The sequence below is a fragment of the Amyelois transitella genome, chromosome 3, assembly GCF_032362555.1.
Source record: "Amyelois transitella isolate CPQ chromosome 3, ilAmyTran1.1, whole genome shotgun sequence".
Taxonomy (NCBI): domain Eukaryota; kingdom Metazoa; phylum Arthropoda; class Insecta; order Lepidoptera; family Pyralidae; genus Amyelois; species Amyelois transitella.
The window spans coordinates 9689769-9976758 of NC_083506.1; the positions used below are offsets into that span (position 1 = coordinate 9689769).

A 286990-nucleotide genomic window follows, 5' to 3' on the forward strand; every position below is an offset into this window, starting at 1 on the left:
GAAATTCGTTAGATTTATTTTTCGTAAACATTCATATCACGCCTTTTTTCCGGAGGGGTAGGCAGAGACTACATCTTCCCACTTGCCACGATCTCTGCATACTTCCTTGACTAAGCAGATATAGAACAAGGAGAGTGTGGAGGGAAAAATCAGAGCGAGAAGGCCTAGACGAACGTATCTTGATCAAATAAAGAACGTCCTGGCAAAGGGTCAGGTCAAGAGTACCCGAAACCGCCGAGCTTGCATGAAGATAGTCTTTACGTATTTAAGTCAGTATTACAAAAAAAAAAAACGATCTGAACTCTATGACAAATATTGGCGGCCTTTTTCAAAGTCCGATATTCTGTCCATTATGTCGGACTCTGTGATTGTCCCTTTGTTGCGGCGAGGTAATGATGACGTCTCAAACCAAGCGAAAAGTAAAGACGGAGCGCCTCCAATTTCTGCTGGTCATTGAAGAGTTTTAATGCAGGTGGTCGATCGATGCTGTAGTGTAGTTTGTACAGCCGCTTCTTCTCACTTTCGACATTGGAAGCGGTAGTAGATTTAATTATAAGTTGTGTTGAAGTCAATTATTGATCCAAATTTTAAAAATTTATTTCTATTACGGAGATGGTATTTACTTAATTTTGTAAACTGTAATGCGCAAGTTTTAAATTTTAAACCTAACGCGGAAATTATCAATCGTTGCGAACTTGATGTATTTATAAATTTTATTGCAAACTTACGGTAAGGGAAAATACATCGTGAGGAAATCTGCACTGCACATTAGTTATTTATGAGAAGATTATTCTTTTAACCACAATAATTGTGTGGTCCCATCTGATAAGAAGTCGCGTTCGGTCTTAATTTTTTTATTTAGTCTGAACTAGGTATAAGGTGTTGTGGTTCACAGGTGCCGCGTGCCCGGGACAATAACTAGATGTTTACCTGAATTCATTGTTCCCATTCACCAATACTCCATCCCTTTGTGCGACATTGTTTTGCTGAAGAGCCATAGTGGCCACACGCAAATGGTCCGTGGATTCTCTAATATCGTATCGTAAAAACGGCAGCTCCCAGTATTTTATTACCTTAAAAAACAAGTGTACTCATCGACTTAACTACTTATAATATATTTTATTTGAGGTAAGTACTTATTCTGTAAAGTGGATGTGAAATAGTAAAGCTCTTTAAGACTGAGAACACAAAGATGTGTGATAAACCGAATTCTAAAAATGTATTTTATCGTATAGTAATTTTATGGCAATAGTGAGCCGAAAACAATGTAAGTACTACTAGGTACATATATGGTAATAAAAATGTGGATCTCTGTAAATGATTACACAGAAAACAAACAAAAACAAAACGTTCCCCTACAATCGCCGGGGCCAGATGCATGAAACGGGAAATAATATTTATTCTACTTGATGTATGTGCCGGCCGGACCTTCGCCGTTTTATGAAGGCACATCTGCCACATTTCACGCTTTTAAAGATTTCCATCGGCATTGCTATAAAAGTTTAAGTTTTCAAAAAGATCAGCATTTACTGGCCAATGCCGATATTGGTCATGCTGTCTGCGCGCATTGACAAAAGTATTTTCATAGATTTTGAGGAATAAAAGTTCGTAGGTCTGTAATTATTGGGATTTTATTTGAGTAGCGGTGTGGGACATGTATTCATGCAGGTGGCATAAGGCCGTGTGCCGTACATACGTAACTAACCGACGAACAATACTTGAGAGGTGCTTATTAAAATATTTGTTGTTCTGTCGTTATTTATTTGTATTCGTGGAAGTCTTTGTCGACGCCGACGGCTCTGATGTAGGTGCAGCCGGCTTTGAGGACGACTGTGACCAATCCTTGTGTGAGAGATAATAACATGGCGAAATTTCATCTCGCTCGAGATAATGAAATACTTCTCACGTTGTCTCCTTGCCATATTTAAATATTAATTAATTTATACGCGCAGGACACGTTCTGCTAGTTTGTGAATTACAATGAGGTGGATAATTGTTGATCTTTAATCTTCAATTTTTGTTTATAGCTTATAAATTACTCATTGAAAGTCAATTGACTTATCTGATAAAAAATGCTCTTTGCTTGGCTTAACATCGTAAATACTGCATAAATTGTATGAAGTGTGTAATAAAAGACATTGAAATTGTGGCTACCAGCATACTTACCATCAAGTACCAACATACTTACCAACAAGATTACCTTACCCATTACCGAGCACAACCATTACCTTCATAATATTTACCATTAAATTACAATACCTTACCAGGATATAATAGATATAATACATATATATATAAGAGATGAATAAAACAAATCAAGCACTTTAATATCATGCCGACTTCGTTGCCCAGAAACCAGAAGAAGCTAGTTCTGAAAAGAACTGTTTGTGAGCGCGTGCACATGGACATGCCACACATCGTGCATCAGCAGTTCTTCCAGGCAGCATCAGCATCTTCACACGCCAATTGTTCACACTGCATTATTGTCCATCGGATCTCCGTCCGAAACATCACAAGTCAAGAGTTCGACGCGCACACTGCACTTCGCGAGAGCATCACGAGCGCGACCTCACGCCGCAAGTTCAAATTCACACTGAGGCGGGGAGCAAGCAGCAAGACGGTTTTATACGCAAGCAAGTTTCACCCAACAAACATCGCGTGCACACCGCACGTGGCGCCCTCGGCGCGCCTGCGGCCGCACCGGGCGTCACAGAAACTCAAGCTCGACACGTGTAGCGGAAACGAGACGGAGCTATCCAGACTCAGGAGACAGCAATACAAAATTCTAAGAAATCTATGCAAATCCATTTTATTATCAACAAAAACTTTTAGATAGATTTCCTATTGTAAATACGCTCACACTATTGGCTATAATTCGATATTTCTGATTTGTTAAAAATAATCTCTCTTCTTCATTGGTAATAATTCCGTATTTATGATTCGTCCTTGCATTTTCCTCTGTAAATAGTTTTATATAAATATGTCTCAATTTTGTAAATAAACCATTCCATTCTCACCTTCTGAAACGGAGTATTACTTCACTACCTACAAACCCTGGAGAATCTCTCTCTCTCCAAATTGGTGACCTCCGACTGAACAACATCAAGAAGAAGAATCCCTGCTCGTCGGCTCAGCGGAAAAATTTCTGAAGAAAAGAAAAATTTCAACGCGGAATCTCTGCCCGACTGCAACAAAAGAAGGAATCATCATGGACGCCGAAAAATCTGCCGCAAATGCCGCCGCCGCCGCCGCATCGCAGTCCACACAGTCCGATCCAGCCCACGTCCACAACCAGCCCGAAATCGCCAACATATCCCTCGCTCTGCGGATACCACCATTCTGGCGCGACCGACCACGACTATGGTTCTACAGTTTCGAGGCTGCCACCCACGACCAAAGGAAGGGTGAACAGAAGATGGCGCAGATGGTCATCGCTCGTCTAGAAAAACAAGACATAGAGCAAATCAGCGACCTCCTCTACAATCCGCCAGAGACGAACCCATACCAGGCGATTAAGGAGCGTCTCATCACCGCCTACGAAGAATCGGACAGCCGGCAATTCCAAAAGCTTCTGTCCGAAATGGAACTAGGCGACCAGAAGCCGACCCACCTGCTACGACGGATGCGCGATCTCGCTCGAGACAGAATTCCCGACTCCACGCTACGACTCATGTGGACCAACCATCTACCGGCACATATTCGCTCTGTCCTCGCCGTAAGCGAATCATTCAGTACAACAACCGCACTGGAAGAGCTTGCCCTACTTGCCGACAAAATGATGGAACAACATCGGGAAATTTCCGCCATCAACATAACCACGTCGTCACAATCATCATCACAAACCCAGTCATCACCGCAACCGTCAGATACGCAATTCCTCATCAACGAGTTAAGAAAACTTTCCGTCGAAATCGCCGAACTGAAATCAAGACCGCCATACAACAACAACAATTATCGAAGAAATCGATCCCAGTCCCGGAACAGCAACTATTCTCGTCCAAACTCACGAGATAATTCGCCATCGCCACATTGTTTTTACCACCGACGCTTTGGAGCACAAGCGAGAAAATGCACATCGCCCTGTTCCTACATGACGAAAAACGAGAAGCCGGAAAACTAGACCGAACGTTGGCCGAGGCGGAACCCGGCGTTCTCCCATGCACATACCGCCTATTCGTCACAGATAAAAAAACCGGATTATCTTTCCTGGTGGACACCGGTGCGAACATTTCGGCTATACCTAGGCTAAAAACCAGCCTAACTAAGCCGCTACCCTACAAGCTGTATGCCGCCAACAACACCGTCATATCAACATACGGCGAAAAAACACTCGAACTTGATCTCAACCTACGTCGTCCATACAAGTGGAAATTCATCGTCGCAGACGTATCGAAGCCGATCCTGGGAGCCGATTTTCTCAAACATCATCAACTCATCGTCGATCTCAAAAACAAAAGACTAATCGACAACGTTACGAGTTTAAAGGTCAACGCCCCTGTTCGAGCAACATCTGTACCTACAATACGCAGTATAGACTCGAATAATTCGTATCACGCGATACTCGCCGATTATCCCGGAATAACTCGTCTCACCGCCATGAATATCAACAATAGCAAGATCAACGTTCAACATTACATCGAAACCGAAGGTCAACCTGTGCACTGCCGAGCTCGTCCCATACCACCTCATCGCTACGAGAAAGTCAAGCAAGAGTTCCAAAACATGATCGAACAAGGACTTTGTCGACCCAGCAAGAGCCCATGGTCATCACCACTTCACGTCGTACCAAAGAAGAACGGAGACATCAGAGTCTGTGGTGATTATCGCCGTCTCAACGCGATCACCAAACCCGACCGCTATCCAGTACCAAGGGTTAAAGACTTCACCTACCAGCTTGCCGGGAAGACCATATTCTCAGTTTTGGACTTAAATCGAGCTTATCAACAACTGATGGTTCGTGAGGAAGACATCGAGAAGACAGCCATCATCACACCGATGGGACTATTCGAATTCCCACGAATGTGTCCAGGTCTCAAGAACGCAGGTCAAACCTTCCAACGTTTCATCCACCAAGTACTCAGAGGACAACCTTTCGTCTTTCCATTCATCGACGACGTACTCATAGCATCAGAAAACGAAACCCAGCACCGTGAACACATACGGCAAGTACTCGAACGACTTGAAGAACATGGCATTACCATCAACCCAGCAAAATGTCACTTTGGCCAACCCGAAGTAAAGTTCTTGGGCTACATCGTATCCAAAGATGGTATCAAACCACCAGCTGAAAAGGTAGACATCATCTCCAAATACCCCAAGCCCAACACTATCGAAGAGCTACGTCGTTTTCTCGGTATGTTGAATTTCTACCGCGATCACATACCTAACGCCGCATCTATCCAAGCACCACTCAATGCACATCTCCACAACGTCAAGAAACGTGACAAAACCGTCATACAATGGACACAAGAGTCATCGGACGCATTCGAAGCATGTAAAAACAGCATATGCAACGCTGCTTTACTCGCCCACCCGTCCCACGATGCTACTTACGCCCTATTTTGCGACGCTTCGGATAAATCAGCTGGCGCCGTGCTACAACAATACATCGACGAAAAATGGCAACCACTTGGCTATTTTTCTAAGAAGTTTTCCAGCGCACAAACAAAATATTCAACATATGACAGAGAACTACAAGCAATCTACATGGCCGTCAAACACTTCCGAAAAATGTTCGAGGGACGTCCACTGATAATTTTCACCGATCACAAACCTCTTACGTTCGCTATGCACAAAATAACGTCGACTACAGAAACGCCACGCCGTACCCGACAACTCCTATTCATCAGCGAGTTCACAACCGACATACGCCATGTGAGCGGAAAAAACAACATCGTAGCCGATGCCCTAAGTCGAATAGAAGCAGTGTCATTCCCGTTTACAATCAATTACGAAGAAATTGCAAAAGCCCAACACGAAGACACATCTGTACCCGACTTACAAAAACAAGACAACATCTGTCTCAAGAAAATCATCATTCCCAACACCGACGTCGAACTCTACTGCGAAACATCAACATCGAACATACGACCATACATCCCCGAAAAATATCGCGAAGAAGTATTCAAGAGTGTACACAACATCAACCACCCCGGTACACGCACAACACGGAAGATGGCATCTCTGAAATATTTTTGGCCGTCAATGAATAGCGACATCTCAAGATGGACGAAAAGCTGCATCGATTGTCAAAAAAACAAAATTCAACGCCATACCTACAGCGAAGTTTCGAAATTCCCGCCAACTGAACGTTTTCGACACGTACACGTGGACATCGTCGGACCGCTACCTACGACTCCTCAAGGTTATCGCTATCTAGTAACCATGATTGACCGCGAAACGAAATGGCCCGAAGCAATACCTACCGAAGAAATAACAGCTGACAAAGTTACCGAAGTAATTTACAACCACTGGATTACGAGATTCGGATGCCCTACAACACTCACCAGCGACCAAGGACGTCAGTTCGAAAGTCAACTTTTCAACAACCTTATGAAGCTTATGGGAATCACGAAAAATCGCACTACGGCATACCATCCGCAATCAAACGGTATCGTCGAACGCTGGCACAGAACACTGAAGACCGCACTACGCACCCGGCTATCAAGTTCAAGGTCATGGATCGACGAGTTACCTACAGTCCTATTCGGATTACGCGCCACCCTACGCACAGACGCTGAAGTTAGCCCAGCCGAACTCACATATGGCTATAACTTACGTCTACCGGGTGAATTTTTCACTACGTCATCAATACCTACATCAATGGACTACAACTTCGTCGAAAAACTACGATCAACCATCAAAGAACATAGCCCGCAACAGTCAACAATACATCACAACAGCAATCCACGCATCTTCATTCATAAAGACTTACAAAATTGCACACACGTATTTGTTCGTGTCGACGCCGTTAAGAAGTCACTTCAATCACCATACGAAGGCCCTTATCGTGTTATCAAGAGACTAACGGACAAGTACTACACAATTCAACTACCGGATCGCGAGTCAAACATTTCAATAGACCGACTCAAGCCTGCCTACCTATTGCAAGACGACGACATCGCAAATTCAACAACAATGTCAACACAAGTTCAAGCTCAAGCTACACTAGGTCAAGGTCAAGCTATCACTAAGGCACAGGCGCAAGAAAGTACCTCACCACAGAAAATTCCCGCTCCGGTTAATACGAGCAACATGACGCCACAACAAACGGATAAGAAAACTCGTGTCGGCCGTGCCGTCAGGTTGCCGGTACGTTTCACTTGAGGGGGAGTACTGTGGCTACCAGCATACTTACCATCAAGTACCAACATACTTACCAACAAGATTACCTTACCCATTACCGAGCACAACCATTACCTTCATAATATTTACCATTAAATTACAATACCTTACCAGGATATAATAGATATAATACATATATATATAAGAGATGAATAAAACAAATCAAGCACTTTAATATCATGCCGACTTCGTTGCCCAGAAACCAGAAGAAGCTAGTTCTGAAAAGAACTGTTTGTGAGCGCGTGCACATGGACATGCCACACATCGTGCATCAGCAGTTCTTCCAGGCAGCATCAGCATCTTCACACGCCAATTGTTCACACTGCATTATTGTCCATCGGATCTCCGTCCGAAACATCACAAGTCAAGAGTTCGACGCGCACACTGCACTTCGCGAGAGCATCACGAGCGCGACCTCACGCCGCAAGTTCAAATTCACACTGAGGCGGGGAGCAAGCAGCAAGACGGTTTTATACGCAAGCAAGTTTCACCCAACAAACATCGCGTGCACACCGCACGTGGCGCCCTCGGCGCGCCTGCGGCCGCACCGGGCGTCACAGAAACTCAAGCTCGACACGTGTAGCGGAAACGAGACGGAGCTATCCAGACTCAGGAGACAGCAATACAAAATTCTAAGAAATCTATGCAAATCCATTTTATTATCAACAAAAACTTTTAGATAGATTTCCTATTGTAAATACGCTCACACTATTGGCTATAATTCGATATTTCTGATTTGTTAAAAATAATCTCTCTTCTTCATTGGTAATAATTCCGTATTTATGATTCGTCCTTGCATTTTCCTCTGTAAATAGTTTTATATAAATATGTCTCAATTTTGTAAATAAACCATTCCATTCTCACCTTCTGAAACGGAGTATTACTTCACTACCTACAAACCCTGGAGAATCTCTCTCTCTCCAAAAAATAAAATAGTATTTACTTAGGTCAAAGTGAGTGTATTCTATGAAGTAACCGTTATTTTAGTTACGAGTTACCAAGTGATTTACCATATTCTTAGCATAAATACCAAGCAAAAGAATCAATTAAACAGAATCGATTACGTGGCCAGAAACAGCGGCGCGGCTTCTGCGCCCCTCTCGACCATAGAACGAATCGACTCAATTATAACTGACCTGAGCAGGGAAATTAAATTGGGCTGCGGCATCATGCGCTCAAACGACCACACTGTTAAAACATTATGAGCCATACAATTTTTATCTCACTCTCGAATCTTTAAACAGAAGAGATGAGCGACTCCAGCAGACGCTCCGGCGCAGTGAGACAGAGACTGCGAACGCGGTGAAGAAAAGGACAGCGCACTCGACCGGCCGTCAGAGGTCGAATATAAATGTGGAATGTTTATGGTTCTACCGTTTTATTTTATTCTTGTGCCGGCAAAGTATTAAATATTGTTTCAATTGAAAGCGGCGGATCAGATGGTGATGTCTAATGAAGAGTGGATTAATAAATGGCCGACAGTCAATCGGGTTGATTTGCAACTCGCGGCGATGCGTCGTCTAGATATGGCACTACTTGTGTTACGATAGCCGATATAGATCTATTCGCTCTATCTTAAGTGCTGCAGAGTGCACGTTGACTCACAGCTATTACTGATATCTCGGATGAAAGATGAGATTGTAAATGTACCGCGCCAACAAGTTAGGAACTTGTAATTCATGCCGGTTTTGCATGAAATTTAACCGTTTGAGTAAGTAACGAGTGAAGATTTGAAATATGCTCAAAGGTGTAGTTAATTTTGATTAGGCGATTATCTAACTTTCGTAAATAGAATATAGGGAAAACTTTAAGCATTTAAGTATTTTGACAGATATTATAAAAGTAGGAAATGCGTTTTCATACATACATACATATAATCACGTCTAGGTATATTCTTTGCGGGATAGGCAGAGCCAACAGTCTCGAAAAGACTGAATGGCCACGTTCAGCTGTAGGGCTACACGATGAAATTGAAATGAATTGCATATGATCCTGGAATGGTCAAATCAGATTTTTACACAAAGCGATTTCCGTCTGACCCCCGTAACCTTTGCCGGGGAGCAACCATATTGGATTATTATAAAGACTGCACTAGTTGGACATGTCAATTCTCTTAGTCGCTCTTTACGACATCCACCACGGGAAAGAGATGGAGCATTCCTATCTAAGTGCATTCGGAACGGCAATTGATTAAAATATTTGTTGTACCTTTTATAATCAATTACAAGAGTTTTTGCTTAGGTACGATATTGTTTTTTATATTTGTGCTACTTTTATACAAGCTCTTTAGGTATTGTTTCATTCGAGGTGCTATAATCTTACAACTTGGAAATTACATAATGAAACAATATGGAAGGGCTTTAGTTGAGAGAAAAGTCTAAGCGAATCTTAGTTGATTTTCGAGAATTAGCATACCTACAAAAATTAAATAGTGAATATGCACATTGTTAGTTGCCTAAGAAAATAGCTGACATTGTTGCATGTGAAAATATAAATTGTATTCAAATGTATAAATTATGCTAATTTGTTTTTTGTCTGAATACGGATGCAATATGTAGAAAAGAGGTTAAACATGAACCTCAACAAACTGTTAATTGAAAATTTGATGAAAGCAAGCTGTTGCGTCGGTTCTTTCAAAGTTGAGAAGAAGAAATACATATCGGCGTGCGACCGCGTGTACAAAGGTTTTGTGGGCAGGCTTTCATCCTGCGCTTTGGTATAGCGGGCCAGAGTTGCATTGAGTGCGATTCGTCGCGGCGCTGCGCCAGCGCTGGTCGCCATTTGTGTGGTGTTTTGACACCAGCACAGCATCAGTCGCGCCGACACAGACGCCGACTGTTTGCATTGTGCTACGTGCCGTGACATATCTTTTGTCGCCTAGCCGCCGAACAAAGTTTTATGGACTCTCTCTTTGTACCCGTTCAATGAGCTACATGTAAAGGAGGGTGCGTTAATAATTACGCCGAGACCTAGCTTTACGTGGAGCTAATAGCTGCAACCTTTGTTCGCGAATCGTGTATGCTCAAAAGATACTGAAAGGACGTGAGGTCGCAAACAAGCATATATTTGTTGAAAACTTGAAGCTAAAGCTTTTGCAATTCTCGCATTTTGATTTAACTTCGGATGAGTTCATCGAATGTACTTATGCGATGAGGATTCAGTCATTTGACGAAATTAATTCAAGCATTATCAAGTCGAGTTTCTGTCAAAACTTTGCTGTTGAATTCGTAATATTATCTGTTTCGCGATTACGCGTAAAGTACACCTGCTGTCTGTCAATCGGGAATACACTATACTACCTACCTACTGAGCGAGATATAATTTGATTTAGCTTTCAAACCAAACTAAATGGACGGAACTCACCGAATTCACAATGAAAAGAAATAAGTGTAAAGAAGAAAAAGAACATAAACTAATTTTATCTTTTAAAAAGCTTAATGTAACTGCTGAATGAACTGAATGTAACTCCTATTTATAAATCCTTATAAAGTAGGTATGTAAATAGATGCAGACTTGACAATCTCGTGTATTTAATTCAGAATGGTTCATTGCGCTCATATTTACGCAGCTACCATATAGTAATAACCCAGGAATAAGCCAGCCGAGCCAGTTTTCTTAAACAGTAGTCGCGCCTTGAGACCGAATTTTACGAGCCTATGCCTGAATAGGTGTTTGCGATATAAGTCTAACATACATTGAGCGTTCAAATAAACCATTAATTGTACGCATTCAATAACGTTAATAAAATTTATTCACTTTTATAGTCGATATTTCCGATTTAATAGAGATTGCATTAGTTAGTGGATTAGAAAAATTAAAATAGGTAGGTATTAGCATCAAATTACGGCGTATGGTGTCTTAAATAATCTTCTGATATTTAATCAAATAGTTAAGTACCTAATTCTCAGATTTAGCCGGGAACATGATATGACTTAAAGGAAATTGGCCATAAAAAGTAAGTTCGTCTATCAAATTGTACTCAACATCGAATGATATCATAGAAATAACAAATACATCCAAAATCAAAACCATCTCTAAAAATACATTTCAAGATAGTACTAGCATCAACAATTGAATCTTACATTTTATTTTTCAAATAAGAAAAAAGTTAGAAGACTAGATGTAAACCGGAACTTCACACAAATCTAAATCTGATGACTCTGGTATTGTGCGGTGTTGGTCTAGATGAGAAAAAGGGTAAAAAATTCTCAATTTAATACAGATTCAATGTAATAAAACCGGAATAAAAGCTGTGGGGGTCCGGGTGTGACCGATTTGCTAATGTCCGTACTCTCATAGTTCACATAATCGCGGTTGCAATTAAAATCTCATTTTATGCCCCTTTTTTTACTTTTGTCAAATATAATGGAGAAGATATTTAAGAATAATGTGCAAATTTTCTGTCGTTTTGTGAATTTGCCACATGGTTTCATTTCGAGGAGGAAATAGCAAACATATCCCATAATTTTTTCTTAAGTACTAAATCATCAAATATTCACAGTGATGGGCAGGCTATAAAAATATACAGTTACATACATGCATATAATCACATTATCTTTATCCCTTGCGGGGTAGGCAAAGCCAAAAGCAATGAAAAAGATTGTAAAGCCACATTCAGGTGTATAGCATAATGATGGAATTGAGATACAAATAGTGAAAGGTTGCTAGCACACCACGTAAAAGAGTAATCTTAAGGTTTTTAATCTTTCCCTTAATTGACTTTTATAAAAAAAACTTAAAACAGGAAAATATATGTATATGGCACTAAGTATCGTCTGTTTTACGGAATTTGTTTTTGTGGTATAAAATAATTCTTAAATTTGTGTTTTGTTCTGTATTAATATTAATAAGTATATATTCGGTAGGTAGTATGTATTCTTGGACTAGGCGATATAAATATGCTAGATACTTAAGACTTGTGAGTTTTGTCACTAGACGCCTAAAAGATCAGTATTATATAACTTAGCCTTTCATACACAATTTAGGCCTTTCTTATTGTAGACTGTAGCGTAAGTATAGTATTTTTTTATCATACCTTGCTCATACACCATCCTCACCAGAATAAAAATCCTAAAGGTATTTTGGTAAAAGCTCGTCGCGTTGTTTGCTGACATTCTGGAAAAAAGTTGGCACATGCTTATGACCAAAGCCGAAGAGATGCACAACGAGTACCAACAAGATACGAGTATGTCAAGACAATCAAACACACTGTGTAGCTTTTGCCCCCAGCTCCGCCTGCTTTAAACTAAGATACATTCTTGTATTTGTCGTTGTTATTTAATATACCTTAGGAATTTCCAGAAAAAAGTAGCCTAGGTCTTACCTCTAATTAACTGAGTATTTATTTTTATTTTTTCATAAACCATGAGCAGGATTATTAAAAAAAAAAATTGTTACTAGTATTAACATTACTTGCTTTCAGAGAGGAAGATGGCTAGTAATCTATCATAGATTTTTTCATAATCATAATCATTTATTTCTTGAATATGGTTACAATAGTTCTAAAGTATAAGGTTGCTGTTAACACATATTCTACCTTCCTAGAACATACACCAGTATCTCACAGATAATTTTTTGTTCGCTACGTATTGATATCTGTTCTTATTTCTTGCCCTTTTTTTGATTTTTAAGACGACGTTTTAGAACAGAATGATGTAAGTAATTTTGAACTCCCAAGTGGTGAGGATACGACGTAGAGGAATGTCACGAAGAAAATAAAAGTCACAAAAACAGTTAACGCATATTTTCTATACTTTAATTTCACTAATGACTATAATAAATTATGATACATGCAATTATCCTAATATAACCTGTACATATTTACAAAATATTAGTTGATTATATTTATAGATATCACAGTTTCAACATAGTATCTGGTTCTACAAAACTCATATTATTCGTCATATACAGTCATAAAGGAAATGAGATGAGATTCTTCAAGGTCCATTTCAGTCTCGCAATGATTTCGGGTTTAATCCTGAAAAATAAAAACAATATTTAAATTTTCAAACCATTAACCTCATTAAACTAAGATCCTGATTAATTTTTATTTACTTAAATAACATTACACGATTATTTTCATTTAGTGACAGGGTCCTAGCCTATCGCCTACAAGAAGATTACAAAGTTTTAGCCTTTCCCTTGGTCGTCGATTACGACATATTTTGTATTCATAGAATAGCTATGCTTTGTTAAATCAACTAGTAGGTATGTTTTACAATATAAATAGTCAGGTTTCATTGCAACTTACCTAATTGTTAAATTCAGACATTTTCGAACATTATGGTCCTTTCCTATTCATCCGTATATTTATGGTCTTGAGTACATATTGGGTTTGTGTTTTTACAAATCTTTCCAGTATTTTGGAAGTGCAAATAGTCGAGGGTATCTGAAGAATTCCTTCCAATTATATTTAACTTTATTGTTAAAGTTATTTGATGGCTTTTTTTCTTTTATCTTCCTGGGACATATCCTTCGCTTAAATCAATTTCACAATATATTGATGAATAATAATCGCGAGTAAATATCTGTAGTTGTAATCGCCATCTATCACCATTCACTAGATGAATATGCGCCTCCATTCAATCCATGATTCAAGATATAATGGATTCATCTCACGTAACTATTTAGCTGGATTTCAAGCTATAAGTTAGCCATAATTAGCACAAACTTGTATTATTCGGAGGGGCAGTGTTTAGGCAAATCAATCGTATTAGTAAGATTTAGTTTAAAAGTCACTCGTGAGTCACTTTGCCTTTGAACAAAAGCATATTACATAAAAGCATATATAGCAATGACTCAATCTTGTCTTATCATTTCAGGTCAAATGTCCATCAAGGATTACCAGCATATAACTCGACTTTACGATCTTCTGGAATTAGAAATCATGAATTGTTTTCCGCTATCAACACAGCAGAAGAATTATTGCATTTAAGACTTAGTTCACCAGCATTCCACGTCCTCAAAGGTTGGTTGGTCCATAAATTGTTCAAAATTTGGTAAATCACTTCATTTTCTTTCGAAATTTCACCATGTATTCCTATATATCTAATTACCCATATATTGCGCTTATTCCATGATATCAAATTCATCGTTATTATTTAATTTGTGTTAAAAACTAACAGGTATCTTCTTTCATACATTTTCACATACGTCTGTTGTAACATTTATCCCCAATTATTTTCACTTCAACTTTCTTGCAAACCTTGAAAAATCGCACTAATTCGCGTCAGACCCTCTGGACCATCCTAATTCTCTAATGTTTATTTTAGCCTAGAAGTAACACAAATTGTCTCTAGGAATCCTATATTAGAGTTATTTGAGATCAATTTAACATCGATGTTTACCTGTGAACAAGGAAAATGAGTATTACAATATGTTGATTACTTTAATACTAAGTAACAGGTAAGGGAGGTCGGTGGTTCAATCGGTAAGGTTAGGGGTTCAAATCCCAGTTCGGCTATTACCAATGACTATTTTCAAAGTAATGTAAGTAATTAGTTTGAATACAAACAGATGCTTTTACCTGCACATTCAGGCAACTAGATGTGTAACCATGTGTCCAATATGGGTAAGGTTTCCCTGCAAAGGTTGCGGAGTTCAGATAGGAGTAGTTTCGTGTAAAAACCTGACTCACCTTATCCAGAATCCATGGTCAAATGCATATTCCGGGCTCCTCTCCAGAGTGGTGAGGATGCAACCGGGACTAAAGCCAGGAGGAAGAAGAATAGGTAAGGGATTTTAGTTATTTGGTTGTCTCAATGAAAGCCTCACTAAAATCTTTGGTTCTCAGTTGAACTTTGTCATTAAAAAAGAAAACAGTTCTTTTATTATTGTAACTAACTGTGCCACTTATAAACTTAATGTCATGATAAACATATCGTTTTGATTTTTTTGATTTTATTAATAAAATTTTTCCGCAATGAAAAGCCTTAGTAGGCATGTCTCTGATACATTAATTTAAACCAGGTGTCTTTTACGCGGTTTGTGGCTTGTGGTATAAAGCAAAGAAGTCCCAAATAAAGATTTTTATTTAGATTTAGGAATAAAGTTGACAAAGTTTTACGCGTGCCATGCAGCCCTTCCCTAAAATACAAACTGCAATGGAAGACAAGCAGCTAAAATACGCTATGATTTTAAATGAGAAAGTATGTTTTAGGTACTATATAATTTTTTTGACAACATCATAAAATACAATTATATTATATACTGATGGCCCGCCACAGTTTCGCCAGTGACAAATAGTTTATAAAACACCTACAGATACTTAAGTATTGTAGGTATCTTTTTAACTGTAAAATAATATTTATGATCGCTTGCTTCTTAGTCGCTTTTAATCTATGAGAAAGAAATGGGTTGGGTCTAATCTGTCAGAAACTACTTACCTAACAAGGCATGTCACGCGGCTATCAATTATATCCTTACTAGATTTTACCCGCAGCTTTGCCCGAACGAATTTAGCGCCACTTACACGCGCGAATTTAACGCCACCTATAAAATAATACAGGTTTTTTGCCTTAATCCTACGGGATCATAATTTATGCACGCAAAATTTCTAGAAGAATGATTCAGTAGAATACGCGTGAAGAGACAACAAACAAAAAATAAACTTACTTTGGCATTCAAATTATTAGTTTGAATGATAACCGAAGTTTCTCATTCATGAATTTTAGTATGATAATGTAATTTTCATGGTGTGGTTTCAAAGACGTGTCAGATTATTTCGTAGAGTACTTACATATATAAAGATTTCTCTTACTTTTTTCTTAAATTCAGACTCTTGATTAAGAGGATATAACAATGACCTTACGCATATGCCATTTTTAGTTAAATAGAAAATCGTTGCATTGTTTTCAAACAACATATCTATAACAACTTACAAAGACAATTACGTTACGCGAAACATAATAATTTTATGTATGGTAATGTAAAATTTGAAATCGGATATATTTATGTTAAATTTCATTATTAACTGAAAAAATCTATCTACGTGATAATTTTTAAAATAATTTCACTCTAACAGAAATTTTTTACAAAAAGAAACTCCTAATAAGCTCATCCATTCTTTTTTTAAAGTGAGCTCGTAATCTGCTGCAGACTATCTTGTGTAATCTTTGTTTCATCGTAACTCTAAAATTTAATTGAAACCTACCGACATTTTAAAAAATATTGTGCTAGGAGAAAAAAAATATACTTTTGCACATTTTACTTTGAATGCCTAATCGGTACCCATTGAGAATAAAATTTGAGTTGAAATCTAAACTAGAAATCGAAGGACGATATTTTGTTTATTCGTATAAGATGATCACGATTAAAAATATTTATTTTTACTATCACTACCTATTTCTCTATTCTATTTAGCTAAACATGGACTTTGGGAGCCTTGTAGGCTCTGTCTACCTCGTAACGGTTAAATACTCGTACCTGATTATCTTTTCTATAGTTTGATAGCTATGGGTTTGAGGGTGGTGGTTTGATCAATAATCAGCTGCTCTGGTTCAGAAAAATCATCAGGTCAAGAAAAAAAGGAGCATAGTAACCAAAATATGTGTCAAATTCTCTGCATCAGTGACATATATATCATGCACTGTTATTTTAAACTTACCTAATATAACATCGATACCCGAACCCATCAAATAAAAGGCAATTTTGTTACCAACAGCCAATTGTCTTACCCATTAAAAATTAGTTTCAACTTACCATTCATGAATTAAGCGTATAATGTGAAAATTGACTGGTGTCTCGCCACGTCCATAACGGAGGTAAACAAGATTGCTGCAGGCCCGCTAACAGCTCCGCGTGGTATCTCTGTGCTGCCAGTAGGTAGGGGGCGGGCGGCAGCGGCAGAGGACAGTGCGGCTGCACTGGAGGCGGGGGTTGCGGCGACGGAGACAGTCTCCGAGGCTCAGGCTCCAACAAAGCATCTATCGTGAACGCCCGTCGGGGTCGTGGCCCAGCAGGCAACAATGCTGCCGTGTCAGGAGGGTCTATCGGCTCCGGACTAGGCCTCGAGCACAGATTTGCCGCTGGTGAGTACAAACCCCCGTTTGGTATCGCAGGTGGTGCAGGAGCTCCAGCTTGTCTCGCCAAGAATGCTCTGTTGAAACTAGCCAGAGCTGCCAATTCTGCGTTCAAGCTCTCTTTTTCTCCTTGATGCAGCTTGAACCTTTTTCGTCTTCGCAGTAGCGAGCCGTTCTCGAACATGTCGAAGGCTTGCGGGTGCAGAGTCCAGTACGCTCCCTTCCCGGGTCTGTCTGGTCTTCGCGGGACCTTCACGAAGCAGTCGTTGAAGGAGAGGTTGTGCCGGAGCGAGTTTTGCCAGCGCTGCGTGTTCCTCCGGTAATACGGGAACCGGTCCGTGATGAAACGGTAGATCTCCGACAGCGGCAGCATGCGTTCCGGCGAACTCCATATCGCCATGGCGGTCAGGGCGATGTATGAGAATGGTGGTTTTTGATCGCCGTAGGACTCACGTGTGGGTCGAGGCATTGTTTTACACAAAACTGTATTGCAAAGTTATTTTTCACCTCGTTTGCGATTTTTTTAGTATACACGTCTCTCACAGCGAAGTGGAAAATAAGGACTGGTTGAGTGAGCGAGACTACAGCTGTGCCGGGTGTGGCCCCGCGAGCGCCGCCCCTCTCCCGCCGCACCAATGGCGCGCCTTTCTGTTTGTTTGTTGTTTTTGTCGGCTCCGGGCCCGTTACACAGGAATTTAAATTGTTATCACGTTTACATTATACAAAATTTATTCGACACCGACAACACTTGAGCTTGTTTCGAAATTGCAATGATTATAGTAGATACTTGCAGATGCTGCGTGCGAGAGAGAAGGAAAGTGGGCCGAAGTGATTGAAGATGATCTTTATTAATGTGTAGGTGGTTAGCAGAGTGGTGTACTGAAGTCATGATGGCTGGGTTTATCAAGTTTGGACATGACTGATTAAAGTTATAATTAATAAACCAAGTAGAAAGCGGTCTTCAAAATGCTATTTTATTAAAGGCATCAATACTTATGTTTTGAATGTATATTAGTAATGATTTTAAGCATAATTAAGTAACTAACTACCTACCTACCCACTTCTCTTATTTGAGATTGTTTTATTGATATGGGATTAGTATTGCGTGTAATTTTAAACTGAGTAGATTAATGCCTTTTTTTCTGTGAAGTCGTGGAAGACTTTTGAAATACAGTTCAATAACTTCAACGAAATTTCCAAAAGTTAATCATTAAAGAAGGAAGAAAAAGAAAGAAAATAGTTTATTACTTACGACAATCACTACTTTTGTACTCGTAACAGCGACTAATTAAACATGAACGACATAACATGTCCTTGCTCAGTGATACGCTGAACACGTAAGTACTTACAGCGCTGGTTTTCACCCAGGACCTACTGTGGACATTACAACGCATCAGAGGCATTTCGTTATAAAGATAACGAATATAATATAGTAGTAGCATTTTTTTTGATAATATAATGAATCAAAATGCTACTTGACGCGTTCTCCTACTCGTTGTCATAAATAAGTAGATGTTAAATGTCTGTTTGTAGGTACTACTGTCAGTTAATTAGATATGGCAATTAAATATTAGTTAAAGAGTTAAGTACCTATACATACTTACTTGGAGATGTCAGCGGTAATTACATATTTTACCTAATTTGTTAATATTATAAAATTATAATTTTTATGTTTTATGTAGGTAAGTATTGTTCTTATTCCCATTACAGACTTGTACACCCATTTATTTCAAATTTATTAATTTTAATGGAATGGAATGAAACAACGTTAAGCCAACAGATAATGATCCTGCGTTCATTTAAAAACTCACTTTTGAATCATGATCATGACAATAGGACGCTTAGGGCATACAAAACGGATCATTCCCTACTCGCGACGTTACCTTAATACCCCAAAATTACATAGTGTGGCGTAAGTGACGCTTCTGTCATGTAGTGAGCATCGATTGAATTTAATGGGCCTATTTGCGCTGACGCCGATACTAAGACATAAAATAAAAAGTGCGCAGAGTTTTTGATGACATTCAACGAGTAAGGGTTAAAGTATTTGTATGACCTCTCTGGTATGCTTTAGTGGTAAACTGTCGACACCTGGTCCTGTTAAATACGATCTGAAGTCGTCACACTAAGTAAAACAAAGAGAAGACCGTAAACAGTTAAATAAGCACCAATTTTAAGTGCCTAGGTAATCATTTACAAATGAAGACTCTATAAATATATACTAAAAGCTAAATACTAATAACTTTGAAATTGTTTTATGTTTTTAATTTTATTTAGGTTTAATAAATATATTAGGGGTAAAGGGGTTTTTTATTATTAAACTAATTTACTTATTCATTATTGATACAAGATTTAAAGACGTTTAATGCATAAAAACGCCCTTACTTCACAAAATCGTAAACTAGAATCTGCCCAATAATGTCCAGTACTTACCCTGCCCCACCTTTACTTTTTTTACTTGGTAAGCCACATGTGTAATGTCTTTAGTTTGTATCCAGGACGTGTCCTGGGTGCTGAAGAGGGTAACATCTAGCGGCGGCACGATTAAAGGCTGTCGCGGTGGGAACACCTTTGGGAGGAACCAATTTCAGTATCAAATAACTTCGAGATGGTATCAAAATTGTTGCAACATGTTGTAATATTCGTAATGATATCACTCTATTCTATGACCGTCACTAGCAGACCTCGGATTCTTCATGGAAGTGGGACTTAACTACAGGTAAACGAGTTTTCTGCCTATTATTTTGTTAGAAAGAGGCTTACATTTTGTATGAAAGGGATGCATAAGTCTTTTTTGTGTCTGAATTGAAATAGTGTCGGTGGTCGAGTGTTCAAATAGTAAATACTTATTTTTCGAAAAATTTTAAGTTCCATTAACGTAAGATTTAATAAGGAGGTTTTATAAATAAGCTTTTCAAATTCCGTGAAACCAAAAAAAGAACTATCATACAAAAATTTTATGGACTAGACAAAGAATTCTTTAAAAAACTTTGCGTGATATTGTTAATCTTTTAACATTAAACCAAACGATTCTATTTAAGTCTTTGTTTCGCGAAACATTAGAAAGGTAACTTGTGTGGCGATAAATAAGTTGGAGTAAGCTTTGCAAATACGATTGTTCCCGTGTTGGGCCATTAGCCACGACAGCGCTACAATAGTTAGCACCCCGCACATTAGGAACGCCCGATTTGCGACGGGAGTGCTGCGGCCAAACATTAGGAAATAAAAAAGAAAATTATTTGTGTTCTTTTGAATTGTTGCTCTAAATTATTTTTTTTTTATTGTGAACAGATGTTAGAGTTAAAACACATATCAATTTTTTTTAATATCTCTGTATACCCCAGAGCCAATAGCCATAAGACCCGAAGGCCCCGTATAAGCTAGCTAGGCTAAGCGTAATTGAATTCATGTTCTCTCTTTACTAGCCATCACTCCATGTTAAATTCCAGGAATATAAAAAATAAAAATGCATTTACTTTTACTTTTAAATATTTAAATAGGACATCAAGTGTTGCGTTAGCTAATTTAACACAATTTTAATTTAAAATTTTAAAATTGTGTTAAATTTTAATAATTTAAAATATTAATAATATTATAATGCGCAATTCACTGTAAAAATAAAATAAATTACATTTCCGTTACGCCGACCGCGTTAAATATTCGAAAATGAATATCATGCGGTTGTATTAAGTAACAGTTTTGTGTAAATGCGGCCAGTTAAAAAGTTAAAAGTTTTCTGATACAATTATAAGTGCTTTGTGTTCATTTGGTCACAGTTCATGCGTATTACATAATTGACACGCGCATAAAACGTTTGTATATTCGCGTTTCATATGAATCTTCTTTAAATTTTTGGCCAAATAACGGCTAAGCGGCAGGTGCAAGGGGCGATAGAAACAAACAAAAAACGAAACAATTGAGAAATCCAAGAAACATTTATGTATTTGAATTTTATCGAATTATAATACTTATATCCGCTACATTAGACCTACCATGTTATTTTATAAAAGCAACAGAGACAAAAAAAAACATAGAATTGAGAACAATCTCCTTTTCAGAAAGCCGTTAATAGATATTCCTTATATTTTAAGTCCGTATGAGGCGTATTGTAAGCTGAAATTGTAAGAAATAAACATTATGATCGAGTGTCGTAGTTCTTAGAGCTACGACTACGGGCTACGAGTCTACGAGCTTTGCTACGAACTAGTCCATCGTAGAGCTAACTTCTGCGTAACTGTTACATAATAGCAAAATGAAAATAAATCATAAAGTTTTTTAATGGAATATAAGTTTGCTATTTTTAACAAGTACCTATAAGATACAATATTCATAATTTCTTCTTATGTGGTTAAAGAGTCTTACAAAACTAAAATATTTTCAAAACTATGAGCATCATGGGGCATTATTAAAATTATTTGGTTTGATATTTTTTATGCCTTTTGTGTGTATAAGCTTTTTAAACAAGATCGGCTGTTTTCCTAATGGGGCAGACAGAGTTAATTCACAAGTGAGATTAGAGAGATTAAGAGAAAAAAAGTTTGCTGTACCCCCATTGCTTAAAAATATAACTTAATTTATAAGCCTTTGATTGACTTTCACATGGAATCAATTATGCAAATAAGCATATTATACGTCAATACATCCCTCATCACAGGTACAAAACATTTAAATATTAGCAAATACAGATAAAAACTAGATATTCCCAGAGCGGCTGTCACCTGTTGCGATACCCCATAGACGCAATCATAGCACCTCAATCTATGATCCTAATGATCGCCTTTGAAGCTGCCGCGGCGGCTCGGACGCACAAACACGCGGACACCGCACCTCGTTATTAAGTGTGAATTCTACAAATTGTTCACAAATATTTGCGTCTACCTGTGCCTTTTTTACCAACATTCGTTAATGCCGTGACTGAATGGACGACCCGGTAAACGCTGTTTCAGATTAAGCACGGCGAATTAAGGGAATTGGTGCTAGGAGGAATGTCTGGGAGGTATTTATTTTTTATGATTAAATATTTAATTTAATTATGTTTTTTTTGCTTTGTATATAGACTAATGGTTGAACAAGCTTTTGACCATAGTTTTGCTTGCAAATTTTGTATTAAAAATTTCATGAGAGCAGTGGGTACTCGTATAATGCCTGTCTTTCTATATTAGATGCCTTGGTCGCAAAAGTCGCTGGGTCTAAGTATTTGAAATTTAGCATATTGTTGTCAAGAGGTGCGTTAAGAGAGTATTTTGGAAACAACGGTCTGTGCCTCATTAAGTAAGCGGAGCTTCGGGCATACTTTTGTTTATAATAGGGATATATCTTTCAACATCCTGTATCGGAATGAATGATATGAACATGAACCTGTAGGACAAACCATTTTACTATTTTGTGCTTGTGAAAATGTATGTTTCGCTAAGTAGACAAATGTAATAAGGCAGGCAAGAAAAAGTTCTAATTATCAAATACGAGTATCTTCGTTAGTTATAGTAGTAGCAGACGTTGTGTGTTGACCACTCGTAAAACGTGCTGTCAGACAGGCCGACAGTTTGGCTGAGGATTCTCTAATACTCATATAACGTCCTTTTTATTGAGTGTAAATAATTGACTTGGAATCAACACCGCCGCCATCTGCTAGCCTGCGTTTTAACACTCCTTTTCGGATTTCTCACTTAACTTTAATGTTCTCATAAAATTTTACGTTTTATATAACTCCAATGAAAACTCACTCTTATCCCTGGTCATGTCTAAAGTCAAAATCGTGCATTTGTCTGTATTTGTATATTACTCTGCTGAGATTAAAGAATCTCTATCTCGGTTAACCCTTTTGATAAAGCGACATGCGTGGTCACATTTGATGTAATTTACATCGGCAAAACCGATGCTTAATTATAATATTGTATATGTATTTTGTTATTTAAAGAATCCGGCAAGTAAGTTGGCTTCAGATTTGTGGTAAGGTGTCGCGTATGACCGACCACTATGGCACAGTGTAAACCACTTAAATGTTGGTTAACAATGAGTTGATTATTTCAGATTTTGTATACTTGAAGTATACAAAATCTGATAACACATACTAAAAATGTTAAACACATTGTCCACAACTTTCTGAGATTAGCGCTTGTATATAAGCGCTTATCTACGCGATAGAGAAAATAGGGAGGGGTACTTAATAATAATGTAGTGTTCATATCTTAATTTATCGCAGTATCCCGTGGATATCATAAGTAGATTTGAAAACTGAAGCATTACGATAGACATGTTCTCATTGCAAAATTTAATTACAAATAAGGAGTATTTCATTATCGTCTTTTGTTTCATTGAAAAACATGCGGGCAAACAAAATCATATTGCTCAAAGTTTAATATCTTGAAAGTAAACCTATAGTTGATTAAAATCGTCAATTAATGTCGTGCTATTGAGATAAACAATAAAATTACACGGGTTCGGTATCCCATTGTCCAGTGTGCTAGCGACCTTCGGTGGACGGTCAATATTTGTCAGTCATGGACACTGTCAGATTGTATACAATAAAGCTTAATAACCTGAGGCGATAGTGTACAATGAGGCTTGATAATCAACAATATCCTAAAGCGGTTATATAAAGTGGCGGCTCGTTGCATTTGTCTCAGATAAGTTAATTATTCTAGACTTTAATTACATTTCAATTTTCAAATTTATATTTGTTCGAAAGGGTAGTTCAATCAAAGTACAATGTAAACTTACTTAATTCAATTACAATCAGTAGAGGAACTAAATTTTATTTGGGGCCCAGGTACTTATTTGATTTCCGTCTATTATTATATGGAATTTTACCTTCAAACATATGATTTTTTGAAGTACCTAGTATGCCTATTCAATTACCTAATTCTAATAAATGAGGAAAATTTATTTTTATTTCTTTATGTTGAGTATTATTCTTTACCACACTGATAGTTTCAATACTTATGACAGATATAGCATAAGCGTTAACCGTTGAATTATAATGGTCCTACTTCGTTAGTGAGACAATAATTCTGTGGTCCTACTGCAACTTGTCGGACATTTGGTAGTATAGTGGGGCACTCACGCCAAATGGCGTTGTCGCCTAAGGCACGCGATACGCACCGCAATATTCAATTTATTAACTTCTTATAAGTTTGTAAGGTCCGAACAAATTTAGTCTTTTTAAGTATCTACATATCTCTAAGACAAAAATATGTTTCTGTTTTTATAATCTCTAAACAAGATTACAGAAACGACAAGAATTGCTGGACAATGATTACCAAAAGATAAACTTAAACATTGTTATGAGACACTTTTCTTTGAAAAGCGTTAGTTTTATAAATACATATACAAGCAAGACTTCCCTCTTAATTAGCATTAAGAGAAGAGCTGCAGTGCTTCTTTACTTTATTACTATGGCTAACATAATTACTTCTTGCCATTGCCAAGCGATTTTTTCACTTTTCTGAACCATAAAACATTTGCACTTTATTTGTGCGAGCCTTACATCAAGTGCTGCATTATTAACTATCATTCAAACGTTACCGCTGAATGGGCGGCTTTTGATAAGTGTCCGTGAGTTCGACCTGTTTACGGCAAACGAAATTGAAATGATCAATCATGGAATGACAAGCAGCTCTTACAAAACCTGCTGTTTAAATCAATTCACATTGTGTTTAATGTCCAAAAAACTCGTGTTTTCCTTCGAGCTCTTTAAAAGTGAGTGCGTTCTGACATAAAATTCGTTTCTGTCTTAAAGATTACTTGCAATTCTCATTACTCTCAGATAATGCGTTTTAAATAAGTAATATAACGTTTATTTAAGTATTTGAGTATAAATAAAAAAAAGAAAGATAGAATATAATATAACGAGTAATTTAAAAATCCATAAAAACAAGTACGATTGTTAAAACGCGAAGTTTTAATCGAATGTCAGTTTTCGCCGTGCCATACGTTCTGGAGGGTTATCTACATCCAGATTGTTACAATAAAGTGCGATAATCTCCTAAAAGGTGTTCTTGTGTTGTAGATAATTAATATTTAGGCTGAGCGCGCTGTGGCGGCGGCGCCCCGCGGCGCGCGCGCACCGCCCGCTTTGAGCCGCGCCGACTACAACCGCATTTGTCATGTTAACGCGGCAAAGGTGTGAATGACTTTTTTCTAACTATTATTAATGACAATGATAGAAAATATTGTTTTTTGTTGCAACAGTGTTGATTGTTGTCAATTAGTTTTTTTGTTGCATCATAGAGTTTTGATTATGTGCGTGTCTGATCGATTTGTTGGATTTGAATTGAATGTTTGGATTAAAATATGGCCAGCTCCATTAGGCCTTTGGCGATATTGAATGCGGTGTTCTGTATAGCAATTTAAACAAAGAGAATAACGACTAGCCCATGTATTTAATTTAATCAAACGACATTCAATGGCTTTCTAAATGAAGTCAATACTAAATTGTTTCGTTATGAAAAACTATAATTTGAGTATCTATTTTAAAAATCAGGGTTACATTATTGATTGCGCTGCCACTCTGCAGAATGTACAATATCAATCCTAGTGATAACAGTCATGTTAGTCATGTGCCGTGTGGTTCCCGGCACCAATACAAAAAAGAATAGGACCACTCCATCTCTTTCCCATGGATGTCGTAAAAGGCGACTAAGGGATAGGCTTACAAACTTGAGATTCTTTTTTTAGGCGATAGGCTAGCAACTTGTCACTATTCGAATCTCAATTCTATCTTAAAGCCAAATAGCTGAACGTGGCCTATCAGTCCGCTCAGGACTGTTGGCTCTGTCTACCCCGCAAGGGATATAGACGTGATTATATGTATGTATGTATGATAACAGTCATCGTACATTTAAAACTAGTGGATAGAGGAAGCTCTTGGGAATGATAGGGAAGTACTTAGGAGGGATTTTCAGAAACTTTGGCGGAAATAACAAATAAACGTGGATTTACATATTACACGGGGTTAACGAGTATTTATATAAAACAATTATATTTTAATCGCCAGTAATATTCCAATAACTACGATTGTCGCTTTATAAATTTAATAAAATTTGCATCCACATAAGAAATATGATTCGCAAAAAAAATTGCTAAGACTACGGCTAGAATAATACAATGTCACTCTTTACAACTTTATTTTCCGAGCGTAATAATTCTCGAGAGCTACTTGTTTTCTTACTTAAAAAATGAGCCAAATCACTGTGTTCGGGTGGGCAGCCCTCCGCCGGGCCCTCCCTGAACAATGAATAATAAGCACCAACATCATCTATCCATTTTCTTTCTCAACCCCAACAATAACAGGGACGCCAGATGAATGGAAACAATTGAAATTTAAATATTTCAAGAAAAATACGAAATGGGGAGAGAAAATATTGGCCGAGAGAGCTTTCTTTTTGAGTGGATGTGCCATTATGTGGACGGGTATTGAAAATTCCTATGTTATATTATTTTGAAACATTTTCAGGTAATATTTGCAATCCGGATAATATATACATACTAGTTTATTGCTTAAAAAGAAAACCAAATTGGATAAGTTTATACCTAAAATTAATCACTTCATTTTTTATCACATACTCAATAAAAACTGACTGAACTGTAAGTAAGTACCTACTAACCCTAATAAGTAAATCTACTGGATACTTTCTGAAACTTAGAACACTTGTCTGTGGAACGTGTCTGTTGTAAAGTGTACGACAAAGCGAGGTTTTATTGCTTTTATCGTACACTTTTTATTATATGATATTATACTATATTTACAAGTCATCGTCAAGAGCTGAATATACTTTGCGACGAATTTTAATTTATTTTTACGGACTATGTTAACGTAATATTTCGAAAATCAAGAAAGTGTTCGAGTAATTAAGCAAGCCATAGCTTTGATACTATGTTATTAAATAAACGATAGTATGTGCCAACACCAGTGTGATAAATCAATGTAACTTCCCGCGATTATATTTCGGGCTAACAACAATAGCTATTATATTCAAAGCAAATGGACTCCTTTGTGCCATAACAGTAAAGTATTGCTTCCGGCTAATCTAGCCGATTTGATGCTATCCGACACGATAACCCATTTTTTTTAATATAGTAAATATTACTTAGGCCTATGGACGAAAATGGAAAAACTGAGGACGCCAAAGACCAGAAAATGTGGATAGAGAAATGTCGGAAGGGGAACCAGAGAGGAAAGAGGCGTGATGTTGTATATGTAGACGTGTAAACGTGACTATTTGACTACCTTGTCGACTTTGTCTACCCCGCAAGTGATAAAGAAGTCATATATGTGTGTGAACACCACTCGGATATATTTTAGTGGTACTTTATTCTACTCTTCCATTAACCACATAGCTCGTTGGTCTTTATAGTATGTTAAACATAAACTAATCGAATACAGGACATCTTCCCTTTGAAGTCAGTAAATGCGACAGTTTTTCCAATGAATTAAACATGTTATTGTTTCCGTGGCGGGTGGAGGGAGCGGGGAGTGCGCGGGCGTCGGTATTAACGTGTGTTTCAGAGATAACATCGGCCGACAAACTCGATTAGCGGCTCGAGTGGCTCTCTTTGCGTGTGGTGCAAGTTATAAGAGCGAAAATACATATTTATTTATAGAGTGAACCTAAATAAAATTTATGATATTCTTCATACTAATATTTTGAGTGAAAGAGGAACATACTATGTATGTGTTCGTGAAAATCTACAGAACGGATTTGGATGTAACTTTGCTGGAATGTAGCTTGTTTATCGACTGTCAACTCAAATAAACATCATAGTAACACACATGCTTCAATTTATATGCGAACAAAGTCAGGGGCAAAAGAATTTCTACTTACTAGCTTTTCAGTTTTATTTATTATAAATCTCAAGATAATAAGTCTTTTCCTAGATTGACTCTTACAATATGCGCGGGAAGAGCACATTCTCTCGGTCTCTTGCTAATTTAATTACGTTATTCAAGTTAGGTCTTTTGAAATTCGTCATTTTTACGAGCAGTGCAGTGCACTAATAAAGCATTTTTACTTATTCGAATTTAAAAATAAAACCATTATTGCCCGCATATTGGCATGCATACTTCGTAGTGCAATAGACATACATTAACATTTTTCTTAAAAAAAAAATCAACATGAAATTTACAAATTGGAAAATATTTTTTTTTGTCATCCATACCACACACCAAAGTATTACTGACGAGTAAGTACATTATCAACACAATTTATATGAGTGAAAGCATCAAAACAAGACGCGTTATATGCATGTTCATAGGTATTAATCTCATGTAGTGCTCATACCATATTAGTACGTAAATGTGTCCTAGAGAACGATTTTAAAAAGTAGATTTTTGTTTGGAGCAAGAGGTCTGCTTTTAAAAATTTGTGTATACCTACAGCTAACATCGGATTAATTCTGTTCAGTTCAGCTCTAGTGACAGACAATAACGCTGAGTATTCTATAGTAATATGTATTACAATTTACTTTGACTTACAAACGTTATCCTTAAAAGATTTTGATAGTACGAAAATAGAATTTATAAAATTTTATTTTGTTTATTTATGGCTTCTACGAAATCGTAGCATCGTCGTAGCCAGTGCTACGAAGAGCGATCATGTTGTTTATCAGAACTAAAAGTTAATTTCGGAGTCATAATCTCACTAAGTCGAAGTTAATTACTTTTGGCTCTCACAAACGAGGCTTTGGCGGTAAGTTAGCCGGCTCCATAACTCATCCCAACGCGCATCCTCCTCTTAATATGGTGTGCGTACGCAGACGCATCGGCGCAGCAAGAGAGAGACGCAACCATGCGAATGAAAGGGACAGTATCATCGGACATAATACGGAATGTTTATAGCTTGAGAACTTCCTTTTAATTTTTTTGGAAGCACTATTTCAAATATTGTTTTAATTGATTGCCCGCAGACCTTTTGGCGGCGGAGAACTCCTAATTATAGGTTCCTATTATTTCTGAGTTTACGGCGCTGCACTGTGACTCTGACAGCGGCGATTGAACGTATCATGTTTATTTTGTTCATGTTTAATTTACGTAAGCCTTCCACTGTAATTTACTAAATTACGGAGGAGATCGAGCGGTTATAAACCTCTTCTAAGACAGAAAGGTCTCTGGTTTGGAAATAAGTGATTCAGTTAATCTTTGCGTTAATCTGTACGCCTAAAAATAAAATCCTTTAAGCTTATTCAAATAAAGTACCTACTTGAAGACTTCCAACAAATTTACTAATATATACTACTTACTATATAATAGGATTTTCAATGAATAATGATTGTCGCCTTCACGCATAACAATAATTTTTACCTGCACATTAAGTTTAGTTATTTTTATTTAGCTAATTTTTTTACCAACGTCAATAGGAAATCCACATTCATAGTTACATAAAGAACAAATTATCTCTTTTTTATTTATAGAACTCATAATTATCTTTGACGATACTAAGCATTATACTACATTCAACAGAGAAGAGTAAGAGGCTTAACAATGTTAAGCCTTGGTCAAGACTACCCTAAAACTATAGGGTTGCATAAAAAATTGTTAAATCATGTATGAAATAAAAAAAGATGCAGGGGCCATGCTAAGTAAAAATATAGTGTCTCTTTCTACTTCAAGCGTTTTAATGTACAAAAGTTAAATACCAAAGTACTTATTAACTTTTGCGTGTAGCATCATGCCCGTAGGATTATAAAAAAAAATTGCCTTTGTTACTTCTCAAAATTTTGTTTGTTTCTGTGTCAGATATAGTTTAAATGGTTATAAGAAAAAAATATTTATTCTAGCAACTATTTTTGTTGCTGTTTTCTTTTTGATGCATAATAAGAAAAAAGGAAAAAAGGGTAGTCATGTAATTTTGAATCTAAAAATAATCATTATAATACGGTGTTGTTCTGGCAACTACTTTTGAATTTTATCGTTATACAAAAAATATTAACGAAACTTTTCTCTTAAATATAGGTATTAGTAAGCAGACGTGTAGATAAAGGTATGCGACAAGGTATTATCTTTCCTGATCTAAAGCGCCATATGTTATGCAAAGAGTTGGTAACGACTGAATATCAAAATTCACACGCACAGAGCCCACATAAATCATCCAGTTACAATTTCAACGTCTAAAGAGTAATTAAAAACACATCACGTGTTTAACAAACCCTTTATTGCTCAATCATGAGTACTTACAATTTGTAATGTAGGTAAGAATGGTACAAGATTTCTTAAATAAGCAGAGTCGTAAAAGTAATACCATACGGTAAAGTACATTCTCTCAAAATATTTGCACCCTTAGTGTTTAGCTAAGTTCGCGATACGTAAATAGCAGGTTTAATCTGTTTAGTTAATAGCTCTAAATATGATGACTTTTAATATCGACCGCCGATAAATTGCCTGCAATTATATAATCTAGACCCATACAAATACTCTACGAGTTCACACCAAAGTATGTTCAAGAATATTGTTTTACCTTTGTTTTATTTAATAATTCCACACAATCTTAAGATTTAGAGAGGTTATACTTAATGCTAATGTATTCTTACTTTATCTTTGGTATATTTTCTTCCTCTGATTTCATTTAAATATAAGTATAAACGGAAACACAATAAAACGACCAATATCATTACTGGTGCAATTTAACAATAAAACAATTAATTACAATAAAACAGTTACAGTTACCAATAAAGATATCGGTAACGATAACTGTTGTATTGTATCACTGTACATAAATAGAAACTGTATTATCTATATCACAGATATCAGAGTAAGACCTGTAATATTCCGATTTTTGTGATCTATAAGTATTTACTCACCTCACTTGTTTATCCGTTATGATTTCTTGTAAAATTTTAAAGTTCTGACTTTGTGAACAATTACATTATCGTTACTAAAAACTCTTACTTACTATCTTACCTGTGTACGTTTATGTATGTTTGCATTTGAAGGTACTTTATTGGTATCAAGCCCAGGTGCCAGATTATCTTCTAACTGGCTACCTTTTCTTAACTATCACTTACTATTTATTTTCTTAAAGAAAAAGCTCATGTTGAAATAAATGGTCTCTCATTTTTTCCGTGATTTAAAAAGTTAGCTGGACTTTAGTGTTCGCATCCACAGTCTTGAACCTGATCTTATTCTGAGGCTTTTTTGGCGAATGGACTTTAATTGGAGACTGTAAAAAAGAGGAATGCGCCCGCATGACCGCAGCCAGGGTATGCCCATTGTCTTTTACGCACCTCTATAAATTTAACCCTTACTTCGGCATATCACCAGCGTGTTTATCTGTTCGCGGTTAGACTCTGCCTTTTTATTAACCGTTATTATTGGCTAAACGTGACATCCTTCAAACATGAATGTCTATGATCAACAACGAACTGAAGGACATCTAAATTGATAACAACACTACCAAGATCTGAAGTGTTCGGCAAAGAATTATGAGGATGAGCCGGCCTCAGATGAGGCGAAGAAAAAGTTATTGACTTAACGTGGCCTTTGGATCTTGTGATTATTGGCTCTGACTACAGCGGAAGGAATATATAACTGATGCGTATACATTATGTGTGTTCATGTAGGCATTATTGATTAGCACTTTTTTGTTGTATTTAAGTAGGTATATACTCTTGGTAATCTATCCATACTACTAAGTAATATTATAAAAAGAAAAGATTTTGATGATATTTATAAGAAGACAACTAAACAGATACAGAAAATAAAACGGAAAGGCTGTGATTAAGTTAATTTTTGATAACGCTTTTCTCATAGAAGATTATATTTTTTACTTATAAAAAAGTTGTGATTCAAGAAGGGGTTACTTTTTTATTCTTCCCATATTTTGTGAAACATAATGTGAAGGTTTATAATAAAATCAACTTGATGCGCAGGCGGTGGTCGATCGTTAACCAACATCTTATTTCTCATATAAGTCGTCATTAACGACTAATTGTAGATGGAAATTAATCTTTTATTGCTAATATGGAAAATTTATGGCTTTAGTGCAAAATGAATACTTGGGTGGTGAGTAGTTATGATAGTAGAGTGGCAGAGGATACAATTGATTTGACGTTCTTTAAAAACCTAAGTACTTCCTAGATTTACGTTACAGTTTCATTCCTCCCTCATAGAGTAATTATTTAATATCACTTAAAATGCCTTATTTTTAAGAACTACGAAAGCTATAAATAGAGTTGCATCTATGCTATAGACTTTGTAAACTTTGAAATTGTCAAAACAAAACAGCATTAATAATATTAACTTGGATAATAAACCTCAACCAGCTTGTATTGTGAAACTTATTCTGTTAAGAGAACAGAGACCATCTCGGTAACGAGTATGATGATATTATTTCAATAAGCTTAAATTTTGTCTGAATAATTAAGAAAAGTAAGCAAAATGTAAGTGTTCGTCTTTTAATACTTAAATTATAACAGATGGTGTATCTGATTCAAAAAAAAATAAAATGTAGTATGTTTAATTAGGTGCCTACGATAGCACACTATTAAGAATTGAAAGGGTTGACCCCTGCCGCGCCGCGCCGGCCTTCCAATGCCTCTACCTGACTCGAGCACTATTTGCTTACCACGATTCATTCCATTAAACCACTGAATAAACTCATTATTGCTGAATGCAACTCCCGCTGAAAGGCACCTTTCAAATTATATTAAATCCTATTATCCGCATTTATTCCCAAGTTTGATTAGTACCGTATCATTTAGTCCTGTGTTGTAATTACGCGTTGTCATATGAAAATGATACCTCGTACTCAGTTTTTTAAGTTGAAATTCATGTGAGTTATTTTTGTGGCGGTGCCTTTGTGCGCGTGAGATGAAAGCCCCGCGTGATCATTTATCATTGACAAATACAATACTATTGGGACAGGGATCAAGAAATCGATGGACAAACAAACTGGAAATAGGTTTTTGATGGCGGAATAATATGATGTCTACCTGTATCGAAAATTATTGAATGTTGTTAAAGACAAATTTAGCCAGGGAAGCGCAGAACAAACACTTTGGTGCAAATTGTCTTCGTCGTGCAAATAAACTATATTTACCTACTTATATTCATTTTGTTGTGGTACTAATGTTTTTCACTTTACAGTTATCAATTAATTACCTAATGAAATCTTCTTTATTGAGTACACATTATCTTGTGCTGTGGTTTCAGGCACCAACAGAAAATAATGGGACCACTACATCTCTTTCCCATGGATGAAAAAGCGGCAAAGAAATTAAGAATATACTTATAAACTTGGGATTCTTCTTTTAGATAATGGGTTAGCAACCTGTCACTATATGAATCTCAATTCTATCAATAAGTATAGACAGTGGGAAATCAGATCATCAGACCAAAGACCAAAGAAAAATTTAATATATAAATCTCGTCACTATGCTGGCATGTCGTTAGAGCCCTTTAAGTTCTTAAGTAAGCCGGAGTCACTTAGATATTATATTTTTTTATTTAAAACTTTAAAATGTAAACGACTTTTTTAACATCTTTAAAGTAGCCTTTTGCAGCTGTCATACAAAGCTTGTCGGATAATCATTACTGCATAAACACAATACGCAGCAACATACATACATACATATAATCACGTCTATATCCTTTGCGAGGTAGACAGAACCAAAAGCTTGAAAAGACTGGAAGGCCACGTTCAGCGGTATGGCAATTGAGATTCAAATAGTGGCAGGTTGCTTGCCCATCGCTTACAAGAAGAATGCAAGTTAATTCGCCATTCCCTTAGTCGCCTTTTACGACTTCACGGTTAAGAGATAAAGTGCCGGGAACCTCACGGCAACAGGGTGAAAATAAAAATGCACACTTTTTTCCACACATCTCTCTCTACAAAGTACAACTGTTAAGTCTCTGTAATTAATTGTTTATTGAAACGCATAAAACGGAATGGTTTTACATATCAATTGCGCCCTCTGACGACGGCGGCAAAGACAAACGCGGCATCGCTAGGGCTCCGCGGGCCGCCATTGGCTGCCCCCTCGAGGGCGGGGCGCTCCCGCCTTCGCACGCTAGATGGAATATTGAAATATTGTCTATGGTCGGATTCTGTTCACTCAAGTGGTAAACAATACGAGGGTTGCTTGAGAATATATAGATAATATAATGGTGCTATTATGAAAAGTTTTGTCACTTTGATATTGCTTGTTTATAACGTAGAACTCAATCTTTTGAAGATTGTTCGCTGTCTACCCTGTAAGAGATAAAAACGTGATTTTTGTATGTAAATAAGTATGTTTATAATTCTAGTAAATTTTATGAAAATTCCTACGAAAGCAAACAAAAAAATTTTAGGTGCCCTTCATGGAAATCAGTATAAAAGCATCGTTAATAAAGTATTTTTAAAGACGTAGAATTTCGTACTTACCTATGTGGAGACTAGAATAGAAGTACCAACAACTAAATAAGTAAGAACTTAAGTAAATAATCCAATATGTCTCCTAGGTACTTAGATAATGTTCATCCTACTTAGATCATCAATTAAGTACTTAGAATGGATAGGTTTTATTGCGTAAGGAAATTTTTACAGTATGTTTGTACGATAAAACTGAGAAAGAAGGTTTCCATAAAAACCATAAGCAGAAAAGAGTTTTATTTACTTTTGATCAGATGACTGGTCTTAGGAAAACTAAAAATTTATTCGTTTTGTTTCTCTAGAATTTTCTAAAACGAATTTTGTAAAAAACTCCTTAAGGAAGAAAATACCTATGCTGTATTGAAAAGTATCCGATCATCAATTTCTACAAATTAAGGCTACTAATATTCAAGAGATCAAGATACGAAACCTCAATAAACGCTTCTTGCTCACGATCTCATTAGGGAGTCAAACTTTAACTAGTTTCGATCAATTATAACAGCTATAATAAATATAACGACCGATTATAACTCGTGGAAAACCTTACATCAAACCACGTTACAATGTTAACAATAAATATTTATACAGGTAGCAGCTGCTCTAAAATCTTCGCTCCGATACCCAAATAATAATTAGCCTGCCCTTAGCACCTCAGTCGGCGGAGGAAAAAAGAGCTAGCCGGGGCTCGCTCGCGAACCAACGCAACCTGTAATTTGGAAATTATTATCTAACACATTGTGCCTTTCTGGTTATCCCGCCGGTCAATTTGCCGTTTTTATGGCTCCCACAGAGCCGCGGCCTCTAATTATCTCGCCACGATCTCAGCCCGAGGCGGATACTCATACACACATATACAATGCCTGTTAACAATCTTATGTCCTTAGAATACAGCCTAAATTTAAACAAAACAAACACACGCCGATTTAGTTAGAAACATGAGAAAATATGTTTGTGAGGGTAACACGTCTGCGCGAATTCTATTTGTTTTACCGTGTATTCTTTAACAGTTTTTAATCACGATTAAAGTTTTTGTGCATATTCTAACTTCTATAAATATAATAATAATTGTAAATTTAATGACTGGTTATAAAATAGGAATGTTTGTAGTCAACATCAAGGCCGGGCTCGGATTTGGCAAGTGAAGAAACTAGAAAGTATGAATAAAGCGAAGTGGACATTAAAATTATTAGCCATAAGTTTATCGCCGTCACAATGCCCTTTTATACGTTATTATCTATGCATAAACGTCGTAAATTCAAATTATAATCGGTGAGTTTTAACGCCCAATTTAAAATTAGAGAAACTTAACGAACCGAAGGAACATCCCGACGTCGTTTAGAAGCAACGAGGTCTCTCGACGGGTTGTATTCTATTAGAAAGGACTACTAATAAAATTAATTTATTTCTCGATTACAACAGTAACGCGAGTTCAAAACGAGCCGCTGCTTCGCGTCATTAATCATATTAATTAAGAGGCATTAAGAGCTTTTGTTCATCGTGCTTTCGATAAACGAGCATCTACTTTGTGCTCTAACAAATTAAAGAAGACTTTGTTTGGAAAATACTTAGTTACTTACTAATCTTAGCAAACTTGTTAGAGCGACGGTGTCTGAGTGAACTCGTAAGCCTATCTGTCCCAAAGCAGGGTCATTTAAGCTAGGAACAACTTTTCGGTGATAAAAAGAAATTGGGTTGATATTAGACAGGCGGAACTAATACTCCGCGGGACATCAGCGCGGTGCCATTTCCTTTGCTTAAAATAATGGATACACGTGGATAAACCCTGATTTTGAACTTTATTTGATTTAAATTTGTCATATTTCTTTTGCTCGCTTCATTCTTTCTTACTTTGATGATTTTACAAAACTGTTCTACTACATTAAGCTTATTTTTGCATGTCGTTACGAAAGTTCACGATCCTTCAATCGCTGATTTATTTAGTGCAATCCATTCATTCTAACAGAATAAGAAAATGTATAAACGTACTTACAACTAAATTAATTATAGCATTAATTTTGCAAGAAATAATTACCACGAAGAAGCTATTGTTAATCATAGTTGTGAATAACAGCACTTTCCATTCATCAATCTAGTCAAAACAATGGCTGGGATTAACACGAGCGTGGCTAAACGTGACCACGAGCCACCATCGGCGCGGACGCAGCCCAAAGTAATAATGTAGGTAACAGATTTTTTATACAATCTTTTGTTTAGTAAGTAGGTATGTAAGTATTTACATACAGACAAATCCAACAGTACCAAGAAAACTCAGGTCATTGATGGAATTGAGATTCACAAAAATACTTGTACAATTTCCGGAGATAAATAGGAAGGTAAATATATAACAAACAGTGATTCAAAAGCGATATATGGTTTTATATATTTTTAATTCTTAGCAAATTCGACAATCCATCAAATTTAATATTAATATACCTAATTACATATTGAAGACTTCGAACAAATACTTAAAAATGCATTTTTAAATTAAAGCTTTGCAACAAAAATTGTAGCTAGATATATAACCGTAAAGTTCTTTCTAAATATCGATGATATAAATATATAAAAATTAAGTTTGACCCCACTTAAAGTCTCTGTCAAACCCAATGGTTCACTGTGGTCAATTTTGTGTTACAATGGTTTCTACCATCCGCCTCTTTTGCTATACATTTGTAATTTGTACAAAAAAGTTTTAATACATAAAAAAATAGTATGATTTTACTAGTCGAAACAAGTAGGTATTATCCTATGCATTCACACGATATACACCTCTGTAGGTACTTTAGTTTTTGCTAAAGCCCGCATGGCTATAATTTTACTGTTCGATTATTTACACAATTATACATATAACTGCAATAGCTAGATAAACAAGGTTATTCGTATCGATACATTCTGAATGAATTATTTTTTAATGAGTTTCAAAAAGAAAAACTTTATTATATCTCTGTGTAAGACTTGGATGATATAGTTATGCATACAATGCACAAGTATCCATAAATTGGACCGCCATTAAACATACTTAATAGAATTCTTTGTTTAAGGTACCTACATATAAATAGGCAACGCCCACCTATCATTACTCAAAATGTAGGGAAGAAACTTTAAATAACCTATCCTTGTATAAACCAACGATAAACTATGTAATTAAATAATTCACTAGACTGTCACGTAAGTATTACACACGTTCCAAGGAGTCTGCGTGGCGACTGATGGATCGGTGTGAACGGTCGCTTATTTCGCCAACTAATTAAAATCCCGACGTCGGCAAAGCGGCAATTACTGGGCAAGATTGCGCCGTACACGGCAAAAAATATAAAATAACTTGTACTTTGTCCAGCGACGTGGCAAAGTTTCCACATTTACTCGCAATTTGGTACATAATTGAATGACAGTAAGTGGTTACAGCAATCTTACGCGAAATGTCTTTGTATGGTCAATTATTAAAGGTTAGTTATTTGATTGAAATTTATTGCTGATCATAATCTCTGCATTGGATGTGTTGAAGTAGGTATCTAGATAAGAATTAACTACATAATTGTTATTTAATTTTAATAGATTGTTTAAAAGATAATTACTAAGAAAATAAAAGTTTTATCAACTCTTTTACTTAGTAATTGCACATGTAACTTGACAAACTGCAAATGTGAGCTTTACAAAATGTTTATGAGAAATCGCGGCACATTATCGCTCACACGTTTAATATGGAAATAGTTGAAGCAACTTAAACAATACAGAAATAGTTGAAGCAACTATTTCTGTATTGTCTAACAAATTCAATCTATAAAGGAATCATGCCTTTTGATTGGCCAAGTCACATTGCATGTTACAATTTCTAAAAGTAGCTCGTAATAGTAGTGAATGACAGCCGAGCGCCGCCGCGCCGTCTAAAGGCAACAGTCCAATGTTACCTGAACTATAAATTATAAATGTACGAAGTACAAGAAATCAAAAGTAAAGGGACAAATCACAGAAAAATTTCCCTAAATAATATAATAATTTGTGTTATGGGATACAATTTATAGTGAAACATCAAGACCCATAGACCATAAAATGTGCGTTTTTCATCATGGCCTGACCCGGATTCGATCTCGGGTCTTGTGGTTCAGAAGCAAGAATACTCTCCTATAAACGTTTATTTCTTCTAGAATCCAACTAACTACAATATTTTGCATTGTTTGAGGCGATCAGCCAGTGTTTTAAAGCTGTCAGTTACTTCAAAAAACTACTACAAATGCAATTTTTAAACAACATAGCACAGCACTTATTCACTCTAGCCTATTCTCAATTATATTCTCAGCTGCTCAACTTCTGAAGAGAGCAGATGTTAGAATATTTAGTTAAATTTTTACGGCTAGTCGATTGCCTTTGATTTTTTCTTCAATATTATTATCATAAGTGCCCTTGTTTGTTTCCAAGATGGAGACTTATTCCATTCTAAACGACAAATCATCAGCTTCCTGACTGGTCGTTCGTTGGTGGTTCCCGGTTGAGTCGTCACCTCTCTAGAGAGGAGTACAAGATGCGCCGGTGACCGCACGTTCCTTGATTAGGTAGGTCAGAATTCTACACGAAGCGACACTCGTCTGGCGCCGCAACCTTTACAGAGGTAAATAACATATTGGTTCATGACCAAAATATTCTATAGCACAACAATATCAGCTTACATTTTAATGTTACTACAGCCTAACAACTGACGACAAACTCATGCATCACGCACGATACTATCATTAATTAAATGTGGAATTACTTATAACTTCATTGGCTACTGTGAGCGAACAATTTCCTCCTCAATAATTACAGTATATTAGGGCCTATTATCGCGTATGACGTGCTATTAGTTTAATACGTCGCCATTTCAATAATCGCTCAGACAATGGTCCCTGGATTGCGCATTATTGAGGAATTTTACAAATATTGCATGCGCTGTATTATGCACCACGTCAATTGAATTCAAATGAACCTTAGTGATTGTAGAAATCATAATTATGGGATTAATAATATAACATGTTATTTATTTGTGACAGGTTATATTTGTACGTTAGTTTGTAATGCAGCATATAGCGCAGTGTATAAATCGATAATAAAAGAGTTCAAATATGGACATACATATAACTCCTGGCTTTTCTCGTTCCTGTGATGGTGGGTATTATTATGTGAAACATAATTTACATCGTAATTAGTTTTGCGTAACAGACTCTTTCGATTTTGCTCGAAAGTTTGGACATGCAACTTACCGGTAAAATATTATATAAGTAAGTATTTTGTTTATTCAAATATAATCTATTTGCATAAATATCGTAAAAGAGCGACTGAGGTAAAAGATAATAAACTTGGGATTATACATGTAGGCCATTGTAGGCGATGTGCTAACAACTTGTCATTAATTCTTAAGCTATAATTGTGGGTACCTAAGTACTTATTTGAAATCTTTACGAATAGGAAATAGAAAAAAATGTAGGGTCAGTTAGCAAATATCTGATGAAATATCGCATGCATGAAACGGTAGTAATGAACAATGTTAAATTTATAAGCAGTGATTCAAAGTCCTTTCAATACAGGTAGGTTCCGACCGCCCTGCAGGCATTCATAAGCTATTTGCGATTATTTCCCAATTTTATTATTCTGTTATCATTTTGTTAATAGCATTTCGATTAGTGCGAAATATCAACTTTATGGTTTAACTATAAAGTGGATATTCGAGTGTGAGTCAAATGAAAAGTAAGGAGATGAAAGATGCCGCCACCATTTGTCACTACTTTCGGAACGAGGTGCCGGAGTAAAGTACCGACCCGCCCTGTTTACACCTCGGGCCTGCTTCAACGAGTTTTCTTTTTTTTAACGACAAATAATAACTGTATAGATGTGTAACTTAACATGTATACGTCTTTTGTGGATCGAGAGCAACGGTAAAGTCAGCGGACTTGAATGAAAGAAAGAGTGAGTCGAGTGTAAGTTTTATAATGAGTTTTTTTATATTTTTTTTAACAATATCTATGTTTTTGTACCAGACGAATTAAAATACTCCTGAACTTTAAGCAACTTATGTAAGGACTCTTGTCGCGGGTTTAAATTCATCTTTTTATCTAATTATTGATAAATTTATGATTTTATGTAAATAATTTGATATCGGTTGGTCGACTTGAACATTGATAATCCTATTGTAGGTTAATACTAGGTAGGTACTTTATACCAGTTTCAAGTGATTTATTTGTGGTTTCTTTAATTTGACGGGGCGACCGGCACAAGAATGCAAAGTTAATGGTTTTGGTTTTGAGACCATAACCAATCACTCCGTCATCAAAATTAAGAGGACATTATGCGTGGCGTATTTTTATGAAAACCGCGCGGTAGGCAACTCGGAAAAAGTGGATTAATTTATGTAGTATGCACGAGGGGACATTGCGAAAATCGGTACTATGTAATTTAATGTCGATGTCACTACACAAAAAGAAACTTTATAAAAACTTAACATTTAAAATGCATTTGTAAAATTTAAAAAAAAAAAACACTTTTTTATGGTACCAACTTACATGTGGCCTTTTAAGTTTACTCTGTAAGGGATAAAGATGTCATTTAATATGCACCTAAACTTATACATTTTCAAGTTCTCATTTAAATTTATGGTTTTTGACCAAAAGAGAAATCATGCACACACACAGGTCTAAGCTGCGAACAATTAAAATATTTGTGATATTAATTATATTAATTACCATAATGGTAGTGCGTGGATCAAATTGCCCATTAGAAGCAAAACGCCAAATCATTTTACAAGAAAGCGAGAACCCACCTCACATCATTTACATAATTTATTCATTTGCCAGCACAAGTGTTGTAACTTGGATGTTCCTATTGTACTTTATTTTAGGTGCAATAAAATTTAAATAATTAAATAAATGTTCTTCTAAAAATAATTTATTCCGAATTAAATCTTAGCATTTGTTCATTAAGCAGCATTTTTTTAATAAGTCGGGTAACAGTTAAGATTATAAAATTCAATCAATTAATAGGTTCATGATGGATGGGCTATCAACCTGTCAGTATCCGAGTCTTATTTTCATCATTAAATCAGGGTAAAAGTTCTTGCGAGATTTAAAGAGTTCGGTCCATGAAAATTTGCTGCTGATGGTGCCGCTGTGCATATAAAGACAATAAATAAATTTTCCATTGTTCCTTGATATTTTTGTTAGAAAGTGATTCTTCAAAATATATTTTTTTAATTCGAAAGCGTTTGTTAATTTGTGATCACGCGACCTGAGCCCCAGGCGGTGTAATAGCAGCTGTAATTGAACTACATGCAAGTTCAAAACAGGTTGTATCAACACGCGAGTTACAAAGCTACTCGTCTAAGCCGGTGATACGATCTCTCAAATATTAAACTAATATTTAGGCAACGCTTTGCTTGGAGCCGCCTCATTTACATAAGGTACGCTTTCATGCCGACGACGCGACGCAAGTTTGATTTGGCCTTCTAAATAATCTCTATGTTTAATGTCATAAACATTACAAAAACTTAATATTTCTATTACCTAGTTACCATTCAAATTTTCGAAATTTCTCGGTCGATCCCCCATCCCATAACCCACATGTGAATAAGAAATTTACAGTCAGATAATAATGAAAAATAGTGAAAGCTATTTTATTTTACTATACTATAATACTATTAATTGTTTCTGATCACGGTATTGAGTTTCAGAATTCTGTATTTTAAATTTCAGAATTTTAGAAGAAGCAACGCAGTTTAGACTCACTCACATGATGAATCGCAGCAGCCGAACAGTAGTTTAAGGCCGTCGCATGTAGCAGTAAATATCATAATCATAACCCATTAGCCTGCTAATGTTATGTCCCTGCCGGCAGCCTTTGACTTGTTTTATTACGTTGCTATTAATTGTTGTGAACGATTCAACGATCCTAAGAGTTTTCTAATACTTTTCATAGAAATGGATATTAGGTATGAGGGATTTGAATGCTTTATTTAGAATGATGTGATTGTTTTTACTGTAGAAATATTAATGACAAAACAAAATATCAAGTTACTAGTTCCAAGAATTTTTATAATTGAAACACATAAGTAGGTTAAGGTAGTTTTGGTACCTACTTTTCACATTGATCGTTTTTCAAAAAAAGGCAATATCTTTTCAAAACTAATGCCAATTTGATATTTTGAGATCGATTTCAATTCAATGTTATCAAGGTATAGTGGCGGCCCTATAAAGAAGTTGATTGATTTTTGTTACATTTAAGTAGGTAGGTACCTACTGTATCTGTATAAGAGGTTCAGATTTTATTATCTTTTCATGATGATTTCCGTATTATATTTATTCACAGGCAATATAAATATTATTGTACCTAATCAATTTTTAATAGTCAAATTGCCACGTTAATACCTTTAGAATTTATTCGTTGACTCATATCATACCAAGGTTACACCAATGTTAGAAGTTCAATAATGCAATAAAGTCAATACAGTGGCTTTGAAGAGTCGAAGTAAATACAATATTTGTGACAAAACCTGGAGGGGTTACTACCTACATATCTTGTGATCTATCTAATTAATTAGATAGGTATTCTTATAATATAAATAAAGATTTATACACATATAATCATCAATCATTATTTCCAGAGCTGGAGAGAAGATGGATATAAAATATCGGCTGCGCTCCAGAAATACGGACTCGGTCAATGTTGTGAGGGTAGTTGCCGTGTTGACAATATGGCAGTAGAAGCACATTCTGCCGTACAGATGGAGCAGTAGCCCGCTGGTTTTCAGTTCGAAATAAAATAAAGAGTACGTAACGTGCGCGTTTTAATAAGTACCTTTATAAAGTATTTATAAAAATTAAGAAGTAAGAGACTTCCATGTTGTTCAGGTAGAAAAGAAAAACGTGTGATCGTAGAGCTTACTATCGCTCAAATTAAACAAGACAATAAGGCTAATAAACTTGATATGCTTTTTCGAAGCGATGAGTCAGCAACTTGTCACCATCTCATTCTGAACCTCCAAATACCCCAAATCATCCAGATTTTAATCTTGTAACTATTGACTCTATAGACAGAGGCATATGTATACCAATGTAATATGAACAAGAAGTAGGCCATTCATTATTATTTTCTGTGGTGACAACGAAGCTTTTGAAGAATCGGAGTACTAGATGAGGGCTGGGCAGTGCCGCCCCTTTCTTCGCAACCAATCGCGCGACAGTGCGGTGTCTCCGCGAGATCTCCAGAGATGCGCTATGGAGTGTGGTGCAAATGATAAGATTATCTGTAGGTGACGAATACTGATTGACTAACTGACTTATCAAGGCGCAGCCCATGCTGCTGGGTGTAGATTTAGATATTTGAAAAGTTGCTTAGTAAGGGACATCGATTTTTAAATCAGGACCTTCTCATCCTAAGAATGCATTGTATATGTATAAACGTTTTAAAGGCGCTAGCACACACTAAGTCAGTATGTTTTTTCTTCACTACTCACACTTCACTCTGTATCACTCATCTCAGCGTATTCCCGGTTGCACCCTCCGTTGCTATGCTTCTCTGAAGTCCTCTTTCAGACATTCTCTCTTCACTTAGTCCAACCTGCAGCATCTTCAGTTTTAAGACAATCGACGCACTTGACAGAGGAATCATTTAGAAACTGTGTTTAGAAACAATTCACATCTTCCGTTGCCCGTGATAATCTTACTACTTGGACCTCATTTCTCCGACGACAACATGCACCGCTTTCATAATCCAATTAAGAATAATTGTCGATAAACTGACAGGCGAGATGGCGATTTATGTGGTGATATTTCAGTATGGTTAATAAATTTATGCTTGTTCTTGCCGTTTGATTGCACGCCGTGTTTCCATTAAGTTTATTCGATTCGCACTCGAAATGACTCTCAGTATTGACAGCTTGTAATCTGATAATGATTTATAAACATGCAGTCAAAATATTTTACGCATCCTTTGAAAGTGGTGTGAATTTTTTAAATTATTTCGGTGGAAACAATGTTACTTATTTTTTTGTTCTGGGAGCTATTCGTATTCGAAACAATTTAACTATGGCGAACTAATTTACCTTTTTTGGATATACCGGGCACCTAATAATCAATCATTTTTGGTCAATAATCGTATGTTCAAGCAGCGCTAATATGAATGAGTAGAGGAGCAATTCAAATGGGATATTTCTTGGCTATAAGTGCTCATAAGGTAGTAATTGGGTTGATTATGACAAGAAGTACCTATCTTTTATTAGTATTCAGAACGTTTGCCTCTCAGTAGAATTAGGTATTGAGGAACTAATCACATCTCCTGTTGCCCGTAATAATCCCGTCCTTTTCGCCTCATGCATGGAGTTATCCTAACTAACATAAACTAATTAAATATTTCAAGTGACCATGCATGCACTGACACAAGAGTTTCACCCGACATGCTATTTCGTCCGGCAGACCCAATAAAAGAGAGTTTTATTATTCCTATGCAATGTTTCAGTGACAATAATGATTTATGTGGTGCGTCCAGCGCCAGCATTTCTTTGGGAGCAGCCACAGCGTCCCGGCTCAAATTGTCAGCTCTATTGATTTCGCGGCACATTGCTCTCGTGAGTTACGACCTCTGCGGTGAACCCTGACTTACGGCCGCATCCTCTCGATTTATTAGATCGTTACACCGCATCGGGGCAAAATAAATTCAATTCCATTCTTACCCCGTATTGCACACCGTGACAAATTCCGATCGCGCAATGCGGGCTCCTAACGTCTCTCTCGTGGTTTTGTTATGTTTAGTTTACGAATAGCCCTCGGTTTACGTTTGCCGGACAATACTGCACTAAACAATAACCGACATTTATTTATGGAGTTATTTTATAGCAATGCAAAAGACAAAATCTATACCCACTGGCTGGTAAAGAAAAACAACAACTTTTTATCGTTCTAAACATTTCAATTTCTCTAAGCAATACTTACCTACCTACTTATACAACCCGTGTGACAGTTGATACACGGTATGTATGCCATATTTGCTGAATTATTTAAATAATAATAGTATACAATTTTGTTTGGAAATTGATAGAATACTATTTATTTATTTGATATTGACAAATCATTGACTGTGCCATACATACTGAACATTTAAGTTATACTTTCTTAGACTTCACTTGAATTTGAAACAAACCTAAAGTTTCATTTTATTTGTAAGACGGGTGTAGCTTGTTAAATTGGCTAAGTCTTAAATATGATTAGATCAGTAACAACAGAGGTAATTAAATAGCCATAAATAATCACCAGTAATGCAGTTCGAAACAAAAATGGACCAAGATATATTACCAAAGGGTAATTTTGCCCGTGTGACACGGTTGTTAAATGTTAGTTACTGCATTGTGATCTGAAATAAATGGACGTATTTTGTGATGCGAAACCAATACGTCACAACAAACATTATTTCATTTCACTTTATGATGCAGTAATTTGGCGTGAAGCGAATGTCGCGTTTTGGAAGGCATTTGTTTGACACAATGAATCAATGTACCGCGGTAGTGTAAGGGTAAACGGTAATGTCTCGTTATTAATGACTTACGTTTCGTTGCACGCCTTTCATGTCAGTGAAAATATTGTGAAATGCACATTAGAAAAATTGTTTTTTGTTATGTAGTGCCGCAACAACGATTTGCTGCCATAGTAAGAATATTTTCTTTGTATTTATTTGCTAAGGTTGTAGTGTACATTATACATGACGAGACTGTCATAAAGGTAATAAAGGCGTAATTGAAAATAAAAGAGAGAACACTTTATAGCCATGCATTGTTAATGTTCACTTAGTAGGTACTCGGCAAGAAAAAGAACAAAAGCTATTCTAGGAATTTCAATTAAATTATAAATATTCAGTGTGAAATTGATCTCAGGCATTGGGGATACCGAGCGTGAATCAATAAAGATTCCGCACTCCCGTTGCATGACAGAGACCAATAAACACCGTCAATAACACGAAACGAAAGAACAGTATTCAAATTTACCATTCGTCCCGGATTTAAACAAAAACGTTCTATTTAATAGTAGAATGGTCATAGCACGGGCATGCCTACGTAATTGTAAGTACTCATCGGTGTGTGCCGCTCGAATTGATTTAGTTGTACCTAATCGAGACGCGTGCTTCATCGATTCCGGTGTCGAGTGTATCTAGTGTTGTTCCGCTTGGTTTGAAGATACTAAATTAGATTGCTTGGTAATTTCCATTTGAAATTCGATCGATTGCACTCGCGTGCCGATGGTCAACGCGTCTCGAATCCCAATAATCAGCGATTCGACAAACGCCATGCATCGCTACAAATGTTTATCGAAATGACACGGTCGTTCAACATCATTTTTTAAATTGCGTTTTGTTTAATAAGTATAAAATTGGCATAAATAAGTATTGCTGCTATCACGATTTTAAATCGCATTTTCTCTACAATTGCATGAAATAACACAATTGTAAAATTATCTAAAATTGGCGAATTAGAAATTTATAGGTGCATGTGTCAGTTCACGCAATGCAAAAACTAAATGCCGCTTCATATGCGAGCATAACCGCGTAGGCTTTACTTATAAATAAAATAAGTTCAATATCGCATTGTCATTGTATCTTGATTTTTATGAGACTTCTTATTCTTATTTAGGTATTCTTATACAATCTCTTATTAATACGGCTCCTGCGCAACCTTGTAAACTTGCCTCTTACCTCATATTTTCTCATTAGATCAGTTTCCTATGGTGAACATTTTTTATTTATCTACTTCCCCAACCCCTTAGTTAGTTTTTTCAAAATTCTTGTCCAACAATAACACTTATCGTAGTTATTTACAATAATAACATATTTGCCAGAATTTCCTGTGTTCCCCTATCGCTGAACCTGTATTACAAATCGCTAAGCCGAGGGGAATAAAACGTATGGGCGGGTGTCCCAAACAAGTTACCATGATGATATAATTACTAATGAATATTTAAGTAAGGATATAGGTATATTTAATATACAATAACATTTAGGTCAGTTATTCTTGTGAAAACTTAACCATGCTTGAATGAAAACATTTTTAAAGTGGATGATTGTGGGGTTATATGTGTTGGGTAAACAAACATCGATAGGTAAGTAGGTGCTAAAATCAACTTTTCACTGAAAAAAGTGTAATTTTTTCTGCGAGAAAAATGTCACACATAACTAAAATACCTTAATATAAACTACCAAGCATCGTTGTTTTACATATTGTCATACTTAATTTTGTATCCGCCTATACTTTATATTGATAAATTTAATATTCTTAATATTAAATAGCAAGGCATAAAGGCCTTGCTTTAATTAGTTAATTAAAGCAAGGCCTTTATGCCTTGCTATTTAATTGAACCTAGTTAAGTTTCACTAAAATCAGCGCATCAAATCTTTATTAGTTATTTTTAGATCACTGAGCCATAGTTTCCAAATTACCATCATCTTTTGTTTTATTGACGATAAAGTTTTCGAATTAGGTACAGCCGCCTATCGGTTAAACGCTAAATATTTAAAGAGGTTGGCAGGTGCTATACACATCAAATTGATGTTCAAATAACAGTGTACGCCGCGCTCAAATAATAACAAAAAATGAAAGAAAAAATGTCGGCTTTGCGGCAAACCATCAATTTAGAATTAATTCTATCACGTTTACCCGCATCTCGTCTGTTAGGTATCCCTGACACTGCAACATTAAATTAATTTAATTTTACGAGTACTAACATTCCTTTTCTTTTGTCTTCAATGATTCCATGTCAGTTTTAAGGGTTTTATGTTAACCTGTAGTGTATAGATTAATTAAAAAGTAGCTCAAGTTTTTATATAGGTATATAAAAGGTTTAATTTTAACAAAAAGGGAAAACGACTATTTTATTTTGAAATTTATATTATGTTCAAAAACCGGCGGATGTTTTTAGATACTTAAAGATTATTTACAAAGTCATATAAGTATATCAGATCGTCTCGCCTCCTCATCGGCATACTTACAGATAGATTCGGTCAGAAATAGAGCCTCTCATTACTAAATGAATAAAAACATTTCACCACCGCCTCGAAGATTTTCAACAAATGCATTCTTATAGTTACTTATAGACCATAGTAGTCAACGCTAAACCGATGGAATTAATTATTCGTAACCAAACAGCTCTGGCAGGCCAGGTGTAGCCGTCCCAACTAAAATATTCATAGTAACAGCCTCGATACCTACTAGCCTATACTCGCATTCGATTCGACGTGCTTTTCATTAGGTACCCAATCAGTACACACCATGCCTAACCCGTGATTCGTCACGAAGGATTAATATAAACGGCCTCTAGTATAAAACAATTTGACTATAGATGGATAGGCCTCGGTCGAAGACTACATCCTCATCCATCATCAATGTCTGGTTGAAGTATGAGCTAGGAATAATGCTTACTTAATATGAAGATAGTCTCAAGACAGATAGTTTAGTAATTTAGTAAAACATCAGCTCAAAGCGCTTTTAAAGGTAACAAGTATTAAATTATGAGTGTTAAGTTTTGTAAACAGTCTCCAAGTACTTAATAAATGTAAGTTGAAAAAAGTACATTGTTCTAGCCTTAACAAATATTTGGTATCTACTTAAAATTGCCTAAGTATAGCCTTAAAAATCTGTATAGTTCCAATTACACCTAAAGTTACTTCCATCACATTAAATTTGATTCTGGTATTTCGTTATTGTATTTCTCTAGTCAGCATCTCGCAGAAGGTCAAGGTCACTCTGAACAGGACGGGCACCACAAACGATGGCTATAAATTACATCATTTGATTGGTTCCAATCAACCATCGGCTCGATTAAACGCATCAATTCGGAGCCAAATTAAAATTAATTTCGGATCTTCGAGAGAATTTTCCTTTTTAAATTCAATGGGTACATATTTGTATTCGGACTACGTCATCTTTAATGTTATATTTATTTTTATTATCATCTTTTCGATGAATTTACTTTATAAGCGATCTGAGGAAGGCCGCTTCCAAAATTAAACCTTCAAAGACTAATTGATCGAGATTGTAACAACAGCTTACCCAATTGAATTTAATTTGGTCAATTTATGTCACATTCTGAAGAAGCATTGTCATTGCAATATTTATATCCCTCTATATACTTACTAAATCTAATTTTGTTGCAGGGTAATCGATCACAATTATCCCACTTGTTCAATCCAAAGTATAGTTCTCATTCTAAACTAGCCCTAAGAGTGTGCTTCTTCCTCATCTTGCTTCACCAAATATTCCTCATCTCTGGCACAATTGGAAAGCATACCTCTAGGGCTTATTGCAGGAACATTCATATTTCAATAATTTACAACTTGGAAGACGGTTGCTGCACTTTCTGCGTTTGCAATTGTTAACCGATTCTACACTGTTGCAACGTGTGAGTGGCTAGCGCCCTACAGCTAGTTTAACGCATGTTGCTTGCCCACAGACAACGAAGCGAAACAGGGAACACTAACAATTGGCATATGGAAGTGATAATTCGAAAAATATAAACCGCAGGGTAATGAATGGCGAGACGTTCCTTGTAGCTCGATGAAATGACTACTAAGGGACCTGTAATTAGCGGACGAAGCAAAATGGCTGCCCACTTCCCCACCACATTTGAACCGCCTCGAACTATCCATTACTTAAGCTCTAAGGGGCAGTGTTCTGATACGCGGGGATCACTGTTGGCTGGTTGGTCTCCCCTGGGTTACACGATATGCATGTGTGTTAATTTAATTTTCTACTTGCAATAATTGCAGTAAAGCCCCGGGACATGCAGGCGATGGTTTACACGACATTTAACGAGTTATTTGTGTACGTGTATTATGAATGAGAATGTGTGCGTAAGAAACGAGTTCAGTCGATTGAAATGTTTTTGCCACTTAATGGCTACGGATTAAGTAGCATGATCATGCCTTAATTGCCCAGTTATTAAGACAGATTATTTATATAGCAGAAAATACTTGCATTTCTGTTTACAAGAACTGTATTCAGAACTGTTGGAAGGACTGTAATTAAGTTAGATACTTAGAAAAATTGCAATAGCAGTGTAAATTAGTTCACAATATAAATAAATAATAACGTTTTGCTTTTAAAACCGGAATGTTATGTTAAGTCATTATTTTTTCAGGAATCACATGACACTTTTAGATTTTTCTTGTGAAGTTAAAGCACAAAACTCCTTCAGTAAAAATGTTTACGCAATACAAACAAAAAAGCAAAGATCAGAACAGACATCGACTTTATTGTAAGTTAATGAGAAATAGGACCGAAAATGGTAGACGTGCCATCAAAAATCAAAAGGGATCATATTAAAATTTATAACATCTGTTGTCAAAGCATACAGGTAACAGCTAAGTCATAGCTTAGCTTCAATGGTATACAACATGAATAAGTGAAAACATTGGAAGTGACGGACGCCCCGCGGCGGCCACCCGCCCGATAACATTTGTCATGTTACCGCCAAATGTGTGAAGAGCCTTATTTAGGGATGATTTTCATTGATCTGTTTGGTTTTCATTGACAGTAAGTTTTAAAGTAAACTTAACGTTTTATGGCGAATATATATAATTGCCATATGAGGAAACATACTATAGTTAATATAAATATGTGATTACACCCATAAAATCACGCGTCGTTACATAGGGCAAAAACAATACATATATATATATATATATAACACATTCATATATTCACATACATTTATGGGGCAGGAAGAGCCGATAGTCTCAAATAACTAAAACGCCACGTTGGCCACCTGAGTTTTTACACGAACATTTAAAAGCCATAATCTCGAGTAATGAAATTGCAGTAATTCGGTGAACAAAGCAAAGACTTTCAGCTTGCATTCTCAGCCAGTTTCGACTGTGCTGCTTCCCAACTTTGGAAATATTATGAGCTTACCTAATATTATTAAAAGACATATCTAATTATATGCGGATAGCTTTTTTTGGCTTATAAAACGTTTTACAAGGCGTTCATGAAGCAATTACCAGCGTGGTATCTCCTAAACCGAAAGGTGTAATGCTGTAAAGTAATAAACATCCACTCAGGTGTGCAGTGAGCTGATCCATTTTATGGTACCATATCAGCTGAATGAACACGTTAAATTACTATCCATTGCTCTTCAGTCAAACATCACTGATCCATATAACCGGTGAAAAGAAGCGATGAACTACAAATAGGCAAAATGATCGAAATTAGTATAGTTTATTAGCTTTTTTCTCGTTTTCTCGCACAGAAGTTTTGTGGTATCGTTTACAAATTTATGGCACTAAATTCTGGGAACATTATGCTGTGTCTGCTCATTGATGTTCTATTAAACAATAAAAACCTTTTGAGAAAAAAAATGTGAATGAGAGCTCCTTGTGATCGGGTATTTGGCTTATTTGGTTTTTTTGTTTAGTTGAGGTATACAACATTAAATACCAAAATACAGTTATTTCTTTTATTGAGTAAATAAATTTAACTATATTTGACTGAAAAAATACAATTACGATATTTTTACATATTCTTATAGATATTGAAAGCGACTATTGTAAAGACAAATAAATAGCATGCATACTATAACTAGGTACCTTATTCCCAAATGCCCTTTAATAAGTATTAAGCATAAAATAATAAAAAAAATGGTTTAAATTAAAGCTGATAAAAATAATTTCAAAATAATAAAAGTTTAACTTCTGCCATCAATCACTGTAATCAGAACAGTTTTTTCTTTAAATATTAAAAGGCATATTTCAGCAAAAATTTACACTTCAACAGATAAACACGTGAACCTGCTAGATAATTACTGACGTGTTACCAAAAAAAAAACACCAAAGAAGCTCTACATTATTCCCTCAATTTATCCTCGGATATGGTAAACAAAATATTACGAAGTGTCTCATCATTACTTTTATTAACTTTCAAACATTATCAGATCAAAATTGCGGCTCGGTTGAAAATTACAGCGACACTATATTATTTACGTAATTTAGGTGGAGTGCACTGACGTTAATGCAACTATGCTGGACCAAATCTAAATACCTACCTACATAAAAGAGGACGGTGGCTGATTGATTGATTGAAGGATTTCCCGAATTTCCATTGGAAACAGTCTCTAATAACTCGAGTAAACTAAATATGAAATTTTGTATGTCTTATGAAAATCAAAATGTTATTTTCTTAAATTTGCAACAAAGAGTAAATGGAACTTTTTACAATTAAGTAGGTATTAATGGATGCTCACATTGCTCACGTTACTAATCGCAACCACTAAAATTGCGGAAATCAATTACCAATACGAAGTCTAGAGTACATTATAGAGATCAGTGATGGGGTGGGACAGATTTTAAGGCTCCGCGCAATTTCTCCGATATCCGTAACTTACACGCTCAATTTGCGATTCGAGGCCAGAGCAAATAATTGACGACAATCATTGACGACTGCAACTTTCAATGAACCTACAGTGCGTATTGTTATTGTATATTCCTGTACTAAATTTGTAAAAAAATTAGTTTTATTTCTTTTATTCTGTAATTTAAATAGGAGTTGGTTGCATGAGTAAATTATGTTGATAGTTTTTTTTTTAAACTTTGTAGATAGACCATCTATGTAATTTTATTTAACACGGATAACCATTATCCCAACACCTTTTTTTAATTGAATATTAATAAAAAAATAGGTATTTAGATATACAAGTGTGTTTAATAATAAATTATTATAGAAGATTAGTACAAAATGTTAAGTGTTTTATCATAAAATGAGAGTACAAATCAGAGAAGAAATACTTGAGTGTAATCTTCAAACGCTTCAGAATCAATTTTAATTTCGGGTCATCCCGTTCCAGAAAAGGGTGTAAATGATGATAGTGTGATCTCCGCATTATACCGTGAAAATAAAGAGTTTACATCGACACAAATACGTATCATAATCACAACACAAGCGGATCTAGTATTTCGTGAGCCGGGGCGTGGTCCGTGCGTATTAATGTGGCTGGATCTAGAGCGGGGAAAGATAGACTTTTAGACTTTGAATAGTTTTCTAGTCTTCAATTTATTATTAGGAAAATTTTATGAAGAGGACTTTATAAAAAATAATAGTTTACAAGTCAAGAGCTTGTCCCGCGCTCCTCCCAAAGATAGTGAGGATGCGATTGGGACTAAAGCCAGGAGGTAGAAGAATAGTTTATTAGTCAATATTGTAAATAAGTCTCAGTTTTATGTTTCTTTTGTAAAATATTTCCATAAATATCAAAACTTGAATATGACACATGAATATTTAAGTATGTACTTTCATTTATTGTTACATTTATAAATACAGAAATTATTAGTATAATTTATAGCAATTCAATCATCAAAGCAATACCTAAATATGACAAATTTATTTGCTAAATTATAAAGAACCCTATAATCTTATTAACATAAAAACTTGCCTGACGTGTAAAAATCGAACTGGTCTCAATAATTTCCCAACACTAGCAGGAACGATAACCATCTCTTTATCTCTTTGAGTCCGCCGACCATTGTGAGCGGCCGCGAGAAAAGTAATTCTTAATAGACAATAAGCCGAGTGTTTAACGCTTTTATTTATGTAACACAATGCGGTTCGCGAGATATATGGATCGGAGCTAAATCATGCGCAATGAACGCCGACCACTTAATGTCAAAATAATGACGTTACAGAATTAGTATTGGTGGAGAGAAAACATTGTTTGTTTACTAGGTTAGGTTATTAAGGTGTACAGTTTCCAAGATGAATAGGATTTAGACTCTTACAGTAACTTGACTAGTGATCACTTCTGATTGTAGATGGATAGACCCCTCATTAGGTTATACTTACATACGTTTGAAGCACTAGTTTTTAAAGGGCTTGTTCTTTAGTTGCCTTTTACGTTAACCGCAGCTGTAACCATATAAAGTGGTTATATTCTTAACCAAACGGATATTTTGCCCTCTCTACTTGATCATAATATAAAATACTTCCTAATAAATTACACGGAAATAGTACTTTATAAAAGGTACTCTATGACCTTAGTCGTACTATGTACATATGTGCCAAATTGAATGAAGATTGGTCAAATAGATGGGAGTGAATAAAGACACTCACGTTTAGATATAAGTGGTCAACAGTCCTACTGAGTAATGTGAAAAATTAAAGTTCTCAAAACTTGGACTTCGGTTTGCAGTAAAAAGGGTGATTTTTGTTAAGTACGCATTAAAATATGCATCTTTATGCATGTAAGTCAGTGTTTATTATAAATATCTATAGTAAAAGAAAAAAAAATTTTGTTTATCTACACAACATTGACTATAAGATGTTTATAAACATTGTTAAACTTTGTCTATCATAGGTGAGATCGCTGAGAATCCGAACTAACATTATAAAAGTAAGTTCGTTTTGTTACATCTACAGCGTTGTTTACTGAACTAATCTTCTTGAAATTTTGCATAGAGATGGGTACTTTTCATCTCGGTAAAAACTGTAGGTGACGCTAAATACGCGCGTTTAGATGTATAATCGCGCGGGCGAAGCTATGGGTTAAAGCTAGTTAATCATAATATCGCATAGTCCTTATAATAACCAAAGATTTTAATCTAACCATAATATATAAGTACTTAATTACATACGGAATATCGTATTAATTCTGTAAGCAAAAGGATTATTTTTACAACATGTAAGTTCTTACTTATTCACATTGATCTTTCATCATTAAACCATACAACAACAACAATAGCTGAACGTGGCCTTTTAGTCTTTTCAAGACGGCTCTGTCTACCCAACGAGGGATATAGCTATTATTTAATAGTTCCCGTACCTGAAAGTTGTTTGGAGCGTAATCTTACCCGTCAGTTAGCAATCTCGCTATTTAAATTATAGACCATGGTTGTTTACAATTTCGCTGTATAATAAGATGAAATAGATCTCCCTAGTCCTATTTGTTCGTAGTTAGCGTATAAATTAACCGTCGTGCTGCCGCTCGCTAATCGCACCACAACACAAATATTTAATAACAATCCGAGATCCTCTCAGGTGACCACTTATCTGCACAAGAAATCTATAGAGTCGATCAATATTCTAAAAGAGAAATGACATGATGAAGTGAAGAATTTTTTTTCATTTATGATATAATTTACTTTTATTAACTTATATTAGAAATTGTTTGTGCGAACCAATTAACACACAAATTAAAAATTAAAAAAATCAGTTTTGGTATAAAAAGCGAAAATATTCAATCGATTAGAATTGATTTTTATTGCAAAAATAAAATTAAAAAATAAATTTATTGCGATACATATCTAATAAGTATGCAATCAATCTACAACAACGTGTTGTAGTTGTAGTTTGTCTGAAATATAACATTGAACGATTTTTTCCATAATTGATAACTATAACTACTTACTTATCGTTAGAAATACTTTTATCAATTTAAATAACATAGGTACCATATAATTTATATTTAACGCTATGTTACTGAAACATCACACTTTTAATTATTTTGCTAATGCTAAGATGTGAATAAGCAACATTTAATCAGACTATACTTATAGTAAAACTAATATTTTATTGTTTATAAATTTAAACTAAAAATATAAATTTAACTGTCTATATCTTTCCCTGTCCGAATTATCGCTGCACGATTGTTAAACATTATTACGTCGGGTGTTGTTTAATAGAAACAAAAATATCTGGCGGCGCGCCTCGTGTTTGATCTCGAGGTGTTCGGCCGTCGAGCGCGATTAGCCCTCTCACAACCTATAATCAAATGTGCCTCGGGCCACGTGCACCACGAAATCTACTCCGACAACTTCTCACACACCTATTCCATTGCCACTCTACATCAGATAAAATCTTAAAACTCACCAACGAAATGATCATTGTACAACGTGCTTCCATAAATTTTTGAGAATGTGTTTTTAAAAAGCGGCCAGTTGAATGGAGCAGCGGCCGGAATCGGCGGGCGAAGCCTCTCATTTGGCCGCCATTTGTCGGCCATTTCGGTGCACCGATCATAAATGGAGCTCCGGGTCACGTTAGCATCTCAGGAGAAAATGTGAAAAATCACACTTCGACGCATGAATTATCCACATTACCACCATACTTTATCAAATTGGAATGTAAGTCTAGAGGTTGAACGAGCCGTGGTCGGTATTGTAATGATTTTTGCGTCTGATTTTTATTGAGAAAATAATTTCGTCAAGCTGTCATAAATTATGGGGCATTTTTAATTGATACAATAGTAACTACTCAATTCAATAATAATTGGTTTTATTTTTGAATTAATAAAATAAATAACGCTTAAGTATAAACTAATTTCATGTACCAATCGGGTGTTTAGTACCTAAGGCTTATTTCCTTCAATAAATCAATCTGTCCTAAAAGTTATCTAAAAAGTAGTTATTTATAGAAAAGCTATCTTTTCCGTCGACGAGGCGTCATGATCATGCAACCCTACTTAAATTGCGCTCACGGGCTGCTGTATATCAGCCTCTTTGGAGGGATACCTTTAAAAATTACACAGTTCTGTGTCCGGCGAGCCGCTAGTGGTTCGTGATTTATTTATTTCACTTAAACGCCTGGTGTGCCGGCGTCGTAAACAATGTACGAGTGAGCCCTGCGAGTGCGTTACGAGGGTCGCTGTATTTATGATAGCTGCTGTCCGCGGCTTTACCCGCAAGGGTTGCATATAGGCAGCATAGGTCTAAATATAAAGTACTTGCGTATCTATGTTTTAATTTGAAATCTGTACTTGTTAAAGTTATTATGCTTAAGTATTTTGTTAAAAGCAAAACACGTTATAAAGGTAAGCACTTACGTTACATGAAAAATCACGGTCGGACTCAGGCAGACGATGTGGCGCAACCAGAACGAGACAAGAACATCAGAGCGAGAAAGAACGTATGAAAAGCCACAATTTACAGACTTTTTTATTTATTTTCACGATTGAATATATTGTTTTAATAACTGGCCAAAGAAGCGTTATGATGAAAAATGGAACGTTGCTTTTGATTGCCGTCTTACCTATATAGTTTATTGCCGTTAGCTCTGTTTTATAGATCCTTTATTAACTTTTTGTAAAGAAATGCACAAGTTATCGGTGAAAATAGTTTAAGTACACTTCAGTTTCCAGAAATCAATGAAATGAAAAAAGTGGATGTTATGTTATAAATATATAATGTAATAACACAAAATATGTTATAAATTAGGTCACATACAAAACATTTGTATGTGACCAAATTTAAAAAAGCATTCCTTTTTTTCTTAATTCAAGCTCGACGAAGTATTACCAGACCTTCATAACATATTAGTGAGTATAACAAAATTAATTAATTATTCCTCATCTGAATACTTAATACCTATATATTAAGTAGGTATTCAGGTGAGGTATAGCAGTCCTTTGTGTGGTGTTGGATTGCACCCAAAAAAGTTCAATTGGGAACATACCCCCTAACTGCTAATCCTCACATCAAGCATCTAACCAACTCTAATGAGCTTCTTCAGATTAACGCGTACTTTGACATGATGGATGAGTTATGAAAATTTGTTTGATTAGTTGCGGCCAACCATTCTCATTTAGCTCTCGACAGTAATAGCCTTTTTAGATACTTTTTTGCCCTATTATTTGTTATTAACATATTTTGTTGTAAATCAACCTATTATGATTTCATTGTGGCCATCTAATTCCAGAATGTTAAATTATCTTAAATATAATCACTATAATCATTAATTATTAATACGTCAAACAGCTGAACGTGGCCAATTTCTCGAGATTGTGGGCTCTGTCCACCCCGCAAAGGATATAGACGTGATAATAGGTATGTATGTATGTATTGATACGTAGTAAATACTTGAGAAAACGTCTCTGCTTGCCTGGTAGAGTAGGATACATACCAAGTGTGTGCCAGTTTTTTCAATTTTCATATAAGTCTATATGGAAAGTGAAGGTAAAAATCAATTGAAGGAAGAGCTAATAAATTTAGAATCCATATTAAAGGTCTCAGTTCTATCAGTAAGCCTTTCAAAGACTGCTGCCTCGATCAAACATGTAAGTGGTATAAAGGTACCTAATAATAATATACTTATATAATAGTAGATAAACTTATAATGTTACTATAAATTCGATTATCTTACCGCCATCTGTCGACGAGTAGATAAAACTTTGAAACAAATGAAAATGCGAATCGAGCCCAATATATGGAAACAACGTTGTTTATAGTTGATCGAAGGAAACAACACTCAACTGGAAACATGCACAGATTATAGAGAAATGAAAATAAATTTACTTTCCAGTAATAAATAAGTAGTTTTAACTATTTACGATTTCAGCTCATAATCATTTTTATGTCCAATAACAATAGAAACGTTAATTTTACACTATAATCATTTAAATATTATGCTACATTTTTTTTTAAACACGATCACAAAATAGGCACAAAAATCATTTTAAAAGGCTTCCCTTCCCAAAAGTTAGCATTGACAATAACACCCAAATTAAATTAATTCCGTTTAAAATGTTGTACGACACCAAATCACAATCAATTAGCCACGTTCCTTCATTGTTGAACCCCTTCGCCTTTGTTGGGGTCCCCCGAAGCCAAACGACAATATGCTTACTCAACAGCGACGCAACTCGCCGACATTATCTTTATAACATAAATGAAAGACGTAACAGATGTGACGCGGTAAAAAGTTAAAAAAATATAGGTCCGTTTTTCTCTATGACATGCTGGGTATCGAAAAACAATTTACTATACAAAGATATCGCCGACTCTTGTCCTGTAATATATTTAACTAACCTACTTATAGTGACGATGTTTTACTTTTACAACCAAGTTTATTCCTAGATTTTGATATTAACATACATACATACATACATACAATCACGCCTCTTTCCCGGAGGGGTAGGCAGAGACTACCTCTTTCCACTTGCCACGATCTCTGCATACTTCTTTCGCTTCGTCCACATTCATAACTCTCTTCATACAAGCTCGGCGGTTTCGGGTACTTTTGACCTGACCCTTTACCAGGACGTCCTTAATTTGATCAAGATACGTTCGTCTAGGTCTTCCCACTCCGACCTTTCCCTCCACACTCTCCTTGTATATCTGCTTAGTCAACCTGCTTTCATTCATCCTCTCCACATGACCGAACCATCTTAACATACCCTTTTCTATTCCTGTAACTACATCTTCTTTCACATCACAACATTCCCTTATCACGCTGTTCCTTATCCTGTCACTCAATTTCACACCCATCATACTCCTTAACGCTCTCATTTCCACTGCATTTATTCTGCTTTCATGCTTCTTTTGCCATACCCAACTTTCACTCCCATACATTAATGTCGGGACCAACACGCCCCTGTGCACAGCCAGTCGAGCCTTTTTGGATAGTTTCTGACTGCTCATAAAGGCATGCAAAGCTCCATTCACCATGTTCCCCGCGTTCACTCTCCTTTCAATATCACTATCATACTTGCCATCTGATGTAAACTTTGATCCTAGATATACAAACTCTTTCACTTGCTCCACTTTTTCTCCTCCAATCAAAATATTACATGCTGTCATTTCTTTCTCCATTTCAAAAACCAGTGTTTTAGTTTTACTTACGTTCACTTTCATTCCTTTCTCTTTTAAAGCTTCATGCATACAGTTTACTATCTCCTGTAACTCCTCCGCTGATGACGCCAGTATAACCTGATCGTCGGCATAGAGCAGACATTTGACGAGTAACTCATTCATCCTTAATCCACTTTTAGACTCTTTCAAATCTGTCAAACAGCTATCCATAAATAGGTTGAACAGCCACGGTGACGCAACACATCCTTGCCTAACGCCTTTCTCAATCTTAAACCACTCAGTGTGCGCTCCGTTTATCCTGACACAAGCACTCGAATCCTCATATAAGGATTTCAGTGCTCGTATTAAGAGACTGCTCACCCCATGCATAGAAAGTGCTGACCACAATTCATTCCTCTCAACTCTGTCATAGGCCTTTTCCAGATCTACGAATGTGCAATAGACTTTTTGACTCTTGGCCAAAAACTTTTCGGCTATGCACCGCAAGGAAAAGACCTGATCAGTACATCCCATTCCCTTTCGAAATCCCGCTTGAGCATCCCATATTTTGTCATCAGTTTCATTCCTGACTCTATTAATCAATACCTTAGCATACAATTTGCCGACGACGCTAAGCAGGCTTATACCACGATAATTTTTGCAGTCCAGCTGTGACCCTTTTCCTTTGTAAAGTGGCACGATAACAGCCTTACACCAATCTTTTGGTACTCGGCCGCTTCTCCAACACAAATTGAAAAGGCAGTACAACTGACTAGCTACTACGCCTTTTCCTGCTTTAAGCATCTCGACCGACACTCTATCACACCCAGCAGCCTTTCCCGCTTTCATACTCTTAAGTGCTTCCACAATTTCGAACATTTCAATTTCGCCTTCCATCTCATTCTCTTTTTCTTCGCTATAGCAGAAATCTTTCTTATTTCCTTCCTTTTTTTCAAATAAACTTTCAAAATAGTCCTTCCATATCTTTAGTACACATTCTTCTCCTTTCACAACGCTACCATCCTGGCATCTGATCCTAGTCAGCTCTCTGGTTATAGTATTTCCTCGGGCTGACCTTACGGATTTCCAGAATATTTTCAGATTTGACTGAAAGTCTTCTGATAGCCTTTTATCAAAATCCTCTTTATACTCTTCTTTCTTTCTAATCACAGCTTTCTTAACCAAATCTTTCATTTTCTTATATTCCTTACGTGCTTCATTCACATCTTCATCTATAACCTCTTGCATTCTTAAGTTAGCTTTTGCTGCTAACAAATCCAGCCATGCTTTCTTCTTTAATCGCACAAGTTCTTGCACATCTTTACTCATCCACGCATTTTTGTGATTTTTTCCTTTCCTTCTTCTACTTACACCACACACTTCAACAGCTACTTTCACAATTCTTTCTTTAAATTCCTTCCATCCATCTTCAATATCGCTAATTTCCTCTAAATCTTCAAATTCATCCTTCAGTCTATTAATATACTTCTTACCTACATCCATATCTTGCAAATTTTCTACTTTTACTCTTTCCAAAGCGCTGGTTTGCTCCCTTACCCTGTGCCGCCAGCGATTGAAGATACCCCTTATCCGGGATATCACCAGTAAATGGTCCGAGTCAATGCCAGCACCGCGATATGCACGGGTATCCAGCACTTTGTTCTTCAATCTTTCATCTACAATCACAAAGTCTATCATACTTTTTAAAATACCTTCCACTCTTGTGTAGGTGTGGATCTCTTTATGTTGAAACATTGAGTTCGACACAAAAAGATCCCACTCTAGACAAATTTCTAATACACTTCTTCCATTATCATTCACCTTTTCGTCACCAAACGCACCAAGCACCTTTTCATATCCATCACGCTTTACACCCACCCATCCATTAAAATCACCTAACATAATAATCTTCTCATTTGGCTTGGTAACTTTCAATACTTCTCTTACACTATTCCAGAACTCCTCGTTTTCGCTTTTTGCTGATGTTGTACCCCTCGAACCCACATCCCAAGGTGCATAAACACCTAGAACGAAGATCCGAGTGATTCCAACTTTCAGCCTAATCCATAGAAGACGAGGGCTGACACACTCATACTCATTCACGCACTCAGCCATTCGTGCAGAAAGAATTAGACCGACCCCTTGACAGCCTCGGCTGGTACTGGAAATTCCAGACCAATACGCCGTGTAAGGGCCGTGCTGCGTCGCGTCGCATCCTTTCCGCTTCGTTTCATTCACGCACAACACATCCAAACGTCTTTCATCCATCATCTGGCATACTTCCTCAATCTTATCCTTCATTCCTCCTCTTACATTCATCGTCGCAAAGCGGCTTTCAGCAGACCGCATACCGCTCCCGCCGGGAACGAGACGTGATGGGGTGCGGACACCATCGCCGCCATCTAGGTGCTCTTTCAAAAAATTTGCATCCATGCGATTCCCACGAGACGCTAGGGAAAAATTTTGTCCGCCCCAGCAGAGCCCCGCATGCCAGGGTAAGGCTAGCCATTACCTGGGGGTCGCCCAACCCCATGGCGGAAGTGGCACGCTCGAGACTAGGCTCGCCCCTAGCCATGCATCCATCGGCGCGGCAGACCTTAGATTGGCAGGGATTTACATTAAAGAGGAATCCCAAGTCTATCCCTTAGTCGGCTCTTACGACATCCGTGGGAAAGAGATGGAGTGGTCCTATTCTTTTGTAATGGTGCCGGGAACCACACTTGATATTAAATTTGTTCTTATTTAATATTAAATATAAACATGCACTCGTGAATTATTGCGTCGTAATACAATTTTGAATTATTTTCATTAAGTTCCATTATGAATCATAACATATTCAATTTCTCTATCTGGCCAGTGACATGTAAGGAGGTTTTGTATTAAATTTTACAAAAATTCTGAACAGTTATTGAGTCACCTTCATTTTCACCATAGTATAATACTAGCGACCCGCCCCGGCTTCGCACGGGTGCAAAATTTGGAAAAAATTATACATAAAAACCTTCCTCTAGAATCACTCTACCTGTTACAAAAAACCGCATCAAAATCCGTTGCGTAATTTTAAAGATTTAAGCATACAGACAAACAGACTAAAATAGCGACTTTGTTTTATACTATGTAGTGAATAGTCAACTTAATGTCTATGCCTTATTAAATTAGAATAAAATGTATGTATGTATGTATGGATATTCATCTGCATTCTGCTTATTTTGTTGTAACTCCATAATGATAGGGGACGTCCCCATTCCAAATTTGTCATCCAGCCCCGAATTCTTACGCATACTTTAATGTCAACCTTATCCCCATCACACATACTACCATATAGCTTGACAAAAAATCTGCAAGCGTCATAAATTTTATATCATTTTAATACAGCCGTAACAACATGACAATAATAGGGTAAATGTTTTGGTAAACCATAAATAAATGATATTGCTTCCCGCTGAGGGAAGACAAATTTTGTGATACATACTTGTATACATTTGTAATGTGAGCCTTCCTTCAATATAAGGATAAGATTGATGAATTTAAAATCGAGTATTGTAGCTTTCTTTTTCATTTTGCTTTTGATTATTATTGGACGTGTGAAAAATGTTGCGTTTAATAATAAAAGTTGTTTATGCATTTTGACGACTAATTGCCTTAATAAATTTTCCGAGACAAGTATTTATTTGAAAAGTTTTAAAAGTAAGTATACATCTCAGCCCGAATTTGTAAGAGTTAACTTTTTTTTACACTTGGTAATTCAAATTCTATGGCACATTTTGAAAACTTTTTAAAGATCGTGTTAAAAATCTTTTGTTCTTTTAGGCTTCTATATATAAGATATGAGAAGTGGCTCTAAGTGGTTTTTAGCTTAGAAAACTTAATTTAACAACTCAGATGTATAAAATCGTGCAGTCCGAATTATAAATAATTCTTATTTTATACTCATCAGACTACAAATTATATTCTTCTTTACAGAATGCCTAAACGGACTTTACATAATCGTCGTAATTTTTAGTCAGTTTCGCTGTAAGTCAGTCACTAGTCACGACAGAAAACAATCTGTCTGTTTGTTTGAGTCGACTAATGGGCCATTACTGGCTCTGCTATCCCAACATGTTATCGGACACGCGAGAACTTTACTTTACATGTAAAGATTAAAAAGTAAAGGATCTATTTATTATCATTCTGATTTTCTTGACTAGCACGGATTAAAGTTATTGATGCTCACAGAAATCAGAACAGATTTTTTTGATTAAGCTGATATAAGTAAGTAGATAATTATTCAAGTAAACTAACGTTTAGTATAAAAGAAATAAAATAAGCAAATATTATAAACAAATGGTAACTACAATTAACAATGTTATTCGTTTTCAGTGGAGTAGAAAAGTATTGGACACTCCAACTCATCTCGTGAATGCAGTAGGAGACGAGCAAAATAGCTGCGATAAATGTTTTAATTAAATAACATCTAGTTTTGACAAAACCTAATGCGGATAAACTATTATCAAAATATGTGGCCAGAAGTCATTTGCAAAGATTAGATACTTCTTTTCACTTGCCACGTTCACTGCATACTTTTTGCTTCATCAATCTTTTCAAGCAAACTCCTTGATTCGTGTGTATGTATGTTGAACTTATATTACTCCTTTGTGAAGTGAGAAGTTATACATTCTCAGAACTTGGTGCAAAATAACGGCACATCAAATACGCGAGCGGATCGAGTGCTACGTAAATTGAACAGATTTATAGCACCAATAAATTCCCTACAGCGGCAAAGTAAAGTGTGGAGTGTTGTTAGCGGTTATATTGCTCAAACGTGCGATATTTATTTAAGAGGCACTAAGTGGGTCTGCCGGCGGACAGGCAAACTGAGCACTTCGCAGGGAAATGGCCCAAGACTAATGTGTGCGTAGTAGACGCGCCCTCGTTTGCCGCCCGCCCGGCGCGCGGCGGTACTGCATTGCCGTCACTCCCAAACATAGAACTTGGGAAAAAGTGGTCTTCTTATAAATGAACTTACTTCTAGTGCCCACACCGATGTATGGGTAAATAATAGATACAGTTTATTAATAATACAGATACGGTTAATTATATTGTTTCGAAACGTCCGCGATATAAGTACACATATTAAATGTGCTACTTTATGTGCGCGTTTAATACCTCTTTTATATGCCATAAAACTTACATGCTATTATTAAAAATAAACAAGTTTTTACTTTTGAATTTAAAGTCTATAATTTTGAATTATTACTAGCTAAAACATCCTGAAACCCGTTCGTGGGTTAGGTTAGGAATAAGAAAAAAAAGTATTTTTTGTCCTAACCGAACCTGACCCGACGTAGGTATCGCTCGGCCTTTCTTGCTATCATAACCCGAATGCGAAATAGGTTTTTACTGTGTGAATCACAATGGCGAGTGTACTTATTAAGATAAAATACTTATACGAAAAGAGCATGCCTACCAGTACGATACGTGCGAGTTTAATCTGTATTATTTATACTTAAATAGTAATCATGTCTTCATACAAATTAAGTCATTGCAGTATCATTATTAATAACACAACTGCTACAAATAAGTTAAAAAGTTCTAATAGTTTCCTTGTGTAAGTATATAGGATAGGTATTATTGAACCAATATTTGCGGGTAGCCGGGAGTGCTCCAGTCGGGTAAATGGCTCCAACCCTTGGGTAATAAAGTGAACCAACTTTTCATTTCACTCTTAGCTTGACCACTACATTTGAAATATTTGACATTCGTGATTGCACTGTAGATTCGGTACAAATTTTATAATTAGTAATGGGTCATGCTAATATTACAAATCTTTAAAGAAATAGATACCTATTACACTAATATATACCTATAAATTTCAAAGTGTAACTCGACGTGACTATATGTAGGTATGTTCATTATACCCTTTATTCAAATCTTCAAAATTAAAAGCAAGTAAGTACTTTTATTTTCGTAACGCATTACTATGTAGAAATTAAGACGGATATACCTAAGTACGACAAAGATACCCAAGAAGGCACTAAGTAATTAGTGAAGCTAGTACCTACTTAACTAGAAGTTGCAACTTGCATCACCTTGATTTGTAATGAATCAGGCAATTAAAGATGCACAATGCACAGATTATGAATGAACGGACGGAAGTACTAATCCAAGTTTTGAGTAAGTAGTCATGCATCAATCGTAAAGTTACGCAAATTAAGTACATTATGGTATATGAGTTCCCAGCAGTTTCATAGTGTGCATTGCATTGGGCTTGATAACTGAAAACAAATACAAATGAAACATACTACATACTTACACATAATCACGTCTATATCCCTTGCGGGGTAAAATATGCACAGCCAACAGTCTTGAATAGACTGACTGCAACGTTCACGTACTTTTATGAAATCGGGGACGTTCATATGAAAAGTCAGTTTAAAAGTACGTTAAATTTATACTCAAATTATTGATAAGAGTTGCCGAACCCTGTCTACATCGTGGCAATGCAGAATGCATTGAGCGTCGATGGTCACATCGGTAAGGTAAGATAGGCAGAAAAGAAACAGGTTCGAATCCCGCTTCAGCCGTGTACCAATGAGTAATTCCGAGAATTATGTACTGTAGGTACCTACATTGGTTGGAATGTTAACCGATGCTTTTGCGGTGAGGGAAAACATCGTGAGGTAACCTGCACATTCAGGAAGCTGGATCTGTACTGTACAATCATGATCCAATATGGATTTGGTCTACCTGCAAAGGTTTCGGAAGTCAGATAGGAGTCGCTTTATGTAAAAACCTGACTCACCCAATCCAGGATCTATGGTTAAATGCATGACCCGGGCTGCTCTCTAGGGTGGTGAGGATGCAACCGGGACTAAAAGCCAGGAGGAAGAGGTAGAGGAAATGCAGAATTTACTAAAAAAAACTAAAACCCAGTAAATTCTGGTTGAACCCTGATTAATTTATAATTAAGTAAAGATGCTACGGTATCTACTCAATGAACATAAAAGGTTGAAACGCTCTATAACAACTGAACTCTATGACTGTTACTTTATGGTCACATTGTTTTAATTACAGACGACATGGCCGGTCGTCGATAGCCCACACCTTACCAACATTTAATTGAGAATGACTCGGTTCGCGTGTTCGTTTATTCATTAGTGTAATGAATGAGTTGACGCCATGAAGCGTAGAATCTGTAGTAGCCTGTCATTGTATTGCATTGTATTAGAACATAAAATAATGAAGATATAAAATTGGGATTTTAAACTTATCTCATAATTTCTTATTTAATGAAAATCAGATAATAACAAGACATTATTATTTCAACATCTGCAGTTTGTAATTTGTATTTAGTTCACTTTACAGTTATAAATACTTATACATTGAAATAACATAAATGTTAAAATTTATAGAGATAAAGACGGTCACGAGTAACAGCTAGTACGAAGTACCTAATGTTGAAGGTTCTGTAGCTAGATATCCTTGGTGTAGTCCAAATTTAATATTTTAGGTGATCAAACTCTTAAGCCACACTTATTTAAAATATTTAATTTTTATGTTAATGCCGAAAAATTAAAATTGTAGAGTTAACTTTGTACCTACCTGTTCAAAATAATTGATGCACTTACACATATAAGTACCTACTTAGGTATATTTTAACTGCTACCTATTTTAATTCAATGTTGATAGCTAATAGCATGAAAGACTGGACATTGTACTTAGTACTTAATAATTAAAATAATATATAAAGAGGTCGCTGATTGACTAAAATATCAACTCGCAACCCAAGCCGCGATTTAAAATTTGGCATGTAGGTTCCATAATATAGTCTAGGGGCGTGCTAAGGGAGGAATATTTCTTGGAATTTCTGCGGGAACAATAATTAATGCCGTGTGGTTCCCATCACCAATAAAAAAGAGTGGAGTGCCATCTCGTTCCCATTGATGTCGTAAAAGGCCACTATGGGATAGACTTATAAACTTGGGATTCTTCTTTTACGGGCTAGCAACTTGTCAATATCTGTATCTCAATTCTATAATTAGGCCAAACAGGTGAACGTGGCCTATCGGTTTTTTCATGACTATTGGCCCTGTCTACCCCGCAAGGGATATAGACGTGACCATATGTATGTATGTATGTAATATATAATAATACACCACAGTGTACACTGCATGCGCAGTGCAATTACAGTTTATAATGACACTCACTCGTAAAAGAGGACCAACTTTGTTTAAAAAGAATTACTTCATTTATTATGTTTCATGTTTTTCGCAAGGTGCATTAGACCGTAAAACTCTGACATAATATTTTCAAGTTCATGGCTAATTAATGGCAAAATAGGACAATAGGGTTGCGGTCAATGGAAGAAATGCGTCAAAACTTGTGTTTTGGATTCTCGTGGCCTAAGTGACAGAAATGGGCGACAAATCGTTTTGACAGCTTTTCTGTTGTATTTGTTTATTTTCTTGGCGGCAAACAAGCGGCAAAAAACTGTGATATACTTTTTGTAATTTTTTTATAAGTCTGTAGGTATACCTAATCTAATAAAAACTACCTACAGTTATTTTGAATAGGTATCTATTTATAATAGAAGTTTCAAACTCAAAATCATATAGGTATGTACCTACTGAATTATAAGTTAATTTGATGACCAGTCTATGACTGTGACATGTGGATCTCAGCTCCCGTAGCATGGCAAGCGCGACGCCATTTTTATGGCGCGAAAACTATAGCTGTCCCGTTTCTCATCATAACAAAAAGCGAAATATCAAGAGTGCTCCCATTAGTGCAAAGATCTTGATCGCTCCTTGCCTTTCTTTGCGGCACTCGTCTAACTTCAAAATGGCAAAGGAAACGCTGTGGTCTAGTGGCAGGCGGCACGCGGCGACACAATAGGCTGTCCGTCTGTCCGTCCATTCGTCCGTCATTAGCACTAATAACTCCATACTCTAGAATGTGGCATAAAAGTGACGTCCTTGCGGTCTCGAGAGGAAACGCTCAAAGGTACCTACCCTAATAATTCTATCAATAGGCCCACAGTTGTGGTCAATGTGGTAATCGCGCTTCTAAAGAAAATGTTTGGAATGCCGTTTCGCTAACTGCAACAATTGGCACGGAAGGGGATTCAATTTAGACGCACAGTTGTTGCGGTTGAGCTAATGTGATGCCTAGATTTTCAAAGGGTCCGGTTTCAACTTTACATATTTTAAAATAAATTCTTTTTAACGTACTTATGTATCTACCTAGGAACGTACTTACCATAAACAGTTTTAGGTACTTACGTATATTTAACCAAGTAGTTTCTTCTCGTTTATTCAGCCAACAGCTAGAATTTAATGAATATTGCTTAGGTAGTTTGAAAATCTAGGGATAAAGTTAAAACGACATAATTATCTAACGTAGGTATGTACTACTTATATAGCTGTTTATTATGTATGCCATGAAATAAATCCAAAGTAAAGGCCCGCCTAGGTATCTCTAACCCATACATAAGTACATACATACATATAATCACGTCAATATCTCTTGCGAGGTAGACAGACCCGACAGTCTAGAAAATACTGATAGTCACTGTGTGCCTTGATGATGAAATTGAGATATAAATTTATTTTAAGTATATTTTTTAACACTATATTCCAATACATCCATCCATTCCATAACCCAAAGAATTTTTAATTAATTTAACAGTAACAGAAAAACACGAATATTATGATTAGGACACGTGGCGCCATCTATTGTCGAATAGCTTAAACTTGTATTATGTTTTATAAGTAATGTATTTAATAATATTCAAAAGTATTCTATTTAAGAACTATTCTAAGGATGTATCTTTGTTATGTATCCTTACATATCTTTGATAACCTTTATTCTGAGAATCTATGTTCCTGTAACTATTGCCTTGAAAATAAAAATAAAATACTTTACTCAAATGTCAGTGTCAGTAGTATGCTGTCTTACGACTGACATGAATGTAAACATAACCCTAGTTTTATTTTGATCTTGAGTTTTGTTTCAATTCATAAAAATATTATTTAACTGTGGCTATTGATTGTTGATCACAGAGTACATTGTATCGAAAATGTCATTTCTCAGACCATTTTATACCATCAACAATATTCGGAATATTCCATCAATAATTCGAAGATGTTATTCTCAAAATACTATTAATTTATCAGATCCAGCTGTCCAGAGCTACCTTAAACATCTGATGCTGCAGCATGAAGACCTTCACACAAAGTCCCGACGGACGCCAGAAGAATCTAAACGTTTATTCGATATCAAACCCATAGTTAATGTTCTGGAGCAAAGAATCGCATTATATGACAGTATAGAGTCACTGAAAGAACTCAACAAACGCGAAAGCGAAGATAGTGAAATGAAGAAAATGATAAAAGAAGAAGCTCAAATTTATTTGAGTCGTATCAACGAAATTGATGGAGAATTGCAACAGATATTATTAGAGCCAGTTCTTAGTGAAGGAGGTGTATTATTGGAGGTGACAGCAGGTGCGGGCGGTCAGGAAGCAATGTTATTTGCAAGAGAACTATTCGAACTTTATGAGGCATATGCAGGATATAAAGGTTGGGAGGTCAACATAGCTTCCATTGAGAAATCTGATCTTGGCGGTGTTAGGAAAGCATCCATGCTGATAGAAGGTTATGGTGTGCCACAATTGATGAGAATAGAGGCTGGAGTTCACCGTGTGCAAAGAATACCAGCTACAGAAAAAGGAGGTAGAATCCACACAAGTACAGTCTCAGTAGCTGTACTTCCTCAGCCTACAGATATAGAACTAAGTATTCCTGAAAAGGATATAACCATAGAAACTAAAAGAGCAAGTGGTGCCGGTGGGCAGCACGTCAACACTACAGATAGTGCCGTGCGGATTGTTCATGTTCCAACTAGTACCATTGTTGAATGTCAAGAGGGCAGGTCACAAATTAAAAACAGAGAAATTGCTATGCAGAAGTTGAGAACAATATTGCTGCAGAAACAGATAGAAGAGCAATCTTCAAAAATAAATAGTGAGAGAAAAGCCCAGGTAATTTACTATGCTGAAATTTTTTTTTAATATATTTAATACAGTTCCTAGTTTTTAGTAACTACAAGCTAGTGTTGTTCACTTGTACTTACTGAAAAACAACAAAAACAGTCTTAAAAAGACTGAAAGTCCATGTACAGCTAAATAGCTTTATTAAAAAATTGAGATACAAATAGTGACAGGTTGCTAGCCCATCGCTTACAAGAGAAATCCCAAGTTTATTGGCCTATCCCTTAATCGCCTTTAAGGACATCCATGGAAAATATATGAAGTGGTTCTATTCTAAGTGCCAGAAACAACACGGCACAACAATAGTCTGGAATATTTGAACAAGCAAGAGAATCTGAAAACTGCAGTTTAATGTTAAATGCAACTGCAAGTAATACAGTCTGCGTATAAATACATGAAACTACATTGCTATTAACACATTCCCAAATTTCAGGTTGGCTCTGGAAACCGTAACGAGAAAATTAGGACTTACAACTATCCTCAAGACCGAATAACAGAACACAGAGAGGGTGGAGGTACCCTACATAGTCTCAAATCCTTCATGGAGGGGGGAGAGCAGCTGGAACAACTCCAAGAGAACCTTCTCAGACAACAGCACTATCAGTTGGTGGTTGATGAGATCAACGAATTCATCAAGAAATACCAGAAAGATGCAGGAAATAATTAAGAAATAAGGGTAAATTAGGTAACAAGATAGCTATGCTTTATATTTAGAGCTATGTAATTCAAAGGCTCTGTAATCCTCTATTAGTACAACCACTTGATATCAGCAAATATATTATCTGTTTATCTGTTTTTTAATGACGGGTCATTTATTTTAAATCATATGAATGTTTCATTCAATAAGCCTTGAATTGTAATGTGTCAACTAAATTCTACTACCGTTTGTGTGTTTAATAAATAATTAATCAGAATACTTCATCCTCATAATTCATTCATTCACTAGGTATAAATTCTTTTTGTATTATGTTTTAAGAATTTATTTAATATGCTCTGCATCAGCGTCAATCTTCTTTTCAGTTTCCTACCCCCCAAAGGTTGATTCTGGATTAGATTGTATCAGTGTCAAAACCGCCTTTGTACCATCTCTATCTGTTTTGTATGTTTTACTCCTATGTTGAGTTAAAGAGTTTATCTATCTATCAACATATTGAGTCAGTTACAGAATTAATATTTTCTATATTTTACAGGTCTGGAGTCCTGATGATTGTACCAAGTACACATGATGTTACTTCCCGTCTACTTGCAATCCTCGACTCAAAGTTTGTGAGTGTTAATTTAGTTAGTGTTAGATTGTACAGCTTGTAATCCTAGAGTCATACCATTGTGCTTTGTTTCTTACTGTTTGTATATATTTATTTTTTCCGTAATGTAAGAAAACATTCAACAACTCTCTTGTTAGACAAAACAAATCCTACTACTATTATAAAGGCGAAAGTTTGTATGGATGTATGGATGTTTGTTACTCTTTCACGCAAAAACTACTGAACCGTAACCGTAAATGGTAATCCATGAAATTTGGTATGTAGGTAGCTGAAGACCCAGAATAACACATAGGCTACTTTTTATCCCAGAGTTCCCGCGGGATTGATAGGGTTTCCATGCGGACGAAGTCGCGGGCGGCCTCTAGTATTTAAATAATTTTAAGTACACGCCATTATAAATATCCGAAAGCATTTTATTTAATTAAAAACAATTTCAAATATACAATTAGTATTTATTTGTACCAAATAAGTAAATAATCACATTTCAATCAAGAATAAACAGATCACATCTACTTACATAAACGATAATTTTGAAACACTAAATTCTGAAACATTTAATAATCTCACATAATTTCAATATTTATATAACATAATCTTTCTTTATTATAACTTGTATAAATTAATGTCTCGCCACAGGGCTTTGGTATAAAGTGTCCATCCCAGTGAAACCACTTTAAAAAATACTAGGACGGAGTAAATTTAACAATAGTTAATTAATTTATGAACAGACATAAACAAATAAAGGTAACTTTGTAGAATTTTATTTTAATCTCCACTTAATCCAAAAGCAGATATGTTTACAAAAGCTATACCTAACTAACCTATATCAATATGAGGTCAGTACAAATTAAGTACAAATTTTAAAATGGGCACTTATAAATAAAATTTGCTTTACAATCACTTTTCTTTGAATGTATTCCCAGGTTGCATTCTTAAGGGTCATACTTCAAACAATTTCCATGCACACTTTGTATTTCACAAAACAGTTTTATATGTAAAAGTGATTTGTTTTTATTAAATGTCTATCAGTACCCGTGACTAAATCTACTTTTTTATATTTATACGCAATTTGTACGTACCTTACAATATATTTTTTAAATATAATTATAACATTTTATAGACGACTATTTATTTAAAATATTAAATTATAATTTCTCTATGAGGAAAAAAATATTTTTATTAAATTAATCCATTGCCTGATATGAACATATGCCTCTACTTGTGGCAACTTGGAGCGAAAAGACTTACTAACTATTCTCACAAACTATCTACGCCGAACAAAAAAATCATCGGTGATATGTGGATATGACATGTATGCTGTTCTAGTTGTTCTATAGGTAAATAAAAAAATAAAACTATAATTATTTTATGAATACAATGCAGACAAAATCTATCTATCTATCATGAATAGACAAGACAATGAGACCTTTGACCATAGCATTTTGTCCATACAATGCAACTTTCAACGTCTTTTATTACGTCCTATTTTATAAGCTATTATTTAAGAGCTCAATAATCTCACATTGTATCAAAAACGCTAAACCTGACTTTTTAATTATATGTTCTCTTTACACCTTTAGAATTGAGACTTGATAAGATGTTTATTTGTAATTTTAAGTAAGCACTTTTCTTTCAAACCATGCTAAGTTTTATTATAACTCTAGTTTTAATACGTTGGATTTTAATAATTTCCAAAGAACGTCATCAATCTTGTTTTTGTCTCACTCGAATTGAAATGTGAATCAATTGCACACATTATCCTATCAGCAAAAAAAATTAAAAACCAACATTTATAATCTTAGGACTTGATAAATTTTAATGAGTCTGTGAAAAGCAACAAACAAAATGATCAGTAATAAACGCTATTCCAAATTAATATTACAAAATTTCCTTAAGATCATTTGTATGATGCTTTACTTAAATTTCAGACTGTAATTTTCATGTTTTGATTTGTATATTGAAAGCGAAAAGAGATAAGTTTAAATTAATATAAAATTACTGTTTACGCCGCCAATGTATAAATCCAAACGTAAACAATAACATCGAATACTGCATGCAATTGTTTCTTAAACGTTTGCCTCGGCTCAAAAACACCGCAGCACACTCAGTATGCTCAAAGGGATCCAAAACAGGGTTGTGGGCAAGCTGGCTCGTCCGCACATGTCGATGTTGCTCTCCTGTAAATAAAAAAAATATATTAAAGAAAGAATTTCAACACAGGCCACATAATTTTTCAAGGGCGTAAAATACTGTTGTAAAGTACAAAGTTTTATCTTTTTTTTATCTTTATTTCATAGAAATAACATGGGCTTCTAATCCAATTCCAAATCAACTTAAACTGAACCAATTGGAATGATCAGTTCAACAAAAAGAAATTGTGACTGTAGCCAATAAAAACCCTTATTTAATATTTATGTTTTAGAACTGTTGTTCTATGCATTGTGTGGTTCTGGCAAAATACAATGTGACCAACCCACAAAAAAGATAATTTTTAGCTGTTAATTTTTCAAACATTATCAGTGTAGGTAAGACAGGCAATGTTGGGATTATAAAAATTTGAATAATCATTTCACAGTAAAGTATTAATTCACCTCAGTATGGTTTCTGATACAAGACATTGGCTGTTTCCTGTACAACGGATGCATATGTTTCAAACACGGCAGTGACTCATTGTAGTTGACTTCCGTGGCGTCCACAGAAAGGATCGGCACCTCTTCTTTGGGACACAACGCGTCGACCAATATCATCAGCATATTCGTGTAATTTACCAACTGCACGTAAAAAGGCCTGTTGCAATCTGCTACTGGTTTATTCAATTTCTCGTCCAAATTGCTGTACTCGAGCTGGTAGAGGAAGACTTCTCTGTCACAGGGAGTTGGTCGCGTCCTGTTGATCAGGACTAATTTCTCGAAGTCCCGCTCTGTGGCCCGGGATGGAGGCTTTGACATGTAGTTATCATCGTTTTCTTCGTCATTCTCGTAGCTCTGATAAGCTGTTAGGAGGAAATACAAATACTTATTAGAGGCTGTGTAATTAAATCTAATATTCCATGCAAATATTATACTAATATATTCGTACTATATGCAGTTAAAATTTAAAAATTACATGCTATGAAGAATGCTCAATGCAAATAACTGTTAAATCTTAATCTACTACTGGATAATTTACACAGCGAAAAATAATCAGTAATTATTCGCAGAACGAAAAGTTTAGGGCATTTCTATAAATCCAACTAAGTCCAAAGGATTAATTAATCGCTTCCATTACCGCTTCATGCAATAATTCAAAGGTTTGCTATACATATGTTATAAAAAAAAAACTAACTTAAAAATTTTAAAATACAAAACATCCCTAACCTCTACAACTATCTAATCGTATATAAATTAAATTACAGGGAATTTTTAACTTCGATAATAAATCCATATTACGTATGCAACATATTCCATGATAAAAATAATTTGTTTCATTTTACCGCTTTCATTTCATTTACACAACTATTTGCTGATAATAACAGAAGGATATTTTTCAACAGCAAACGAAAGTATATTTAATTTTTTTGGGAAACAAATTAATTAATACCATAAATGCTTTATCCTCAAGGCGTAGCGAGTCTTAAATGATAGAAACATCAACGAAATATTCCTACAAACATGGACTGATATAAGCCATTTATGCTATGTAAACACCACTAACATGCAAATAAATACGGATTTTTTTAATAAGTGTATAAGAAATATAAACATATCAAAATCGGAAGTGTCACAGACACTACTGTGCTGAATCTAAAACTCACCAGTGGGTGTAACATACTCTGAAAACAAGATGGAGTCATTACTAGAGAACAATTAACTACATCCAATTGTTGACTCCATACGGAATTTAGGTTCAACTAGAAGTGATAAATCTAAGTTCTGTTGTGTTAAGTTTGCTTTGTGTAGGGTTGTCGCATGCACCCATTTTGAAGTGCAATGTTCTTAATATTATGTAGACCAATCCTCTACAATAGACTGATATTTTCAATCGCTTGTTTGAGCTAAGATCTGTTAATTTCAAGTTGTAGTAATGTGTAATAGGTATGTTTTTGATATTAAGCCTTTTATAATTCTTCGGCTTCATGCATAAAATAGGCAGGCTCTTTGGCTCAGATGATCGCATACAATAAGATAGTACACAGATTCATATCCACCTAAGTGCTCGTTGTCATGCCACAGATCATGCCGACAACGCGCCAAAACCGCAACATCAATACTGTTGTTTATTGCATTACAACATGAACTGAACATATATATATATGTAACTACAAATATATACTTAGATTATTAGATTAAGAAACACGAACTCGACAACTATTGATCGCGGATTTAAATCATTTCCATCTTTTTCTTTTCATTTTTTATCTAATTTACTTTAATTATTTACAGAAATCTAGACAATTTCATGAATGTTTTTAATAATGATAAAAAGGTACCATACCGCGATAGCATTTAGGATAAAAACACAAAATGTTCATGTTCCGAAACTTTATCCTAATAAAAGTTTATAATATTGGCAATACTTTGTTTTGCTATATATTATCCAACAATAAAATCAACATCCATCTTTATAATTTTCATACCGTCATATAGAAAATTAACACAGAACTGATTTGAAATTACTAACCGTCGTCCATAGTGTAACTTGAAGCTTGTGCCAGCCCTGAAGTTATGGAGTTAAAGAGCCAAACCGAAGTAGTCAGGACCCAAGCAACCACAAGACGGAAGTTTTCCAGTGGCTATAAAAAATAAATAATTATTTGATACATAATTACTTGCCACCATCCATAATCCGACATCCATATGAAGAGATGGTGTCCTAATTCTATTTGTTTGCACCAAAAATTACTTAGGTAAGCCTTTTGTGGGCCGTGGCTCCAAAAAATCCTAAAACAGAATCTTAAAAATTATATGAATCAATAATATTAATAAATCAAGGTAAAGTTACCGTCAATAACGAGCTAGCGGGATTGGCGATTTTCTTTTCTCTAAAGCACACAGCTTGGTAGTCTACTAGGTGCACCGCCTTGAAGACGTCTTCTTCTATCAGCCTCCCCATAACATCTGGTCGTATCTGTATAAGGAATATATAAACGTTAAAACCACCTAGTTTTTAAGTTTTAGTTAAAGTTTATTTAAATTTTAATCGCTTTATTGTCAACGGTGAGACGATGAGGGAGACTATAACGTGATTCTGATTCTTCAGTTTTCATATTTGTAGTATTACTACAGAGTTGTTTTATTAAGACAACGTTAATGGGGTATTTATAACGTGTCACTTTTTATTTAACCTAATAATTCATAGAATATTATTTTTAGAATTTTAAACTTAACAAAAAAGTAAACACTTACTTTGCCGAAGAACTGCCCTGTCTGATTGGCGTCCTCGCTGACCACCACCCAGCCATTGTTATCCACCAAGTAACAATCCCAGTTTTCGGATAGGCAAGTCACGCATTCTTTGTTGTGTTCGCACTGAAATTTTTTCAAAAAGATATACTTGAGAATGTTATGTAATAGTCATTTTCCAAAGTGAAAATTATCTTTTGCCTAGATGATTTTCGTAAATTTATAATTAAGTATATTTATACATAGATTTTTCCAAGAGTACATATTTTGTATGTTCAAAATATAAGTAAACTCTGAGAAATAACTCTCTCTCTAACTCTAACTGATAAATCAATTACCTCCTACTAATTACTGGTCCAAATGTTTAAATTCTTACTCAAATACTTACTAAAGACGTACTCGCTCTGCTAAAAACTTAGGTCAGAGCGACCTTCTCTAAAAGTCTAATGCTTGGCACGCAAATACTTACAGATGACGTAATGTTCTCGAACCACTCGCTAAGCCGCTCGTGCTTGAACTGAAACCCTACGACTGCGGCGGGGGCCTTCCTGTGCCCGTCGCTATGGAACACGGCGTGGGCCCCGGTCACCATGGCCGCGCTCACATTGAGCGGGAACTTGGCGGTGTTGAGATCAACACTATACACGTAGCTCAGGGGGTCGATGTAGTGCTGCTCGACGGCGCGACGGTACCATACTTCGTCGATGGCACGTGGCCATTGCTTGCCGAATTCTTGTCTGGATTTGAAAAGTTTCAGTTACGGAACAAGAAATGCATTAATAATATATTAGTAGAAATGTTTTGAAACACACATTTGATAAAGTTTAGCAGGGGAGTAAATTGAGATAAATCCTATTTTATTACCAACTTGAGGTAAAAAAATTAAAAGATATTGATGCCATATATGTACATTACATTGAACGAGTTAGGTTCCCCTGCAAAGGTTGCGGAGGTCAGATGTGACTCACCCAATCCAGGGTCAAGGGCATACTTCAGGCTCCTCTCCATAGTGGTGAGGATGCAGCCGGTAATAAAGTCGGGCGGGGAAGATGACATGATATTGATCAAGCTAAACTTATATTGATTTGGATCCTTTTGATATGTTTATTATATAAATTTATGACTGAGACTATTTTTTAGCCTGATTAAATAGAAATACGTAATTTATACTTTTAATGATCCTCATTATTTACCTGTCGTTATCGGCATGTTCTTTTGGCGGGTGCGTCTGCCAGCGAGTGAGACCGCTGTGAGTCGCGAGGAACGCTACGATGTAACCGAATCGCTGGATGAACTCCACCCTGCGACAATAATATTTGTTACTTATGTTGCCTATTCTGGTTCGTGTAGTTTTTTTAGCGGTTAATGTTTTTGGAAACCATTCTATAGTTTCAGAGTTCATTCATGTATGCCGTGTTCCTATTTGTAACTAAAATGACTTAGTATGAATTTTTGGAGTTAATCATCAAAATTCATAGTTTTTACAAGACTTATAGCTATAGTGAAAATAGTAGGTACTGAAGCTGATAAGTTATATATGTAGATGAATAGATAATAAGCCAGGACCTACTAAGACATTCAAATATCATTAAGTAGGTAGTTAGGTACTTGTTTATATTTGTATGAATTCTGTGATGTTTTAATAAATAATACTTTTTTCTTTCTTGAACATAGGGGTCTTTATATTACTTAGATACTTACGCCATCTCCTGAACGCTATAATGGAGTGTTATTCAACCTACCCTCCTAAATCATTTGGGTCGAACTTTGTTTATTATACATACCTGACTCCTTGTTTGCATTCATATTAACTTAGGTACTAACCAAACTAACTAAACTTTAAAATCATTAGGTAACTGTACGTTTTTACAATAATTTATTTTTTGTTCAATAACAATGAATACGCGCTAACCTTAGAATATACGATACAATACAATAACTCTTTATTGCACCACAATAAATTACAGCAAATTCATAATCATGTATAATTTTTAGTCAATCGAATGTGAATCAAAGAATGGTTTGATCTAAAAATTAAGAGACAGACATACTCGTACGGAAGGTACCTCCTTGCCTTTTCTGTATTTCACATATTGATACAATAATCATTAATATTTTTAAATATTTGAATATCATTTTCAGAGATCCATGACTTTTAAATACTTACTTACCATCATACAAAAAACGTACCATTGTTTATGACGTAAAATCATGCAAATTAGAAATTTATCCATTGATGTACTTAGTACTTTACCTCGGCAGTAATCCAATCACTTTTGTCAATGGGCTATCCAGGCCAAAATTGAGATAAAACGAATGTGCAATATAAGTAAAGTGCTCAATTCAGTATTCTAATGAACTTTTATAAATAAAATATAACAAAAACTTAATAGAATTAGTTTATCTCTTTCAAATATTTAAAGATGTTTGGTCGAAAATAGAACTCTAGAACCTACCTATGATTAGCATCAGTAAATACACTCAAAAATCTTGAAGTATCATCAGCAACGCAGGTATTTGGTCTATCTTAATTCTAATCTGTCTAATTCCTTTAACATTTGCCGCTAAAATTTCACTGTCTTAATGTTTCTGTTCTGTTTCAAAATAGTGAGATGTCTTTACCAATATTTAAAAAAAAAAATCAAAATCCTCCTTAAAATATATTAGTAATATTAAATTTACTTACGCCTTTTCATCCGAAGCCGACTCTGATATGCTCTTGTTAAACCACGCTGTGTTTCGAGCGTCATACACCAAGGCCTGCATCAGTCCATGGTCGCCTGAAATTTTGCAAATTCCAACAACTTTAAAATAATAAACCTAATCCATACTTCGCTGTTTTTTTGAATAAAGAAATAGATTGAGCAGGGCTCAGATTTAAAAGTTACTACAAATTGGATTTATTGACCAATAAGGCTACATAAATATTTGTAAGAGAAATAAACAATATTGTATTTTAAAAAGAAAAAAATTGATGAAATAAAAAATGGGATGTATATGTGGACCGACTTTAGGTATTCCATCCATTTTTATGTTCATATTTGTGAACTTATGTATGTTGTGTAAACTGCTGGCAAGTATTTTATTCACTTACAATAATATTCATTCCTGGGCGTGTTGTTTGAAACCTTATTCCGTTCCTTTGTTTCTGGGGTTCCTGTAAATATAATAAGGTTTAGGTTGCCAATTCGGCTTCAACAATATCCACATGTACTTTTAAATAGGTTTTTATAAATCTGACCGTTTCAAACCAACTTTTTACTAAAGTTTGAGTTCCAATTACTAATTTCACTGAATTTTTATATCATTTTATCACATACAAGACTTACCATTGTTATGTCTTTCATGACCCTTATTCTTGTGATGTTCTGGCGGTTTGGGTTTGGCCGGCCACCGCCAGCCAGGCTTGGCCACTCGCTCCAGGAAGTAAAGCAGCTCTTCCTCGGGAGATGAGAATGTGTGCTCGTAATGACGGCAGTATAACCTGAAATTTCAATAAGGTACCCTTAGTTTTCTTAAGAAATTTAATTTGCATAAATATGCAACATCAAGACGTTAATGGTAATATACCGTACACCTTCTATTCTTTAAGGTGTGATTCTATCAGATTATTCTTGGGGAGAATTTCCTTATTAATTTGCGTTTATCATCTGAACACCCACTCACATAAGGATTTATGACTTACCAATCAGGGTGGACGCTCCACTTGTCGGACAAGTATTGGCGTGCGGATATGTTCTTAGATGTTAAGGAGAGCCTATGTATGTCGTCTGTGGGTGGCGGTGTTATTCTGTGTCTCCCATAATTCTCTGGTATGGCCACCACAAGAGTGAAAGGAGAGTCGCTGATCCCCGTCCAGTAGTAATGCTTTTTGGCCCGGGATACTCGTTTCTGATGGAGGAAAAGGAGTTATAAAAGACCTATGCAAAAGGATAATTCTATAAAGAAAATATACTGAAACGGTTCACACTTACAAAATCATCCATGTGATATTTAATATTCATCATTTTGTTTCCAGTTTTTTGATCGATTATTTCCTTTCGAAGCTAAAACAGAAAAATATATGTTCATATTTATTTTCTTTGAAGGAAACATGTATGTAATGAATGTTTAAGTAGCTACGACTTAAATTATTACCGCAGTCAACTCCTTGCTGAAGTTTCTGGGAGATCTATCATCATCAAACAACTCCACTTCAACCATGTCCACGCTATTGTAACTTGGTTTAAGAATTTGTTGGAACTGAAAAAGACGCCACGTTAATACTTAACATTTGAACGACCTATATATGTTTAGACTAATTCATTCTAATATTAATGTGTTTTTTTCGTGTACAAAAGAAAAGAACAAATTATTATAACAAATAACAATTCAAAATTTATAACTTACCACAGGTCTAAGATCTGGATGAATTAAGATGTATCCATTATTTGTGACGATGAAGGCATATCCGTTGACTCCAATCTAATAAACATAAACATGTCTTTAACATAATCGATCATCTGCAAAATGTTCCATTAATGTAAAATATTAAAAATAACTTTACCTTGTACGGAGTCATAAGAGCCTGGATTTCTGACAGCGGTACATCAGTTCCCGCAACGCCTAGTAATCGAGCTATACGCATCTGTAATTTATACTCAAATTTATTATCCAAAAATAACTATTTACATAAAAATTGTTATTCAATACAAAATTTTCATAAATTATATAGCTGCATGTATTGTTTTAAAATATATGAATCTAAAAAATGTTCTATAACTACAAAGTTATTAGTAATGCTAAACTAAAAATATGTATATCAAAAATCATCATGACAGAAAAACATGGCTTATGTTATTATTCAACAATTAATCTAACTACTCGTTCATGGCTGCTGTAACGGCCATCATTATAAACTACTATTTTTTATGTAAAGTCTTGCTTAGTTCTAGCAAAGTTTACTTCTCTTTTAGCATCTACGCCCCGTTAGGCGAAATTCTATATGTCATATAGAACTTTAAAATTATAAGGATTCTAGTTTATGATATCCATTATTACAGGTTCTAGCAAAACTACTCAAATATTACACAATTTAATGATATTAAATTATAATACTACTCTTTATTCTAGAAACCCACTACCGGTTCTCTGTAGATAGGCCTCAATAACCATTGCAAGGGATCCTTCATATAATCTGTTGACATTGAGTTAAAGTATTACAATAATGAAAGATGTTCACAACGTTATTTTAAATATCAAAATTTTGAAGAATGCTAATAATTTTGAGAAAAAAAAAAACAATTTTCTCATCAAGCCGATTATGTTTTTATTTGTGCTTACTTATAGTTACAGCCAAATTAGTAGAAACATGTTGACATCTGATAATAAAGGACTCAATCTTTCATCCGTCGCCAGCCGTTCGTCATCACGGTTGTAATTCTATAAGATCTTTGGCCTACCTCCTTCTGGCCGTTCTCCTCTACGGACTGCGATTGGTTGTGGACGTACGAATGCAATAAAACGTAATAATATAGATAAATGCATTGTAATAAATTCCGCTAGAAATCAAAATGTCTCTCTCAAGGAGAACCTTCTGTACACTAAAATATTTAGTATATCAAAAGTTTATTCATTCTTAAAGATATTAACTTTAATCGATAGATGATGCTCAAGTAACAAAAGCCCCATACGTGTCAAAATGCGGGCTGAACGATCAAAATATTTACATTTACTCTTCGTAACATGTCAATCTTTAAAAATGTCTCTACGAAGACATCGCTAAATTCAGGCAAAATACTTTAACTTCATTAGAAAGTGTGTGTAGTGGAATAACTCTTGCATAGAAAAATTAACTTGATAATTGATAGAAAAGTTGATCATAACACCCTAATGGTCTACGCCTACAATCTAGTAGAAAACTACTATCTACTGTAAGCCATAAGGGTTGAACAACACATTGATCAATCGGCAGAGTGAGGACCGCGCCGCCGCGGGCGCAGCCGACATCTATCGCGGACAGATGCATCGCTAACGGGGCCAAATAACACTTTACCGTTACTGAAATCCAAAAACTAAATCATAAAACTCTTTCGTATCTTGCAAAAACTTTACATTAAATCATCAAAACTTTCTAAGTGTAGTACCTCTTTTGTAACCGATACCCAGTAAGCTTCATTTATCAGTACATTCTCTGTGATGTTCTGAGGGGAAACCATCAAACAAAACTGAGTATTATTAAAGGTATTCATCAAGTAAGAAGCAAGAGATAATAGAAAAGGCTCAAAAATAATAAAAGAATATAAGGAGATAGAACGGGCTCACGTCCAATTAGAAGATAATGGAACCAATCTGTAACATAATCTCGACATAGACAACAATAGTTTTTTTGATCATGCACGGTTAATAATTTTGAATTTTGGAAATAACCCCATTTAGAGTATTTTTAATATAGTCAAGCATTTTGAGAAGGCATAATGTAATTTTCGGTTTAAGAGAGAAAAATTAAAAACTTTCCAAAACGCTTGATCTAACATGGGGAAACCTATCAAAAAATAACTATAAAATTACTATAATAAACAATTTTCTTACCTCGTTATGACGAAGATCGTATACAGGCATTGAAACAGAGGTCATTAATTGATATTGCGAATTTCCCAATTCGCTATATTGACCTTGTTTCATCTAAATATCAAATGTAAAAATGTTAATAAAAATACAGCATATGTGAAAAAAACCTAAGTTTAAAATTATTAACATTCGACATTACCTGGGTAATTCTCCATCGTCTTTCTTGTTCCTTTTCAGAATTAAAAAGTGCTTTGTCTCTCCGCTGACTCATAAATCTCTCCTTCTGCTCTGCTCTTTCTCGTTGTTCCCATAAGTAGTCCGCCACTTTTGGATCCTGTTGATTCAAATAATTTTTATAATACTCATCCATTTCTTTGTTTCCATATATCCATTAATTTTATTAGGATTAATTTCGTACCGTGATATTAGCATAAACGGGTGTCCAAACAACAGGGTGTTTTTCTCTCTGCAGCACAAGAGGTCGAGCTAACACGTTGACGTGCTCCAGGACCCGCTCCCGGACCTCAGCTAGAGTACTCAGATGAACGTAGAACCCTCGGTTTGCACACGCCATCCACTTCACTTCTCTTACATCAGCCACCTACAGCCATCTCAAAAATATTATAATAAATGCATTACAAGTTCTTGAAGGAGATGGTGCCGGTGTAAGTCTTAATCTAAGTGACAAATGTCGAAGGCAGCTTTGTGTTTAAAAAAAAAAATTAACTATGGGGATAACTGTTGCATTAATTACTCTTAAATTACTCATTCGCTTACTTTCTTAAAAAATCATAAGTGACAAAAGCGTTTGCACCATACACACTAAAAACACTACTGGTTTGAAACGTTTTAATAATCTAAGAATAACAACTTATCAAGACAAGCGGAAGCGTTATGAAAATGGAAGTAATAGATACATATGAACATTCACATAAGACAAACATGCTTTAAAGTTATAGACATACAATAAATAGAATAAAGAAGAGTACCACGTTCGAGGTGTACTGGTAGGTAAGGAAAGGCATTATGCAGGTCGCACAATGACTACAACACACAGTAATACCTGGAGTGGTTACTACCTTTACCTCTCGCCCTATCAGGTACGTAAACACCCTCACCGGGGTGTCGTACTTCCAGTTGAACTTCTCAAATATTTCCTTGTAATTATAAGGGACGCCATCTGTGACCAACATTATAGCCTAAAATGCAACAAGTTGGTATAGTTGTAATATTATGAATATTAGATAAAATTATAATTAAGTAACTTAATCGATGATAATGAATGCCTGTACCTGATTGCAATTAGCACCTCCACTATTATTTCTGTATATTTCAAGAAGTTCAAAAGCTCTTGTTAACGCTGCTGAAAAGTTAGCTATCTCCATGGTTTCAAAATTATCTAATGCTAGTTTTAATTCTCGTAGATTGCCTAAAGTCGCCTAAAAAATTAAAATATTATTAAACGTTATAAGCTTTATTTCATCTAAGAATTCCATATATAAAAAAATATTTCTTAAAATGAAATCATCATGAAATCACTAACACATTAATGTAACCGTTTAAATCTGTTAGAAAATATATGTATAAAGTATACCTGCACGAGTGAATCTTCAAAACAGGGTACAATTTCTTCAACAGTGTCTGCGAACGTCATTACATTAACGAAGTCATTATTTCCAAGGGTGTCCAATATATTTGTAACTACATGCTTAGCTATATCTCTTCTTTGGCCCGTCATCGACCCACTGCGGTCTACTAGAATCACCACGTCTTTGGGACTTGCAGCGGCTTCCATGTACCAAGCTCTCGTTCGGCAGTCATAAATATCTACAGGATCAGCTTTCCATTTCATTGCTACAATAAGAATTAAAAATGTATCTTCATTTTCATGTACGTATAGCTTTCTGTAATGGTATTTCTTACGTGCTTTGCGTGTTGACTATATCGGTAACACTATGTAATGTAAATTTTATCAGTATCAAATAAGGTAGTGCATTCACACGAAATTAAATGAATATACTTAGGTACTAAGAAAAGGTAAAAAATGAATACCTGGATAATGCCTCATGAATCCAGTGGAACTGCCAAAATATTGCCATGAAAGGGTCGGATCACTTTGGTAGTTGTTGATGAAATGCGTGTCTAAGCCTTCCGACCAATGTATTCCTTTAATAACTTCTGGTGCTGCAATTTTTATAATGTTTATTATATTTCTTCATTTTACGAGATTGAAATTGATCAATATTGCTCTATTTTAAGTAACGTGCATTAAATTGTTGTTTTACTATTTCTATACAAGTAATAGAAAAAGGCGCATACGATTTTCAAGAAAACTTTATCTTACCCCAAGCATAAACGTTGGTAGGAACATGAACACTGCTAAAATTAGTGTTAACAGGAATATTTGAGAAATGAGGATTTTGTTGCATATGTGCATTTTTTGTAGGCGGTCGCGATATCCAATTCTCCATACTAAACTCTGTTTCAGGCGTTGTACTTATAGATATCTCGTCAATGGGTTCCTCCATTTCTTTACTATTATAAAATTGAAAGTCTTCAGGTACCGGCTCGTTTTGTTTGTCAAAAGCCATATTTTCAGCTGCTTCCACTATTCTCTTAACAGCACTAATTTTGAGCTCCATCATGGCGCGAATATCATCTGACATACTCTGAACTAACTTTTCACCATCTCTTGATTCTATCTGAGCTGATTTGAAACTCTAAAATAGACGTGGAGTTTAAGAATTCTATAAAATTAATTTAACTTTTAAATTAGTTATTTTTTAAGTTAACTTACGTCCTGTACTTCTTTCTTCCTGGTGATAAATTCGCCAAAGTGATACAACTCTGTGCCGAGTTTGACCGCCCATGCCTGCACGCTAGTAAATAAAACACACATTGCAAAACAAAGTAAGCAAAGTAAATTATATGTAACATACCTATATCGATTCTTTTGGATCCAGTAAGTCTTATAAACTTGGGATTCTATCTATATCTTAATTTCATTATTATACCATCTAGTGGACTTGGAATCTTTAAGACACAATTAATTCTATTTTCCCCATATAGGATAAGACATGATACATGGCTATTTGTATCTGGCAAGAAAGGCCATGTAGGTAATTCTAATAACACCACCTATTTTTGGAAAATTGTCACAATCACTGAGGGTAAATTCATGATATGGAAATTGTTTTTACATGCTTCCCGCAAGGGATATAGACGTGATTATAAGTATGTACATTATTATTATGTATGTAATATAATCACGTCTATATCTCTTGCGGGATAGACAAAGGTAAGGTCTTGAAAAGACTGATAGGCCACGTTCAGCTGTTTGGCTTAATGATAGAATTGAGATGCAAATAGTTACAAATTGCTAGCCCATCGCCTAAAAGAGGAATACCAAGTTTATAAGCCTACTCCTTAGTCGCCTTTTACTACATCCATGGGAACGACATGGAGTGGTCCTATTAATTTTTTTATTGGTGCCGGAAATCACGCGACCCCTAACTTTTTTGATAAATGGTTTAGGCAAAGAAAGACTGTTCGTCTCACTTGGCAACCTAAAGGTGGAACCAGAACCATGCCAAAAATTTATTTGTTTTTCAATTGGCTTTATTTAGTTTAAACTTTTTATCAAAGTCGCCTCTTAAGACTTTCACAGCTTACATCTTTTAAACTTTTATAACCAAAATGTAAATGCTTATTTGATATCAATGACTTCAAGTGTCCATACGGTAGTCATCCAATCAGAACTCATATATTATCAACCAATCAATTTCTATCTGTCATGGAGAGAAATTGTAAGTGCATATTACAACTTCGTATTTATTGATTCCACAGGTAAAATTGATTTACATAAATACTTACGAATTGAGAAGGATTTTTCCATCATAATGAGGACTGGCTATGCAATCCCTCGAGTCTAACGAGAGGAGAAGCAGCAATAATATGGAGTTTCCGACAAGCTTGCACATCAGAATCACTTAATTCAATTTGGCCCCTAACGTCGATTTACTAATTTTGATACTTGTTCACTAACATGACGAGATTTAAGTTAAATTATGTATTATATTTGATTTTGGAATTTCCATTCGGTGGCCACTGATAAAATTCGTAGGATAACTGGCAGGCGCAAGCGTGAGGTGGTCGGGGCATGCGCGCTGCTCCCCTTGCGCGGCAAAACTGCCGGCTGACCTAATATTGTTTGTATGGGCACATCGCAGATATAACTTGTGGCTCATTCACTCACTTACCTGCAACGCATCGATTTGTCTACGATATGAGTAGGTCAGGGTGTCATTATTATACCGGTCACGTTTTTGTATGACATGCATCTTTTCATAGAATTAAAGTTTTTAAAGCTGTATGTTTAGATAAATATTTGTGGTGGTTGAGTTCTGTTTGTTATACTTACCATAATAAACTCTTAACTCAATTTGACATTTATAACAGCAAATACTCTTTAAGTTATTTTTTAAATATTTCTAATAAAAATATGAAAATAATGTATGTAGATAATGCTTAGAAGATGATAATTTTTTAAAACACTTTTCAAACATGTATGTCTTTTATTGCCCCATATAACGCATATAAAAAATTATTTTTATAAGTCAGAAAACAAATATTTTTTACAGGTTTTAAAATGAGAAACAGTATAGGGTGCAACAATTTTTACTGAGAAAGTAACAAAGGTACAAATGTGTTGGACGTGTGCGACTGGTCATCATGAGATGAGCCAGGCTGCTGCAGCCGTGATGAGTGAGGTTGTGATGAACAGGGTAATATCTGCGTGCGCGAGGCTGCCCTTACCACACGCGGTTATGTTTCTTTCCTGCGAAATAAGATATAACATTTTAGATTTATTATATTTTTTAGTATAAGAATTATGACACAACTTTCTTATTGGCATAACATGTTTATATAGTTAGAATAAACACACTAATAAGTACTACATTATAAGGAATTGCAAAAGCCATTTGTAACCCAACTCCTACTGCAGTGAAAACTTTCAATTAATACCCCAACTCTTTTATTCCGTAGCAAACTATTGTTAATATAGTTACAAAGGTTACATTTTTATTCCCTTTTGAAAGGCAAAGAAACTGACATCTCAATGCAGAAAAATCGCTGAATTTTAGTACCGGAATTAATTTAAGCATATTTAGAGAAATACGCACCCCTTCATGATAAGTGAAGCATCCTTCAAGACGTCGCCGTTTCAACTGCCCAAGTTCCAGCTTATGGCACGGCTCGCGACTGGTCGTGGAGTCTTCAGTGGCCATGGGCTTCGTCTCCGGCGGCATACTGCAGTTGTATCCATAATCCGTATCTTTACTATCAACCACCACCAAAAGCAGATTCGTTTTGGACACAATCGACGCCCAATACCTCGGATGACATTCCCCAGGCTTATCTTCCTTCACTACAGGTGATGCACCCATCGCTTCCAAGAAGAAAGGTTGGTTCAGAATGTACAACGTGATCTGATGGTCGCACGAAAAAGGTTTCTCCTTTTCATCCTCCTTGGCGTGGATGCTCTCGTTTTTGATTGGTTCCGGTGTAGTGGCTGCTGGCTCCTCTGTGGACCCGATTATGAGTTCATCGTAGTCTGTGTGGAAAGAAGCATGCGGTTATGTTAAGCGGAAATATTAGACCGACTAAAAGATGTGCGAGCTGCGACTAGTCATGCGCCTAGCAAGTTAATAACTACGTTTCAATTGAGTTATATAAGTTTTAGTCAATTAAACTGAGCCTTAATCGTGAGAATTAAAATTTACAACATTTATGTAGCAGTACATCTAAAGCAACGTAAAGTGCCAAATTACTTGATGAATATACATTAGATTTACACATCAATTCAGATCTATTCTTCTTTAGCCATTTTGGACACTGTGGCTTGTATTCTACTATAAAGAATATTTGAAATTCGATTTCTTTTTTTCTGTATTATGGGCTGAAAATCTTTTTTGTAGAGCTCAAGAAGTCTGATCATTACTAAAATTAAATATAATCATGTTCGCAGCGCCTACCCAGTATATCCGGCTCATTCAATAGATTATAGACTTATGAATAAATAAATAATCAATAATTGATCATTTCAATTTATTTTTATTCTATATTTCGAGCGTCGTCGGTGGTAGAGTGAATAAGTGACCGATTAAAAAAGCGTGCCCGTTCCAAGGTACACAGTTTAAAGTCCGATTAACAGTAAATGTTATAATACTACTAAGTTGGATATAAATTAATATTCGTCCATTATTCAAATGAAAGCGCTCGTCTTTAACAGTTTCCTCATTAAAATGCTATCTCAAATTCAGGAAAATGTTTAAGCGGCTTCGTAATTATAATGTTCCCTTTGATATGTAACACGGAAAGTAATTTTCAAGAGAATATAATCGTCTAGTATTGTGTTACACAATTGTAAATTACGACTTCTGGCACAAATTATAGAAAGCTATACGGACAGAAAAATTCTGAAATCTTATTGTTCTTTTTTTCATTTTCGAATTATTAGAGTCACTTCTTAAACTTTTTGAATCAGACTAAAGCGAAGACTTCATAACAATTTGACAGGCAAATGAAGATTATAATTTAATACTTTGTAACACATTCATTTAAGTAATTTTTTTCGTTCTTGCGCATTCAATATTGATAATGATAGTTAATTATTGCTATTATATATTGATTTGCTATTTAGGCTATTTTGTTTTTAATTGTTTGCACTTACCATCAGCAACTACGATGGTGGCTGCCAAGGACTGCCAGCTGAATTGTGATAAATTTGACAGGAGTAATACAGCCTCCAAGACCAGCCAGCGAAGGAAGTTCGAAAATAAACTGAAAGGCTGTAATTAAAACAAAACTAACATAGGTAAAGTAGGATAGTAAGAAATATTACTGTAAAAATGTAATATTATCATGAATTAACATTAAACTTGCACAACACGAAGAGAATAACTACAGATGAAGAAATAATCTTCTCTCTGTTGGCGATAATTAATTTAACTAAGGTTGTTTGGATGACTGTTTTATAAATATAAGTTTTCTCATGTCAGTGACGTCATGTCTTTTTGAGAAATAAAGTTCTTTAAACCGAATTAACAGAAATACGAGTAGGTACATTCAAAACTCCCAAGTCATGTTCAGACAATATGAAAGCTTTTTACTCGTACATTTTTTGTATCAAACTTTTTGGTTACTAAGGGTAACAAGACGATCGTTAATCTTCGTTACGCCTAAAAAGTTGAGATAAGTTCTAGTCTGACTTGAACGAAATCAGCCACTCGTGCTTAAATATACTTTTTTTATCCGACGGTGACAGAAGGGGGATATTCATGAAGCTACGAACTTTGCTACGGATATGCTACGAGTTTTGTCTACAAAGATGCTACAAGTGTTGTCTACGTTAATGCTACGAGGTCATTCTACTAGATGAGACTACGAGAAAATATTTTTTTATGTACTACATAGTAATAGTACCTACACACAACTCTGGGCCACCCGCTATATACCAATCAAGGCGAGATGACACAGCTTTGACTTTGATGAGTATGTACTGTAGCCGGTTCTATAATTGTTAATTTAAAGCTCCTGTGTTCGGTTTAATGGTAGAACAAATTCGATTTTTATATACAAAAGGTAAAATATGAAATAACTTCAAATTCAACCTTACATTTTTTTATAAGTTTAACACAGTGATCATAATATTAAGATTTTTCCGCCTTTATCCCTAACATACTTTTAGACTATAAAGTAGAACAGAAACTTTGATTCTTACAATAAAAGTAGCCTAAAACTTACCGTAACCAAACTCCACGCATCACCCGTGGTTTTCTTCAACGAACTATGAGGACACAGCGCTTGGTAATTGTACACATCAACGTGTTCGAACACTTGTTTCTCCAGGAAGGACTGCATCACCAACTTGGTGTTCATGTCCAGGGCCCCGAAGAACTGACCCACTTCTTCTATCTCTTTAGACATCACGATGTACCCAGAGCTGTCTATGACGTAGCAATGGTAGCGCTTACCTTCGCACGTGAACTCCTGTTTTGGAAATGGGATAAATTAGTTTTAATAGTAGCTCGGTAGCACTGAGGTTAAAGGACTTTAGTTTTGATCTGATTTGATTAATAAGGCACACACAGATATTTCTATGTAAGACTCAATCTTAGAAATAAGTATTGTTAATCATATCATCCAATGCAAACATTTTTCAAAGTGTAGGTATTTCTTATCGCCAATACAAGTATGCGACTACATTATTTTTACAACTGTTAGTTTTTACTGCGCAACAAAATTCAACTTAAAATTTATAAAACATAGTAATAAAAACACTTCCTTCCTCTAGAACTTTCATAAATTCAAAGCGGTCGCTTACTCAAACAGTCGGTACGTAAAAAAAGAGCTATGTTCGATTTTTCCGCGCTCTCCCGCGATCCGGAATTCCTTTCATCTAGCGTGGAATGACTGCCATGGAATCTCGTAAAATAAAGGCTGCTCTAGGAATTCAGGTCGCTATAGTTGGGACTATACATTATCTTTTTTCAGAGTTCTTCAGTTATTTTTAATTAATTAATTGCGATTATTAAGAATAACAAAACGCTTAAAATATAGTCGAATACTTGTTAACGAAAGATTAGATTACGCATGTATGAGTTAACACAAGTCCTTACATTTGCGTATATTAGCTTTATAACACATTAATATTAGAAAATCTATTACGAATAGGAGTAGGTAATTATCAACTCAAAGATATAAACAAAACTCAAACTAGTCTACACGCATTCGAATTATTCTCTATCTAGTATCTAAAAAATAGTCTAGTATTAGATAAGATATATTTGCAAAATCAGTAGGAATACTCACAGGTTCCGTAGTCATGTTGGTGATTTCAGCGAACCGTTTCTGAAAACTCAAATACGAGTACTGAAATCCGACGACCGACGCCGGCGTCTCTATTTCACCGTCTCTATAGAATATCGCGTAGCTGGCCGTCATAGTGATGTCTCCATCTTCGTCCTGCACTGGAGGACGTTCCTTTATGATTTCGTCTAAGATCGGCAGCCGAGTGGCGACTACAAGGGAATCCTTGTTGATCATATGTTGCAGCACCGCCGCCTTGTACCATGTTTCTTCAATAGCCAGGATGTACTTGTCGCCGAATACTCTGCATCATAAAATATTTGTCAAACGGTTAACTTAATTGAGGAAGTATTTCTATCCTGTATTTCTCATAATTATTAGTATTTTTTTTATTTAAGTGCGATAATAGATGTTGAAGTATACTATGATGGTAGGATAATGTAAAGCTCCTTTCTTTTTTTGTTTTTGTATTTTATGAACACTGAAGGTATTCACAATGTCGAAAGTAGCTTACAAAGCTCATAATATTGTTTACGTTATTTTATTAGTCTTTTCAATACTATTGACTATCTACGTCGGTAAGACGTATGTAATTACATTTTATGTTTTATGTTTTATCACTTATGAGGTGAAAATAAAATCAAATGCTTACTATTATTAAAAGAACTGAACTAATTAAGTACTCACTTATCTGTATAATTTTTATGCCTATTCCCAAAGTCATCTACCACTTCGTTCTTATCCTCTTCAAAGATGTAGTGCCACCTGGTCATGCCACTAGAAGTTGCTATAAATCTTACGCTCACGTTGTACTTCTCAGCCAGATTCCATTCGACCTTCGAAGCCTCCCAAGTTTTGAAGTAAGGCGTTGTTAATTTGGCATCGAAAACTAATTGCTTCACTAAATCTTCGTTGCAATAGTAATCATCCTTTTCTAGAGGTGTAGCTTTTTCACAATGTTCTGTTTCGAAATAAAACAAATCATACATATAATATACCCTTACAGTGAAGACTGCAGGGGTAGACAGAACCAACAGTCTCGGAGAGACTGAAAGGCCACGTTCAGCTATATGCCTAAGTGGTGAAATTTAATTTCATATAGTATCAGTTAATTAGCATAAGTTGCTAGCATATTATTAGCCTTAAAGAAGAACCCCAAGAATACTTGAAAAAGGATCACAACAAATGATTTCACTTACTTTTTACGTCAAAGTCGTTGCTCTCAATATCTTCAGAGTACTGTTTTTTCGTGATATCAGTTTTGTTCATGGACAAATTGACGAGGAATTTCCAGATTTCTTCTTCGGCGTTATCCGACTCGTGACCTTCCAAATAGTGGTATTTACAGTATACCCTGCAGGAAACGCTCGTTTAAAATGTTGTGCATTAGGCTATTTAAGCATTTGTTTGAATATTAATTGAAGCAAGAGCTTAGTTTTTTTGTTAAAGGAAATGTATCGTACATCAATCAAATCAAAATCAAATCAAAAATATTTTTATTTTCTCTCAAATATCAAGTAGTAAATGCAAATAGGTAAGAATATGAATATGAGAGACTGGTGTCTGAACTAGGCAGATGCCTGTATCTCAGAAATCCAGCCTCCCCCCACTTGTGGTTAACATAAGTCATGATATCTCATGCACAATCTCATATGAAAACAAAAAGTATTTATTTACATACATACATACATATGGTCACGTCTTTATCCTTTGCGGGGTAGACAGAGCCAACAGTCTTGAAAGGACTGAATGGCTACGTTCAGCTATTTGGCTTAATGATAGAATTGAGATTCAAATAGTGACAGGTTGCTAGCCCATCGCCTAAAAAAGAATCCCAAGTTTGTAAGCCTATCCCTTAGTCGTCTTTTACAACATCCATGGGAAAGAGATAGAGTGGCCCTATTCTTTTTAGTATTGTTGCCGGGAACCACACGGCACCAATACAAAATGTATAGTATAAAATATAATACATTGTTATCTTTGGGAATTCCCAGTTATAACCTGTTGCTACGTTTGGAACTTCGAAAACGAGGTCTGTTTTCCAACACATTTTAAACTTTGTATGGTCTTCGACATTCCTAATATTGGTATTATTATCTCATCTAGATCTGGTAAGAAAACGCATTTTTTTTGGTACATTTTTGCTTCTTACGACATCAATGGGAAAGAGAGCGTTCTTACTACTTAGTATTAATAAATAAAACATGTTAAAATTGACATAAGATGTCTTTGAATATGTTATTTACGTGGTGGTTATATTAAGTACGTCTCTTACCAATCTGGATGTACTCTATAGCTGAATCGGAAGTAATCCGTAACGTTGATTCCAGTCAGCTCTTTGCCTTGCTTGGCCTCCAGAGGGTTATCCTTGAGCAGCAGTTCCGTGTCTCCATAAGCCTTGGGCAGGGATATGCCCATGGAGAATGGAGTCCCTTCCAATTTGTTGAAGAAATATTCGTGGCTCACTCGAGAGATCCGCCTGGGAAACAAATCGTAATGGTGAGTCGAACGTTATTTTTTCAACTGTATATAATTTGGATAATGGGAATAGCCTTTACTTAATACCTATAGTTTACTATGTTTTCTGGAAATCCGCCTAAATTTTCATACTACCCTTGCGGGGTAGACAGAGCCAAGAGTCTTGAAAAGACTGAATGGCAACGTTCAGCTATTTGACTTAATGATAGAATTGAGACTCAAATAGTGACAGGTTGCTAGCCCGTCGCCTAAAAAAGAATCCCAAGTTTTTAAGCCTATCCCTTAATCGCATTTTACGACATCCATGGGAAAGAGTATTATAATAGTTTTTGTATTGGTGCCGAGAACCACACGGCAAATCATACAAATAAAAGACAATTTTGTGTTACAAATGACGATATTTTTCGACAATTCATGAATATTGCAATTTGTTAAATCCATAACTTCGCGCGAGTTCACTCAGCCAATTCGCAGAAAAGTTCTCGTTCGTTACGGCGGTCATCCGCTAACTAAAAGCTTCACTGAAAGCTCGTCACGGGACATCCTAGCTGCATAATTAAGTTTATGAACACTTTTCCAATAAACTTTCAGGCCGAGCGCTGAGTACAAAACACTTTTGCGATCGTTTCTGTCAGTTATTGAAGCAATAATATGACATACTTTGTTTGTGATTATTTTAGAACGGTATAAAATAGAATTAACTTATGAAGTTATCCTTGATTTTTTTGAGGATCTTTCTGTGGGTTTTACTAGGTTATACGAAACCGTAGGAAATAGGTAAACTGCATATTGAATGTGTGTTATAATGCATTTGGTATTGATTTTATTAAGCAGACAAAATCTGTAATCTCTTCAAATTTACAACTACTAAATCTTTACCTCTTACGGGGTAGACAAAGTCAATAGTCACAATATTCCTAATCAATGTAAGTAAATTGTTTTTTTTTTCATATCATCCTCAATCTAAGGAAAGCCTTTTGTTAGGGTAAGTATACATCTTTTGATAGCTGAAATGCCCTTGAAACGATAAGTTCCCTACCTCATATCATCGTAATGGAACAGCACCCTGATGTCCCTCATGTCGCCATGGTCTCCGTCCACCAAGCTCACTCTTAGCTGCTTGATCTCCGGACCCAACTCCCTGGGGCCTTTCCCGTCGTCCACTTGTTCTACCTCCACGAAGTCTACACTGTTGTAGTTAGCTTGAAGTTCATCGTTAATCTGTTGATAAATGTGTTTGTTGTTTAATATGTATTGTATACGTATTAAGATGACACTGCTCTTCTAAGTGTATTTAGGAATGCAATATTTAATGGGCCATAATATTCATTTTATGAATAGTATATAGTCCGCTACCCTCCGTTGGGCGGGTAGCGGCAAGCCAACCCTCACCTTTAAAGTCAAGAAGCTCCCGGTTAGGAATATGTTATGAATTAAAAACCTACATAAAATTTACCTATAAAAACTAAATAAGAAAATCGAAATATTTTCATCAAAGTCAAAAAAGTATCAAACACTCCAAGCGAAGCGAGGCGTCAAGAAATACCTCATTTTCTCCATTCGATATCCCAAGCCTTTCTATTGATTCCCCGAGCTAACCGAAATAAATCCAACGTCCAAATTGAATCTAGCCACTCTTTCCTTATACCAATACTTCGATCTTCAACCCGCTACAAGATGTGAGTAGACATTTTACAAAATAACTTTTCAAATTAGAGTCTTGCTTGTAGCTTTAATTAATCTAGTTGTAGTTCTTGGAGTGTAACTTCAAGGTCGAATAATTAGTTCGTAATTTGCGTAGTAACTATAGAGAGTGTGTACTTATATAATAATGTTGTATTAATTAGATTAAATACTAACCGTAGTACGTAATAGTGGATGCAACAACAAGTAACCATTGTTGCTGACGATGAAGGAATAGCCATTGACACCTAGCTGCAAATATACAAATCATTATTTATAATATTCGGAAGCATGAGCGGAAACCATAATTTACGGGTAAGGTTTTTTCTGCAGTGGATGCAGATACCTCCATATGACCGACTCAACTTTTGCCTAATAAAGGCTTCAAAAATCTAAGGTGAAACCAAACTCCTCTTCAGTCAGGTATATGTATAGCCGGGACTTTACCGCAAGAGGAAGTTTGAATACCAATCTTACATTCAAACTAAAGTTGTTTAGTCTGTAGACCGACTTTTACTTCGAGTTTCATTAAATAATTAATTCATCAATACAAAAACAACTTACAAGTACTACCTAAATAACTACTACTTAACTGCTACATATAAAAATACCTAAGCAGATAATACACAGGTCTGTTAGGCAAATAGACATTCGCCTACATCCCAATTAATTCTAATTGATCCATCCCTTGAGCTCCATTATGCCGATATTGACTTAAAGCATCATTCCACCGATGTGTTAAATGTGCACGTTAACTATCATAAGACAAACTTTGAGATTCATAAGGTCTGCCTATTACATATGTCGAAAACAAAATTTGTGATAAAATAACCGATGTTTTATCAAGACTGCTTATCATTACTTTTACCCAACAAAAACACAGATAATTTAGTCACTTCCCTTTGGGCTATAGCACCATTTATAATTTAGGATAAATATTTATAAAACAAACACTGGAAAATGAGAAACGTTGTTACCCAACTGCAGTCACCTATAATTCTGTTCAAAGCCACAAAGTAAAGTTTATTTATATAACTATCGACCCACCCCGGCTTCGCGCGGGTGCAATGCTGATTTTAGGTAAATAACTATTTAAAACATTCCTCTTGAATAATTCTTTCTACTGAAGGAACTCGTAACCGTGATTTTAAAGATTAAAGCATTTTTCCTTCTTAAGAACGGACAGCTTGAAGCAGCTTTGTTTTATACAACATCTACCTAAAGAGCCTGAAAGCGCTTTTCACTAGCTTTGAGCCTTATTCTCAGAATCGTAGAGAACCTTCATTATACTGTGAGGTCGTGAAGGCTCGATGCCGTCGACTAATTGCCGAATTCCGATATCCAGAAGTCCAATGAATATTAAATCTGCTGGAAAACAATGGTTCAGTGGATTCATTGATGCCCAATTGCGCATTCCGCGTATGAAATATTGACAAACGATTTCCTCTTTTATATTGTTACAGAGTAAGTAGCTGGCAATGTTATGAAATATGTTTATTTACTTACTAACATTATAAGAAAAACAAAGTTATTTTTTTTTATTTGTACCAATTAAACTTAAAAGATTACATGGGATACAAACCTAGCGATTCTGTACATACATACAATCACGTCTAATAGGCCAAGTTCACCCATATTGACAGTTTGCTAGTGCATCTCCTAATAGAACAATTCTGTAATTTATAAAAAAAAAAAACACAAAAATAAATAAAGGTAAAACATCCAAGACCCAAGATATATCAGTATTGAGTAAATAATATGGCTGATTACACAAATGAGGGGTGAGTTATCGGCACTTCCATTACGCTAACGTTATTATCTACATTGCGCAGGTTTCCTCGGCATTCTACGTATAATAAATGGTAAGGTAAAGCCATCCACTTCCTTTATACGATCATTTAGAGTTGCACTTAAAGTTAAGTTAATAAAATTAATGTTCCTACCTAAAATTAAAAGCAGTCTTGAAATTCTGCTTATTTGGTTACTAGAATAAATGAAATATAAGTTTTTAACATAATACTTTTCATTTTAGATATTTTTTTTAATGAGTTCTTCCTAATATGTTCGCCTTGATTGGACAAATTCGCATGATTCAGCAGATCTGTGTGTAAATAAAAATATTTTAATTAAGCTGATGTGGAGAGAAACAATGACGAGAAATCTCTAAAATTTCTCTCCGACTATCTTGCCGCGGTCACCCTCTCTTCCTGCAGCAGTATGTGGTATACGAGTATATTCAAAGATGGAAAATTCTATATATAACCAGCCGTCCCGGCAAAGGTTGTTTTGCGATATAAATAATTATTAAGTATTTTCTACTTTAAAAAAAATTAAGGGTGGAAAACCCTTAATACTAAGGGTTATGGAAAATAGATGTTAGCCGATTCTCAGACGACTCAATATGCTCAAAAAATTTCATGAGAATCGGTCAAGCCGTTTAGGAAGAGTACGGGAACGAACATTGTGACACTAGAATTTTATATATACGAGTAAGATTAAATAAATATATGCAAGTTCACCTGATGCGGCTGTGCGAGCTTGGCGATGCTGTCTATAGGGACGTCGGTCCCGGCCACCCCCAGCAGCATGGCGTCGTTGTGCTTCGCGTTGTACTTCAGGTCGAACGCGGGGATGGCCACCGAAGTCACCAGCTTGTCTTCATCCGGCTTTAGAAATAAATTTATTACAAGCTTTTATTTTCAAAATAAAATAAAAGATATCACGTGACACGTACGTGTGAAGGACATTCCCTCAATGCTAAAGCAAGCTTTATTTTGATTTCTTAAAAAACGTGCACCAAAATACTCCCCAATAATATTTAGTAGGTAGGTAAATCGTTTTGAGAATAAATTATAATGGATTGAAATGCTCTAGAAGACAAAAAAATGCGAACAAATAAAGCTTCAACTACATCTATAGACGCGAATGTAGTTTTGATTAGAGCCTTATTTGTTTTCGAGAGGCTTCTGGGAAATCAACATACATATATCCTGTGTCTAACGTCAAAGAAAATAAGTGAAGGTAATTGAAAAACAAGGGACCGTTTGGGAGTACTATTATATTAAAGAATAGAAATATTAACGTAAGAGGAATATATGAAGTGAAAGAAGATGTAATGGCCAGAATTGAAAAGGGTACGCTGAAATGGTTTTGACATGACGAAATAATGGATAAGGGCAGATTAACAAAAGGTATTTTAAGGCAGATCTAACTGAAAAAGTAGGACAGCCTCTTCTAACTTCTTGGGACCAAATTTCTAATGTTTTTAAAAAGAGAGATGTTAGGAGTTCCGTGATTGTCGAGAATGTATGAAAATAGTAAAGAGTGTGAAGAACGGCAAAGAAATCTGTAAGAATCATAGCAATTAATATGTGTGTATTAAAGCATACGTACCTTATCCACATCGCTGCTTACATCCCATTTAGCCGTCCTCTGAAAACATAATGAATTTTACTGGAAAATCTACTTAAACCTCGCTCAGAACAAAAGGAATACCAGTCATTATTATCAGTCAGCCATTATTATTTCTTTGTTCATTTTTATCAGCCTATTTTGTAAACTCATTATATACTCTAAACCAATTAGATACTTTGCTTGAATTAGCTTGAAAATACTTTGCTATAAAGTTGACCGTGAAGACCTGAATTAAAAAAGGAACATTTGTATGTCATAGAATCGACTAAGAAACAAAATAAAATTTTAGTATCCCATAAACAAATGAATAATGTATATCAATATCTTGCCTAATTGCCTTCATATACTCGTAAATCGTATCAGACATACTTAATTACTTTTCTATCGCGAATAACGCGAATTGTTAGTTTACAGTTAATTGGTTAAAACCTTTTTCTTACCTATCATTTTTAATATATGAAAACATGAATGAAGAATATATGAAGACATGTTTAAATAAAATTTTGGCCATAATATTGCGTTAAATTTTACCTTTTATCCTTATCCTTAAGATTAGTGCAATTTCAAACTAAACTTAAAAAAAAATGTACCGTTTGATCAATATTAGCGTGAGTCCACGTGGGTGGAGGGTCTTCTCCCTCCAAGATCATGGGGCGAGCTATCACGTTGATGTACTTCAAGACCTGCTGCTGCACCTCCTCCACCGAGTGGATGTGTACGAAGTAACCTGGGGATCAGCATTCAATGTCTCTTCATGAAGATCCTGAGTTACTAGCTCGTAATTTTTATGGCATTTTTTTTTTCGCTATCGGAAAAATTATATGCCATACGTTTGATAGTTCTATACCCATCAAACGTCAAGGAAGTTTTCAATCAAGTAGGTACGTGAATACGATTAATTTCCAGCTCAGACAAATATTCGGAAATCGTTTTTCACTTAAAGGTGCTCACTTGTGTTTGATTGTGTTTATGAGTAAGTTTATTGAATACGCAGATAAAGCCGCAGGCAAAAACGTAGTATCTTAATAAAAATATTAAACATACGATGAATAATCCAATATTCATCTCTCGTGATGGGTCTACTGAAAGAAATTTCTATTGAAATAAGTAGCACCTTTGAACTAAAATTACTATTATTTAATTAGTATTAAATGCTCCTACGAGTATATATAATTTAGTGTACATACCTAAATAAATAAATAAAATGAATAATTTGAGACAGCGACTATTTTCGTCTTTTTGGGAATATTATTTAATATAATATTAAGACGAGTAGATCCCCGTGTAATTGGGTTACAAATCCCTGAGCAGCCTCTGCGCTCATTTTGAATGTAATTTCCTAACACCTCTTATGTCCGCAATATCAAATTACTCTTAAAATAATTATATGTTTATTCAATTCGTATTAATAACGGTCGTCTATTTTGAAATTTTTACCTATAACTACTTTCAATCAAGCATAAAACCTAACCTACGCATATTTACGCAGTTATATAAAGATAAATAAGATAAATTATAATTTTACATTTGATTAGGTACAGAGTGTGTCCCGATCATAGAATTCAATATATAAATATAAAAATGAATAAAATTTAATTCCTATTTCTATTCTCCCTCTGTGTAAAAATATGGGTACAAGATGACTTTAGGAACTTTACCTCTATTCTGACACGCCATCCACTGAATCTCCCGCACATTAGTTACCTCCTTCCCTATGAGGTAAGTAAACACCCTCACAGGAATATACGTCTTCCCGTCCACAACCTCCCTATTATATTCCTCAAAAACTTCCGTCAAATTCCCAGGAACATAGTCCGTGATGACCATGACCAGTTGGTTGCAGCCTTGGGTGCTGCTCACGTCGCAATCACCACTTCTCGAATCTCTTTTCTGTAGAAATTGTTTGTTATTATTTTTCTACTCAGTACATTTCATAATAAACATTAAGGTCTTAACGGACTTTTCCCGAAATGACTTTAATCATCCTCCTGGCGTCGAACCCGGTTGCGTCCTCCCTGGAGAGGAGCCCGGGGTGTACCTGTGACGATAAGCTAAAAAGTTTGGATCTCTGTAAAGGACTTCGTCATATCGCGACATACATATGTTCAGACCTTTAATAATGTGGTGGTATGGTAAGATTTGTTAATCAGCCCAATTTATACTGTAATTTTAGATATATTTTTACCTGGTATTGTTAAATTAAAAATATTCATGTAAATGTCAATAAAAATTACTTTGACTGAATTTTTATCTTATAGAAAAATGTCTGAATAAGAAATGATAATGGGCGAAATTTTTCATTGCATTCATAAAAAGGTTCCTGGAAATTTTACCTTACTTATTTACATAAGCCGGCCGGCGTTAAAATTTCCTCGAAAATATTATTGTTACGAGAACAGGCAAAATAAATTACAATAAATTAAACTGAAGTCAACAATCTTACCGCTTTCAGTTGTTGGAACGCTCTAGTATAAGCTTCTGTTAAGTTAGCATTTCCTTCCAAAGGAACTTTATGAGTTTTTCCATTATCCGTGGGCTCCAGAGTATTCTTTATCGTATTCAGATTTTCCGGAGTCGCTTGTACGAGATCTCCGAAGCATCCAATTACTTCTTGCGTTACATTTTTAAATGTATACACATTTACGTAGTCATTGTTGGATAGGGTATCTAGAAGAGATTCTAACGTTCTTCTTGCTACGTAATTTTTGAAGCCGGTCATTGACCCTGATACGTCAAAAAGGATAATGACGTCTTTGGAGCACGTTGCAGCTTCGATGTACCACGATTTGACTCTGCAGTCGTATGTGTCTGTCTCTTTCCTGTTCCAGGGCATACCAGGGTAGAAGCGGAGTATACCATGAGAACTCCCAAAATACTGCCATGATAAAGATGGATCAGACTGATAATTTTTAGTAAACATCTCATTCAGGTCTTTTGACCACAATATTGCTTTTAGAGCATCAGTTTCTGTAATGAAAAATAAGAATTAAATATAGCCAGAATAAAACATAGGTTTTTTCAAAAGCCATTATTAAGTAGGTACAAGATATCTGTTAACGAAATTCGTCTGAACATTCATTTATCACTTGACAATAGACACAAAATACAATATAGATAAAACAATTGCGTTGGTTACATACCTTTGTAATAAATATTAGTAGGCACATGTACGCAACTAATGTTCGTATTGACGCTGATGTCGTAAAAATGTGAATCCTTCTCCAAAGAAATGTTCAAATAGTTAGGATTGTCGACAGCGAACCGCGGTATTGTGATCTCGTACTTGTTCGCAGCTTCAGCCGCCTTCTCGTCCTCGTATTCGAACGTGGAGTACTTGGCTGAACAGTATTGGAAGTCGTCAGAATTCGTGAAATTAAACTCCTGCGCCAGGCGCTGCGCTGTCGCGTGTATGCACTGTTGGATGAAAACAATATCTAAGAGTGTTCCCGATTGGCCTATGGGATAAGAAGCCATGCAGCTCATGTACGTTGTTTTTTTTTCAGAAGCCTGGGTTTAGATAACACAGACGATGACATAAAGTAACAGGTTTTTACACAAAATGACGTCCGCAACTCAAAGACTAGCCCAAAATTAGTATATATTATACCTAATTTGAGCTAAACGCAAAAATAGATAAATCCAACTGGCCGTTCCATAGAAAAGGGAAACATACTCGTAAGTAAACAATCGATAAAATCCTTGATAGTAAGAGAGCGACTAGAAAAACAAAGAAAATTTGAAAATGTTAGATTTATTCCCACGCAAATCGTTCAAGTCGTTAAGTAGGCTTTACAAACAACCAGTCATAATATAATTTATATATCTTTTATTTTAACCACCGTAAAACAATACTGACATCAGGAAATTGAAAATCAGAAAAGTTTACATACCTTGACAGCCTTGATTTTCCTCTGCAACATGGTGCTGACGGAGCGCAATGACGACTCCAATATTTGTTTTCCATCTTTTTTCTTTACGCTAGCGTTCATTTGTTTGTATTTCTGAAAAGAATTTTCTAAGGTAATACGCAATTTTCTATGCAAAATTAATTATTTTTATTTTATGGACTTAACTTTTGCGAAAAAATAAAATAAGCAAACATCTGAAGATATTAGTCAAACTGTGCAAAAGTTCATTAAAATGAATAAAAGTGTCTAATAGTTTTTGAGTTTATTTGTTATAAATATAAAACAATCCGTTTCTCTTTATCATATTATTATTAGATAACTGAAAAATATGATGAAACGGTAGGTACGTGAAAGGAGTTCCACTAAACATTTGAATACGTCTTCATTGCATAAAAAAGTAAAGTGATACGATTAAAATTTCATAAATAATAACAGTCACGCGCGACCTCAATGTATAAAAATTAAATAATACATAACAAAAATGTAATAAATATGTAACATAAATGTAATAAAGTCGTATAAAAATATCGCCCTTCGTTATTATATTTACAAACAACTTATTATGCGAAAATTGTGTGTACCTACATACGCGCAATGTCGAGTTTGTTTTTGTTGTATTGCCAGATGTGAATATAAATGGGATTTACTCTTGAATATCCTCTGTTTACGTTTCCCTGGTTGAAGATACTTAAAGTGTAAACTTAGTGAACCCTCTTGACGAGTTCTGAATATTTTATTCGTACCTAACTGATGCTAACCGATTCGTCCGCATGGCTAGATACGATTTTCGTTAAGGTGTCAATTCTACATTTATTATAGTGCAGCTACGAGTAGACAATTTTGGATCTCCATCAAGTGTTCCAGTTTTAAAAAATAATACAAGTTTCATTAGAAATCGTCAACTAGCTGCCGAAATTTGAGTATACTTACAAACAAAAAGACAGAATTCTTTTTCTACTACTGCTTTTTATCGCCTTATTTTGTGTTTATGTAAAAATATTTAAAGTCGAGTCATGTTTGGTAGTTTTATCTTTATACTATTCGTATGGACGTATGTTTAAAAGAAAATATGTAGGCCACACAACCAAAAACAGCATGACCTTATCGAAATGATTTGGCGTAAATTTTCTCTTAAATCACCCTGTCTCCATATGAGTACGTAATCTTCGTTAAACTGGCTGCCAACCCCAATAATAAAGCTTCCGACACGGGTCTTAATTAACTTTTGCTAGAACAATATCAAAACAGACCCGTACGAGACTGAATTATAAATACTGCCTTTCTAACATCATGTGTTCATCTGATATCAAACCTATATTGGGCTCTGTTTTGTTTTACTTTCAGTTCTTATTTGATTGTATTACCCGTTGTAGGTATTATTATTGTTGATCTGCTCTGTCTACCCCGTAAAGGAAAAAGACTTGATTTTATGTATTTATATAAAGAACAAATACGAAATACAATACCATCAGGTGAGGCGATCAATTAATCTAAGTAATAAAACACTGTGCCATAGTTTTGTTTAGAAACCACTCAATACTTACCATTCTTATCTGATCGGACTTGGTCAAGGCTTCGCTGAGCTTCCATAGTTCGTCGCCCAACGTCCTTGCCCATGCTTTTACTCTGCAACAAAAAACAAGGCGTTTCAATAAGACCAGCCATAACAAAACACAGGACGAAAGCACCTACGTTATTTTCTTTATTAGCATTCCATGTACTCCCCAAGAACAAAACACGCATAGATAAGAAAGTAAAACAATCTTAAAAGGACCGTTGGCAATTTTCTTAACAGAAATGCTGCCCGTCTTAAGGCACGCTTAAGTTGTTATAATTTTACTATTTCAGCAACTTTACGCAGTTTTCATAAGAAGAAACTTTTCGATCAATCAAGAAATAGTCTTTTTTGATACAGCCACACCAAAAACAACTTCTATATAAAAAAAATTTGGTCTATTGAGACCAAATATTTTCAACATCAAATACAAAAATAACCGGAGCAAACAAGTTAATTATTCAGTTGCATGAGCTTGTAGCGTGTCTGTTGGCATAAAGTTCGTAGACACGGCGCCAACCCTTGGGATATCAAATGCTCGTCGTAGCACGTCTACGAAGCTACGATGCTACGCCGCTTACATTTACAAGTCATATTTTGCAGATCATTATGTAGCACGAAGCGACTCACGTCTGACCTGTATAACCTGTGCAGGGAAACCTAACCCATAATGGATCATGCCATGATCCATTATTGTTAAGAAACCTGCAAATTCCAGGTGCAGGTTTTCTCACGATGTTTACCCCCTCCGTCAGATAAACGGTAGGCAATCAAACTAACGTACGTAACACAAAAAAGAGTCATTTGTCAAAAACTTCGGTATTTTTGGTATGGATCTGTGTATCACCGACAAGAGATAATACGTAAGAGTAAAAAATTATATGATTTGTAAAAGTCTTGAAAATGTTTAATGATGAGAACGGATTATACCTTAAAAGGATGATTACGAATTTAATTTTATCCTCCGTATAAATTCTAAGGCTTATAAAGCTATTCAGTTTAAACGTTTTCTTTAATGTAGGTAAAGTTAAATCCGCAATTTGCCTTCGGCTTCGCGTGTAAAATTTAAAGAAAAACTTAAATTTATGTTTTTTATCATTCAAATTCAAAAATATTTTCGCGTATTAGTATATTTTATTTGTTACACTAAAAACGTGTATGTATCTTTTCTGTTTTTCAGAAAAACACTGACTTTATTTACTATATTTATAAATGACTAGAGGCCGCCCGCGACTTCGTCCGCATGGAAACCCTATCAATACCGCGGGAACTCCGGAATAAAAAGTAGCCTATATGTTATTCTGGGTACCTACATACCAAATTTCATCGTAATTGGTTTATTAGTTTTTGCGTGAAAGAGTAACAAACATCCATACTGACATACAAACTTTTCGCATTTATAATATTTGTAGAATAAGTTAGATGTGATTTCGCGGAAACCTGTATGAACATTAAATGAACATTATGAACAAAAAATATTATAAAAAGTTGACTATTAATAATAAATGCTTTTTGCATTAATTACCAAATATGCTTGAAATAAATTGAGAAATCGTAAAATAACCAACTTATGTAGATTTACAATAATGATTCTACAGAACAAATAAATTAGTGTATCGAAACCAAAATAACTGATTACTGTTATTATTCAGAGTTCTATGCTTCATACACAAGCGATTAAACAACTAGACTTTTATAGCTTTTACAATGGCAGCTCATACATTTCGCATAGCGCGTTTGTTTTAATTTTAGTTTTGGTGCAAACTTTTACATAACATCATTATTCTGTATATATACTTACATATCACCTTTCCACGCGGGAACTGGTTCAGGAACCACCAAAAGTACCACAACAATGGTCCACCGCAAACACCGCATGATGGGATCGCCGAATCACGCGCAATCAACAACAATATTACACGATAAGGCACATCGTTTCTCTATTTGTTTCTCAAAAAGGCTAAACTATGCATTGTCAAACAAAACCGTAAGCTACCGGTGCAATACAAGGCCACTTCCGAAGCGACGGCACAACATTTAGTCACTTTTAACGAGGTTATAAATAGTTTACGTGAACTTCTGTAACTAGTTTTTGGTGCTAGCGGTTACACTACGAAACACGTTGAGTCACAACACTAGTTATTGTGGGTTTGGTGGATAAGTTTTTATTGTTTTTTTTATTATTATAATAGCGTGCGTGTGTTTGGCCGCGCCGTGCGTGGGGCGGCGGCGTGTGGCGCGGCGGACGCGCGTGCTGCGTCTATTCTGGGCGGCGGACGGAGGCGCTCGGGCGGCACACGAAGCGCTTCGGCAGCATCGAACGGGACCGAACTAGGTCGGGCGGCAGACACACCGGGAGCTTTTGAAAGTCTGATGCTCAATGTTCCAGTGTATGACTAATAGGATACATAAAAACTTTTTGTGACGTACACACATAAATATGATCACTTATTATCCCTTTCAGAAAAGGCAGAGCCAACAGACATGCAAATGCCATACTTGTTAAAATGTAAATAATAAGGAATGAATAATCAGTATTGCGAATGAAGTTCTATAAATAAGTGAAGCTTAATGTGTTCTCAACTCAAACAATATTATAAGCTTAATTGAACATCCCTTACTTTACTATTAAAATAATTAATTTTTCACAAAAATGTGTTATATTAAAATAATACAAACTGTTGTTTAAATAAAATTGTATTTTTCAATAACCCAAACAATATATTATGATACCAATGATACCAACCGGTAGTCTCAAGATAAATGATAAAAGCTCTAATTTACCAAAGTTTAAGTAAATGGACCGGAACAAAAGTTTTCCAGACCGGAAAGTTTTCCACCAATTTAATGCTTCAAAAATAACTGATATATAATTTCAATGTAATTTAATTAAGAAAATCATATGCTTAGAAGAGCTTCACTCTCCGCATCTATATTTCTTACATCTGTGAACGCTATTTGGAGAATAGTCATAAATCTTGTTATTTTCCAAAGATATCTCTTTTTCAAATTGATTTCTGGTAAAAAAAAACATTCGTTCTCAGGTAATTTGATTAGCATAGCTGCTAGAATTCCAACCCAATCCCATCCCCATCCTTTATATGTGAAAGTTTGTTTGTTACCTCTTCACAGTTAAAAACCACTTAATCAATTTTGATTAAATTTGGCACACATCAAGTTTTCACCTTGGATAAGAATATAGGCTAAATTTTTTATAACATATATATATCAGTATAACGAAAGCGGAATTGCGAAAGCTAATAAATGGCATTATAAATGTTTCCTTACGCATAATTAATATGAAAAATAATATGCTATTGGCGATTAGTTTTTTTAATTTCATCAGCCTTGAGAGATCATAAAATCCTTAGAAATCGACAGGAAGAGGTGAATTTATAATCTCTCCGTCTTCATAAATCAACAAATAACAGAGACGATTACAATAAATCGTTATCCTGCAAACTTAATTCTCAAACAAATTTATCCCGACCTTAATCAGATATGTATTTAGCTATTGGCTCAGAAACTCTGAATATCTGAAGGTTTCAATTTATAAATTTCACGTTGTAGACAAATTGGAAGACCCTCTTTGATCCAGGAATATCCATTTCAAGAGAATAGTCACAGATCCTGATACAAATAGTACCAAGAATTGTCGCAAATGAGACGCCTCCATATTTTTGGAACTTTTTGATATTTCATGATTAATATAACATAAAACAAACGAGCGTGACATATAACCTTTTTTTTAAACCGATTCTATTTGGAAAACGAAGTCAAGCTCTCGTTTTTTACCAGAGGTGCGTAAGAAGGACGCCCGTATTACTAGTACATCTCACATTACAGACGCAGGTGAAAAATCGCCCTGCTGTCCTGGGTTTGTCCTCAGAATGTTTGTTTTGGCAAAGTTTGCACGATATGATTATGTTTTTATAGCCGCGAAGGGTTGGGCAATAAAACCCATCTGGGTGGAGCCGCTCCCTTATCGTTAGGAAAATTACATAACAAATAAATTACTCCACATGTGGAGATGAGTTGGAGCATATTCAATGTGGGTAATCATCTCGAGACCTGTTCCAAACAAAAATTGAATAAGGTATGATCTTCGGCATACTTTATTTAAGACTCGGATACGAGTATCTACGCAGGATTTGATAGCAATACTTAAGTGTGCGATTGGTAAATTAAAAGATTATTTTTTCAAAGTGCGTGCACTAAGTAGTAAGTACTTTTTGAGACTTTTTGTTCTGTCTACCCCATAAGAGATAAAGGACTTGATGTATGTATTAATGTGATTATGAAAAAACATTCCGGATAAAATATCAGGTATGTTTTTTGTATAAAAATGCCGAAGCTTAGAATCATTTACTTCTTGGAATGAAAGCAGTTCATGCCGTCATCTTTTGCCTACTTTCCATCCATTATCGAGACATTGAATAGAAATGATATCCCATAAACAAGGGTTGTCGAAAGGCAAGAAAAAATTAAAATTACTTAAATAATTAACTATTCCGTTTTTTATCATTATTGAATTACTTATATCCAATCCAAGTGCTGTATCAAATTTATCTTTCATCATCATCATTAGCGCAATTTTATATCCTAAAGACACTCTCAATATACAGAATTTGCTTTACTCTGGAACAAAGGATCCTTCTATTTAGAAAAGATTTTTCTTATGACTTTATTATAAGATGTACAATTGTACAAAGCGGCTTTGATGGAATAAACTTTTTTCGTTCGAGATATAATATTATTTTAAAAAGTTACTTTTCTTGCTAGTTTGTGTATTGGTTTTATTATATAAGTAACTCAAAAACTGGATTCTGTATAAACTGCTTCTCTATCACTAGCCTAAAAAATGGAAGGCGTCCAGCGTAGCAGTTCTAAATATTGAAAAAATAGGTACATGAGATAAGGTATAAAATTATGTGAAGTAACTAAAAGCTTGGTATTAAAATTTTGGTTGATAAATAGGTATAAAAAATAAAGTAACTTAGCAAGAAAATTTTAAGATAATTAAAAAGGCTCAGCACAAAACTACCCAAATGTCCAAAGCAGATCTCAAAGGACTTATCAAAAGCCTGATAAAATGGCGGGATTAAACAAAGGCAGCCCTGGCAAGGACACGCGCTTGCGACCGGGAGGCGGGGGGACGGCGCCTTCTTGACGAGACATTCTACTTTATCACAGAACCTAATGGAAAATATGTAAGGCGTCGAACGTGACAGTTCGAAATATTGGCAACAAATTGGTACATGATGTAAGATGATAACAAGTCATGTAAAGAAAAATTAAGACATCTATTTAAATTCTGATTGATTAATAAATATTATAATAACACAACTCATACATACATATACTCACGTCTAAATCCCTTGCTGGGTAGACATAGCCAACAGTCTTGAAAAGGCAACGTTCAGCTGTATGGCTTTATGATTGAATTGAGATTATAACTGGTTACTAGCCCATCGCCTACAACACAACGTTTAACACAAATCGACTGAAACAATTGGCAAGATAAATCTAGGTTTTTTATTGAGTGGTAGATTTGTATTTTTATAAAGTAATAAAGTGTCTGACGTACTGGAGGTTAATTCCTACCTTGATTCTATTACATTAATTAACCCCATAAAAAGGGGTGTTCACATTGGTAAATATGTTTTTTATTTCCTAGTGCATCAACCTTAGTCCAAACTGGTTTTGATTCCTGTTGACAAGAGGGACAGATGGGTATCGGCTCTCTAGATCAAGTTTCAGAAGTAAATCAGGTGACACCTAATGGGAGACACAAACTAATGCTTGCCTTGATTTAGAAAAAAATCAACGAAAACCCCATCATCATCGCTCCATTTATTTTAAACTTAATTAAGCCTGAAAGCTACAACAGATGAACTTTTTGAACAGGGAACAGGTGAGGTTTTTAGCAAAACCTTTAGATTGATATAGTTTGACTACTAATATGCGAGAATGCTTCGCAGACTCTTTACAAAAAGCCAAGCTTTGACTTCAAAGTGCTGATATCAGTACTTGGAAAGAATCTCTAGTGTAATCACAGATCAAAGCTACACGTTGCAATTCATCTCAATGGGTCTCGGGTAACGGTATCACTATAATGCTGACAGTATAGATAATCTGGTACAGAACACCACTACAAATTGCGCCTCGTTTTGTACCTACCGTCTTCTTTTTTAGAAGTCTTCAATTTATTTTAATGAATTTCCGTATAATACTTTAACAATTTTTTTAAGAGATGTAAGTTCACAAAATTTTGTTCTCTTTTTAAAAATATATTTTAAGTTCTTCCTGATTTATTATTTTTTTGTAGAATTTTATAACGCGAGTGTGAATGCTACATGCCATGATCCCGACAAACTTTTTTCGCTATATAGACATTCAACACGCTATATTTATGAGCAAAATATATATTTCCTGTTTATAACCGAAGTGTCTCGTCTGTACATTTCTTCTTTGGAGCTTGTCAGGTAGAGCACGTGGCACCGCGCCCGGGGTGGAGGGGTGAATCGGTAACAGCTGGCTTAACAGGGGACCGTACTTACCTTAGTCTATACTTACTCCGCGGTTTACTTGCATTTGAATATTTGTGAAATATTTGTGTTTTAGGTTATTTTACTACTCAGTGAGTTTTGTCAATCGTACTAAGTACCTGCTTACATTGAATTTTTAAGCTTGTTTTAACTTGATGTTGTTTGAACTGTTCCGTGCCTTTGACGGCCCGTATAAGTTATTTTATTCTGGTGTTGTATTGTGATATTTGAGTTAGTAAATAATAGCAACCAAAGGACGTTTACCCTTTCCGAAGACAGATTTCCATGGGTGAGTTCTATTAAATATACATACATACATATAGTCACGTCTATGTCCCTTGCGGGGTAGACATTGAGTTCTATTATATTTGTTTGAAATGTATTTTTTTACTTAGATAATTGTTTTTATTATATTGTATTCTATCGGACCTATTTCTCACAAATTTTTAAGTAAAATTCTAAAATGTCTTTATAAATCAAACAAATTTTCCGTGTGGTTCCCGGTACTTTAGAAAAGGACTATTCCATATCTTTCCCATGGATGTCGTTAAAAGCTACTAAGGGAAAGACTTACTTGAGATTCTTCTTCTTCCAACATTTAGCCATACAGCTGCACATGGCCTTTCAGTCACAATTATTAAGTGATGTTGAAATGTATTAATAAATAAAAATTTGGTGGTCACCATGGATGTTGTCAAAGGCCACTTACAAAATAGGTGCACATTCATCTTAATTTCAGTTTTTTCGAAACTGTTAGCTTTGTTTACTTTTTTGATTGTTTTTGATGTGATTTTATTAATGTATGTACAAAGTTAAACCAAATTACAGAAACATGTAAAAATAATTAAATCTATGTTTGTTTGTAGGTAATATCTTTATTGCATAGAAATTCACACAGTGACAATAATGTTTTGGCGTTAATCAATGACATGTCATGAGATTTCTAACTTACTATCCCAGTCCGATTTTCATGACTACATACATATATCCCTTGCAGGGTAGACAGAGCCAACAGCCTTGAAAAGACTGTTAGGCCACGTTCAGCTGCTTGGCTTAATGATAGAATTGGAATTCAAATAGTGACAGGTTGCTAGCCCATCGCCTAAAAGAGGAATCCCAAGTTTTTAAGCCAATCCCTTTGTCGCCTTTTACGACATCCACGGGAATGAGACGGAGAGATTCATGACTATTTATTTTATTTATTTATTTATATTTATCTATATTAGTCGTTTGTCCCTGAAAATGTTAATCGTACGTGAATCATATGGCTTTTCAATGTTATCGTTCATATCGTCGTAGTAACCAGCCATCGATCGTTATGTTGGCACACGCAGCCTCGGACTGTGGTAAAAATCGATACTTAATCGTTCAAGTCGCAACATAGATAGACAGATAAAACACTTTATTTCACACTTTATTTTAAAGAGACAGAAATGGTAAAAACTTATTGCTAATGCAATCACTTCCAGTCAATCTTTGGGTGAAAGGAAACCAGAGAACAGATTAGCTTTATTTATTTATTTAAACTTTATTGCACAAAAAACAAAAAATGTACAAAAGGCGGACTTAATGCCGTTTGGCATTCTCTACCAGTCAACCAGCTGACCAAACAGAAAAAACTTTAAGTTGGTGGTGCGATAAAGTGCACATGCATACTGACAAAATACATACATTACAAAAAAAATGCGTAAATACATACAAGATATACATACATAATATACACTATAAATACATATACATACATAAAATATATAATTAGGATATATAATTAGGATGACCCATCATTAATCTGCCGAAGAAAGAACCCCTTCACAGCATGTTTGAACGCAGAGCGACTAGGAGCTCTCCTAATGATTTCAGGAAGAGCATTCCAGAGCCTTACAGCCTGAACCTGGAAAGATTTCTCCAAAAAAGTTGACTTGAAAGTAGCTTTGGCGCAGGTCAAAATATATAAATTTTTATCTTAAACAATAAAACAGAATTTATACCTACAAATAATACATACCTATAATATATACTATACTTAGTTACAGTGAAAGAGAGAATTTTTTTGGCAAATGTAATTATAATGTTGAAAAAATACATATTTTAACAATGTATGTGACATAAGAGTGCAAGTCGCCATAAAGTCAATAGACACAGATGCACAGATAATAATAATTGGGCAAATTACACAGACTGGGGTTAATTCGCCCTAAAAAAAGTTTAAATCTTCTTAAGGGACACTAACTCAACGTGGGATGAAGTCTGCCCGCACTTGAAGTCTTTCACGGAAGAACGTAACCCGATGCGATGAAACTTAACTTCTTTTAAGTTCGATGAGATCCAACAAGAAAAAACAATGCAGCAGAAACCTTTTGGAATCCCAACCTCTTCGGTTTGCAAGTATTAGGTTTTATAAGGTTTCCAGAATTATCAACGGACAGGCGGTTTTATGACTTGCCGACATTAAATCCTCCTTAAGCACCTCCTAGAGAATTGACTACTTTTATTTAACAATTTATTTATTTATGCTGATGTTTATTTTTTTGTAAACTAATGCGTGATAAACCTGGCCCCTTCAGTGAGACTAAACGGTACGCTGCATCAGTTCTATTGGCACGATGACATGTAGGGTCACCAAAACACTTATATATAAATACAGTCCTTGGAAAACTGTTTCGAAATTATTACACACAAAGAAATAAGATATGTTATGTTTTATTTTTATAAATTGAAATGTTACATAATATGACGTTATCATAAATTCAGATTTAAAAAAAATGGCCGCACTGGTTTTGATAAGTTTTAGCATAAACATAAAAGGTAATTACTTTGCAGACTGATGTGAACTTCTTTATGGCTTTAAAAATTTAATTGGCTATTCCACGCAAAGAAAATTAATACCATATTATATACCATACCTATACGAAACCAAATCAAACCTGTCAGGTTATTATAATAAGTATTCACTACGTACATGATAATCGAACTTGTTCGACTAAAACACGTAACAATTGTAACACTGGTCCGATCTGATATGACTGGGCAGGCGAGTTTACAAAGCAATCAATGTTTATATCGATTGTTCTCGCTATCTTACTGCCCTACAAGTCCACAAAGCGAATAAAAATGATCTTGGATTAAAAAATGTATCAATTAATTTAAGAATTTGGTTACCCTAGTGATGGTGTCCGCAATGGCGACCATGACGCAGCACGGCACATGTAGTGCGGCCGGCATGCGCTGCGCTCGTCGGTATATACATTAAATGATAAGCTATAATAATCCACCATCCCTAACCTTCCCACGAAACTTTTTTTGTCTTTGCAATAACATGTGCAAGTATGTGCCTTTCTCTATAACTATGGGGGACACAGGTATGTTCATTTCATAAAACATTGTTGAACGCACCGAATGTTTAAACACAGTTCAACGTTAGCCGCAATTAAATTCTGTTTTAACTGAGTATTAATTGATAAACACAGCCATTCATGTAATAAAACATGCACCTACGCCTACAATACCTAGCCCATAGTTCAGTCGGCCGAGTTTCTCGTCACTATACTACCGTGCAAGTGCATACAAGGAGAAATGGAAATTATTCCAAGGTTTTTGATATCAGCTCTGATCTTCACCGTGTATAAAGTAAGATGTAAGTGACATAACCGTTACGTTATTTATCAACAACGTTCATGACATTAAATATCGGTGGTGGCAGTTGTTTCATTTTTATGAGCGTACATTTCACGGTGTTCAATTGTCTTAAATTAGGAACCCATTTGTTCACATTAAGTGTCATATGTATTGGTAATTGTCACTTCGATATTTAAAATGCGAGGTTGCGGGAACCGGCGTGATTGTGGCTGTGGAGTGGCCGGGAAGCGGGACCGCGGCCGACTCCGAGTCAATTGGCAGGGTCGCATCGACGGCTCCCATCAGTGGCCCGGCACGCTGCGCACATGCGCACGTATCAAATGCATTCATTCCCTTTTAAAAACATCGCGAAATACGAAACATACGCATCCATTTCCTTTCGAAAACATCGCAGTGAAATACGAGGTGCTGTAGCCGGCTCACTCTAGTGGAATTTTTGATACGACGCCACAATTCGGAAGATAGTGCTTACTCGAAAATATTTGCACGGGAGGATGAAACTGCCGCGGCTGGATCTATGTGAGTAATGTTTATACAAAAAACTAAAGATAGGTAATGGTAATCAAAACAAATCCCATGCGTCTTGGTCATTGGCGTAAAGGGAAGGTGACTTACCAGCATCTTCATTTAAATTTCATTGACCAAATTTATATGCACCTACCTACAGGTAAGCAGATGGATGATGGTATGTCTGTTGCTGTCAATCCAAGCTCTGAAGCGCTAAATAACACGTTCCTACTCTGATATCGATAAAATTTGGTCGAAATATACATCCTTAATAGATATGTTTAGTAAAATGGTATGTTAATATATGTAAAGAGAATATGAACAAAACGTATTACTTGAGCCAATTGTTAAATTTTTGCTACATCTTTTCACCACATGCGATGAAATTGACGTTATAAACACATGCTGCTTTATCGGATCACTGAAGCCAATGCAATACAAGTTTTATTACATTCAGGAATAAAAAAAGGCAAACGAAAACTACTTAACTTCATATAAGCCTGGGGAAAATTCTTTTGTTATGTCTTGTGTGTGTGTGGAAGGTGTGTGAAGTAGTTCTTCGTTGTCGCCTTTTTCCGACACAAAGCATTCCTTACCTACCTTGCAGCGCCATACATGCTCGTAAGTACATACCATACATATCACTGAAATGAACCTTCCTTCCTGGAGTTTTTTCAAATTAATAAGCTAAAATGTCTCACTTGTCTACTAAAAGTTCCTAAATTCTTTAAAAAAACCGTTTAAATACTTAAACCAAGAAAATTGAACTCATTTCTTTCAACTTGATTAAAACTAGCAATTCTTCGTTTGGACGAAACTACGGTCTGAGTTTCATCCTAGTTACAATTTATGTTGTCTTTAATTAAAATTGAAATGACTGAAAAAAAATTAGGTACACTATAAAAATTGCTTTTTTGTTACGTTTTTTATTTCCATTGGTTGGGTATATAGAATTTGGAATAATATTGAAACTCGTGTCAATACAATCAAATTTTTTAAGATAAAAGAACCCGCACTTTCACGTATTGAGTAATAAATTGTCATTGAATACTAAACCGCATAGCTTTGCCGCGATATTGTGTTACATATATCTTACATAGATATTGCATTAGCTTTCCCTGGTCAGTATATCTCAATTATTATTTGTTAACTTTTCAAGGGTTTTTGATAAAATGTCTGTAAACTTGTTAAAATAAATGGAGTTTAAGAAAATTTAAAAAAGGTGTTTTGTCGTAATAAGAATACAAGTTTAAACTTAAATGTGATAACCATCAATATGTTGGAATGGCATAATTTTTTTTTTACTTGTATTATTTATATGGAAATCAGAGGCATAGAATATTATTCCTATTAGAATAGTCTTTAGATATTCATAAACTGAACTAGTTCAGAAAATTTGGTGCTGAAAAATCCATTCACTCTATGGAGTTAAATAAGGAATTGACTTGCCTCGAATTTGGAGTGATTTACTTATCCTCTGTTAATCTAATTTTAAAATTATTAAGCATAAATACATAATATATTTTTTTCATGTATTTCTTAAGTATAATGTATTTGTAAAACTTCGAAAAAAATGTCTTTAAATCTAAACTTCTTTAAAGTCCGTGGTGTGGTTTAATTAAGCTTAGTAAGATAGAGACAAAAATAATATTGACAAGATTAACGATATCTTTACTCCGATAAAACACAATACTACTTAAACGTAAAAAAAATATTTTGTAACGAAACTGCAATAAAAATTACTACCGTATTTTTTTATTTGTTACTTATTAGCAAAGAAGGAAGTGCATTTCAATAAATGCATATTTGTATAAAATTATAAAGGATTAAATAATCCCAATCAAATTGTAGGTAAAATGTATTGTAAACACCTGTTTACCTACGCTATATTGTAACATTATTATTAATTATATTACATGTCTATCTTTTATAAAATATCGTATTTTATTGAGTTAGTATTACATACCCAAAAAAATCTAATCTAAACTTATCTGTAAATATTTATAATTTCATATATTATTTTAAATATAATATAGTAAATATATATAAACCGGGGATTTATTGATTTGAGTTCTGATTTTTCTGATTATAAGTATTATTAACTTTATGTAAGGATCGTGGCAAGTAGAACGATGGTATCTGCCTACCCCTTGGGAAAAGAGGCATTATTTTACGTTTGTATCATTACCAATGCAATATTTATGATATTATTTCGATTTTCATGATTATATTGTTAACTACCGTGGTGGAAATGGTATTCAAATAAATAATTATGAATACAAAACAAATACGGTAACCTTGTAGATTGTATCAGCTGACTTCCCTCGCTTTATACTGTGTGCTCGTATGATTCGTATGACAACAGTAGCGTAATGGCAGTAGATCTGATGTCAATGAATGTAATCAATGAAAATATTTATGACTGTGTAAAGGTCGTCGCTCACTTACACGATACATTGTAATGAAAATAAATTTAGAAGTTCACCACCAATTTCAAACTGTAATAATCGTAGCTAAAGAGCTAATTGGTAGAACAGTCGCACAGACAAGAGTTTTGGAGTTGGGAATAAAAATAATATTTTATATTTATTATGTAGGGCCGCGGGCAAATGCTAATCGTAGTGATTTCTAAATAAAGGCGAGAGTGTCCGCTCTGCAGGTACTATACTATGCTTAGTATCTGTGCCTATTCCCTCAAATTTACGATATCCATGGGAAACAGATTCTTAAGTGCCGAGAACCATACGACACTCTAATCATAACAAGGTGTACTACCTTATTTTATGTACCTATAACTATATCGTTAGTATCTGAAGGGCATTTAATCTCCAACTCGGTGCAGGTGGCTCACGAGCCTGTCGTGCAAAGTGTCCCGGCGTCAATTAAACGCTGAAGAGACACTGACCCCCACTTGAACAGTCAATAGACATTAACCCAAGACGCATAGGTTTTGTAGACCTAGATTTTTATTTAGTGAAGGTTTAAGGAGATGTTAATTGATAGTTGTTGCCCGCGACTTCGTCTACTTTTAATCTTTACAAATTTTCTATTTTAATGTCTTAGCTTACTGCAGTTTCACAATAAATTCGTTCAGTGGCTTTTTGCTTAAAAGAGTATCAAACATTTGCACATCTACACAACCTTACAAATGTTCGCATTAAAATATATGTAGGATTCAACTGAAAATATCGTATTAGCAAAAAAAAAAATTTATTACATTTGTTGCAATCAGGAAGTTAATAACAATATTAATGAAAAAAATTTATCACAGCTAATTTGGTAAACCTATATGTCTGATATTATAATTTAAGTATTTCTTAAGAAAAGATTCCAAAATCCCAGAAAGGAACATTTGTCCTGCTTCAGGTTTCTTTTGTACCTACATTTTATAATACAGATCTTCACCGTTTCAAACCCATTGCTTGTTGTCTGGTCGCCATTGCAGAAAGATAGAATGATTCAACAAGACGAGGCATTTATTGTCAGACCGCAGAGTTCGGGACGTCGCAATAGTCGCGACCACGTGGTGTCTGCCTTGTGTCTATGATTATTTTCCCTCCGGGAAAAAGCATGTTTTGCGTGTTTGTAGCTAGGGTATGTGAGTATGTTTGATAATTTCAAAACGTGTTATAGAAACATAGGTATAATTTTCTCTCGATTTGCTCAATGATCCCACTAAAAGACAAAAAGAAACGTAAAAGTTTATATATAATATATATGGTGTCTATAAAAAAAATTGGTAGAGTTTTTATAAAAACTCGAATGTGACGTGACATTGACACGAAATTGTCAATAAAACGCGCGCATAAACGTGAAGGCAAAATTCTTAATCATTTGCATTAAATAAAAAGTAAAAGATACGTACTAATCATTCCCCAAGCATTATTTAATATTGGAGTCTTAAACATTATATATCATACCACGTAAAATCTTAGGTACTTACAAAAATCGTTATTATTATATATGTATAAGTAAGTACATTGCATAAATTGCCCGCCGACGACGTCTGCTAAGCTTATGTTTTATATATCTACTATCACGTAGCAACAAACCACGTTTTGAGAAGTAAAGAGCTAATAGCCAATATCCTTTGAAGGCTGGACACAATGCAGAAGGCAGCCCAGACTCCGTGTCAGATCAAGCAATTTTCGTCATTGACCGCTGTTTCCCTTCCTTTGTGATTCGATTACGATATATGTTCCATCGTATTAAACACATTGAAGCCCGCTGGGTTAATATCTCCCGTGATAAGAGGTCAACGAAATGACAGACAAATTTTATGAGCAAAAATTCAACAACTTTTGCAATGAAACCACAACGATGGGATATTGACCTTTCAATGTGAAAATTTAAAATATTCAGATTTAAGTGATAACTAAGATCTAAATGGTTTTAAATTTGAAGCATACTATTCTAATGCTTAAAGGTAACTCTTCTTTAAAAATAGTCAAAGATATTTTATAGACAAAGACAGACATTTTGAGCAGAATAGGCGCTACTTCAATAGGGATATCTCTAAATGTGCAATTCTATCACTACCTTTCCTTAAAACTTGCATTCAAGCGCTTGGATGTTTGTAGGTCCAGTGTTTTTATTAATAAACAGCATGGAAAGATCTCGTAGTCAAAAGTCTCTTCGTAATTTCCGATTAATGGTGATACCTTACAGCATATAGGAATTTGGTTCTTATGCGTAAATTATAATTACTTTGTTCCATATAAGACGCTTTACACAAATCCGTAAAACTCCAGTCGTTTAGACATAAGTATGCAAAAAGTCTTATCTTCCAGCATGGATACAATTTTATCATCTCTGAAAGTCGATCTCATTGAATCAAAATCTTTGTTTCATCAAAAGCAATTGCAATCAATCAGGACATTGAATGTTGACATTGACTCGTACTTTTATCGCTTATCAAGTAATGATTAAGCCATGTGGATGTAATGTATGTGAGCGTCGCTGCGGCCGACTGAATAAGGTTTTTTCCCGAATACCCTTTCCAAGTTCGGCAGGTTCCACTCCTACTGCGGTCAAGTTTTTGAGACCGCAGTAAGAGTTGATTTTGATTAATAAGTTTTGAATGTCAACTGATGCTCAAATGGTAAGGCAAAATATTGTGAGGAACCGTGGATTCAGGCAACTAGATCTGTAACCATTATCCAAACTGGGTAAGGTTCCACTTAAAGAGCGAAAGTCAGACAGGGTTAACTACTTGACGGACATACTACATGAGGCGGACTCCGGGCCCAGAAAGACTTCTGTGGAGGGTGCTACCGTGAACACGCAGAGATGAGAGAGGCCTCGGACTCCGTACGCAGCCGACTTATGCCGTGTTGAAATCTGAGTATTCCTATATTATTAAAAAAAATTGAGTACTTTATGAAACATAAACATATTTGACTAAAATTTTTTGTCGTCAAATTGATTTATTATTTAGGCGATGAAATAGCAACCTGTCACTGTTAGAGTCTAAATTCTATCATTAAGCCAAATAGCCGAACGTGGCCTATCAGTCTTTTCAAGACGATTGGCTCTGTCTACACCGCAAGGGATATGGACGTGATTATACGTACATATGTATGCAGCCAGGAATATCTGTCTATCTAGTTTGAGTTATCACATCTAGTCGTATTGCGACGTATGCTGTAATTGTCTAAATGCGTCTATTGATCGCGTGCATCGCAACGCCAGACTGTCTCGTGACGGTTTTGCCTTTTTGCGTTCCTGTCTTAATCACTATTTATAACTAGCTGTTGCGCAGACCTTCGCTTCCGTGGGAATTTTAGGTTTAAAAAGTATAGTAAGGTAGGAATTGCAATTAAAATATTTGCTACTCGTTCTTGCGCGGATTTCGCTCTCGTGAGAATTTCCAATAAAAGTCTTACGTTACTTTTTTAAGATTTATTCTTTCTAACAAAAAGACAAATATTAATAGTAGGTTTGAATGAAACTCAGTTAAAATTTGGTCCGCAGAGATTAGACTATATAGACTTTCAGGAGTAACAAATACCTACCGAACACTAACCACTCATGTGTATTTCCGGGAATTTTCAAGGAGCGAAGCCTCTAGCTACTCATATTAGCCGACTAAATGCAATAGCTATCTACTTTGACTCTTGTCGCCGATTCAGGGCATTGTGTAATTAGAATTATAACGATTTACAGTAAGGCACCGCATTGCGGTTTATTTTCGTATGATAGGTATGTGTCATATTGAACATTTTATCTAGGAATTAAAAACTATTTCATCATTAAGCCATGCAGCAAGCATGGCTTTTCAGATTTTTCGAGATCTATGGCTCTTCCTACCCCGCAAGGGTGTATGAAGTGATTAAAAAAATACATACAATTAGAAAATGCACAATTCACATAACGAAATTGACGATTACGAGCGAAGATTTACGTATGAATTACAAAGAGTGTAATAACAAGTACGCTTACATTTAAATAAGGAACAATTCCGTATTTCCAAAGCAAATAACCGAAAGTATCTTCGACAATTTCTAAAAATAATTCAAAATATGAGCTACAAAACTAAATATTAAGTATATAGGTTATTTTAAAATAATAAATAATCTTGAGAATCCCGGTGATGGCAGTGCGCTAGTATAAAATATTCACAAGCACGTCACGACCTGTGTGAAGATACTGTAAAGCTTTTAAATCGATTACACTCGATTATTCATAAGTTTCAAAGCTTTTAACAACTCGTATATAGTTTAGGCGTAAATTTAAAAGAAAGAGTAAATGCTTAAATTTATTTATATATCAGAGTGTACAAATCATCAGTTGAAATCAGCACCAAGAGATGTAATCAAACTAATCACCTACAGTCATTATGCAAAGTATTCCATATTCCAATTTATATTTTTGTGAGATGATGATATTTTTTTAATGTTTATTCAGTTATTATATATTTTTAGTGTAGACAAGCTTCAACAAAATTGTTACACTTAGAGGAATACCTCATTTGTCTATAAAACACGCCTTTCATTCACTTCACAAAAAAGCAGTACATTTGCAAATATAAACCAATTTTAACGTCTTTGATTAATGAGAACGTAACGTTTCTTATCGTTAAGAGACTTATAGTTTAGGCATAGACTTAATTGACGAGAGTTGTTAGGTATTTGTAGGAATTTTTGCAAGTTCACAAAAATACGCATACCTATTTCTATTTTTGTGAACTGACAGTACAAAATAACAATATTGTATACGGAAGGTCTTTATAAGTGTTTATGTATGCGAGAAGTTAGAAGATCATCAACTTAAGGAATGATATGGACAATTAACAATTCCAGCGATGCAGAAGAAGACGTGCCGCCCAGCCATGCTGGGTCGCATTTGGCTGGCCACGCGGAGGCACCTGACTCTGGAACACTCGCCCTCGCACCAGTTCGCCTGCTGCCAGTGGCAGGCTGGCCAGAGACCTTCCACCGCATACCTCGTATATAGGTAACTATTATCTTAAGGAATGGTGTATTGTCCAGTCATGCTGGGTCGCATGTAGCTGGACACGCAGAGACATCGGACTCTGGAACACTCATTAAAACTCAATTTGTTTAGTAAAAGTGGTCAATTGGTGAGTATATTTTAGGTTCCAAAATTAGGTTTCATCTCATTCTATGTCAAGGTTATTTTATTTAATTCATCGAGCTAATGAATGTTACATTTACGAATGCATGTGTACAATTTCTGAGTCGTTATTACTTTTTCAAATATATTTATTTATCTATCTTTATCGATCAAGTCCTATTCATCCTATTCCAATTGCTGGATTTTCTTGATAACAAGAAAATCCATAAGCATATATAACAATAACACAAAAAAACAAAAATGAATCCCAAAAATAGAACAAAATAATGAATCCCAAGAGAAATGTTTTTTACTAAAGCCGAAAAAATACACGTCTATTTATTCTATTGTCTACTTATGGTGTGATAAAAATATTCACGCCTATGAAATGCAAATGTTCAGACGTTTTATAAAAATTTTACCTTAGAAAAGTGGGACTTTACCAATGACATTTGCATGCCATGACAATGGCTTATTGTCAATCAATCGGTCTAGAAACTCTTGCTTTACTGAGTGACTGACTGACGACATACATCCGAAACTACTTTGCGTAGGAAGCTGTATTTGGCATGTGTTAAGGGAGAATAAGAGAATTTCCAGAATTCCAACGGAACGGTAAAAACAAAAGAATTATAAATAATGTTATTATCTGTATCTATCGCGATTAACACAGCCCAAATCCTTATTACTTAAGTCTCCATTCACAGAAAGCCGAGATGTACATTTTCTAACATTTGCGTTCGTATTAAATACTACACCACCAACCATACGATAGCTTTTACCACTTTACAATATACTAGTCCCGGTTGCATTCTCACCACCAGACCACAGGTCCATAACGCTGGAGAAAGTCGCTCACTTTGTAGTATACAAACTTATTTTAACACCTCTGCAATTCAACAGATGGATACTCTTCATCGCGATCCTCTCAGTCGGTGTTGCGAGTTTCGCATGCCAGCGACTGCCCCCGCGGTACGAGGGCCCGCCAGTAAAGCTCAACTATTTCAAATGGTTCATTTACTTCACCAATTGGGGCTTCATGATGATCGCGCTTCAAGCCGGCCTGGCGCTGGCCGTCGTGGTGCGATACAGGAATAAGAAAAACTGCAACTTCAGTGAGTAAAGCTAAAGGATTGTAATAATGTTTGTTATTCATTACTTTTTGATCTCACTCCCAATCTGCAGATCTATGTGTACTTACCTAATGGTCACATTATCTTTGATTTTTTTTAAGAACAACCTCTACTCGATTTAAAGTAGCATTGTTTTCTGGTCAGTAGTTTGGTTGTTCAATTAGAAAAATATTTAATTTAATCATTCCAGGACTTTGCAGAACAAAAAGTTAAATAGAACACAATGCTTATTCTGCTTATTAGTTCTTTAGTACCTAATTATACGTCATAACTAGATAGAACAGTTATGCATGCTAGTGGCATTCGTAAAACGTGTATCCTGTGTCCAATTAAAAACGTCTGTATAGTTCTAACTAAGATAAATTAATTATTTTTATAAAATTACTGTCCAGCTCATACATCATAAAAGTGGTATTAGATACGATCGCAACGATCTTTTGCAAAACTTCGGTATAGAAAAAGAAATGTGAACTGGTGCTCATTTAGGGCGTGCCAAATTGTAAGGTCGATGAGGTCGGAGCAATTTCTACAATGTCAAGAACTTCGCGTGGGTGCGTCCATTTGTTCTAACCATTTCCTTGAACGACGCCTCACGCGAATCAATTAATCTCATGCGGTCCTATGACATAGTATAATGTTTACTGCACGCTGAATGAACTCTGAACAAGCAACGATTTTGGCAACAGTAATAGAAGACATGCGCAGAACTATTCACAAAATGTTTTGGTCTTTAAGTTATTTGAAAACTTAATACCTATAAAATATACCTAGATATTATCAATGATGGTCAATAATACGCCTTAATAAAATAAAGAGCATAAAAAAACCATTTCGTACATTTGCTTTTTGTCTACTTAATTTGAGAGGCTTTCTTCAGAAGCATTTTCTTGCATTAAACTCATAGCTATCAGAGCTACCCCAATTTGTGTGGCTTAGCAAATTAGCAATTAGCATAGCAAATATTTATAAGGTCAATGTCTACTTTTTAAAGTGAAGATATTAAGTGAGTCCTCTTAATAACGTCATTGAACTACAAATAAAATAAGTACTCATGTACCGTTCAAAAGAGCAATTCTCTCAAAATTTGATCAAATGTAGACCATTCCAGACCTCAAAATTACAGTCGTTTGTCAGCATTATATTAATTTCTTGCTTGTTGGGTTGTAGACCAAAATTAATTTTGTCCTTGCATCAATGGATTTCGTACTTTGTCCCTCCATCAAATCCATTCACAAAATGAACCATAATAATTTCGCATGACGCAAATGTAACATATCATCGTATAGATTAGTTGGGACATATTCGGCACCCAATTCAAGTCATCGACAGGGGTCGCGCAGATCAAGAACAGTCGATTGATACAATTTCGCGTCAATTAGACCACGGCGCGGCTGTTGCGGGCCCTATTTGTTATCCTTATTGGCTCCCCACTTCTTCTTCCAGTCGTCAACTACCCAATATTGTACCCTTAAAAACAAATCGATTAATCTTTATTAGACAGTATAAGAAATAGTTTTTTTTTGTTAGATTATGGCAGTTGGCAAAAATAACGCACGTGTATCCATACATCCCACGATGAAATGCGCAATCTGAGACATATCTCACAAGTTCACAACTATATTTGGAGTTATATTTTTTGAATACCTATCGGTGCTACTTTCCACGTTCAAGGATTCTAATGATTTATTTTCCTTCTGAGAATTTCAACCTTGTCAGTAGAGAATTGAAGAGTGGTGCTATTAGGGTACTAACTGTTGGCTATTTTGCTTCATCTACAGAAACCACATAGAAACCGTAATACTAGATTTATAAGTGTGGATCCTCTAATATATTTGTTCTTCTATCTATCTTTATTTCTAGTATGTGAAGACGAGGATGCGCTAACGCCCCGCCGCCCGCGCACGCCCCTTCTATGCCGTGCGTACTGGCTGGCGCAGAACATAGCCACCGACCTGGCGTTTGTCATCACTCTCATCTACTGGGCACTGGTCTATGATCCCAGTAAGTATTGATATAATGATTGAAACCATTTTCAAAGTATTTCCATATTCCAAAAAAACATCAAGCCGTGAACATACTAGGTCAACGAATGAGGTTTTCTAGTCTTCATTAGTCCTGTTTGAACAGTTTCGCGAATCGCTTAGTCATCATCTAAAATTTGTGAGTTAATATGTGTCTAATTTTATTTTAAAATTTTGTCTATTGTTAATTGATTCTACGGTAAATTTTTGAATTCCAGAGCTCCACGACATCGACGCTGTCAATCTTCTCGTCCATGGCGGAAACTCGCTGCTCATGATCTTCGAAATGGCCATCACGGCGCATCCTATACGTTTGGCGCATGCGCTGTACGGCGCCGGCGCAGGCCTCGCGTACGGCGTGTTCAGCGCTATCTATTGGGCGCTTGGTGGCACCGACCGGCTGGACATGCCTACCATCTACCCTTCACTAGACTGGAATCAACCGGGTTAGTAATTTTTGCTTAAAAAAATTCGTAAAATGGCAAGAATACATGCACATCTTTATCCTTTACGGTGTAAACAGAGCCAACAGACTTCAAAAGACTATAAAACCACTTTCAGCCGTAGGGCTCAATGATAAACTTGAAATACGAGTAGATAAGCAAGACCGCTGCGTGATGGCTGTACTTTACTGAAATTTTCATAACGATTGACTATTATTGCATCAAATATTTTTATTCCTATAGTATTTTTTTTTATATTTCAGGCAAAGCGTTCGGGTTTGTTGCATTGTGCGCGGTCGTGATGGTAGTCGCACATGCATTTGCGACTTGTCTTGTCGCACTGCGACTGCGACTAGCCGCACGACTGCGCCCTACACGATGTACCGGGGAACGCCTCACCCTACCCACTCACTGAGGGCACAGGAAACAAGTCTGAAAGAGGAATGTTACGGGACTACGTTACCGTAACTGAAACTTTCGGATATATGAAATAAATAAATAATCCGAAGTAAAAATACATACATATGTATGCGAAGTAATACGACCAGGGACGAACCTTGAAACTCCGCAATAGGACATCGGATAATCAGAAAAATATATTTGAATAATAATTTTTAATTAATACTGTTATTCCAATATTTGTTTATAATTCTTGTAACATCCTTGGTCTGAAGACATACACGCTCAACATTATTAACTATATTCAAATTAATGCATATATGAGTGGCTGTAATAATAGCATAATATGGTCATAGCATGTAGCGTGCCAATTTTTATATTTAATGCTACGCTAAGAAAAGAACAATCAAATGCCTAGACATCCAAAGAAATGATATCTACCCTTAGCAATATGCAATAGCTTTTATATTAACTTCTAAAATTAGATAGTTAAAATGAATTGAATGAACTGTGTCGAAAACATTCCCGTATAATATTTTAAAAATGGTCAAAGATGGGTCGAATCCGTATAAATATGTATAATTATGTAATATCAATGTATTTTAAATACCAGATTTGTATTTATTCGTGTTACCAGTTGTATAGTAGCATAGGATAGGTTCATGACTCCAACGTCGTAGGATCATGAATACCTTGTCGTATTTGTGCGAACACACAGTTTGGATGAGTATTGTTTTTACATTGTGATTTTGTGTTGGTGATAGGTACAAGGTATACTAGAAGATGTGATACGTCACTTGGTTTAGTTGCCTTAGTTTTAGAAAACCAAATAAGTAGTTGTAAGATCTAAAATGGCTTGAGTCTATGTAAAGAAAATGTCCAAAAGAAAATTTTGATGTATTATAAAAACATATGTATCTATTTATAATATGTAATTTTGGAATTATAATTCGCTATTTTTTAATTGAAAATAAAATTTCTTCAATTTCAATCAAAATTACTTCGAGAATATTTTAATTGTTTTAACGCAAATCTTAAGAACGTATAAACTTAAGCTAGACATTAGGTTTTGCATATATCTTATACTGCCAATGCCATAAACTTGAGCATTTATTATAAGGATAAAATAAACGAGATCTGTTATTTTGTGAAAGTAGGTATCCTTTTATTTCTAAGAGGGCCCCATACCTATCCCACAATAGGTAGCATATTAATAATTCTCATAATTAGTCATCAATACAAGATTCTATACGAACACGAATTTTGATTTGAATCAAAGATGTATAATCCCCGTGCGCGTTTTTATATGTATTTCCAGTTAGTAGAAAATACTTTTTGCTTCACTTGAACTATGACACATTAGTAACTTCCTACTTACTGTAAGTACCTATGCTTTTTACTTAGGTACCTATTATAATTTTGCACTTTACATGTGAAATAAACATCGTTAAAATATAAATCCATACTAATATTATCAATGTGAAAGTAAGTTTCTGTGATTGTCTTACAAATCAAAACCACAACCGATATCTCCCTGAATGCAGAAGGAAGCGCGCGAAGCCACGGGTGAAAGATATCTAGTATAAATAATTAGTTTCGAATATTTGTCATTCCCTTCATGTACGATTTTCTTGATTTATTTAATTTAAGGTCGCATTTTTTAACGTAAGGTGGGAATTCAGCTAAACTAACGAATGCGATTAAAGTCAATTTATTATATATATAATAAAGCAATAATTGTGCACTACATTGATGTTTAATGTTGATGAACTTGGCTTACACTTTGGCTATATTGCAACAAGTTAAGCGGGCACAAAAACCGGACTTCAATACTTTATCAAAATAATTTGAACAAAATCAGATCAGCTGCGATGCAGAGATTTATGATTTAACATTACAGAAAAGCTTAAATTTTGATTACATTATTAGTTATATACTAAGTACAAGTTTTTAAAAACTAAATTCAAATCGTTCAGTTCATTGTACTTATAACTTTGGTAAAAATTGTCAAGTACCTAGTTTCTTCTCTCACCTATAAAAAATATCTCTATAAATATATTTTAAATGCATTTTCGAATGAAAATGCTGTTTCCTCTTGGCCAATAATAAAATAAAAATATAGACGGCACGGGTAATTCTTTCACAATCACCGAATAAAATAGAGTAAAAACAATCATGCTAGTGTACCATATGTTTAATTTCGTATTTTTGTTCGTCGTCAAGTGATTTTTAAACTTAAAATTAGCAACCCTATGGGATACATTCTCGTAGAATGTTAATTCATTACGGTAATAATCAGTTGCCTCATTTCATTACCGTATTGTATATTTATTTTCTAAAGTGTAACTTACACACAAGTTACGTTATAATTATATTATTGAAATTTATTCCTTTAACTTGAAAGCAAATGTAGGTGATAATTTTATATCGTTCCTAACATTAATATTTAATTACTTGCTGTGATTATTACTTGCTATTATACTTTAAAACAAACGTATAGCAATAAATATGTGAATTTTTGGCTGTATTTAGATATAATAATTTGGCAATTGACTGACTCAAAAAAATAACTCAAAGTATTATTTTAATAATAGTACACACCCGTAGTTTAAGTATCTATGTATAATTTAATAAAACATGTAATGTAAACAAATACAATCGAGTTTTATTAGCAAAGTTCCCTGCTTGTTTTCGATTTGTTATTAACTTATTCGCTTATACTGAAAAAGCTTTTCTCGAAAGAAGAAACATTGAGTAAAAAATATTCACGTGAACCTATAAATATTTACTTATAACGGGTTCTCATAGCTAGATTGCAGAAAGACATGTGTCTATCTGTAATTAAGCTATCAGCATATAATTTAATATTATATATAATAAATTTTGCTATCTTTGTCTTTGTAGAAAATGGAATGTAGACAAACAGCAAAATTATTTTCCTGTCTTTAATCCTCATAGACAATAGAACCGAAAAATTCAAAGATACAATGACAAAGGAAATGCGAACCAAACTCGACAATGTTTACATTTTTCCTACCGGACAACTTTGACTCCGAGGACCTTGAGGGCGGTCGCGTGGTGATGCCCTGGGCGCGCAGCATCCTCGCAGCCGCGCGCCGCATCAGTTGCGCGCCACACCACGCGCAGCGCGCGCGTTTATACATCACCAATCAATTGTCGCGTTTGAAAACGCTGACAGTTGATTATCGTTCTTACGCCTTTAAACTTCGATTTTAGTGTTCCATTTTTTTATTGGTAAGTTTTTTTTTTTTTTATTTTGTGAATTATGATATAAAACTCATGACAAAATCGAATATTTTCTATTTTATTTTATCTGCTAATAAAAACCACTTTACGATAACAATAATAAATTGTAAAATTTACCAATATTCAGCAGTCCACTTAAAATCGAGAAAAATGAGACGAATATAATTAATAATATCAAATTACTTAAATCAATTAATAGGTATCAAATTACACAAAAATGAGTGAGTTACACTTATTACAATATAATGAATTTATTTAGATGCTTACGAAAAAATCAAAGAAAATTTGATAATGCCAAGATGCTTTAATAAAAATTTTAATTCAATTAAATACAATATTTTTATCCACATGTGATGATAGTAAGTACGCAGCGTGACCTGTCGTAATGTCAATGCTCTAAACTTCGATCCCTGCGTACATTAATAATAAGTTTAGGGGTAGGCAAACAGAGCATAGGCAATTTTTAACATATCGGTGCTACTTATGCTCAGTTTTTTATTTCTTCATCAGAACTGGCTGTTATTACAATCTGTAGCGGCCGTTCAGCCTCCATGGACAATCCACTTTTTGACTTAACATTTTAGATGACTAAAACCGACTGACAGACTGTGAAAAAAAGGACAATCGACTTGGACACTAAGGAGACGACCATAAGACGACGAGACGACAAGACGTATCTTGAACGGGAAAAATTCTATTTTATTCTGACTAGACAGACAAAGACCCAATAGACCCTCGGCCCGTTCACAATCTATTGATCTTATTAATGAGACATTACGGCACCTTTAAACAAACAACACATAGGTGCTCTTTAAATATGAGGATATAAGATCAATCGAACTAATACATTCTGATGTCTTTTACTCTTTAAAAATTAATTTACCTGTGTTATCTGTCCCGTACATATTTATTTATTTAATTACAATTTACCGCTCACGACTTATGACGTGTTTATATCACTATTATTTTTTAATTGTATGTCTAAAGTACAATCAATCGCTAACAAACAAAATCATTTGGTATAATGTTATGATAAATGAGAAAATGTGCTAGTTTGTTTATCTTCTCTTTAATGTGGGAACTTTTATGTAACGTGTATACCATATCAATTCTTTATTAAGTTAAGACTTGGTTCTTCACTCCTGGGGATTTTCAGAAATCATTTTACGTACTGGTGCCACAGGTATCATAATTCAAAAGAAAAACGTGATCGGTGAATATCGCGGTCTCAATTCTTAGTCTAACTTATATGATTTCTTCTGAAATTGGTCTCATAGATAAATTTAAAAAAAACCTCTACCGTATGATAGTAACTACGAAAGAGATATAAAATGTACCACTTTTTTAATGAGGCTATCAGTTCAGTGGCAAGTCTTTGAACCTTTACCTACATATCTTAACCACTTAATTACCAGCATTTTGATTTCTACACACATCTATCACATCTTTAACCCGTACTGGGTAGACAGAACCAGTACAATATTCAAAGACCACGATTAGCTTGACAAAATAATGTAAGTAATTCCAATTTCTGTGTTATGTACTTACGTCAAAGTAAAAAGTCAACTTATCGCGTCTAACCATAGGTTTGTAGTATGGAAACTTGTTTCTGACACCAGTTCTTCACAATTTTTTTAAATGGAATTTATCTTCCGTCTTCTGACGACAAGCACAGTTACATCCTCACCCCCCTGGAGAGGAGTCCGGATTGCGTCTTTCACCATAATCTTAAACAAGATTTTTTTAGTCTTTATACGAATGTATTCCCATTTTATTTCCCCAAACGGAATAATATATTTTAAAGAGAATAAACCAATTATAAAAAAAAAAGTAATTATCACAATTATTTTTATTGTTATTATACCGGACGTGTTTTCATATTGTTGTTAGGCTGATGCACTATTTCTCTCGTCGCTTCGCGGCACCAGGATATCTACATTAACCTTCTGTTCTTTTCCTTAACAATAACAGGTCTACGTCAGAAACAATCACCGACCATTAATTATTAACAATTCAGTTCAGATACCGTTTCCTAATTTTGAATTTAATATGAGTACGTACGTAGTTGTTCCGTGATGGATTATTATTGGCGTCGTCGACGGTGTGCCGGGCCGTAAGCTTGTTTGTTCGATGTAAACTTTGTTATGAAAACTGTGCGTTTTAATGTGTTTACTTATATTTTTTTGTGTATAGGTACTGTAGTAAATTATATTTTATTGCATAAAAATTTATATATGATTATGAGCTAAACTAGTGCCTACTGACGGATTTCGTTCTACCGCCTATTATAGATCGCTGAAAACACGTTCCTCGCATTTCATATGGTTTTTTTATATAAGTATTTGGTAGTATACCACAAATGACTAATAGAAAAAAAATTGGGTGTAATATATTATAGGTACTTCTTTGGTAGTATCTGTGACTTCAAATATTTTCTTTTATGGAAGTACATTTTTATTTTTTTTATACTTACGTTGAAATTATTTAACTTTTAGTAAGTTATTCAAAAATGCTTTTTTATCTTTTTTATATATTGCAAAATCTTTGAAATTAAATTTAATGCGTAAAATTTCATTGTCTAAGAAGTACTGAATCTAAGTTTAAAAAGTAGCTTTCGATTTATTTTTTATTTTTTCCCTGATTATATTCAATTGATTGGAAACGCAAAAGACATTTAGAGTAATAGTTATTACTTAAACCATTTTTCGCAAGTCACGTGATTGATTTTCTAGACATAAGACGCCTGCCCAGAATGAGTCTAAATTTAGCTGCTTCCACTGCATCAGTCAGTCGTTGCCATTTGATTGCAAAATCTCGTCTAGGGGATATCAGTTCTCTTATTTTAAAGTTTGAAAGTTCAAGTGTTAAATCTTTTAAAAACCCATATCCCCATTAAACGGTAAGAAAAGTATATTTTTAGCAGATCCTCTAAGGTTCAGTCAATTTAATGTTCAGTCCATAATTGGGTCTTCCTTAACCTACATAATATCTAAACTTATACACACTATATATATATTATTTAGTACTTGCTCTTGTTGTACAATCAACAGCAGAAAACATGACCCAGTCCATACATACATAAACTAAACCATAGGAGGGTGTTATTATTCTGCCGTTGACTGTACTGCAACTGCAGGAATGCCGTTTGGTACATTTTTACTTATTTTTTGGTTTACTTACTTACCTTATCCTACAACATAATATTACTAATGTGTAAAGATACCACACGTAAATTCTACTGCACGGATTTTGATAAAATTAGGTATAATATAAGAATATAACCCGAAATAACAAATAAAGTACTTTTATCCCAAAATCACCGCGAGAGGGAATCCCCGGGGCGCAGCTAGTAACTCAATAATTTTAACGAACAAAATTGATACAGGCTCATTTATGTTAATGTATCAGTGCCATTTACCCGCCGATTTTCCGCAAATCACCTTCGAATATATCATTAGTTAAATATCTTTGGAAGCGGTTAGGCGAGAAAATGTGCAATTACAGAACAGATTTACCTCGACCCAATTAATAATATGAGCCTACTCGATACATTTTAACTGCACACTCTAGGTTTGATTGAGCACATCTATTTTTTTAAGTAAATTGGAGTATGTATAAAAATAAATAAATAATACATACATACATATGGTCACGTCTATAACCCTTGCGGGGTAGACAAAGCCAACAGTCTTGAAAAGACTGAATGGCCACGTTCAGCTATTTGGCTTAATGATAGAATTGAGATTCAAATAGTGACAGTTTGCTAGCCTATCGCCTAAAAGAAGAAACCCAAGTTTTTAAGCCTATCCCTTAGTCGCCTTTTACGATATCCATGGGAAAGAGATGGAGTGGCCCTATTCTTTTTGTATTGGTGCCGGGAACCACACGGCACAATAAATAATAAATAAATATATACGGGACAAATTACACAGATTGAGTTAGCCTCGAAGTAAGTCCGGGACTTGTGTAACGAGATACTAACTCAACGATACTATATTTTATAATAAATACTTATATAGATAAACATTCAAGACCCAGGTCAATCAGAAAAAGTTCTTTTCTCATCATGCCCTGGCCGGGATTCGAACCCGGGACCTCCGGTGTCACAGACAAGCGTACAACCGCTGCGCCACAGAGGCCGTCATATGAACATATATCCTTTTAAACTTTTATTTAAATTAAACAGATATCCGTTTGAATACCTTACGTTAATATAAAATAAATCATCTCAGTTATGGTATTTTTAAGGTATGGCCTTATTTCTACTTGGTACATTAATTTAATATATACTCGTAAACCTTATAATGTTTACTTAAATAGCATTATTCAAAAAAAAATATATAATAAATGGTATATGAAGTACCATCTGAGTGATAAATAACTTGTGACGATTTTTACTAACGTCATTTTTTTGGGATCTCTAAACGTAGCCTAGACATTGCGAAAGGGGTGCCCTTCGATCAAGCACATTCCCCACAATAGCGGCAATTATGCAGCGGCTTGAATGATACATAATAGGCGAGTCGATAGCGCTGCAGCGGATATGTTGAAACGCTGCACTCACGCACCTCTCATATCGGCCAGCGATGCAAATCGCTTATTGAACCAAAAATCTAGCATATTCAAGATTTGGACTTATAAGCTACTCAGCTCTTAAACTGCTGAATGCTGAAATTTAGGTACATACATACATATAATCACGTCTTTATCCCTTGCGGAGTAAACAGAGCCAGTCTTGAAAAGACTAAAACGCCACTTTCAGCTGTATGGCCAAATGATGGTATTGAGATTCAAATAGTGACAGGCCATCGCCTACAAGAAGTGTCCTAAGATAATTAAGCTTTTATTTTAATTTTAAAACGAGGTTTATATAACGGTAAATAAAACTAAACAGTGTTTTGTTACAATCAATTATATCCAGACATATCATTCCATTAATATTGAGAACATTAAGATGATCTTGAGCTGTCACGAACATATTTAAATAAACGACTAGTTACTGGAGTTAAACAAAAATATGTTTACTGTTTACATAATACGCATCATTTTCTAAGATAAATGTTTAGTTTCCGCGCCATTAAAGCATCCATTAAATTGGCATGTTTTATATTATATACCTATTTCAAAGTCCTTTTAGTTAAGTGAAGTAAGTTTCTCAGACCAGCTTCAGCAATTTAAAGGTCAACCATAATCAAGCATTTTCCTGATTTCCACATCCTTGAGAGAGCTCAACAGATCATTACTTAGGTGCTGCTACATGTAAATTTCATGTAGATTTTATACGAATTATACTGAATAGGTACATTCAATGGAAAAAAAATATTTAACATTTTTGAGCATTGTTTAATTTATTTTTAGTTGATAGGTAGTTATAACAAACTGTAAAATCCATTTGTATTCAGTAAATTTTTTTAAGTGTATAGCACTACTTACTAACAAGTTAATATATATATAAAAACAATGAGAATATATGCCTAAATTGTAAAATATTTTGTAAATAAAAATATGAACATAATTTTAGATTCTTGAAATTATTATTATGCACGAAAAAACTATTTTTGTATTTTATATTAATATATGAAATTTGCATTAAAAAAATAAAACCAAATATTTACACGAATGTATGCTCGCAAAAATACGTTGTTATATCAGTAATCATTATAATATCCCTTCAATTACCAAATGTTTAATCACCGCAAAATTCCGTTCTACGTCACGTAACTAGTAGGTCAGCGGTGGCTCCTACCATATTATTTAGCGGGCCGAACTTGAACTTAGATTTTTACGAGCTTACCGAAGGTCACCTCCGTCACCCATGCTTGCGCAACACCACAACTGGTCCAATGTTATCAAATATTAGACAACAAACATTCGATAACATCGCCGCTGTAACACACGAAATTATGCAGTAACTTCGTATTTAAGACGCTCAGGGTTAAACGTTAGTAGTGGAATAAGATTACTCCTTACAGAAATTTATAACGTTAACGTTATTAAGTGAAATCCAATAATATTCTTTTAAATCTTAGAAATAGTGAAAGCAAAAAATTTTACCATGAAGAAAAGTTATTCGTTTCGATTTGATTTGCCTACATCTAAGCCTATCAAGGCCACCTTTTCTGATTATTTAGCCAACACCAACTTTAAACATTTGATGCAAGAGTTTAACACGGACATTACAATGACAAAACTCTAAACTATTTTAAACGACTTCGATTGCCGTATGGTCATTGGCCACATCAACGCATCTTGGCCTTAATTGCTGTAAAATACAGTAATGTGTAAATGTGTACTTATTGTCGTTTGCTGGTCAATATGTCGCCACAGTAAAGACGTGGTATATAATTCGAGGTTATTTACCGATTTTCCCACAGTTTGTAATATTTTGATACAAAGTTAAAAATCGTTTTAAAATTATAACTGAAAATAAGATTAATAGGTAGACTTTTAATTTAAAAGAATCTTATTATTGTTTTTGTAACATTAGGACGTCAAGAGAACATATCATATACATTTATTACGAGAACGATACTTAGATCAGCAGTATCATCATATTATGCGTATAATAGGTATGAGACCCTCAAATATAAAATAAAAAAATACCACTATCGTACTCTCCAAGTATCAATGAATATGTATTAGATGTTAATAAAAATCAAGTTCATTGTCATTTGTTAAGTAGCTTTTAATATGTATGAATATTTTACTATAACCTTTGAATAAATGATTAAGGTTAATAATCCGTATTAAAAGTGCAAGACATGTTAGTTACGATTTTTGATAATAACAAAAGACGCAGGAAATTAAATGTCTACTATAACCGCGAGATAGTTTTCAAAGTACTTGTTAGACTATAAGAAATATTATTTTAAAAAATGATGTCGACTCAGCGGCTTATTAAATAACATTTGCATAATATAAATACCAAGATAAAATAATTCACACATAATTTTGAGCATTAACATATTGTGGCGGCCACATGCCGAGGCCTGGTATCGTGTGAACTCGCTAATTCAATACGCACATTCATTCATACGAGCGAATTATTTTCACAAAATCGAATTTGCGTAAGTTTAGAAAAACTACTCGGTTGTGTACAGTATTGCAGACAATGGGAAAATATTGCACTTGATACAAACGTTTTTTCTTTGCAGGTTATGCCATTATCCTGGTAGTGCAACTGTCTCATTAGCAACAGCAGAATTACAGGGAAAATCTCTATGCAATAGTTAAAAGCCAAGATGGTGTCAATTTTACAATGTTGTATGGGTGTTGTGAAGGATGGCGATGAGACCTCGAAACTGTTTTCGAGATCATGGAAAGCCAAGCTCTCGCCGCTGTACTGGCGTTTACCGATGCTGATCTGGTCCGTTTGCATCATGACCTGGGCATTTTGCGCATTGCCTGGGGGTAATAAGGCCAAATTCTTCATTTATATGACACACTGGGGACTCATAATGGTATTCTTGGAGTCCTTGTTCGGAATCATTGTAGCTGTCAGAAAACCCATGGAAGCCAAATCAGGTAAGTCATTTCCTTATTTTTTCCCGTAAATACCTAACTTAAAGTAAGTTTCAAAGTCAAGGAGTTTTAAATGTGTTTATCAATTTATCAAATCCAATTACAACAAATTATGTAGGCTTAGTTAGAAAGAAATTCCAAGAACGCTTAGTTATGAAGCTCATACCAACTATTCACAAAATCAAGACAACCTATTCACTTAGATTCACTATTTTATCCACATAGTATTTTTTTGATGCACGTGCGTAACCTTCATGCACTTCACCTGCACCCAGCGCATTGCGAGCTCTCGTGCGGCCATGTTGATATCTCCGGCAATTTTAATAAATTACTCAGATTTCGCGCCTCATCACAATTCACGTGTTATCGCAGATCATGATAACGGACATCATTCATTACTGACTAGCATTAATCATGTGCAAATATTCAAAACGTTATGCTTAACTGACCTTAGAAAATACATACATACATATAATCACGTCTTTATCCCTTACTGGGTAGACAGAGCCAACAGACTCCCAAAGATTGAAAGACTACCTTAAGCTGTATGGCTTATTAGATGCAATCGAGATTTAAAAAGTGACAGGTTGCTAGTCCATCGCCTAAAAGAAGAATTATAGAGTGCTAGAAGAACTTATAGCGTGATTTATTTTTAGTTCTTGTCTAAAAGATTAATCTTTACTAGGGACTCATAATGTCTTTAAAATATCAGCATAGGTACTACTAAGACAGATGACAATAAAATAACAAGAATTTGTTTGAAAATTTCTAATTTTTCATACGCAACAATTCAGAAGTGGTAGGATAAACAATATTTTATATTGTAATACACGTATAACTGATAATCATCACGGTATTATTTTCACTAATACGTGCCAGATAACGCTCATGGATAACATTGAAGCAAAAAGTTCGTGAATAAACACAAACCCAGACCAATTTCAATTCTCAAATCAATACATATTATGATTTGTTATAAATTTTTACAACATTATTTGCATTCACTTCTAAACAAGAGGCCTTGACTGTTCTCATTGACACTTCAGGTCCCTATCTGCTTCGCTGGTTTTAACATTTTCACAATCGGACACTGCAGACGAATCTACGCGGTGCTCAACCAACTAATATTATTACGATAACAATATCGTTTCAAGTGTCCACTTATTACGGTTGAGATGATTCGTGCTAATTGCTACAAGAGTAAAAGTGATTGTTGACAGTGTGTGTGAGGTTTACTGGCCGCAATGTTGTGTACATCGTGTTCGAATCAGTGTCGTTGGCGTCTCGAGCATGCCTCACCGTCAGACTTCTACATCAGCAGATGGCAAAGCAACCGATCGGCTTTGCCTTTGCTGTCCATTAGAACAATCGTCTTCATGTATTCCACCGGCGTACTCGTCGCGTCCCTCGCCGTGACCCCCCGGACTCTCAGCATCGGATATTGGTTCCTGTACTACGCCCACTGGAATTTCCTCCTAATCGTCCTCACCTCGTTCTTTTCGTCCATCGTCTCAGCGTATGTTTATTTTAAGAGGCCTATTGGTATGCATTCTGAATTTATGTGTGCATTAACATATTTCCTTGATGCGCTCACCGTGCTTGTATGTTTTGTTTATCTCCATTAGAACTTGTTATAATAATTGTAATGTTTGTATGGAATTTAAATGCTGTGATGAAATTCAGGTTCGACACGATTTGATTCGTAAATCAAGGTCCTATGGTAGATCTTTTATAGAAACATTTTCCTAATTTATATTTGTTGAAGAAATTTAGTTACTCAAAAGTCTACTACTAAATTATTTTTAGTGTGAAGTGACTAACTACAAAAAATTCGTTTATGAAGAGATAAATAACTGCCATCCGTCTTTATTTGATACAAATTTAATTAATTGCAAATGTCTGCAAGGAGGTATGGAAATGTGTCTGACTATTAAGTATTTTTATTGAGAAAGGTAAAATACGACAAAAATACTTTCGAGAAATTTTTGTCGTATTTTTTTTTTTGAGAAATTTTAATACTTTCGGTTTTCTTGTGACCGTTCTAATTGTTTCTAAAAGGTTCTTCCCTCTCTTTGATCCAAGTTAAGACATCGATCCATCTGAACTTAGTTAATTTATTTGGCAGGCAGTATTAAGAGGAAACTCAGATCGGTAGGCCACGTGCCAGCCAGGAGATAGGATCACGTCCTGGACGACCTCGTGCCGCTTCACTGAGGTCTCGATCATATGCTACTCCTAACTAAGGCTGATTGATGTCAATCGCCTTCTACGATTAAGTATTGAAAATTACTCACGTCTTTATTTGGATTGAGGCAACTGTACCTATTAACATTTAATTATAAACATTTAGCAGATTTCAAGATGTTATGACGTTAATATTGATAAATAAATAAATCCCTAATGGATTTTAAGCTGAGGATAACGAAAAGAGTAGAGTAAAATTACATACCTATTAATAACAATAATATTTTAAAATCGTTGCCATAATAAGAAATATAAATACTCAATCAAAATTAATTTAAAAGATAAAAGCTACTCATGGTATTGAATGCAAGCAAAGCCGGAGGATTTAAAATTTGTATAACATACAGTACCTACTAGTGACTCCATTGTTGTAATACTCAATGCAAATAAAAATCAAGCTGGCAAGGAGATTAGGTATCACCAAACTTTTCAAGACAAAGGACTATCTAATATAAAAATATGTACACGTACCAAGCAATGTTGAACTTGTCAAACTATGACATCACGTGAATACAGTGACGCACGCACAAACTCGGTGTTAGCTGTTTACACGTCAAAGACTTCAGAACCTTGACTCTTCTCAAAAAAATCTTAACTTCTTAAATATTATGAAGGTAATAAAAAAACCCGGATAGTAATCAGACAATGAAAATAGACTACTTTCGTTTATATTTAATTTTCCATGCCAGCAACGTAGGTAGGTACTCATTTCTTTTTACAATAGTATATATCATTGTATTTTTTCTGCGAGTACTGCATCTAACAATTATTTAAACAAACTATCAAAAATAGTCGAAAAAATTATCGTAAATAAATACAACACTCATCTAAGTCCATATACTTAGTGTTTTTGCCATAACAATATGATTATAGGCAATGTAGGAAGACAATACCAAAAATTGTGTGCCATCACAACGGAAATACACAATTCGCCAAAAATTATTACATCCAAATCCAAAACGAATTAAGCATAAATATAACGTAGTGAAAAACAGGATGCGATGTGTCATGTGACCATAGCCATATTTAAATGAATGTATAGTACTTACTTATATATTATTTTCTTCTCTGATGAAAAATTCCGAGTCCGGATAACCATGGCAGCCATTCTAGGATTCTGTATCAGATTAAATTTAGATTAAAAAACCATTACCTAAGAATTTAATATTAAATTCTATGAAGAGTGAAGTTCCACTTGTATTATATGTATGTATCCTTGCCTTTTACAGATGCTACGTTTGGTCTACCATGGTATGTCAAAACTTATTGGCTTCTCTACAACGTGACGATTCCTGTGGCATTTCTCATATCCACGTTTTACTGGGGTCTTCTGAAGTCGTGTAAGTAAAACTTCTTTTCGTAGTTTTTCAAAATAGAACAGCACATAATTAAATCTTTTACCTTATGACCAAATTTCAAACTGGGCTAAGTTCCCTTTTTAACAGGTACTCTGGTAGACTGATAGTCCTGGTCAAAGTCGAATCTTAAAAGGGACCCATCCGAGACAAACACTTAGTAGATAATGAAAATGTGATAATATTTATAGGTGATATGAAACTTTTGTCGAGTCTTTGAATATCACAGGTAAGACAACAATCGCTATGTGTAGAAATTGTTACAGTTAACCTTATCAAATTATGTCATTTAGGTCGTGAACCCTTGGTTTTAAAGCAATACAGCATCATTGAGCGTCCTCAGTAGGTCAGGTGCCTCAGTCACGAGTAATGATGATGGTTTAGGTTCCCCTGCAAAGGTTACGGACGTTAGAAGGGAGTTGATTCATGGAAAACCCTCACTAACTTAATCCAGGACCATGATCAAAGGTGCACCTCGGGCACCTAGGTGATGACGCAACCAGAAATAATGCCAGAAGGCTGATAATGACCAATTATGATGATAGAAATATATCCTTTCAATCAATCAAGGGAAGGGCTTATTAATTTGGGATTCTTCTCTTAAGCGACAGGCAAGCAAACGGTCACTTTGAATCTCAATTCCATTATTACAAAACCATACAGCTAACCGTAGCCTACCAGTTTTTTCGAAATTGTTGGTTCTGCCTAGCCCGTAGGCGTGATATATGTATATCATTTAATATTTATACTTTCAGCTGGAAAGATGTCCTACTACACCCCCCACCCAGTTCTGGACATGATGCTGCACGGCGTCAACTCCGTGGTAATGCTGGTGGAGCTGGTCCTCTCAGCGCACCCCAGTAGATTGGTGCACATCTTCCAGCCGCTACTCTTTGCACTTGCCTATCTGGGCTTCAACCTTACCTACTACTACGCAGGGGGATATGATCCGTAAGTTTACCTTTTTATATTCTGTTTACGATTAAAGATACTCTAATTTTAATTTACTTCTTTAATTTCGTGCTTACCTACTTCTTTCGCCTGCGGCTCCGCCTGTATTAAATTAAAATCCCCGTTCTTTGCCATCGCGTAGAAATCATTAAAAACGAAAAGAAATATAAACTATGTTCTATTCCAATGTCCAAATTTCGGCAAAGTATTCCTTATCCAATTCTTACATAGGAGATTGACTATTAATACACTATTCTTTTCGTCTGAAAATTATCTTCCTAGGGTGATGGCACCAGTAATCGACATGTACCCAGTGATCGACATCTAACCTAGTCTTAAGGAAAAAATAAGAGTTATATTTTGATTTCCCGTCATGGCAACACTTAATCATAGACAACAGGACTCCCTCTGTCGTCACAAAACAGAACTTTGGGCTCGGCCATTTGTTTTCAAAATGGCGAGCTAAATATTACTGTCACCGTTTGTGTTCCTTAGCTAATCCGATTTTATTAGCGAAATCCATAACAAGGTAAGTTGAAAATCTTCATTTTATTTTTAATTTAACGTAACTGTATCGAAGTGCGTATTGATTTCTGAGACTGATATTAAATAAGCTAAAGTAATTATATGTCATTGCGACGATTTATAGATTTGGAGGTTATTAAAAATCGATGTCGATAACTAGTTCCGTGAAATTTTATTTTTCCAGTTTTCGACATATGTCGATATTTATTTTTTTTTATTTTTTTTAATTCGATTTAAGATCTTGGCTTCTTGTTTAGTGCTTTATTATTCTGTGTTTTAATCATAAATATTTTAGATCGCTTACCATTAATCGACACTGTCGATGACTGGGTGTCGATAATTGGTTTTCATATTATTTTGTTTCCAGATGGCACCCAGAAAAAATTATACGTCCGAGCAAATGGCTAAAGCTGTTGATGCTGTCCGCAAAGGCGAAAAAGTTGCCGTTGCAGCTCGAAGATTTGGCGTGCCCAGAATCACACTGCACGATAAGTTATCTGGAAAAACTCAAATTAACTGTACAATGGGGCCCAGCACAGTGCTTTCAAAAATGCATGAAGAAATTTTAGAAAAATGGTTGATAACAATGCCACTAAAACGCTTTCCGATTTGTAGAGACTCCTTACTAGATAGTGTCCAGAAAATTATAATAGATCAAAAAATTCCCAATCCATTCACAGATAATAGACCTGGAAAGAAATGGTATCATGCTTTTTTAAAAAGGCACCCTAATTTGGCGGAAAAAATACCTGAGAATTTGTCAATTGCTCGTGATAATGTCTCGGAAAAAGATATAAGAAATTGGTTTCAAGAAGTTGAAAGTTACTTAGAAGAAAAAAATCTAAAGGATATTTTAAAAGATCCTAACAGAATTTTTAATGCGGATGAAAGTGCATTTTTTTTATCACCGAAACCAGGCCCTGTTCTTGCACAGAAAGGTCAAAAACATTTGTATACTTCATGCGGTGATGACAAAGAAAACCTAACGGTTTTGTTTACTGGCAATGCTGCTGGCAAATCAAATCAAAGCAAATCTGGGCCAAAACGTTAAAAAAGAAAATTTTGCTCCACTGCTGAAAAAAGCTATAGAAAAATTAACTCCTGATTGCATTAAAAACGGATTCAGGGCCGGAGGCTTGTTTCCATTTGGTCCCGATTATATCGATATGTCCAAAATCAAAAACAGAGAAGAAGCTTCAGTTATTCAGTCCAATCCAGCATTAACAGAATTTGTTAAATATTTAGAAAAAGAGATAATTGGTGTTTTTTCAGAAGAGAAGTTAGCTATGTTTCAGAATCTGTTCTATAAAAAAAGAGACACAGTTGAAAGTGACCTTCCCGAGGAAGACACCGCTTTGTACGTTATATGGGCCAAGAACAAATCTAAATGCTACTCTGACGACTGTGCAAGTTCATGCAACATCCTGCCGACATCTGAAGTTATTGAGTCACATTCGCCATCAACCCTGGAACCGATTAATATTTCAATGGATATTATAGACCATGTATCTCACTCCGAGACGGTAGTGGCTGAAAAAGAAGTTATAGACTTCGGAAACTCTTTAACACCTCAAAATTATTCTTTAGCCTCAGTTGAAGATATAAGAGAACAATCACCTATTATTGTTGACAGCGGTTTTGGAGGGGTTAATCAAAATCTTGAAGTTGAAGATTTTAATACATTGCAGAGAGTTGTTGAGTGTACGCCCAAAAAGATATCTACAATTACTCATCCTCCGTCACCATCAATACTTCAGCTTCCCAGTGATCCAGCTGTTACTGAAAGCAATGGCATACCCCAACCTGAAATAATAACGACGGCAAACAGTCAGTGGGCAGTAGACAACACAATCACGTCGAGCATTGTTCCCGAAAATAGATCACCTTTTTTGACTCCAGACAGACCAACACGCGCACCTATTTCAAGAACTATTCATACAGATAAAATAGCACCCACAAAAAAAACGATGGATGATGCATTAGGTATTATAGTACCATCACCTTTTAAAAAGTTTCTTTTTTGGCCGGAAGACGATATAAATAAAAAGAAAAAAAGAATAAAGAGAGAAAAAATACCAGCAGCAGTAACAAGCAAGGCATGGCGCGAATACCATGAAAAAAAAGAAAATGAGAAAAAAAGGCAACAAAAAGAAAAAGAAGAACGAGCGAGAAAACGACAAGAAAAAAAGGAGTTGAAAGAAAACAATGCAGAAAAGAAAAAGAAAACCATTTCTAAAAAAAATAAAAAGAAGATACCCCGAATTGAATCATCTTCAGAAGAGTCAAGTTTAGAGATTGAGTTTGCTGAAAGTGATTGCAGCTATGCTGAAGATAATATTTCGGAAGATAACGACAGAGAAAATATAATCAACAAAATCAGTAAATCAGTTAACAGTGAAAGAAAACCATTAAAACGTAAAAAACCTGTGTCTCCCACCACCACTGACTCTGATTTTGACATAGATGCCTCATGCTCACTTGGCACACTTACTACTAAGAAGAAAGTAAGTAAAACTAGACAAACAAATAAAATTACTTCAGGATGTTACGTAATAGTAACGTACGAAAATAAATACTTTCCCGGGAAGGTAGAAAAGGTAGAGAATAATCTATTCGAAGTCAGTGCAATGGTTTTGTCAATGGGCAACACCTTTAGATGGCCTGAAAAACCAGATAAAATATGGTACAGATTTGATCAAATAATTGAGGAAATTGATACACCCGTGCGTCTCAACAATAGAGGGTTTTATAAAATCAAAGAAATGCAAAAGTATTTACCTGACATATATAATTAAGGATCTCAGTAAAAATATGTGATATATAAATATATATATAATATAAAATTTGGTAAAACGTTAGGTATATATATACTTACTTGGATAAAATATGTGATCGTTTTATAGAACTTAGTTGCTCACTCACTTGTTTGTTCCTAACAGAGATATACATATTTATTTAAAGGTAAGAGTCACTAGTTCTTCACTTAATTCTTTTTCTACTTAATATATATTTTATATAGGTAGTATTTTAAGGTTAACGTCAGACTGATTAGTAAGTTCTACAAAAGAAACATTATTTAAATTACGAAGATCTCCTTAGATTACAGTTAATGTTAACATAGATATTATGAGTCATTTTGATTTATATTTTTTATAATTGCAAAATGCAATACAGTAGGTTGAACATCTGCTATCTACCTTCATTATTGTTCCGTAGGTTACGGATTTTTATGGTTAAAGTAATTTGTAAGCATTGGTGCTACACGCTACATGTTTAACTTGAAGAAGAATTAGATTGATATTTTTGAGAAACAGTAGTTAGGTATATTGAAATTATTCAGAATTCTATAAATGTTATAAACATCAACGTTAAAAAAGTTCGTTACTTATTTATTTGTAAGTAGTTTAAGTTGTCAGACTGAATTTTAATTTTGTAGCATTTGTACGCATTTCTGATATTTGTAATTTTAAGTTGTAAGACTGATTATTAAATTTTGTAATAATTTGTACGCATTTGTGATATTAGGACGCATTATGTGAAATAAATACTTAACTAAATATTTTACTGTCTTTAATTACTGGTTTTTCCTATTTTTACGACATCATTGTCGATAACAGGATGTTGATAACTGGGTAGGTGTCGATAAGTGGTAGTCGATCGTTGGATTTTGAATGTCGATAACTGGAGATTCTGATGATTTTTTAAATATAATTTATATTCTAATAACCATTATTAATTAATTTAAAATTTGCAGCACATATTATTCTTATACTATTTCTTTATGATTTTCACCAACTTCAATGGTTCTTGGTATTATAGATTTTGAGTAATCGCTATTCATTGAACATGATGCTCTAAAAGTGTTGATTACTGGTGCCGTCACCCTAATTACTTTTAGTTCTACATATATTTTTTTAAATTAAAACAAAAAAGAGACTCTCTTCCACCACTTTTCATCGAAGTTTTATCTGAGCCAATCTTTTTTCATTTGTGAGGATTTCATTTCCTGGTTGGGATCACACGTCTTTAGAGAGGATTCTGCATTAATTTTCATAGCAAATGTTCCTAAAGTTGTTTATGGACTTTTGCACGTGTACTGTGTGTATGTAGGTACTTAACCACCTTCGTCAAATGAACCTTAACGCATCCTAAACGCACATCTTATAAAATGATCTTTACCTCGGCGTTATCTACAAGTATACTAAACACACAAAAGAAAAACCATATTTAACCTTATCTTGTTAACAAATGTGTCACAAAGTTAGTGCGAAATGTGTACATACTTTACTTACCTTACTACTTATGCCAATATATGTAATGGTGACATTAAGAACTTAGGTGCTCAAAATGAGCAAACTTATGTCAAATACTTCTTTTATAAGAGTTACCTAGACACATTTTTTTATTATTCCTCCTTATGTAACCCGTGATATTTGGCTTACGCGGTAACACGAGATTTTCCCAGATGATAACGTCCACTGGCGGCATTCCGAATACTAACTGGCTCTTAACGAAGGTTTAGTACTTCGCAGTCCTTCAAGGTCTGCATACCCATAGCCATAAATGTTTAGAACGCACCTAGTGCCATTTTAGGCGCAGAATATTTTGCAACATTGGATAGGTACCTAGCAACTCATTGCCCTTCGAAAATTTCTGATATTTATAATAGTACTTACTTAAATTATTATTTATTTTTCGTGAGTCATATCTACCTACCCACGACAAAATAATGAACCATTAAATAATAAAGTTCTCATCATTTCTATAACAAGAAATTAAGAAATATCTGATTAAGAACATACTTATCTATAATGAAAATTATCCTTGAAAAATTCGAAATTAATATTTCTATAAGCCCCTAATTGATCTAATGACCACTCAAATCTACCACGAAGGTCAAAAGTTTAGATTTGTACGTTGGGCTTAGTGCACTTGAATATAATCAAAATTACACAACAATCGTTTCGCAAAAGACGACACAAAAGAGCATTTATTGTGCTTGTGTCAAATGTTGCAATTTTTATAGTGAAGATGATGTACCTACAGAAATGTCAAAGTTAACAATAAATAACAAGGTTGTAGGTCCTAAAATTAAATTTTAGATAATTTGTTTCACATAGTAATGTAGTAAAACGAGACATCTTAAGCCTCGGAAATTTATATTATGGCATGGTATACAGGAAAAATATCAAGTGGGATGACCCTTTATAGGTAGGTATAGCCAGGAGTAAAGAACAAATTACAGAAACATAAATTTACTTATATTTCGGCCACTTATTTACGTTTATATTAAAAAAAAATTAAGTATTTCAATTTTAAAAATGTCTTCAATATACGAGTCGGAGATTTCAGCCTCAGACAAAACACACGTTTTCTAAAGTTTACCAAGACATGAACAAATATATATATCCACAATCCCTTAATAGATATAATCATTTCCAATTTCAGGTTCGGTCACACATACGTGTACCCTGTTATGGACTGGTCGAAACCTCAGGAGACCCTCGTGGTGGTTGCCCTGACGGGTGTCTTCCTCTCAGCGTGCCACCTCATCGTGGTAGCCATCGCCACTCTCCGAGACACCCTTGCCAAGAGGTTCACCAAAGACACCACGGGAATATGCAATGAGGGATTCACCGCTTGAAACTATTGAAAGAGAATTTAATGTTATTTTACCCTTATCAAAGAAATACACCAAAACACTACCAGAATATGCAAAGAGGGATTCATCGCTTGAAACCTCGGAAAGCGAGGTCCGATGAGGGATCCACTGCTTGAGAAAGAAGTCTCTCAAAGTTATAAAAACTTTTATGTTATCTTTGCCCTTATAATAGTGAAAATAATCGGCGGCAATTACATTTTTGAAAGTTTGCCAAGACAATCTTTTTGACACCAAATTTTTGTGTCAACACAATATCATACAGGGCATAAACAAGATTGAGAAACATTAGGAATATTTATTAATAGAATCACATAGCACAATCTAGTCTTGTAGGTAATTATTGAGTTTTCAAAAAACATGATTTTGTACAGGAATAGGCGTAACGTCAGTGAAATCATCATCATTTCTAGTAATACGTACGCATAATAGGGATGTGGACTATTTTTGGGAAAGTGTTTAAAATCATGCATAAGTACCAAATATAACCCAAACTATTTATTATTATTTTTTTATTTTAAGTAATACCTTTAAAATAATTTATTTAAAATTCCATTTTAAATTTCGCGCTAAAACGCGGATACCTGTCAAACGGCCGCTCTGACGTCACGCGTTATAAAATATTGTCGAAGTTGTATGTAATGAATAGTTATTTCATAGTTGTGTGATAATAATATGAATTCAAAATTTTATAAATATTGTGCGGTGCCGCAGTGTAAAAGTACAACTATTAAAACACCTGAAAAACTGTTTATTCACGTTCCACGTACAAAAACGATGCTGAAAAATTGGCTTCAATTAGCCCGTCGGGATCCGGCACTTGTTACACAAAGTAAAATGTATATCTGTGAGGATCATTTTGATGTAAGTTTGATAATATTTGTTGTTACATTTACTTGTATTAAAATAATTTAACTCTTCAAGTTTTCAAAGACGAAAAAATTTCGAATTTTTAGGTTAGAAATAAAGTAAACAATGTTTCGTACTTTCATTATAGTTGCCAATGATATGGAGAATTATCCGGAATATCATTTGATGGGCACAGTATCCCAGATCAGACGGAGACGAACCGAAAACATAACAACTCGACTATTAGCAGTTAAAAGGCAAAGATTGGAATCAATAGCGGATTGTGAAAGAGAAAAAGAACAGACTCATTCTACACAAAGTATTTTCGTAGCTAAGATAATCGGACGGTAATCACGGTAATCATATGATCCAAATATCAACAAACACCATAGTATTTGACAGCGAAAATTCTTGTATTGCAACGCGTGACATCACGCATTTTGATTGGTGTTCATTGTCACGTGACTTGAGGGTGAAATATTTAATTACATTTTATTAAATAAAAAAATAATCCCTTGTTTATTGAGGAAAATATTGTGTTTTTTATTATTTTTACTATAGAAACTACCTTTTAGTGGTAAAATTTTATACTTATTTGAGTACAGTCCACATCCCTATTGGTATTTGTACTTTTTACAATATTTATATTAAAATACATCTTTATCATTTGAATACATATTGTTATTTAGTACCAAAAGGCAGATAGTAAGAAAAGTATGTTATCTTAGCTCTTAATAAGAATTATTTAAATATTCATGTATAAGAAGAACTTTTCTCTGAAGAAAATTGATATATTTGGAGAAAAAATGACAATTTTGTTATATATCTAACTATTAAATATATACTTTACAAATTGCACAACATAATCGATTGATTGAGAAGCATTGCTGCATTATACGAAAACAGACAAGCGAACTGTGATTTAGATGTAGTACATAATTAATAATTATTTAATTGAGTACTTACTTTATTGTATGATTGGGTAGTTAATAATAATATAGGTGACTGACATCTAGAGTAAAGCGTGTAGACATAATTAGCTAATTATAATTATAGCATTACTTCCACTGGATTAAAACAATTTTTTTTTAAACCACTGTGCGCGAGGAAAAATAACAAAAACATAGAATTAGAATATACATATTTAAAAATGTTTACAAGCTTATGTTATAATGCGATTTACTTATAGGTACTTATGTGGAATTTTATTATAAAACTGCCCACTTTTTAATAAACCGTGGATGACTTTGACACTATGTATAATTTATGCTTAAACCCAAGTTAAATCAAAAATTATTCAGTAGGTACTTACTTAATAGAAATAAATCATGTTTATTTGTTATGTAGGTACCTACTTTAGGCCTTAGAGCCTAGCGACACGTTTAATTTCGTTATGTTAGATATTTATCTAAAGATAAATTTGTACTTAATAACCTTTTTACTGAAATTACCAATAAACATTTTTATTATGGGATTTTTCTTTTAGGCGATGAGCTAGCAACCTGAAACTATGTATTTGAAACTCAATCCTATCATTAAGCCAAACTGCTGAACGTGGCCTCTCAGTCTTTTCAAGACTGTTGGCTCTGTCTACCCCGCAAGGGAGATAGACGTGATTATATGTATGTATGTATACTTGTAATAAAAGAAATCTGCTCCATTGTTTTAAGTAGTTGCAGTTCTACGTAACAGAAATGCAAGTTACCTATAACATCTACAAATCTTTCAAATGTATCTATAAAAAATAATAATGATCAATATATCATTCTGAATAAAACCAACTACAAATCACCAGTTATAAATTATAGTTATATTAGTTATCAATCGCAGTAGATTAACGCGATATTAGTCTTACCTAATAATTTTAGTGAATCATAAATTTTTACAAACCCTTCAATAAGGAAATGAGCAAACAATATGAATTATCATTTGAGTGAGTTTTCTTAAAACGACATACAAAATTATGAATATGAGATGAGTCGATTTTTACAAAGTGGCTGAATTATTCGAAATACATTATAAAAATCACATGAATGTCGGAAAAGGCCACTAAGGGAAAGGCCAATAAACTTGGGATTGTTGACATCTTGTAGGCAATGGGCAAGCAACCTGTCACTATGTGAATCTCAATTCAATCATGAAGCCATATAGCTGAACGTGGCTTTTCAGTATTTTCAAGACTGCTAGCCCTGTCTACCGTGCAAGGGAAATAGACGTGATTAATGTATGTACCTATGGCTGAATTATTCGATAACCTCTGCATCTCACTGCTTCATAAGAACTGACCCTTTAGATCTCTTAACAATGGACTCTTTAGTAGAAGATTAAATTTTCTATGGCTTATATAGATATGCATCGCTAAAACGCTATCTTTACTCGCCAGCAATCACGCTACGTAATCATTGATAACATTTCCCAGCCGCAGTATTTAGTGTTAACCGAGTGGAGTGTGTCGACAAAATGGGAGCCGCCAAAAAATACCTTAACAACCAGTTTATGGCGCGAAAGTTCTTCCTAGAAAACGAAGAGGCGTCAGAATTCTACCTTTGCTCATTACAGAGCAATCGCTCCTCGGTACCACTTCTTCTTATAAGAATCGTGATATTCCTAGGATGTCTAGGAATAGTTCTGGCGTCCGGGATTCTCACCGGTCAGGCCATAGACGCTAAATACTGGCCCATTTATCTTACGCATTGGGGGATCTTATTGAATACAGTGTGTGCCTTTTTAGCATGCTGCGTGTCTATTGCAGCATATGCTCAGGGAGGTATAGGTAAGTTTACAATTGTTAAAAGTATTGTATTTAATTAATTCTTATGTAAAATATCACATACATAGTTACATACCTGTCTGGAGCCAACTCCGAGCATCTAACAGTTCGGAATTCCACGGAAAAAGGTACATGACATTCTAGCAGTCATACCAAACCTGACCTGGACCTCATGGCCCGAAGCATAGCTTACTATGCTTATAATATCCAATATTTTCTTCATAAATAAATTTATTATATATAATAATAAATCCTGTTTGTCTCAAAACCAACTTGAAATATACAGGTAGTATTGATAGTATATACATATATTTAAGCTGATTGACCGATAAGCGTACCATTATGTATTGGTAAGTATAGGTACTCATTTAAAACAGATAAAATAAGAAGTAGTATTACTGCTCTCACAAAATAGTGGTATTACCTTAGTCTGTTTCGTTCTTTGTACAGAGCGTGCGAAATGAGATAAGGAAGCTGAAAGGTAATCCTTGTTTCGACGTGATGTAAGCAACGTCAAAGCTTATTTAAATAATAAAAATTATGCAGTACGAGTATTAATGAATACCGCACCCATTATTCGTAAAATAAGTATTCTTTAAGAGAGTTTCATGATGATAAGAGAACATTGTTAGATAACATACTTCTTCTATCTCCTGATTCTGTCTTTTAATTGCGTTTCCCCGCTTAAGGCCGTAACTGGGTCTTACGCCGGAGTAAAATGCCTGTAAAATATTTTCATAAAGGACACTTACTTACAGTATCTCCTAAGAAACAAGGAAGTATCTGTAAGATCATCGGTAGATTTTGTAGCAAATCAAGAATGGGTGCGCTGTCAGAGTAAGCAAACGCGAGAGCAGCGGACGAGTTGCCATGATTCGGCTCGTATACCCGGAAGGTTGGTAGAGCCAGGGTAGTGGTGGGATAGATACTCACTTCTACATATTAAGAGAGAATTCTCAGAACACCCTCTTACCTGTTACAGACGCGACATTCGGCCTGCCGTGGTACGTGAAGGCGTACTGGTTCAGCTTCAACGCAGCAGTTCCGATCGCGTTCTTCATTACAGCGTTCTACTACGCCTTCTTATCTTCTATGGGTAAGGAATATAGGCAGGACACATACTTTCTCATGAATAATACATACACAGTACATACATAACTATGACAGAGCCAACAGTCTTAAAAAAAACTTAAAGTCTGCGTTGATGGAATTGAGACACAAATTGAGTCATTTTGATTGCTATCTTTGATTATAAAAGCACGCAGATAGTAATGTGCCTTTTTTAATTTGCTTGGAGCCTGTGAGATTTGTCTTTTCTAGAAATGTAGTAGATATTCATCATTGCTGTGTAACTTTGCTCGTGTGGCAAGCTCATTATGCAGCAGGGGATAACTACACGCTGATAGAAGAGGCTTCTTTTTTTAAAGCTATGTCACTTCGAGCATTTTTCAAAAGAGTTTTGAGGTTTAAAAAAAGGTTAGATCCTAAAGGTTAAAGTCTATTTCTGCTACCTTTGTTATTATTTTGCAATTAACAAATCTTTAAAATTACATTCTTGGTTCTGTTTTTATTAAAAGGTTTAAAAAAAAGTGAATTAATCTAGGTATTAAATGAATTCCGTGTTTGCAGTATTGTATATTTTACTCTATAATGCATATATTTCAAATTATATGGATGCACTTCAAGTTTGGGGTAAAATTTTCACACAAAATCTCTCTCTTTTCCTTGATATAACAATAATATTCATATGATTATATGATATCTACTTAATTGAAAATTGAATGATTAAAGTGAATTATGCAAAAAAAATATTTGAGATAATATTCATAACTTATGATTAGACAGTTTTTATATGGTTGATTTTGTTATGATGATACTAATTCTGATAACGAAATACTTAAAAGGTAGATAAATAATCGAATCGCAATTTCTGAATACAGAGGAAAACCCATATTTTTAACCATTTTCCTAATATTTTTTTAAGTATATAAGATACGAAACAAATTCTTATTATTTCTTATAATTTACTCGCCTACACTGTGTCTCTTACGAATTGCTTTTATTTTATCCTAGACTAGCTGACCCGGCAAACACTGTTTTGCCAATTTTTTTTATATATTATTACGGAACCCTATTTTTTTCCAAAATATAATATAGTCTATGTTACTCGTGGATAATGTAGCTTTCGAATGGTGAAAGAATTTTTAAAATCGGTCCAGTAGTTTTTGAGCCTATTCAATACAACCAAACAAACAAAGTTTTCCTCTTTATAATATTAGTGTAGATGTAGATTAGTGTAGATAAAGACAATAAAAAAAGTAGACAGTGAACTGATAGAGTGACAGTGACTGTAGTCTCCGCCAACCCCTTCGGGAAAGAGGCGTAATTGTATGTATTAATGTATGTATGTATAAACAAAATCTTTAACTTTCTCCACTTTTTCTTCTTTATCTCTGGTTATCTCTGGTCCAAAAAAAGAGACTTTCTGTCTCTTCTCTGTAACTGTCATGTTAATTCTATATTTTTATCTAACATAAGTTACAATTATAATTTCCAGGGGAGGAGTTCGCAATTAACCAAGTTCTGGACTTGTTTATCCACGGGATAAACTCCGTCCTGATGATGTGTCTGTTGCTCACAGCTCAACACCCCTCCCTTATTTTGCACTTCTACCAACCTATTAGCGTTACTCTGGTCTACTTGGTCTTCGGCATCATCTACTATTTCGCTGGAGGGACTAACCCGTAAGTTAAAATAAATTACCCTTTTATACTTCAATCTCTGCACTACTACATGCGAGTCAATGGGTGGCAGGTTTTTAACCGAAGCAACTCCCATTTGACCGCAACATCTGCTGGGATAACTAACCCATATTAGATCATGATTGTACGCGTCAAGATGCCTGAATATACGGGTTTCTTCACGATATTTTTGCCTATCTTTAACGCATCGATTAGTAATGAGGTATTTGATTCTGTGCGTTAGCATATTTTTTACACAAGAAGTATAAGTCTATGGTCTCATAAACTACTGCGCTGGAAGGATCAACCAATAACTCAAAAGATCCTGTTTGCATTGTATTCATCACCAACTTCTTAGAGTTTTTTAATGAAGTATTAATTTATTCTCCTTTCATTTCCTGGCACAGATAATTTATTATGATTTTTATACGTTACAGGAACGGAGACCCATGGATCTACCCAAACATTGACTGGAGGGATCCCGGCCCCGCTACTGGCATGGTGTTCGCGTCAGCAGCAATGATAATCATCATCCACCTCCTTGTCGTCCTCATATCCCTGGCTAGAGACTGGTTCTCAAAGCGGTACATAAGGGACTCCAGAACAATGTCTTTTAACTCATAGGAAAAACAATATTGTGATCATATGCTCTCTAAGATAAGTTATTGATTAAACGTAAAATATGCCATTGTTATTTTCCCATTAAGCTTTTGTTCTAAGAACAAGCTTAGTTCTCATAACGTACCTATCCCTTTCCTTTTGTTCTCTGTTAAAAACAATTATTATTGTCAGCCGACGTTTCTTGCCTCCTGACTATATAGGATGTAACCAGAGAAATCAGAATAATATTAATTCTTTGTATACGTCCCTTTTGAAATAGCGAGCTGATTTGATCAGGTTCCTTATCCAGCATACGCTAGCAGCTCCTTGTAACGCCAACAGGTTCATATTTGCAACTTCAAAACTGTTTTACTTAAAGACAATACGGTATGTCAAGCATCCTATCTTTATAATCTATTTAATATATAGATTATTTAAAAAAAAATAACAATAAAATTGAATAACCGGTACTCCACACCTCGTGGTGAGTCATCACGAAATTTGGCATGATTCAAATATACCTACATATAGGTCGGTCAAAAGATAACAAACGATATAGAATATTGGCAGCTGATACGTTATTGATAAGGTATTGGTGTGTAAAGTAGTAAGCGCGGTATAATCACTATGAGCGGTATAAAAAAGTATTTCAAAGAGCAGTGTCAGCTGCGAATGTGTGGCTTGGAGCATGCCAACCCGACCGAATTCTATCTGAGTGTTTGGCAGACCAACAGATCAGCTACTCCTTTATTTATTTTGCGCCTGATCTTGTTTCTCGGTTCCCTCGGCATTGTGTTAGCATCGTCTATCTTGTACATCCAGAGCGGTATATACAGGTTCTGGTTTATCTATTTGACACATTGGGGCATCACCATCAATGTTGTGACCACAGGATTCGCTACGGCAGTATCGGCGAGATCTTTCTTCTATGGACCTAACAGTAAGTGCAATTTACATTTTGAAAATGGAACTGTTGTCATCGCATATTTTTATTTCACTACGCGGAAGCCGGAAAGGAATTTTACTACTCCTACTGCACTACTGTCTATATGCGTTTTGCATAACCATAACGATGGAGGAGTCTTGCTACAGCTGAAGCGATAAAAACTTATGAAAATAAAAGATTTGAAGGCGGCAAATGTTTGCCTATTTTCCATTTATATTTACCTTATTTCCTTTCAAATAAATAATTTACTGTTGAAAGATATCTAAAAGTAAAAACCATATAAGTATCTATAGTTTTCTTTGGACAAAAAATAATTTCCTAAAAATAAAACATCTTATCCCGGGCACTTTACATATCCTGTTAGCTCACTACAATGTATGATTTGACTGGCACCTGCCTACTCTCAATTTGTTTTTTAAACAGGAACCAAACACCAGCTGCCATGGTACATGAAAACCTACTGGATATTATACAACATTGCGGCGCCATTGGCTTTCCTCATCACGCTTTTCTACTGGACGGTCTTGTTTGAAGGTATGTCAAAATTTACAGGATCTTATATGCCTTTGACTTATGTTTTGATCACGATTTATTTAATTTATAAACTTAAACTAACTCAATGTACCTACTCAATAGGCCCAAGAGATCATGAATTAATAAGTTATATAGGTTCCTACTAATAGTTCAAAAAAAGTTCAAAGTTCTCTTTGATGGGATGCAAAAAATAAAGTTCTACCCTTGGTAGGTATACCTGATGGTTTTTAAACGTTACTCAAATTTTCCGACAACGTTTTCAAAAGGAATAATAAAGAAGTCAAAATAAGTAACCTATGTACTTACCAAAGATTAATATGAATTTCCATAGAAACTTAAATTTTCTAGAAATTGGCAGGTGTTAAAATTAAAAAGCTAAATATTATAAATAGGACTACCGACTATTTTATCATTAGGTATAGTATGCGAATATTGTTTAGAAATACATGCTAACCTTGCGTTTAATATTTGGGTGATGAAAAACCACTCCTACCCATCTTTATTATTTAAAAATAAAGGATTTTATTTTATTTTATCAGGATTACAGACGTCAGGTATGGAATAATATTTCATCGTATAAAACAGGTAGGATTGATTGTATTGGGGTTATTATGTCTCCGCCTTCTAACCGAATCTGCATCGAGACTAATACCTACCACTCGTAATATTGCCGAAAAAATAATAATGACTAAGTTATACGTATACGTATACTATACATACTATAAATACTAAATTATGTACGTATATAACAATAAAACGTCTTCACTAGACCCTATAGAATGATCATAGACAGTTTAGAATAGTTTACATAGTTAGAGAATTAGAACGTGTAAAAATTAATATTTTCATTCTAATAAATTGGTGCATGTCAATGCACACAAGTCTTTGCCTTGACACATTTTTTGCATTCTATATAGTTAAGTAGAAAACGCGTGAAGAGCCAACAAACAAATAACCTTACTTTCGCATTTATAGTTGGGATATATTAGTTGGGATAGTATGGGTTTATCATACACTAGTCTAAGTATCAGATGAACGTTTTTTTAAATACCAAATTACTTACATATTAAATGTAGGTAAGGTTTCATTTGGAATTTGATTGGTATATAACATGAGCATTGCATTGCATCCTGTTGAAGCCGGGCGTAGAGAATAAACAACCAAAGCCTAAATTTCTTAAATCAAAGACACGTTGAAACAATTATGTATACATTTTAGCTGGGGTTCAAGAGGAACTGAACTATGGGCTCGACATAGCGGTCCACGGGCTCAATTCTTTGGTGATGCTGCTTTTGGTGATGACGTCAGCTCAGCCCACGAGGCTGCTCCACTTGTACCAGCCCGTCCTCTTCGCACTGCTGTACTTCTTGTTCACGCTCATCTTCTACTTGGCCGGAGGCGTTGATATGTGAGTTTATGTGCATTTGATATGTGCATTTAGGATGAATAAGAGTTTGAGTATAACATATAACTACTTACTATAAGATAAGAAGAACCAATGTAGCCATTTCAATGTTATTCTATTGCAAATCTCACTTCAATACACAAGCCTTTATATTATCTCGTGGTGGCGGTTTAAGAACACTAGATACTTTTTATGTTAAAACTTGACCATTTGACGGGACTTCACTCACATGGAAATTTCCAGAAATAAAATAGACTTTCGCTCCTGAGACTATCTATTTTTACATTTCCACAAATCAGTTTTTGAGTTTACACTCTGCAAACGAAAATACTGTAGGTAAATACAAAATCTTGTTTTTTCATATTATTACTGTGGGTTATATAGGGTAGCATCTAGAAAGTTTATGGAAGTAGTAGAGATACCTACTATGAATGTAGGTATAAGAACTAAAATCTTAACTTGTTATGTAGGAAATTTATACATCATCCAATATTCTATTGTTTATCCATTATATCTCAATCGTCGTCGGCAGGTGCATTGTAATTTATTTCTCGCGATCATGTACCTATTTATGACTAAGCGATAAACGCTTATGCTCTGCTTTGTTAAAAAATTACACGCGATCTAACAGTTCAGCAGCAACTTCCTAATGCGCACTTCAAAATACATAGCATAAATACGATCATTATAACAGTAGGGTTTATAAATGCCGTGTGGTTCCCGGCTCGTGAAAATAGAACCACATCTCTTTGCCATGGATGTCGACAAGGCTACTAATAGGCACACTCATCTCGTGCAGCTTATGCTAATCAATATTCCCTAAAACAAAAAAGAACCTACAATGGTTACGAACGTCAAACGGGAGTCGCTTCGTGTAAAAACCTGACTAACAATATTGGATCATGATCAAAAGGCGCACCGTAAGCTTCTCTCCAGGGAGGTGGGGGATTTAACTGGGATCAACGCCAGCTAGGAAGGATCATTATTACGGAGCTAAGATGTAAGGAAATTAGGAATTCATTATTTTATTTTATCAGGTGTAGGTAAGTAGGTTCTACTTTACTACTTTATCAAGTAGCTCTTTGTTCACCAAGCAAAGGCATCAATTTCAAAGTTAACAAAGGCGCCTCCGTTCGCTTGAAGTGGGTTTGTTTAAGATAATTTTTTTTCGAGATGATTCTAAAACATTATTCGAAATGTCATTTGAGCAATCAACACGCTAGAATAATCTAAAACTTAGAGTAATATTTATTATATTGATTACAGGCATCAGAACCCATTCGTGTACTACGTATTGGACTGGCGACGTCCAGGGCTGACGATCGGAGTGGGAGTACTGACGGGAGTCCTGTTGGTTATCCTGTACTTCCTCACTATCGGCTTCACCCTTGGCAGGGACGCAATTGCCAACAAACTCATCGAGCCGTCGGTTTACGTGAAAGAAGAGGTGCCATTGAGGCAACCCACTGACAGAACACAAACTAGTGTCTAGTGTTGACCAGCGAAGAGTAGTTTGTACTAACCTGCCAATGTTCTATTGGTCAGGAAATTGTCTGTCAACATATCTGGGATTTTTTTGCCTTACTACACTTTCAAAAGATTTCAGCTGAGCCGCCATTGTAGATATTTTGAAAATTCCTTTCAATTTATAGTAAGTGTTTGCAGTCTTTTTAAGTTCTGCTTTGTATGTTTTTATGTAAGTCAACTATTTATTAAAAACCGTTAACTATTATAATGTTCCAGTATTTTACCTTAGCAATAAATTATATAGTTAAACATGAGTATTTCGTACTTATAAATCCTCTCTCATCTTTCCTTTGTATCTTTTTTGCACCCTCTGCTCTGCTGAGAATTGGGCTCCGAACTTCTGAAGTTCGGAGCCCAATTCTCAGCCTGATTCCTCTCAAAATTCAAAATTTTTATTCATTATTATAGGATACTTACTATATATCGCTTAATAATTGTCGTATGGTTTAACAAATTATGGTATAACTCTAAAATGTAGATTACTATACTTACAATCTACATGCATATTATTATATGATATATTATAATCAAGTCCGTTAAAATGAAGTTTATTTTAAAGAAAAGAACATCTAAAAAAAGTACACGCGCATGTACAATGATTTTATATATATTCTGTAGGGTTTATACGAGTAGGTAGCTAAAGTACCTTATATTTCTCCATTACGACGATAGTAATTATTGGAAAATCCATTCTGATCTTGGAATCTCATGACCGTGAGGAATGAAGGTATGTAAGTAGATAAACATATATTTCTTACAGAATTGTCATGTTCGGTTTATTTTTTTAATTCATTTTTTTATGTTCTCAATATTTTATACATGAGCATTTAATTCCGTAATTGTAGTACAAAGACGCTACTTATTTCAATAGAAATCTCTTCCAATAGACCCATGAGAGGAGGGATGAATATTTTATTATTTCTTAAATAAGCGTTATATAAAACCTTAGAGTACTCCACTTAATTATAAATATTTAAACTCTCATTGGAGCTCACAGTTTTAAAAACATTACTTATTGTGCTTTATGGAGGTTCTGTCAGAGGATGGCTAAGAGTAGATACTTAAAGCCTACTTAATGTATATCTACTGATATTATAAAGCTGATGAGTTTGTTTGTTTGTTTGTTTGTTTGAACGCACTAATCTGAGGAACTACTGGTTCAAATTGAAAAAATCTTTTTGTGTTGAATAGACCATTTATCGAGGAAGGCTTTAGGCTATATTGTTATATAGCCTGCCGTAATGTTTCACGCTGCAACTTTAAGGAGCGAAGAAGTAATGGAAAATGTGAAAAAAATCGGGGAAAATTATTCATGCTTGAGGGTTTCAATGATGCCTAAATTAACTATTCCACGCGGACGAAGTCGCGGGCACAGCTAGTTATAAATAATTATGTCAATGAACACCGGGCGGGGTCTATGCTTTCCTCTTTTTGTCATTTATTAACTGATGGTGACTTTGTGAAACGTCACGGCCATATTGTAATGATGGATGTTCCTGTTTGTAAACAAGGCGTAAAAAGAAGTTAAACATAGGAAAGTGATTTAATTATAAATAAAAACTGCAAACTTTATATTAATATTATATGCCTATACAAAATATGTGTATTTTAAGCATAAGTGATTTAACTACCCTTTGATGCTGTTAGCTGTTGGTATAAAATGCTTCATAGGTACTTCTTTTGAAGTTGATTGAGAATAAAGAAAGCATCAATATAAATTTCGTGATCGTGATCTTGGAGAAAAATTTACAATCATAATGGTTTTTACAGACTACTTCGTGTAAGTACTCACCTTAGTCTTGAGCAAAGGGATATAATTTAGTCTTTATAAATAAACTAAGTACCTCGTATGTCTTCGATGTTTTCCTACGTGCGAACGTACCTATTAATGCTTATTTACGTTTATATTAAATATAATATGGTGGAAAACTCCAAGTTACAACGAACCACGTGATGGTATGTCCCGCAAACAATATGTTTAATGCAATTAAATAGCCCAGAAATCAGTAAGTTGCATATGTTGTAAATGCAAGGTAACAAGATAGATTTTTCTCTTCCCGCTTATCCTCGCAAATTGCGATCACCTATCAACTCTCGCCAGTCGTCTGCTCCGAAGGTTTTACAAAATTATCTGACAGAAAATATTTGTATGATCAACTCAACCTACAACGCGTTCAAGTGTAGGGTAGACCTAATTCCCCTATCTTTATCGCCCCGTTAGTTTTTACTTTTATTTACTGTAATTACTGGCTTCGTTAATTGTACAGCAACGAAATTCTCTTGCTGCTAAACCTGTTTATAAGTAATTACATAAGCTAAGTTGGCAATGTTTGCGTAAGTTTGGTTATTGCTCGCGGCGCCGCCTGCACTTCAAGACGCACAGTTTGGAACGCTGCTGCTGCGCGCGCGCCGGACTACAGACTCGCGCGCACTCCTCGTACTCCTCGTAACTTAAAATAAATTATTCCTTCTCTTACCAATAAATTGTAAGAACAATGAAATTACTAACATAAACTATTAAATAAGTGTACTTATACAAAACTCAAGTAACCATAAAATTGCCCAAACGATACACAAGTAGATATTTATCTCTTCCAAAATAAACAGCCAGTTATTGTGTCCAATTTAATAGATTAAACTAGATATTGATAATGTGAGTCTCACCGATAACAAGTGATCCGATACTCTCACTATCCTTCATTCCTCGGTGCAGCGTTGCGAAAGACTTATCTCCCTCTATCGAATATCACCAAATTTAATCAGTGTCGTGGGAATTTAGTGAGTGTTCGGTAAAATGGTGAAATGTTATAGGAAGACAATATCGTTGTCTGAAGCGTGGGTTTCTTCGAGCGAGAGGTTGAGTGATTTTTACGCGTCGTCATGGCAACGGGGAGATTCTCCGGTGCCGCTGTTGGTGGTGCGACTGGCGTTGGTGACGGCGGCCATCGCCGTGCTGTGCTGGTCCCTGGTGGAAGGCTGGAACGTCCGCTGGCTGCTGTTCCTCACCAACTGGGGCCTCCTGCTCGTCACTATGATGCTTCTCAGCGGGGTGCTGGTTTCATTTGTGGCAGTGTGCAAAACGTCTTCCGGTGAGTAAATATTCTTTATTTATTTATTAATTTTCCAAATTTAAAATAACCATTAAGTAAATTATTTAATTTTATAAGTAAACGTAAATTTATAATTGAAATTGAAAGCATAATAGGTGAACATAACTTTTAAACCGATTTTTGCTACCGTGTGGACTCCCGAAATATCATCATCCTTACCAAATCATCATTACCTATGCCTACCTGTATGTAGTGTAGTGTAGGTAGCTCAAATTTTAAAGAAATCTGTTCAATGACAATACGTTGGTAAATAAAAAAGTATAACAAGAGAAGCTGGCTCCTGGAATAAAGCCTCGCATTTTTGTACAACAATTTATTTACAAACCTAAAAATGTAGGAACTTCACAAATAAGGTGCCTACCTACTAATTAGTAATTGTTCTATCTTTGGAAGCGCACAGAAGTCACGTCTCTTTATAAAGACGATAACATAATGTTTACATGTGGTTCGCTCGTTCTAAAGGGTCATTATTAGTTAGATTTTATTGTAATGCCTACAAATTGTTATTTCTTAGCAGTAACATGACCCAAATACAGATTAAATAAAACTAAAGATTGACACTCCATCAACCGTAATTATTTTAATCTTCCAATCTCTACCTTCTCCCTGCTAGGACATCAAATCAACATTCCCCAAGAAACCAAACATAATTAATTTCCCAATATCTGAATAATCTGAAGAGCCATATTGTTCCCGACACCAATAAAAAAAAGAATAAAACCACTCAATCTCATTCCGATGGATGTCGTAAAAGGCGACTAAGGAATAGCCATATAAACTTGGGATTCCTTTTTATAGGCGACTAGCTAGCAACATCAACAGATAATTTTCACCAATCCCAGAATTTTCTACGTAACATGTAGGTACTTACTTGGTTATCGGAACAGCACCTAAGCAATAATACTTGTAAGTGAATAACGTATTAAGATAATGTTTCTTTTTTTTTCTTCATGTCGAGGCCATGAGCGAAATGACATTAATTTAAATTCATATCTAAAAATAAGTGAGAATGCTGAAGTAGAAAAGCCATAGAGGCAACTAGTGGAAACTCAAGTATGGAAGATATTGTAGATAACAAATTCATATTTATTTGTGTAGGCAAAATTAAATTTAAACTTATACATTTTGCAAAGTAGCTACTTTCCTTATTCTACTGGAGGGTTGCCATTTTCGAGCCAATCCATTTGGTTAGGATTTGGTTCAACCACTACAAGAATCACTTAACTCCACAGAGACAGACACCAGTTAGCTTTGAATAAGTATCTTCTCTTAATAATAATATAAGAAAAAAGACTAGAATCTACCTGTATCTATCAATCTATCTGTGACTAGTGGAATGGCAGGAGACAAAACCAATTCTAGAAGACGTAAAAAGTGGGAAAAGGTGACGATGAAGTATGTACCTATCTATATCTATTGTATGTATGTAAACTCTTTATTGCACATAAAAAGAATATAACAAATTACGAAACAAGTCATTGGATTTAGAAGACTTAGTACAATGGCGGACTTATCCTAATTGTGAATTCTTCCAACAATTAAAATATAGAGGAAAGTAACCAAATATGGGCTACCATTTTGTATTTGCCTCAAAAATAAAAAACTATTAAAAAATTAACCATTTATTGTGGTCAAAATAATCACACATACATTTTTAAAGAGCTAAGTAACAATCATATGTTCTTAATATTATTATATATTATTATCTTGAGCATTAAACAAAATATCAAAATAGATTCTAAATATGGAACAGGTACTTAAATATGGGCTACTAATAGAAACTTAATATGTCTTCTACGAAAATAACAATTATAAATATTTACCTTATAAGAGATCAAATTACTTTGGTAGATGGAAGAAATCACATAATTTACTTACAAAAATCACATATCCAAGTGTCAAACTCTGGCCCAGCACAGTCATTATGTGCCCAGAGCTGACACATTAAACATCTTACCCACAGTTCTCCTGCCTCGTTTTCGGAAAAAAATTCCTGACGCTGCATCGGCAGTATCAGGAGCCTCTCTTCCTATAGGGGCATCTGGTTCACTATCTGAATCAAATTGGACATATTCTTCACTTACACTTTCTTCTTTGGTCTTGGCTTTCTTATTTCCTAAACTTCTTTTCTTTTGCTTGGGTTTCTTATCTTTTGTTTTATTTTCTTTTTCAATTTTCTTCCTATTTGTTGCAATAAGGTCATTTTTATATGGAGACAAAGTTATGACCGAAGCCACAGCAGCCCATATTTAGGACCATAGTAATAGCCCATATTCGGAATTCTTAACTAAAATAAATTTGATCTTGTTCTTTACAAATCATATATAGCAAGCAATAAATCGATCGAAAATCATAAAATTAAACTTATATTTTGCAATAAAACACATGGTTACAGTATTAAGACCTAATTTTCTTTGATTAAACAACACATTGATACGTACCTCAGAAAACTTTTCGACAGCAGCAACACAAAAACAGCTGACAATGGCGACAGCTCGCGCGCGATTGACGAGAGTGAGTGAGTGCGATGTAAAAGCGAATGAATGCGATGGACGATCGTCGTTTGTTGTGTCATTCGACTGTAGGTTTTCGAGAATTGTTACTAGCCCATATTAAAGCACTAGCCCACATTTAGTTACTTTCCAAGGAAAATCTTTAAAATAATACTATAATTTTGTTCTTTCCCATAACTGTTTCCACCTTGTTATATCCACTTTATTCTTGTTCCTATAACATTTTGGATCCTAATTGACAATTAGGTATCACACAAATTCACTTTGAAATCTAGACCATCGTCCAGTTAAGCCGTTTTAGTAAATGTTACGTCTGAAAAAATATTGCCAAGATAGTTTCAAATATAAAAGATGTTATGAAAATCCACAGAAAGAATGTACCTACATATCTCCAGGATAAATAATGCGCCTTGAATAATCCCACCTTTTTCCCGGCAGCATAGACTAAATTTTTCATGTGTCTCCACTTTTGACTACTATAACCTCCTTCTATTATCTTTCTAGCCAAATGTTGCTTTGAGTATTATCTAAGTACGAGTACCTATCTATTATAATATAGAAATGGACATAAATTAGATATGCAATCCGGTGGCCACAACAAAACGAGTTTGTTAACGGTGATTTATCCACACTATCAATTAAGAGAAAACTTTGTATATATTTTTCAAACATTTTCTAACAGCTTTGCAAAAACTGAAACATACAACTGGTTTAAGGAAGATAAGCCTCTCACCTAGGTAAAAATAAAAATATTTTAAACCCTCATTACATAGATAGTTTTTGATTTGATTCACTTGTAGGCGGCTGATTCAGCGGAAATCAGACTTCTTCCTTAACAGGGACAAAACACTACAACAACAAACAAAAATTAGAAAATGTAGGTACTTCTATATCTACGTGTAAACAAAAATACATGTTCTGATCATTGACCTTGAATCATGAATGGATCCAGTCGCTATAAACGCAGTGCACCTGTTATTGTAGATGCAACCTGCACGCGATGCGACACACACAATGACGAGGATAAAGAAAAGCAACCTTAAAGATTACAAGAAGAATAGTCATATTGATGATTGTTTGTGTTTGTATTTTTGTAAGTTTGAACTCAAGTTTACACTGGACAGATTTTTAATGAAATTTGATTTTTAAAGATTAATGTATAATATTATATTTTTCAATTCAAATGTATCCTATTAACTTAAATCCACGCAACTTAAAACAGAACACCTATTTGTTTTGCTTTTTTTCATTCACCAACATCTTCTCTTCGATATGCTATTATTACAGTATCATTATAAGAACTATTAGTACTAGGTATCATCATAAGAAACAGTTATTAATTAATGGACAATCAATGGAAATGATAAACACCGGAAATGGCTAAACACAGCGGAGAACTGCCTCTCATTGATATGTCATATGGGCAGTACTCACGTACTTACTTTAAGCTGCAAATTTGCTATTCAACTCGAGAAATTCTGTGGCAACCGTCCGGCGTAGACGGCCCGGGCCGCTGGCCCACTTCGACGAAACGGTGACCACGGCACCGTGACGTAATAACTTACAACACATGTAAATAAGCCGTATGCCATAATCACGACAGCCGGTCCATTAAAAATGACCCTCGCCTTATTTATGTGCCAGACACAGTGAACCGTTGCCTATCCTTTGCCTTCAGCTATTATCTCTCTTTGCGTTTCTTTTAATGGTTTTCTATCGATTTCGAAAGTATGTTGGATCGTAGTTGCTTGAATGTACGGTTTCGCTCGCCTTAATGTTTCCTCCTGTTTAGTTTCAGAAACATCAGAGGTCCCGTGGTACGTCAGCATGTATTGGCTGTTGTTCAACATTGCCGTCAGCGTGTCCTTGCTCATCACAGCGCTCTATTGGATCCTTTTGTACGATCCAGGTAAAATGCTAGCATCCATACTTTCATTAAATCTTATTATTGTTTTTAAAATTGAGAATTAAATATCAAAACATTCCTTTAAATAAAGTTTCACGGCGTTTCATATTGCCCTGGTTAGGTACCTTCTCAGAATTATTTACTTCCCGAAGTTGCAGGAAAACCATGATTCTCTGTTCCAGATATGGCAGATATTGAGCCGCGTATGTTCTGGCTGGACGTCGCGACCCACGGAATCAACTCTTGCCTCGCGATAGCTGAAGTTGTAGCGTCACGCACCCCTGTACGAATACTGCACTTTTATCAGCCCCTTGGCGTAGGGATTTGGTACGCTGTGTTCACCGCCATTTACTACGCAGCAGGAGGCACTGATGGGTGAGTTTTTTAAACGTTTTATATAGCCATAATCTAGATGATTTGACAGGATTACCTCCCAGTTTAACAAAGAGCAACTGACGTCTGATCTTCATAAACCAGTGTCAGAAGGCTAAGCCAAGCCTGTGTCGGCGGGCCGTAGACACACACAACGCACATAAAAAACGTTGGTTCAAACATCTAAGACTCTTTCCAGCTCTGATGGCCCAGTGTAGGTAGGTCTTCCATATGTAAAGAAAATAAGGGAGATCTTTGCACGTGCTGGATACTATTGGAAATATATATTTAACTGTTGAACCTTTTCTGATTACAATGTATTTTTTTTTCAGAGCGGGTTCCCCATTTATCTACGCAGTGCTGGACTGGCGGTATGGCTGGCGAACAACCGCCCTCGTCGCATCCTCATTGGCTGGCCTTATCGTCGTCTACGCAGTGCTGTGGCTACTCGCTCTTTGCCGGGATAAGATCTCCTTGGACCTTATTCGAACCGTCAGCCACGACTTGCCAATAGTACCCGATTCTCTTTCGAGAATAGTATGACGAATGGAATTGAATCACAAAATCAGCGCCCGCGCCGATTAAATATATTTTATGACGTGACGAATATTTCAATAAGATGTGATATTGTTCCCACATTATCCACATGATAGTCCAATTTTTGCATTTCATCAAAAACTTAAAGTAGTACGTGTATTCGACTAGGTACTAAATTCTCAATTACAAAACATCATTTCACCCTCAACCAGACAGTATTAAGATTCTCTCTAGCAGCTTAGCTCTTATTTTGTAATAAACCATAAATTTAACTTTAGTTTCACCTTATAAGTGCACAATTTGGAAACCAAAAATCTATATATTCGTGCCAATTTTGTTTCCATTAGGTATTTTAATTTATGTAAATGCGTGATAATAATGTTTATAATCAATTTTCTTTTATATGTAGTAATAAGAAACTTTTCCATCAATTTCTAAGTTTAAAAGAGAAATTGCTTAATAATGTGAAAGGTTTATTATAATTTCTTAGGTACTTAAACCTCTTGTATATACGTATATACATTTATGGTTTGTTAATTAAATAAGATGTACATATTAACTTTAATTATGTAATATAACAATGTTGCTTTTTATTTAGTTCTCTTTGAACAAATATTGTAAGATGGAGAAATAAAAAACAAGATATAGTAATTCAGAACATTTATTTTATATTATAATGCATTCAAACACAAAGCAATCAATTACAGTATGATTAATAACAAACTAAATAATAACTATGATATGTGATTAAAGTATGACTTATTGTGTCTGTCTGTAGCGAGTCGACACGTACGTTAACGTTCTATTATCAGAAAGTATTAAACAAAACAAATAGCAACAACTAAAATAAAGTTCATTTATAAAAATAATTTTGAAATACGTCTACCATAAGGTATATTATAATTTTAACAAAACAATATCATGATTATATTTTGGACAACAGTCTCAAAAAATAAGCCAACTTACAATTAGTTTTTATATCCAAAAATATATTTCTTATGTACACAGATACAGCTAAATCGTAAACTAGATCAGGTGTCGCGGTCTGAGCCTTGCCTTGAAATGAAGGTGTGTCGCACGCTTCCTTCTATCGCTTTGAGACCCTCTGTTAGCTGGTGGTACCAATAGTGTGAAAAATCTGTCATTAAGACCTTTATTTGTCATTAAGTCAAGAAGACCGAAAGGGTCAGATCGTGCAATGGTAAAAAATATGGTTCTTGTAATGTAATTTAGACCACTTATGGATTCTGGTATCTGAAAAGCATATTACGGCTCGTTTTTGTCCGTAAAATTATGATAGAGATAAAGGATAATTGAAGAATCACATCTTAGCAAACCCATCTTAACATACTTACATATACTAGTCAGGCTAACTTACAACATGGGAATTTCCATTGTACATTTGTTATATTATAAGTATGATATCACAATCATGAGAAATTATGCTACAATGTCAATTCAATAGTCCTAAGTTTAAAAGGCATTTCCAGAGATCATTTCCACGATACCATTCACGGGGCATCAATAGTTGTTTCATCTCACGAATCTGTGCGACATTTGTTTTAAAAACTATGAATGTTTGTGTTATTATAAACTTGGATGGGGGTACAAAATTTTTTCGAGCTCATTCGCGCTTCGGAAAGCACGTTAAGCTATTGGTCCCGACTGTCATCACTAGAAGGCAGTCATAAAGCCCGATCAGATACATTTTGGCCGCATGAAAACTCAGTGCCGCTCATTAAACACACGATAAAAAAGCAATATGTATAATAGGCATAGAAAATTAAATGGATTTCGTGAAATGGAACACCTATTTCATAGCTCACAGCTAGCCTTTAAGAAATGGTATCACTGCTTACTAACCAAGCAAAGACTATCCTAGCGTTTCGTGGACGAATATCACATTTGTTTAAAAACAAAATGAATTGACTCGTCTGTAATAAATGAAGCGACAGATTAAATTCCATATTAATGTTAAAAATTAGATACCTTCTACGTTTTCCAGGTGTAGCGTGTGTAAAGTCTTATTCATCTAAAAAAATATGAAACTTATGTTGTTAACTATTGAGTTGGATTCTTAGCAGAAATGAAATTTGTGAATCTTCCATAAATATTTTAGTGAAATTTAAAAGAGAATTTTAAATATGCATCCACGAAACGCCACATACTTACAAATACACACTTTACATCAATTAAATATTACAACATATATCTTATTCCATATTTGTAACTTGTTACACATTACAGTACCTTAACGCTAAAGCGTCTCGATAGACCTAATAACAGTATCATATATTAGGATATTAGCTAAAATTATTTTAAACCCCTGTTCTTATTGTTTGCAACGGTAACGTTCAATGAAACAAAATATATTGATTTAGTATGTCGTGTACCTCTATAATGAGATATAAAAAGAAAAATTTCAATAAGTTTAATATAAAAGCCGAACACGCAATATATAATAAATTCAGTTATTTTCACGTAACCACGACTATAACTCGTGACCACACGTCGTGATAAATATTCACCTACTTTTTTTAAACAATGTTGTAAAATACGCATAAAATTCACTAGGACAAGGAGGATTAGGCACATTTGGGACATAAGTAATAAATATGTTTTTAAGAATTTTAAGTTACAAAAAAACTACGTTATCCGCTAAAGATCACAAATACTTAATTATTACACTTAAAAACGCATAGTTATATTGTAAGGTTAGGTATACCAAACAAATCATTTGGAATGGTATAATAAGTATACATGAATGTACAAAACTACTGTGGTATTATATGCTTGATAATAATTTAGTTAATTTGCATTCTTAATATGTTTCATTATTTTAACCTTTTCGCTCAAAGATGTGTTTTACGATTGTGCGTGTGTTCTATAATCTTCATAACTTTTTGTTGCCACATAAAAGTATACCATCTTTCGCAAGCGCTTATATAGGTAAGCTATATTTCTATAAGATAATATACAGATACGCGGGCAACCTAAACCCATTCAAATACTCAAACACTTGCCTTGCACGAGAGCTTAAGGCACGTCACTTAGTTCAAAGTCATACATAATTTTATGTAGTTTATACACGTATTGCAATTTTTTTATACCAAAACACACAAAATAAAATTCATATTTTTTGGAAGCCAAAAGCATCACACTCAGTGACAAATTGCCTTTCATGCGAAAGTTATAGTATTGCACCGTAAAAAATTCAATTCTTTTAATTTTTTTTATTTTTTAAGGCAGTGGTAAATCCTCGCCCGAAATAAAATCTTAAGTCAATTCAGTCATAAAGTTAAAAATTATAAATTTTTGCATATACATACCTTCTGCTAAAAAATAAAATAAGCTGGTACTACACATCAAAGCATTACAACCAGGTTAACACTACTAAAACTTACTTTTGTGATGGATTTTTCTTTTAATTGATGCACAAAGGCACGTCTCATTTTTGGTAATAAGTGCTAGTAAAGAGGGGGACAAAATATATTTTGTGGACCGTCGAGTTCGATGTGCAATGATTTTTGGCAATTAGATAAATTACATTATTTTAAGTCCCTGTACAAAGTTTTAGTAACAAAACAACAGTGTTTTGTAAAAAAGAAACACGGTATTTTAATAAATAATTTTCAAATAATTTAAAGGTGCCGGACGTATTCAACCTCTTAAAGATTAAGTCAATTACCTAACGATTTAGTTACAGTGAATAGAATCACTTATTTTATATTTATATTTTCAAATAGAAGTTTTTTCAAATTAATTCACGAATAATGTATTTTTGCGTGATAAGGGAATGTTGTGATGTGAAAGAAGATGTAGTTACAGGAATAGAAAAGGGTATGTTAAGATGGTTCGGTCATGTGGAGAGGATGAATGAAAGCAGGTTGACTAAGCAGATATACAAGGAGAGTGTGGAGGGAAAGGTCGGAGTGGGAAGACCTAGACGAACGTATCTTGATCAAATTAAGGACGTCCTGGTAAAGGGTCAGGTCAAAAGTACCCGAAACCGCCGAGCTTGTATGAAGAGAGTTATGAATGTGGACGAAGCGAAAGAAGTATGCAGAGATCGTGGCAAGTGGAAAGAGGTAGTCTCTGCCTACCCCTCCGGGAAAGAGGCGTGATTTTATGTATGTATGTATGTATAATGTATTTTTCATTGTTTCTCAATTTACATATAAAGTTTATGTATTTACTAAGGTTTATTTTATGTGACCCCACCACCTACCCATCCACTGCCTCATTCTTGAATTCGACGGTCCCATAATAAATATATTTGCCAAAGTCTCGTTTACTTCTTTAGATGCAAATAATCGGAATCAATGTCAAACCACAATCGGACTTCCATTGCAGTCATGATGTGAATATCAAGGATTATTGGCACAGCATAATTTTACTAACACCACAATGTTCATTTTCTCTCAATTCTAACAACTAATAATTTTACAGTAAAATACATCACTTAGCACTGACTTGTACAATACAAACTTCATATTAATTACAAAATATATTGTCGTCCATGTCTCATTTATGTGCTTAATAAGGAAAGGCAATACAAAATGGCCGTTCGACAGGTTTTTCATAGAAACGAAATTACAATGGATAGCTAAGTGATGTTTACTGTAAAAAATATTATTTATCCCTATATTATTGGATGTATCTAACTACATATGGTCTTGATCTAAAAAGAGTTTAAAGTGACATACAAGACTGAACATTGAACACCAATTAAGTAATGATATTAGAACCTATGACTATTGCTCATAAAGATATCTAAGATTAGGTAGAAAAGATTCAGCTTCATTACCCTTGTAGTTCTAAGGTCGTCAATTATTGCCAAACTGTGAACATCATTTCTTCCTGTAAAGAAAATAATAATTGTTGCATTTGAAGGTAAACCTGACCAGTATTGGGTCGATCATGGTTACACATCCATTTTCCTGAATGTGCAGGTTTCCTCACAATGTTTTTTTATAAAAGATATATACTATGCCGCCAAAAAGGGGAACATATTATTGTATGTTATTTTTAATTATAGAGTACAATTTCCGACATTTATAATAAAGATTACGTTAAGCATATTAGCAATAAGCAAAAAATTACATTCCTTTTGATTGTTTAGTGGAGTTTCCACTCCTTAACATCATATGGAAAATATTTTAAAATATCAATATAACTGGTAGGTATACATTGAAATTATCATGTTCATTAGAGAAAATGTTTAAGAAATAGTAATAGATGATTACCTGCATGAGATCGATGTGCGGATGCTCGAGTAGCCCCAAGCCGAGCTCGTCTCCTGCGCTCTCAGGCTCCGCGCTCTCCACGGCGCCGCCCATTTGTCTGGACAACACCATAAACATGTTAAAACAATTTTAGAAACGATTGAATACTAACTCTTACAATATTGCAAAACTATTTATCGCTCCAAAATCTTTTTTTCATATAACAATAATTTCAAAACTATTAGTTGTTAGTTGTGTGTATAATTTTTTTTTTATATAATTATCGTGACGTTATTTTAAAAGCCTACCTGTAAATAGAAATGTCTAACTCTTAAAATTAAAAACATAGAAATTCCCGTAAAAAAATGGCTTTTTGGCGACAACAACGAATTCTGTAAAGTACATTGTAAAACTGCACCTGTGTGAGTAGCATAAAGTCAGCGTTAACAGGTGTTCCTCTCCAAATATCCGAACCAATGCCTTTTTGTCATTTCACTCTGCTTCTGCAGCGTCTTTAATTTTAATATCAGTATGGCATATCATTGTCAATTATTGTAGGTAAGAGCTTCAGTGGTCCAAGATAATGATGGTACGAATAATACTTACACACTGTCCTCGTTTATCAGTACGTTTCCGTGCAGGAAGAGATCACTGCGGACTGTGTAAATGTTGCTCTCCGACCCCTCTGGCTGTTCCGTCTGAAATATCATTATTGCATTAACTTTAATCGACGTTTCTGCTGTGAAAAAGTAACAGATTGTAATTTTACTGATTGCTGCTCTTATTGTGTGGGCAATTATTGTGAAGATACCTGCACATTTAGGCAACTGGATGTATGTGTTGAGTTCCCCTGCAAATGTTGCGGAGGTGGACTTGAGGGGCTTTGTGTAAAAACCAGAATCGTAGTCAAAGATGCACCTTGGCCTATTGCGAATGACAGACCTGCTAGTTTGGCCAACATTAGGGTAAAAAGATAAAGGTAACACCTTGTATTGTTGAGTTTGGGGGTATATACTTGGTGACTTGCTTAACAGGATGTGACCTTTTTTGGTGACATTCTGTGAACCATTAGCGTCTATTATACGGAGTCTCTTTTTCGTGAGATCCCTATGAGAAGCCAACCTAAACTCAGGCTTATCGGACGTAAATTTAAACTGGACAGGCTACCAAAGAGCTTTTGTCCAGTTTTCGTTAGTGGGACGCCTTGTACCTGTGCCTGTACCCCTACCTCTTGAGAAGTGGAGACGCAACCATTAGTAGCGAACCAAATAAATGAGGAAAAAAAGGGGCAGTAAATCTCACAGTGATGTCGTCGTCGGTCTGATAATGCACGGCGAGCGGCCACGGGCAGTGCGTGCGCGCGGCGCGGCTGCCGGCCGCAGACTGCGCCACGCCCCACTCCTCGCCCCCCGCGCACCCCGCCGCCGCCAGCACGCTGTCCGACACTCCTGTCTCCACCCCCTCTTCTAAATCGACCGATTTCGCTTCCATATCTTGCGGATCCGTCGCGTCTTCTTTGCTTTCTACGGTCTGTGGAGACAAAAAATATTTTTGTGTCTTCATTCCAGTAGAAGGTGTGGAAGTGGAAGAGAAATGACATGTTGAAACCGTACTTCGTTAGTTACCACACCCTAATGGGTGTAATTCTATTCTCTTATATTCTAATGAATATAAGAGAATAGAATTCATCACATTTTCGACTGCTGTGTTGACCTTTAACTTAACGGGAAAAAGTTTTCAGCAAAGTTTAACCAATAAGGTATCTTACATTGAAAATAAATCAAATAAATATCGAGTATCTAATAATGAATTACCAGGAACATGTAATCCAGGCTGTTGTCCACAACATCAGACTGAGAGGGGACACTCTCTTCAGAAACGTGAGCGCTGCCTATATGCGCTTCTAAGGCGTCCGGCTCTTCAAATACCTGCCCGCATTCTGGGAACAAAAGAAAAATTTAATGAATAAAGTATTAACTGGAAACATGGAAAAACATCAATATTGGTAAGCATTGATTCAATGACCGAGGTCAATGGAGAAACATCAAAATGTTTCATTCTGGCATAATTTGAAAGAGATGGAAAGAAAAACATGGAGTTAATTATTCATTTCTGATATTTATTGTTTCCAGCTGGGTAACGTTAGTAATATGTCGAATGGATGAGTGTCAGAAACCTGTCACAATTTGAATCTCAATTCTATCATTAAGCCAAATAGCTGAATGTGGCCATTCAGTCCTTTCAAGACTGTTGGCTCTGTCTACCCCGCAAGGGATATAGACGTGAACATATGTATGTGTGTCAGTTTAGTCCAGCAGTTGATATGTCAGTCAATCAGTGTTCTCTTTCATATATTAAGATTAAATAAATCTGTGTGAAGTGAGTGGAATGTGGTTTACCTGACGGCGGTCACGCGATCTGATTGTGCGTCCTCTAGACCCGGCAGTTTGGGCTGTAAATGTCAATCAGTATTATGTGTGTCTGTGTGGTTTAATCATATGTTTACCTGCGTGCGGAGAAGCGATCAGGTTGTGCGGTTTGGGCGCGTGTTGGCGGGCGGCGTGGTCGCGCAGGTGCTCGCGGCGGAGGAAGGCGCGGCCGCACGTGCCGCACGCGTGCCGCCGGAGCCCCGTGTGGCGCCGCGCGTGCCGCTCCAGCTTGCTGGCCGAGCGGAACGACGCGCCACAGTTCTGAATTCAAAAATATTGTCTATGCTTTACAAATGTTTTGGGTGGATTTTACATAGGAACGGTTAACTTTTTTGCTCTCACTAGACATCTAAATCAAAATGTAACATATGAATTATTTTATTACTCTCAAGATATTTTTGGAAAATTTTGAACAATTAAGACATCTACACTACTCGCATAACTCGTGTACAGTGTCCCGTGTACTGACCGGATACAGACAGGGGTAGGGCTTGTCCCCGGTGTGCGCGCGGGCGTGCTCGCGCAGGCGGCAGGGCTGCGAGAACACGCGGCCGCAGCCGGGCCAGCCGCACGCCAGCGACGCGGCCGCGCGCGCCCGCGGCGAGTGCGACCGCGCGTGCGCACGCAAACCCGTCGCCCAGAAGAACTGACGGCCGCATTGCTCGCATCTGCAATTTTTTATTAAACAACTATAAATCACACATTTTACTCCAAGGCTGTTTAGTGAATCACGTATAAAAACGTCATGTATATACATATATTATATGAAAATCACACCAAAGCCCCGTTTAGGCACAGTGTGGCATCGTAGTTTACTACAAAGCCGCATGCCACGCATGACGCACGTTGTAGCAAGGACCAAGTTACCTGGAGACCCATGGAACATGCTGCAAACTGACGCAAGCTCTATCAAGATAGGATGGAATTTTATGCGGTATTTTTGTTACTGATTTTCAGTTCTACTGTTATGTGGGACATGTGTGTGGCTTATATCAGACCCTACTATGACAAGTCATTAATAGTATGATTTTTTGTGACAAGATACTTTCTCAAAGATATTATATTTTTTACATCCAAGACCCAGGACAATCACAGAAAGTTCGTTTCTTATTTTGCCCATCATGATTGTAGCTTTAAATTTTTTATTAATATGCAAAATGTGTTGACTGAACTGGTTGCCTTAGTGTAAAACAGTGCAGAACTACATTTTTATACGAAATGGAGGAGTAACGTATGTGCAAGTCGACGCCTATGTATTGTAATATCAAGACCAAAACATATCAACACAAAAGGTGACATGTTTATAAAATAAAATAGTAGATGCTTTCTTGTTCGTTTTTGGTGTAACTGAACAAGAGTACCTATATCAGAAAACCTATTCACCTGTAAGCAGCATCTTCAATGGTGTGATCTTCTTTCAGATGTTTCAATAATTGCTCACGTATCAGGTATATTTTCCCACAACTCTGTTCGGTACCATCGGCATTTATTTTCTTCACTGGACACTCTGACGTCACTTGCCGTGGGACTCGGGTAGTTCCATCTTTGTTATGAACATTTTTATGCTTCTGCCATGTTTGTTCACTTCTGAATTCCTTATTGCAATCAGGTATATCACACTAGAAACAATTAAGCAGAATTAATGTGGTTATCATTTTGAACAGTTGCATTTAAAACAGAATTTTAAATTTAATTTGGAATGATAATAGGAAATGTTACATTGCAATCAGGGTCCAAGACTAACTAAGTTCGTTTTTGCCAATAAAAATGTTACTGGAAAGCCTCAAGAGGATAATGTTAATAAGTTGAATTAAGAAAGAAAAGGTATTTTATGGCATTCTTCTTCATCTTACCTTAAATTTTTTTGGTCGAATGGTGTACTTCTGAATTAATTCCTGAACAGGCACTACTGCAGAAGTCTGCTCCTGTGTTTCTGATAGTGACTTTTTACTTGAAGTGGTTATGGCGGACATAGGCACCATGCTTGTAATGAGATCATCGCTTTGCTCGCCATATATAGCATTTTTATGAGATTCACCATCTGAGGATATAAATTGAAATAAGCATTCAGTAACTGAACAAACATTTTAACAATTGTGTTAATGATTTGAAACAAAGGTTTACAGTTATTATTATTAAAATATAATGTTCATAAATTTACCCTGCTAACTTTGAAAAGAGAAATACTTACCTATAATTAAGAAAGATTGCATCTCCTGTTTGGGGTCTAATTTAAACAACATTAAATTCTGAAACAAAAATAAAAGAAAATATTCGTATTTTACTCTAATGTATATCATGTCTGCATAACTTGTGATGTGAGTATTTATTTTGTAGGTAACACAGTGTTCATTGATTATTAAAAAAGTGAAATCATTTACCAATTGTCAATTTTGACTAAAAAATTTGCTGCACTTGTTGCTTAAGTTTCAGTTGTCACAGCCCATTATACCCATTACAGGAAAATAATAATTCTCTGGTTGGTTGCTTGGTGAAGCCATAAGTTTACCAATACTTAAATGTGATTTTTGTAGAGAGAATATATTATTTTAATGAAAGTATTAGCACCACACAGTTATTTGCACATGGTGGAGAGTGCAACTGCATTCCCAGCAAAAATGACAGAAAGAAATTTTTACAAATGTATTTAAAAGAAAACCAACCTGTCCATTTTGTCCACTGTTAAAGAATGACTCTACATTGACTGTTGATTGCACAGAATTTTCTTCACCATCTAAAAATAAAAAAAATATTTAAACATATACATTATTTTGTACAAAAGATCATAACTATTCTATTTGTTCTATAGTTATTCCTACATAATTCATAATTAAGTACATAAATGATATAAATATGATAAATAAATTAATATGATATACTAAAGGAATTTATTTCATAGTATATTTATAAAATTCATCAAATATCTACATGTGAACCAGCCTGCACATGAAATCTATACTAATATTATAAAGCTGAAAAGTTTGTTTGTTTGAACGCGCTAATCTCAGGAACTACTGGTTTGAATTGAAAAATTATTTCTGTGTTGAATAGACCATTTATTGAGAAAGACTTTAGGCTGGCGCTTTGGAAGCGGTAGTAGTTATAATTAGATTTAAGTTATGTGACGTCAATAAGTGATACCTTGTATCCAATTTTGAAAATAAATCTATTTTATTCTATTCTATGCTATATAATAACATCACGCTGAAACTATAAGGAGCAAAGAAATAATGGAAAATGTGGAAAAAAACGGGGAAAATTATTCATCCTTGAGGGCTTCAATGATACCCAAAATAACTTTTCCACCCGGACGAAGTCACGGGCACATTTAGTAAATAATAAAAAATAAACAATAAGAAAATTTCCACTTACAATTTACCATGTTCACTAGCAAACCACTCCCATTAAAACCTTGACTACTGTTTTGCTTTGGATTAATCTTAGAATTATTTTCCATCTGCCCATATAAAAGTGTATTCTCTACATTAAAGCTTTGTGTGGATTCTTTATCATCAGTTTCGGATGGATTCCCACATTCTCCAGCCATATTTTCTAGTTGTAGATCTTCAAAAATTGTACCTCTTAATGTTGCATTAGTTACATCAGGTATTGTGATAGGAGATCCTATTGAATGAGATTCATTCAATGTCTCAGACAATCGCACTGGTGTCTTTGGTTTTCTCCTGAGTATATTTGGTTTCTGAAATTTTTTCTTGTTACTATTCCTTTCTTGCGAGACAAACATTGTGGTTATAAAGGTACTAGTCATTTGATGGAGCGCCTGCAAATCCAAAATCAAAGGTTGGTATAAGTAGTTACCAGCTAGAAAGATGTTTCAGATTAACTGTTATTGCACTGTACAATTTGCATAGGTATTTTGAAATTTGAAGAGATAGAATATGACTGATCCCATTAATTACCTACATTCTGAAAGCAACAAGATTTTGTCATTTCAATGTTTTCCCTCCAGATACCATTAAATTGATACTACTTACCTTGGTCACGCCTTAGTCATTGTTCCTTCACAGATTAGTCAACTAATATTATTTATACTCTGTTTAGAGTAGGATACTATCTTGTTACGACTTTATTGCTTAGATTAGACTGCGTCTGTTCTGCAAAAAGTCGACAACAAAAAGAGAAAAGTTAATAAAACGATATTCGCCATCGCGGATGACAATGAAATGAATTAGAATGACTGTCAATGACATTATGACAACGACAGGAATGACAAGACGAACTAACAGTTTTTAAGACAAGGCTTACACGATCAGTTTGGCATCAGTTCAGTCCATCAAATTGCTCAAAATGATAGGACTAGCGGACTAATGGTCCAGAATGACAAATTCAAATATTTGATATATTTAGTATCATTATAATGAATGACAACAGACTGATGCCAGACTGAACGTGTAAGCACTCAAATCATTCTCGTGTCAGTCACAGTCATTGACAACAGAATGATAAAAAAATATTTCAAATATCAGACTTTTGTCATTCCGGACCATTAGTCCACCAGTCAATCGCTTGGACTATAACTCTACCATCAATCTGAGCAAACTAAACTGACGCCAAACTGATCGTGTAACCCTTGTCTAACATAAGTTTTATCAGTCTTAGATTGAGCGTGTAATAACAGTATTTCTCATCCCTTACTCTGGCATCAATCTTAGCTGGACCAAACTGACGGACTAAACTGACGCTAAACTGATCGTGTAAACCTTGCCTAACAACGTATTTTTTATTCTTGTGAAAAGGCAAAAAACTGTAGTTGCCAAGGTATTCCTTGGAAACTACAGATTTTTGCCTTTTCAGGTCGGGAGCACTTTAATTTTTTACTAAATAAATATCTCAAAAACTATGACCGATTTTGATGCCCCTGGCCCCACGAATTTAAAAATTCAACTCACAGATTTTACATAAACTTTTACATTTCTTCAAAATCAGTGCCGTTATGGATACACCTAGATCTCATCGGCCACCGTCTTCTTAGACCATGCATAAATTCATAAAATCCCTCCCCTGAGATCCTGGTGTACGACTTGTAAACAAGTCGTCATCGCAATAAACTAAATAGAAATACTATGACAACGCTATGGTCGACACAGCAGGCCAGAAAAATATGTAATATGAAAAATAATATGTCCCAATATAGTATCTCTATTTAGTTTGTGGTCCCGATGCACAGCAGACAACAAGAAAAATCTTTAGACATTTTATACTCTTACATATCTGTTAGGAGATAAACTATCTGTGAGCACAACTCCACTCACAACTTCTTGTGGGACACTTGACACTGTAGCGGGAGCGATATATTCGGCTCAACCGCCACTAAAGGAAAGGTCTTACGCAAAGCTAGGTGTTATGCTTGAGGAAGAGCGTCTCCGACAATGTGTCGAAGGTTGTATAATATGCTCCAATCCGTGAAATCTTTGGTTGCGCGATTTAGACTTTTCGCTGTTTTTGCCTGATAAAGTTGCGTGATTTTATTTTGTGACTTGTGGCGTATAGATGTCTGTGGCTACAAGTGAAGCGCAAAGACTCCTCCATTTAGTTCTTCAGAGTGTTGCACTGACTCTTTCTCTCAGTTGGATGGATTACTGTGCTTTACGTTACAACGCTATCAGCCCATGCATCTAAGATTCTAGCAAAATCAGATAATGACATTGAATATTTAAAAACGCGCATACAATATTTTGATGAATTGGAGCGTAACTACAATAACTATAGGCTATTTGACTGTATTAAAAATATACATTTCTTTTATGTCATCAGTCTTAATATTATTTTTTTGGAGCGATTTGTAATAACGCGAGATAAAAATATTGCATTATTTAAACAAAATCCGTCTCAGAAAATTAGGTTTTTATATGCAGCTGTCACGTGACTATAAACGAACGTGATTGGCTATTTCTATTATGACGTCAATTATCCATAAACAGACTGTGGATCGTACCGTTCCTTAGTGTTAGCTATTATTTTTCAAGATTTTATAAGTGTATGATCGCTCAGGATTACTCAGATAACATAGGTATTTAATAATGGAAACCAATTCCGCGAAAGCTAACAGTCGAAACCTACCAAAAGTGGACGCAATAATGGTTGGAAGAAGAAATCTGGATTGTCTTCTTCAATCCAGACAATCCAGATTTCTATGCTGCCGAACTGAGGAATGTGAAAACATCAATGTAAGTATATCTTGGTAACCACTGATCTTAGATCATGATCTGAAACCACTTCTTGCGAATATTCAAATCCATCAGCATAGAAAAAAACAGTTTCGTAGGTGATTTTATTGTTGTATTAGTGCATTGAGGCACTGCACAACATTTATAGGTCTTAATTTTAATAATTTTCACACATATGACGTGGCACAAGTTAAATAAAACAAGAGAAAATCAAAACTTTTCGAAACACCAACAAGCTTTGTATGATATTTACACGAAATTTACGTCACTGCATGCCATGGCCGCCATATTGCTAAAAGTCGCGTTTTGGCGGCATATTTAAATATTGCATTTTCTTTTTCGATTTTTTAATAAAATAGCTGTAATAAAGGCAGAAAAGTATTTTTGTAGGGCTCCTTATAAACAAATAAATACCCTAAGATAGTTTTTAGAACTTTGTCAAATAGCCTATAGAATGATAAAAGTACAATAGCATTAAAGTAGCCATAGGTTATGTAAACCAAAACGACTTTTAGTTATGGGATAGTATAAATAAAAGTGATGCACTTAAACATTTAAGTATTTTTTATTATATTACTAAGTTTTTTCTTTTACAGCCAAGGAATTAGTGCTTGTTCCACTTTCATTATTAAACATTGCTGGTGTTAGATCCCCATTTTTATCTAAAATTAGTTTCTTCAAAACTCTATCATAATGATGACTATATTTTACTAAATTGTAAAAGCCATGTTCTAAAACCTCTTCCAAAGGAACTTTTAAATATTTTTTGAAACCCCTTATTCCTCGACAGGCGACTCTGTACAAAAAATGATGTGTATAGCCATCTGGGAACTTCTGCCGCAACTCTTTCCAACGAATATCACTCCATACCTTATATGAAGACTTTTTTAACCTTAAATATTAAATAATAAAAATTATTTACTTGCATGAGCATTTTCAGCCATAAATAAGATATGGGCAACAGCATACCTAACTACCCAAATTCACCCCTATTACTGTGCCATAGAGTTCCGTACAGGGTAGTATATTATACCACCCTGTACGGTTTATTATACTTTCTTATTATACTTACTTTTTATATATTTTTTTCCTCAGCTTTCTCAAACTAACACTATCTTGTACAAAAAGTTGAACATGGAGGTTAGTGTTCCAAAATTGTTGTAAATATATGTAGTGCTGATCCATATCTTCTTCAAGTTTTAACCATACTTCTTTTTCAAATTTTCTATTTTTTAATTCTTCAAGAGGAAGATTGGTGTATTGCATCAACTGTCTTACAAATTTTGTGGCTAATGGTAGTGTCCACTTAATTCTTGGCTTTTTCACTTTCTCACCTAAAATAATACATAATATACTAGCTTAGGCAGGTCTTCGCCCCTGTGATAATTTCCAGGAAAATAAGTATATGTTACTCCTGCAGGTCTATTCTATTTCTGTGAAAATTTGGTCAAAATCAGTCCAGTAATTTTTTATTTAATTGCTTACAAACAAAAATACAAATCTTCTTTCTTTTTAAATATTAGTATGGATCAAAAAGCTTTACAAATTAACATGGTTTGATTATATTCAGCCTCCTCTGTTTTAGATTTTATGTGACTCAAAATTTTTGTGTTTATGACTAACTATACAATAAAATACTATATATTTACCACAACTATTTATATGGAGTTTTTTATATAACCCTCTTGGTTCACGACTGAGAACCATAGAACATGTTGTTACAGCATTCCGAGGTTCATGTTGGAAGCATATTTCCATTATTTTCTCCTCTTCACGGGAATATGAGCCTTTCACAGGTGCTCCATAGTATGTCACAATATGTCTATAAACTTGATAGAGATTCCTTTGTAATCCACGAGCCAAATATGCTGTTACAAAATACCGTACCTTTTCTTCAGGTGCACTACAATTGATACCTTTGTTTCTCCATCTAGCTAAGCATAAAGGTTTATCAGGTACTTTGAATTTCTGAAAAAATAATATATATAAACTTGCTTATCTATTTTTAAAAACCAAATAACCAATGATAGTATTGCAAAAAAGAAAAAATAACACACCTTTACAAATTTGTGCCAATTTTTATTCACCTTGTTTATTTCATCAGATGTAAAGCTGCCTGTTTCAAATGTCTCTTCATAATCTTGGTCTACATTTAAAGGTCTTGTTAAGCTTTTGGACATTTGATACCATGGTCGATTCCAATATATTTCTTTATCTTTCAGTTTATCCACTAACAACTAAAAAATTGTAAACATTAAAACAACGTATCAGTCAAAAAAGCAAAAAATAAATTTTATCTCCACTCTGACTCTAAAAGTGAGTGTTGGAGCCTTTTCCAGAGGAAGCTAAAGCAGGATACTATTTTCCAATCAAAATTTACTAAAAGCGAAAACAACATGCAATCTTTACACAAACCTCCATGTATATTTCATCTTCCTCATTGAGCGTTATTAAATATTGACGAATCTTTTCCATAGCTGATGGATCATTAGAATCCATACCTTTAACTTCTTCGTATAATTGATCAATCATCTTTTCGAAAGTGTCGTAGGTGTAGGTTTCGAAAGTGTGTATCTTTCCTAACATTAAAAAATAATTGCCGGCATGATTTTACTCTGCGATAGGTTAGAATCTACTCCACAAGTCCACAAAACAAACGTGCTATGCATGCAGGATACAGCAATAGCTTGCTGTTGTTTTAAAAAGTGAAATTTCAAACTATAACAGCAATCAAATAAAAGTATAAGTAATTTCTAAATTATTTACAGACACTTCCTAAACACTACAAAACACTTAGGTATTTTTTTTCGAAACAAAACAAATTTGGAAAAAGTTCCTTCTTTGACAATTTTGTTTGACTTGACATTGACACTACAGAGAGTGACTGACTTTTATTACAGTTAGAAATTCAGCTTATGATTACATAACGCTACAAGTAATATTAACGGTTACAGACTTGTTAACGTTAATTAAAAGAAACGAAAGGGGCCATGGCTAGGCAACAACGCTTTGGTTTCGATATTTATAACGTAAATAGTTTCATGTGGTTCCCGGCAAAGGCGTGTGGTTCCCGGCACCAATAAAAAAAGAATAGGACCATTCCATCTCGTTCCCATGGATGTCGTAAAAGGTGACTCAAGGGATAGGCTTATGAACTTGGGATTCTTCTTTTAGGCGATGGGCTAGTGTGGTGATATGCAACCTCCACATTAGCTTTGACACCTTTTATCATAAAACGAACATTTCAGTTCTGTCACATGTTCAAAGTCATACTGTATAATTTTATTGAATAAAGCCATATTTACTGAGAAATGGTTAGTTATTCTACAGCTAGCAACCTGTCACTATTTGAATCTCATTTCCATCATAAAACCAAACAGTTGAACGTTGCCTATTACTCTTTTCAAGACTGTTGGCTCTGTCTACCCCGCAAGGGATATAGACATGATTATGTGTATGTGTGTGTAAATAGTTTCGACATTCTTAACGTTAATTGGTAACGTTATTTAAAATCGCTTTATAACGATATAAGATTACATTACAGATATCACGACTATAACGGTATCATTAAGTCATAACTTTTCAAAAATATCTATATTTACCGTTATTTAGTATTCATTTGGTAATATCTCACAACTTTTAGTATTCATTTGGTAATATCTCACAACGAGGTAGTAAAACTATCAAATATGTCTCCTTTTGATAAATTGATATCGCATATCGTAACGACTTTAGGGCATTATTCCACACATACATACATAAAATCACGCCTCTTTCCCGGAGGGGTAGGCAGAGACTACCTCTTCCCACTTGCCACGATCTCTGCATACTTCCTTCGCTTCATCCACATTCATAACTCTCTTCATGCAAGCTCGGCGGTTTCGGGTACTTCCGAAATATTCCAAATATTCCATTACGAAACACACATTATTCCAATACGAAAATAAAATAAACTATGTAGAAATGACAGATAGGTTACAGAAAAATCGTTGTCAGAGTTGCTCCTAAGCAGTGTTGCCGTTTTAGCGACTTTGTCACTAGATCTAGCGGAATTTTTATGTATTTAGCGACTTATTTTTTCACTTTAGTCGTTAAAAAATAATTGGCGATAATTTGCGTAACATAAAAGCCGCTGCTTTTATGTTACGCAAATTTTGAAAATTTTAATGGCAACACTGTGTGACGACAAACAAAAAAAAAGAACCAATCATCTGAGACTGACGACAAGTTCTCGGGAATACACCAATCTATGACTGACGGCAAAGAAAAAGAACCAATCACGTGATACTGACGACGATTTCGCGGGAATCGCATTGAATGATGTTTTACAAATGATTGCGTCTCTCACTCGCTCCTATTGATGCAACCGTATGTCTATTTCATTTTAATTATATGTTGTTCATTCGTAAATTTTTAGTTTTTGATAATTTTTATTAATTTCCTTTAATTTTTAATAAAAAGTGTTTGATTCTATAAATATGCTTTTATTTACAATTAATATTTTACTTTATTTAAGTTTTTAATTTTAGCGACTTCTAGCGATTATTTTTTGCACAGTTTTTTTCATATCTGGCGACATTTCTACAGAAGTCTGGAGACTTATTTTTTTCTTAAACGGCAACACTGCTCCTAAGCCTAATGTTTGTTACATAGTAGCAACATAGTAGGTAGTATATCTCTCTATTTAGTTTGTGGTTTGAGTTTAAATTGAGAGACAACGTTGTGTCAACGATCTGTGACTTATTTCTAAAGTGAGATACCTATACAGACAGATTCAAAACAAAGAGTATACCTAATATTCACTGCGAACTACATCAAAATATAAAGTGAGTATGTACTAGCAGCTTATATAGCTCATAATGTAAATGTAGTTATTAAATTAAACAAATGAGCAAAATCCATGATCACAACTGTTATATGTAAATAAGTACGTAACACAGATTTAAAAACATTACTTGAAGGTAAGTAAGTACGCAGGTACGCCACCTTACACCTGTGAAAAAAGCTTTTACTGGAAGGTATTTCTTTGTTTATTTTTTCTCACAATTCTTACGTTGTCTTTGTTCAGGGGTTTCCCTCACGGTCCCAGCCTAACAAACAAAACGAGTGTTTATCTTGTTGTTCTTGGTTTCATTTCTTAATTTTTTTGTAGGGGAGGGAATGCATGTTCAATTCTGCAATAAATTGTAAAAATGTTGAAAAATCCTAGGCAAATAGAAGAAGACTTGGATAGTGACAATGAGTTACCAAGTAGGTTAAAAATTATACTTATTTACTGCCTAGCTTTTGCGGAGGGGATTTACTTCAGTGACAATATAAAAAAACTTTTTTTTTCCTTAAATTTTTTAAGTGGATGATGTTTATATTGTTGGATGCATTATATGTTTAAAAATGCAAATTATTGGCCCCGGAGACCCAGGAGGATATGTTTGTTAAAACATATCCTCAGTTTGAGACAGGAGAGGATATGTTTGTTAAAAGTATCTACATTATGCTACACCGTCAAATTAAAAAGCCATTACATTTTCAGATGATTACATTGAAGAAACTCCAGACATTCCAGCCTATAAAAATGATAGACGCTTTGATGTTATCCATTTCCCATGGGTTCAAAAGTTTCTCAAGAAAAATATTGAGAAATCAACAGAGGCTTGGAAACCGTATCTCTACTCCACCATAAATGAAAGAACTATATTGAAAAAAACAAATGAACTAAAATGTGGTGAAAAATTACTTGTCACAGAAGGTGTGCTTACACAAGGTGATATACTTTGTTTGAAATGTATAGAAAGCTCTTGTTCCGACTCTACACTACTGTGGCTGGTCAATTTCTTCATTTATAAAGATCTACAATCTAACTTTGACTTTCTAAAAACATGCTTAGTTGGAAGATTTGGAAAATTATATGATATTTCATTAGACACATGTTCTAAGGTACACAATTTTGAGATACTAATAGAAAATGAAATGAAGAAAGAAAATAATATCTAAATGACAACATGATTGGCAAATTAAACACATAACAACTTTTATATCATACTGTATTATTAAAAAAGCAGTAAATAATATAATATGTTTTAGTATTATTTATCAGTTTCCTTTTCAATATGTTCCAGGAATCCTTTAGAGCATCTCAATGATTGCTGGTAACACTTTTCAAATCCCTTTGAATCACTGTCCTGAAAAAAAAATCCTAACATTAACAACATAGAACATAAAATTTTATGTACAGTACATTAACCTACCCAAATTCACTGCAAATTTGCAGGGCAAACTTGATATGTGGTTGACTGTATAAACTAAAACTCTGTAGGTACTTAACCTTTAAGTACCGACGTGCATTTTTTGTAACGTTAGTACCGATGTGAGGCCTGAGAGGCCGCGCATATTATATTGATTTTTTAAAGAAATGTATGAGTTAAATATTTGTCCTGGCATTATGATGAAAAATTAAGGGTTTAAAGAAAATACAAGTAAAGAAAGATAATACTTTATTTATTATTGAAAGAAAAAACACTAAAATAATACTTGGCATGAATTTTGGCAAAAAAATAGGTTGTTAGACACAAAAATTCATTAAACTAAAAATACTCCTATTAAAATAAATAATAATACTATTTTTTACTAACGACTTATAAAACTAAGAAAAAAAATATTGTAGGAACATAAACCTTCTGAAAAAAAAACTGTCCACAGTCCAACTACACATTAATTTTAAGCACAGTCTGGGCACACTTGTTTCGCGCACTGCAAACAAACGTGTTTTCTGCACGAATAGCATCCATAGGTCGACTTTCTTTGGGGTTTAGGTTGGCATGACAGACAAGTCTTTCGTGTTTTGACTAATTACCAAAATTCGGAAAAAAATTGTCATAGGCCAGCGTCTTGAACGGCGGCTGCAAGTATACACAGAGCATTTCTTATCTATTTCATCTACAGCCCATTTTGTAGAATTACAAAAATGTATTATTTCAGGTTTTCCTGAGTCGGTGTTTGTCCCTTCATTGTGATGCATTGATGAAGCTAAAATGACAACTTTTCCTTTTTTGGATTAATTGGATTGACGTGAACCAATTGTCACACATTATATTTTTTGTTACTGCCATGTAATGGTTTACTCAAACGGATTACCGCCTGCGTAGGAACTAAAAGCTGTCTTTCTTCATCAGTTAGTGTTTCTCCATATGAATTTTTCCCACTATACACATAACAATTATAGAAATAACCATTTTGCGCATCACACAAGCACATCAGTTTTAGTCCGTTTTATGCGGGGTTCTTTGCATGTATATAATCAAAAATGACTAGCAATCCCCCAAATAAGATCTCTTTGAATTCTGTAAATCTGTCGCACAACTATTTCGTTTACTGCCGGAAGTCCCTGGTGTAGCCATAGTTCATAATATCAGTGAAAATAACAGTTAACTTTAACAAAAAATTAAACAAAAAACTTACGTAAGTACCGACGTGAGGCCTGAGAGGCCGCGTCGGAATTTCAAAGCCTAATAACTCACCAAATACGCGCGCGACGACAACCCTTCCTGTTTTGATGTCAACGTGGACACTGACCATGCAGCTACTTAAGAGCAGGGATCGATGTTGTGCGGGGAAAGAGGTAAACTAGCAAGTTTAATACCTGCCGGGGCCTCTGAGACCGCACGTCGGTACTTAAAGGTTAATACCATTATTTAAAAAAGTACTATAGAAGCAGTGGAAAACAACTTTTACATACATAGTAAGGATCCCTTATAATCCGTTCTCCCTGAGGATCAAAGTCACCAAACAGAAGTAATTTAGCTTTGCAGTCTTTGGGTGCTCTTTTATTAAGATCCTTCATATTCGATTCATCCATGCCAAATATGTAATCATAGTGCTGGAAATCATCTGTGACTATCTGTTAGAATAAAGAGAAATAGTGTTACATATAATTCACAGGTGAATAAAATAGAGGTGTGAAAAAAGGGGAGATAAAATATAAACAACACCTATAGACAGTTTTCTATACATCTTTTTCCATAAAATATACAATGGAGACTTGGCTCTTACCAAATTAAAAAAAACCCTAAATTGTATGTCAGTTAACAAGTACGTACAAACATTATGTATCATTTCAAATTGCAAAAGCTTACTAAACGAAAGAATAAGTGTAACAACAGAGAGATTAGTGTAGAAATGGAACCCAAAAAATTGGGTAATTTATGATAAGCACAAAATCTATCACTCACCTGCCTAGCATGGTTACTATAAGGGACATTATGTTTCTTCATAGTATCCAGGGCTCTCCAATCAGGCGGATTCCCAACATGCCAGCCACCAATTGCTGCACTGTCTATTTCCCACTTATCCCCTAAACCCATTTCATTTACAGTTTTTTGAAATACACCTTCAGCTATTGGGGATCTACAAATATTACCTGAAAATGCATAGAAATTCTAATTTATGCTCTATGAGCTGCATTGTACTTGTTACACTCGGACCTATGATAATGGAAAAATAATTTTCACAAAAAAGGAATACCACAGTTTAAGTATAGGAATCTGCTATGCTTTCAGAACCCAAGGACAATAGATAGAATGTTTGTTATGTTGTGTAAACTAAGTGGAACTACCTACTGTAAAAAATATATATATCATACTAATATTATAAATGTGAAAGTGTGTTCTTTGTCGCAATTTCATAACAAAACCTCTGAAACTATCTCTATGTTGTATTGTATTCATTATGTTTAATAAACGTACCTAGACAAATAAAGAGAGCTTTTTTCTTATCACTCGACATATTCTTGGCCTGCTGATAAGATTTTTAATTTGATTGATTGGAAAATTAAAACAATAACGATTAGGTAGGAACCTAGCTCGAACCTATTACTAAAAAAATATCGTAAATTGTTCGCAATAAGTAGTGCAAAATAGAATAAACTTAAATCACAGATATTATTACGTGACTCGATTAAATCAAGAAGATGTTGAATATTATGGAATAATTATGAATAGTACATTCACACAGGAAATATTAGGAATTTTATAATCATCTGACTGACTATTCAGCCTGACTGACATTTGCTTGCTGACGTAACCAAGACAAGACGTGACGAGTATCTTTTTTTTCTTTTGACGTGACAACGTCTTATAATTCAATTGAGCCGGCTGCACGCACGAAAAAACACAATCGGCCTTCGCGTTCGGCAGGGTATACCTTCTTCTCTATATACATACAAATCTATTAAACAAATGAAAAAAAATTTTCTTTTGAAAAATGCTACCATTCCATCAGTATTTTCTTAAGACGTTGTCACGTTCAATTATCGTCAGTAAACCGACTTTACAGATAACCGATTTTTTTATACCGCTAATAGACTATCCGATATTAAGAATGTCTTTGTAATACTAATAGTGTTTTATAAGTTAGACTCTGAATTACAACTGCAAGACCATGTTGAATATTAAAATAAGAGTTAGACCGTTCCGATTAGTCGACGCTCGTGTCTGTAGGGAGTGGACGTCTCCGTGCGCACACATGTATGTATATACATACATCAGTGTCGATTTCTCTAAGATGGCACGTAATATTTAAGCACTATAACTTTTATGCATTAAATAAAATGTAAAAATTTGTATACTTACAACCTTATTATTTAGAAATAGGTACATGCATGCATTTTATCTGTCACGAACGCAACTCGCGATTGTAGTCGCGGCCGAGGCGAGCGATGCGATTCTGCCAGCGCATGCGTAGCCCATACAAATTCACTGTGGCACTGTGAATAGCGCACTACCCTCTCTATTCACAGTGCTACGCTACAGTGCCACTACTTCTTCATTGGCACTACCTAACGATTTTTTGAATGTTTTTCACGATAGTGTAGATTTGTGATAGTGTTTGTTACGTTTTCTATCTTTCGATTGATTTAATTGACGTTTTAATTAGTAATTAGTTAATAATAGACATGAAAATATCAGTTATTTCATACATAACTGAAAATGTCAAATGAAATTTCTTTTTTGCGAACTTAACATTTATAACAAAAGCTGGAGCCACCCCAATTATAGGTAAATACCAGGAATTGCCACTGACATACATGTGCTTATTATTGTATACGCATAGGTACATTAATAATCATGTAATGCAAAATTATAAGTATTATAAATGGTGTGCTCCAAAAAAAGCAGATAATTTTGCTCGTCTTGATTTATAAACACATACATACAATTATATAATCACATCTTTGTCCCTCACGGGGTAGACAGAGCTAACTGTCCCGAAACAAAATTAAAGTCCACGTTCAACTGTTGTTTTACTGTATGACTTAGTGATAAAATTCAAATATTGACAGGTTGCTAGCCCATCGCTAAAAAGAATCCCAGGTTTAGTAGCCTATCCCTTAGTCGACTCTTATGGCATCCATGGAAAAGACATTGAGTGGTCCTATTCTAACGTGTTAAGAACCTCACGGCGAAGTACAGGTGATCACCTACGTCGATAGAGCGTGCAACTGAGCAAGCGTTCGTTTTTCAGACTATAGTAATAAACGAGAAGTCTAGTTAAACTCTCAGAAAGTCTTAATATCGCTTGCTGAATAACGAACCGTGTAATAGGGATCTTAGTTTTAGCAATTAAACTTCTCCTTGAGCTTATATTTTGCTAGTGTCGAGTTTAGACAGTTAAAATTAAGAATTATACCTACTTGTGTAATAGCTGTTCCGTGGGTGCTTTACTTCGCCCTTTCTTGGTAGGTAGGTACTTTTTGGGAGCTATTAAAAAAATTGTCAGTAATACAAAATAAATATAACAAAATTGATTGAAAACAAATATTTAATTTTAAATGCAATGTCGTGTGACGAATAGTTTTGTACTATAGGCCAACAAAAAAGAGAGAAATGCTTACTTCCCCTCAACAGTCCAACAACATACCTAGCCTAAAAATTACATTACCGCCTTTCTACCACTACTATATACATCGATATTACAGTGTTTGTGTTTCAGTGTTACACGGAGGGTTTGTATGACCCCTCCCCCCCAAGTATTTTTTTTTGCCGGAAGCCCCCCATTTTTTATATGAATTTTTGAAAGCTTTAAGCTAATTGCACTAAACAAAACGCAATATTTTCGGTTTGTCATTGTAAACTGTGTTAATTTAGTATTACATAATTAGTTTGTCTATTAAACATGTACAATACATTAATTAATATTATTTTAGCACTAAAAATATAGTCAAAAACTTTGCTTAAAAGTAAAAACAAAAAAGACACTTAACTATGAACAGAACGCAATCCGCCGTTTTGTTAATGTGCTACTGTCATCTTATCTACTGACTTCGAAAGTAGCTGTCGATAAACGGACAGCAGGGGGTGCAGGGGCAGCCCCCCGGCACGGGGGGGTCGATAGGTTTTTTTTTTTTACACCACACCCAGGGGGAGTTTATTGCAGTAACACTCTGTAAGGGTACAGAGACATTTTAAGACGCTATTATATACAGTATATGTGATAAACTAAATCTTAACTTAATTCTTCACCTAGTCTGCTTCTTTGTAATACAATGGTGGATTATTAGTCATTTACTTATGAAATACAACTTTATACATAACATATTTTTCTTTATCAATTATCTAAGTTCCTATTTGCAACATTTACTAACATTATTTTCTTACTTGAGTCATTTTTTATATATTTATAACAATTATTACTACGTATTCACATTCTGTCACGTCTTTGTTATTTTACCTAATTTTGTGGTTACTGCTAAATATTTTCTTAATCAAATTCGTTTGTACCGTCAATGTGCCTTACTTGATACTGCAGGTTAACTTGATACAAATAACTGGTTTTTTCGAACGCACCCATATTTTTTTACACATGGTAACATTACTGCTGGCAAGTGTCATGGCGACAGGAGAAAAGTGTGTGCAAGATAAATAATAACTAAAGTAAGTCTTTTCAAGCCTATTTTATGAATAATTAGAGTTGAAAGTTTTCACAATAAATTGTTAAGTTCTGTGGTTCATAAAACTTCACATGTTACTCGATCTGTGTTGATCTTTGTCAAAATCTGGTCTTTGCATAACCTAACCTTACTATTTAGCTACAAACTATCAAAGGTTTCGTGAATTTTAAGTTAAAACGACGGCTTGTGTGCCACTCCAAATGAAAATATTTCGAAGTGGTTGTAATTTGATACATTTGTTTCATGTTATCTACTGTCTCATGTTACCTACTGTTTCAAGTTACCAACTGTCTCAAGTTATTTACTATGTCTCAAAATGGCTTAATAATTGTTAAAACTTTCTTTTTAATTAAAAGCTCGTTTTGCGGCCATTTTTTTCTGTCAAAAATTTAATATTTCAATGAAATCATAGAAACCATAGATTCATGTAAACTTGTTGTCAAGTATTTTAAATATAATATGAATGTGAACGAAAAGGATTTTTTTTGCGATTAATGGATAATCTTTTCATAAAAATAACAATGGTGTAAAATGTTCTATTCTTATTAATCAATCCTATAAAAATTATCTTTTGATGTATGTCACAGATATAATAACATTACATTTAATGTAATGTTTTTATATCTGTGGTGTATGTAATGAATTTTCATGTCTACTATGGTTTTGAAGATTTCAATGGAAGGGTAAAATAATTGACAAGAAAATTTGCCAAGAAAGACAATTATCTTGGGCTTACCTAAATCTTCATTTCGATTTTTTGACAGAACATGGGAAAGTATCGAAAGAAAATTGGGTCACGGCCATACCGTAACTACTCCAATGAAGCGGTTGAAAATGCAGTGGCTTCAGTGCGAAAAGGTATGTCGATTAGAAAAGCTGCAGAAAAATATAATGTTCCACCAGCCACTGTACAGAGAAAAGTGCGTTGTAAGCATATGAATAAAGTTGGAAGACCCACAGTTTTTTCAAATGAAGATGAAAATATAATTGTAGAAGCCTTAATTCTTTGCGGGAAATGGGGATTTCCTATAACAGCCTTTGACTTGACGCTTATTGTGAAGCAATACCTTGACACGAAGGGAAAGACAGAACCTAGATTTAAGAACAATTTGCCAGGAAGATTTTGGTTGAAAGGATTTTTAGACCGAAACAAACATGAAATTTCGTACAAGTTTTGTGAAAACATTAAAAGAGCAAGAGCTGCTGTTAATCCTGAAATGATATCTGATTATTTTGATAATCTAATGATTAGCTTGGAGGGAGTAAAACCAGAAGCAATTGTGAATTTTGATGAAACTAACTTTACCGACGACCCTGGAAAAACAAAAGTATTAGTAAGAAGAGGTTTCAAAAGTCCAAAAAATATCATTGACGCTTCGAAATCGAGCACATCGGTTATGTTTGCAGGATCAGCATCAGGAGCTTTATTACCAATATATGTCGTATATAAGGCTGAGCACCTTTACGATTCTTGGTTGAGAGGAGGGCCAGCTAATACATTCTACAATCGAACAAGAAGCGGTTGGTTTGACAGTACAACGTTTGAAGACTGGTTTTTCAAAGTGGTTGTACCTTATTTCAGTTCGGTAGGTGAAGGTCCGAAAGCAATACTAGGAGATAACCTGGCAAGTCATCTGTCTGTAAAGGTTATACAAAAATGTGCGGAATCAGATATTCGTTTCATATTTCTCCCTGCAAATAGTTCACACTTAACCCAACCGCTTGATGTCGCTTACTTCCGTCCACTTAAAGCAATATGGCGAAAAACCTTATTAGAATGGAAGCAGAAAACCAGGGGCTGCATTCCCAAAGATCAGTTTCCGCGACTTTTAAAACGATCGTTAGATCAACTGTTGACATCTTCAGAGAATTTAAAGTCAGGGTTTCGTGCAGCTGGGATTTGCCCTCTCAACAAACAAACAGTTCTGGCCAAGCTTCCCGTTGAAACTCCAGAAAATAACAGCACATCTAAAGAATGGGCGAGTGCATTCGAAAGTTTTTTAAAAGAAAGTCGTCTTAATACATCAGCTCCTCTTAAAGTGAGAAAGAAAAAATTGCAAGCTTCGGCAGGTCAAAGCCTTACAGTCTCCGATATTACAAATCCTTCAAATACTCAAAATATTGAAGAAGTAGACGTGGGAATTTGTGATGCAGAAGAAGATTATTTAGAAGTAAACATAGATTCAGATCCATTATTTACGCAACCGAAAACAGCACGTGAAGAAGACACGGATACTACAGTTTCTAGCAATTATTCTGTACATGATACATCTGATAGTGATAATATATCTGAATTACAAGATTTCGATAATTTGATAGAAAAAACCACAACCCAATCAAATATCATTCCTAACATTAAATTAAAACAACAAAGAAAACATGTATATTTAGATTCTGAAGATCAAGAAAATATATTTTTCCAGCCAAGAGTCTCTAAATCACGAGAAAAATCAAAAGGTGAAGAGGACATAATTTCGCAATCAAAAATATCTAAATCAGTACAGAAACTGTCTTCTTCCACAAAAGATCAAAATAATGTAATTACTCAGCCAGAAGTATTTGCATCACCACAGGAACCATTATCTTCCACTAATCAAGACGACATTATTACGCTACCAAAAGTATATGAACCAGAACAGCAACCATCTACCTCTAAATCTATTGATATAAAACGCAAACCTAAAGATCAAAACGATATAACTTCGCAGCCAAAAGTATTTAAATCAACACAGCAACCATCATCCTCCAAATCTGCTAAAATGAAACTGAAACAAATTTTAAGTGAAACCAAGAATGAACATATAGAAACCGAACCTACTTCTGAAGTATCTGTAAAAATGTATGACTTTGTAAAAATTCACTTAATATATGATGGCTTTAAAAATAAACCAATGGTAAAAGAGTTCTTTGCTCAGATAACTGAAATATTAAATGAGAATGAGTATTCCTGTAAGTTTTTGAGAAAAAGCACAAATAAAGGAATTTATGTATTTCCCCCTGTTGATGATATTATGACTGTTGACTCTCAAAAAATTATATCAGTTGTTAAGCCAGTATTGTTGAAAAGAGGTCGTTACAGTTTCAATGTAAATGTAAGTAATATAAAGCCAAATCTTATTATTAATGAAGACTGATTGAAATTTTAAGACTGAAGAATATTGTTTATTAGTTGTAAGTTCAAGTACTCACTTAAGTGTTGTCAATTTGATACATGCAGTCAACTTGAAACGTCTCATTTTAGAAACTGATTTATCTGATTATTTTTGTAATGTTTAATTATTGTAATGATTAGCTTATAAAGCTACCAAAAACGTGTATTATTTTTTTAGTTACTATAGTACCCACTATATATGAAAATATTGGAGTATGATTGTTATAAGTTTTTGAGTTATGTAAGATTAAATTCTTGTTTCATTATTTTCTCCTTATTTTACTTTAGAAAAGTATTTCTATTTGTTTTCACTGCATTGCCAAATAAGCGAACAACGTTGATTTAAACTGATTGTAATGAATATTAATAAAAATTGAGCTATACGGAACTTGTTTCATTTTTGGTACTTAAAATTTAGTGCAGCTGCCCAAAAAAAAAATTTTCAGTTGGTCATGTAGTTTTTGAATTTTTTTACTGTCTCAAGTATTCATTTAAATTCTATTCATGATACTTTCATATGTTTTGTGTGGTGTATCAATTATGGCACTTCATGATGGTAACATGAGACAGCAAAAATAAAAAAAATAAAAAATCTGTGATGTACCTATGGGCTTGGGGAAGCATTTTTTGGATAAAAAAGGTACAGACTATATTATAGATGTGAATACTGTCACTATTCGTTGACACAGTAAAAGTTTATAAACACCTGAATTCCAAAACTGTCTCAAGTAAGGCGCTATGACGGTACTTTTTTATTATTAATGAGCATGATTTGCAATTTCTTAGTCATCGGCTTAATATTTATCAAGTATTTATTTTACAGCTGTCATTTGTTAAATTTCTACCGTCATTGATGATCATTCGGTTTAGATAAACAATTATCGAGTCAAAAGTTTTAAAAACAGGTACCTATATACTTATAACTACTTAATACTAAATCACCCAATTAAAATCCCTTATATATAATTATACTATTTAAACATACTATTGCACTTTATGTGTCTTCGCGTCAGCAAATATAAAATATTTTCTGGTGCGGAGCCACCTGTGCATTATCATGTGAGCCGAGTCTTGTTTTCCGGTGCTTGATCCTATTCAGATCTTGAGGGTTCCCGGAGGGTTGCAGCGACACAGAACACTTTACTACACAAATTTATTTGATTTTATTTAATTTTCACAATAATTTTTATTTTTTGCAATATTTTTCCGCGGAGCGCACCGGAAAACGTCCGCACTCTACGCGTGCTCGAAGCAGACTCGGGGTCGGTAGGTTAGGCTGGTGTAAACCAGGGCCGGTCGGGCGGCGGAAACGGGATTCCGCTGCCTGGCGACACGGCCCTGGGTTGAAGGCGCGCTTGTGCCAGGCGCGCCCTCCCCTAGCGGGTAGAATTGAAGACCGACGGGTCACCCCGCTGGCCGCTCCGTGAAGAGCGGCCGAGCCGAGGCCGCCGTGGAAGCGGCCGCCGCGTCAGGAATATGAGCGAGGGCAGCTCACACACCTGGCAACAAGCGGTAGGCGATGGCACCGTGTGGTTTTAGTGGGTTCAAGCCCCACATAACCCGTCCGGCTTCCCGTAGCCGGCCGGGTAGACGAAGGTCTTTCCACACGTAAAAAAAAAAAAAAAAAGGCTGGTGTAAACCACCAAAGCGGAGCGAGCGAAGCGAGCGGAGCGTTCAAACAAAAAAGCCTAGTATAGGTTAGGTTAGGTTTAACTCCCCTTCACCCCTTTCATCCCTTCTTACTTTCCCCCCCCCTTGCCCATCTGGCGGTTAATGACCTTTAGCACACTTTTTATATGAAAACTTTAAAAATTCGTAAAAAAAAACTATAGGCTTCCGGCAAGGGAGGGGGGGGAGTTACCCCCTCCCTCGTGAAATCTTTGAAATCGCGTCTTAGATTCTTTGCTGCTATTAGTTGAGCGCGTCAATTTCTTCGCGATGATTGACAATTGTTGTGTGGTTTGATGTTGTGACGAGTGGCGTAGAGATGTCGCCACAAACCCTTATGCCATACAACTACAACTGAATGGGGCTTTTCAGTCCTGGCTTTTGTTTATCCCGTATAGAAAAAAACGTAAATAAGTATTTTATGTTAAAAATAAGGTGAAAATTGGAGCGTTCAAGAGTACTTATAATTATGAAATCAAGTGTTTATTTTGTGCATTTCTTTTCCACTTATTCATTCCCCTGTAAAAAAAAAATTTAAATCCAAATATTTTTATTCTAGGGTTTAGTGGACAGGATTCCCTATGTTAAAAAAGAAATTCCTTCCTGATATTTGTTATGTTATTACGATTAAAGTCAACTTAACATTTAAAAATCACCAGTGAATTTTTACGTTTTAGTTTTTTATTTTATCTTTTAATAAAATTTATTAAAGGTTTATTTTGAAAAGGCTAAAGTGCTTTCCGTTCATAGTGGGAATGGGATTGTTTAAAAACTGGGAACACTTCGAAATGTTAGAAGCTTAGAAGTCAGAAAATCTGAGTCTGTATATCTGTGGTCTGAGTCTTTGGACATTATACATATTTGTCTATGGTCTAAGTATGTAGGTATGTACATGTGTGTAAATAAACATTAGAATTTTTCTTGATTTATCTTTATCGCTTTTCATGACGTATTTAAGCATGGAAACAATGTTGGTGGGAACGAAGACAAAGTCCAAGTAAGACAATCTTAGGTGCCGGCTGCAAAATTTTTAAAGTGTTCTGTCGGCAGCAAGTAGAAAAATATCCAAGAAGTTAAAAATTATGTATTCTGAAGTTATTAAAACCGTTAACTCTGTTCCAACTCGTATTTTGACATGGGGAAATCCTTTGGAAAGTGACCAAGGCGAAGTTATAGTGTGTATATCCGGGAACCCCGGATTACCAGACTTTTATATTGAATTTGCATCAGAGTTACATAAATTGACTGGATTACCAATGTGTGTTATTGGTAGGTATTCTTTTTTTCATTATATATTATAATACTAAATAATACTATTGTACCTAACCTTTTATCCAGCTGTTCTCGCTCATGTAGGAGAAGACATTGACACAATAAGACAGATAGTTTCAGATAATATTGCACTAGCGTTGGTGTTAAACTACTTGGTTTTTGGTAAAATAATGAAAAATATAATATTTGGGTTTGCACACTAATTTATCACCATTTTTATTTCAGGTCAAGCTGGTCATGATTGTGTAACTAATCAGCAGGCTTGCGTTTTGAAAAATAATAAGCATTTATTCTCCCTTCAAGGTCAAGTAGAACATAAGTTAAACTTTATCAATGAATGTATTGATAATAATTGCCATATACATCTCATAGGTCATTCAATAGGAACATGGATGATTATTGAAATGCTGAACAGGCATTCTGAACTGATTAATAAAATATTATCCATAAATTTACTATTTCCGACAATTCAAAGAATGGCATTGGCACCCAATGGAAAATACATTACAAATGTTTTGTCTAGGATTCATATATTGCTAATGTTTTTTATCAATATAATTCATATTCTGCCCGAAGCAGTTCGTTCTTTCTTTATTAATTTATATATTAATTGGAATAAGCTGCCGCCATCATATAATAGTAGAATAAAAAAGTTTTTAAGTCCAACTAGCTTTGAGAAGATGTTGTTTTTAAGTTATGATGAAATGGCAAGGGTTACAGACATAAATAGAAGTGGCATTGATAAAATAAAACATCTGACAAACGTTATATACAGTGATAGAGATGGCTGGGCACCAGTTAGCTATATGGAAGATTTAAAGCCATTTCAGCCTCCTCTGCAAATGAAACTTGTCAGTGTGGATCATGCATTTGTTTTAAAATCATCTGAACAAGTTGCAAGTATGACTGAAGGTTTTATCAAGAGTAAAAAATTAAAGCATTAAGTATTAAATAAAAATACATCTAATGGGGGTATTTGGAAAATATTACTTTTTGCATTTATAAATTAAATTTTTTAATAGAATTTAAATATTGCACCCCATCAATCATAAAGCCATTTATTGCTGGCAAGGCACAAGCAAAGAATGAAATGGTTTTTTACTATGAGTATGTACACCCATTTATATTTAAAATAGAGGTTTACCCACTCTCTCAGTCGTGAACAATTTTGGGATTATTTTACAAGTTAAATTATTATGCATTTTGGTGATAAGCTGTATGTTAGGACACATCTGTATTAGGTACTTAGAGGTGCTAGGAGCTTAGTTATATGTATATGGGTACTTAGTGTAGCTGTAGCAAAAATAAAATAAAGGGCATGGACCTGCATACTAGTTGCTAGGTTCACCTATCACCTTTGATAATACCAATCATTTAATATCAAAAGATGGGCAGCTTCAAACACCTGATTACAATATTGCTACCTACAAAGTAAAAAAGTTTTATCTCTTGCCTATTGTTGTTCAAATATTTCATCCTTTCTAAAATCAAGTTATTAAAGCATACTTGGCAATAAAATTTGTTTAACTTATTACAAAGAGTAAACAAGAAAAGATTTTTGTATCAGTCAACCTAGCGAAAGAAAAAGGCTTTTAAAGATATGTGCACTTTAATTTATTAAAAATTATGTTACATGTTATATTTAGAAATATTATTATACATTATCTATACGAGCCACCAATAACAAGGTGGGGTCACTGTATGAAAATAAGGGTTAGTTGGTGTGTAAACTTTAACAAACATGCTTTCCATACTGTGATCATCGTAGTTGTCCCACACAGGTTATAGATGGCTTGCATTGATACCAATACAACGAAAACTTATACTTTCAATCATACAATTAACTGAAATAAGTACATACAAGGAAAACAAAGGAGCGAGTATTTCGGGTATTATAATTTATTAAATATATATAATGGCACGTGTACGGCAGTAGTATAATATAATGTGCCTTATTGTTTATTTGTTTATGTGGCCATAAGTAAAAAGCTTTAAAGTAATTCTGAGTTTTATTTAAATAAAATAAAATCCTCTAATCTCCAATATATCATAAATTGTTTATGTAGTAAATTAAAACAAAAACTCATTTTAAAAATAAAAATATTTGAATTAAATGTTTCCATATAAATGAAGGAAAAATAAAATTTAAGAGCTGCAATCAGTAACGAATTCTCATCACTACTTTGTAACGTTTGAAGTCTATTCATGTTTAAGTAAATATTTAAATGTGTCTTTGGTAGAACTATGTGTATATCAGATAGTAATACTTGTATTTTTAAGCTAATACTCCATAGAAATAGAAAATAAATAATAATGATTTTTTTACTAGCATAACATAACATCACCATACTAGTGATTAAACCAATTGTGTGGTTGTGTCCGATGAATAATTTCTCTAAAATAATTCTGCAGGCCTTCCAATTTATCAGTAACAGAACATCATATTTGGTCTGGAATCAACTTTAGCTGTTTTACATAATATAATCTACATTATTGTTGATAAAACTTCCCCAAAATCAATCTCTCTGCTAAAAATTAACGTAGCACAAAACAATACAAAATATTTTTTTCTAACGAACGAACTTATTATGTGCCTTGAACAGGATGTGATGTAGGTACTGTAAAAAAGTGAGATTCAATGTAGAACATACCAAACATTACAGATGGTTATCAAGGGTCATAGAAATTTTAGTATAAAATATTATTTATAAAATCAGTCATTTCATATTTATAATCTGGCCTGAAGAAAGCCTGAAATCATATTTTAATTACTCTATAATGTATGCATTCACAACCTCTGCAAGGCCCATATAATAATTAATTAAAAATAAGATTATATTTTAATAACATGCAAACAAAATTTATCAAAATAACTATAAACATATAGGTATTATAACGATAAAACAGCACGTTTTATCTGCAGTTGGTTGCACTATTAAATGGGATTTATTTATTTTTACTGAACTTGTAGATTCTTCTAGAACTCCATTCCAACCTTAGAAATCAGAATAACATAAGACAATAGAAGTGCGGTATTGAACCCGTGCAAATGACGTTAAATACATTTTCTTAAGATGCAAAACATGCCACATTCACAAGTAACACATTTATTCATCCATTATTCTGAATTCTATGATTTCAACACCTAGGATTTTTCTTAAATGAAGAGTAAGAATTTAGATACCAAAGTTCGCAATATTGAATCTTAATCTTGCGAATAAATATCTTCAGACATTAATGTAATCAATACGCTTGGCTGTTGTTCTTCAGAAATTTCTGAATAAGATTCAATTTAACATGTTGAACTCCCTCCTGTGATCCCTTAACAATAATAAATGCATAAATGAGACAACGTAAAGAACTTAAAACATGAACATAAAGGTACATTTACAAATTTCATTAAATAAAATTTGATATCAGAAAATATATTGAACACACACTAAATGAAATAGTCATTGAAAAGTCAATTTTTGTTTTATTTCTCAGTTCCAGCAAGATAACACGTTAATAATTTTATGAAGGTATGTAGTAGGTATATTTTCATAAATACAGTGAATAACATGTTTGTTACATTATTGCATAAATACGAAACAAACAAACAGAGGTACAATAGATATAATTATTTGTAACAATATCTATGTCGCAGCTGTGTGGTTAAAATAGCTGTAAAATAATGAACCCGTTAAAATATACTAATGCAATATGATAGCGAATTTTCAGTCAGCTGTTGTGTTGAAAGCTATGATTGCTCTAATGATTTTACTATAATGCTAGCTGTTTAATTAAACAGCTTTTAACCACATTTAGCAGCGACATCCTTACATTTCAGCAGAATAAGTCTGGAAAAAATGTACTCGTAATTGAATATTAGAAAAAAAAAACAATGTACGTAGCACAACATTACACAAAGTTTATGTGGTTTAATTTAATTTTGAGCATAAGGCTACCGCTTTTACAGTTGCATGATATTTGTTGTAATCTTGATAGTGTAACACATGCAAGCCCTTAGTTGAGTTGTTGGAAACTGAGGATATAGATAGAATCATGACGTTCGCCTCCATCTTCAGGCTTTCCAGCCAGGAGACAGGGGCAAGACACACGGGAGGCAGTAGCGCGGAATAGTGGCAGAGGGACTTAGTGGCCTTTGGGATTTCAAATATCGCAGCGACTCTGTTAATATCTGTCTTAGTAGTCTCAATACAATTTTTATTTTTCTGTTTATCAGTCTACTATATTATTTAATCACCATCGGAAGATACCCAAGAAGAATTTTGAAGCATTTTTATATTTTTGATTCAAATAAATATAATCCACTACCATCTTCCCACTGCTCCCAAAAAGGTTGAAAAATTATATTCAAGAACGGGGACGACCGCTAAATTGTTGCGTTGCGGTAGCCTTTTATATATAAATTACAGGAAGACAAAAGACTAGCAACATTATCGAAACAAAGGTTCATATTTTGATTTCAAGAATATTTTTAAATATTACATAACCAATGCATAGCGCAACGCGTTAGTAGGTACCCATTGAATTTAAGTATAGGCACAGTGCTCACATAATTCTCGCCCATACAGAGGGAAGCAATCCAAAAAATAAAAAACACAAGAGTATGAAGTTTTGCGATTTATCTATCGGACAAATTTTTATCCGCCTCTTGAAAAGCTACCTCTTGTGACCTAAATTGCTTCCTCCTGTTTGTACGGCCCTTAATACACTGACAGTCAAATTGTTTCGAACTACAGTAATGAAAATAGAGATTAGGAGCCACAATGAGATTTTGAAGGTTTTGTTTTTATACAACTGGACGTAATTCAATATTACATAACAGGGGCTCTTTCCTAATGGAATGTTATAGGGTGCTATTCACTTACTTCGTTCATACCATTTATTTATATCTGATTATGGTAACAGCTATAATTTGTGATAATTTCATAGCATTATATTTTTACGACTCTAACTATATATGTACAATGCCTGGAAGATAATTTTGAAAAACAGCAATTTCAGGTTACTAGTACAACTGAATGATTTCACATTATTAAATTGTGCGTAAATTCATAACAATGTGTAATATGTAAAACAGAATCTTTTAAAATATAATCCGGGTTTAAATATAATAATGTTTAGATATATGTTATCATTACAATGGAAATAATAATACCTAACTCGACATTCGTATTTATGCACAACCTCCTGAAGTAAAATATAATTACAATGCAAAACCTTTTACGATCATGCTCCATCATCATAATATTACATACATATCCCTTTACAATAATTGAATATGATACAATTATAATTTTGAAACCTTATTACTAAAGGGATACAAAATTCACAATAATAATACTCGTACATCAAAAGGGACAACACACAATCATACACAGGTTATAAATCGTCATCCCGTCCAACGGTCGACCGGACGACACGAAACTTTATCTATATTTCTAATCGTCCCGTTTAGCTCCAATCGAGACCGCGGCAACTTCAACACGTAGTCTCTAGCAGCGGATCTGCTACCTTTTTTACGCCATCTATATCCACTGAGGAACATATAATTTTTTGGGAAGCGGACTTATAGGGGCGACGCGGGCGATCATCGTCATCCGAGAGAGCCCGGGGCGAGGGTCGCGGCGCGAGGCGGGCCGGCGACGGGCGCGGCGAGCGCGCCTCGCACGTGCACTGCGCGCCCAGCGAGCCGCCCGCCGCGCGCGCCGCCCGCGCCGCCCGCCGGCACTCGCAGCTCTCGAGGCCGCACGTCTCGCACCCCACGGCCGCCCGCCGCTCCAGCTTCCCGCGTTTGAAAGTCGCGCTCTCGCGTCGTGTTTCCGATTCGCCGCTCGGCTCGCAGCCCTCCTCTCTTGTCGCGTTGCGGTCGCGATGAGTTTCCGTAGCGGATCGAGCCGTCGGATTTTTTACCCAAGGATCGAGGGATTGGCGAGCGGATTTAGAGCGCCCGGAGGCACTTTCGAGGTCGATTTCGCTCATCTTCCGCCAAGGGTTTCCCGACAGGGTTGCAGCTTCGCTCATCCCGCGGTCTCGGAGACGCGGCCGCGCCTGTGCCGTGTCGTCGGTGTCGCGGCGATCTAGGCCGTGCAGCGAGGCGTCGGGCGAGGAGCGCTCGCTGCGCACGGCGCGCGGCACCACAGCAATGGGGAGATGCGAGGGCGAAGGCGCAGGTTCGACTGTGGGCCGCTCGGAGTGCGAGCGAGCGCGCGGCACGTGCGCGCGGCTGGCGGGAGTCACGTCACTCAGTGATCGTAGGTGTATACGACGCCGGACGCCCACTGGGGAATCCGTATCGGTAACGTTGATGCTGATGTTATGAGCGACGGGCTTCGGACTTTTATTATCTTTAGATCCGACATCATTATTGTCTACACACTTATCGTTCTCTTTAAAATTACGTGGGCTGACAGAACTGTTCGTATTAGCAGAATTTTTGTTGGGGCCGGCCCGGCTGGGCCCGGCCCCCGCTAGCTAGAGGAGTCTTTCTGTTGCTGAACTTGAAGTGCCAGAACTCAATGTCGAAGCAGGGTTTTGGTCGTCACCTAAACAAAATATGAATGTAAAATAATGTAAAAAGAACATATGTGCCTAACATATGTTTTGTTTTATAAAAAGTCAACCACACTTAAAGTACCTACAAAGTACATATATTATAGTACTATAAAAACAAGCTCACCTTGAGTAGTCTGGCCAGTGGCCGGCAGTCTTTGTCAGTTGAGCAATTCTACTGAAACAAATCGCTTCAGCCTTTCTAGGTATTGGTTAAAGAGTTCGACATCATTATGTCCGGCACCCTGAAAAACATAACAAATTATAATAATAACACACACAAATTCCATCATTGAGATTCAGTAATTAAGTTTAGTAAACGCTTACTTATCATTGAAGGCAAGAAAAGCAGCTGGCACATATAATCATTTGTCATGGTGTTATTGAATAAGAAATATGATGCTTACCTCTACCCATAAGGGCTCCACAGCGCGCGGACAGCGTTCGTATATTGCTAGTCCATGTGAGAAGTCAATCACCTCATCTTCAGTGCCATGAATAACAAGGACTGGAGAGGTCACTTTGGGAATTTTGTCAATACTGTAACATCATAAAATACTTGCATTAGATTTGTAAGTAGGTATAATAAACAATCTATTGCCTGCAATTGTTTGCCGTAAAAGTTCACTGACAATCTTTCTTCCCCTCTTTTAACCCCTTCGCCCCTTTTTTGCCAATGTTCTTCCTCAGGGTTATCTCTATCTCTCTAATACCACATTTCATCAAAACCGGTGCAGTAGTTTAAAATTAAAAGCATAACAGACAGAGTCACTTTCACATTTATAATATAATAGTAAGTAGATTGCCTTTACATTTATCAGCTTCTGCCTTCATTAAACAAAGTTTGGGGTACTGTACCTAAACACATATAGGCAGATTGCATCAAGGATCTTCTAAAGTGAGAATAATAAAAGGGTAATAGCTAGAGTATATTACAAGAATAAACTTAAACTAAAAGATTTTGAGAATGCTAAAAATTTTAATTTAAGCAAATAATAAAACTTACATAAATTGATATTGTATACACTGAAAGTGAACAATCAAATTTTATGTACAGACACAATACGGCTGACTAAGTAACTAGGGCTAAGTTGTTATATGTAAAGTGAAAGCATAACAACCACTGAATTAAAGTAGTAAAAAAACATGTATTACAGGTATATTATCCATGTAAGTACATAAGAAATGTTAATGCAGGATATTATAACACAAACTCGTAAGGTAATGAACACAAACTTGTAATTAGGAAGAGTTTTGGCCCTAGCTGTAGGACTACACAATAGGTTGAGATTTTTATACTAACTTTCTCTTCCTACTTTTAATAAGGTCTTTTTTATATGGGACTGATAATGCCATATATTCATAGTTGTTTTTTGGAAATGATGTCAGCATGCTTAAAAACACATAATTATATTGAAAAATCATTGCAAAAATCTGAGAAATAGGTCAAAAATCATAGCAAAAATCTGAGAAATAGGTCAACAGATAGAATCATTTTTGAAACTATGAATAAACTTTAACAGCATGTTAGGGAATATATTTTCTAGTATTTTATATTTTAGTGCCAAGTGGTTCCCAGCACCAATATAAAAAAGAATAGGACATCTCCATCTATATTCCATGGATGATATAAAAAGAGACTAAGGGATAGGTTTATAAACTTGGGATTCTTCTTTTAGGTGATGGACTAGCAACCTGGCAAAATTTGAATCTTAATTCTATCATTAAGCCTAACAGCTGAACATGGCCTATTAGTCTTTCAAGAGCTCTGGCTCTGTCTACACCCCAAGGGATATAGACATGATTATATGAATGAATTTAAGGTATTTATAAAATAATAGTTCATACATAAATCTTATTGATCAGTTCACCTCACTGAACTTGTTGAATATTCTTGTTAAACTTTATAACAAGTAACCAGAATAAAAAAAAACTTCTTATTGAAAAGTGGGACACTTCAGTTATTTCAAAAGACATGGTGTGATTCCATTTCTACATGTAAGGTGGGTTCAATGCAATTATCAAAAATAAATTACATGATAAGCATTGTAAAGGAAGGCTCTAATTTGATAACAAGTCTGGTCAAAACATAACACAGTGATAAAACAGAGTGAATTGTAAATGACTCATGATAATGAGTGATAAATACGCATGAATTATTCGTAATTGAGCACTGATTTATATGCTACATGAACTTCACTGTAGAAATAGATGTCAATGTAAAGAGAATTTGATTAATGAATTAAAAACATAGTTATTTTAGAAAACTATGTACTTATTTCTATGAAATTAGTTAGATGATGTCAGTTGTTTATAACCACATACCTTGGAAAGGCATCGAAGAACCATGTCCTCTTGGTGTTGGGAAACGCGACTCTCATGCCAGACATTAGAGGAGAGTGCAGCACCACAGCACCCACTTCATACCGAGCAGCCAGGTCCACAGTGGGAACTGTTCCAATGCTCTGTCCATACAGGATTATATTCTCTGGGCTGATGCCATAACGAGTGCGTAACGCTTGCCAGGCAGCGTCTATATCCGCGTATAAATTCTTTTCTGATGGCTTTCCACCACTTACACCATAGCCAGAGTAATCATAGCTGAATATATTACAGTTTATCCTAGTTCCTAAACCTAAGTAAAAACTACTCATTTGTCCGAGATCTACGGCATTTCCATGAGAAAACAATATCGTAAAGCGAGCGTTAGGGCTGCAACGAACAAAGAGACAAGCGATTCTGTTGCCTCTCGATGTTCTGGAGTAGAAACCCTCGATGTTCTCTTTTTCCCTTTCGGAATACTGCCATTCTGCTCTTTCGGTGAGGGTCAGCGAAAACTTGGATCCCGTTTCGTCGGGTGTGAATGCATACGTGGGTTCAGGAGGCAGGAACGCTAACTTAGCCGCAATTTTCCCCGGGCATGGCGGACAACAAAATAGGCAACATAGTTCACTGAAACTTAACCCGTTCATGTTGAAAACGTGTAATTAACCACAAGAAAACTATTGGACACTGGCCATTACAAAATTACAACTCACAAATAACTGGTCATAGCGAAAATAAAAGAATTTCACAAAATTGACAGTTCGTCAACATATCACTCGGCCATGACGGATTTTAGTGTTGTGCTTTGCTTCTACTAGGTAGGTAGATAACATTAATATCGTAAATTATCGATGTGATCGTCTTGAAATAAAAACTATTTATAAGTTTTGGAACACCTATAAACGTTATTATATATTAAATAAAAGCGAGTAAAATCGGAAGGGGTAAAATGCTGCGTTATGAAATATCAGAAATAGTTCATTCATCGACGTTTTCTTAAATCAAAAAACCGATCGAGTGCGTCTCGAGCCATTCGCAAAACCGCGGGCAGACATTTCGAAATTATCATGTTTATTATGGAACCCCTTAAAACGGATAGACTTAAATAACACTAAATCAATTTAGATAAATTTGGCACAAATAAATAAGACCTTAAAAAGTAGCCAGGCCACTTTTAGACCCTAAATACACAGACTTTCTTTGTTAGAAAATGGTAAAATACATGCGGATACTACTAAATAATAATACCGACCTACTTGACATAAAGCCTACCTAGCTGTGAATGATAGTTTCTAAGTCCAATTTTCCACTCGAATGGTACCTATGGCTACCACTACCGTGGTCGTAGTCAAGTCAAGCTCGGATATGTACGACCGTCGTCAACAGTGCCTTAAAAAGTGTAAATTTTATTGTTCTATTTATGATAATTTATAATAAAACCCAACTTCTGTACCTATACTTATAGAGCTTGTAATAAAAACAGGTATTATTTTGTGTAAGTCATTTTATTTATAAAATCTTTTCGTATAAAAAGTATTTAACAGAGATCGTTACATACAGATAGGAATATTAATTAATGTTTATATATTTATTACACTATATAAAAAAATATTAGTGCAATAAGTAAATCAGCACAAATCTGCCTTGCTTAATATGGGCTGATCGACCGTATGGTCGAATAAGGCATGGATATTCTTAATTTACATGTCAATTTGAAAGTATACGCTTATAATTAAGTGAGTAGAAGTATTAAAATGTATTTTTTAATTGTATTAGTAAGTATTGAAGTACTTTTGGGATAGTGGATAATGTTCTGCTATTTTTAAAATTCTTTGACCTATAATATACTTTTTTAAAGTAAATTAGCAACAATAAATAACAAAACAATCATTTTGTTAACACAACCAAGAAACATTCATAAAGCACAATCTTAAAAATGCGTTGGAACCTAATAATAAAAGTTCAGTTCACTATAGTGCAAATGCTAGAAGCGATAAAAAATATACAAAGGTATTTTCTTCGAATAGATTTAAAATTTAGAAAACAATTTAAATATAGGTACAAGTTTAGTTACCTATAAACTATTTCTATAAAATTTAAAATAACCTGCAATAAATAATAGCTTGACATAGACACGAAATATTTTCAAACAAGATAGAAACAGTTTGACTTCTACATCACAGTACAAAAGAATAACAGATATTATTTTGTGACTATTGTGACGTCGTGCCGCAGCGGTCTTCCCAGCGCCTCACTTCAGAGCCCGGAAGCCTTATATAAGTCGATAGCGGCGGCTGCTTGCTGGAACTCGTATCTATTGCTAAACCCACACTCTTAAATATTGTACAACTAGTCCCAGCAAAGGTTGTAGTTATTCCATGTATTTTCAAATTATCTCTCATCACTCTTACCTGCGACGTTTTACCTAATCGTCACAGTGGCGCCCAACGTGGGTCAACGTCACACTTTATTCGATAAATCAATAGAGAATCATTTGGTTCGAATTACTTTATCCATGTATTGATGACTCTATAGTTTCCGGGTGACATTAGTTCAATGCTAACCTGCGTTGCTGTGAGGCCAAACAGCGGGCGGCAGTTCCTAATAATGTGAAGGTAGTGTACGTTCAACTGAATATGATTATCCAATATGGTCAGGTTTAAAAATTATATTAAGGTACAATAAAGATTATTTGCATTTGTATTTGATACCGACATATTATGTCTCTTCGTACCTGACGTAGGTTAGCAGGGTCATGGAGGTCAACTTAAGTAGCTCAACTATAATTACCTGTCGATCTCAAATAATTGTTATGTAAGTAAGGACAATGGGCCCTCTGTATAGAGCAAAACGCAACGTGAATATATTAATTAAGGAACATAATTAGTTTTTAATTGTCATTAATTGTAATTTGGTAAATAGTCTTTGTCTTAATAAAATTGAGCTCCTTATTTTAGGGAATCAGAAATCATATGAAGGAGAGCTGCACAACTTACATAACCCTGACCATGTCAAGTTAAGATAATTAGTAAAAAAATCATTATCATTATGTAGTTCAATTTTGGTCGATCACGGTTCTGTACTTGTGAATCTGTCAATTGGGATCCAAAACTCTAGGGCGGAATCGCAGGTCCCAACCACCAATATGTCATTGAGGTACCGCATCTGAAAAAGTTTTAAAGGAATTTGAAATGTTTTGTTTGTCCCTTGTTATTTTTATCTACCTCGAGAAGCCTGGCGAAATTACTATATAGGTTTCAGACAAAAACTTAAAATAACGTAAGGTCAATTAAAAAGATATTATGATGACTAAAACAATTTTTACATAATAAATACCTATATAAAGACAAATTACACAGATTGAGTTAGCCTCGAAGTAAGTTCGAGTCTTGTGTTACGAGATACTAACTCAACGATACTATATTTTATAATAAATACTGAGATAGATAAACATCCAAAACCCAGGCCAATCAGAAAAAGTTATTTTCTCATCATGCCCTATACATGGCTTTTGAATTCATTATATTGAACCCTGGGTAAATCGCAACATGTTGGAAATTCTTCGACCTTTGCTCTCTCAAGTCCGCAGTCAGCCAGACAGAAATGGTGAAAATACAGTATGCCACACGTGCTAATGTTCACTATATACATACGATCACGTCATCATCCCTTATGGGGTAGACAGAGTTTACAGTCCCGCAAAGATTGATAGGCCATGTTCAGCTTTATAGTGGAATGGAGATTCAAATAGTGACAGGTTGCTAGCCTATCGCCTAAAAGAAGAATCCAAAGTTTAATAGCCTAAGGAATAGTCACCATTTACGACATCTATGAGTAAAAGACCCTATTCTAAAGTGCCGGAAACTACACGGCATATTAATGTATCCAAGCTAAAATTAATTACCTGAGTGACATCACTTGTGGTAGCCTTGATTGAAGCAAATTCTTGAGGTGGATAACAGTTATACAAAAACTTGATTTCTCCTCTGTCCGAGCATAAAACCATTGTTCCCTGACTTTGATAGCAACTAGTTATCTTACTAGAGGGCCTGATAATAGGCGGCTCGGGCCAGATCTCGTGAGATTTCAGGTAAACATGATCTTCAGGGTTAATCAAGTGAACGCACCCTTTTGAATCACCAACATACATTGCAGTTGGGCACCAGCTAATGCAAACTGGGTAAGCTTTATCTGTAGGTATTTTAATATCATTTTTTAGTAGTTTTCCAGCTACTTTGTCCCAGATAGCAAGTGTTTTGTCCTCACTCACTGAAGCTACCATGTTGTTGTAAGTATGTAACGCTAACACAGGACCTCTGTGGGGTTTATAAGAACTGATCGGACTAGGCCCTACTCTGAGATCAAAAGATAATACTTTCTTAGAATATAATCCCGCCATTACTATGTTGCCTTCGGAGACAACTGATAATGCTGACATACCACATCTGTAAGTAATATTACAAACAATGATAACATTATGAAATGAGAATGCATAAAATGTATAATCTTAAACCAAGGATCTGGTCTGGGTATAGGAATAGGAAAATTGACGTACCAGCACTTTCACCACAAAAACTGATAAGTTTCCATACTCACTGGAACGTTTCCAAACATGCAAAGCCAGCTTCTAAATCCCAAGCTTTCACTGTGTTGTCCCATGAGGCAGAGAATATCTTTGTGGCTGCTTCCATATTGTCTGCGGCCAGATCCCACACCCAACCAGAGTGAGAATCATACCTAATGTGCCTTGGTCTTACATCTGTCACTATGTTGCAATATTCATTTTCAACAGAAGGTTTGACATCTTGAACTCTCCACAAAGCAATTCCGCGGTCCCTCCCACCCGACACACATATTTCAGCATTCTAAAAAAGTTACAGGAGCGTAAAAAGTTAACAGGGACTTGAGCAAATATGGCATATAGATAGAGATCAAGCAAATGTTTTTAACCTGATGTTGTGATTCAATTTGCCAAATCAAGTGTGATAAAAATAAGTATGTAAAGTTAGATATGATTCAGACCTCATGATCATAACTGATCTCATATTTAATAATTTACGTAATGTATTTGATACGCTGAAAAAATATGGCAGAGCTACTCAGGGAAGCTCTGCCTGAATAATCATTTGAGATTTTGTATTTACTCACATTTACTAGGAGAACAGTATCTACAGAGGCAAAATGCACATCTTTTACAGCTATATGTTTCATGGTTTGTTCTACATTGGCCCACTTCTTTCTCTCTATATCCATTTCTACACATATGTCCTCCCAGTTTACTTCAACTTCCTCCCACAATCGTAGGTGGGGAAGTGGGGGGAAGGCCCCTTTTGCTTTGCTGTGAATCCAGTTTTTCCAAAGGTGTTCATCAGCCAATATGTCATCAAACCTCTTGCATACTTTACTAAGGGTATTTCTCAGAAAATGGGGGTCCAGAAATGAGCATATATTCAGAATTATCTGCAATAAATATATATATTTCTTTATTTTCAGATAACTATGATCCATAAAAATATATGTACAAGAGACTTAAAATAATTATGTTAGTACTTACTCTAACTTTTTATCTAACTTAAAAAAATAAAAAAAATATTTGCCTGTTTGAGAGATGATATAGTTGACTTAACAAAATATTATATAAGCTATATTTGCTGTTTATCTAATCACTAAATTATTCTTCACTTCTTATTAATTTAAAGAAACAACTAATATAACAAATGAAACAAAAGATTATAGTACCCCAGCCCCATGCTAAATCGGCAATTTACTTGGCTATACCTTAGATGATAAAACGAAAAAAAATGTCTATAATATAATTATACCTACCTAGCCTTCATGAAATTAAGAGCCTTTATGAAAAAGATGAGATGTGGATGAAGCGAAAGAAGTACGCAGATCGTGGCAAGTGAAAAAATGAAGTCTCAGTCTACCGGGTGGCTCGAAAGAGGGATGATTTTATGTGTTTACGTTTTAATCGGTGGATGGCTATTGATTTTCTATAATTTAAAAAAGAACTGTTGCATGGACTCGAGCGCGTCAGATATTAATATGGTATGGATCATATTAATATCTGACGCGCTCGAGTTTTTTTAAAATGCTTAGGTTTTTTTTAAATGCCATCATGTCATGTGCAAAAAAATATCTATCTTGACATACTCTAGCGCGTCAGATTAAAATATATGTGGTTCATCTGTATGCCTTCTATATACGTGACGACATAAGGGCTCGTACCGACCAACCGACGACAAGCGGCTGGTGGCACGGTGCACACTGAACCGTTTAATTACACACGTTCGATCCAGTCTGTCCAAGTTGGTTAGATGTGGGTCGGACAAAGCCAGCGGCACACTGCACGAGCCCTATGCATACCATTATCTGAAGGGATTCGCTTAATCTTATATACCTATACTAGCTGTTGCCTGAAACTCTATTGGCGTTTTATTGGAAATAGGAAGGTTAAGGTTAATAAATTTACTCTAATTCATCAAAATAAATTTCAATGAAATTAGGCATTACATAAGATATAATTTGGATTAACTAAATACTTTATAACTTTTCATGCTGCACTTTTTGGTAATAAAATGGGAGTTGTAGCCAGTTTGGGTAATCAAGTATAAGGCCCAACCTGTTACTGCCTTCACCACTTGTGGAGGAACTTTTTCTAGATTCTAATCTATACTATTCTATTCATCAGGTTTTTTTACTAATCTGATCAGAGCATCCTCATATATGAATATGTATATGGGGCCAATTTTATTTAACCAGGTACAAATATTCTCCCTGTATATTAATCTGCAATGCTTTAGTAAATCCTGAAATACCCTGTTGGGCTACCCTACTACTGTTTGTTTACTAAATAATTGATGTTTATTTATTCAAGACCAAGATTCTTCTGGTCTTTTCTGGTTTGGTTACACTAAAATTCCCTGATAAGATAAATGTTAAAAGAAGGAGTGATTTACCTCAACTGGCATATTTAAAAGGGCACAGTCCAAATTATCATCAACTTCATAATCTTCTTGTTCTGAAGTGAAGTCATTCTCAATATCAGTTAACTGATCCTTTACAGACTGTAGTATGTCACACATTACTGAACTTCAATTTCCAATGTTTGTTCCAAATATTAAATTAATTTAAGTGTAACCTGCAATTAATACAGATACCAGTAAAATTTATGGTATATTTTGTATCTGCATTTGCAAAATATACCACTTCTTAGATTAAATGTTAAAATCTTTCCATGAACTCTGGAATAAAAGATTTTTATTATATATAAGATATAAATATAAATCTTTTGCAGTGACAAGCACTTTCCAAAGAATAACTTTAAAAGGATGACAGTAACGTGTAACAGCTGCTTCTAATAATACCTTTAAATGAGAGTAATAAAACAATCAGGAACACAAAAACATACATACAGTTGTAGGTTTAACCATACATCTCATTCTAAGCTAAAAATTCATTTCTGATAAATAAATTTACCACAAAACTCTAAACTATATCAATACACAACAGGAACACTTTCTGTTAATAAATTGCTGCTCAGTTAAATTTGTACTGTTAGAGCTTCTAGCTGTGTGTTGTAACAGTTATTAAATTTAATATTTTGTCATCACTTCACACTAACTTTGATAAATCAAATGTATTTTGTAAAAAATAAACAAAACATGATATATGAAAACATGAATTGTCATACTCCATTGACATTTTTTATTTTCCCCCGTCGAAGTCATGCGTAAGTCATGTCATTTCCCATTTTCCACTAAACTGTCAATCAATGTCAACAAGGAATAGAAAGTTTTTAAAGATCCAATGGCAAGTCAGCCAGCGTGCTAAAGTTAAGACTCATATGGCCAAGGTAGGTAGGTCTATGCAAAACTGTTTAACATAATATAAGAAATATAGATTTATAAGTGTCAAGAATTAATTGATCATAAGTTTCAGGTTATTATGTTTTTTTCATTTCAGATATATGATTATAATATACCTACATATAAAAACTTTTTAAAATGACTCCATGTCCTGTCTTTAAAGCGTGCAATAGTAATGTTCCACAAAACTATTCCTCTATTTAATTGAAAAGTAAAACTTGTTTCAATATGAGTACAATGAATGTACAGAATGACGATTCTCGAAAATGTTTTTGCTAGATGCTACTTTACTGTTAACGTCGTATGGTCTTTATTGCTCCCATCATTAGTACATACATACAAACATTCAATTTAAGCCATGAGGCTCAACGACTATATACATGTACATACATACATTGTGTAAGTTTGGCTACAGTGGTTTTGAGAACTGCGGATGGGCTTCAAACAAAAAACATTATTTAAATGGCTGTGTGATGGGCCTATCTTACAAAGGATTGATACGTATTTATCTGTAATACGCGTCGTGTCAAAAATGTCATAAAAAAAATAATACCTCCGTCTCTATGGTTAACCTCAATCAATATAAACAAACAAAAATCTAGTTAGGATTAGGACAATATTGCTTGATTCATAGGTTTGTTTACTTTTTTATTTAATTGATGAAATAAAAATTCTGCTTTAATAATATGAATTGTTGTTTGCATTACGAATTCAATTTCAAAGAACTTATAAGCGAATTACATTTATTAAATCCACCGGTCTGCTCCAGTCCAGAAATTACCTGCTCACTACGAACTTTTTGCAGGAACAATTCATAGCCTATATCTATTTCATAAAGTAAGTAACACTTTTATAATTTGATTGGGTGAAATTAAATTCGAAAGGATATCTGTAGAAAGATAAAAACATGGACGAATCAAAACCAGGTACATCGATAGAAATTATCGACGAAATAAATACGGAAAACGAATTGACAAACAAATTTCTAAGTGGTGAAATGTCTTTCGCTGATTACTCAACCGAATGGTTTGATTACGAAGATGAAGATGATGTCGAAACAAACAGAAGGATCGTGGATGAGTCGAGGCAGAGTAATCTTATTGCTGAGAAGGGTGTTATAAGACGACGTAAAGCAACTCGGTTAACACCAGCACTTTTAGGTCTAATGGGTGAAGCAAATTTGCGTTTTGCAAGAGGAGACAAAGAAACTGCAGAGCGCATGTGTCAAGAAATTATAAAGCAGATACCTACATCAGCAGAGCCTTATCAAACACTAGCTCAGATATATGAAAATGATCCAGAGAAGTCTCTGCAATTCTCTTTACTGGCAGCACATTTAAGCCCTTCAGATCCCAATGAATGGTTGAGATTAGCCGCTATATCTAAAGAAAGAGGAGATATCAAACAAGAAATGATGTGTTACACACAAGCTATAAAAGCAGATCCACATAATTTAGAAATTCATTTAAAAAGACTTCAGGTGTTAGATTATTTAGAAGAAGCAAAATATCCCCTCAATTCATTCAATGTTAGTCATGTAAAGTGTTACCATAAAATAGCAACTTCATTACCAGCAAGCGAAGCAGACACAGTCATGAAATATGCTAGGCTTGGTGTTACTATATACCACAACAGTAATGAAATCGAAAGAGCTTTAGATTTGATGGGAGCTGTATATAAAAAATGTCCTGCAGCTTTTAATATTGAAGATCTTAACATTCTATTGGAGCTATTAATATCAAGGAAACAATACCAGACATGTCTGGAAGTGTTTGTTGCAAGTGCAGGAGTAACAATAGAAGCCGAAATTCAGACTGTAAAGAATTCTAAGGGTGATATAGAAGAGCAAACCAATTATATTAAATGTTGTATGCCTAATGATCTGCAAATTGACTTAAAAAGCAAACTGTTAATTTGTTTTATATATCTTGGTGCAACTGATTTGATTCCAAGTCTCCTTAATGATTTCTTGTCTAATGAAGTTGAGAAAGCTGGTGATCTGTACATGGACATAGAAGAAGCATTGACTGCAATGGGTTACCATGATTTGGCCATGCAGCTGTTAGAGCCACTAGTCAAAAATACCAGTTTTGATCTTGGTGCTGTCTGGCTCAAACATGCCGATTGCTTGCACAATTTAGGTCAGGATGATGATGCTATTCAATCATATAACAAAGTTTTAACTCATGCACCTCAACATCCTGAAGCTCGAAAAAAATTGTATAATATCCTTTTGAAAAAGGGTCAAATATCAGAAGCCGTCAATGCCCTGCAACAAGATTACCGTTATGCTATAAGCATGGAACTACTTTATCAACAGTTATGTGTCTTGAAAGAACACAATAAATCTCTTAAATATATGGAAATTGGGCAAGCTCTGCTTTGTAAAACATTTGTTCAATTTAGACATCCTGAAGAACTTGCTATCAGCTACAGTCAAAAAAATCCAAAAAATTCTGTAGAACATATAAATAATTTCCGCAGTGTTCGTGGTGAAAGTCTTTACTTACCCAATGAAATACACTTTGATGAAGATGAAACTTTTAAACTAACTCCCCAACAGGAATGGGAGCTTTTTAAAGAGTTATTGGAGATTGCCTTTAAAAACAAAAAGTTTTTTACAATGCAACGTTTGACTGCTGGTGCAATAACTTCAAAGTCTTTATATCCACATCGAGCAGAAATTGAATTCCTTTGCTTTCAATCTTGTCTTTTGAATAAAGATTATGAGAATGCAATAAGATTAGTAAAAGAATTTGCTCAAAAGTACCCTAATACTCGGACATGGAATCTTCTGGGATTTCTTGTCAATACTGTTGATGAAGGTAAACATGCACGGTATATAATACGACTTTTCCAGAAAGATAACCTAGCAGTAAAAAATATATTTCTTGGAAATAATTTTTTAACTACTGGAAGATACATAGTTGCATTCAAACATTTCTTAGAATATCATAACCATAACCCAAAAGAGCCCTTTTCGGCATTGATGGTTGGAATATGTTTATTAGTGATGGCTTCACAAAGAACTATGAGCAAATACCAAAATTTGATACTGCAGGGTATGTCATACTTACTGCTTTATCAGAAACTCAGAAATTGTGATCAAGAAGCCTACTATAACTTGGGAAGGGCTTATCAAATGTTGAGTATCAATAATTTAGCTATAGAATACTATGAAAAAGCATTGGCAGCAGGACCGATTGCTGTCTGCTCTCAGCATGGAGTCATGGACTTGACTAGAGAGACAGCCTATAATCTTTACATATTGTACAAAGAACAATCGCCTCAAATGGCTAGGAAATATTTGAATAAATATCTTGTTATATGAATTTTATAAGAATAAATAAAACTGTTTTAATATTTGTATAGTTTTTTTTCTTCCAATAGTGCGTAGAATCAGATTTTTAAGAAAAAATAGAGCAAAACATAGATATATAGATAGTAATGTTTTTTTCTGTTCAGTTCTTTGTTCAGTAATTTTCTTTCTAACCCGTGGATTACCATTGTTTACGTAGGAAGGTTCAAAAAGTATACACAAAGAAAAGAATATTTCTGTCACAGAAATAAATTTGATTTCGAATGGTATCACATAATGACGTCAAACACCATTTGTTTATCTCACTAGTCCTTTAGAAGCTTGAAGGTATATCCATAGAACGCTCTATTCTTCCTCAAATTTAATAAAGTGTGTATTTATACATAGTTAACTGCCTGCATACCTGGTCGATTAATAAAACCACACAGTCGCTGTAGCTATGACAATAGTAATAAATACGGGGAGAACAATATATTTTTACAAATACTAATTGTTTTAGGATAATCATGGATATAGAAGAAGTTGTGCCAGTAAATTCTGTTGCTTTCGCGGACTTATGCTCCGTTTTGGATCAGCTCTACGAAGTACAGAGGAATCACAGGAAACAACAGAACAAAACAAGGGGTATAAGAGAGGAACAAGAAAATATTTTGAAGAAGTTTTTAAATGAATGTAAATTAGCTTCTGCTAAAGTTACAGAAAAAAAGGTAAGAAAGGGAATATTCCACGTAAAGAAAGAAAAAATCTTTATTTACGTAGATATTCTTTTATATGTGTACCTGTTTGGGTAGATACGAAGGTGAACATAAATACATACCTACATATAGTCACGCCTTTATCGTTTGCCTGGTAGACAGAGGCAGTAGTCTTGAAAAGCCTGAAAGGCTATATCAATTGTATGACTTAATGATGGAATTGAGATTAAATTAGTGACAGATTGTAGCCCATCGCATAAAATAACCTTAATTTTATTAGCATACATACATATAATCACGTCTATATCCCTTGCGGGGTAGACAGAGCCAACAGTCCTGAAAAGACTGATAGGCCACGTTCAGCTGTTTGGCTTTATGATGGAATTGAGATTCAAATAGTGACAGGTTGCTAGCCCATCGCCTAAAAGAAGAATCCCAAGTTTATAAGCCTATCCCTCAGTCGCCTTTTACGACATCCATGGGAACGAGATGGAGTGGTCCTATTCTTTTTAGGGTTCCGTAGGTACGTCTGAATACAAAAACGGAACCCTTATAGGATCACTCGTGTGTCTGTCCGTCCGTCGCTTACAGTCAATTATCTCCGAATCTATTAGACCGATTAAGTTGAAATTTGGTACACATATCAATTCCTGTGACCCAAACACAGAGGTGTGACGTGAGCAGATGAAATCTGTATATGGGGGTAATTTTTGGGGGGGAAGGAAAAATTAAAAAAAAAATTCTGAAAACTGCATCGTGTGGCAATATCAAATGAAAGGTCTTGTTGAGAAGATCATAAGTGTATTTTTTTGTAATTTTAAAATAAATAGTTTCCAAGTTATTCAAGAAAATAGACGAACATTGACCATTCCCCCCCCTTATCTCCGAAACTACTGAACATAAAATTTTGAAAAAAATACAGAAATTAGTTTTCTCCTTATAGATTATAGAAAAACCTATAAGAAGTCCATAATATTAAAATAACATGGTAAATCACTCAATATTGTGCGTACCAACTTACATTTGCAGGTGGAATGTGTGGGAGAACATATTTTTTAACTCCAATGTTAAGTTTTGTTGAATCGGTTTGTAGATGAATATTTAATGAAAAAAATAAGCCCACAATGAGCATTCTACGACCAATATTTTAGGAGATATTAATTTTTCAATTTGATTCCGCCCGCGGTATGACATATATACAAACAAATTTGGGTCAGATTTAAAAAAACATGATAGGTAACATCGTACGGAACCCTCTTCACGCGAGTTCAACTCGCACTTGTCCCCTTTTTTTTATTGGTGCCGGGAACCACACGGCATTTATTAGCATTTAGGTAGGTAATAAATGATCGATTTATAGGGAAGAAATGTATTTTGATTATTAAAGTAAGGAAAAGGTTATGAATTTCAGAAAGACAAGACGTGTGTGTGATATCTACCACTGAGGTGATTTTGATAAAATTTGTCACACAGATGGGTAGCACAAATACATAACATAATTTTAACAGAGGGTTTAACTTTAGTCTGACAGACGACGTTAGTCAGCCAATATATGTACTTCGGAAGTTTTGGCTGTTAAAATAATGTAATGATTTAAGTTGTGACGACATCTCTACGCCACCGCGAAGAAATTGACACGCTCAACCAATAACAGCGCAGAATCTAAATCGCGATTTCAAAGATTTCATGGATTGGAGCATAAATACAACCTCCGATACAACATCGTCGGAGCCGCGGTTCCCCAGGCATAACACCTAGCCTGGCGGTGGTTGACAGTAGCTGTTTGATTGGATGTTGTGACGAGTGGCGTAGAGATGTCGCCACATAGTACTAATCTAAAAATGAATCTACCTACGTTGTGGCCCCTGCCGAAATCCTTGTTAACTCCTGTATAATTTTCAAAAGAATTCCAGCCTTTTTAATATCCTTCGCCTGTTACTCCCCATGTGGGACCGTGAGAGGAGTCCATACAACATGAAACAGAGCAAACTGGGTGCGTTGTTGGTCAAGGTTCTGGCTATTAAGGACTCGTTAGATGCGCAGAAGCTTCAGAACTATAAATCCGCGGCTACCACTAATGCGCCGGATTTTGCTGAGGTCGCCTACATTGTGCTCAAGAAAAGGTTCGGGGAAAAACCTGGATACCTAGATGTGGGGAAAGTGAACGCGCTTTTAGATAAAATAGCGACGGCCGAAGTGGGAAATAAAGGACGTAAGTTACTCATATCGTCATCTTTCCTTACTAATACGAGTACATGCCAAATTTACTCTTTCTGTCTGTAACGCTTTCATGCTTAAACCAATGAACCAGTTTTGATGAAATTCGGTGTAGAGATAGAGTTGAGCTTATTGTGAAAAAAGGGGTTTGAAGAGAGATGAAAGATTATCAGGAAACTTTTACGGCGAACGAAGTCGCTGGCAAGTTTATATTGTTTGCACATAGATACCATTAGGTTTATAAGTAATATGTACAGTCGCCTTCTTGTTCCTTTAATCATTTTGATTTGGAGCTACACCTTCCTAAGTATGTTGGTGCTATATTAGATAAAATTGTGCACCACTGCAAGTACAATCCTTAGGAACATAGTTACCATAACTAATTACAATTAAGTAAATTTTGTTTAAGCTGTTCTTGACGAAGCATTCAAATTCGCCCTAAACAAAATGAGTCCAGCACAGTTCAAATGGTTTCTGAGGATCATACTCAAAGATATGAAACTGACGATGGGAACCAATCGCATTTTAGCGGCTTTCCATCCTGACGCACCGACCTACAACAAAGAATGCAATAATTTATTTAAAGTAAGGAGAGAATTTATGTACTAATTGCTTGGGAAATACACAATTATTGAAACAGATTCATTAAAATTTACAAAACATGGGCGCCCAACAAGGGGCAACAATATCGTTTATACAAATTCAACTTATATTTTAATTATGCTTATTCCAAAATGTTATATTAATTAGTTATATATGAAGAAATAGAATATTCTATGGATTTTAAGGAGGACGATTCGAAGGGATGATTACTTAGAGTATCCCCTTATATTTTTAATTTGGAACCCAATGTCCCAAACAGGACACTATGTTGTAAGGTCTATAAGTATGATTAATTATTACGAATTGGCGCTCAACGAGAGGCGCTATCGTTAAAATATTATTTTTTGTGTACACACATAAATTTATTATTGTTACACATTCAAATATATTTTTTGTGCAGACTATATTCATTTTGGGCAGGTTTGCGAGATGTTTGACGAGGGTAATACTCGGCCTGTAGAGATGGGCGTACAGTTATTCTGTCCAGTTTGTCCTATGCGCTGCGAACGACTTGATGTGACGGAGGCAAATATTATTCTGTCTGTGGATAAAACGTACTTTATTGAAAACAAATTTGACGGAGAACGTTTTCAGGTGGGTGAATAGGATTAATAAACTCATACATCTAACGGGCATTATACTCGTATATTAGATTAAATAACATATGACTTCTGTAAGGCTAACAATCTCTACCACCCATCATAAGCTAAAACAAATACAGCGTAGCATAACCAGGAGTGTCGTGTAAGTACGTTTTGATAAGCCAAAAATAACTAAGATTGTAACAGTCGCATAAATGATATGTTTTTGAGAGAATACTTAGATCAATCGAACCACCACTACTTAAGTAAAGCAATAAAATAATATATCATTTACTTTTCAGATCCATATGGAGAATGGTATTTTCGAGTATTTTTCCCGACGAGGCCACAATTATTCAGAAAACTATGGCAAGACTTACGAATCTGGATTGTTGACTCCGAATCTGAAGGACTGCTTTATAGCCAGCGTCTCCAGCTTCATAATAGATGGAGAGATGATGGGCTGGCACAAATACAGCAAAACATTTAAAATCAAAGGTTTGTCAATGAAGGTGTTTTAACCAAAATATCAAAAGATCATACTGGATATCAATAGTGACTGCCTACCCCTTGGGGGAAAAGGTGGTTGTACCATATACATATAACTCCACTGTGAAACTGTGAAGTAAATTGTTTTGCATCTCATTTAGATTTTTTTTTTAATATCTGCCATCCGTTTCGCTTACGCTGCATCTGTTTGTAGGTGAACCTTTCGATGTAAAGAAAATAACGGAGAAGTCCAGTTTACGTCCTTGTTTCATTGCATACGATGTGCTAATGTACAATGGGAGGTCGCTAGTGGGCCAAGCGGCATCGGGAGGTTTGCCGCTCGCCCAACGTCTGCCGATGTTAGATGACATGTTCCATGATGTCACTGGCGTCATACTGCATAGTAAGCGGGAGATTGTTAAGGATAGGTGAGTTATGCTTAAAAGTTAAAAAAAGTCGTGTCTAGGCTGAGGGTTAAATAAATTCAATACGATGATGTTGCTCTTAGTATAATATGGTATGTCTAAACTCTCTCATTTTCGCGTGTTTCCTGTTGCGTCCTTCACCAGTGCTTTGATAAATAGGTATGTATTTTTTTAAACAAGACCTTGATGAGTAATAATATTTTACATTTTTTTCCTTTTGTTATATATCAGATCGGATATAATGACCAAGTTAAACGATGCCATAGAGAAGGAAGAGGAAGGTATTGTCATAAAAGATGCTTCATCCTACTATTTGCCCAGCGCGACGCGGGGTGGCTGGTACAAATGTAAACCTGAGGTAAAATTATTTTTGTTGTAACTTTTATGTTTTAATAAATACTTTTTTGTACAAAATATGGATGTACCTATAGTACAATCTTAATGTTAGAAGCATTTTCTACTAGCCTGCGTGACGCCGTTTTTATCGCGCGATAAACTATCGTTGTTTCGCTTTGGCAGGTGTCTCTAGTCGGCGCCTTTTAGTGGCTTTTGTATTGTAAAGTGTGCTCCCTTAATTTCTTAGTTGTTGGAGAGTTTTCAAAGACCTTTATCTGTTCCATACAATATACATATATTATATTATAATTCTTGATTATAGAAGCTTTTTTTTAATTCGATTACATAATCCCCTTTATTTAAATCAGCCAAATACAATAATCATAGAATTATGTTTGTAGTACACGAAGTCAACAATGAGTGATATGGACCTGGTCATCATAGGCGCGGACGAAGCCGCTAACAAGCGACAGGGGCGCGCTAATACCTTCCACGTTGCCTGTGCAGACGTCACCAATCCAGGTATATCCAAATCTTTTTTTGTACCTAACTGTTCATGTATTACTACTGAGCAAAGCTTCGTCCCCCTTTGTAGACAATGTCTTCTGCCTTCTGGTATAAATTTCGCTTACATCTTCACCTCTCGCGAGAGGAGCCCACTGCCAGTAAATTGAGTATCTTCCACGCAGTCTTTTTTTCTCTTAACATCAGATTTCGTTTGAAACAGTTTGTAAAGTATCGATAGCAAAACATAACTGGCGTTGATTGTGCTTTATTTCGTGTGGACCACCCGTGGTCCGTGGTTGACGTCAACGTTTTTTTTATAATAGTAACAAACATACTTTTGGCCCACCTGCTGGTAAGCAGTTACCACGAAATACAACACGGAGATGTCAACGCGTTACGGATCATTGTCACACCTTTTATAAGTATTTCACTATAGATGTTGCGTCCTATAACTATAAGTACTGTTTCTAGTTCTTCCAACTGCAAACTAAAGCGTCAGTTTTATACCTCTGATAATGTTATATAGGAAGCTACATACTTGGCTTTGCATATATGATGTGCCAGTGAAGACATGCTAAAAAGAAGACTGTTCCTAGTGTCACTATATAAGTTTGCATCTATCACCTTTAAGTGTTGATGTGCTGAGTGGTTTGCGGCACATTAAAAAGTCAGGCCTACTCCATCTTTTTCCCATGGATGACGTAAAAGGTTTCGGAGGTTTGTTAAAAAATCTAATTTACCTAATTAGGGTCAAAAGTCGCACCCTGGGCTTCTCTTCATAGAGGTAAGGATGTAACCAGGATTAACGTCAGCAAGAAGAGGACCTATAAATGTTGAAACTCTTTACCTATCTAGGTGAGCCTCCGCTTCGTTGGCTGTGCGTAGGCCGAGTATCAACAGGCCTATCGTTCGAAGAACTAAGAACCCTGTGCGCAGCTTTAGAACGGCATTGGGTGCCGCGGCAAACGAGGCCGCCGCCGGCCGCACTCGTCTTTAGCAAACAGAAGCCTGACTTGTGGATCTTGCCGGAGCATTCTGTTGTTTTACAGGTCAGTATTTATATACTTTTTACTTTCATGTTTTGTAAATGAGCGTGTTTACAATTGCAACTTCAATTTCTTTGCTTCGGAAAAAGGGGTTCGGTTATTCTCTACCCTTTCATCTGGGCCCCGTGCGCAGTGGTGGTAGCTTGGCTAAATATATTTATTCGTAGATATATCTAGGGATATCTTGAATACAAATATATCTTTATCACTTTCCTTTATATCTTTAGGTACGAGCTACGGAACTTATTCGTAGTGCGGAAAGTGCCATAGGATATACTATACGCTTCCCGCGAATAGAGCGTCTGCGCGAAGACAAGCCTGTCAACGACGTCATGACGCTGCAAGAGTTCAATAACCTCATATCTGTAAGTATGTGTTACTTGATTCAGGCTCACATGTCTACTTGATGCAACTCCTAAGACTTGATGGGGCAGAAAACTGAGTAACTCCGAAACTGGCTTAGTCTAGTTTCTTTATTCTCTTTGAGGTTTTCAGATTCTTTAGATAACGCGAATTTCCTAACATATTCCTGTACCTTTTTTGTTTTAGAATAAAAACAGCGTGACGAAACTAGCCACCAGTTTAGTAAGTGCGGACCAAATGGAGAGTGGTCAGGTGAAAATCACGAGAAAGCGGAAATTAAAAGAAGAGCCAAGAGTAGCGTCACATTTGCGTGTAATTTCATCCACAGATGTGGAGGCCAAGTCGAGAGCTTTATTGAATCGTAAAATATGTTTACTGTCGGGCGATGAAGACTGTTCGATAGAAGAATTGGACAGGATAGTGAGGTCCCATAGTGGGATTCGCGTCGCTAATGTAGGTAAGATGCCAAACAGGGTTTTGTTCGGGATATAGATGCCTTAATTTAAAAAGTGTTGTTTTTATTAGGTATGCCATTTACTATGTGATACAAATTTTTGCAAAATAAGATCAATGGTAAGGTACGGCTGCGACAATACTGTGATTTAAAATGAAGAAATCTTATTTGTTTAACGCATGCTAGGTACCCATATCACACAATTATCCCTAACGGGGGTAAACATAGCCAGTAGTCTCAAAAAGAATAGAAAGCCTCAATCAGCTAGATGTCCAAATAATTGTATTCAGGCTTATTTGAGCGTGTAAGAGGTTTTAAAAACAATATTCATACTATCAGGCAATGACACATGGTGCGCGGTGGTAGGCAAATCCACCGCGCTTGCCCTACGCATCATTAAATCTGAAGAGGTTGACGTCACCTCTACAACCTGGCTCCGATCTCTGGAGCTTTCCCAAGAGCCTTGTCGAATAGAACCTTTGGATTTATTGGCGATGAAATGGGAGACTAGGAAAAGCCTTTGTATGGAATTCGATCAATACGGAGATAGTTACACCAAGCCGATTGATATGAACACGATGAAGCGATGTTTTGATAAAATGGACAGTGTAAGTTAATGAAAGTTGTCTTTATTAAAATGTTTTCGTGGAAGTTCCTAAATTCCTATCTTAGCGAAAGTCTTCCTTACCTTAATACCTATTTATAATGATCTGAATGTACGCCGATTTTTACAATACACTTAAAATTGATAAAGTTATAAGTCATTCTGATTTCTGTGGGCTAAATTGTAAGATAATAATAATTGTAAGAAGACTTACCACAGCCATGCGAGCTAATTTTTAGCATTTTTTTTTTCAATCCGATTTTTCAGCGAATGAGGGATGATACTCGTATCTTTTGTAGGTATCACATTAATTTTCATCAATTGTTTTTATTCCAGGAACCAAAGATACACCTAACGCAACAAGAAATGTTGGAAATCGACAAGGAGTTATTCGGCGAAGCCAACCCTTTCTCATTCTTAAGATGTTGCTGCATATATTTTATGAACCAACGCTGCGTTCTGTCCTTTAGAGCGCGAATGTTCGGGGCTACTGTATGCAAGGCGTCGTGCCCCGGTCTAACGTACGTGGTTGTAGGAAAATCGTCGAAAATTGAAGATGTCGAGAAATTAAAAAGTGAAACTGATGCTTCATTTGTAACTGAAGAATGGATGCAACAGTGCCTTGTTGCTAGAAAAATATTGCCGGTGATATAATGAGTTATTTATTTGTATTAATAATAATTATACACATGATATTGTTTATTTAAGTTGAAATGAATTTAATAAATTATTATTTATATTATGTAACTTGAATCTTATCATTTATTATATGTGTATTTTATCATTTAAAAAAAAGCTGAGCAAAAATAGCAGAGAACTGATGTAAAATTTGACATTCACATCCATAAATGATCTAAAATTTAAAACATACATATGGTCACGTCTATATCACTTGCGGGGTAGACAGAGCCAACAGCCTTGAAAAGACTGAATGGCCACGTTCAGCTATTTGGCCTAATGATTGAATTGAGATTCAAATAGTGACATGACACAGGTTGCTTGCCCATCGCCTAAAAAAGAATCCCAAGTTGGTAAGCCTATCCCTTAGTCGCCTTTTACGACATCCATGGGAAAGAGATGGAGTGGTCTTATTCTTTTTTGTATTGGTGCCGGGAACCACACGGCACCTTAAATTTAATAAGTATATGTATACCGATGAAGCAATACTGCGTTACATTTCTAAGGTTCCAGATGATATTATACGAGTAAGTAGGTACTACCTTAATAGGAATAATCAAGCTCGAATGGATTTATCGAAACGGTTACTTAAACAAAACACAATCGCAACACAGCGCTGTTAATCATAATAATTTAATGCGTCGATTTACAAAGCACATTGCACAATCGCGCATTCATCCGCAAAATGAATCAAAGCGCGCGTAAAGCGCGTAATCCGATGCGTGCGCGCACATTCCCTTCAGCCTCAGATAAATCCTTTATGCGACCGGGAAATAATTACATCCTTATACTTCATTGCCTCCATATTGCTTCTTTAGTATAATGATCAGTATATTAAGCATGAAATGAAGTGATTGTATTTGTTATATCTACCTACTTAAGAACTCTTTTCACCTACTCATAGCCGAGGTGGGTGTCATGAACTCCCCGCCATCTGTTTCTGTTTTGGCTTCATGGAAAGCGATGTGCAGTTAGTCAACTCTGTCCAGTGTGACTTTTAATTGTCTTCAATAAAAGCTCTTATTGCTCCACATATTCTAAAACCTCATGTAGGTACCGAAATTTACCCTGAATTCAAAAGTATGGTATGGTATCCGGCATAAGAAAGACCGCTCTATCTCTTTCTGTGGGAGTTAATAAAGGATAGACCCAGCCCATCCCAGTAAATAAAAATTATACATAACCAGCCAATAGCTACTTACCACATAAATTTGCGTTGTAGCCATTAGGTAATTAATTTTAATTAAAATATTCTGTTCACTGAATATCATACGTACCTGCAAAGATTTCTCACAAATTACATGTAACACAACAAAGTTACATTATACTTACCTATACTTATATTCCTAGTTTTCATATAATTTTATCGCATTTTTATTAAATCTTACTTAGAAAAAAATTTCGCGAAATAAAAAGAATAAGACTAATTAAATAGATCTTTGACATAAGTATTCGTAAATAAATATGGACAGGTCAAACGCTCTCAAAATCTTATACAGCGTGCTGGCCGCATTGCCCCCTTTACTTGCGTGCCTATGTACCTACCTACCTACCTATTTTGATATTTTCTTGCTCTCAATATTTGACACGAAGTACTTATAGGAATGAAGACGGTTGTTGGCACGTTGTTTGCTCTCATACCTAATTCATTTCCTTACAGGACAATGAAACACGATATAAACATCGATAGAATATTACGAGTATAACACCTACCGAGATGCGATGGTCACCCGATGAAATTCGAGAGTTAATTGGCAATCGTCCGGCGAGATTGGATATCGCTTACTAGCCTGATTCCTGATAAAATTATTACTATGATTTGTTACCGCCTGTCGCACGGTTATGCAACACCGAGATGTATAGGTATCTACTAACTCTTATAAAAATGATATAAAAAAAGTTTTTTTTACAATAATTCAGTAAATATCTAAATGAAATTCTTAAAATAGGTATAGTAACTAGACGTTAAATTATAAAAAGTTATTGTTGTTATTTTTTTTAATTGTATTATCTAGTGTTTTGTATCCGTGAGGACCTATAATTGACCATTTGTTTTACATATGTGGCGCTATTTTTTGTAAACGGTTGTTGGTCTTCCAAATAAATAAATAAATAAAAATACAATTTAAGCCATGCTTCCATATTATTAAATAAATAATATCTAAAAGTTTACCTTGTAAACTTTAGTGTAGGTATTAGGTATTACCTACCTAGGTGTAGGTTCTTCGTAAATTTGTGATTTTGTAGTTCCAATAGGAAAATAAGTACTTTTATAATTTTATTGTTATTTATTGGATAAATTAATTTGCCCTAAGTTTAAATCATAAGTATTTAGCTAATGTAAAAAGTGAAATCCCCAGAATATCATAATGAAAAAGACTTATGATCTGCTTAGCTTGATTCAATTTATAATTATTTCCCTATAAAATATGATATCTTTGCTAAGAGAACAGTAAACATAACAAAACTCGGCCCATGAAATAAAATGTATCATTTTACTGAAAAACATAAAAAGATATAATATCACAAGCGTATCACAAGGTTTCAGTGCAAATGGTCAAGAAACGCGTAGGCCACCCGCCCACTAAGTTTTCCCCGCCAATAGCGGCGCGGTAGGGCGGAGTTACACTTTATGCGCCGGGTTTTAAATCTGAAATTCGTTTTACGCTTGTCAATCGCTGAAAAGATGTTTCAGGGGGAACATGAGTGCGTTTTAATGATTGTGAGTAAAACTTAGTGATTTTTTTAAACTGTCGTGATGCAAAGTGAAAGTAGTGAGACGGAGAGTGGGTCTGGTCGGAAGGCGTTGAGGACACCGAAGTGTGCGCGATGCAGGAATCATGGGGTGATCTCTTGCCTGAAAGGGCACAAGAGGTTGTGTCGCTGGAGAGACTGCCGTTGCCCGGGCTGTTTGCTGGTCTTGGAGAGGCAGAGGGTCATGGCTGCTCAGGTGAGTAATTGTTAAAAATATTAAGTAAGTAGGTAGGTACTCATTTTATGTTAAGTGACTAACGACGACGTACTTATACATATACTTACAATCGAAGATTCTGGGCGTAACTAAGAGGCTGGAGCTGGAGTTCGGTATGATTCCTTTTAAGTAAATAACTAAGTACCTACCTGTAGAACTACCTAAATATTCAGAAATTCCCACGAGAACAAGTACCTATTAAACATTTTTTTTTGTCAAAAGCCACCTGTTAAATAGGTAATTAAGTAATTCATTTAAAATTTGTAGGTATTTTGTATATTTTTATAAGATGTAAGAGGTGGATAGTTTTTATTTACAGCTTATGTGCCCAGCACACTTCCACTCCGCCAGATCTTTACAATTATTGTCTATACATATTAGGATCTTATCTGTACTCATATCCTAGTAAATCAATAAGTACATTCATTTATTCATTTTGATATGTAAAAACATGTACTGTGTTTTGTTTTCCACCAAAATGAAAATTCCAAGGCATGTCAACAGGTCGCCCTCCGGAGACAACAAGGTGCGGGCAATACGGAGTCGCGGGACGGCGAGGCGGCGGCGCTAGCGGCTCGCAAGCGGGCCTACCGTGCGCGTCTGCGTTGCATGCAGCTGGCGAAGGCCTATCCGCAGCCGCCGCAGTATGGTAAGTACATTTTATGGCATTTTTATTGACACAGATTTGTGAATGTCATATTCACAGATGCTGTAAAACTGGCAAAACATTCATTGCAACGAATTCACAATTATTGAATAACCCATAGCCTCGTAGAAGTTGCACGCCCGCTACAGTTATTAAATATTGTTAAAAATCTCCTTAGATACTTCTTAATGAGTATAAATGCAAATGGTGTACTCGTCGATTTAGTAATTACTAAATTCTTGTTGTACTTTGATAATATTTTGCGATTCAACTTATCACTACGAGTAAGTAGGTATGGTTCCGGTTCTGTCCCCCTGTATGTGTGTATGCTTAGGTCTTTAAAACTGCACGAAGGTATTTTAGATGCAGTTTGTGATTCAAGAGGAGGTTTATAAGTATGTATAAATGCTACCCCCAGGGCCGTGTTTAAAAAAAAACGGTAGCGATGCGCGCGCTGCAGCAAAAAGTTAACAACTTTACTGACCAGGTGTCCTTCCGAAATATCAACAAATAATTTAACTGCACATCCTTTTAAAAGTTTTTGATTTTTTTTTAAGTGGCCAATTGTATGCTTACTGGGCATAATGTGTAAAGGGATGAAGTAATATTTTTACAACTTACATAAACTTAATACAATCTAGGTAGGTAAGTACCTACTTACTTTTAAAAATTGTAAATAGTCAGAAATTAAATAGTAGTTTTCAGTGCTAATGGTCAATGAACATGCGAACACGAATGGCTCCAGAGATAATTATGTTGGTTTGGTATCTCATATATTAATATAGGTATTTATCTATCTTTAAAAAACTGCAACTAAAAGATTCCTTTCGTAGCAGATGTCACGAAAACCTAAAAATCCGTTGGTGTTCCTAATACATGGTGTCTCGCACCCACCACTTGGTCCAATGTTATTGTTGTAAGTGAGCGGCCACTCTGTGTCTTTTCTCACCCGTGAAATGTTAAATGCGAATTAGTTGGACAAATATTTACTTTGGAACACTTGGAGCGAGTTAAAATTGTTTATTTTGTAAAGCTATCTTTTAACTATTCAAACATGCCTTGCCTTTGTAAAGATTATTTAGTTTGGTGCTTGATTGGTGCATGACAATTGGTTGAATGTAAAAATTTTTAATGTTTAAATTTTCTTATCTCTCCGATTTGGTTGTCAACTGATACAGTCTGCACATACTGGGGTCAAGGTATAATCAAAGACATTTTTAGGTGTAGGTATAGATACCTATCCTACGTTAAGTCTTTGAGTATACCTGCTTAATATTCAATTCCTTTAACGTAATCTAGTTCATTGCGACTATCAGGTGGCGACAGGGATTTCCATCGCGTCGATCACATGAATTCTTTTTTAACCTTCTTCAAAATTAAAAAGGAGGAGGTTTCTCAATTCGATCGTATTTTTTTTATGTATGTTCGCGGATAACTTCGTCGTTTATGAACAGATTTTGATTATTTTTTGTTGGAAAGGCAGTATCCTAAGGGTGGTCCCATGGTAAGGGAACCAGAATCTGATGGTGGAATCCTGAAAAATTGAGGGAAACTCGAAAAAATTTTCTTTCCGACTTGTGTGTTTCTTGGAACATATAAAGAATTTTAAAGCCATTCATGAGGGTCTGGTGTTGATCTGATGATGCAGGGAAAGGCAGTTGAGGGGACTCCTCAACGGTTTACAGCAAGTACTTTGTGTTTGGGCTTGATTAACTTATATTAATGAGACCGTTTATCTAAATGGGTTTTGACTGATATTTTGTCAAAAAAAAAATCAACTTCAAAACGGGACAAAAAGTCTAAAGTAAAAAATAAATTAACTTCTACAAATAATTTCGACTTTATAAGTGATAAATTAAAAGAAGCATAAACAATTAAATTATTAAGTATTTAATTATTTTGAAGACGGTGCCAAGTAGGTAATTACCTACTACAAAAAACTTAATGCAGTAACAAATAATTTACCTACACTAATAATAATTTTCATATAAAACTTTTGTTTTTTTTTATGGGACAACTAAGTACCTAAGTATTATAATACAAACCTAAAATAAAATAACATAAGGTATTACGTAAATGACTAAGTAATGAAATTGTATCATTTTTCGCGAACGTTTGTAGCAAAAATGTTTTAAAATGTACCATTAAATAATAGCAATATAAACTTTTAAACATTTAAAATTCATATACGTAGTAAGTAGTTTAGATTTTAGATAAACATTGATGCGGGGTAAAAAGTCCATGACCACATGGATAACCTTATGGTTTATTAACAGTAAATATGTTTACTTTGTTGAAACCACTCTGTTTAAGGCAAAGGTTACATTAGGAAATGTAGAGAAATGCATCAAATGAACTACTTCGCCAGCTGCTTTAGAATTCTTAGACAAAAATAGAGCACCGCGGGCGTAATAAAAGTCATGAAAATGTCCCCGCTTCATTACAGAACAAAAGCTGTCATTCAACACTCGGTAACATTTCACTGTCTATCAAAAAAGCTAAAATAATTTCTTTTAACTATTTTTATGGGCTGTTAAAAAAGTGTGGAGATTGTTTTACATTTACAAGCGTCGGCGGAGGCGGCTCTTTGTCGAGGTGTCGGGTTTCAGATACTGTTGACTGTAAACACGTCTTTCCGCCTCGGTGAATGATAGCTCAACGGGTGCCAAACATCTTTCAACATGTTTCATACATTTAAATAATTATATCGAAGAAAATATGGTATTTGAAGGTCGCGATGGTAACTCACGAGTTGAGACGTCTTTAAGTCCTTACTTGCGTATGTAACAATTTGTCGAAATAAAGTTGTATGGTACTTACATAAAAGAACGAAGGGGTTTACTTTGTTAATCTCTTTCTTTGTCATAGTTTAGAATTCCGAAGGCGAAGATTCGAAGAGTTTATATCCTTTAATGCCCATGGTCCCTGGAAGGTACCACAGGAATTATTTAACCCGTGGTCTCTGTATTTAGTATAAGCCAAATAATTTAAAAAAGTTAATAAAGATAACGAAATTTGCGCAATTAACGCCATGTGCCGTATGGTTCCCGGCACCAATACAAAAAAGAATAGGACCACTCCATCTCTTTCCCATGGATGTCGTAAAAGGCGACTTAGGAATAGGCTTATATACTAGGGACCTTTTTTTTAGGCGATGGGCTAGCATCTTTTCACTATTTGAAACTCAATTCTAACATTAAGGCAAATAGCTGAACGTGGCTTTTCTATTTTCAAGACTGTTGGCTCTGTCTACCCCGCAAAGGATAAGACGTGACTATATCTATGTATGTAACGGCATGATAATTGTTTCCCGAACTAAATATTGTAGGCTGTTTTTACCATTGGAGAATTTGTTTGTGAAAATTCGAACCTGCTGAAAAAGAAAAGATTTATTACACCTATTTATGAGTCTTGAACTAGTCAGTCACTAAGTAGTTTATTTTTTTGCTTGCAAACTACGAAGCAGGCCGTTTTGTCGTACTTATTTTTTACGGATTTATTCCCATCCAGGTAACGTGAGGCTCCTGAACGGCGACCCGTCATGGACGGAGCGTGTGCGACGCCGCAGGGCTTTCGCAGACGCCGAGCTAGACCGCGGAGCTGCGCCACCGACGCCCCCCGCGCTCCCCGACGCGGCCGTGCCCCCCGCAGTCTTCTGCAGACATCTGTTAGCAGCCCTTCTGACTAACTACGCCCCCGTACCCCCGCAACCCCCGCGGACCCAGAAGTTATCCTTTTCTATAGAATCTATTATAGGTGTCCAATAAGCGATGGTTAATTATGTTCGTATGTTACTAAAATATTTATTTTTTTCATTTAAAGATGTTTTTCAATGAGAATATAAGCTCTCTTGAAGAGGTATCGCATATGAGCGTGTTAAAGTTTGGTTACTGATAAGAGTGCCAGTTGAATCTAAAATTTTAATGCTGCGAAACTGCTAAACAAAGTAAAAATATACTAACTTATTATAATTTATTTTGTACAATAAGACGAAAGCCAAAGCGAAATTATCGTCTATTATTAAACATGTTTTGAAAAAGAATTTAATTTCTTATAGACAGGCACTAGTTGAGCTGATTCTTTCGGTTCACGAATATATTTTGAAATGAAACTATTAAATCGAACAATGAGTGCTTTATTAACGAAATGTATGGTAAAAGAATGTCTATTGTGAGGTCATTGTTTTACAACCAACTTATACAGTTACATGAACGATTATCGTAAATTGTAACATTAGTATTCCAAATTTTGGAAAATTTACAGATGTAGTGAGTACAGATATTGCAATATAAAATTTTCTAAATATCATTTAAAAAGGTAAAATTTAATTTGAAATCCGTGCCTCAAATTAGGCCAAAAAGAGGTAGAGTTGTATTCTGAAATATATCCTGTTACATTCTGTACCCACTTTTTAGAAATAATTCATGAATCAAATCTTAAGTATAATAAAATTTGCGCAACAGATACAACGTTACAATGATACAACAACTTCATACCAAATCGTACACTACCTATATTTTAATTACCAATTTGATATTTAAGAGGATAAGTGATTTGTAAATAGAACTGGAGTTTATAAAATAATACATAATTTATAATAAATTATTTGTTTCATTCGACAAAAGAAATAAATGTTACCTTTTAATAACTATAAATTTAAATTAAGACAGTCAAAGACAAAAAATCTGAATAGGTGAATAGTATAAATAAAGAAAACTTCCAACTTTTGAAATAAATTTAGCAATGTTAGCGTTGCACAAAGTAGAGAGATAAAATAAAGTGCGACTTTGAATTGTCAACATGTGCACTCTTTCCTCGGAAAGTTTTAAAGAACCATTCGAATAGACGCTATGTCACTCCATCTCTACATTGTTCAGCGCCAAAAACTGCTTCTAAACAATAAAAAAAATGTTTTATTTTTTCTATTAGCTTTTTAGTTAAAATTCTTGTTTTGTAAACTACAAAAAATATATATTTTAAATAAAGAGAGAATGGAGGCATATTCTATAAATACTTTACATAAATACGTGTATAATGCGTAATTAAACTTTAACAAAATATAATGATTATTTAATAGCTCAGACTCATTAGCAAATTTGAGTTATTCGTCTGTTTTACTATTGTCCGACGAAAACAGAAATCTAAATTTCATTTATTAGTTTTTTTTAGTTTAATTTTACATCCAGTTAAGACTCACATAGGTTGTCCAGTTTACTTTCGAAATGTTCTAGCGCCCAGAAATATTTAGTACTAAAAACAGAGACAAGGTATCACCTAACACAAATTATTAACCAAACTTTCAGCCTTTACTCAAATTCCGAAGACGAATGCTAATTCGACCGAGCTATAAACTACCCCGAAATAAACCTACTGTTTAACGACAATACATCACAAATGTTTTATTACAATATTTCCTTTGCCTCGAGGAAGGGAGTGCCTCACGAATGCCGCCTCACTCACACACGCATGCGAACACTTAATATACTATTATCACGGTTTCGTTTTAGGAAAAAACAAACTACAATACAAAATTATGACAATAAAATCTACTAACCTTAAAATAAATTACGAGGCCACCCGTATCATGTATAAAAATGAATTCTACTTAAAATAATTTTTTTCTCAAATCGTACGGGAGCCGTTTGCATTTACACAAAAAATTTCAATTTATTACGGGTACCGAGACCTGAGATAATACCGAAGGTTATCATTAAAATTAATTAAACCACCCTTAAAGTTGTGTCACGACGATCACGAGAGTGGGCACTCATCCAAACATTGCCCGGGCTTCGCTGGCACATGACAAGGATTGGGACTAGATAGGACTTGGGATAGGAACTCACTAGGATTACAGGGAGGGAGGAGTCACACTGAACACATATTAGCTACGTGTCATTAACGTAAATTTTGCGATATGCAATAAATATCAAGAAAAAATAAAATTACATTATAACTTGTGAAAAAGCCCGAAATTTAATTTTTCTCCAACGGAATGTTACAAGTTGCTAATTATTCTCCAAAATTGAAAATCCACTGCATATCTAACGCGAATCGTAAAATACTACACCCTACTAAATATTTCAGAACCCCGTTTTCTGAAAATATAATGACGTACAACAAGTGGTTAAAGTCAGACTTTTTAGCTTTTATAAAACAAAATAATAACAATTTTACTTGCATATAATAATATACATCGCAATATGTATTTACATATACATAATATTACTTTCATTTAATATACACGTAAATATTACTTTATATCAATTATATGAGTGGTCGATAATATCTGCAGCGAGGCCGCAGCACGGCACGAGCCGCGTTCAGATCCCTGACCGGCCACGGCCCCGATGCCGGCCAGTTCGACACACACAAACATACAAATCCATTAAAACAATATACAACGTAAAAATACTATTTGGTATATTATAATAGCAGAAATCTAGCCGTCATAAAATCTATCAAAGCTGTATATCATATCTACACGGACACAGAAATATACTCATACACATATATTAGTCAAAATAAACCAGTCACAAATCACAGTTGACATAAATTCTCGATTTCCCTAAGTCTTGTAATTTACATAAAATTATAATTAACACATCAATTTAAAAATACCTACTAAAATATTTGAAGTGAAGAAATGATTACAAATAAATGCTTTTTGGAAATTATCTGCCGAAAGTGATAGAGAACATAATATATCTCAATTCCAAAATTTGCATTGATGTTAGTAAAGATTTAGAAATAAACATATTTGGATGTAGTTGAGCAGTGAATAGATTATGTTCAGTTGTTACAAATTATGCAGGTATAACTGGCAAGTAACATCGTGAATGTGTACTCGAATCGACATGCCCATCCAACAGGAATAAATTAAACAAACCTCATTACAAAATAACAATATTAAGTATCAACCGTGAATGCGCAAGTGCAATTGTGAACCAACGACAACGCGAGACCGATTCGATGTACAGTTTTAACTGTCAACTAACCATTACAATTTACAAAACTAAGATCATATCGGAGAATTAAACATGAAAACAATTGTCTCGTCTTTAAGAGTTACAAACTATCACTATAACTAATTTCATGCAATTATATACTATATCGACCACATCTAGTTCAGTAAGTCACCTCATTAAAACATTGGTGAAACTACACTACAGGCCTGTGTTAACACTCACTTCTTTAACGAAAACAAACGGCACGTAAGCATGCAACGTGCAACATTTATTAGACAAAACGAGCACATAAGCCTAGCACCCCGGCTCGGCTTCACTCGCGAAGCCGATTCGACCGCGAGTCACAGTAACGTTCCGATCACTTCACACCACGAACGATCGACTGCGATTGAGCGCGATACGCGCCGATCGACATTCGATCCGTCGAACAATCGATACCTCCGCAGCTCCACGGTGAGGTGACGGTGTTGGCACATGTTGACCGCGACTCCCTACGCGCAATGTCGTCCCGACCCGTGCTGACATTGATTCCCCTAAAAATAACAAAACACGTAAGAAAATGATTGAAGTTGATACAACTCCCGACGGTGCTAACATTTCAATTTATTTTCCTTATTTACATTATATAATACCAAGTGTTACATGAACTAAACGAAATAAATTATCTGATTCATCGACATAGATCTGAAGTGGATTGAATAAATGGAGCTTTAGTTTGGTAAATAAGCAAATATAATGACATTAACATTCCCTATTATTTTATAATTCTAGATTTTTTTTATTTGACTTACCATCTCGAATATAATTTTGTCTATATCCCGCACATGGCCGAGAGCCGTGCACTCAGTTGCACCGGGAACTGGTCAGTGAACCGGCGCCAGTTCTCCTCGCCCACTTGGTTCTTGAAACCGTGCAGTATTTTGGTGAACATCTCCTTGAGGTCGTCCTTGGGGTTCGACCAGGACGCCACCGCGTCGCAGAAGAACATGAAGTCCGGCACCACGCCCGCCGGGTTCACTTGTATCATCTGACAGATGCCACGGAACGCGGAGTCCTTCTCGTCGTTGTCACGAATGTTCCGTAGAGATGCGCACCTGAATGAAAAATAAGTTTGTTTGCCGAACCAAAACTAATATATATACCAAAATAAATCATTAAAGTAATCGTTTAAATAAAGCAATAATTCAAGATAAATAATCGTATAAGTATACTGGTCAAAATAAATATGTAGTGAGAGTACTGAAAGTGATTAGCACACAAAAACATATTCGAACACTGATTCAATGAGCATTCCAAACTGTAAGCCGATACTTTATGAAGCGACCTCAAAAATAAAATACATTAACACATGCTGTTAATTATTATTTAAACTAAAAAATAAAGAAACTAAAATTCTTTATAAATATTATATGGACATAATAATACGAAATGAAGATATATATTGTCCACATAACTGACTTTCAGTTTGGATAAAACAATACTTTATATGTAAATAATAAATTTAGCTGATTTAAATTTTGAAAGCGGATGGTGTTCAACACATATAAGAACATCACCGAAAATAAGATGATCAAACAAATACCGCCCCATATACCGCCGAGTGTAGTGTGGCCATGTCGGTATAAATATTAGGTACATGCCTGGTAAACTTAAATGAGAATAAAATATTATGTAAAAAAATATTAACAAGCCATGAACAAACACCATCCACAATCGAAACAATACCTAAATATAACTTATTTAATATTAAACGTAATATAAAGTAATAATAAAAAAAATGACTACAGACCACTGGCGTACAAATTGATGTAAAACGGGTGCGACGTCGTGGGGGCACACATAACCTAGCCGACCGATAGTAATCGCTACACGCCACGACACGACATACCGAGAACAAAACCAAGAAAACAAATCAACAAACCATCCAAAACATACTTAAATTACATAATTTAAGAGCAACAAATTAGTGTTACAAATAGAAAAAAGTGAAATAATTTATGGGCTAAGTAATTGCTATTAAATTAAATATTGGGCTTTCAATAAAAGATGGCCTAGAATTTGATCTAGTGTGTGTTAAATAGGGGCCCATCAAAATCTATGGATGACAGAGCAACAAAATTTTAAAATAAATTTAAGAATTGTAATATTCATCTCTCTTGGCCATCTTTTCAAGTTAGGCGCACACTTTTGTGTTAGTACTCTATATGTGGTTAAAGTATTTACATTACAACCCCATAAACAAAAACGAAATTGATCACAATGAAGTAATAAACCAATAAGCAAAAACTTATAGTTGATTCACTAAATTAGCGTCTATAGTTTTTAACTTAGCAGATTTTTGCTCACATACATAGATATAGGAGTATGATAAACTATCGACATTTTAAACTGAAAAATAGAATTAATTAATAAATACAATTAGTAACAATGAGTAGCTCCTGTCAATCGTTAGTTATATGTAGACAACGAACTATCAACAGATGCTAACAACAATAAGGTATAACATGATCATGGTTATGGTAAAAGTAAATAAAGCAATGATAAAAATATATAGTAATAAAAAAGAATTTGTTTTTTAGAAGTTTTCTGCCACCGAGAGAGGTAGTCTAGAAAATGGTCATTTTGGTAAAGTTACAACAATAATGCGGGATATAGTTTTGACATAACATACCTGTGTTTTCCAGCAGGGTTTTGGGTGTGTTGTGCCTGTTGATAATATCAACTAAATGGTTCAATACTAAGGGTATATATTTTGACGTATCAGGTCCTGAAATAATAAGGCCGTGTAAGATTTTAAGGTCACAAAACAAACAGATATATTTTTATTAGCTTAACCTGTTGCTACAACTGTTCTTCGGTTCTTGAACAAATCATCGGACGGAAGCATTGACCCAAACAAGAAAATTCTTTCACAGTTAAATAGTTCAATATATATGTATATACTTGCCTAACTTGATGCTGATTTCGCCGATGGCCCAAGTAGCGTTATTGCACACAGATATAAGTTCCGGATTGAGGTTCATGCCCAGGATAGGCAAGAACTCCGGTATGTAGGGGTGCACGTGCTGGAAACACGCCTTCGTCAAGTCGCCGAGCAGAGCGAACGAGGATTGACGCACCTACAACAAATTTAAATCTATAACATACATTCTAATATTCTTCTACTTCCGTACCTATTCCCTTATTTGCGGTCGGCGCTAACATGTCTATCTTGACTTGTACCCGTTTTTAATCCGTTATCTACTACGTGGCCTGTAGTCGCTCCTTACTCCTCTTTGGATCAGAGACAGTCACAACTTGTTTAACGGCGTAAGATTCGTCACTCCACGACATGCCTGTACCATCGCATGCATTCTTATATTATAAAGGGAAAATATTTGTGGAGTCGTTGAATGAAAGAAGGCTGACTAAGCAAATATACAAGGAGTGTTAATGGGAATGTTGGAAGGGAAAGACCTATATTTATGTACCTTAATCAAATATAGGATGTCCTAGGGAAATGTGAGAGATCAAGAGTATCTTAACTGACAACCTTGCATGAAGAGTTTTGTTGAATTGATAAAGCGAAAGTTGTAGGCAGGGATTGTGGCAAATGGAAAGATGCAGTCTCTACCTACCCCTTCGGAATATAGGCGTAATTTTAACTACCGCTTAATGACGCTTAAGCCAAAATACCTGCAGTTTTATTTCCGGAAAGCCCCGGCATATCTAGTTACAAAAACGTATATGTACCTAATTAATTTAAAAGTACACTTTTTATGAATATAGAATAGTAAATAACTAAAATATATAAACATCCCATTATATCTCTTGATGCACATAGCTGTGTCTAACATAATAATATTTTATCTAGGACACTTACCTCTGGCATGGGATCTTGCATGCACTGATATAGGAGTTGCATCAGATTTGAGTTGTGCACTAAGTGGTCTATGTGCCCGTCCAGGCCCTCTGTCAACCCGCTCAGCAAGTCCAAAGCTACGATCATGAAGTCCTTGTCTGGCGCTTCAAACTGCTCAGGACTTTGGCTGTTGGCCTGAAAGATTAATTTATATTAAGATTCTCTTCATAACTTTTTCTAAAAAGCAATTAGCTTGCTTAATAGTATAGTAAGATATCCAATATGAGCTGCATGAAAGTAAATTAATAAAGAAATGGAATTTTAATCCTTTGTTGTTAAAAAAGTTCAAATTTAATGTTGACATTGTTTTCTACCTGTTGAAACTATAATATGCACATCTGTTGGTATTCAATTTACTGAATTTTATAAAACAATATTGGTAACTTACAATATTCTGATTTAATGTCTGTTCTATCAGAGATACACATCTCCTGAAGACTGGCTCACAGTAAGGTAAGAAGCCGGACTGTAGGGCTGTCGCCACTGATGATAAACACTGCAAAAGAAATAAACACACATTCATACACAAATCCTAAACCTAACAAGTCCGTTTCAGTTTACTAAGTGACTGTTTAATAAACAATTATTTTAATTAGTTCTAAATTAATACAAATTAAAAAAAAAACATTAAGAGCAGGCATTTCTATTGTTTAGTAGCTTCAGTCTGTTCCGCTCGGGATATAATATCGCGAATCCCTTGGAAATAGTTTTTATTACTAAGCTGAAAGGCATTAATTTTTAATTTACCACAATGCAGTTTCGACGTCAGTCATTACTAGGCTTTTATTTTAATCACAAAGTTTTACATAGACAGACAGACAGAAAAAAGAACAGAAGAAGACAAACACATTTTGATTTTTTTACAATTTGGTACTCACTTCGAGCAACGGGAACAAATCCTTATCCTCGTCCTTAAGCACATTCCACTTCGTTATGAGCGGTGGCATCAGCAGGTTTATATACTCCTGCTTGTTGAGGTGGTGTCCGACCGAGTCGGCCAGCGTTCCGATAGCATCATACAGAATGAGGAGATTTTTGTGTTGGTATTTACTGAACGCATACACTAGTGTCTGGAGGATGTAGCCGAGATATGGCACCAGTTCCGTGCAAGCTTCTTCCTCCAGCGTAGCGAAGGCTGAGCAAGCGGCCTCTTGCACGCGTTTGTTGTTGTCCAAGACACGCTTTAGCAGCTGTAATAAATATAAAAGTAAATATGCAATCAATCTAACAAAGCCTTTAGGGTACAACAGTGATTAAAAACATGGATTTTTTTGTTATTGAGTATGAATAGGTAGAACTAAGTAAATAATACTTAAAAAGTAAACTTTGCTTTTATGATTAGAGTTTGTTAAAGATATGAAGATACTTGGAGCTATCCTTTTGATGTCCGCTCCACTTCGCCGTGTAAGATGGCCAAAGCAGTACCTCAGTCATGACGGGCCGCAGGTACAGGTCGTGCGACTGCGACACGATCCAGTGCGAGTAGCGCGACAGCGTCCAGCAGGTGATGGCGCGCACCAGCGCCTTGCGCTCGGCCAGGCAGCACACCAGGTACGGCACCAGGTCGGGCAGGTGCGGCACCATGCCGCCCATGCAGCCGTCCGCCACCGCGCCCAGCGCCAGGATGCCGCTCTCCTGCCGGCCCGCTCGCGGGTTACAAATGTTCACAACAAAATAACCACTCTTGTTAACATTATGAAATTTTTGATCATCTTTTTTCTACTGACTATAGTCTCGGTTACTTTGGAGAGGAGCCCGTACAATGTACATCCTAGATTGGATGAGTCAGGTTTTTACGCAAAGCGACTCTGGTCTTATATCCGCCCCTTTGCAGGGGATCCTAAATATTGGATCATAGTTACACTTCCAGTAGCCTAAAGATTTCCTCACGATGTTATACTCATCTTTAGAGCATCAGTTAGAATTTAAACTAATGTACATGATTTCAAAAATAGTCATTAATTCCTAATCATGGGAGGAGTACACTATTTTCGCGTTTCGTTCGTCGTTTTCTCCAACAAAACGGTAGGCACCCTTTCTTGACTTCTAACACAATCTTTATTGTCCTGTTAGTTCTGTATTTCTCAACCCCTATTCTATGGGGGTATTTGAAGGTAAACATGAACATGCCAACCTTGATGACCCAGTTGTCGTGGAACAGCGTCTCCTTCAGTATGGGGAAGAGCACGGGCAGCAGGTCTGCGCCGAACACGTTGGCGAGCACGTCGAGCGCGGCCGCGCTGCACTTGCGCAGGTTCCAGTCGGACAGCGAGCCGTCGTCCGCGTCCGCGCCGCCGTCCTCCTCGTCGTCCGACTCGCCGCCGCCGGACATGTTGCTGTCGCCTGCGCCTGTTGCGCAATCAATGTTTAGTCCCTTTCATATTTTTAGTAAAAAGTTATTAAAGCATGCACTGTATGAATATGAAGCTGGATTGTGAGTCAGGTTTTTGAACAAAGCACCTACCTTCTGATCATCTCAACCTTTGCAAGGAAGGTCCTATTCGAACATGCTTGAATTTGGAGGCTTCCCAATGGTACGTTCGGCGTTAGAGCATCGGTTAACAATCAAACTAATGTAATGAATGTTCTATTTTGTCTTAATAATTTGTTTCGATAATACTATAACTATTCGCATGCAACATCATTGTTTTATGAATAAATGAATTGCATGTACATTAACGTATCTTGATCAAATTAAGGATGTCCTGGTAAAGGGTCAGGTCAAAAGTACCCGAAACCGCTGAGCTTGCATGTTATGAATGTGGATGAAGCGAAGGAAGTATTCAGAGATCGTGGCAAGTAGAAAGAGGGAGTCTCTGCCTACCCCTCCGGAAAAGAGGCGTGATTTTATGTATTTTATGTACAACTTTAAAAAAGGTGTCACCGGTACACGGCCCGGACCCCCTCTAGGTGTCCTCTGAGCCAACACACATACCATTATGCTTCATGGTGTGCGAGCGCGGCTTGTGGAACCTGGGCCGTATGTCGGACTCGCGGTCGGGCTCGGCGTCGTCCGCGTCGTCGTCGCGGTCCCCCCGCAGCAGGATCACGTCCATCTCCGAGTACCGCATGCCGTGCACCAGCACCGGGAGCAGGGCTTGCAAGCGGGGGCCGAGGACCTGAATTACGAATACAATAACTCTTTATTACACCTAAATTTATTACAGTAAATTCACATTGCAGTGTGGTTCCCGGCACCAATATAAATAAGAATAGGACCACTCCATCTCGTTCCCATGGATGTCGTAAAAGGCGACTAAGGGATAGGTTTATAAACTTGGGATTCTTCTTTTAGGCGATGGGCTAGCAACCTGTCACTATTTGAATCTCAATTCTATCATCGAGCCAAAAAACTGAACGTGGCCTGTCAGTCTTTTCAAGACTGTTGGCTCTGTCTAGCCCGCAAGGTATATAGATGTGACTAAATGTATGTATGTAAATTCACATATATTTATATTGTGTTGCAGCAAAAGGTGATCATAATACTAAAAGCGATCTCTTCCTGATAACCTTTGAATTATTAATAAACCTTCACTAGAAAAGATTAGCAGTTGGCGCTGAGTTAAATTAAAGTCTATACTATTTTTAACAAAAGTTTATAAGTACATGAATCTTAAAATGGATGAGATGCGGATTCAGATAGGGCTTTACGAATTGAGAAAAGGGAGAGCTCTGCCCAGAACTGGGACACAAATAAAAGTTAAAAAAAGCTTTGTAAAGATAAATGTAGGAAAGCGAGTTCCAGGCCCCGAAACACTGTGGCCGAGGGTGAAAATGAGAACACGCAACAATAGAAACAAAAATCACGTCTTTCTATAGTATTTTGTGTCCTCAAAGGAGGAGTTATTTTATTCTATGAATTAAGACAGTCATATAGATAAATGTGCCGTGTGGTTCCCGGCACCAATAGAAAAAAGAATAGGACCACTCCATCTCTTTCCCATGTATGTCGTAAAAGGCGACTAAGGGATAGGCTTATATACTTGGTATTCCACTTTTAGGCAATGAGCTAGCCTTTCAGTCGGTTGTTGGGACTTAATTATATGTTATGTTATATAAATAAATAAAACAATTTTTATAAAAGCAATCTGAATCTGATGATGAAAAATTAATACAAAGTCACACAGTATTATATAATATACCTTACCTCTCTACAAACATTTTGCTCAGCAAGGGACAACCAGAACTCGCATGCCTCGAGGGCTACGGCTTCTTCCGCGTCTTGCGTGCGTACCAGCATGTACTGAAATACATAACATTACATTGTAAAGAATAAATAATGTTGCACTATCAAGGAATATCTATATCTGTTCTTGAATCAATGATAGTAACGACTGTTTGTGAACTTTTTTGCATCATTTGACAGTAACCAGCATTTTTTCTTAATAAGCTTTCACCCATGGCTTCGGCCGTGTCAAATACCCTATGTCTTCCTCGATACTCTACACTATATTAATGGTGAATTTCATGGAGATTAATCTTCATAGAGCATTGGTGGTCGAATCGGTAAGGTGCCTGTTCAAAGCGCGGTTGCGCAAGTTAAGACACCCGTTTGAAACCCACCGCGGCCATAGACCAATGACTATTTACGAAGTTATGTTCATTACATTAGTTTAATAACAAACCGATACTCTTACAGTGAGGTAAAACATGGTACAGAAACCTGCACATTCAGGCAACTGGATCTGTTCCCCTGCAATAAGCAAGGGCTCACTCCGGGCTCCTCTCTAGATTGTGAGGATGCAACCGGGACTATAGCCAGGACGGAGAAGGTTGAGGGATTTTGATATAAAAAATGGACAGACAAACACACTTTTACATTTATATTATTAGTATAAATTTTCACATTAATTAACATTAATGAAAAAAAAAACCAATATGCATAAAATAAAACATACCTCTATAATGTTTGGCAGGTGGGGTATAAGCCTATCTAATCTGACTTCCAACAACAGTACGAGTGCATGGCAAACATTTTTTCTAACATCAGGATCTTCGTCAGCGGCCAGGTGGAATAAATTCTGAAAATTTAAAGTTTATGTTCCTCTAAATCAAGAAAATAAAATTATTATTTCAATATAGAATACTAGCTGTCCTGGCAAACATTGTTTTGCCATATAAATAATTTTTAAGTTATTAAGAGGTATGAATGAAAAATAGATGTTGGCCAATTCTCAGACCTACTCAATATGCTCACAAAATTTCATGAGAATCGCCAAGCCGTTTCGGAGGAGTACGGGAACGAACATTGTGACATGAGAATTTTATATATAAGATTTATTTTTTAATGTGACTACCGCAAACTATTATTTCCAAATCAAACTGGAGTGAGGCAGTAAACCATACATACATACATATGGTCACGTCTATATCCCTTGCGAGGTAGACAGAGCCAACAGTCTTGAAAAGACTGATAGGCCATAAAAACAATAAAAGTAATTAATTTAAAAAGATTTTATGCCTTATCTTTTTTTTACTCAAATTCAATACATCTTGCTTTTTTGCAACTTAGTTATTCATTGCATTACTAATTTGGGATAACAAAACTTAATTTTAATTAGAAAACACATCCTTACCTCAATGAATGCATCAATATGCAACATGAGAGCTTGAGTTCTTCCCAATATGAAATAATTGACACAAGCAATAGCATGACATCTTATTTTGGGAGAATTATGCCTAAAGAATTGTAAAAATTTTGGTATTAAAACATTTAGTGGTCTGTTAAGTGCATCACTGTCTAGTAATTCAGCTGTGTCTTCACATATTTTTTGCAGTGCTCCAAATGCTCCCTGGAAAAAAATTAATATGAAATAGATTTATTTTCAAAATTTTGCTTATTGCCACCAACATAATTTAAGTATAAATAAATATGTCACTGGGAAATAACAAAAACCGCAGTTTTATAAAACTTTCGTAGGTAATTTATTAACTTTACTTGTATTCTAAACAAATAAATCAATTTGCAACCTATCATGGTAAATTTATTAACCTACGGATGTCCATTTGATTCTAAATGGTTTGACCAAACACTGATGAGCTTTTCATTTTATGCTTCTTTAAAATACGGCAAATAACACACAGCTCTTTGATTAGTTGATGTAGACAGTGGCAGTTTCTATGTCGCTAATTATGGGTGTAATTTTGTAACAAAAAATAATTTAGTAGTTTCAAACAAGCAGCAGCATTAAAAACTTTACAAAAACACATTTGCTCCCAGCGATCACTAGTGTTCAATGGTGAAGCAGAGGAAAGAGAAGGAACACTTAATCAACCAATTAGTGCACATATCAATGGGATATTTGCTTACTTATTATTTAATTTATTTAAACTTCATTGCAGAAAATACAAAGTATAGCACAATTGGCGGACTTAATTCTAGAAGCATTATCTAAACCTAACCTGTCAACCATTGACTGAGACTGAGAACTGACAGAGAACTTTATGTGGGGTCAAACTAAATAAATATAATTATACCTACGCAAAATATAAAATAATAATATTAATACATAAAACACTACAATAAATAATATACATACATTTTTATTGTTAAGCCAAATAGCTGAATATGGCTATTCATTGTTTGCTCTGTCTACCCTGCAAGGGATATAGATGTGACCATATGTATGTATATACATAAATAAATTGGTGCAGTGATTACCAAAATGAGTAAAAAGGCTTATATTAAATACCCTTTTAAGCTTGAGTGTTCAATAAGTTTATAAATTTATGGAAATGTGGATGTCGAATTATACAATTTATCTCTCTGTTTCAAGTGAAATTTTATGAACTTCCTAGGAAATTTATAAACTTGCGGTTCTTCTTATTTTCTAGTGACACTATATACTACTATCCATTCCAAAGTACAGGTGTAGAAGAAGCGGAAGAACAAACTACACTGCAATATTTTCACCAGATGTCATTTTACAAATAGAGATACAAGATTTTAAATAAAGACTGGACATATAGGTACCCTAAATTCATGTGAATTTTTAAAAACCTGCAAATTTGAGAACTGGATGTCACAATGATCCAATATGGGTAAGGTTCGACTGCAAAGATTTGTGGAGGTCACAACTCTTAGTTGCTTCAATTAATTTAATTATTAATAATTTCCAAGGCAAGTTTCCACCAGGTACTACATCAACTTAGCCAAATCTTAAGTTGGTGTCAAATCAACAGGAGCAAATACAATCAGGTACCTATGTAATAAATAGTTACATAAATTTATACCTCACAAACATTGTAGTCTTGAGAATCAAGCATTTGACATAAAGCTGGTAAAAGTTCTGGCCAAGAGGTCAATTCCCCTTTGCTAGCAATGGTGGTAATGATGATACCAACAGTTGCCCGGATCAGGGGAGATGGGTCTCCCACTGCTGACAGGCATTCTCTCTTTATGAACTCTGCTACTTCAGGTAAAAAGCTGTTATAGTGGGACTTTACATTATTCTTCAGGATCAAACCACTTAGTGACCTAGTTGGCTCTTCTTCATTATCTAATTTGGTCAAAACGAATATCAAGTAATTATTGAAGTCAGGATACTTATTTAGCTCCTCCAATTTCTGGAATATTTGCTAAGGAAATAACATTATTAGGTGACAATGACTGTCATGTCGGAAAAATCGATTTTATCACAAGCATCGAGACGCGACGCTTTATTGTAAATAAGCATTACAAATAAATTGTCAGATAAATACACATGATCATTAACACATAAGGCGATAATTACATATAAATACAGAATCAGGCGGTTATGAACACAAAAAATATCCACGCCGATAAACTGCAGCGACATGAAAATTTCAAAAAGGATACTTGTTGAACTGCTCTTTGGGTAGCTGTGTCTGGTGACTGTGACTCCTTGAGAAGGGTCAGAATTTGTCTGAGTCCTTCTTGTTCAGGTTTCCACTCCATTTTCATATTAATATTTCACAAAACGGTTTTATTTCACTCGGTCCCGTAAAAATCAACCATGCCAAAATTTGACGAATTTATTGCCAGCTAAAAAAATGTCATTGATTTTATTACTACTAGAGATGTAGTCAATTCAGAATTTCAGTACAGTAGAACTAATCGAAAGACTAAAATCGAGATTGAAGCCAAAAGCAACATAGGTACTTGACAACAGATGTTAGTTCATTCATTCATTCGCTTTGCCGAGGTGTCACTGTCAATGTCAGACACTACGATACGCCGATACGCACGTGTGCGTGTTGTTTACCTAGGAACATTATTTTGATTTTGATTTATCATTTTATTTCAAGCTTTGATCAACATTTCAACGTTATAATGCCGAAAATAAAAGCGGAAAAGAAATCAAGAATACATAATGAAGTTGCCAAACAAGGTATATTACTTTAATAAAATAACCTATATTTCGTGTTACAATATGATCGAAATCAATCTCTTGTAATTTAAGGTGTCCTGCTCTTAATTATTGGCTTCAGAGATTTTGATTATGATTTGACAGATAAGCAACTGCTTGATTACGCACGCCGTGATTTAAAGTAATAAAATATATAATCTCATATTTTAGGCATCCAATTCAATAAGGATTTCGGTCAACATATTTTGAAGAATCCTCTCATCATAACTTCTATGCTCGATAAGTCTGGATTGCGCCCAACTGATGTAGCCTTGGAAATTGGACCTGGTACTGGTAATATGACAATAAAGCTTTTAGACAGAGTTAAAAAGGTTGTGGCATGTGAAATAGATACAAGGTAATTCACCCCTGTTTAACATTATAAATCAAAATTCCCTTGACAAACTTCTTTGTTAAACAAATACCAATGTTAATTTGCAGGTTAGTTGCAGAGCTCCAAAAAAGAGTTCAAGGAACCCCTTATCAAGCCAAATTACAAATTCTTGTTGGAGATGTTTTGAAAACTGAATTGCCATTCTTCGATATTTGTGTTGCCAACATCCCCTACCAGATCAGTTCTCCCCTTGTATTCAAGCTGTTACTGCACAGACCTTTCTTCAGATGTGCTGTGCTAATGTTCCAGAAAGAATTTGCACAGAGATTAGTTGCCAAGCCTGGAGATAAATTGTATTGTAGGTTATCAATAAACACACAACTGTTGGCCCGTGTTGATATGCTGATGAAGGTAAATTATTCTTTCTTTTATTCTACACACACACATTACTAATGGGACCAATAGGGAAGATGTTAAATATGTGTGAGACGTATAATTTTTTCTTCTCTAAAGGTGAATGTAGACTTTTTGCTATCTCCACTTTCCATGATCCCTGCATACTTTTTATTGCTTAATCCACATCGTTACTCTTCATGCAAGCAAACCGGAACATGTTGATATTGAAAAATAAATTTAATATTATTATTTGTTTATAGGTTGGCAAGAACAACTTCAGGCCCCCACCAAAAGTAGAATCTAGTGTTGTAAGGATTGAACCCAGAAATCCACCGCCACCTATCAATTTTGTGGAATGGGATGGCTTGACAAGAATTGCTTTTGTAAGAAAAAACAAAACACTGTCAGCAGCATTCAAGCATGCCACTACCATGGCTGCCCTGGAAAAGAACTACAGAGTTCATTGCTCTTTACATAATAAGGTAAGGTGCCAAAGCTTAGTAGCAGCTGAGTTTTCAAATCAACCAGCAAAGACAAGAGTGATAAATGATTTCATAAAATTTTGCTATATTTCTAATATTTTTTTATAAAGTACCTCTGGATATAAGCAGCATATAAAGTTATTATTTATGCAGACTGTATTAAAATTGAATGTTATTAATTTTTTTTCAATGTAGATAAATACTAAACAATTTTGATGAACCTCCATACACTCACTCACTCCTTACAGAAATAAACAAAGTGTGTTTAATACATTACTTTATTTTTCAGGATATACCTAGTGATTTTGACATAAAGCAAAAAGTTCAAGAGATATTAACAAATGCAGAGGCTGACCAAATGAGAGCTAGGACCATGGACATAGATGATTTTATGAAATTATTACATGCATTCAATGCAGAAGGAATACATTTTGCATAAAATTTTTTAGGTATTTTATTTCAATACTCCTATATCCTATTTTTGTTTCCATAAAATGCAAGAATAAATAATAATTTCATTAAATGTAAATTGTAAAAATAGGAGGGGGGATTAAAATTAATGAAAAATCCTGGTGGTATTCCAAACTAGCAGCTGTTCAGCAAATTCTAAATAGGGTAATTTTAAAACAACACAACTTTGTACAATCATAATTTAATTTCACTAACATATTTTACAATTTGTAAACTATTCATAGCAGTTTACATGAACAAGAAGAAAATAATGGATATTTTTAAACCAAATTAACAATATAGAGCTGACTTCTTGAAACCCCTGTCAGCATAGTCTGCATGTTCCTTACGCTCAGATTTGAATGGGAATCCAGGCTGTCCGGGAAGAACTGTCGGTTTGGTCTTCATAACTCTCCAACCTCCTTGTTTTGTCCAGTCCTGAATGTGAAAGATAAAGAATGTAAATTTTATTTTTATTTCTTTATATTATTTATTATTTACGTATCCAATAGAAATTTGGGAGCTGAATTTGTTTACATTTCACTATTACATTTTATTACATTTCACTATTTTAGCAGTGATTTATTTAAAGATATGGACAATAAATGGGTAATGAAAATTTAAATATACTCACATTTCCATTGTATTTGAAATAATAATGTGTGGCAAATACTCCAACAGCCAACATACAAAATTTCCCAGTAAGATATCTATAGTTTATAGCGCGTTCCTGGCCCTGAAATACAATTGTAAAAAAAAAAATATTATTATTATTTCCTAGTGAATTTGTTTTGCTTGAGGTTATTATGAAGTTATGTAATCATACCAGGGCTGGCATAAGCATATTGAAGAGCGTATCCAGGGGCTTGCGATAGAAACGGCGGATAGGATTGATGCGTTCCCTCCAGTATTCTTCTACATGCACGGGTTCATGAGGAGCTAAGATTTGGTCTTTTAGCCACTGTTTACGCCAGGCTCTCTCTGCATCAGTCATGCCCAAACATCTTTCTCTTTCAATGGCCACACGGCCAGCAATGGTCATAGGCTTCACACCCGCTGTTTGAGCCATTTCGGTTATATTTCTTTTCGATTCAACAAATTATTCCAATTATTTTCTAAAAATTGGAAAACATTTGTAGGCACAGATAATACTAAATTGTCTAAGATTGGTAAGTTGTAAATGACGTTGACGTTTTATTTTTGACATTACATAAAGAATTGGCATTTTTTTAATATTTTACTGCGTTTCACTTCGATCACAAAAACTCGATTTCTTGGTTTCGTAATCGATTATGATACAAATTAAATGTCAACGTCAAGAAATTATGTACAAACTTCATTCATTTCATTTTACTTTTGCGGCAGATCTTCGTCTTGGATTGGAGTTTTGCGAGATTGATTAACGTAGTACAAAAAATAGTTTTCATAAATTCTAGTGAATTTGCACGGCGAAAACATTGTTAGTTTTAGTTAAAAATTAAAATTTCTTAAAGCTACAATATGCCTAAATTTCACAAGGTGGATATTAACAAGACAGAATGGATAGTGCCAGAACGATACCAATCTTTAACACCTGTAGGATCAGGCGCTTACGGTCAAGTTTGGTATGTATTTATTTAGGAAGTATTGTAGGCATTTTGCCAGTATTTATTTTTGTTATTCAAAGTCTATTATATGATTTTCTATAATGTAGTGTATGTTGCAATAGTGCAATGGCCGAGTTGCGTGGGCGGACTGGTAAAGGTATGTCTATTTTGCCTACAGCGCCGCTGTGGATACGCTGCATAATATGAAAGTTGCCATCAAGAAGTTGGCGCGACCTTTCCAATCAGCGGTACATGCAAAGCGGACATACCGTGAGCTTCGCATGTTGAAGCACATGAATCATGAGAATGTTATTGGTAGGTGTTTTATTTGTAAATTATAGTATATACTATTATAAAGGCGAAAGTTTGTATGGATGTTTGTTACTCTTTCACGCAAAAACTACTGAACCGATTACCATGAAATTTGGTATGTAGGTAGCTGAAGACCCAGAATAACACATAGGCTACTTTTTATCCCAGAGTTCCCGCGGGATTGATAGGGTTTCCATGCGGACGAAGTCGCGGGCGGCCTCTAGTTATAGTATATATTAGAGTTGAGTTGAGTTTACATGTTAATTTAAAATATCAACAATAAATTGAATGGCAAATGTTTATGTCAATCTATTGATTGATAGTTGTTCTGATAAAGATATTATGTCAACATATAGATTTAGTGGAATCTAAAGTTATCAATGTTATGGATTAATTTATGTTAATAAACAACACAATTATAAATTGTCTTTAATGCAGATAATTTGTTTCAATTACATTAACTTTTTCTCTTAAATCCACAGTTCTTATTTGAAAAAAGGTATTCTGGTTTGTTATTATAAATATTTTACTATTAGTTATGCATAAATAAGCTCTCAAGATTTCTAATTACATAGCTAGTAATAGATTATAAAAAAATCCTATTATTATTTACATAGGTTTGCTGGATGTGTTCAGTCCCGAGAAAACAATAGAAGAGTTCCAGCAGGTATACCTGGTGACGCACCTGATGGGTGCGGACTTGAACAACATCATCCGCACACAAAAACTCTCTGATGACCATGTGCAATTTCTAGTCTATCAGATCCTACGGGGATTAAAGTATATTCACTCAGCGGGTATTATACACAGGGTATGTTTTCTTGTAATAATGTAGGTACATCTCTGATCCAGGTATATAATCAATCACTGATTTTGCAAAGAACATAGAAGTATCAATTGGGGAAATACATTGATGAGATAAAGGTCTATCAATATCAACAAGAAAAAGTTGGTATTCATTATATATTTTTAAAAATATACTGGGTGTGATGAAGCAATAATAGAAAGATAAGAATTTAAGAAAAATGGCTGTTGTAATTCTACATGTGCTTAACTCCAGAACTATTGTATGGGCTAGTTAAAATGTTTCTGTATGTTAACAATGTAAAAATAAAATGCATCAGTGTTACAAATGGCCAAGAAATTTTGAGTAAATGTGTTATCACTTGAAGTAATATGACTTTAAGAATCTCACACTTAGGAATAAGCCTATAAATTTGAGATTCTTCTTCTAGGTGATGGGCTTGCAACCTGGCACTAATGAATCTCAACTCTACCATTAAGACAAACACCTGAACTTGGCCTATCAGTCTTTTCAAAACTGTTGGCTCTGTCTGCCTCGCAAGGGATATAGAGTATAGTATAGATATCTGTAGTAATCCAAGAATTGTTTTATTTCTAGGATCTTAAACCCTCAAATATTGCAGTCAATGAAGATTGTGAGCTGAAAATATTAGACTTTGGTCTAGCCAGACCCACTGAAACAGAAATGACTGGCTATGTAGCCACAAGGTATTTATTTATTTTTATTAAGATTATAAGTTCATAGCTTGTTATACCCACCAAATAACTAAATAGTTCCACCTACTACCTAAGTTTTGTGTATACCGAAAAAGAGCAGATTGTAGAGTCTCAATATCAAACAATTTAACTTTATTAAATGCTTTTCCACTTCTGGTCATGACTAGACATGACTTGCATATAAATTAATAAATCCTTGATTACACTTTCTAATAATCTGTTAAGAATGTCTTACAATGCATTTACCTGTCTTACAATGTATTTGTCAAGAATGAAAAAAAATATCACAAACATTATTTTACGTAACTAGCGACTATCACTCTGTGAATCCTGTTCCAATGATCAGTTCATTGCAAAACTATTCAGAAGGACGGAGATAAAATATTCGTATGTAATGGACATGTTTAATACCTGTATTATTTATAGAAACATGATCACACACATGACGTCCTTGCCGAAAGGGTTTTTGAGAGCATATAAGTGATCAGCTGTAAAAGGTTATGGCACATACGAGTATTAATGTTTATCTTTCAGTTGCCTAAAACATACATTTATATTGATGTTCCACAGCATTAGATCTTTTTTCTCTACTATATCACCTTTTTTATCAAACAAATATATTGTTAACAAACAATTCCCTAACAGATGGTACAGGGCCCCAGAGATCATGCTGAATTGGATGCACTATAACCAAACAGTTGACATATGGTCAGTCGGTTGCATCATGGCTGAACTGCTGACTGGCAGGACACTCTTCCCGGGCACTGACCGTATCCTTTCCAGTTGATGTTGTCTCTAAATGTTGTTTATCTTTGTAATACTCGGCATATAAGTTGAATCAAAATGGCGGCCAGCCATACGTGTCTCATATTTTCCCTCATCAACTTATGTGCCCATTGTACAAGTTATGAAAAATATATTAAGTGTATATTTTATCATATATGTATAGTATATTTTATCTGTTGAATCAACAATTGTGCATTGTGTTTTTAGTAAAAAGTTGATATTGATTATAAATCAAATAGTTCTGAGGTATTAAATTAATAAACATTGATTTGCTACTCTATTTGTATCACCATAAAGTTCGTTTCACAAAATTCCTATTTATTCTAGATCAGACAGATAAAAAATACGCACAATACAGCACGAAAACGTACCTGCATGTTTGATAAATTGCCTTATTTTCATATTTCAGCCATCTTTCAGTCTATGGTATTCCATTTATTGTATGTTAGCATTATAATAGCTTGTAATATGACCTTGTTGGCTTTCAACCTTAATGGACGAGACAGATATCCATCAATTGAATTTGATCATGGAAGTCCTCGGTACACCGCCACAGGAATTCATGGCCAAGATTTCCTCGGAGTCTGTAAGTAGATAAAATTCCTTTGCGTTTTGATACATGATAATTTTATTAGTACTTTTTATCGACTATTTGTGTTTGTTTTGCATGCATAACGCAAGATTTGCAAAATTTTTTGATATCCTTTTTTATATAGAAACCTTTGGAGATTCTGATATTTAATCCTTTAATTTTACCCCTTATCTTTATAACTAGCTGTGCCCGCGACTCCGTCCGCGTGTAATAGTTATTTTGGGCATCATTGAAGCCCTCAAGTTTTTTTTTCACATTTTCCATTGTTTCTTCGCTCCTAATAGTTGCAGCGTGATGTAACATAGCCTAAATCCTTCCTCGATAAATGGTCTATTCAACACAAAAAGAATTTTTCAATTCAAACGAGTTCCTGAGATTAGCGCGGTCAAACAAACAAACTCTTCAGCTTTATGATATTAGTATAGATTACAGCACAAAATTGAGATGTTAGTAGATTTAGTACAAGTTTTAACACCCGGAGTTAAATACGGGCTTTCTAACGGCAGTCTTCAAGAAATAATTCTTCGCTAACTGGTTTCATATGACGAAAACAAAACCGTAACCAGTTACAATTAGCATTTTAAATAACAGGTATATCCAATACATATTTTTTATGATCTAGCGGTATGCATGCAGATCCATATTATCTAGGTTCAGAAAATGGATTATTTTCCTGTAATAAAGCTTCGCATTAACATGCTTTCGTTCTGTGGATATGTCTATATTGTACATAGTTACGTCGCTTGTGTAAGTTTGGTGCTTGTGTAACCTTAACATTTGTGCGTCAGATATTGATCACCTCACAAGGATTTTGTTTTTGTGCGGAAATCCTGAGCAAGAGACTATTGATAAGATCATTAGTGAAGAGGTAAGCTATATAACAAACGCAATTAAAATTTAACACACAAATGCTGGCAGTTGACACAAATATAATATTTAAAAAAACTAAATTTCTTTCTATTGAAACAGAGCACTAGGTGGAGGTCAGTGAAACCGAGTGACGATTACAAACACTTTAATTACATATTCACTGGCAGTTAACAGAAAAATTACAATAAAAAATACTAAATTATATCTGTATATTAAAAAGAGTGATGATTTCAAACGCTTTACTAGTCCACATTAAACAATTTTGCAATTGAATGAATTATAACTTTATACCGCTTATGGGTTTCTTGCATAATAATTTAATGAAAACGTGTACATAATAGAGCGAATATTGATCAATGAATAGTTTAATACGACATTGCATTTATCAGGAAATGCAAAGAATGCGGCAGGCCGCATTCTCCAACACAGTCTTAGTCGGCTTCAATAAACTATTAATAAGATGTAGGAATTATTGGGAATGATCTAAGTGGCATGTTAGATGCATCCGATATTTTACCATGGTGGCAGTTGAATAAAAAGATTTATGTAAATGTTACGTCCATTGCATAAATGTAATGTATGTATATTCACAGTAATGATCGTTTGACTTTGTTACTTGAGTGAGCGTCATGCTTTATTTACGTGTTGTTATTGTACGTGTTCTTGTTTTGTATAGGGTGGTTGTTCCGTCATCATAGGACTCTTTATGAAACTTTAAAACATATGTAAAACTTTTCAAAGCTTCTATAATATTTAGGTGTTTTATAACGGCAATTATTTTAATAAGTAGGTACTTAATAGCAGTAAAAGGGTTAAAAAAAACAATGAACAGCGGTCCACAACATGTTGATATGGAGAAATCCGCGTGTTTATTTCATTGCACACAAAATCATGTAGTAATAAATAAATTCTTTATTTTTTCTCCATATAGATTTGATACTATACTGGATAGCGATATATATAAATACCGGATACTGGGATGTTATTGAACCGAAAATATGTTTTCAGTTTTTAGGTCTCCCATTCATTAGGTAAGAGTACATACAATTCCAGCGGGAGCAGAAATAAGCGGGATTTTTCGTTTCACTTGGGAACCGCGGGTGAACTCTAGTGAGTGTATGAATAGGTCCTATGGTATTTAAAATTTAATAAAGTGTAAGAAATAAATTTCCTGCTGCAGGCTAGAAATTACATCAAGAGCTTGCCTCGGCTGAACAAGCGGGACTTCCGCGAGGTGTTCCGCGGCGCCAGCCCGCTCGCCATCCACTTACTAGAGAGAATGTTGGAGCTTGATGCTGATAAGTAAGTTTACTTTATGTGAATAAGAAAGATGATTCGTGGTCTTAAAGTGGTTTAAAAATGTTATATGCATAAACTAATCTTGCTAAAATAAGTTTAATTGTAAACAAATATTTTGTTCTCTCTCGTAAATATGAGAGCCAAGCCCAAACCGAAACCACTGCACTAATTTATAGAAAATTTGAAATCTGTTATGTGCCATTGTTTTTGATTTCTTCTTTCATATTAGCAACGAAAAGTTGGTAGTTATTTTATTTTACAACATATCTTAACAAAATTCTTACTATTATCACTTAACGTATTATTATGATATAAGCATGCCCTACATGAGTAGATGAAAAACTGTTTATTATTTTTGTGAAACGTTACACTATTTTAAACATCCATGTTTGACAAATTATACGATTATGCCTCTCTTTAAACTTCACGGTACAGTAGAGTACGGAGATATATGCCTTTTCACCTTTCGCGGCTTCATTGTTGTCGTCGAAATTTCAATAAAACTATGAATCACCTTTGTATTGAAATTCCAACCATATGTGCATATATTAATAGTTATGAGCTCTAATATATAATTAGTTTGTCAACAGCTGATTGTACTTGTTCAGGTGAAGGTTGGCACGCAATTCTTTTTATTTACTTGCTATTGTCGGTAAAAGTACGAACAAATAGACCAATCTAAGGAAAAAAAATTGCTCAGTCTGATGAGAATAGCTGGCAAACTTTTTCACGAAGCTTGATAAGGTCTTGTTTATTTGCTTTTTCTAACATTTTGGTTATTCGATGTGATAGAAAGAGAGAGATGATAAGTCAACAGTGAACAATGGGCCAGACCTTGGCAGACCAGATAAAAGTCATTTGAATTTGAATCCCGGCCGAACAATTAAGAACTGAACTTTTTTTAATTGGCCTTGCTCTTCGATGTTTATTTATATAAGTATTTATTATAAATTATAGTATCGTTGAGTTAGTATCTCGTGACACAAGTCTCGAACTTACTTCGAGACTAACTCAATCTGTGTCATTTGACCCGTTTAGAACTATTTAACTATTTTGAGAATAAAGTTATCCACTTCTGCATCCTAGGCGAATCACGGCTGAAGAAGCTTTAGCGCACGAATATGTGGCCCAGTACGCGGATCCGACCGACGAGCCAGAGTCCACGGCCTACGACGAGAGCTTCGAAGACATGGAGCTGCCCGTCGACAAGTGGAAGGGTGAGCCTTATGTCAATAGCCTTAAGGTTGTACAAACAATACCGCAGTGCATTTGTGCGCCTTAAGATTTCACCGACGGGCCAGAGTCCACGCCCTACGACGAGAGCTTTGAAGACAAGTGGAAGGGTGAGCCTTATGTCAATAGCCCTAAGGTTTCTCCTGTACAAACAATACCGCAGTGCATTTGTGCGCCTGTAAAAAGATTTCACCGACGAGCCAGAGACCACGCCCTACGACGAGAGCTTCGAAGACATGGAGCTGCCCGTCGACAAGTGGAAGGGTGAGCCTTTTAATCACCATGAAGTCATCAGTTGAAGTCATCTGCAGGTCACCTAAATATTTCTACCTTGAAAGCGGGATATTACTAGTCTATTTCTACGACCTTAATAAGAATAAGGGTAATGTTAATGACCCTTATTCTAATTAAGATACTTCACGCGCCAATACCTAGCAGTATATTTTTGCTTTGTATATTTGTGTGCCGAGTGTTTCCCGGCTGTAGAATAGGACTAGTCCATCTATTTCCCATGGATGTCGTAAAATGCGACTGATTCTTCTTTTAGGCGACGGGCTAGCAACCTGTCACTTTATATGAATCTCAATCCTATCAGTAAGCCAAACAGCTGAACATGGCCTATCAATATTTTTAAGACGATTGGCTCTGTCTACCCCGCAAGGGATATAGACGTGATTATATGTATGTATGTATATTTTTGCCAGATAATTTTGTTAAGAATGTGCAAATATATGCAATTTCGAAAGCATAAAAAATAAACCCATTATTTCGTTTTCAGAGTTAGTGTGGAAAGAAGTAGTGGAGTTCAAACCTCATCCGCAGCATATGAGCACCGTCGTGGAAGTGAACCCGTTATAATCAACAGTAACCCCCAGTCTACATTCATGAAACAGTCACGTAATTGTGAACTAGTCTGCAGCACTAATTGCAACCACATAAAATAAGTACATATAACATGGTATTTTAGGCGATTAAGGCTGTCTGTCGAAGAAGCGAGGGAATATTGACCAATAGGATTGTTGAACGGAGATTTTATGCAATCCTGTTGGTCAATATTTTCTCGTATCCCCGCTCCCCTTGCCTAGATACACGTGAATGGACAGGTAGCCTACTAACACGAGTATTCAAAGTTATGGTTGGATTTTTAAAATGTCAACTAGGACACAATTTTATGAATTCATCATTCGACCGACAGCTTGGTACCTTTCGCCAGTAATTTGGGTATTCAATACGTTTTAAAATTGCTCTACTTATAACTTGTGTGATTCTGCAGATCTCAATGACTTTAATGGCTTTTTTTTTCTTTTTACAAATACCTACATAACGGTATAGCTTTTGTTTCTTCATCAAAACTGAACGATCAATTTCATGCTCAAATTAATTAAAGTCTTACATTCACACGAAGTACGAACCCACGCAAAAAAAGCAATATGAAATAAATATTTTTCAGGGAAGTGCAATTAGTGCATAGATAATGTTATCTCGATTACGATGTAGGACGTAAATTCACGCGTATACTTTGATAACTTGATTTGCGTGATGATAAAGTAGGTATATATACCTATCCTTCTTATAAAAGTAGTAAGTATGCTATGATCTTTATTTTTTCGAAGTATACATAATAGTATAACTAGTTTTCAGGCGCTATATGGAGTAGCTAAACGGATTTTTATCGCTTTGCCTTTGGACAATGGGTTTACATAAATCGATATTTATTTTATTGTATTTTCAATAAGATCACGTAAACATTAAATTGTATTGTATATCAAATATATTAAATTTATTACGTGAAATAATTATTTCAAGAAAAAAAAACCATTATTATGTAAGTATTTATAGCTTATTTTATTGATAGTATACGTGGGTTGATTAATTTCGAGGTAAGAGTATTATTTTCAATCAAAATCACATGCTTTCGAACGAAGATCACTCTTAGCGGTTTTATTATTACCACGTTAAAAATTGCATCCTAAAAGGGAAATCAATAAGAAATAGCTATTGATTTCCCTTTTACGTACAATCATAAATGTTTTTTAAATTTTAAAATATTCTTTTATCTTCTATAAGTTTATGAATGTGACTGCCTAGCCTTATGTGTTATGCTGAATTTCACTAGATTTTGTATAATAATCCTGTCCTATATTATGCAAGTTTACATACAAATCATGTAAATGTTTTGTTTTTAACAAAATCATCTTAATTCAAATTAGTTTAAAAATTCTCTAATATCTTTTACTATTTAAACATGCATCTTTATATCAAATATTGAGAAAATATTGGTGCTTATAAATGATTTGCTTGGTTTTGTGATTTTAACTGCCCTAATAAATTTGAACAGTTTTGGCCACTCAGTTCAAAATCTTGTTCGTTTGAAACTCGTCTAGTTTTCCATAGTAGCCATTAGGTAAGGCCTAAAGAGCAATATTTAAGTGAAGCCGGTCTTTATTGTACCAAAATATTAAACAAAAACCTATTTGTACCCGTAGTGTAAGGTCTTCTATACCGTCCATCTATATGTGGCGTTCATTTTTTTGCTCAGATTTTTCGCGTGAGCTATATGTTTGTGTGTTGAATAGAATTATGTATGTACAAAATTTTTATCATGTTTATGAAGCTTAGGAGATTTATCTAGTGTGGACCTTATTTGTGATTGACGTGTGTAGCACACCAGTAATAGAAAGATTGCTTAATAAAATTAAGTAAGAGGTGGAATAGTTTGTAAACCGCCTTATTACCCCGCAATGTTGTTGCCTTATCATGTTATATAATTAAGCGCTTTAATCTTGGAGGAAGAAAATAATATACCTGGCGATTTACGTTATTAAGTGCCTGCATTGTAATAACTGGATTTTTTAAAATGTCTAATGTTAACGCAGTGGATTGAAAGCTTTGACATATTGTAAGTTAAATTTTGATTTAATTTAAAGGAAACAATTTTATTTATAAGTTCTAAAACTAAGATCAGGCCCATAATTGCAATTTTACTAATGTGAATGTTATGATATTTTCTATAATAGTAATTTTACACATTACTGAACAAGTGATGCGTGAATGTATAATCAAAATAATAAGTTTTACTTTTTTTCAAATCGCATAATTATTTAATATTCATGTGTTTTAATTTCTCCCGAGATAAAATCGCTTTTATCAACTAGGTATATGAAGACAGCACAAAGTACATCTGTAGCCATAACGTGTAAACGCGTTACCATCGCATATAATGTGTATTGTTACCTAACATTGTAAGATATGCCGATGTATAGAACTTGATTTCGAATTATAATTAATAAATAATAATGGTTTTAAAAAATAAATAAGATGTACAGCTTGGCAAAACGTGCCTCAAACTGATATGGTCTTATTAAACGAAAATAAAATTTATACATTATTTCGGGGTTATACGATAAAGATTTCATGTTTCCACTTGCTTATACTCATTTCTTTCTTATTTCTTTTTTAATTGTCTATGACATTATTACTTTTTTAAATTAAGTTCAATCTGCACCACTTCAGTCCCCTTTTTGTCAAGTTGTATTCGTATGTACAATATTTAAATACGATTACCAATCAAGTTCTGTATTCGACGAATTGTAAGTTATATTTTATGGAAAAAAAGAGAAAATATATTGCAATAATATATAAATATTTACTTTTATTTCTTATTTCCATTACGCAAATGACAGTATTTCCAATTGGGGTTTGTAAATGAGAGACAGTATTATTGAATATTGTACATTTATTACAAACCATTCCAGCCACGGTAACATGCCATAAAGTACTTATTGTTCTTCAAGGACATAATTCGTTCATGATTGGTTACAAAAAGGAAGCCTACAACAAACCATTCATATATCGTACAGTCAATTGCATAAAGCATTTCTTCGAATCTAATTTACCCAAAGCAGATACATATGATAATTTATATGGACTGATTTGTAATGTAGGTACCACTGGTCTAGAAAGGTTACCTACCTCAACGATAATCAGAAAAGTATAATCCTTTTCTATGAAGCCTTTTTTGTATAAATATTTAAGATTTGATTTTGTTAATGTGCTTTTGGCTGTACAATGTATTTTAATTCATATTTACATTTAAAATAAGTCTTTCAATAAACAGAAAAATATGCAAGGAAGAAACAAAAAAAAAGGCTAGAAACACTTTACATTTGTCGTAGTACATTGTGAACACAAGGCATGCCTTTAAAATTTTTTGGCAATAAATATAAAATGTTTTCACAATTTTAAGTATACAACATAAGTAGAATTAAAACAATATTTAGAACCCGCCTTGGTAAAATGGTAAAATGTGCAAGTAATGAGTATGGTTCAAATCCTACCTCGGCCACGTCCCACCAAAGACTCATCTACATAGGATTTATGTACATTAGTTTGAGTTAACCGATGCTCACTAAAATGAGGGAAATCATCGTGAGGAAACCGGCGTGACTTAGGTTCCCCTGCAAAGGTTGTGGAGGTCAGACGAGATTCGCTTCGTGTAAAAACCTGACTAACCCAATTCCGGATATATGGTTAAAGGCGAACCCCGGGCTCCTCTCCGGAGTGGTGACGAAGTAACCGGGTCTGACGCCAGAAGGAAGAAGACATCTACATTTCCTGTAAATAAGAACTTATCACACGCAGTTTTATTTTTTGAATTCTATCGACTATTTATGAGATTTCTATCTGGAAACATTACGTGTTTTCTAGTTGTAGCGTCAGTCGCTTTATAGAAGAGTATCGCTGGCGAACCAATCACTGTGTCATCGACGGACTCTTTGGCGCAGCGGTAGTGCGCGTTGAGTGTGACATTTGAGGTCCCGGGTTCGAATCCGGGCTCATTATAAGAAATTAACTTTTTCTTATTGGCCTGGGTCTTGGATGTTTATCCATATAAGTATTAATTATCAGTAAAATATAGTATCGTTGAGTAAGTATCTCGTTACACAAGTTTCAAACTTACTTTGATGCTAACTCAGTCTGTGTAGTTTGTCCCGTATATATATATTTATCACTTTTTATATTCGCTTGCCGCCGCATGCCGCTTCTTTCGCCATCCTGTGCACGTCTTTTAACTGTTTTAATAAGTACACAGACCGGAGACTATTCCCCTTCTTCTATTCGTTAATCCACTCTGGAGGTAATTTAAATATAACTTTTGATAGCCAATTTCATGATTGGCTAGTGGCAAAAATTATGCTAACAAATAATAAAAGGTATGCCTGGTTCATTAATAAACTGTAATCAATATTTCAATTTAAATTATTATATAATTCAAATACACTACAAACATTAAAACAAATCATTAATTTCGCCGAAATTACAAGATATAAACCACAGAACCAATCTGTTGGTATTTCCTTAGAACCTATAAGCACGCTACTGGTACTGTGTGGAATCATAAACGACAATATTGTTCTAAAACTTAAGCAGACTGTACACTGCAACTATCTCTCATAATTTTACAATAGGAATCAATAGTATTCCTTATTTAAATATGGCGTCAAATCACAAGGGTTGGTCGCTGTTTTAAATGCCGCTTATGCTAGCTCACTTACACACCGTAAAGTCAGCAAACATCATCGAACCAAATAAATATCAACATGTGACTGTCTACCGACAGTTCCTCTTTTCTAACCCATGAGTTAACTACACATCGAGAATCAACAGCCTTAAAAAGAAACTCACTTGACATCTTAGGTATGGTATGGTGTAAGTGAGCTATATAATAATTACTACGAACTAAACTTCCTATTGTGAACGCAATTTATAAAAATACTTCAACAAATGAAAGTACAATATATATTTTTATACAAACAAAAGATCATCATGTACAATTAATACAATAAATATTCCGAATCCAATTCAAGAAACATACAAACATGTTTATACACGGCTGTGCCAGCAGTTGCATTCCCGATTTGGTTTTCTGGCACTTGTAATATTTTTTATTCTACATATCACATTTCAGTAGCAGTGGCGGGCTACAAGTAATGAAATGTTTTTTGCACTGATAAATTCAGAGGAAGGTCATCACAGTCTGAATCTGTGTAGTCATTTGTTGCTACGGCTACAGAACTGGACTGCAGTTCAGGTAAATCCACGTCTAACGGAGGCGTACTGCTGGGATTGACAGAGGTAGAGTTAGGATTAATCACAGCACTACTTAATGACGTCGAACTCGAACTTGGCTCTTCTAACGTTTTCTTATTAATTACATTTACAACACTTTTCAGTCTTTTATTCTCGCGGCTCGAACGACTCGAGCGTCTTCTTTTGCGGTCGCTCCGACTTTTATGGCTATTAGACGTGCCACTAGTACTAGGCTGCTCTTCCGTGACTGGCGGCCGTTCTTCTGGAGCACCAGCTTCGGGCAAAGCATGTTTCTTTGACGATTTAACACCTTTCCCCGAACTAGTTTTACGTTTACTCTTTTTATCTTTATCTACCCCAACCTTATCTTTACGTGGACGCGAAGTTCGTTTTTTACTTTTCTTTTTTTCTTTAGAGGCGGTCTCCCTGCGGCTCTTTCTCTTAGTTTTCTTTTTGACAGGTCTACTTCTTCTGTCGTCACTGGATAGGGAGGACGAGCTGGAGTAGTCGGTGAAGAGGGCTTCGCTCGACGACTTGGAGGAGGGGGTGGTGGCGGTTCCGGAGGACATGCTGTCGCTGGTGGAGTTGCCGAGTTGGGCCAGCTGCGGCAGCCAGGGCTCGCGCGGCGGCTCGGGCGTGGAGCGCCACGTGTCGCTGGTGGTGGCGGTGTCGCCGGAGCGCCGCCGCCGCCGCGAGCGCGGCCGCGGCCGGTACGTGCTGTCGTTGTCGCTGGAGTCCTCGTTGGCCGCCATGTGCCGTTTGAGGATCAGCTTGACGAGCGAGCCCGCGCCGGGCTCCTGCTCCGCGCTGGGAGCCGGCTGCGGCGGCGGCGTGGTGTCCTGAACTATCACGTCGCTATCCGAACCGAGCAAGTCGACGACTTCCGGCGTTCGGTCTTGCGGTGGTTTGATGTAGCCTACGACCATCACTTCGGATGAGTCGTCGTCCGTATCAGAATGCGATATGGTCTCGATGGGAATCACGCTCGGCTCCGCTATGTAATTATGGGGATAAACGGGCTGTGGGACTCTAGAAGGGCCGGCTACTCTAGAGGGGCCGGGAGGAGCCTCCGCGGGCTCTGAACTCGACACCATAACGATGTCTGAATCAACACTGGCGTCAGATTCAGAGCTGGAAATTACTTCGTTGATCATGGTAGATATTCTGGTGTCTGTGGTGTACTGGACGTTGCGGTCGTAGCCCGTCATATCGTAAGGTGTGGAGGCGAAGCAGTATAGCTCGTGGAGAAAATGTTCCGTTCTATCTCTAAAATAAGGCTGCACAGCGGCTCTAAATTCTGGTGAGTTGATGTGGTACTGCGGAAGTAATTCTAATATACGTGTTATCACATATGAAATGTGTCCTATATTTTCATTCAATAAGTAGTGGAGTTCTCGATTGAGCCAAGGCACTAATCGATGCATCTGGGTGTCATTGTACCTTTAATAAAGAGAAATTTGACTTAAGCAAGTAGATATTTTATCACCTTAATCTTTTACTTAAAATTAAAATGTCATTATAAAAAAAATCAATTAAGAAGCAAAATCCTACTAACTATAGTTATGACGACTGATGAAATTATTCCTCCACTTGTCAAATACTTTCTTTAGTAAAATTATAATTTTGATACAGTAAGCAGGTTCATTTATTTACAACTAGCTAGGTTCAATTCTATTCGGTATCATACCTGTAGAACTGAGGCGAGCAGTCCCTGAACCGGCCGGTGAAGTCGGGCAGCGGCCTGGCGTACAGGTTGTGCCTGTACACGGTGCGCCGGAACGAGCCGGGCGAGCGGCGCCGCGGCCCGCGCGGGGGCAGCGGCGCCGCCGCCTGCAGCAGCAGCTGCTGGATCGCCAGCGAGTCGCGACGCGGCAGTGTTAGCGTTGTCCTGAAAGACGATATCGTCCTATGTCTTAATGGTGACAAAAACATATACATACATATAATCACGTCTATATCCATTGCAGGGTAGACAGAACCAACAGTCTTGTTAAGACTTGTTAGGCCATGTTCAGCTATTTGGCTTTAAGATAGAATTGAGATTCAAATAGTGACAGGTTGCTAGCCCATCGCCTAAAAGAAGAATTCCAAGTTTATAAGCCTACCTCTTAGTCGCTTTTTACGACATCCATGGGTAAGAGATGGAGTGGTCCTATTCTTTTTTGTATTGGTGCCGGGAACCACACGTCATGGTGATAAAAACTATTGATAATTTTCCGTCATCAGGTTATACTAGCATATTTTTTGGTAGCAATTGTTCGAATATCTGGGTACAAACAATATTAATTTGACTCATCTGCTTCATTGAAGGTGCAGGTCAATTGTGCATATGATATGACAGGTTCCAGTTGCTGACTGTTGCATCTACTGTTTCACTGATATATTAGTCTACTTAGGACAATATGTTGGTAAAAATTTATATTTATTATAGCAAACCAGACTTAATAAATATCCTCTCATCTTTGCATGTTAAATTGGTTTTACATATGTGGAACATAAAGTCTGCTTCTAAAATCATCATCCTGGCTTTAAATAGTCTTAGTTGCGTCTAACTTTGTAATAAACATAGTAACTTAGGCCAGCATGGACATAGTTAATCACTAAGTTACATGAAAATTCAAGTTCCCTCAATATTTTTACTTCAATCAATTAACTTAAATCTGAGAATCAATTGACATTCAAACTAAATAAAGTTACTCCCTAACTCCCATGTCCAGTGCAATAGGTGTTCACAACAAATTACAAAAATAAGCAAAGAAAGAACATGATACCTGTATCTAAAGCGCCTTGTGGCTTGTGTTATCGTATTGTCAATATCAAATCTAGCGATGGTGTCCTCTTCCGTCTCCCTCTGTTCCACCATATACTCCTCATATTGATGATTAGAACGCACATTGTGAATGATTGATTTAAAGTTCTGCTTGCATAAGGGACACTCTGCTTTGACCTACAAAAATAATCAAATGGGTATTTACATTAAAAACTAGTCCAATATTGATAAGATTTAAATGATAATCACAGTGAAAAATGTGGAGATAAATTGCACACTTGAGAGGCAAGTTCTCATTAGTCATTACCTAAGACTGCATTACTTATACTAAAAATCATGAATCCAAATATGCTTTTTTTCGTATGATGTTTTAAATTATTCAATCAATATGATCCCAGGTGCAGTCATCAACATTAGTTCTTCAATTATCCAGTATACAGCTTAGCAATGAACAGTAAATTTGAAGAATGAATGTCTAGTGTAATCAACTTGATAGGAGATCAATATTCTTTGACTATCAATAAAATAATTTATTTATAAAAACAATATATAATCAGACAGACACATCAAACTTATAACACCCCTCTTCCTCCATCAGGGGTAAAAAAATTACTTACTTTACTCCATGTGAGAAGACACGTAAAGCAGAATTGATGTAGACATGAGTCTGTGAAGGATTTGTTCTTGCAGGTGCCTAAACATATTGCACAGTTGGGCGGTGGCGAGCCCCGGCCACTTTCATGTTGTGGGCTGCTGTCTTCACTCTTGACACTATTTGGATTGGCTCCTGAACTGTCATCCTGAGCCACTGGCGATACTGTCTCCATATTAAGATCAATCTGAATTAAAAAAAATGATTGTTAATTTGCATTAATACAACACAGTACAAAATATTAATTAAAATATAATTAGTGCGACATTACACACAGCTCTTGGCTTCAACTGATGTTGACTTAGCAATGTCTTTCTCTTCTTCTTTTAACTTCACTTTTACTAACAATAACTGTTGTTGTAGTCTTTTTCTGCTTGCACACCTGTTAACCTTCTCCATAATTTAAGGGTGGAAGCCGTAATTTATAAAGGAAAGATAAAACTGTATACCAATATGAATGTAGATGAAGCGAATGAAGTGTGCAGGGATTGTGGCAAGTGGAAAGATGTGGTCTCTGCCTACCCCCCTGGGAAAGAGGTGTGATTTATGTGGTGTATGCATTTACCAACCCCTTTTAGTACTTTTTTCAGGCACATCCTACAAATCCTCAGGGGGAGTAGACTATTTTACATTGCAAATTGCAAGGAATTAAGCTATTTTAACAATAGTTATTTTAGCTTGGTACTCACTTTGTCAATCTGTTGCGAAGAATTATTATATTAGATATTGCATAATATTGTGAAATGAAATATTAAATATTTCTAGACTAGAAATGGAAAATATCATAGTGAAAATAAAGCACACCATAAGTTTCACATTACAGCCTCAAAGAGATAAGATTCAAGAAATTAGTCTATTCATCATCATTATATCCATACACAAATCACTTCTAGCAGATCTATGCCAAGTAGTGAAATAAAACAGGTTAATTAAAAATAAAAATATTTATGTACCTGAAGAGAATGAATAGACTGATCTCTCAAAACATCAGTTAGATATACGATTCTAAATAAAGAGTTTATGAGGGTTGGTGAAATGAAATGAATAAAAGATGTTGCATGTTTTCTTAAAGTTTTTTACCACTCACACAGAGTTTCAACCCTACTCTGTGCCTTTCAGAAACCATTCAGCTGAATACTATATGTGGACATAATTGACAAGTATAAAGACTGTAGAGGTAAAAATACATGTCTAGGTGTTACTATAGTAGTACATAACATATAACATATTTGACATAAAATCAAACATCAAAATACTGCTACTTATTCTCCTACTCACCCATTCTCTAAATAGACTTTTCTTTCTTTTAATTTTATATTACAATTATAACAATCGTACAGATTCCTTTCATGAGGTGTCCCCAAATAAAATAAATAACTTACTACGGTCGTATTACTCTGTAACGTTGTCACCGAGGGAAGACACCTGTATTTTTTCAAACCATAGGTCTAAATCAGATTTGTTTTACCTACCTCGCGTCAGAATCCGGTGGGATTTTAGCTGCTGTTACTGTTATCAATTTCGTTCTTGCATGGTCAATGTGCGTGATCTTGACAGATTTCCATAGGGAACTGACGTGCGTGACGAGATGAGAACAAAAACTAATTTTCCCAGATAAACATTTCTAATGGCACTATTATTTTAACTCCGTTGTGAAATTATTAATATCATCGATCGTAAACATCAGCATCAAATCAATACCATGCAAAAAATATCACGTAAATTATGTTTAAGACGTCCATCAACAACTCAACCAAACACCCTTCAAACACCATATTTTTTGAATGAATGAAAAAAATTTAACCAAATCAAGCAATAGTCTAGAATGACAGCTAGTCTAGTGATGAGAAATACTAAGATAAAAATTGAATTCAGACTCTAATGAAGATTCGGTTTTCTGTATTGAAAAATAATAATTTGTAATATGATTTAATTTACCAATAAATATGTAATAAGAAATAATTAGAAAATGAACTTAAGCGCTAAACTTACAAGTAGTATTCTTTCGGATGATGGTTATCGTAACCAAGAAGTCACTATCTCTTATCTCGCACTGGCACTACATTAGAAAAAATGTGAAAATATGTCACTGTCAATTTGAGAAATTAGATCCAAATTTTGACAGTTTAATAATTCTTGGGTTTTTTTGGGGTGTTGTTATCTAATATTTTCAAAGAATAGAAATGGGTTTATTAAAAAAGGTATGTGACGTATTAGGATAAAAGGTTTATAAATTAAACAATGCAAATTCATAATTTAATAATTATGATTACAGACTACTGGGCTAACTGGATTAGCCGTGGCTGCCAATCCACACCATACCCTTGGTGCACTTTATGGCAAGATTTTAAGAACTCTGCAGAAAATGCCAGCCGAAGCAGTCTACAGAAAATACACTGAGCAAATTGTCCGTGAGAGAGCTGCAGTGCTTACTCAGGTATTTCTCAACAGGTTTCAAAAGCTAGCTCTCAATTGAAATGAGAAAGTCTACAATTTTTTTTATTTAACTTAAAAACTTTCAGACCAGAGATGTTTTTGAAATTGAGCAGCGAATCAACTGTGGTCAAGCTGAAGAACTAATAATCCAGGCTGAAAATGAACTAAATCTTGCTAGAAAAATGTTGAACTGGAAACCATGGGAACCGCTCATTGCTAAGCCACCTAAAGGACAATGGGATTGGCCACCAGCAAAGAATTAATTTGATATTTTTCAATGTGTCATTCATTATAGTTGTTATGTAATAAATAGTCATAAATATTTAATGTGTTCATACTTTTTGTTAAATATGCTACATCTTATAAGTTAACACACAAAAACATGCAGTGTGTGGACCACATGATTTTGTGTGTATAGTTCAGATGTTGGATGATGAAAGTTCTAGATTCATTTTAAATGTGTTGTTGAAAAAAAGACATTATTTTTCATAACATTTATTCTTTCTATAAATAATAATATAATACATAAAATTGATAATAGAGTTCCTTATATGAAAACGAAAATGTTTGTGCTACATAGTTCATGCAAAGTTCATGTAATATTGAACATAATAGAATGTGAAGAAATAATAGAAAATATAAATAAATATGAAATTCAGTTTTGACAAAAAGATAAGTAAAGAATTCTATAGGTACTATTTAACAATTAATTTAACAATTAATATCAAAATGATAGTAGATATATACATATATATAGTTGAAGAAAGCTGTAAAAAAACAAATGTATAGCAACACATTGGTGTTACAAGCTTGTTGTCAAAAAATCAAAACAGTAGCTTCTATAATTAAATAAAGTACAGCTTAATAGAAAATATCTTGTAAATGCATATTTCGTAAAAAATGGTATCTTAAAAGCTATCCTACAAAATCTTGAAATAATCAAGACTGATAGAATAATTGGTTGCCTAAATATTTCTTGTTCTATTCTCTTTGGCTGAACTTTAGGTAGTGTGATCTGGTTTATTTCTTTTATAAATACATAGTCTTATTACTACACATGTTTCATATTAGGCCATTTTTATCTTCACTTCATTTTATTCTTCTACATTAATTCTGCCCAGTATGTTAAAAATCAAAGTATTTTTACTTTCATATAAAATGTGTGTTTTAAAATCTATTTGGCACAGTGCATTATTCCCATAATATGTGCAATAAATATATTTTAATAATATCAATTCTTAGAATTTCATGCCTCAAACTGATGTAACAAGATATACCCACAACCAATTAATATATTTCTAATATTTATTACATGCTTAACAGTAAAATCATAGACAATCACAGATTTAAAACAAGAGAACAGTATTTAACTACTAACCCAGTTTAGCATAAATTATTTAAGTAAGTTAAAAATTCTTTCTTAATATTTTAAAACTTTTAAATAGACACAGAAACATGTTTATTTTATGTCTAACATTAAGTACCCTTTAGTATTTCAGGACAATAACTTGAAATTAGTTGGTAATGTTCATACTTATAATTCAAGCCACTTTCCCATAGGGATAGGCAAAGATTACATCTTTCCACTTGTTACTTTCCCAGCATAATTCTTGCTTCATCCTCTTTCATAGCTCTGTTCATGCAAGCTCATCAGTTTCGGGTAATCTAGAATGACCTTTTTCCAGAATGCCTCTGATCTGGTAAATTCCAATTCAATACAATCATTGAAAATGTATCAGTATTAACTAACTTTCCTAAATATAACTGAAGGTGTAATGTTCTGATATACACAAACTTATAGGACACAAATTGTAAACAGATTTAAGTCAGCTTATTATATGAACTTACACTAACTATAAATTATTCCATCATAATATTTTTTATTAATATTGAGTGAGTGCAAAGAGCTCTATTCATTCAAACTGTAAATTAATATTATTTATTATGACAATTGAAAGTTTTGTAAAGTTTGATCAAAATTTCATTAACGACAGTCCTCTCAAATGAATGGTAACTCACTAGTGAAACAAATCATAAATAGGTATTAATTTTGTACAATTCTGCAGAGTATAAATATATTGAGTAAATGCATCAAAGAAGTTATTTGTCATAAATAAAAATTCTTACATAGTACAATAAATACTTATTTGAAATCAATATCATGCAACACTTTAGAGGAAAATATATTACGCATAGCATTAGGTAAACCATCATTTACAAGAATATTAAGTAATGCAAATTCATCAATTAAACTTGTATGTCTTACCACGTTATAAATTTGTTTTTTGATAGCTGTTGTTAGTGGTGAAAAGTTTTGAAAGATTGATCTTAATAAATAAATATAAGTGCAACATTAACACATCAACTTGAAGAATAAACAGACCATATTTTTACAATATACACAATGTGAAGGTGAATTTCTCTTACTCATTTTAAAAGGAAATGTTTATCCAATGTTATCATTATCATTAAATTAGTAAAGTCACAAACAACAACAGCAAATAATGTAAAAAGTAAACTTTGTTTCCAATAGAGAAACATTTTCATAAAATATTTGACCCACAGAAATTAACTGCATCCAACTCAAAATGTCATGATTTAGTTATGTTAAATTATGTTGATGTCACTCCTTTTCTAGCTACTAATAGATTTAGTACTGGGTGCTTCTTTATGTAACTAACTGCTTTTTTATGTGTCACCATAGTAAAATCATATCCATTGCATTGCAATATCTTGTCATGCATTCTCAAACCAGCTTTTGCAGCAGGACTACCTTCATGTACCTCAGTTACATAAATACCCTGGAAACGTGAATTATATATAATTATTATTTTTAAATAACCAATGAGCACTTGTGCACAGTACAAAATGAACACTTACATTATCTGTATACCCCTGAGGGCTTTTACGGTAATCTTGGTCGATTCCACCACCAATTTTAAATCCACATTTCATGACTTCACGGCCCTCAGAGTCAACACCGGCCTCCTTTTGAAGTGTTATAGGTATCTGTTGAAGTTAAAAAATTGTATATCAGAAAATATTCAAAAAAAATATTAAACGGGGAGTGGTCACAACACATACACTTAGACATTCCATTGCCGTGCCGGCCTGGTGCTGAAAAGCCATTTTCGCCATGGTGGAAAATTTAATTTAAACACTTAGATAAAAAATAAATAAGTTGCAACGGCAACAACGCAATAAATTTATTAAACACAAACTGACTTGTTTGACGAAGACAACAAACAAAGTCTTTCCCTTGTTTTTTTAATGGGCATAAACTAAAGAAATTGACAGATTGATTTTTAGGCTAATAAGCTTAGGATCACTGGCATGGGGTTCTTGATACAATCATTGTAGATCTTAATCTAAGTTGGCGACGGACTACAACGCCACCCTTGTCAGTCGAGATGCTGGATCCAGGCATTGAAATACCTAGTCGCATGTAATTACATGGTCAGTCGGTTAGTTGTGCACTGCTTTTAATTACCGAAAGTCGGGTTGGGTTGGTGCAACCGAAATCCTACGAAGTCGCAGGCGCGATGCAAGAGCCTTTCGACATCATTGAAAGCTTAAGAACGTCAACAGGGTATAAATTTGTCTTAACATTTTTATTTTCATTTTACTTCAGATAAACCAAAGAGACGGACAGAAAGAGTGGATAAGTCTTTTTAAGGTTCGAGAATAGACCCCAGCAGGAACTTCGAAATTACGTTCAGGAGGCTTACCACAACCTTTTATAGAACCGTTCAAATATTAAGGCAGTTTATTAGCAGGCCTGCTCAAAACTCCTACCATGACGTCTTATAAGGTGAACGGTTTAAGCTGAATGATGAACGGTTATTTTGTCTATGGCTCAATGTGGAGATGTCAATAAAGAAACGTTCAAACCTCTAATAAAAATAATAATACCATAATAATACAATAATAATTAAAGATAACAAATACTTATAAATTAAATTAAATATGAAGTTAACCTAAATTTTTCTGAATGCATTGTTGCACGCTATAAAATACTTTTATTTGTATAAATTAAATAAATGTTAGTTTAAATTGGTTTTGAACGACCGTCCGAACGAATCGGCCTGTCACATAAATTTAAAGTAGGTAGGTACCTGCTAGAATACTTGAGTGATACTTGAAAGTTTTCGATAACTTTAAATTCGTCCCTAAGTTATAAATAATGTTTTTAATGTGTAGAGCCGTTCTGCAACCACTTGAAATATCCTTTTTTTACTTGTCACGGCTTTTTAAGTGGACGCGCCTTACCTCACAACAGTTTTAGAAGTTTGCCGGATCGCAGTGATTTTTAATATTCTTAACTTTTGAGGCTATTATTTATTTTACAAGAAAACTATATAATGTCGTAAGTAGAAAGTGTTTACTTATAATACCAAGGTATGTAAACATTGATTCCTTTATTTCTTAGAGTCATCTTCATCCTACTCCCAGCTTCACCTGCTTAAATCAATAATCTTTATTTTCACTTTTGCAGTAAGTTTCGGAAATCCTTATTTAGTGAAACCTGCAAATTTAAAATCTCTAGCCCTACCAGTTTGCCTGGTGTGTTGACCTACAGGCACTCAATCCATGAGTTTTCTCTTTTAATTACATTGTCTCAGTTTTAAACTATACCTAAATGTTCTTTAACTGTTTTAGTACTGGATGGACCTGAAGGCCAAAATAAAACGTAAAAATAGAACAATTCGAGAGAGCATCAGCAGGACAGGAGGGGGGCCCGCCAAGTGGGGAAGAGCTAACAGAAATTGACATAACATTTTTAAGTATCCTTGGTGCGGAATATGGCATGGGTTTACCAGCGGTGCAGGTGAACCCATTGCAGGTAAGATCCCTTAAATACATTAAAGCCTACAAATTATAATTAATACAAAAAATATATGTTATGTTATATATGTATTTATGAAACCATTTATTTTTAGGATGATATGAAACCTGAAGCTGGCCCCTCTGGCATTCGAGGTATTGAAGTCGAATCCATTACAGAAGAATGGTTAGAAGTTCCTTCTAGTGTATTGTATGTATTCAATTTCATTTTTATTAGATTGAGATAAAACATTAATATTTATTGACTAAGGCATCGGTGATCTCAAAATGTGTTGTCATAGGCGCCTAGTACATAAAACTAAGTGAATAGACTATATCATAGTAGCCTAGTGATGATGAATTATATACCATACTGATTGTATTTTGTATAATAAATTTAACAATTTGATTACATTACAAAGCCATACAGCTGAGCATGGCTTAGCCCTTTTGAGACTGTTGGCTCTGTCTACTCCTATGGTCATAGAATGTGATTAGATAAATGAATAATTCAATGCTTTAAGTCTTCTTGAGACTGTAAGCTCTGTCTACTCCTATGGTATAAGAATGTGATTGTATGAATGAATATTTCAATTGTTATTTTCAGGTATCTCAAACTGTTAGTTCTTTCGAGGCAGACTCTCTACCTGCAGCTGTAGAAATTACTACTGCATCATCAGATCCTTCACAAAGCCACGCAGCAGCTGTCTCTGATGAGGCTGTCGGCGTCGAAGTACCTAGTGTGGTACAGGCTGAAGCCCCGCCACAACCTAGGCGACGGCGCCGACGTGCTCATTTAACAGCTGCAGAAGCAAGGGTGCAAATAGTTGAAGCTGCACGACAGAGGGCTGCTACTGAAGCTGCAAATAGTTTAATACTTCAAGAAGCTATTTGTCTCTTCCGTGAATTAGTGGCTATAATTAGAAGAAGGTGAGCAATAATTAATTTATTCAATGTGCCAAATTCATCAAAATTGGTCCTGTAAACCATTTCAAAATGTCAATCATTTCTCTTAATAATATTAGTATAGCTAATCCATTAATAACTTGAAGTTTTCTTTGAGATATTCACTTTTCTGCAAATTTACAGAATGTTTTGTATATATTTAAAATAAAAAAATGTTTTATTTTATAATTATTAAGTTATTTTAAAATATGTCATTTTGGAATGAGCAAAATTAAAACTAGAACAATTTTTAAAAAAGAAAAAAGAAAGATGATTACTAAGCAAAATTAAATTTACAAATTAAATTATTCATGTAAAATTCTTTTACTTAACATAACATAACATTTACATTTACTTATTATATATATATATAAACATTTACTTATTGAATATGTACTTTTATGCTTTTACATAATAAAATATTGGTATTCAATTTAATTTAATAACAATAAAAAAACTATATTAATTTGATGAATATTAAATGAAAAAGATTATTGTTCATAAACTACCTGCATAGCTACTTATAACTTACTCTTAAAAACGAAATATTATTGAATACAAATCTGCAATAAAATTCTATTTTTTGATTTTCAGGTACGGCGAAAAGCCCAGAGACGTGCCACAAGATCCCGCCGTGTAGATATACCACGTTGAAGCTCAATGTTGTGTTGCCCAGCTGGTTCATGAAGAGCTTCCACTGGTGGTTGTTGTGCAACTTCCCTTGCTTGCTCTTCTTCTGTCAACCTTACTTCAGGCAAGTTGTTTTCATTACAAATATTGTGCAATATTACACAAGCATTTGTAATGAAGCCAGCAACCTGTGGTTGATAATGCAACATGTCCCTGTGGCACAAGAGACACCGGAAACGTGCTTTGAGAAGACCTATAGTTCTTTCTATCACATTCCTAGCCTTTACATGCTTTTGTGTATAATATGCTTCCGGTGTGTCTGGTTCTGCATCCAAAATAGGTGTCATCATCGTTCTTCGTTGTGAGTACCCAGAGTCACCTGGAAATAAACATTATAACTCGTGTTATTTTTTTATTTTATTTGAACATTCATATTTTATATAAATTTAATGATACATTTTTATTTTAAAATTGAATCCTACAAATATTTTTGACTTTTAAAATTTTATTTCATGTTTTTAATTGGTCTAGTTTTAATTAAAAGTGTGTTAAAAATATATCTTTCAAACAATATTGTTCATATTATTTGCTATAATAAGTTCACCAACAAAGGTTTTCTTACCTAAAAGCCATGTTGCTTCAGACCCTAAATTTTCCAAATGGTAACATACAGGATGGTGACTCCATATAAATGAGTCATGAAATGACCCTGGATGACTCGCATCAACACTTAGAATTTGTTGATACGAATCACAAATCTGAAAAAAAAAAATAATAAGAAAAATTTGAAATTACTAAAGTGGTTCAATGGAAAAAAAAAATGTAAGTATGTATATTAGAAAATCATTGATGGGAGAGTAGTTTTAGCCAACTCATAAACATGAAAAGTTCATAGACATTGTTCCTGAATTAGGGCTGGCCCGGGCCCAGGAAGGCATCCAGTAGACGTGTACTTAGTATATATTCAATATACATTTTTCAAAATTACTCGATTATACCTACATTATAATAAGGGACAGGCTTATAAATTTGGGATTCTTTTTTTAAGGTGATAGACTAGCAACCTACCATTATTTGAATCTCAATTCTATCTACCATTAATCTCGGCCTATCAGTATTTTTGGGACTGTTGGCTCTGAATACCCCGCAAGGGACATAGATGTGATCATGTTTGTATGTGTTATATATTATGCTATAAAACTATTAAATAAAAGTTTATTATGGTTTAGTATTATGCCGTGTGGTTCCCGGCACCAATAAAAAAAAAAGAATAGGACCACTCCATCTCTTTCCCATGGATGTCGTAAAAGGCGACTAAGGGATAGGCTTACAAACAAGGGATTCTTTTTTAGGCGACAGGCTAGCAACCTGTCACTATTTGAATCTCAATTCTATCATTAAGCCAAATAGCTGAACGTGGCCTTTCAGTCTTTTCAAGACTGTTGGCTCTGTCTACCCCGTAAGGGATATAGACGTGATGATATATGTAAAAGTTTATTTACCAACTGACATTTAGAGAATGGAATTTCTTTCGGTTAAACTCTTGAAACGGGCCACCGCCGGAGAGGGGTGGTGAGGGGGGAGGGGGTAACTCCCCCCCTCCCGTGACCCCCTCTTGCCGGAAGCCTATAGTTTTTTTTTTTACGAATTTTTAAAGTTTTCATATAAAAAGTGTGCTAAAGGTCATTAACCGCCAGATGGGCAAGGGGGCAGATGGGAAAGTAAGAAGGGATAAAAGGGGCGAAGGTGAGTTAAACCTAACCTATACATACTTACTATTATACTTTTTTACTCAGTTTGAACGCTCCGCTCGCTTCGCTCGCTCCGCTTTGGTGGTTTACACCAACCTAACCTAACCTAACCAAACCGAGTTTGATTTGTGACCAATTTGTTTCTTTTCATTGCGCCCCGACCCCCCCATGCGGGGGGGCTGCGCCCCCCTGCACCCCCTGCTGTCTGTTTACCGACAGCTACTTTCAAAGTCAGTAGATAAAATGACAGTAGCACATAACCAAAACGGCGGATTGCGTTCTTTTCATAGTTAGTGTCTTTTTTGTTTTTATTTTTAAGCAAAGTTTTTGACTACCTATATTTTTAGTGCTAAAATATATTAATTAATGTATTGTACATGTTAAATGGACAAACTTATTATTTAATACTAAATTAACACAGTTTACAATGACAAACCGAAAATATATTGCGTTGTTTAGTGCAATTTTTAAGATTTTCAAAAATTCATATAAAAAAGGGGGGGGCTTCCGGCAAAAAAAAATACTTGGGGGGGGGGTCATACAAACCCTCCTCCACCCTCCCCAACCTCTCTGGCGGTGGCCCGTTTTAAGAGTTGAGCCTTTCTTTCTACAGAAATATCTATCTTCATGCTCATTAGGCCTTTCTATGCAAACATGGGTACAATCAATACATCCACCAGGGATACCAAATTTATTGAAAAATCTGCAGGCAAAAAAGGCATATTGTTATCAAACTTAATTATTGATATAATATAAATAAAATTAGCTAAGTATATATAAGCGTGCCTTAATCTTTTTAACTGACGACTTTCATAAGTCTGTGGGAATTTTATATATTTGTATAAGAGAGGATTACTATTAAAATAATGTACTTTATGGAACTTGATTGACCTTTGTTTCTATGCTTAAATCAGTTGCTCTTTTAGAGCTTTTTGCCATTATTGGCTCCTCCTCTTCACAAAGTTTGTGCACCAAGTCTGCGGTTAACCTAGATAAGTAAGATACGAGTAATTATGTTATCATGTTGTTGAGAAGAGAGAGATAGATCTTTCTTTATAATAGAGCATAAGGCGGTTGATAGGTGAACATTTACATACCTGTACTCCTTGATGAAAGCATTTTCATCTAAGTCAAAAGGATTATTATTTTCTCTGTTCCTTAAACGTTTCTTTTTATTTGCCATTCTGGATTCGTTGAAATCACTTTCCAAAAACTCAAACAGTTCATACTCGTCACACATCTTTGCAATAATGTTAGGGGTGTTATTAATGTTTACACAACTTACTCTTCTGTAGATTTAACTTTATTGAAAAATTCATAGGTATTTCATCAAATTCTTATTGAACAATAGCTTTGCATGTATTTTAATGCCCTTTATCCTACAAATCCTTAGGAAACAAACACGGAACATTTGGTGAATATCTTACAAAACAACGCCAAAAATGTCCAAAGAAGCTACAGTAACTTTTTAAGAATCGCTTTATTTGACATTTGCGACGAGCAAGAAACAATTCCTGCTGTCAAAAGTGGCCGTTGTGGTAGGAAAACTCTATACAAAAAAAATGGTGAACGGTTTACTGAGCAGACCTGCCGCAGGCCTGCTTATAATTGATGTCATGGTACGAAAAAACAGTGCAGTTCAATTTAGGTCCTGCTATAAGACGTCGTGGTAAGCCTCCAGTCTATAAAAGATGTTTAATGAACATAAAGACACCTTCAATGTATTTTTTTTAAATCTGTGAGAGACATTTCGAGGCTAAACGGTCTTTAGTTTTTCCTGTTGTCACTATCAACTTCTAACAAAATGACAAGTGACAATCCAAACCAAAGTCAACCAAATGAAATATGTCAACAAGAAGGATAAATATTTATAAATTATATTATTAATTTTTTTGTTCTGGTAAAAAAGGTTTGTTTCTATTTATTGTATTATTTAATTAAGTTGTTATTGAATAACAAATTGATCAAATTAAGGGCGTCCTGGTAAAGGGTCAGGTCAAACGTACCCGAAACCGCCGAGCTTGTATGAAGAGAGTTATGAATGTGGATGAAGCGAAGGAAGTATGCAGAGATCGTGGCAAGTGGAAAGAGGTAGTCTCTGCCTACCCCTCCGGGAAAGAGGCGTGATTCTATGTATGTATGTATGTATGTTATTGAATAATACTATGACTTTGTACATAGTACGTTCGAATCGAACCTGATGCGCACTATTTATACAATAATCATCTTTGGATATATTCCAATAGTTTTGAATTTTATAATCTTTTTCGACTTGTTTTTATTATTTCAGATGGCCAATGGACCAACAAGAGGTGTCTGGCGAATAGTGTTACAAAATTTCATTAATTCTTTTAGACCACGGCAAATACAAGGGAATAATGTGGGTTAGTCCTATGCTGCTAAAAGCCTTTGTTTTCTATACAATATATTGACAGATATAGTAGTTCATAAGCTTACACACTTTTTTTCAGGTAAAGACTATATTGGAAATGTATATTTTGAGATTCCAGCCGATGCCAGTAGGGGCAAAAGGAAGCCCACACGTTGGTACGACCCACCAAAGGGACTGGACTTTCAGGATCCTATACCAGCTGAATGGGAAGCTTGGTTAAGGATGAGAAGGTGAGTAACTTCCTAATGTTTCAAGTATTTACCTAGTAAATAAATATGGATTTATTTTTAAAAATTATCAAATAAATATTTCAATTAATGTTCACAAATTTAACAGAAGATGTTTGTGTGTCTGTCTTACCAGACAACTCAATATAAAAGCTCAATAATTGAACAAAATATACAGTTTCACTAATATGAAAACAATATATTGTGACCTAAAAAATAAAATTGTACTAGGTACAGCAGTCTTATTCCTAGAAGAGATAACTTCCTATTTTTACTTATTTTCAGGCCTGAACCACCCACTGAAGAAGAAATAGCAAAAAACATAGCTGTAGCTAAGTTAAAGAAGATTAATGCAGCTAAAATAGAAGAAAAGAGGTTGACAGAAGGAGGATCACTCCCAGCTCCACCTCTGAGGGGCGCAGAGTCATTCCCCAAATACGAGGAGTACCATACTGGACATCCAGATGACCACCCCAAACATAAATCGGATATGTGAATAGATTTAGCACAACTTTAGCCAGTTTGTAAATATGTTGTTTTAGTTTTTATTAAAGAAATTAAATTATTTTTACGTTAAACAGATTTTTTTTCTCAATACACTACTAGTTACATTAAAGGTTACCCAACAATTTATG

At 35.1% G+C, this 286990-nt stretch overlaps 30 protein-coding genes and 1 long non-coding RNA gene across 49 annotated transcripts; 18 read left to right on the forward strand and 13 right to left on the reverse strand.

Annotated features, from left to right (window-relative positions):
* The first annotated feature begins 3208 nt into the window (after positions 1-3208).
* LOC106141578 (uncharacterized) lies at positions 3209-4120 on the forward strand. Its single transcript, XM_060948921.1, has one exon. It carries the CDS (start codon positions 3209-3211, stop codon positions 4118-4120), a length of 912 nt encoding a protein of 303 aa, XP_060804904.1.
* Positions 4121-17046: 12926 nt separating this feature from the next.
* Positions 17047-17835, reverse strand: LOC106140119 (fork head domain-containing protein FD4-like). Its single transcript, XM_013341650.2, has one exon. The coding sequence runs from the start codon at positions 17830-17832 to the stop codon at positions 17047-17049; it is 786 nt and encodes a 261-aa protein (XP_013197104.2). The 5' UTR covers positions 17833-17835.
* A 52349-nt stretch (positions 17836-70184) lies between these two features.
* LOC106140150 (peptide chain release factor 1-like, mitochondrial) lies at positions 70185-73664 on the forward strand. 2 transcript variants are annotated; one of them, XM_060950017.1, is made up of 3 exons: positions 70185-71273; positions 71716-71967; positions 72473-73664. In XM_060950017.1, exons 1-2 carry the CDS (start codon positions 70311-70313, stop codon positions 71947-71949), a joined length of 1197 nt encoding a protein of 398 aa, XP_060806000.1. In that variant the 5' UTR covers positions 70185-70310; the 3' UTR covers positions 71950-71967; positions 72473-73664. The 2 variants fall into 2 exon arrangements, with proteins under 2 accessions (XP_060806000.1, XP_060805995.1); XM_060950012.1 differs by having other exon boundaries at positions 71716-71958; positions 72471-73664.
* A 97-nt stretch (positions 73665-73761) lies between these two features.
* On the reverse strand, positions 73762-88815 carry LOC106140151 (voltage-dependent calcium channel subunit alpha-2/delta-3). Its single transcript, XM_060950002.1, has 26 exons — positions 88351-88815; positions 87275-87356; positions 86822-87197; positions 86530-86661; positions 86072-86331; positions 85770-85916; positions 85557-85676; positions 84896-85078; positions 84677-84811; positions 84499-84591; positions 83370-83396; positions 82475-82555; positions 82318-82392; positions 82066-82170; positions 81903-81974; positions 81614-81819; positions 81258-81412; positions 81023-81085; positions 80615-80708; positions 79122-79229; positions 78398-78665; positions 77932-78054; positions 77528-77653; positions 77207-77318; positions 75139-75539; positions 73762-74724 (listed from the first exon to the last, which is right to left on the reverse strand). Exons 1-26 carry the CDS (start codon positions 88455-88457, stop codon positions 74632-74634), a joined length of 3744 nt encoding a protein of 1247 aa, XP_060805985.1. The 5' UTR covers positions 88458-88815; the 3' UTR covers positions 73762-74631.
* A 310-nt stretch (positions 88816-89125) lies between these two features.
* On the reverse strand, positions 89126-108667 carry LOC106140180 (voltage-dependent calcium channel subunit alpha-2/delta-4). 2 transcript variants are annotated; one of them, XM_013341741.2, is made up of 19 exons: positions 108188-108667; positions 106376-106457; positions 104814-104924; positions 104064-104337; positions 103367-103890; positions 102582-102813; positions 101514-101650; positions 100903-100941; positions 100029-100175; positions 97687-97761; positions 96866-97047; positions 95624-95827; positions 94548-94702; positions 94036-94309; positions 93352-93652; positions 92284-92529; positions 91211-91328; positions 89661-90061; positions 89126-89314 (listed from the first exon to the last, which is right to left on the reverse strand). In XM_013341741.2, exons 1-19 carry the CDS (start codon positions 108262-108264, stop codon positions 89207-89209), a joined length of 3687 nt encoding a protein of 1228 aa, XP_013197195.2. In that variant the 5' UTR covers positions 108265-108667; the 3' UTR covers positions 89126-89206. The 2 variants fall into 2 exon arrangements, with proteins under 2 accessions (XP_013197195.2, XP_013197194.2); XM_013341740.2 differs by having other exon boundaries at positions 89661-90091.
* Positions 108668-116877: 8210 nt separating this feature from the next.
* On the forward strand, positions 116878-131256 carry LOC106140105 (protein rolling stone). The gene is made up of 6 exons (XM_013341636.2): positions 116878-117089; positions 124379-124532; positions 125556-125767; positions 127646-127786; positions 128025-128252; positions 128513-131256. The coding sequence occupies exons 1-6, from the start codon at positions 117065-117067 to the stop codon at positions 128662-128664; spliced, it is 912 nt and encodes a 303-aa protein (XP_013197090.2). The 5' UTR covers positions 116878-117064; the 3' UTR covers positions 128665-131256.
* Positions 131257-131749: 493 nt separating this feature from the next.
* LOC106140093 (protein rolling stone-like) lies at positions 131750-151229 on the forward strand. Of its 3 annotated transcripts, none has more exons than XM_013341622.2 (5): positions 131750-131903; positions 139070-139439; positions 142910-143020; positions 143791-143986; positions 149960-151229. In XM_013341622.2, exons 2-5 carry the CDS (start codon positions 139157-139159, stop codon positions 150153-150155), a joined length of 786 nt encoding a protein of 261 aa, XP_013197076.2. In that variant the 5' UTR covers positions 131750-131903; positions 139070-139156; the 3' UTR covers positions 150156-151229. The 3 variants fall into 3 exon arrangements, with proteins under 3 accessions (XP_013197076.2, XP_060805454.1, XP_060805443.1); XM_060949471.1 differs by lacking the exon at positions 131750-131903 and adding an exon at positions 134796-134814; XM_060949460.1 differs by lacking the exons at positions 131750-131903; positions 139070-139439 and adding an exon at positions 140355-140978.
* LOC106131537 (uncharacterized) lies at positions 144263-148197 on the forward strand. Its single transcript, XM_060949449.1, has 2 exons — positions 144263-144515; positions 144879-148197. The coding sequence occupies exon 2, from the start codon at positions 145516-145518 to the stop codon at positions 147304-147306; it is 1791 nt and encodes a 596-aa protein (XP_060805432.1). The 5' UTR covers positions 144263-144515; positions 144879-145515; the 3' UTR covers positions 147307-148197.
* Positions 151230-153420: 2191 nt separating the features above from the next.
* LOC106140140 (protein rolling stone-like) lies at positions 153421-157216 on the forward strand. Its single transcript, XM_013341677.2, has 4 exons — positions 153421-153792; positions 154772-154885; positions 156347-156533; positions 156968-157216. The coding sequence occupies exons 1-4, from the start codon at positions 153480-153482 to the stop codon at positions 157152-157154; spliced, it is 801 nt and encodes a 266-aa protein (XP_013197131.2). The 5' UTR covers positions 153421-153479; the 3' UTR covers positions 157155-157216.
* Positions 157217-157702: 486 nt separating this feature from the next.
* LOC106140138 (protein rolling stone-like) lies at positions 157703-161799 on the forward strand. The gene is made up of 4 exons (XM_013341674.2): positions 157703-158070; positions 158500-158610; positions 159829-160018; positions 161282-161799. The coding sequence occupies exons 1-4, from the start codon at positions 157758-157760 to the stop codon at positions 161505-161507; spliced, it is 840 nt and encodes a 279-aa protein (XP_013197128.2). The 5' UTR covers positions 157703-157757; the 3' UTR covers positions 161508-161799.
* Positions 161800-163330: 1531 nt separating this feature from the next.
* On the forward strand, positions 163331-172684 carry LOC106140139 (protein rolling stone). Its single transcript, XM_013341675.2, has 4 exons — positions 163331-164631; positions 168958-169074; positions 169254-169446; positions 169776-172684. The coding sequence occupies exons 1-4, from the start codon at positions 164337-164339 to the stop codon at positions 169984-169986; spliced, it is 816 nt and encodes a 271-aa protein (XP_013197129.2). The 5' UTR covers positions 163331-164336; the 3' UTR covers positions 169987-172684.
* A 1442-nt stretch (positions 172685-174126) lies between these two features.
* Positions 174127-181854, reverse strand: LOC106140137 (zinc finger and SCAN domain-containing protein 26). The gene is made up of 13 exons (XM_013341673.2): positions 181630-181854; positions 181007-181415; positions 180298-180368; positions 179826-179883; positions 179488-179675; positions 179018-179253; positions 178104-178302; positions 177712-177895; positions 177020-177144; positions 176508-176735; positions 175812-175903; positions 175227-175323; positions 174127-174840 (listed from the first exon to the last, which is right to left on the reverse strand). Exons 2-13 carry the CDS (start codon positions 181401-181403, stop codon positions 174811-174813), a joined length of 1905 nt encoding a protein of 634 aa, XP_013197127.2. The 5' UTR covers positions 181404-181415; positions 181630-181854; the 3' UTR covers positions 174127-174810.
* Positions 181855-183351: 1497 nt separating this feature from the next.
* Positions 183352-186686, reverse strand: LOC106140113 (uncharacterized). The gene is made up of 5 exons (XM_013341647.2): positions 186238-186686; positions 185880-186059; positions 185472-185790; positions 184895-185156; positions 183352-184714 (listed from the first exon to the last, which is right to left on the reverse strand). The coding sequence occupies exons 1-5, from the start codon at positions 186406-186408 to the stop codon at positions 184399-184401; spliced, it is 1248 nt and encodes a 415-aa protein (XP_013197101.2). The 5' UTR covers positions 186409-186686; the 3' UTR covers positions 183352-184398.
* A 1800-nt stretch (positions 186687-188486) lies between these two features.
* LOC106140087 (uncharacterized) lies at positions 188487-189908 on the forward strand. 2 transcript variants are annotated; one of them, XM_013341615.2, is made up of 3 exons: positions 188487-188749; positions 188975-189072; positions 189353-189908. In XM_013341615.2, the coding sequence occupies exons 2-3, from the start codon at positions 189015-189017 to the stop codon at positions 189811-189813; spliced, it is 519 nt and encodes a 172-aa protein (XP_013197069.2). In that variant the 5' UTR covers positions 188487-188749; positions 188975-189014; the 3' UTR covers positions 189814-189908. The 2 variants fall into 2 exon arrangements, with proteins under 2 accessions (XP_013197069.2, XP_013197067.2); XM_013341613.2 differs by having other exon boundaries at positions 188487-188648.
* Positions 189847-201949, reverse strand: LOC106140088 (low molecular weight phosphotyrosine protein phosphatase). Of its 4 annotated transcripts, none has more exons than XM_060950281.1 (4): positions 201910-201949; positions 192048-192235; positions 191555-191716; positions 189847-190001 (listed from the first exon to the last, which is right to left on the reverse strand). In XM_060950281.1, exons 1-4 carry the CDS (start codon positions 201932-201934, stop codon positions 189906-189908), a joined length of 471 nt encoding a protein of 156 aa, XP_060806264.1. In that variant the 5' UTR covers positions 201935-201949; the 3' UTR covers positions 189847-189905. The 4 variants fall into 4 exon arrangements, with proteins under 4 accessions (XP_060806264.1, XP_013197070.2, XP_060806274.1 ...); XM_013341616.2 differs by lacking the exon at positions 201910-201949 and adding an exon at positions 192561-192887; XM_060950291.1 differs by lacking the exon at positions 201910-201949 and adding an exon at positions 192435-192552.
* Positions 201448-205691, forward strand: LOC106140157 (lipid droplet-associated hydrolase). The gene is made up of 2 exons (XM_013341707.2): positions 201448-201851; positions 202080-205691. Exons 1-2 carry the CDS (start codon positions 201665-201667, stop codon positions 202796-202798), a joined length of 906 nt encoding a protein of 301 aa, XP_013197161.2. The 5' UTR covers positions 201448-201664; the 3' UTR covers positions 202799-205691.
* LOC106140099 (alpha/beta hydrolase domain-containing protein 17B) lies at positions 205310-211527 on the reverse strand. The gene is made up of 4 exons (XM_013341629.2): positions 210738-211527; positions 208820-208952; positions 208540-208657; positions 205310-208405 (listed from the first exon to the last, which is right to left on the reverse strand). Exons 1-3 carry the CDS (start codon positions 211382-211384, stop codon positions 208574-208576), a joined length of 864 nt encoding a protein of 287 aa, XP_013197083.1. The 5' UTR covers positions 211385-211527; the 3' UTR covers positions 205310-208405; positions 208540-208573.
* A 696-nt stretch (positions 211528-212223) lies between these two features.
* On the reverse strand, positions 212224-218451 carry LOC106140191 (F-box/WD repeat-containing protein 9). Of its 5 annotated transcripts, none has more exons than XM_013341755.2 (6): positions 218220-218451; positions 217700-217881; positions 215886-216197; positions 215334-215602; positions 214642-215182; positions 212224-213902 (listed from the first exon to the last, which is right to left on the reverse strand). In XM_013341755.2, exons 2-6 carry the CDS (start codon positions 217823-217825, stop codon positions 213807-213809), a joined length of 1344 nt encoding a protein of 447 aa, XP_013197209.1. In that variant the 5' UTR covers positions 217826-217881; positions 218220-218451; the 3' UTR covers positions 212224-213806. The 5 variants fall into 5 exon arrangements, with proteins under 5 accessions (XP_013197209.1, XP_060807017.1, XP_060807010.1 ...); XM_060951034.1 differs by having other exon boundaries at positions 217700-217984; XM_060951027.1 differs by having other exon boundaries at positions 218156-218451.
* Positions 218452-219124: 673 nt separating this feature from the next.
* On the forward strand, positions 219125-230942 carry LOC106140161 (DNA ligase 4). 4 transcript variants are annotated; one of them, XM_060950368.1, is made up of 15 exons: positions 219180-219242; positions 219414-219445; positions 222427-222634; positions 224528-224834; positions 225249-225424; positions 225863-226036; positions 226326-226521; positions 226727-226940; positions 227169-227295; positions 227675-227795; positions 228636-228829; positions 229054-229191; positions 229376-229646; positions 229983-230251; positions 230584-230942. In XM_060950368.1, exons 3-15 carry the CDS (start codon positions 222434-222436, stop codon positions 230899-230901), a joined length of 2706 nt encoding a protein of 901 aa, XP_060806351.1. In that variant the 5' UTR covers positions 219180-219242; positions 219414-219445; positions 222427-222433; the 3' UTR covers positions 230902-230942. The 4 variants fall into 4 exon arrangements, with proteins under 4 accessions (XP_013197166.2, XP_013197167.2, XP_060806351.1 ...); XM_013341712.2 differs by lacking the exon at positions 219414-219445 and having other exon boundaries at positions 219125-219242; XM_013341713.2 differs by having other exon boundaries at positions 219165-219445.
* Positions 219445-221961, forward strand: LOC106140162 (general transcription factor 3C polypeptide 3). Its single transcript, XM_013341715.2, has one exon. The coding sequence runs from the start codon at positions 219516-219518 to the stop codon at positions 221937-221939; it is 2424 nt and encodes an 807-aa protein (XP_013197169.2). The 5' UTR covers positions 219445-219515; the 3' UTR covers positions 221940-221961.
* Positions 230943-232894: 1952 nt separating the features above from the next.
* LOC106140146 (doublesex- and mab-3-related transcription factor 2) lies at positions 232895-238616 on the forward strand. Its single transcript, XM_013341694.2, has 3 exons — positions 232895-233875; positions 234401-234545; positions 238053-238616. The coding sequence occupies exons 1-3, from the start codon at positions 233684-233686 to the stop codon at positions 238307-238309; spliced, it is 594 nt and encodes a 197-aa protein (XP_013197148.2). The 5' UTR covers positions 232895-233683; the 3' UTR covers positions 238310-238616.
* A 45-nt stretch (positions 238617-238661) lies between these two features.
* LOC106140145 (transportin-1) lies at positions 238662-253423 on the reverse strand. Of its 2 annotated transcripts, XM_013341692.2 has the most exons (16): positions 253228-253422; positions 252642-252974; positions 250985-251200; positions 250307-250429; positions 249556-249651; positions 248344-248527; positions 247543-247757; positions 246834-247043; positions 246287-246598; positions 245797-245904; positions 245370-245543; positions 244455-244626; positions 244179-244274; positions 243297-243372; positions 242299-242601; positions 238662-242040 (listed from the first exon to the last, which is right to left on the reverse strand). In XM_013341692.2, exons 1-15 carry the CDS (start codon positions 253330-253332, stop codon positions 242319-242321), a joined length of 2703 nt encoding a protein of 900 aa, XP_013197146.1. In that variant the 5' UTR covers positions 253333-253422; the 3' UTR covers positions 238662-242040; positions 242299-242318. The 2 variants fall into 2 exon arrangements, with proteins under 2 accessions (XP_013197146.1, XP_013197147.1); XM_013341693.2 differs by lacking the exons at positions 238662-242040; positions 243297-243372 and having other exon boundaries at positions 242396-242601; positions 253228-253423.
* Positions 253424-253579: 156 nt separating this feature from the next.
* Positions 253580-255433, forward strand: LOC106140094 (probable dimethyladenosine transferase). Its single transcript, XM_013341623.2, has 5 exons — positions 253580-253759; positions 253949-254135; positions 254219-254522; positions 254768-254989; positions 255279-255433. Exons 1-5 carry the CDS (start codon positions 253702-253704, stop codon positions 255426-255428), a joined length of 921 nt encoding a protein of 306 aa, XP_013197077.2. The 5' UTR covers positions 253580-253701; the 3' UTR covers positions 255429-255433.
* On the reverse strand, positions 255250-256625 carry LOC106140095 (NADH dehydrogenase [ubiquinone] 1 beta subcomplex subunit 6). Its single transcript, XM_013341624.2, has 3 exons — positions 256266-256625; positions 256074-256175; positions 255250-255877 (listed from the first exon to the last, which is right to left on the reverse strand). The coding sequence occupies exons 1-3, from the start codon at positions 256506-256508 to the stop codon at positions 255731-255733; spliced, it is 492 nt and encodes a 163-aa protein (XP_013197078.1). The 5' UTR covers positions 256509-256625; the 3' UTR covers positions 255250-255730.
* A 144-nt stretch (positions 256626-256769) lies between these two features.
* On the forward strand, positions 256770-267281 carry LOC106140152 (mitogen-activated protein kinase p38b). 3 transcript variants are annotated; one of them, XM_060947561.1, is made up of 10 exons: positions 256770-257043; positions 257204-257340; positions 257955-258148; positions 258740-258849; positions 259504-259628; positions 260151-260230; positions 262287-262408; positions 263492-263648; positions 263775-263902; positions 264417-267281. In XM_060947561.1, the coding sequence occupies exons 1-10, from the start codon at positions 256940-256942 to the stop codon at positions 264580-264582; spliced, it is 1323 nt and encodes a 440-aa protein (XP_060803544.1). In that variant the 5' UTR covers positions 256770-256939; the 3' UTR covers positions 264583-267281. The 3 variants fall into 3 exon arrangements, with proteins under 3 accessions (XP_060803544.1, XP_013197155.2, XP_060803555.1); XM_013341701.2 differs by lacking the exon at positions 263775-263902 and having other exon boundaries at positions 263492-263622; XM_060947572.1 differs by lacking the exons at positions 256770-257043; positions 257204-257340 and adding an exon at positions 257697-257836.
* On the reverse strand, positions 266179-274924 carry LOC106140185 (E3 ubiquitin-protein ligase Topors). The gene is made up of 5 exons (XM_013341748.2): positions 274623-274924; positions 273116-273337; positions 272500-272675; positions 271416-271616; positions 266179-271168 (listed from the first exon to the last, which is right to left on the reverse strand). The coding sequence occupies exons 2-5, from the start codon at positions 273323-273325 to the stop codon at positions 269620-269622; spliced, it is 2136 nt and encodes a 711-aa protein (XP_013197202.2). The 5' UTR covers positions 273326-273337; positions 274623-274924; the 3' UTR covers positions 266179-269619.
* A 302-nt stretch (positions 274925-275226) lies between these two features.
* On the forward strand, positions 275227-275908 carry LOC106140174 (NADH dehydrogenase [ubiquinone] 1 alpha subcomplex subunit 5). Its single transcript, XM_013341734.2, has 3 exons — positions 275227-275351; positions 275426-275587; positions 275673-275908. The coding sequence occupies exons 1-3, from the start codon at positions 275334-275336 to the stop codon at positions 275847-275849; spliced, it is 357 nt and encodes a 118-aa protein (XP_013197188.1). The 5' UTR covers positions 275227-275333; the 3' UTR covers positions 275850-275908.
* Positions 275700-278858, reverse strand: LOC106140173 (tax1-binding protein 3 homolog). Its single transcript, XM_013341733.2, has 3 exons — positions 278671-278858; positions 278467-278595; positions 275700-278387 (listed from the first exon to the last, which is right to left on the reverse strand). Exons 1-3 carry the CDS (start codon positions 278722-278724, stop codon positions 278199-278201), a joined length of 372 nt encoding a protein of 123 aa, XP_013197187.1. The 5' UTR covers positions 278725-278858; the 3' UTR covers positions 275700-278198.
* A 726-nt stretch (positions 278859-279584) lies between these two features.
* LOC106140103 (uncharacterized) lies at positions 279585-282558 on the forward strand. Its single transcript, XR_009657171.1, has 5 exons — positions 279585-279984; positions 280246-280429; positions 280527-280621; positions 281018-281340; positions 281950-282558. It is a non-coding gene; the product is annotated as an uncharacterized LOC106140103 (long non-coding RNA).
* LOC132902545 (putative nuclease HARBI1) lies at positions 281745-285424 on the reverse strand. The gene is made up of 4 exons (XM_060948176.1): positions 284834-285424; positions 284628-284724; positions 282608-282743; positions 281745-282364 (listed from the first exon to the last, which is right to left on the reverse strand). The coding sequence occupies exons 1-4, from the start codon at positions 284974-284976 to the stop codon at positions 281946-281948; spliced, it is 795 nt and encodes a 264-aa protein (XP_060804159.1). The 5' UTR covers positions 284977-285424; the 3' UTR covers positions 281745-281945.
* Positions 285425-285512: 88 nt separating this feature from the next.
* LOC106140096 (NADH dehydrogenase [ubiquinone] 1 alpha subcomplex assembly factor 2) lies at positions 285513-286933 on the forward strand. Its single transcript, XM_013341625.2, has 4 exons — positions 285513-285645; positions 286027-286120; positions 286208-286358; positions 286641-286933. The coding sequence occupies exons 2-4, from the start codon at positions 286027-286029 to the stop codon at positions 286849-286851; spliced, it is 456 nt and encodes a 151-aa protein (XP_013197079.1). The 5' UTR covers positions 285513-285645; the 3' UTR covers positions 286852-286933.
* The last annotated feature ends 57 nt before the right edge of the window (positions 286934-286990 follow it).

Bases quoted from the DNA above. Each gene is read 5' to 3' on its own strand.
- LOC106141578 (XM_060948921.1), top strand. From the start codon at position 3,209: ATGGACGCCGAAAAATCTGCCGCAAATGCCGCCGCCGCCGCCGCATCG.
- LOC106140119 (XM_013341650.2), bottom strand. From the start codon at position 17,832: ATGCCTCGACCCACACGTGAGTCCTACGGCGATCAAAAACCACCATTC.
- LOC106140150 (XM_060950017.1), top strand. From the start codon at position 70,311: ATGTCATTTCTCAGACCATTTTATACCATCAACAATATTCGGAATATT. The intron at 71,274-71,715 runs GTAATTTACTAT...CCCAAATTTCAG, and splicing joins ATAGTGAGAGAAAAGCCCAG to GTTGGCTCTGGAAACCGTAA.
- LOC106140151 (XM_060950002.1), bottom strand. From the start codon at position 88,457: ATGTGCAAGCTTGTCGGAAACTCCATATTATTGCTGCTTCTCCTCTCG. The intron at 87,198-87,274 runs GTAAGTTAACTT...CGTCTATTTTAG, and splicing joins GGAAGAAAGAAGTACAGGAC to AGTTTCAAATCAGCTCAGAT. The intron at 81,086-81,257 runs GTAAGTCTTGTA...TTATATTTACAG, and splicing joins TCATGAAAGACATAACAATG to GAACCCCAGAAACAAAGGAA.
- LOC106140180 (XM_013341740.2), bottom strand. From the start codon at position 108,264: ATGCGGTGTTTGCGGTGGACCATTGTTGTGGTACTTTTGGTGGTTCCT. The intron at 102,814-103,366 runs GTAAGATTGTTG...CAATTTCTACAG, and splicing joins CGTTCCAACAACTGAAAGCG to AAAAGAGATTCGAGAAGTGG. The intron at 100,176-100,902 runs GTACGTATGCTT...TTATTTCTAAAG, and splicing joins TAAGCAGCGATGTGGATAAG to CCGGATGAAGACAAGCTGGT.
- LOC106140105 (XM_013341636.2), top strand. From the start codon at position 117,065: ATGAAACTGCCGCGGCTGGATCTAT. The intron at 117,090-124,378 runs GTGAGTAATGTT...TAACAATTCCAG, and splicing joins ACTGCCGCGGCTGGATCTAT to CGATGCAGAAGAAGACGTGC. The intron at 127,787-128,024 runs GTAAGTATTGAT...TTTGAATTCCAG, and splicing joins GGCACTGGTCTATGATCCCA to AGCTCCACGACATCGACGCT.
- LOC106140093 (XM_060949460.1), top strand. From the start codon at position 140,681: ATGTTGTGTACATCGTGTTCGAATCAGTGTCGTTGGCGTCTCGAGCAT. The intron at 140,979-142,909 runs GTATGCATTCTG...TGCCTTTTACAG, and splicing joins TTATTTTAAGAGGCCTATTG to ATGCTACGTTTGGTCTACCA. The intron at 143,987-149,959 runs GTAAGTTTACCT...TTCCAATTTCAG, and splicing joins TACGCAGGGGGATATGATCC to GTTCGGTCACACATACGTGT.
- LOC106131537 (XM_060949449.1), top strand. From the start codon at position 145,516: ATGCTGCTGGCAAATCAAATCAAAGCAAATCTGGGCCAAAACGTTAAA.
- LOC106140140 (XM_013341677.2), top strand. From the start codon at position 153,480: ATGGGAGCCGCCAAAAAATACCTTAACAACCAGTTTATGGCGCGAAAG. The intron at 154,886-156,346 runs GTAAGGAATATA...TATAATTTCCAG, and splicing joins CGCCTTCTTATCTTCTATGG to GGGAGGAGTTCGCAATTAAC. The intron at 156,534-156,967 runs GTAAGTTAAAAT...TATACGTTACAG, and splicing joins TTCGCTGGAGGGACTAACCC to GAACGGAGACCCATGGATCT.
- LOC106140138 (XM_013341674.2), top strand. From the start codon at position 157,758: ATGAGCGGTATAAAAAAGTATTTCAAAGAGCAGTGTCAGCTGCGAATG. The intron at 158,071-158,499 runs GTAAGTGCAATT...TTTTTTAAACAG, and splicing joins TTTCTTCTATGGACCTAACA to GAACCAAACACCAGCTGCCA. The intron at 160,019-161,281 runs GTGAGTTTATGT...TATTGATTACAG, and splicing joins TTGGCCGGAGGCGTTGATAT to GCATCAGAACCCATTCGTGT.
- LOC106140139 (XM_013341675.2), top strand. From the start codon at position 164,337: ATGGTGAAATGTTATAGGAAGACAATATCGTTGTCTGAAGCGTGGGTT. The intron at 164,632-168,957 runs GTGAGTAAATAT...CCTCCTGTTTAG, and splicing joins AGTGTGCAAAACGTCTTCCG to TTTCAGAAACATCAGAGGTC. The intron at 169,075-169,253 runs GTAAAATGCTAG...TCTCTGTTCCAG, and splicing joins GATCCTTTTGTACGATCCAG to ATATGGCAGATATTGAGCCG.
- LOC106140137 (XM_013341673.2), bottom strand. From the start codon at position 181,403: ATGACTAGTACCTTTATAACCACAATGTTTGTCTCGCAAGAAAGGAAT. The intron at 179,884-180,297 runs GTTGGTTTTCTT...TTTTTGTTTCAG, and splicing joins ACAGTGGACAAAATGGACAG to AATTTAATGTTGTTTAAATT. The intron at 177,896-178,103 runs GTCAGTACACGG...TTTTGAATTCAG, and splicing joins CCTACCCCTGTCTGTATCCG to AACTGTGGCGCGTCGTTCCG.
- LOC106140113 (XM_013341647.2), bottom strand. From the start codon at position 186,408: ATGTTAGGAAAGATACACACTTTCGAAACCTACACCTACGACACTTTC. The intron at 186,060-186,237 runs GTTTGTGTAAAG...ACAATTTTTTAG, and splicing joins AAGATGAAATATACATGGAG to TTGTTAGTGGATAAACTGAA. The intron at 185,157-185,471 runs GTAAATATATAG...GTATTATTTTAG, and splicing joins ACTCCATATAAATAGTTGTG to GTGAGAAAGTGAAAAAGCCA.
- LOC106140087 (XM_013341615.2), top strand. From the start codon at position 189,015: ATGTTGAAAAATCCTAGGCAAATAGAAGAAGACTTGGATAGTGACAAT. The intron at 189,073-189,352 runs GTAGGTTAAAAA...TTACATTTTCAG, and splicing joins TAGTGACAATGAGTTACCAA to ATGATTACATTGAAGAAACT.
- LOC106140088 (XM_060950265.1), bottom strand. From the start codon at position 192,542: ATGAATACAATACAACATAGAGATAGTTTCAGAGGTTTTGTTATGAAA. The intron at 191,717-192,047 runs GTGAGTGATAGA...TTATTCTAACAG, and splicing joins ATAGTAACCATGCTAGGCAG to ATAGTCACAGATGATTTCCA. The intron at 190,002-191,554 runs GTATGTAAAAGT...TTTTTTTTTCAG, and splicing joins TTATAAGGGATCCTTACTAT to GACAGTGATTCAAAGGGATT.
- LOC106140157 (XM_013341707.2), top strand. From the start codon at position 201,665: ATGTATTCTGAAGTTATTAAAACCGTTAACTCTGTTCCAACTCGTATT. The intron at 201,852-202,079 runs GTAGGTATTCTT...TTTTTATTTCAG, and splicing joins ATTACCAATGTGTGTTATTG to GTCAAGCTGGTCATGATTGT.
- LOC106140099 (XM_013341629.2), bottom strand. From the start codon at position 211,384: ATGAACGGGTTAAGTTTCAGTGAACTATGTTGCCTATTTTGTTGTCCG. The intron at 208,953-210,737 runs GTATGTGGTTAT...ATGATGTTACAG, and splicing joins TTCTTCGATGCCTTTCCAAG to TATTGACAAAATTCCCAAAG. The intron at 208,658-208,819 runs GTAAGCATCATA...TATGTTTTTCAG, and splicing joins TGGAGCCCTTATGGGTAGAG to GGTGCCGGACATAATGATGT.
- LOC106140191 (XM_013341755.2), bottom strand. From the start codon at position 217,825: ATGTGTGACATACTACAGTCTGTAAAGGATCAGTTAACTGATATTGAG. The intron at 215,603-215,885 runs GTGAGTAAATAC...TAACTTTTTTAG, and splicing joins ATACTGTTCTCCTAGTAAAT to AATGCTGAAATATGTGTGTC. The intron at 215,183-215,333 runs GTGAGTATGGAA...TATTACTTACAG, and splicing joins GCATGTTTGGAAACGTTCCA to ATGTGGTATGTCAGCATTAT.
- LOC106140162 (XM_013341715.2), top strand. From the start codon at position 219,516: ATGGACGAATCAAAACCAGGTACATCGATAGAAATTATCGACGAAATA.
- LOC106140161 (XM_013341712.2), top strand. From the start codon at position 222,434: ATGGATATAGAAGAAGTTGTGCCAGTAAATTCTGTTGCTTTCGCGGAC. The intron at 222,635-224,527 runs GTAAGAAAGGGA...AATTTTCAAAAG, and splicing joins CTAAAGTTACAGAAAAAAAG to AATTCCAGCCTTTTTAATAT. The intron at 228,830-229,053 runs GTCAGTATTTAT...TTATATCTTTAG, and splicing joins AGCATTCTGTTGTTTTACAG to GTACGAGCTACGGAACTTAT.
- LOC106140146 (XM_013341694.2), top strand. From the start codon at position 233,684: ATGCAAAGTGAAAGTAGTGAGACGGAGAGTGGGTCTGGTCGGAAGGCG. The intron at 233,876-234,400 runs GTGAGTAATTGT...GCATGTCAACAG, and splicing joins AGAGGGTCATGGCTGCTCAG to GTCGCCCTCCGGAGACAACA. The intron at 234,546-238,052 runs GTAAGTACATTT...ATTCCCATCCAG, and splicing joins TCCGCAGCCGCCGCAGTATG to GTAACGTGAGGCTCCTGAAC.
- LOC106140145 (XM_013341692.2), bottom strand. From the start codon at position 253,332: ATGAAAATGGAGTGGAAACCTGAACAAGAAGGACTCAGACAAATTCTG. The intron at 251,201-252,641 runs GTATAAATTTAT...ATTTTTTTCCAG, and splicing joins AAGACTACAATGTTTGTGAG to GGAGCATTTGGAGCACTGCA. The intron at 247,044-247,542 runs GTTGGCATGTTC...GCGGGCCGGCAG, and splicing joins ACGACAACTGGGTCATCAAG to GAGAGCGGCATCCTGGCGCT.
- LOC106140094 (XM_013341623.2), top strand. From the start codon at position 253,702: ATGCCGAAAATAAAAGCGGAAAAGAAATCAAGAATACATAATGAAGTT. The intron at 254,136-254,218 runs GTAATTCACCCC...GTTAATTTGCAG, and splicing joins GCATGTGAAATAGATACAAG to GTTAGTTGCAGAGCTCCAAA. The intron at 254,523-254,767 runs GTAAATTATTCT...ATTTGTTTATAG, and splicing joins GTGTTGATATGCTGATGAAG to GTTGGCAAGAACAACTTCAG.
- LOC106140095 (XM_013341624.2), bottom strand. From the start codon at position 256,508: ATGGCTCAAACAGCGGGTGTGAAGCCTATGACCATTGCTGGCCGTGTG. The intron at 256,176-256,265 runs GTATGATTACAT...ATTGTATTTCAG, and splicing joins ATATGCTTATGCCAGCCCTG to GGCCAGGAACGCGCTATAAA. The intron at 255,878-256,073 runs GTGAGTATATTT...TTTCACATTCAG, and splicing joins ATTTCAAATACAATGGAAAT to GACTGGACAAAACAAGGAGG.
- LOC106140152 (XM_060947561.1), top strand. From the start codon at position 256,940: ATGCCTAAATTTCACAAGGTGGATATTAACAAGACAGAATGGATAGTG. The intron at 259,629-260,150 runs GTATCCTTTCCA...TGGACGAGACAG, and splicing joins ACTCTTCCCGGGCACTGACC to ATATCCATCAATTGAATTTG. The intron at 263,649-263,774 runs GTTGTACAAACA...AATAGCCCTAAG, and splicing joins CTTATGTCAATAGCCTTAAG to GTTTCTCCTGTACAAACAAT.
- LOC106140185 (XM_013341748.2), bottom strand. From the start codon at position 273,325: ATGGAGACAGTATCGCCAGTGGCTCAGGATGACAGTTCAGGAGCCAAT. The intron at 272,676-273,115 runs GTAAGTAATTTT...TTATTTTTGTAG, and splicing joins GTCTTCTCACATGGAGTAAA to GTCAAAGCAGAGTGTCCCTT. The intron at 271,617-272,499 runs GTATCATGTTCT...ATCGTCTTTCAG, and splicing joins ACAAGGCGCTTTAGATACAG to GACAACGCTAACACTGCCGC.
- LOC106140174 (XM_013341734.2), top strand. The intron at 275,588-275,672 runs GTATTTCTCAAC...AAAAACTTTCAG, and splicing joins GAGCTGCAGTGCTTACTCAG to ACCAGAGATGTTTTTGAAAT.
- LOC106140173 (XM_013341733.2), bottom strand. From the start codon at position 278,724: ATGGCGAAAATGGCTTTTCAGCACCAGGCCGGCACGGCAATGGAATGT. The intron at 278,596-278,670 runs GTATGTGTTGTG...TAACTTCAACAG, and splicing joins CGGCAATGGAATGTCTAAGT to ATACCTATAACACTTCAAAA. The intron at 278,388-278,466 runs GTAAGTGTTCAT...TCACGTTTCCAG, and splicing joins CTCAGGGGTATACAGATAAT to GGTATTTATGTAACTGAGGT.
- LOC132902545 (XM_060948176.1), bottom strand. From the start codon at position 284,976: ATGTGTGACGAGTATGAACTGTTTGAGTTTTTGGAAAGTGATTTCAAC. The intron at 284,725-284,833 runs GTATGTAAATGT...TTACTTATCTAG, and splicing joins GCTTTCATCAAGGAGTACAG to GTTAACCGCAGACTTGGTGC. The intron at 282,365-282,607 runs GTAAGAAAACCT...GTTTATTTCCAG, and splicing joins TGAAGCAACATGGCTTTTAG to GTGACTCTGGGTACTCACAA.
- LOC106140096 (XM_013341625.2), top strand. From the start codon at position 286,027: ATGGCCAATGGACCAACAAGAGGTGTCTGGCGAATAGTGTTACAAAAT. The intron at 286,121-286,207 runs GTTAGTCCTATG...ACTTTTTTTCAG, and splicing joins AATACAAGGGAATAATGTGG to GTAAAGACTATATTGGAAAT. The intron at 286,359-286,640 runs GTGAGTAACTTC...ACTTATTTTCAG, and splicing joins GCTTGGTTAAGGATGAGAAG to GCCTGAACCACCCACTGAAG.